This window comes from Felis catus, chromosome D2 (assembly GCF_018350175.1).
Source record: "Felis catus isolate Fca126 chromosome D2, F.catus_Fca126_mat1.0, whole genome shotgun sequence".
Taxonomy (NCBI): domain Eukaryota; kingdom Metazoa; phylum Chordata; class Mammalia; order Carnivora; family Felidae; genus Felis; species Felis catus.
Genome location: NC_058378.1, coordinates 50,285,034 through 50,573,391, shown reverse-complemented (window position 1 = coordinate 50,573,391; position 288,358 = coordinate 50,285,034). Strand labels below are relative to the sequence as shown.

General features: G+C 40.6%; 2 protein-coding genes and 1 pseudogene across 12 annotated transcripts; 1 reads left to right on the top strand and 2 right to left on the bottom strand.

Moving 5' to 3' along the window:
- Positions 1–91,926: 91,926 nt before the first annotated feature.
- On the bottom strand, positions 91,927–165,293 carry KIF20B (kinesin family member 20B). 3 transcript variants are annotated; one of them, XM_023240705.2, is made up of 34 exons: positions 165,169–165,293; positions 163,088–163,180; positions 161,582–161,729; positions 156,640–156,726; positions 156,404–156,520; positions 155,636–155,774; positions 154,898–155,082; positions 153,184–153,220; positions 151,796–152,023; positions 150,535–150,646; positions 149,622–149,693; positions 149,372–149,518; positions 148,529–148,691; positions 147,535–147,825; positions 144,007–144,146; positions 142,867–143,005; positions 141,751–141,979; positions 140,551–140,603; positions 139,074–139,193; positions 134,996–135,149; positions 130,411–131,644; positions 129,936–130,074; positions 123,211–123,330; positions 121,196–121,256; positions 112,226–112,351; positions 111,439–111,566; positions 109,623–109,778; positions 105,642–105,818; positions 103,912–104,022; positions 101,208–101,405; positions 98,812–98,913; positions 98,264–98,414; positions 93,763–93,905; positions 91,927–92,181 (listed from the first exon to the last, which is right to left on the bottom strand). In XM_023240705.2, exons 3-34 carry the CDS (start codon positions 161,726–161,728, stop codon positions 92,104–92,106), a joined length of 5,484 nt encoding a protein of 1,827 aa, XP_023096473.2. In that variant the 5' UTR covers position 161,729; positions 163,088–163,180; positions 165,169–165,293; the 3' UTR covers positions 91,927–92,103. The 3 variants fall into 3 exon arrangements, with proteins under 3 accessions (XP_023096473.2, XP_023096475.2, XP_023096474.2); XM_023240707.2 differs by having other exon boundaries at positions 141,751–141,859; XM_023240706.2 differs by lacking the exon at positions 165,169–165,293 and adding an exon at positions 165,086–165,104.
- Positions 165,294–165,402: 109 nt separating this feature from the next.
- Positions 165,403–267,153, top strand: PANK1 (pantothenate kinase 1). Of its 9 annotated transcripts, XM_023240709.2 has the most exons (10): positions 165,403–165,561; positions 170,612–170,754; positions 204,610–204,753; positions 211,299–214,166; positions 240,971–241,323; positions 251,250–251,503; positions 256,440–256,616; positions 257,127–257,250; positions 261,273–261,398; positions 265,676–267,153. In XM_023240709.2, exons 4-10 carry the CDS (start codon positions 213,644–213,646, stop codon positions 265,733–265,735), a joined length of 1,617 nt encoding a protein of 538 aa, XP_023096477.1. In that variant the 5' UTR covers positions 165,403–165,561; positions 170,612–170,754; positions 204,610–204,753; positions 211,299–213,643; the 3' UTR covers positions 265,736–267,153. The 9 variants fall into 9 exon arrangements, with proteins under 9 accessions (XP_023096477.1, XP_023096476.1, XP_019669090.1 ...); XM_023240708.2 differs by lacking the exon at positions 204,610–204,753; XM_019813531.3 differs by lacking the exon at positions 211,299–214,166 and having other exon boundaries at positions 165,406–165,561.
- An 8,259-nt stretch (positions 267,154–275,412) lies between these two features.
- Positions 275,413–275,902, bottom strand: LOC111556928 (annotated as a pseudogene).
- Positions 275,903–288,358: the final 12,456 nt, after the last annotated feature.

Here is a 288,358-nt window from a genome sequence, read left to right as displayed (position 1 = left end):
GGGATGAGATTGGCCCAGCGTGGACCAAGTGTCTAGCCTGGATCTGTCAGTTGTAGCCAGTAGAGATGCATCACTGGAGGCCTCTGGAGGCTATCCACTGCGAGCGGGCACCATCCCAAGGAAGGAGAAACCACCCTGACCTGGGCACTCACCCCTTAGCACGTTCGCTGCAAACCTGGTTGTAATTGATTCTTCAATGCTGAGCAGCTCAAATTTCATTCCAAAATGTTATGTCATTACACTGAAGCCTCAATTAAGTTATTATTAGGCAAAACATAATTAATGAAAACCATAACGGTGCGCCAATGCCAAAGAAGCTCCCTGGGTTCTCTGTAGGGGATATTGGCTCTCTTTGATTTAAGAGAGTGTAGGTTCTTTTCTATATGAACTTCCTGATCAGAAGCACATTAACATATAAGCTGCGTGGATGCCTCACTAATACAGTGCTTCAAGACAGAGCATGAACTCTTGGCGTATGATTATTGAAATTCATCTAACCTAGGCTAACTACACCTGGAGACTTTCTTCACCCCTAAACCATGCCGGTGGTGGTCAGATTATGGAGATAATAATTTTAAAATAAAATGAAACATAACAAATGGTGAGGACTGACTGAATGGATTAGATAATGGCATCTATTTACAAAATAAGAGATACCCAGACGGATAATGTGGCCAAAGAAGAAATCAGTGATAATCGATAAATGCTTACTTACCTTTCATGGATCGCTTAGGCATTCGTTTCTCCAAAACGCCTTCCCTGACCCCCTAACTCCGGGTTCAGCTGGTTCCTCATACGGTCTCAGCACATATCTTACTATATTGCAGTTGCCTCTTGATTTGTCTGTATTGCCCCGTAGCCTGTGTTTAGGCCCTCTGTTGACAAGGGCCACATGTATACAACTAACCATTGTATTCTCAAGGCTTAGCTCGGTATATAGAATGCACTCAATAAGCAAATGCTAGTAATCTGAGTATAGATCACATAAGTTAAATTAAGAGCTTGGGCAAGAAATATCATAGTCCTTGTGGCAATGTGACTACCCATTTCCATGCCCTTGACCTAAGAAAACTTACTCTATCCATAATATTATAGGATAATTAAACAAGAGTAAAATGAACACACTATTTGTTCAGGTATTATGGGATATAGATTTAAAAAATTAGCCCTGAGGGGCACCTGGGTGGCTCTGTTGGTTAAGTGTCCGACTTCAGCTCAGGTCATGATCTCGCTTCTCGTAAGTTCGATCCCCGCGTCGGGCTCTGTGCTGACAGCTCAGAGCCTGGAGCCTGCTTCAGATTCTGTGTCCCGCTCTCTCTCCACCCCTCCCCTGCTTGTGTTCTGTCTCTGTCTTTCAAAAATGAATAAACATTAAAAAAAATTTTTTTTAAGAAAATAGTTAAAAATTAGCCCTGAAAAGTCTTGGGAGGTCAGCAAAGAAGGGAGGTGTGGCGTCTATAAATGTCTTTGGGGCTCTTGGTTAACTGGGTTCATGGTCTTTTCCCTCAGATATGCCAAGTCAGGGGATGAATATAATCTAACCTCTTACTTAGTTAAAATGTCTCCTCTCTGCCTTGCCCCAGTGACCTCACAGCACCTGAGGGCACCACAGTGCTCTTGAGAAGGTGTCCTAGTGCAATAAAGAATCTTCAGAGAGCCAGTGGCCTGCTACGGTGGGCAGAGAGAGTAAGAGAGGCAGCTTGTTAATGTCGAACCGGAAAATCATCAACATTCCTTCTCTGCTGTCCTCAGTGGAATAGCCCACAGTAACCACAAAGTTTTGCAAGAGTGTCTTTTGTTTTTGAAAATGCATTATTCCCCGCACTGGCAGCTCTAGCTGAAATAATCCCAATTCTCTTAACCTTTCTTCAGAAGGTCTGTTTAATCAATTTTTATTGCGTTCCTCTGGGCACTCTCTGAGTCCGTTAGATTTTCTTCCATCCTGAATTGGACGAAGTGCTTTAATAAGGGTTGCCCCCCTCCGCCCCCCGCCCACCGCTCCGGGAGTGGGAAGTGGCAATGTCCTGATGTGGAACTGGCATGAGATACTGCGTGTGAAAGCGTTTTGTAAACTCTTGAGCGGCACCCAAAGGGAAGAGATGACTATGAGACTGTACATCTCTAACTGAGCTCCTCATTCCCAAGAAGAAATGACTGCAACATTTATTCATTCACCTGTGCCTTTACCAAAACTGTATGGGGCAATCCCTTTGTGCCAGACGCTGTTCTTGGCACAAAGGATATAATGATAAATAAGGTATGGCCTCCTTTCTCTGGAAAATAATGGCACTGGTGATAGAAGTCCTCAAAAAAAAAAAAGCGTAATGATACCGAGAAGTAGTCCAGATGTGTTTGCATATATCACGTCATTCAAGCCTTACAACAAGCCGCGTGTAGGCATTTTTATTCCTGGTATCTAGAAGAAACTGAGGCTCAGAGAGAAGACTACCTAGTTCTATGCCGAAGAAGGTAAAATGTGAAGTTGTCAAGCTGCAGTTGTAGTCCTCTGGCTGATGTCTTCCTGTCTGCTCTGAGGATGCTACTGTGCTTGAAGCAGCCAATACCCTCGTGCTGGTCCCCAGGACAGAGACTCCACCCGCACTGGGCCTGACCCGGCTCATCAGGAGTCCACCCGAGCCATTTGCTGGAAACTCTCTTCCCAGAACTCTGCCCTTCTTCTCTCAACACTCTGCTAACCCTGAGCGGAGGTCAAGCGTCTAAGCTCTGGAAAACTACTGACAGGTTAAAGGGCTGAGTCGGTGGCTTCCTGGGATGTGTGTAAAAGACCCTGAGCATGTTGCCTAGGCCCTCCATGGCTCTCTCCCCCACCTGAAAAATGAGATAATCCTATCGACCTCGTTCTTTTGTTGTGGTGATTCGTAAAATGCTTCCTACAACGCCTGGGTGTTCAATAACTTGAATTGTCAGTAATGGTGTTGGTATTACCGCCCTTGCTGCTGCTGTTATTATTATGACAGCACTCATAAATCAGACAAACCAAAGCCTCTTCATGTTTCCCTGAATAACTCTGGACATATGTGGCAGCACCGTGTGAGAGAGACTTATCAAGTACTAATATTAATATTATTAAACAGCAAATGTTACAACAAACGTTGAATACTAACAATATTTCAACGGCCTCAACTTCTTTCCTCTACACATTTTGTCTAAATTTGGAAAAACAGCCACCAGCCCCTTGTGGCCCAAACATTCTGGAATGTAAATTCACTGAACATGGCAGAGACCAGCCAGCTGTTCATCCGAGTGTTTCCCCCTGGGCACATGGCGAGGCTCTCATCCCCCCGCCTCTCTCAAAGTCAGTTGTTAGATGTGACCATGTGACTCAGCTCCAGCAGGTGGAATGGGGTCGGAAGTAGTTCATGCTTCGCTCTCTGTATGAGTTATTTACTGCCGTGTAACAAATCACCTGAAGCGTCAGCAGCTGAAAGCAACAAATACTTTTTTCGAAAGAATGTCGAAAAATGTAGTAATGCATTAATGAGGAAACTACTAAGATAGTAAAGCTGGTGGTTCACAGAACGTTTTGAGGAACTTGTGGCATTTGAAAAGGAAGGTTAGAATAAAACACGGGTTAATGTCCCATGGAGCAAAAAAATACACAAGACATGAAGGGGGTGGGGGGGGGCTTTAATCATCAGTAAGCAGAGCATCGAACTACGATGCATCCCCCTAAATAATTAAATAATTCTCAAAGGGCTTGGTAACAATTGAAAGCAACAAACATTTATTATCTCACACCATTTCTGAGGCTGAGGAATCCAGGAGTGGTCTTCCTGGGTGTTTTGGCCCAGGGTCCCTCATGAGGGTGCAGTCAAGCCATCGACTGGGACTGTGTCATTCTACCATTGACTGGATCTGGAGGATCCACTTCCCAGGTGACCCCCTGACAGGGCATTTGGCAGGAGGCCTCGCTTCCTTGCTGGCAGTTCCCAAAAGGCCTCTGTTCCTCACCACCCAGGCCTCTCCACATGGCTGCCTGAGTGTCCTCGTGACCCGGCAGCTGACTTTCCCCCAAAGTGAGCAATCAGAGAAAGAGAGTGCAAACAGGAAGCTGCCAGGCCTCTATGATCTCGTCTCAGGAGCTACACCCCATTACTTCCATTTTTCTCTCTTCATGACCTCCACCCACACTCAAGGGGAAGGAAATAAGATGCCAAGTCTTCAAGCACACGGGAGGTGTGTGCACATGAAAAGATCCCAAAGTACATAAGTACACCTCACTCCTTCTCGCCATCTACGAGCTCAACAGAGAACCACAAGGAGCCCTAACAGGGTGGAGCTGTGAGACAGAAGGAGCCCAGATTCCCGAGTGCCCCCTGCCCAGACCAGTGCCTCCCCTCTGTCCACGTGAGGCCCTGACGAGTGAGAAATAAACTTCCATTATGTGGAACCCCTGAGTCTGAGGGAGCTCTGCCTCCCCTGACTGGCTCACGAAATTACAAAGAATGGAGCGCATGTCTTTCCAGTAACACTTTGGCAAAAACATTTCATAGTATGCGAGTACTTGCTAATTACTGTATTTACAAAAGTAATATACAGAGCAAGAGCTTTAAAATTGGATTTGGCATAAAGGTTATATTTGTAACCCTGCCTGCCATTAGGAGCTCCAGCCCTTCCTTCTTTTTTTGTTTTGTTTTTGTTTTTCCACAAGGCCCTGAAGGACTGAGCCCCCCACCTGCGTGCCTTCACTGACCTCACCCAAGGCCCCCCAGGTCTTAAGGTCCTAATGAGTCTGCTGCTTTTCCCACTATGTCTAGTTTCTGCATCCTCAGCCTCTGCCTTACTGAATAATTCCCCCCAAAGATTTTAGTTCACCTGACTTCAAAGCTCTATCTTCCTTCCGTGAGCCTTGACAGAAAGAAAACACATTGGTTCCTAGAGAGACTTTGCCAATAAAGAGAAGAATTTCCTCCTTCGAGCTGCCCTGCTCGGTTCCCTCAGCCTTTGAAGTGAGAGTTTGCAGAAATCTTAGTTGCTTCAAACTTGGATTTACAACTTTTAAGCCCTGGTTCTCTTCATTTACTGATGTTTGCAGACTTAAAAACCTGCTATTGATTTTTTTTTTTAGAAAGAAGATCATGCACACTTATCAAAGCATTTTTTTAATGTGTGAAGGGAAAATAACACCATTATCCAACAGACAAATAAAACTGTTGTCTCCATAATTCCAATGTAAAAAGCCTTAATCTTTGGGGTAGATTGTATTAAGCTATCCATGTCCATCAGAGCCATTTATTATTAAAACCTAAAGGATTGCTATTTAAGCCAACACACTTGGGACCATTTGTTACACAGCAATAGCTTCTTGATACAGACACTAGTGCCTAGAAGTGGGCACTGCTGTAACAAAAACTTAAATTAGGAGGCAGTAGCTTTGGAACTAGATGTATATGGAGGCTGGGGAAATGGCACAAAAAAAAAAAGTTGCTAAAGAAAGCTAGAGAGATGGTTAGAAAACGTATAGGAGGCTAAAGAAATGGTGGCCTGTTATGCAGACATGAAACATTTGGTTAAACTGTCTTCTATGGCAACTTGGAAGATAGGAAATGGATCTAATAAACTTTGAACTTGCCCAAGGAGATGGACGCTAGCCTGAATGTGGAAAGCATCAGCTGGCTCCTTTTCACTCTTTATGACCAGGTATTACAAGAGAGAGAAGAGTACAAGCAAAAACCAGCCAACTTGCAAACAAAGCTGAGAGGGAACATAGACCACAAGTGCAGGAAACCACCAGTCTGAAAATAAAATGGTTTCTCATAGCCAGTCTTTGCAACCAGGAAGAGATTCTCAAATTGAGATTAATCCTGAAAGCAAAGATCTAGGGCACTGCAGGAAGACACGCCCTCGGGTAAAGAGCAGATCAAAAATGTGGTTGCACATCCCTCCTTAAATCCTCTGGGAGAAATAAAGTATCATCTCAGAGGCGCGCACACACACACACACACACACACACACACACACACACACACACGAATGCTTCCATAAGGCTTAGGAGATGATCCCACAGCAACCAGTTATGTCCAAAATAGCAGTAATTAAACCTAGAGAGGAAAACCTACCTTCAAAAGAAGTGCAGGTGTGGCCTTTGGCACAGAATGAACTCAAATCAAATATATAGAAAACCCAGAAGTTTATAGAAAAAGGTCTGTTGGTGGAAGCATTGCCAGCCTGAGCTCAAGGAGACTGACCCTGCTCAAGTTAGGAAAGGATCCTTGGGTCCCCAACTTTCTCAGGGCAGGAAAAATGTACTGAAAGGATAGATTCCCATTCCATTTTCAGAAGTGGCCAACAGGTTTATGGAAAAGGAAAGGCATCTCTGAGGGAGAAGCCAGGAGGTATAGAGAACAATGACCTGGGAGCCCCACCAAGGGAGCAGAACCCAAGTCTTATCTAGGAATATTCTCCCACACTATGGGTGGGAGGACCTGGCAGCATTTGTCCAGTGAAATTTCAAACTTTCAGTAAACCAGTGCTTACTACGTGCCCACTATTCTAACGCTTTTGGAATGGGTGAATTTCTTGTATATTAATAGTATTTCTCTACTGAATATCTGTTAGAGAGCAGGACATTTGTCTCCTTGGTCTTTATATCAACGGGAGCCTCATCCAGACCTCTGGAAACGATTCATTCATTCACTCATTGCTTCATTCGGTGCATGTGTATTGAGTGCCTACCATTTACCAGATATTATGCTGGGAGCTGAAAAAAAAGTCACAGAGAAAGGGCCCATCTCTCCTCACAGAGCTATGTAGGAGACAGTTTAGAAGCCAGGCAGTGACCTTCAAAGGCCAGCAGATCTCCAGCTGGAAAACAGTGCTTCAAGAGTACCTGGGAGCACCACCTCTCAGAGAAGACCTGTCAGGGAAGACTTCTTGGAAGAAGAGACATCTAGTCTGAGACATAAAATAACCAAGGGGAGACTGAAGCTGCATCTCTAGGATACAGATCCCCCTGAAAAAGAAGCAATGACTTATGCATTCTATGACAAGAGGACTGGTACTAGAAGCTCTGAGAAACCTGTTTCTTGGTCTGTAGTAAGAAACATTCAGTCCTCAACGACAACTGTTTTGGAATGATAGAAACTTGGTTTTTCACAAACCTGACGTGTTCCCCCAGTGGCAGCCCCTCCTATGGAGAATATGAAAGCCATAGCAGTGACCCTCCCTCTGCTTCTACTGATTCATGCAGAAATTGCTAACTCTGTCATAGGAAGCTTAGAAAAATCTCTCAGGACTATGAAGTCCATGGAGGAAAGCTCGAGGACTTGCTAATCTAAGTGGAATTTATATATACCAACTTGCAGTTGAGAGTTGGGAATTTGCATGAGAAAGGAAAAAGTGGGAAATGAACAAGTAGCTACATGGGGGGGTGTGGAGAGGTACAAAATATATTTCTACCTTCTGGACCTGGTAATGGAATGATGGGCTAAGGCCATGAGGCATCACAAAAAGAGAGAAAAGCTGTTTTCCCAGAGAGCTGCCAATGTGATTAAGAATGATAGAAACAATGGGAATGCAAGTTGGTCAGCCACTCTGGAAAACAGTATGGAGGTTCCTCAAAAAACTGAAAATAGAACTACCCTACGACCCAGCAATTGCACTACTAGGTATTTATCCAAGGGATACAGGCATGCTCTTTCGAAGGAACACATGCACCCCCATGTTTATAGCAGCACTATCAACAATAGCCAAAGGATGGAAAGAGCCCAAATGTCCATCGATGGATGACTGGATACAGAAGATGTGGTATAGATATACAATGGAGTATTACTCGGCAATCAAAAAGAATGAAATCTTGCCATTTGCAACTACGTGGATGGAACTAGAGGGTATTATGCTAAGAGAAATTAGTGAGTCAGAAAAAGACAAATATCATATGACTTCGCTCATACGAGGACTTTAAGACACAAACAGGTGAACACAAGGGAAGGAAAGCAAAAAGAATATAAAAACAGGGAGGGGGACAAAACAGAAGAGACTCTTAAATATAGAGAACAAACAGAGGGTTGCTGGAGGGCGTGTGGGAGGGGGGACGGGCTAAGGAATCTACTCCTGAAATCATTGGTGCACTACATGCTAACTAATTTGGATGTAAAATTAAATAAATAGATAGATAGATAGATAGATAGATAGATAGATAGATAGATAGATAGATAAAATTATCAAATAAAAAAAAACAAAAAAAATAGGTTCCTAAAATTGAAGATTTTCTGCCAACTAATAAAAAAAAGAAAGAAAGAATGATAGAAACTAAAAGTTAGGTAGGAGAGAGAAAATACCCAGATCTTTGTAAAACCACATAAAATGGGAATTTCCACGTTGGCAAAAAAACTGTGGGAGAGAACTCAGGAATCAACAGGAAAAAATAAGCTACATTGGAGTCAGGCATAGGTTTGGGCCATGATATGTTAGAAAGTGTTTAACAGTCAGCTCTTTGAGAAAAAAATGTATATGTCATATGTATTCATAAAATCTTATTGTAAATTTTACTTACATCAAATACGTATAGCTCACAATTTACAAATAATAAAATACATGATACTTTTTGCTGTAAATTCCATCAAGCAAATGGATTCTGACAAAATGTTGTTGATTTTTGCTGAAGTCTTGGGTCTATATTCAACCTTTGGTCGCAAATGACAAATGAGCATAATCCTGAAATAAATTTTGGTTGATGTTTTCATTTATACTGACAGGTGAGGACAAAAGCAAAACAACAAAGACATATGCTGGAACTTTACTCACATGTCAATGATGTGAGTGATTTTCTTGCTGAATTGGAAAATAGTCTTCAAATACTAGAAGAATATTTTCCCATTTTTTACCCTACTCCCAATGTAATGGCTACAGACACAAATGCACTTTCATGTTTAATGTGCATTATTTACATTTGCTCTATCATTTTCTTAAGTCTGGATAGCCAACAAAACAATAAGTCAGTCCCTGACTCATGGTGTTTGCTGATTTCCATGCTGTAAATATTCCCAACATGGCCAACTTCAGGCTACCAACCTGATGTAATAAACAGGGTTGGGAAGAGATGGGCAGTCGTATCACACCATTAAATTGTATTACCACCATACAGGAACAACAGACACAGCCTTGAGAGTACAGCTATTGTACAGTATAGTATAGTAAAATGTGGTAAAAAATAATTTAAAAATTATATGTTTTTGAGTATTATCTTCATATTAAATTAAATTTAATTATATGTTTATATAACTTAATTTTTAATAACAACTATGTTTAACAATCAACTTGCAAAATTCCTGAAAATTCAACAGTCAATACAAATTAGCTCCATCCTTATGTATCTGTGGAAAAGAGACAAAGAAAACTCAAGTTTTCAACCCAAAGAAGGAAACGTAATGATAGGGTTGTTAGTGTGACTTACTGGGGAAGAACTCAGGACAAGATGGCTGCCAAGTTCCTTGATTGAGTTTCAAGACTCTATAAGATCTGACCTGAGACTTTCTAGCCTCATCTCCTGATACTCCCTGCCTTGAACTTCATGTTCCAACAACACCAAATGGCTTGTATTTCCCAGACCACATCATGATGCTTCAACCTCCATGCCTTTGCTCATGGCTTCCCCTCTGCCCAGAATACCTTTCCCCACCCCCTTGTCCCACCCTCCACTTTTACATAGCTAATTCCTACTTAGGGCTAATATCTACTCATGTCCATAGGTTTAGCTTAAATATCACAACTCCTGGGAACCTTCTCTTATCTCACCCCACCCCCCAAGCAGGGTCAGAACTGTCCCTAAGCATTCCCATGAGATTTGTGCCTCTCTTTGGCACTGTCTTAGAATATGCCCCCTTTGAGTATCTGTCTTGCTGAGAGGTCATAATGCTCCTGGAGAACTGAAAAAAAAAAAGTATCTTATTTATTTTTGTGTCTCTGTGCCTAGCACACATTAGGACTCAACAAATGTTTCTTGAATGCATGAGTGAATGAATGCCATTCTCAGTTGGGATTGAGAGAAACGGGCATTTTTAAGGTGGAGCAAAGAATAGCCCTGAATGTAAAGAAAATGTATCTCAACCAAATGATGTACCATTGGTAAATACTATCGAGATAAAGTAACAGGAATGCAGCAAATTGCAAGCTTTCCAGCCATACAGAGAAAACAAAAGGTTTGCGTCCCTGGTATAAATCAATTCTGACACAGAGACAAGATGGAGGAGAAGGAAATTACATTCTGCTTTAAGACAGACATTCTGACCAGTGTTGGACCTACTTGCTATCATGGTACCATCCCTTTGAAGATAAGAGAGTGGAAGAGCACGAGTAACTTAACAGCTAATTTTATCCAATTACAAAAAGCTAAAAGAAAATGAAGATGTGATGAAACTCTAGGAGAAAGTAACACTGACGTGTGTAAACTTACAGATTATCCTAGAGGAGAGCCATGGGCTGAGCTGGACATGTTCTGTCTTCAACAAGCAGAGAACAGATTTATAAACACTGAATATAACACACAATGAAAGAAGGGAAACAAGATACACATCTCTTATTCTGTGAGAAGTTGCACTCAATACTGGGGGACTTGAGAAGGCTTTACTAGAACGTTGAGTTGCGTCTTGATAAATGAATACATTTTCTTTTTTTTTTTTTTCAACGTTTATTTATTTTTGGGACAGAGAGAGACAGAGCATGAACGGGGGAGGGGCAGAGAGAGGGAGACACAGAATCCGAAACAGGCTCCAGGCTCCAGGCTCCGAGCCATCAGCCCAGAGCCTGACGCAGGGCTCGAGCTCCCGGACCGCGAGATCGTGACCTGGCTGAAGTCGGACGCTTAACCGACTGCGCCACCCAGGCGCCCCGATAAATGAATACATTTTCAATAGAGAAGAGTGGATAGAAAGGGTATTCCAAAATGGCAGAAGGGAAGGTAGAGTGGCATGTAATTGTTCAGGAAACAAAGTCTGATGAGGAACTTTGTTTAATAAAGGGATTAGAAAACAATATTAGCTTACCAAGATATATTGTTCATAAACCCTTGAGAATCTTAGTGATTAAAGTTTCCATTTCTAAATGTTCAGTAACTATCTTTCAATAATTTATTCTAGAGCCCTTCCCAATATGAGTCTCAAGGGCACCACGCTTTGGTCTGCAGATTCCATTCTCTTCTCTCTTTTGTCAAAGAATCAAATTTGCCCAGAAATTTGCTCTAATATTTTGGCATCTTTTCCATTTTCTGTTGCTCCTCAAAGATTAAAAACAGTGGGTAAGTAAACTCATCTATGAGCTCCAGCAAAACTCTAGACTATAGAACCAAAATTAATTAAGAGGTGAAAAGCCCAAACACTGTAGTCAAAAATAAACATAAAATACATCCTACTTCCTCTTATTCTATAAAAAATATATGGATGGATGGATGGATGGATGGAAGATAGATGATTAGATAGATAGATAGATAGATAGATAGATATGCATATAAATAGATGATGATATAGATATAAATATATAGAGATGACTTTAGTCTTAAGCTCCAATCCCCAAAGTTCTAAAAATGTGCAAGAAGTTCTCATAACTCGCAATTAAATTAATGTATGAAGGTTAATATGCAACTATGAACTATTTAAGGAAAAATCTTACAAAAGAACATATCCTTTGTTTAGTTCAATTCTAAAATAAATACCCCACCTCTTTAAATAATAGACTCCATGATAATTAATATTACTATATTTTGCTAGCACTGCAATCAAAAAGCAATTAGGTCCAGTCAACAGCTTTTGAAATGAAAAGGATGTTTCACATTAACAAGTAGGTCATTTGAATAGCAACATAAGCAATACTTTGGAGATTATCCTCCACACAATATTCACTTTATTGTCTTGGAAGAAACTGTTTTTCACTTTCCTCAAAGCAGTTGCTGAAAGCTTAAAATAAAAATAAAGAGAAATGGAAACCAAGATTCCTTATCAGAATAAGCAAATACTGTGCTAACAAATATCAACAAATAAACACGCTCAAAAATCAAGTGTACATTAACCCCATGTTTCTCAGTGAGTGATTCACTGAACATGAGGCAATTCCCACAGGTTTTTCTGCCCAAAGTATTCTAAGAGTTCCACATCACAGGCAGTGGACATTTTGGGGGACTTAATGAAGACATAAGTTACTATAAATGAGGGAATAAAATGTGGAGGAAATCAGGAGGCTGACCACAGGACCAGGAGGCCAAAGGCGATGTCAATGCCCCCCATTAGTCCAGCAAATGTCTATTATCCCTAAACACCGGCCAGGCACCATGCTAGGCAGCAAGGATTAAAAGATTACTAAGATGTGACCTCTGTTCATGAGGAATTTACAACTGAGTGTTTGGAATCATCTGAGCTGTAAAAACTGGTACGAATATAGGCTACAATACGATAAGTACAATAGAAACCCATGATTGTAGCGAGGGGGGGCAAGATCAAGGACAATGTTAGAGAAGAGGTCCTTAAGGGAGAAGTGGTTGTTTTCTGACGAGAAGATGAGGGGAGAATACCGCAGCAGGGAACAGGAGGAGCAAAGACCCGAGGCTGAGAAACCCTGGGGAGTGTTTGGGAAACAGAGTGCGGACAGGGGGCACCATAAGAACGAGGAGGGTGCCTGTCTGATTCATTTTATCCCTGATGCACAACACAGTGCCTGGTCCACAGTGGGGACCCGACACATATATGCTGATGAATGAGTCCACACTGGCTGAAGCCTAAAAGCTATGAGAGAATAATAACCTTCTTATTAGATGCTACAGGGACCTTGCACATCAAGCCAAGGAGCTTTAGCACTGTCCTGTAAGCAGTGGGCGGCCACCAAAGGTTTGCAAAGAGTTTGCCTTTATCTCTAAAGTATGAATGATACTGGTGGTAACTACTCACGTCAAGATAATTGTTAACAACTAAAAATGGTAAGCCGTCCACAAATAGATGCTCAACACCCTGGGAAGTATTTGAGGAAGGTTGCGTCTCAGGTTGTGTGACTTGTTGGATGGGCAAGTATGGTCACCTTTCTGAACGGGCTTCTCCACTCGGCCAAAATCACAACGTTTCCCCAGGATACTGAGCTGAGCTAGCCTGAAGACAGAATCTGGGCAGACTTTGTGCAAATATGCTTTCCTTCCATTCTTGTTCAGAGGTACCGTGCGACTCCTCTTTGAGGGGAGATGCCCTTCTGATAAAGTTTTCTTTCAAGGACTCTTCCAGCAGCATACCTTGCTCAGGGGGATGATGTGACGATTAACTAAAGCAGCATCCACACTAAACAGACAATGAGCGGGCATTCGTTTGAAATTCCCATTGTTCCAGTCAAGTTTGTTCACCCAGCGACACAGACTGGGCCAAACAGGGCACTCTCTTTGAGCAGACGCACCCACATGAGCAGACAGGAGAGTCATCAGCGCACGCCCGCTGCTGGATTTGAGTTCAGGCCATTTCCGCTGCCCTCTCTGAGAAACGGGGCAAGGAAAGGTCCTCTCATAGAGGTCAGCTTTAACAACCTTCATATTCACAGTGCTGGATATGTGTCGAATTTTATTTTTATGCGTGCTATAAAGTAGGACCATTGGTTTGCAGGAGCATTCAGCCGCTAGCAAGGTAATAAAGGGATCTGGATCTCAGTCCTGACTGTCACCAAACTAGCGGCATGACTTTAGTGAGTCTGTTAATTTCTCGGAGCGGTTTCTAAAAAGGGAATAAGATGAGGCTCCTTTTAGTGCTCATGGGCTATGGTTTGCTTTTGCCCTTTGAACAGATCTGGGTAAAGGAGAAAAATTATGTGATCCTTTTTTGTAAGCTCAAAGCTAGTCATTTTCAGCTCAGACAGTGTTGAAATACAAAAGGTCTTTCTTAAGGAAATGTTCTGGGAGTGGTCATTCATTCAGAGAAATGTGCTCCTGGGTCACGCTGAGGAGCCTAGGAGAAACTGTCACTCAGGTCCGGAGCACTGCTCACCTCCCCAAGGCTGGGAGAAGGGAGAGAAGTCACCCTGGTGTAGCTAGGGCAGTGTGGCTGCCCCTGCCCTCTGACTGGGATCCACACCAGCCCCCCCCCCCCCCCAGACTCTCCCTTTGCTGAATAGGAGTGTTGCCACCATCACGCAGCTGTTCCGCAAAGATGGAGCACTAGGCAGTCCTCCCTGTCTCTATGAGAAGACAGCACCTTCCTGTAGCCCAGGAAGGCCTCCCTGGAGAAATGTCTGTTTGAATCACTATAGTGCGGTTTTCTTTGTGTATTGTTTTGACCCACTTTTGAGGCCCGGGCTAGAGGCTGGTCACCTCCCAGATGAAGTCCATACCCCAAACACCTCTCCCGTGGGGGCTCTCATGCTTCAAGCCACTATACAACCACTCTAAGCGCCCAGGACCAGGTACCAGCCAGCCAGGGGCAGCCCGTATGCTACCAGAGCCCGCTGAAATTCTTCAAATGGGCCAGTCCTCACCTGCGTGTCCTGCCTCGCCCATTCCTCCCCACCAGGACCACAGTAACCACCCCTCTCTCCCTCTGCCTCATGGCCAACCCTGGTACTTACTTCCCCGTGTGGCCCTGCGTGGTGTGTGTGTGTGTGTGTGTGTGTGTGTGTGTGTGTGTGTGTGTGTATTCTCCCCAGGGAACAGTGACAATAACACTTTCAAGTTTCTTTCCCTGACCTCACCATGCCTTACTCCAACTTGTACGGTTAAAACGATCACGTGTGCTTAAACATGGCTGAGCTTAGGATGGGTTCTCTGAGGCCTGGGTTGTCCAATGACTAACATACACAGCTATAGTTGGGCAACCCCTTGCCTCAGGATCGACTAATTCTGGGCCATAATTTGCGCTCCAGAACTTTCCCAAGGGATTGGATTGGAGATAGTCTCACGTCTAGGCTGGAGGGAGAGGAGGAAGCAGTGATGGGGATGAGGGGGTGCGGGAGGGCACACAGAGGGGACAAGGAAGGAACTAGAGTCACCCAGTGAAAGCTGGAGGCACAGCGGGCCTCGCAAAAGCTGGGATCCTTGGAGAGAGATTTCTGCTGCAGGAGGCATTGTCCAAGGCAGAGAGGCAGAATTAGAGCTAGCCTGGCTTCTCCCTTCTTCCCCACCACCATCTCCCACCAGTGCCTCCCACTGGCAGGACCCAGGCAGAGCCAGCTGACGTGGCAGTCCAGGAACCACAGTGTCCATGATCAGAGTAGAGAAGGGGGCAACGCGGGGAGAGATCGGGGGACAAAGAAGACTGGCTGCTGGGTAGTCTCTGGAAAAACTGAGAGTTCACAACACGAGCCCTGTCGTCGCACCGGCCTCTGTGGACCTGAGCGGGGCAGCCGCCGCGTTCCTCGGCCCAGACAGCGGCTCCCAACTATGCCTCGGTTTTGCACCTGTCCGTCTTCTCCCTGTAACTTACCTGCCTGGACTCCCCAGGTACGTGTCATGAAGCCCACGAATCAGAATATGGGGACGGAGGAGACTGCAGGGACCATCTGGTCCAACCTTACCATGTTCCAGAGGAGAAGAGGGACGCCTCCAGGGGGGACCGGAGTTACCTGACTGCTGGGTGGGAGAGCCCAGCTGCTTTTTGCTTTGGTGAGTTTTCCTTGAAACACCTGTCTGTGGCAGAAGGGGTTCAAAGTCCTCCCTCTAATCCCGGAGACAGTACCTTGGGGAATGACTGTATTTTCAAATGCAAAAGAGCAATTCAGACTTTTGAAGAAAATGGTTGGTTTAAATCAGGTGGAAAACCCCTTTATAAAACGAGTTTAATAAAAAAAAAAACACAAGAAAACAAAAAATACAACCTTCCAAACTTAATGTAAAGGGATCTTGCCTTCCTGTTTTTTTTACTACATCTGAACATGTTCTTTTCCTCCTAAATGACTTTAGAATGAGTGCCTAATAACGAAGGCTATTACAACGAAGGTTTTTTAGGAATTAAAATAGCTGTTTTGTTGTTTCAGATGGCTACCCTGGTTCTCTCAGTATCTTATTCTATTAGGCACTCTGGCTTTTATCTACCACAAAACAAAATGGAGAGAGGGCGTCTTTTCCTGGCTACCATATTTTTCTATCTTTCGTATATTACACCACACACAATTTGGAGGAGCAGATGATTTGGGGCAGCTCAGGAAGTTGAATTTTAACAGCAAGAGTTCTGAAACTTCAGACTTACCAAAGATGTGTGAACTGGCTTTAACCAAACCTTATTTGCTTAAGTTGAAAAGCTAACAGTTATCACCATTCATCAGCTGCTCTCGGCAGGGTTCCCAAACCTCTTCTCTAAATTGGCCCATTCCGGCCTCTAAGCACAGCAATTTGCCTGGGGGAATTTCTGGAAATTCAGCCCCAGAAGGTCCACCCTCTTCAGAGCCAGGTAACCTCACAGCCTCCTCTCTTCTTATTTTCACTGCAGACTATTTGTGTCGGAAAATTAGGCTCGGAAATACGGTAATCACCACAAGTGTCTTATTAGTTGCTGTTTGCCGTGCTGTTTCAACAATAAAATATTAACACTCGTTTGGGTTCATTAATTCCACACTTCCAAGGAGGGGTTCCTAGAATTTTAAAAACAGAATAGTAACGTGAATATTTCAACAGACATCATTTCACAGTTGAATAAAAGGGGGACGAGATTCTGTTTGAAAGGAAAAGACTAGTTTTGTTGGTCTTCCCAGTACAGGTTTCCCCCACTATCCAGAAGTTCGCTTCATGCTACTTCACTTTTTTACAAAGCCCTGCATTAGTACCGGTTTTCACTAACTGACAGAGATCCCAAGAGGATCTTTGCTTTTACAAAATAATAATTGCTTCTGGTCTAAGAGATACATGTGAGAGTGGCCCAGAGTGGAAGAGTTCAAGAACAAAGATAGTTTGGGGGGGGGGGTGGAGATGGGGGGGGTGTCTCTGAATTGGTTGGTCTGTGTGTGCTTGCAGGCAAGTCATTTACAGCAGAGAGAGAGAGAGAGAGAGAGAGAGCTGGGGAGGGGCAGAGAGAGAAGGAGAGAGAGAATCCCAAGCAGGCTCCATACTCCACTCAGAGCCTGATGTGGGACTCGATCCCACCACCGGGATCGTGACCTGATCAAGAGTCCGTCACTCAAACGACTGAGCCACACAGGCACCCTGGGAATATTCTACTTTCAAATAGCAGGGGGAACCTGCACATCTCTTTTGCTCAAGCTGAAAAACCTGTCATTTATGAAATAAGGTTACACATAAGCTCATTGGTTTTCATCAGTTTATTAGCCTCAATCTTTTTAATAATCTCACTGTTCTTTCTCAGACACTGATAGCAAACTGAAGATCACTTAGAGAGATAATTGACTTTCGCACAGTAACATGGTCACATTTTGAGGAATCTCTGAGAGAAAAACCCACTCACCAGCAAACAGCACCAGGATCCTACGATATCCGTCGAGCCAGGTTATAAACACTTCCAAGTCCCTCCCTTCCTCAATGAGCTTCCTCTTCTCCACCAAACCCAAACCAGAAATCTCAGACCACAACGTGAGACCTTCTTTCTCAGTGTTCCCAGCCCAAACGATGCTCCTTCAAACAAGCATAGTGGTGCAGAACATGTGGGGACTTGTTTTAATCCAGTATGAAGTGTCGTGAAGGAAGTTTATACTCACAGATCCTTAGAAACAAGAGGCATGGCATGTCACAGGTCATGATCCCACACGGGGGAGCACGGGGGTCCCTTAGGATGCAGAAAGGAGAAAACACGGGAAAGAGCCTTTATTGTGGTTCCTATAGGAAGGAATGAGTGAGGCAGATTTAGTTAGGATTGACTGGTTTAAATAATTTCAACAGGCTTTGGGGTGTGGCGCTGTCTCTAGTTGTCTCATACCTGGTCCTTGTATGATTAGAGTATGTGGACAGTGGCCCAGAGTGGAAGAGCTCAAGAACAAATATAGTTGGGGGGGGGGGTGGAGATTGGGGTGGGGGGAGCGGTCTCTGAATTGGTTGGTCTGTGTGTGCTTGCAGGCAAGTCATTTACTATCTCTAAGAATTGGCTAGCCCTGGGAGGGACAGTCTCTCCAGTCAGCAAGGTCCCAGATATCAATGCATCAGAATAAAGAGACACACATACCGCGGATAGTCTCAACTCTTCTCAGAAGGTGATTCCCTTCTCTCTCATCAGACAAGTGCTTAGCCAACCTCCCTGCCTTTATTTGTGCAATACCTCTTATTTCCAGTATGCTGTTTCCTTTCCTTACCACCTACCTTAATTCTGCTCACCCTTCAATTTTATTCTTCCCTGAGGTATTCCATGGCCCCTCTTGTCCTCACTGATCTCCCCTACATCTGAATCTCTACAATCCACACTCAAGCATAGACATCCATTGGGAATAGCTATTGGCAGCAACGTTGACCAGACTATTTCTGTGAAAATAAGGAAAGAACAGCAGATTGATAACCAAAACCTGCATAAACCTCTGAATTGGAACCAATATCCAGGCCTTTCTTTTTTCTGAACAGCACCCTGATTTTGTTTGGAGGCAGCAATTGCCTAGCCCCTGAGGATTAGTCATGGATGGCCATACCAATAATGGCAATCCTGTTCCTCATTTGCCCAGCTCCTTGAAATTAGACATGGACTTGTGACATAATTCTGGTCTAAGAGATACAGGTGAAAGTGGACAGATAAAGGATCATAGATACCCTGATCCTTCCCCCTTTTCCCTGATGGCTGGATCTATTGCAGCTCTTTTGCAACCATGAGGCAACAAACAGAAAAATGGAAAACTGCTTGCTAAGAATGACAGCATAGAAAGATAGGAAGTCTCTGGATCCCTGATGGCATAGTTGAGAGGGTGATCCTACACCAGTAGCTGCCTACACCTGGAATGCCAATGGGGGAGAGGTGGCGAAGGGAATCTCATAAATTCTATTGACTTAAGCTGCTAATGATGTTTCTAACTGCTATAACCTCATTCTCCCAGAAAAACACAAGAAACTTTCTTCAACTTATTCTTCTGTTCACACGACTGTGAATAAAACAAAGAAGGCATCTTGTTGTCCATATATCCTGTATTATTAAAACAAAACACACAGGATGAGGATTTTTATCGGTTTAACACATCTGCTGAAGTGTTTAATTTACTATTTTGCCAGAAAAATCTTGTAGCTGCATCCAAACTGTTTATTTGTAACATGAGCTGTTATTTGGGTGGCTGTGTATTTTATTTCCCAATTGCATTTTCTTTAATAGGTAAGATATCCATTTATAGAATCACTGCTGCTATGAAATGGTTTATTATTAAAGATCTAGATCCCTTAATTTATTCATGCATAATCCATTATGGTATATAACGTGGATGGGCTGGAGCCATAAAAATAAGTCCCTTTTAATGTCAGAGCAAAGCAAAACAGAACCAAAAAAAAAAAATCAATCGATTACAGAAACAGATTTGTCAGCCTTCATATTAAACTCCACATAAACTCTGCTTTACTCACCTCAAACAAGTGAATCAAGAATGATTAGAAGATAATGAAATCATTGTGCAGCACAAAGTAGGTGCTAGACAAAGTTAATGGCTCAAAAGAATATAATTCTGACTATTCCAGGTACTAGTTTATAGCGTTGGAAGTTTCAGCAAACAAGTTGAGTCCAAGCTGACTCCCAGCCTAACTCCATACCTTATATTCCATGATACATGAGTTCAGTTACCCAAAACAGACTAATGAAACCCAAAAGAATAATAAGCACTGTATGAATATTTCACAATCTGCCTGGGTTTTTTATAAAATCTCTTAGTGAATTAGTCACAAAGTTGTTGATAAACTGGTCAATTCGAGTATCCGGCTTCACCATTTCATATCAAGTGTCTCCCTTGTAGGATGATCTGGTAGGAGCAGTAAAGAAAGGCCACATAATGGCACAGACTTCAGAGACAGATAGGCCGGGTTCCCTGCCATTCTTGGCCGCTACTCACTGTGCATCCTTGGGCACGTCATTTCACATTCCTGAGCTGCAGCTTCCTCCAATGTTGGATGGAGAGAACACCTACCTTTCAAGATTGCTGTGAGGATTGTTTTGTAAACAGAGTGGTGGTCCCATGGCCCCATTCAACTTAACAGTAGAGGGGCGCCTGGGTGGCTCAGTCGGTTAAGTGGCTGACTTCAGCTCGGGTCATGATCTCGCGGTCTGTGAGTTCGAGCCCCGCGTCAGGCTCTGTGTTGACAGCTCAGAGCCTGGAGTCTGTTTCAGATTCTGTGTCTCCTTCTCTCTGACCCTCCCCCGTTCATGCTCTGTCTCCCTCTGTCTCGAAAATAAATAAACGTTAAAAAAAATTAAAAAAAAAAACAGTAGAGCATTTTTTTTTTTTAGAGCGAGAAAGAGAGAGAGAGAGAGAGAGAGCATGAGCAGGGGAGGGACAGAGAGGGAGAGAGAGAGAATCCCGAGCAGGCTCTGCCCTCACAGCACAAAGCCCAACATGAGGCTCAAACTCACAAACTGAGAGATCATGACCTGAACTCAAGAGTCTGACACTCAACCGACTAAGCCACCCAGGTGCCCCTAAAGCATGTTTTAAAAAGGCAGGGAGGGGGCACCTGGGTGGCTCAGTTGGTGAAGCATCAGACTCTTGATTTCGGCTCAGGTCGTAATCTCAAGGGTTCGTGGGATCCAGCCCTGCATCAAGGCTCTGTGCTGTCAGGGTCCCTCTCTCTCTCTGCCCCTGCCCCGCTTTCGCTTGCTCTCTCTCAAAATAAACAAGCATTTTGTTAACAGGGTCTCCTCTCCAGCAGATGACAGGAGACTATTTGTGGTACGTGCGCAATTGCAGCTGCTGTGCTGGATGAAGTATCCTAACTGGCGTGGCCTAGACCCTGGACTTTAGTATGAAGTGATTGATCTGTCACATGTACTCTTCTCAATCCCCACTGGTACAGAGACCAAAAGCAGTTTGCTTTTTTGTGGGGAGAACAGCACTGTACATTCTCAGTCTTGCCCCAGAGCAAATCGCCTCCTCCTGTCTACTGTAATGGAGTCCAAAAGGACTTTGATCCTCTTTCCTCTCTGCAGAACCTCACGCTGGCCCACAGTATTGGCGGCATATGTTAGTTGGCCCTGCTAACCAGTAGTCCACAGAACTCTCAACATGGAAGTCAGAACTGCCATCAAATGACATCCTCTTCTGCTAGAGGAAGAGCTTGGTGGCCTTAGGCAGGTTTTTTGTAGCCTCATTGAGTTTCAAGGTTATTTCTCTAAAACAGAGGGAATAGTGTCTATCTCAAGGAATTAATGAAATGAGCATCTGGATGGCTCAGTTGGTTAAGCGTCCGACTTCAGCTCAGGTCAGGATCTCGAGGTTCCTGAGCTCTCTGCTGTCAGCCCGGAGCCCACTTTGGGTGCTTTGTCCCGTTCTCTCTCTGCACCTCCCCGACTTGAGGGCTTTCTCCCTCAAAAATAAACATAAAAAAAAAGAAGAAGAAGAGAATGAAATGAGATAGCATACGTGAATAGATTTGGTTTAATGCCTAACATATAGGAGATAGAAAAAAAACCTAGTTAAAAGAAATAAAAGTTTTTTATACTGATATTTTAAAAAGCCTTAAAGAGCCTTAATCCATCTCTTCCAGGGATGTGTATTTGTGTGTGTGTGTGTGTGTGTGTGTGTGTGTGTGTGTGTATCCCTTCTAAGGTTTTTGTCTAAGGTTTTTAATTCATATTTTTCTCATAGGTTTTACTAAATTAAAACCAGAATTATGTTTAAGAAAAAAGCTCAATGTGATGTGACAACTGAGAGTTGCAGTTGTGACCTTCAGGCATTGTTGAATGTTGATCTCTAATCATTTTTATTTAAGTTGAAACTTCTTTGAAAATCCAGTCAAGTGACTACCATAGAAGACAAACCAATGTTTTTAAATAGCGTTTGAATGTCAAAGAGATTTCTCTGCCTAGGGCACCGGCTATAGAAAATTAACAGACCCTCCTCTGACGTGTCCAAGTAGAGTAATTTTAAACCTGAATAGTTCTGGGGAGCCTGGGTGGCTCAGACAGCTAAGCGTCCGACCTAAGCTCAGGTCATGATCTCACATTCCGTGGGTTTGAGCCCGGCCTCGGGCTCTGTGCTGACAGCTCAGACCCTGGAGCCTGCTTCAAATTCTGTCTCTCTCTCTCTCTCTCTCTCTCTCTCTCTCTCTCTCTCTCTCTCAAAAATAAACAAACATTAAAAAAAACCCAACACCTAAGTAGTCCTACATACACAGGCAAAGCTTTTAGAATATCACAAATATTAATCTTGTAGTTTAAAAATAAACGTTCACACTTAAAAACAAAAGATCCTGTTCTGTTTTCCAGAGGTGGTATTCCAACAGCACACCAGTTCTGCATAGACCTTAATCACCATTTCAAAGACTAGTGAGAACAGGTTATTTTCCACTGTAGGAGTTATTTGCTCACTAGGCAGTCCCAGCCTCGTTGGCAACAAGGCATGACAAGAAATATAAATAATTTATATTGAATTAATACATCCATATAAGAACCTATTCAAAGATTTTTTAAATCATTTTTATTTCCAGACAAACAGGGGGGAAAAAAACAGAACAAAGTAAATATTTCAATGAATTTTTAAATGCTTAAACGATATCTACACTGGGGTGCTTCCAGGGGCAGGAAATAGTATTAAAATTCAAACAAATTATTTTCTTGCAACAGCTGAGGAGGCAGAGAAAAAAACCTATCTCTACTCCAAAAATGTGTTCAGGGTATGGGGATATTTGAAAAGAAGAACGTAAAATTTGAAAAAACAATATTAAGGATATTTAAGTGGAAACAGATTTAATACTATTAATTCCCTGGATTAAAGTGTAAACTCTTCTTATAGTTTCGATATTTTTAATTATACCTTCTGGCACATGCATCTCAACAGCATTCCTCAAATATTTTTTTCATCCCCCAAACCTAAGGTTACACTCTCAGAAGCCAGAGTAAGTCTCAAAGTGGTTGAGTCTCAGTCTATTCGAGGGGTGCCTGGGTGGCTCAGTAAGTGAAGCAACCAACTCTTGGGAGAAAACTGTGGTGTGCAAAAAAAGTGTGTGGTGTGAGAAAAGTGTGGTGTGGGGGCTGGGGGAAGTTGGGGGGAGGGGAGGCTAGTTATGGGGAGTTTACCAGAAAAATCATGGCAAATAAAAGTAAGGTTTGTTATGCAGATTTATGTCACTGCCTTCTTTGTGGATAAGAGTTTCTGGAGATTTAGACTCAACCTTCTCTTCTAGGTACAGAGAAGGAGACAGACACCCTTAGAAATGGAGACTTCCTGTGTAAGTGTAAATGACCCTTAAGGGTTACTTGTACTCCATTTTGAAAGCTTCTCCTGTATCTCAAAATAATATTTATGCCAAAGAGGCATATTTGGGGATGCCATATTCTGCCACCCTTCATTTGTAAAGAATTAAATGAGATAATATCAGAGAAACATCCAGCCCAAATACCTTTGGCCATTCTTCATCTGCTATAGTTTCCTGATTGCTCATTTCCTTCCCCCATTCCAGTGCTCTGACTGGGCCTCTCTTATCTTACGGTGTATCTGAGTTATGATAGGAATCACTTAATACGTTCAACAGGTAAATAAAGGAGTGTCTATGGCTGATGGAGAATTTTGGGCCAGAACACTCTCATCCCGGACACAAGAGTTTGCAAACTTTTTCTATAAAACCAGATAGTTAATACTTCAGGGGTTGAGAGCAACAGTCCCTGTTCCATGTATTTTTTGTTTTGTTTTTGCCTTTGCTTTTTAATAACCCTGTGGCAAAGACAAACTGCACCAGACAATTAAGGTGATGGTTTTATTCAGGCTATTGGAATGGGGTTTATTAATGTTTATTAATGAGGAATGTCTCAAAGGAAGGGAAGGGGACCTGAGATACACAGGGGAATCGTCTATGAGTTTTATGGAAGTCTTGCGGAAGAATGGAGATGGGTCTTGTCTCAGAATATACCAGGATTGGGGTGCCTGGGTGGCTCAGTCGGTTAAGTGTCTCACTCTTGATTTTGGTTCAGGTCATGATCTCACTGTTCATGAGTTCAAGCCCTGCATCAAGCTCCTGCTTGGATTCTCTCTCTCTCTCTCTCTCTCTCTCTCTCTCTCTCTCTCTCTCCCTCTCTCTCCCTCCCTCCCTCCCTCCTCTCTCTGCGCGCTCTCTCTCTCTCTCTCTCTCTCCTCTCTCTGCCTCTCCCCAGCTCATGTTCTCTTTCCCCCAAATAAATAAGCTTTAAAAAAAAAAAAGAAAGAAAAAAGAATATGCCAGGATAGAGTGGTTGGTTGTCTGCAATTAGCCTTAGGAATATTAAAAAGATGGAGAGATTTTCTAACAGTTGCTTTTTTCTGGGAGCACAGGGCTCAGGTGAACTTCATACAGCATTATCACATTTAAAAATGTAAAAACCGGGGCGCCTGGGTAGCTCAGTCGGTTATGCACTCTACTTCAGCTCAGGTCATGCTCTCACCATTCATGAGTTCGAGCCTCACCTTGGGCTCCTCTGCTGTCAGCATGGAGCCTGCTTTGGATCCTCTGTACCCCTCTCTCTGCCCCTCCCCTGCTTGTGCTCTCTCTCTCTCTCCTTCTCTCAAGAATAAAATAAACATTACAAAAAAATTTTTTTATGTAAAAACCATGCTTAGATTGCAGACCAGACAAAAACAAGCTGCCAGGCAGATTTGGTTCCCAGGCATATAATTTGCCATACCGTTTCCAGAAGATTGTTACATTCATAGTGGGCCATCCTACAGTGCGTACCCTCTACCCGACCTGCCTCATCCAGGCGCTAAATACAAATCACACTACTTGACATGTGGTGGGTTTTTCCCTGTCCGTCACTATGCCAAGTGCTTTATGGGCACCATCTCACTCGGTCTTCCTGAAAGCTTCTGAGGTAGGTACTGTTTCAACCCTTTTCTTACAGAAAAGAAACCTGGGGTGTAAAAAGATAACACGGGGCGCTGGGGTGGTTCAGGAGGTGAAGCGTCAGACTTTGGCCCAGGTCATGATCTTACCGTTTGTGAGTTTGAGCCCCGCATTGGGCTGTCTGCTGTCAGCACAGAGCCTGCTTCAGCTCCTTGGTCACGCTCTCTCTCTGCCCCTCCCCAGACCACGAGAGCTCAATCTCTCTCTCTCTCTCTCTCTCTCTCTCTCTCTCTCTCTCTCTCTCTCTCTGAAAAATAAACAAACATTTAAAGATAACAAAATGTGCTCAAGGCCACCTGGCTGCAAAAGGGCAGAACTAGGCTCCAACCCAGAAGTCTTCAACTCCAACGCCAGGCCCTTAACCACCAAGTAGGATGTCCCCTTCTAAATTCTCACCATGATTTGACCAGCCAATTGTCTCAATTCCCTGACTATTTTTTGCTGTGTAGACTCAGCCCAAATATGGCTTGGTTGTTTTCCTTTTTTTTTTTTTTTTCCTTTTTCAATTTAACAGCTGCAAAACCTTAAAATGACTTCAATTTGAAAACATAGTTCTTTATTTCTTTAAACAAGCAAGAATTTGGTACATAACGCATTCACTCAGTTACTAAATTCAGAGAGCAGCATGTGATAAAAGTCCCAAAATGCTCTGTACTTCTTGCCAAAAACATCTTGGGTTCAGAGATAGACTTGCAGAAAATTTCAGATATTTATGAGCATTATTTGTAGAAAAACATTGCCCTCAGCACGTTATAAAATGTTATCAGTGTTCCTGATTCCAATCATAAGTTTCTTTGAAGGATTGAATCTATCAGAGCTGAACTGCTATGCTTGGCGCAATACCAAATCCAAGAGGCTCTGGTTCAGAAGGGAACTGGATGTAATTATTTCTCAGCTTTCTTTCTGATACCTACCAAGGAAGCAAGCCGCCCTGTGAGTCACGGCCAAAGTATAGCTGTCCGGAGTCACCACTGAGCTAATTGAACATCACCCGTGGAAAGCTTCTATTAAAAATGGCATACCCAAGCTGAGCATGAAAAGAGAACTGTATTTGCGGGGGGTACAGGCAAGAAGAGGCTCCGTGTAGATGTATGTTTTGACAGAAATCTAGTGTGTTATGTGTTTTACTTAGATTCTTCTGTTGCAAGTAGCAAACACCAACTCAAGCTAGCCAGGAAAAAAAAAAAAAAAAAGAAAGGTAGGAATTTCTACGAGAGATACAGAGAATCTCATAGAATCCAATAGCAGGAATATAGCTGGGTCTGAAGAACAAACCGGATGAAGGGACAGGAAGGACATTAGGACTTTTTCCATTTTTCACGCTCATCTGTGGACAACCTCCATGCCCCTCTCCACTCACTGCCGTTCTTTGCTTCTCAAATGAACGTGGTAGGAAATATGCTTCCAAGTTTATATGTTAAAGGTCCAGCCACGTGAACAGCCTCAGTTTTAAATTCCCAGGAGAAAAAAAAAAAGCCAAATTTTCCCCTATGAAGTTTCTGCCCTTTGTCCAGCCAACCAAGACCAGGAGACCAAGGGTCACATAGGACCAAAGTTGCAGCTTGGAAGCCAGTCTCTGTGAATCGTGGGAGAGAGGGCTAGTTGTCAGGAAAGATATGGCTATTCGTTCCTCAACTAAAACAAACAAGTCCAAAAGTTCTATACACCAGCCACCTCCGACATGTGTTAATTCAGAACGTACCAGGGTCTCAAAATGGTAGAGCATTTGGTGAGCCTTTCCTCAATTATTTTACTGACATGACTAACTCCTCACCAAGCAGTGGCACATCTGCCAGTTTCTCCACCAGTGCACCTGTCAGCTCACACGTCGTCGCTGAGCCTACACTGTGAACATTTTGAAACTTTTATTCCACCTGTTATGGACGAAACATTTTTCTCCCCGTCATCTCACTTGTCGAGTCCTGCTGAGTCTACCTCCTAAACATTTCTTGAGTCCATCACTTCCCTCCAAGCCCACCCTCATAATCCAAACTGCCATTCCTTCTCGCCTAGATGCCACAAAAGCCTTTATGCCTCTCTCCTATCTGTCCCCATCTCTAGTCTTGCTCCCTGCAATCCTCTTTCCACTCTGCAGCCACAAGGAACGTTCTAAAAACACATCTCTGATTAGATCATCCTCCTGCTTGAAGTTGTGCAGAGGTGCCCGCTGCATTTAAATTAAAAACCAAATTCTTTCCTATGACTTAGTGGTTCTCCAGAATCTGACTTCCTCAGCCTCTCCACATTTACTCTCTGCCTCCCTCTCTTACCCTCCAGCCACGCTAAACTTCTTTCAGATGCCTGAACACGCCCTCCTGTCTCTCACCTCCAGACCTTCGTATGTGCTAGTCCCTCTGCCTTAAACACTCTTCAGGATTGCCTGTTTACTTCGTGTTTTCCTCCAAAGGGCCAGAAGCCCCATGACAACAGTAACCTTTTCTGTGCCATTCAGAGTTCTCTCCAGAGAGTCTGTGACAGACTGGGTCCTGAAGTGGTGATTATGGCATGAACAGCCTGAAATCTACCTGCACATTTCTGTTTCTCTTGGGATGCAATCTTACTAGAGTCTTTTACCTCCCTTCCCCACAAAGAAGCACCCTGCTTCTCACTGTCTTCTGGGTATCTAGTCCACACACACTGACCATATGGGTCAACACCAACATCAACATGGTCAGCTGAAATGGCCCCACCACAGCTAGAGGGCAGCTGATGGGAGACACGTTTCATCTGCCCTATGCTTCTGTCCTAATCCTCCTCGGCTGCCCCCATCCCTAAGGCTAGATGTTCCATGCAGCACCCTAGGTATCCCTGAATGCAAACAGTTCTGCTCTTGAGGACACCAAAAATCTCTGACTTTGTAAACATCCCTTATGTCTTTTAAAGCCCCCTCAATATCTTAGAAATGGATTTGGGAAAATAATTTGTATACACACGTAGGCTTAGAGCTAAAAAATGTCTTTGATGGCACCCAATTCAGCTCTTATATTTTCTAGTCGAGGAAACCAAGGCAACACAGGGAAAAGATGTGTCTTGTGTCTTGTCCCAGGTCATAAACTGTCAAAATAAAAAAAAACTTGGGGAGGCTCAAGACTAGAATTCATGACTTCTTTCTCTTGTGACTAGTGTAGGACTTTCCTAAGAAGAAAGCATGTTAACGTGAACCTTCCACACAAAGTACTCCCTGAAAATCCCAGCCCCCCCATTTCTACGTGAGGCTCTCTCTCTTCCGTGATATGGGATACAAGTCCTTCCTGTCCTCCTGTTCAAAGAACTCAGTTCTCCTTGGCCACAGCTTTGCAAGCAGGTTATTTTTAAAACATTCTCTGATTGACAGAAACATTTTGCTGAAAAGTAATACAATTAAGGTACACCCTGGAAACCAATTTAAGGCGGATTCTGCCAAATTAACCTTTCTGAACAAATTGGCAGGTCACTTCAGGAAAATCACCAGTTAATCTTTTTTTTTTTTTAACTGAATTCTCAAAGATAGAATTGGCTGCCTCTTTCACCAAATCTCTTTTAATATCATATTGGTTTACTGTCAATAAAAATGAAGCATTTTATTTCCCAGATCCTCATCTTATATTCCAGTGGGTAACATTCTCACTTTCTGAGATTTTTGAGGAGTTTATATGGCTTGTATCATTGTGCTAGGGATTTTTGTCTCCTTTAGAGTTGAAGGAGAAGTGAATTGGATTGACCAGTAGTAGATTAAGTATTTCTGAAGTTTGATCAAGTTTGCACACAGTACTTGCCATTTAATCTTGAGGATCCAAATAATTTAGCTGTGAACAAAAATATGTAAATACATCTGCCTACACATATAGGCAAGTAAACTTCAACCAAGGATTTAACATGGCATATGGGTATTCGTGTATGCATTCATTCAAAAAACATTTTATTGAGCATCAAATATGTATCCAGTGGCCCTGTGCTAGTGATACAAATAGATGAATATCATGCAATGCCTGTCCTCAAGTAGCTCACAATCTAGAGCCAAAAAGACGGTCAAACACCAAACAGTTCCAGTAGGTAGGACACAGAAGAGCAATTTCTCCGTGCTTCACTCTAGTGATCTTTTATTGCACATTTGTCCAGAGTAGGGTGACAGGGGCACCTTTCATTCTAGACTGAAACAGTAGCTCACAGTGTGAAACAACATGCCCAGAGACACTACTCATAGGTCCAACCTGTGACAAAGATGATCTCTTCGAAGATGTTTATATCTAGTTTTATCTCCGTTTCTCCCCCCTCTCCACTCCTAGCTCCCATACAAAACTATTCATCTGTTCCCACTTGGCCTCAACTAGAAATAGTAATAATAGCTAACATTTACTACTGTCTGGAAGGCACTGCGCTGTGTTCCTGACAGATGGTTGTGCTTTGCATCCTAATGGCAACTACTAGATAGGCCATGATCCTCCTGTCATATATAAGGAAAGAGAAAGAGACAAAAGCTAAGTAACTTGCACAAAGAATGTGGACCCAGAGAGTCTCCTCAGAGCCCAGTGACTCCATCTCATCTTTTCCAGGAATCTGAAGTACTAAATCATTTCTCTAGCTCAGCTGCTAGGTTATGGGTATCCTACTCTCCCACCACCACCCCCCACCCCCAAAAAGTAATTTTCGTTCTGAAGGAGTTTCGTTCTGAAGGAGAATCCATTGTGTTGAAATCTCAGGCATTTTGTGGAATGATAGAAAAGTTAGTAGCTGGGGAGAGGCCAACAGATCTTAACACTGCCTCAAAAACCACGGAATCGTCATCTGACTTGTACTTTTTTCAGTTTTATTGAGATATAGTTGGCCTACATCACGGTATAAGTTTAAGGTATACAGCACGATGGTCTGACTACATGTATTGTGAAATGATTACCTAGGTGGCATCCATAATCTCATATAGAAGCAACAGAAAATATTTTTTGAAGTTTTTCCTTATGATAACTCAGGATCTACGCTCTTAACAAACTGCATATACAGCTATATCATCCCACAGTGCTAACTACAGTCACCCATTGCACATCATATCCCTAGTACGTATTTATAACTGGAAGTTTGTACCTTTTGACCACCGTCTTGGAATTCCCCTCCCCCCAACTCCCAGGACTGGTACTTTTTTTTTATTCTATTATAGTTAATGTACACTGTTTTATTAGTTTCAAGTGTAGAATATGGTCGTTCAACAAGTCTATATATTACTCAGTGCACATCATGATAAATGCACTCTTAATCTTCACATATTTCACTCATTCCTCATCATCTCCCCTCTGGTAACCATCAGTTCGCTAGAGGTAAGGGCCTATTTCATGGTTTGTCTCTTTTTTTGTTGTTGTTCATTAGTTTGGTTTCTTAAATCCACATATAGGAGGCTTAGCTGGAAGATAGCAAAGTAGGAGGACCCAAAGCTCACTTTGCCCCATTGATACAACTAGATCACTTGCTCATTGATGTAAATAACCCAGAAATGATCCAAAGGCTAGAAGAACAAACTCCACGGCTAAATGTAGAGAAGGGGCCACATCAAATTGGGTAGAAAGGCCAGAGAGGTGGTGGGAAGCTAAAAGACCAAGGGACTGTCTGTGGGATGGAGTGACTCACAGGTGAGGAGAGGAGAGAGAAACAGGCTATCATAACAGGGAACCAGCATGTGGAAGACAAATCCCCAGAACATTTGGCTTTGAAAACCAGAGGAGCTGAATTTCATGAGTTCTTATAATCAGTGGGATTTAAAACCTGGAATTTAAAAAAAAATCAGCAGGCTCTGCTCTGATAGAGCCAGGAGGGCAAGAGGAAACTGAGGCCTTGCCCTTAAAGAGATAACACAACTAACAGTCCATGGAGACTCACCATAGGAGCAGCAGTTTGAAAAACACCTTAAGTATACAGGAGGGAGAGTTGCTTACTCATCTCAGAGCATGTCCTGGAAGGACAGAGATCCTTGGGATCCTGTGTTCCTTGGAAAGTGTCATTTCCCTCCCTAGACACAAGGCCACCTGTGGGAACCATTGTGGTGCTCACACTCACTACCTAACTTGCTAACACCATGGGTCCCACCCCTCTTCTGCACTTCAGCAGAACCACCCCCTCCAAGATACTCTTGACCAAAGTCCATCCAGGGCCTTGGAGAGAGGAAAAGATAGCCACATAAACCAGTCACGACGTGGCCCTAGCAGTTAGCTGGGAAAAGACAACTGGTCTGACTGCGGGCCCCACCCACCAATAAAAGCTTCTGAGGGGACAGTGCAGGAAAGGGCCTTGCACTTTGGTGCTACTGCATCTCTGGTAACTGCCAGGTCTGACTCAACTCAAGCCCAAAGCAGACCCGGACTGGCCCACTAACACCACAGAGACCAAAGACTGCCCACCACAGGCAAAGAGAGCTACTGTAGATGATTGGACTGAAGGGAGGAGTGGCTTAGCCACGACAGCAGGACACACAAAACACACACAGGAGACATCCCTGAAGCACCAGCTTCTGGTGAACAAGGGATACTGCACTGCAGGGCACTATAGGAATTCTTCTTCATAAGGCCACTACTTTCAAGAGCAGAAGATGTAGCTAACTTTCAACACACACACACACACACACACACACACACACACACACACACACACACACAGAGTTAGACAAAATGAAGACAGAAGAATATGTCCCAAATGAAAGAACAGGACAAAATCACAGCAAAAGACCTCAGTGAAAATTAGATAAGTGATATGCCTGATAGAGAATGTCAAGTAATGATGTAAAGTAATGATCATAAAGACACTCACTGGACTTGAGAAAAGAGTGAAAGACATCAACTGAGACCAAATCAGAGATGAAGAACACAATAAATGAAATGAAAAATACAGCAGATAAAATAAATAGTAGACAGACTAACAAAAGCAGAAGAGCAAATCAGTGACTTGGAGGACAGAGTGATGGAAAGTAACAAAACTTAGCAGATGAGAAAAAAATTATGCAAAATGAGAATAGACTTAGGGAACTCGGCAACACTATCAAGCACAATAACATTTGCCTTAATGGGATTCCAGAATAAAAAGAGAGAGAAAAAAGGGAGCAGAAAATATATTTGAAGATATAATAGCTGAAAACTTCCCAAACCTGGGGCAGGGAACAGAAATGTAGATCCAGGATGCACAGAGAGCCCCTGACAAAATCAACCCCAGGAGGTCCACCAAGAAGACACATAATATTTAGAATGGCAAAAAAATAGTGATAAGGAAAGAATTTTTAAAGCAGCAAGAGAAAAAAAAAACAGTTACATTCAAGAGAAACTCCATAAGGTTATCAATGGACTTTTCAGCAGAAACTTTGCAGGCTAGAAGGGTGTGGCATGATATATACAAAGTGCTCAAAGGGAAAAATCTGCAGCCAAGAATACTCCATCCAGTAAGGCTATCATTCAGAATAGAAAGAGAGATAAAGAGTTTCCCAGAAAAACAAAAGTTAAAAGAATTCATGACCACTAAACCAGCCCTACAAGAAATGTTAAAGAAAGTACTCTTTGAGTGGAAAGGAAAGATCATAAGTAAGAGTAAGAAAAGTAGGAAACACAAAAGCAGTAAAAAAAATAAGTCTATCTGTAAAAATCAATCATCCATTACGTAGAAGGATGACATCATGTCCCTAAAACGGGTGGGAGAGAAATAATGATTGGATTCAATCTTAAGTAACCATCAATCTAAATAGACTGCCCATATGTGGAATTTTAAGAAACAAACAAAACAAAAGGGGCACCAGGGTGGCTCAGTTGATTAAACATCCAACTTCAGCTCAGGTCATGATCTCTCTTCTAGGATTTTTATGGTTTTGGGTCTCATATTTAGGTCTTTAATCCATTTTGAGCTTGTTTTTGTGTATGGTGAAAGAAAGTGGTCTAGTTTCCTTCCTTTGCATGTAGCTGTTCACTTTTCCCAACACCATTTGTTGAAGATACTATCCTATTCATACTGTATATTCTTTCCTCCTTTGTCAAAGAGTAATGGACCATGTAATCGTGAGTTTATTTCTGGGCTCTCTGTTCTGTTCTGTTGACCTATGTGTCTATTTTCGTGCCAGTACCATAATGTTTTAATTACTACAGCTTTGTAGTATAACTTGAAATCCAGGAATATGATACTTCCAGTTTTGCTTTTCTTTTGCAAGATTGCTTTGGATTTTTGGAGTCTTTTGTGGTTCCATACAAATTTTAGAATTGTTTGTTCAACTTCCGTTGGCATTTTGATAGGGGTTGCATTAAATCTGTAGATTGCTTTAGGTAGTATGGACATTTTCACATTTGTTCTTCCAACGCATGAGCATGGAGTGTCTTTCCATTTATTTGTGCCATTGTGTTGCCACACAACATGCCATTTGTGCTGGTGTTTTTAAGAAGCAAGAAGCTGAGCACATTTAGCCTTAGATCAATATGCAAATGACTCACATCACAATCAAATAGGAGATGCCAAAGTCTGTTCCTGACTCACTCCAAACTCTCTTGAGAGCTGTGTGGTAGGCTCCAGACACTCCAGCACAAACCCAATAATCTCAGCAATTACCAAGCACACATGAGTAGCATGAGTCACCCTGGCTCATGCAAGATGAAGAGGCTGAGGTAACAGGCACATTTTTAAGGCACTTTTAACTCTCTCAAGCAGGATTTTTGTTTTTTATTGGTGGTGTTTTATAGGTTTTTTTTTTCTTTTTTCGGTTGGTTTGTTTGTTCATTTTTGCTATCATTGCATTTCTTCCCAAGTCAGGAGGGTGGTTATTGCAAGACCCATCCCAAAGATGAAGAATCTCAGGACAAGCAAAGCCATACCCCATATTATATGATTACCGAATGGCGGAGTCTGGCTCTTGATAAGAACAACTCTCCCCTGTAATGTGCTTTTGTCCTTGTGAACTATGTCTTATCCTTCAAAACCCAACTCAAATGACACATCCTCTGAGAACACATCCCTCCCCTCAGGAAGAATTAGTCACTCTCATCTGTGTGCTCCCAAATCTGGATAAATAGTGCCTCTGATGTAGTGATTCTAATTGGAGGGACCTTGTTCATATACCCAAAGTGCTTAGTATGGGAGAGGGGTCAGCAAACTACAGAATGCAGGACAAATCCAGCCCACTAGTTTTGGTACAACTCTTGGGCTAAGAATAGTTTTTATATTTTTAAAGGGTTGTAAAAGAAAAAAGAGGAGGAGACTGTGCAACAGAGTCTATATTTGGCGTGCAAAGTCTAAAATATGTCCTGTCTTGTCCTTTACAGAAAATGTTTGTTGAGGCTGGACAGCAGGGGCGCTATCATTGATCACTATGTGAAATCATTCATTATCAGGCCCCAAACTGCTTCTCTGTCCATCCTCTCATTAAATTTGATGCTCCAGACATATAGAACCAACGCAATGTGCCAAATACAACAGACTTCTTCACACTTCCATGTTCTTTGCTTATGGTGGGTTCTCCCTTTTGCCTTGACTGATAGTGTGTGTGCGTGCGTGTGTGTGTGTGTGTGTGTGTGTATGTATGTATTTTGGCCTCATTTTATTAATTTCTTATTGGTATGGCTAGTTCCATTTTGCTTTTCTTTTTTATTCAGGTACAGTTTATATCCAAAGAAATACACTGATCTTAAGTGTACAGAGCAATAAAATCTGATAAAAACATACATCTAGATATAGAACTTTTCCAAGACCCTTAGAAAGTTCCCTCCTGTTCCTTTCCAATCGATTTGGTTCCCTGCCCCAAGCCAAGAGACAACTAATATTCTGCATTTTTATCTCCATAGATTAGTTCCATCTGCTATAGAGCTTCATATGAATCGAATCATATAGTATTTACTCTTTAGTGACTGGCTTCTCCACGCAGCATGTTTTTGAGATTCACCCAGTCCTGTGCTGAAACTGGCTTATATTGGTCCATAAGAGCTGACTGCCAAATTTTGAGAACTGGTTGTTAAAAACAACTATTATTAAAAGCTAAATTATATAAACATACAGTTAAGTAGATTATATGTAAAAACAAGGTAATACTCAAAACGCATTATTCCCTAATGTTTTACCACATTTCACTATTCTCTATTCTCTTGAGGTTATTGGTATCCATTCTGTCTGTATAACGGTGTGCTTCCCAGTTCTGGGTTCAGTGTCACCGCACTGGTAGCTTGAAATTGGCTATAGGGGGTGTTACCTACACCATGAAAATCAGCAAACACCACAAATAAGAATTTTTTTCACTTGTTGGAGCGCCAGTTCTTAAGCACTTACCGGAAAACCACTAGATACATCTATGTCTGAAGGTATCAATAGCCCATTCTTTTTTGTCGCTGAATAGTACTCTATTGTATATTTATGTTACAGTTTTTGCTGTTGATGGGTATTTGTGTTATTTCGACTTTTGTATGTACAAAGCAGCTATGAACTCCCTTATAGAAGAATTTTTATTAGTTTGTGCTCCCGTTTATTTTGCGGTTCCCATTTTATCGTATCTTGGGTTTGCGTTATTTTGGAGATTTGAAGCATGGGTGGTATTTGACCTTATAAGTAAGCACCACGTTTCTGCCAAAGAGGTGGTGCCATTTTACAATTCCATCAGCAACATGCTAGATAGAGCCCCGGTTGTCTCACATTCTTAGTTACGTTGGTGTCATCGGATTTGGTTTCTGCCATTCTCCTAGGTGTGTAGTGATATTTCCCTGAGGTTTCTATTTTCCCTGCTGACTAATAGTGTTGAGAACTTTTTCGTGTGTTTACTGGCCATTTGTATATCTTTTATTTTGAGGTTTCTGATCAAGACTTTGGCTTCTTTTTAATTGAGTTTCGTGTCGTGTTAATATGGAGTCAGCGTTCTTTATGCATTCTCAACAGAAGCCTTTTGTCAGCTATACATTTTAGGAATATTTTCTCCCCACCTATGGCATGCCTATCTTACTATTCATGGTGTCTGTTGATAAACAGAAGCTTTTAATTTTGCTGAGTACAATTTATCAATTGTGTCCTTTATGGATTCTGCTTTCCGTGACTTATCCAGGAAATCATTGCTTACCTGAAATTCGTAAAGATATTTTCCTATGCTTACTTCTAAAAGTCTTATGGACTTTACATGGTGTATGATCCATCTTGAATTAATTTGTGTGTATGATGTGAGTAAGGTAGGGGGCAAGGTTCATTTTTTTCCCTCTATATATTTCTTCTAGCACTACTTTTCCTGTTTAATTCCTTCAGGAACTTTGTCAGAAATTAGTTGACTATATTAACGTTGGTCTATTTCTGGTCTCTATCCATTCATCAAAAAGTGTTTCTGCCAGAGTGCCTTCTTGTGCAGGGTCACCTGGCAGATCCCCCCACCCGGGAAGCACCAAGTGACCTGCCTCAGAACGATGAGAAACAGCCTTTATGAAACTACTCTGTTCAATTCAGAATTGAACAAAATCTAGTGGACTCAGGGAGGATCCATAGGAGAGCAGTTTAAAAAAGGCTTAAACAGACCTTCTGAGGAAAGGTTAAAAAATAAAGATTATTTCAGCTCAAACAGAAGGTGACTATAAATATTCAAACAATGAAAGAATAGCATACAAACAAGAGTGGTTAGCTGTGAGCCAGGTCCACAGAGGACAGAAAAAGAGGAAGCTGACAGCTTCAAGAGGGAGATATTTGCACTAAATCTAAGGAAGAGGGGCTCCTGGGAGGTTAGTTGGTTCAGCATCGGACTCTTGATTTTGGTTCAGGTCATGAACTCACCGTTCATGGGATTGAGCTCTGTGTTGGGCTCTGTGCTGACAGTGCCTGCATGGGATATTCTCTCTCTCTCTCTCTCTCTCTCTCTCTCTCTCTGGCCCTCCCCTCCTCGCACATGCTTTCTCACTGTCTCTCTCAAAATTAATAAACATTTTCTTTTTAAATCTAAGGAAGAAATGGGAGGAACTGTGGTTTGGAACTAATAAGAATAATCCGACACATGGGGCTGAGTCGGTTAAGCATCCTACTCTTGATCTCAGCTCAGATCATGATCTCATGGTTCGAAAGATCAAGCCCAAAGTCAGGCTCTGTGCTGACAGTGCGGAGCCTGCTTCAGATTCTCTCTCTCCACCTCTCTCCCCGTCCCCTGCTCACACACACTCTCTCTCTCTGTCTCTTTCAAAATTGCTAAATATTTTTAAAAAGAATAATCTGACACTTACCAACCTAAGCAAGTCTGTGTTTACATGACACACATAATGTAGATTTTTTTTCTTAAGTCAGAAGAACTGTTGATTATTTTTCCGAATGTTTTTCATGTCCCTTCTACATATGTGGAAACTTCTTTGCAACATAAGGCAATATTTGGACATGAGACTTCCAAGGTTGAGGCTGTCATATACTGAAGTTGGATTTTTCTAGTGTACTATGACCTGACCACCCTTAGGAGAGACTCACTTTATTCTACTTCCATTTTATCGTGGATAATAATATTATGGAGATGTCAGGGAGTCTCTACCATGAAATTCGTGATCATCAGGCTGGTGAGCCTGTAGCTGTCTATATATTTGTTATGCTCTGAGAAAGATACAGTTACCTCCCTTTGCACGAAAACATAGTCTACTGAAAAGTGCCTCCAAAATAGTTGCTAAGATACAGCTTTGACTGGGGCAATGAAAACAAGAATAAGTGGTTTCACACTGCAGAGGAAAACAGAAAATTCAAATCAATTCAATCTAGGAAAAGGAAAAAAAAAAATTCCGACTGACTTGGCATTGGGTGGGCCAAACATTGGAAAGATTAGCCGAGTCTTTTACATTTCATCCAGATGTTCTGAAACCCAAAAACGTTGGCCAATAATTTAAAAGCAGCTTAAAATAAAAAGTCTTGGAGACAAAACAGCTGCTAGGGTTTAATAGAAGGCTCCGAATGCTGTGAGGGTTTCAACGAAGAAGTGATCACATAAAATTCTGTGAGTCATGAACAGTGAGAGGCTTTGCTGCAGAGGCATTGGAGGCTCACTGAAGGATGCCGGGATGTTGGCAGGGTGGTAGCAATGCCGGAGACTTACGGACATTTGCCTAGTAAACCAAGAATAACAAAGACTTTATTTGGGGACCAGATAGCTTTCCATGTGGCTGAATTCATGGTACATACAGTTACTGGAAGCTACAGAGATAAGTTGGAAACAGATGCAGGAAGCCTTGAATGACCTACCCAAGGCATAATGAGGAACTTCCTTCAGAGAGTGGCTACCATGTCTAAGGCACACTGGGCAAAGAGCTTTCATCTTGAGCACCAATTCCCATGAATTGATAAGAAAGGACCAGAATTGTTTGCAGAGAGTGATTCTGAGGCCACGTGTCTGGACAGTGGGAAGGATCCTGTGATCAATTAATGGTGTCTGCCATGGTCCCTAAAAGCAGTGCTAGTTTAGATCCCACAGGTGTTTAGCTGTGTCACCTCCCTGGGCTTTTCTAAGATTCTAGGCCCTCTGAAAAGCATGTGTTTTTGTTTAGAACATCATTTATTTCTTTGTTCTTACGGTTACTTTCCATTTCTGTTTTGTGGAGAGTATAATGGCCACACCGTTGATTTGATGTTAAATATCTTAACTCACTGAAATTCCGTTGCAGTCATAAGAAGGTGAAAGAAAGAAAAAAGATTGGAAAAGTCCAACTTCTGTCGAAGGAAATGTCTGAAAAATACCTACAGTTTCCTTTTTTTTTTCCTTCCTTATATATTTTACATTATTTTTGGCAAGCGGTCTAGAAGAGAGAAAGGAGTTATGTAGCCTAGTGGCCACTCCATTTATTCTACTTGCCCCAGAAAGAGCCCTGCTTGCCACGGGCACCAGGACTCTGCTTCTCTAAACAGAAGCTGCTGGCAAAAACAACAAACAAAAACAAAACAAAACAACAACGACAAAAAAGGAAACATTCACTTCCCAAAGGATGTGTTCGTCCTGAAAGGTAGTTCTCTTCTCAGCTGCCAATAAAAAGAAAGCTATTTTGGGGTGCCTGGGTGGCTGTGTTGGTTAAGTGTGGGGCTTTGGCTCAGGTGGTGATCTCAGGGTTCTTGAGTTCGAGCCCGCATCAGGCTTTGCACTGATAGCGCGAAGCCTGCTTAGGATCCTCCCTCTCTGCCTCTCCCCCACTCTCTCTCTCTCAAAATAAATAAACGTTTTTTTTTTAAAAAGTATATTTTTCATTTAACAGCTCAATTTTTCAGGTATCAGAAATGCTAGAAACAATACAGTCTACAAGATCACGGACCTAGTGAAATTCTTTGCGTGGGTACCTTTTCAACCCTTCGAATTCAAAATAGCAACACATGGGGTTTTGTCCTCACATTTTTCCCTCGAGAGGTATTAAGTTCTTTCAGAACTGGAATGTGATCTTTAAAGTGTCTAGCTACCTGAAGTCAAAGTAGTAATAGTATATCAAGTCATGCCAGTGAAAGACCCCTAATTGTCCCCTCTTCTCCCTGCCTCCTCCACCCCTCCCCAGACTCACTTTCAGCTCCAGAAGACACAACAACCAGCAATACAAAATACTCTTGGGAGGGGCACCAGGGTGGGTCAGTTGGTTAAGCGTCCAACTTTAGCTCAGGTCATGATCTCACCGTTCGTGGGTTTGAGCCCCACGTCAGGCTCTGTGCTGACAGCTCAGAGCCTGGAGCCTGCTCTGGATTCTGTGGCTCCCTCTCTCTCTGCCCCTCCCCAACTCATGCTCTGTCCCTGTCTCTCTCAAAAATAAATAAAACCATTAAAAAAAATTGTTTAAGACTGTTAGGAAACCCTTTGGATGTCACCCATGAAAAGAGCCTATGTATGTGGGAATCCTGACCACTCACCTCCCTCGGGGCTCATCTAAGCTGTGTGGGGAGTAGATTTAACTGTCAGTTTAATCTGCTTCCTGGAATGAGTTTGATGGGGTGGGGTGGGGTGGGAGAGTCCCAACATTTAATTTCTTTGTGTGGGTCTGCCCATTGACTCAAAAACTCGCGTTTATTTGAAACATGTACTGAACCCATACAGTATGCTTGATGCTATGCGGAGAAGCTGAAGCAGGGGGTGTCCTGAGTTCAGCGAGCTCCCAGTGTAGTGGAAGAAATGGAAACACACAACTGAAATATTTGGTCCAGTGCAGCATAAGAGTGGTCCCCCAATCCAATGTGGGCACTCCCGGTGGTCTTTTGGAGCAGGAAAGGCCAGAGCTGTGGAAGATCATTCAGAAATGAATGCTCAGCCCCCTGAATTCAAAATCAGGTGGGGAGGTCTTTGCCATAGAAAAACATCCTCGGGGCGCCTGGGTGGCTCAGTTGGTTAAGCATCTGACTCTTGATTTCGGCTCAGGTCATGACCTCACTGTTTGTGAAGTGCGTTGGTCTCTGTGCTGATAGCACGCAACCTGCTTGGGATTCTCCATCTCCCTCCTTCTCTGCCCCTCCCCTGCTCACACATGCATGTGCTCTCTCTCTCTCCCTCTCTCTCTCTCCCCTTCTCTTCCTCTCAAAAATAAACATTAAAAAAAAGAAAGAAAAATACCCTAAACATTCAAATACAGGGATCCGCAGTTCATCTACATGATGGAATATTGCAGTTTTTAAACATTTTAAGTTTCATGTATATATATGTTTACACACATATATTTATTGCACATATACACATATGTAGGTGTGTGTGTAAGTGTACGTACATACATTTTTAATGGACAGGGGACTGTTCAAGAATATAAAGTAGGAAAAATTATAACAGGATAAAAACTATATATGTGATATAACAACGATCATTTTGGGTCAGTCTCAGCCTGTAGATAATGATGCTATTGGCTAGAAATGCCTGCGGGCACTCACCGGGGCCGGTACCACTTGTAGGGAGCCCCACAGAGCCAGTGTGGTGGCTGGACCAGCCCTTCTGGTTCTTGTTATGATTCCAAGACAAGTTCAGCAATAACCATCAGGAAACTGAAAAATCAAGGCGTATTACTCACAAGTTTTGGAGGGTACACGGCATGCCTGGAGCCACCCAGGAGACCTCTGAGAGAAAGAGGAGGGGGGCCTGGGGTTCTTCCTTTACTGCCACGGAGGGTGGGGTGCCTAGCATGTCTTGATTTCACTATTGGTGAACTTAAAACATAAGATCCGGAATTAAATCCCTCGGAGGGAAAGGCAAGCGGCTGGATGTTTCCCCTTCCCCAATTCCTAGATACAGTTGACTCACCCTGTCATTCTTCCCCAGTCTGTGGAGGTCCAGAAGCCTGCCAAAGACTTCTGCAGCTGCCGGTGGGCATCAGTGCTCTTGGTCCCCTGAGCTGCGGCCTCCCCCACCCTCAGGTTTATGCTGCTTGTTTTGGTCTAGAAGTGAAATTAACACCTCTTCACAGCACCCCCAAAATATCCATTTACACAGTGCAACATAAGCCTCTCCCCCATCCAGCTTCCCCCCACTTCCAAAACCCTTTGGTCAGAGGACACCCAGCCCCCACACCCCCTCTCCTTCCTATACCAAGGGACAAGATGTTCTTCCACGCTGAATCCAGAAAATACATCAGTTTATTTTTCTCTGAAAAAGAAAGAATTTCACGCCAAAGAGGAATTCTGATGCCAGCTGTTACTTTAATTAAAAAAAAAAAAAAATCAACTCATTACATACCAAAATGCTAACAGAGGAATTGCAAAGTCCAGGCACTGTGGGCAGTTATTTTCTTGGTGATTTTCTGTATTTCCCAAGTTTTCTGTATATCCCTTTCCAAATAAGAAACACAAAAGGAAAAAAATGGTGTCATTGTTGATAGCACTCACTGATGAAGAGGGTGCAAAGGCCCCCGATGGAGGAGGAAAGGGGACCCGCCAGGGCAGGCAGGCTCCCTAGGGCAGGTGAGTCGGCGGAGCACGCCCCCTCGTGGGGCATCCCGTTGGCGCCCTCCACTCTCCAGGGTCGGTTAGAGCTGCAAAGGTCACCCCAGGCGCCTCTTGGAAAGCCAGTGAATGGTCATGTCCCAGCCTCACCCTTCCCTGCGCACCCTGCTGAGGGGAAAGGGGAGAGGCTGTGGCGTTCTGGTGTGCCAGCCGCCACCAGGAAGGGGGGGTCCTGGCTGCCAGGAGGGTGCAGAGTGGGAGAACCGCCGAGCAAGTCCACTTCCTAACAGCCTGCTTTAACCTCCTGGATTCATTAACCTTAGTTCTAATTAGTGCGGCTCCAGCGTTTTGCTGCCGCTCACCATCGCAGCTGCTTAATTGCCTGAACAGAGCAGTTTGCCTATTTGGGGCTACAAATTAAAAGGTCTTGTTTCAGTTTGTGTGTTTCCTAATTTTAATTTAATTTGCAGCATTAATCCTTTTCAAGATTCACTAGCACGCAGCTCCGCTGTTTGCTAAAGCAAACAGCCCCGCCTGGGGCCTCCCCACCACTCTCGCTCTGCCGCCCAGGGGAGCCCCCAGATTTGTTGGGGAGGGGAAGATACACTCCAGAGGGACTGGGAGAAGTCTCTCTCCTGGAGAGGACTGCTTTGGTGAGATAGCTCCCACCCAACCACCCGCACACCCCAACACCACCCTCCGCAAGGCCCCCCTGGTGCTGCTCTTGGCCTCCAGGGGCCTCATCTCTTCTCTTAGCTCTCCTCCCCTCTTCATGGTCTCATAATACTGCTCTCTGCATTTCCGCTGTTTGCACCAAACCTCCGCTCCAACTGGGAAAGGGCTGGGGTTTACCCTGTTGCCTGAACACCCCCTGAACTTTTCTAGTGGCTGGGACTGGGGGAGGGAGGGACGCTCTCCCCAGGCTCCGCCCTCCCCTTGCAACCAGCCACTGAAAAGCCTCCTGCTCTCCAAGGTCTGCAGGACTCAAGTCACACGTCTTTAATAAAGATTGCCTCCCATTGTTCCGAGGCATCCCTTGGTGATGCCTTGATGACTCATTCAATAGCCATGCTCATCTGCCTGATGACAACTTCTCTCAGCTTCCCCACTTTCCAAAACCATCACAGTGCGGGGTTGGATTTCAATACATGAATTCCCAGGGAGAGGAGTGGGGGGACACAAACATTCAGACCGTAGCAGTATCTGTGACCCAAACCATAGGACTGGCTGAGTACTGGTTTGGTACTCTCCACTGTGTCCAGTGGAGACAAATGTACTAGTTTCCCAATTATTACCACAGACCTGGTGGCTTAAAACAGAAATTTATTCTCTCAAAATTCTGGAGGCCGGAAGTCCAAAATAAAGGTGTCTGCAAGGCCACACCCCCTCTGGAGACCCTAGGGAAGAATCCTTCCTTGCCTCTTCCAGCTCCTGGTGGCTCCTGGCATTCCTTGTGGCTGCATCTCTCCAATCTCTGCTTCCGTCTTCATATGGCCTTCTTCCCTGTGTGTGTCTGAGTTTTCTCATGTCACTTAAAGGACACTGTCATTGGATTTAGGGCCACCCTAAGTCCAGAATGATCTCACCTTGAGATTCTATAAGTTTAATTACAAGTGCAAAGATTCTATTTCCAAATAAAGTCGCATTCACAGGCACTAGAGGTTAGGACCTAGATCTATCTTTTAGTGGCCACTGTTCAGCCCACTGCAGAATGGCTTCTCACCTGGCCAGTCTTCCACTTGGAAGCAATACAAAGATGATTATGCAAAAGACACTTGAATCCCAGATAACCAACAAAGTGGGTACTTCATTCTCTGAAAGTGACCCTACCTTGTAAAATCAACACTGTGGGCAAAGCCTGGTTTGTTTTTAAGCTTCACCAGCACGCTGAGGCTTAGAGCAGGATGCTAGAAACAGATGGCAGCACTTCCCTGAGTTTTCTGGAGTTAACAGAAATAAGACAGGGAGAGATGAAGTGTGAAGAAACAGAATGTAAAGACTTCTTCCCATTCACTTTCCCCCTCTTCACTTCTGCTCCAACCACACAAACTACCTGCACAGAGAGACCAAGGCAGAGTAACCGGTAGGCATATATTTGACAGATGAATGCGGAAGTGAATCTATAAACAAGTTAATGGTTCTTATAAAGCTGTGAATTTCTCTAACATGTAATCACATGCAAAAGAAGCAACGAAGGTAGATAATTCCATTTAATTTGACCATTATTTATTAAATGTCTACTTTGCCTTCCGAGGCTGGAATTGAAGTGAGATATACGAGAGCTTAGACCAGTGATGGTGGTTGAGCTGGTGGTAAAACATCAGTTAATATTCATCCATTCATTCATTCATTTATTCATCCATTCATTCATTCATTCTTCACATGGTGCAGGCAATGTGCTTGATGCAGAGTTGTTATCAAAAACATTTTGGCAAATATGTGTGTCCTTATTAATGCATTACAAGGCAGGATCTGATTATTACCATAATTTCAAAGTAGCAGGAAGCATAAATGATATTTTGAGAAACTTGCAACTGTGATGTAACATGACTACGTCTATGGAGTCTATTGTGACAAAGTCATGGATTCTGCTCCTACTACCAGGTCTGTTGCTACATCCATAACTGAAGGAAATGCTAAATTTCAGTCTGAAGTTAACAAAAAGAGAGAGGTAGTTTTCCCATCCAGGTCTACAAACCACTTGATTATTGTGAGCTCCTGAGTTTAAAGTTCTAGGTACAACCACAAGAGAGACTGAACTCCGCCTGCTCCAACATGGGGCAGGTGCCTTCACTGGCCCCCCAGGGGCCGTCCCTATGACATTGTGAAACGTGGATGAGGAAGGAGAGCCATTTCCACAAATGAGCGGGGTGGGGAGTGCAAGGGGCAGGATGAGAGATAGACACCGTGTGTCTATTACACTGGAAAATTGCTTAAACTGAGCAAAGACTCATTTGGTTGATCACGCACGTGTAATTCACTCCATTACTGTTAACAACCGAAATGTGGCTTCAGGCTGGACTATAATAAGAAATCAGTATACATGGCAAAATGGTTCATTTCCTCTTCTCAACTAAGCACCGGGACAAAGGCATCTTAGAAGAAATTAAAATCAGCAGGATGGAAAGTGAGAAAGAATTACTCAAGTGCAATTAATAATCATTAATAATTAATAACCATTCCACCCACACACTGGGATCCTACCTTTATTGCTAATAAGCTAAGGACTCAAGGGTTACATATCGCTCTGTGTGTATTTGTTAATTTCTTTTCAAGCATTCTATAATTATTCTCAAATTAGCCTTCAGTGTGAGCATGAGTCTACAGGGGAGACTCTTACTCTTTCATAACATTTCACAACGTGATCCCAATACACCCCCAGATCCCCCTTTACCACTTCCCCACACCCACCGTGTTCCAGCCACATAGAAAGTCTTGCCTCTTCCAGGTCAAGGAGATATATTTATGCTAAAAATTATTCACTGAAATTTATCTGAAATTCAAATTTAACTGAATACACGCTATTTTTATTTGCTACATAAATAAATAAACCCTACCCAGATCACATTTTGTACTTTCAAATGTCCTTGTCATTGTCACACTATCCTTTCCCTTAAGATGCACTCCGTTATCCCCTTGGCAAACTCAGTCTTCAAGAACCACCTCAAGCACCCTTCCTCTGGAGAACCTTCCCTATTTCCCTCGGGTAGATCATCCCGAGATAGTTTCTTATACCCATTAAAGACTTGAACAGTGAATTGGCTACCCGTCTCCCCCACTGACCACGAACTCTTCAAGGGTAGCACTGGGTCTGGGTATCTTTGTATCTTCATGCCTGGTGTGCAGTAGAGACTTAATAAGTGTTTGTGGAAGGAATGAATTAACGAATTTGTTTGTAAATGAACTGCTGCTATTCCTATTAACAGCCTCCCTGCTCCTATTTCCCCTCGCCACACCGATTCAGCTCCTTAAAACAATATTTTTCAAACCTCAGGCCATTCCTTAGTAAGAATACAAATTAATTTAGAGGATAAAAACCAGCATGAAACAGAATAGAATGGGGGAGAGTAGAGAGGGTGATGCGTAGCAGAGTGAAGTGGAGAACAGCACAGCTCACACAACACGGCTAAACCTTGATGAGTTTCAGGCACATGCGTGTATGCGTGTACGTGCACGTACTGGGTTTCACCAGAAAATGTATTTCTTCCTGTAACTGATGGTCAAAGTAGTATGAGAGCCCTGTGAGGAACATCGGGATTGGTTGTTGGCTGTGAGTCTCTATTAACATTTCTTGTGATTTCTTCGCTCTCCCTCCAAACATCTTCGATGGCTCCCCATCTCCGACATTCGAGACCTTCTATGATCTGGCCTCAACCAAATGCTTAGGCTTTTCTTCCCACAACCATCTCCACAAACCGTCCACCCCAGATAAATGCCTACTGCATGCCCACCGCCCCCGCTTAAATGGACAAGATATACTCTTTGCTCCCCAAAGTCTGTTTGCCTTCTCCGCTCCAGCCCATCCCTTAATGGCCTCTCTCCTGCTTCTTTTTTCCATAGAATTACCCCTGCTTCCTGACATCCAATCCAAAGCAAACTCCAACTTCCCTCAACCCTCTACAAAATCACCTTTTAAAAAACCCCAAATCCTGGGCCACTTGGGTGTCTCAGTCTGTTAAACAGCCAACTCTTGCTTTCAGCCCAGGTCATGATCTCACGATTCGTGATTTTGAGCCCTGCATGGGGCTCCACGCTAACAGTTCAGAGCCTGCTTAGGATTTTCTCTCTCCCTCTCTCTCTGCCCCTCCCCGGCTCGCTCTCTCTGTCTCTCTCAAAATAAACTTAAAAAAAATTAAAAACACCAAACCCAAATCCTATAATAGTTTCTTTCTAATGCCTTCTTACTTAGAAGCCCCTCCATTCCTTACTGATTCCTCCAGTGGCCTTACTGGTACCACTACTGATGTGTTCCTGGTGGTCTTGGGCTGGAACGCATGGACAGTTGGCTCAAACTGGTGAGCACACACCTAATGTTTGCTGTAAAATACCATCAGGGTTTTTGTACCACCACGTGATTCCATGCTTTTCACATGGTGAGAATTGTCTGGATTGTGTGGTGAATGTCGTTTGCACAGAATATAAAGTTGTTTGCGTACACAGTCTAGGTTCGATATGTCAGGTTTGCGTGAAGAGTGTCAGGCCAACTGCCACCTAAGAGTTCTTTTAATTGGCTATGGCGTGTTCTCACAGTCACACAAATGACAAATAACTGAAGATTCTGGCCCCATTACTCCATGATTGATGTCAATAAGCCACACAACACTGAAGCTGCCAAATACGTCTTTTACACTTTTTGGGAAACGACTTCAAAGCCTTTTGTAGAGAGATGCAGTGTATGAATATATTTCAGAACAAAGAATGCCGTATGGCTGTGTTGCACTTCATAAGTTTCGAAGTTCTGTGACATCGGTTACTTTCTGGTGATGTCCACTCCCACCGGTCATGACGAAAAGCGGCTTCCTTAACCATGTGTGCCCATTCTGAAATGAGTGCATACGAACCCAGGAAGCAAATGTTTTCTTTTACCCAAAGATCCTGCATGTTCTTCACAAATGCTGAAAATCAACTTAGAAGCATTATGTAATCTATTCAACCTGCTCAAATAAGTTCTAAATTCAGTTCAATAACTCCCCCTCCTTTCAACAGTCTAGTGCGTAGCCGAGATCTAAAAAATAAATTGATACACATTTAAAAATCACGTAGAAGTATCTCCTACACACATCTTATTTGATCTTCAGAGCTGCGTGCCAGCAAGGTACATGTGAGGAAATTAAAATTAAGGGGCACTTCAGTAATGGTCTGAATTGTATACCTCCCAGATTCATGTGTTGAAGTTCTAACCCCTAATGTAAGCATATTTGGAAATAGAGCCTTTAAGGAAGTAGTTAGGGTTGAATGAGGTCATAAGGGTGGGGTCTAATCCTCCAGGAATGGTGTCTTTCTAAGAAGAGGAAGAGACACCGGGTCTCTCTCTCTCTCTCTCTCTCTCTCTCTCTCACACTTTCTGTCTCTCTCTCCCTCACTTCACACACAAAGGAGAAAGCCAGTTGAGGACACAGTGAGAAAGCAGCCAGGAAGAGAGGTCTCACCAGAAACCAACCCTAATCTTGGACTTCCAGCCTCCAGAGCTGTGAGAAAATACATTTCTGTTGTTTAAGCCACCCGGCCATTGGTATTCTGTTCAGCAACCCCAACAGACAAATACAAATTCCAAAGTCAAACAGATAATAAACGCTGAAGATAGGATTTAAAACCAGATCTCTGGATACCAAGTCTAGCATTCTTTCTAATACACCAAGAGCAACGTTTTGGAAAGGACTTTAGACTAAGTTCTGAACTTCCTAGGAACTCAGAGAAGTAAAATGAAACCTGTCTCCTCTGTACGCAGAGCAATTACTGTGGTGGCTATTTTCACTACTTCAAGCTTGCCCAGCTTGGGGGAGTTACTCCCAACACTTTCTCTTAACTTTCATTTTAACTTGACCGTGTGGCAGAGCTCTGAGGCCAGAGGCCGTAGCATGGACAGGCCGGGATGCAAGGTTTGTTCAGTGTCAGAATCTACCCCAAACTTTCTTCTGCTTTTCTTTTTTACTTTACCCACTGGTAAGGGCCCTGAGGCTGGAGACAGAGGCTGAGAGCAGCCAAAATCTACACCTGGTCTTCAGGATTCGCCCCTACTCTCTACTACTTTTATCTTAGCTAGTATAAATAACAGTAACCAAAGAACAGCATGTTCTGCTTTTCTCTCATGTCCTGTGCATTTTCTTATGCAACCAGTGAGCTAACTCCCTGGAAGCTGCATCCATCATTTCTAATTTCCATTGGTAACGTTTAGTTCCAGTAACTGATGAGAGCTGCCAGTCCATACCATGGATGACCCCGCCGTCCAGAAATCAGAAGTGTGTCAAGCCTTGCCCTCTCACCCTTTCTCTCTCCAAACCACGTGTTTCGGTGAGTCAGGGTCATTCTACTGAATCCCGCTTCTCTTGGCACCAACTACTTGCTATTGGCCCAAATGGGAGGCTTGAGGGGATAGACCTTCAGAGTTGCCAAGTCTCCCTCAAACTTCTGACACTACCTGCGAAGATAGAGTCCACCTACGAAGTTAAGAGGCCATGGTTTCCATGACTTTTCTCACTTCTGACACCAACCGCAAATTCCGGGGGTTCCCAAAACCACCCTCAGTCTCAATCATGCATTCAAAGGATTCACAGAACGGGCTAAAAGCTGCAATAGTCATGGTTAGAGTTTATTACCGAGGAAGGAGACCAGTGAAAGTCAGCCAAACAAGGAAACACATAGAGAAGAGTCGAGAAGGTTCCTAAACATAAAGCTTTCCATTGCCCTCAAGACATATTACCTTCCCATCACCAGTGTGTGACCATACACATGGAGCATCGCCAACCAGGGAAATTCACCTAGTCTGCAGTGCCTAGAGTTATTATGGGAGCTTTACCTGCAGGTATTATTGATGAGCCATGGCGTTTAACTCAGCATTCAGCTCTTTCCCCAACCCCAGAGGTAGGGTTGATAACATGTGGCCCAAGGGACCCACGATGCATCACCTCATTAGCATAAACTATCAAGTGTGACCTAAGAGGCCACTATAAATAAAAAAGACATTCCTGGCACTTGGAAAATTCTAAGAGTTTAGAGGTTACCTCCCAGGAACCAGGGACCAAGGCCAGACTTGTCTTTGAGCAAGGCAAGTTCTTTACACCTCTTTCACCTGCTTTTGCCTCCTAGAAATGCCCGACAAAGACGGAAAAATAAAAATAGTAGCTCTATTGAGAGTATATTAGCTGCCACTATACACTTATTTTTGCCTAATTCTTAAAATCCTATACAGTTGGTGCTGTTAATCCCATTTTACAGATAAGAAAATGAGGCTCAGAAAAGTTGCTGCCCCCCAAAAGTAAAGTTGCCCAAAGTTTTAGAGAGGTAAAGTAACAGATTTGACCTTGGTGATACAGCATACCCTTTGGGCTATTACATCCATGTTGCCAATTACCTTCACTCATTCATTCTACAAACATTTATTTTATGTCTACTAAGTACCAGGAACTGTTCTAGGTGCTGGAGATATAGCAAAGAACAAAACAGACAAGAATAACTGCTCGAATGGGGTTGATATTCTAATGGGAGGAAAACAGAAAATTAGCAAACAAGCAAAATACATAGTATTTTGAATGGTGATGTTACCATGGAAAAAATAAAGCAACATGTACACCTTGTTTAAATCTTTATTTAAACATATCAACGGTAACAAGACGTCTTTGAGACAAATGGGAAATTTGAATATGGACTGGTGTTGTGATACTATTGATGTTGTTAGACTGGACGACGGCATGATGTCTATGTTCCAAAAAAACAGGTATTTATCTATTAAAGATTCAGGCTGATTATGTTTATGGATAGAGTAAGATTGCAAAAAGTGTTGATAATTATTGATGCTAGATGTACATATGTGAAGGGCCTTTATACTAATATTTCTAATTTGGGGTAGGCTTAAAATTTTACAGAACACAAAGTTTTTAAAAAAGAAAGAAAGCAATGGATGGGGGTGGCAGATAGGTCTTGCTACACAGCTTGCAAGATCAAACCAGTATATTGGAGAAGACCTTGCTAAGAAGATGACACCAGAGCAGTGCAGGGGAGGGGGCTATGAGGCTCTCTAGGGGAAGAACATTCCAGGCAGAAGTAGGGTCTAGTGCAGAGCACTGAGGTGGCAGTGTGCCTGATAGGGCATGTTCAAAGGAAGAAGTCCATTTGCTGGAAAGGCATGAGCAACTGATTAAAGTAGAAGGTGCCACCAAAAAGTTAACAGAGATGGGATGCATGGACCGGAGAGGAAGTAGAGGCATGGCCACATCCAGCCAAGAATCCATACCCCCCAAAATGAAGAATACCTACAAACCAGTAAGAAAAATGCAGGTAACCCAACAGAAAAATGGCCAGAAGACAGGAACAAGCACTTCACAGAGAAGTAAATGGCCAATAAGCATCTGATGCTTATTGAAGTAGGTGCTCGACTTCATTAATCGTCAAGAAAATGCAAATTAAAACCACAATGCTACACCATCACACACCCACAGAAAGATTAAAATTAAAAGGCAGGCAATGCTAGGAATTAGTATTGAGGATGTGTAAGTTGCTACAAATTGCAGGGTCTACTAACACCCAACATATGCATACCCTTGAAGCAATCAATTCCATTTGTAGGTATATATCCAACAGAAAACCCTGTAAATGTTCACCAAAGACTGGAACAAGAATGCTCACAGCAGCACTGTGCTTAAAAAACTGAGAACTGGGGCGCCTGGGTGGCTCAGTCGGTTAAGCGTCCGACTTCAGCTCAGGTCACGATCTCGCGGTCTGTGAGTTTGAGCCCCGCGTCGGGCTCTGGGCTGATGGCTCAGAGCCTGGAGCCTGCTTCCGATTCTGTGTCTCCCTCTCTGTCTGCCCCTCCCCTGTTCATGCTCTGTCTCTCTCTGTCTCAAAAATAAATAAACTTAAAAAAAAAAGTTGCTGAGGATTCAACTCAGTTTTTAAAAAAAAAACAAAACTGAGAACTACCCAAATGCCCAGTAACAGCAAAATGGATAAACAATGGGCTACAAAAAAGCATTTAAAATAACAAAATAAACCATATATATGAATCTCACAAAAAAAAAAATAGTGAGCAAAGGAAGCAGACCCAAAGAATACTGTGATTCCATGTATGTAAAGATCGACAACAAGCAAAACGAATCTGTGCTGGTAGAGGACAGGTTGTTGCTTACCACTGTGGAGAAAGTGACTGAAAAGGAGCATGGGAGATTGGGGAAGAGCTGATAATGTCCTGTTTCCTGATCTGGATGCTAGTTAAGTACATGCATTCAATTTGTGAACAGCTACCAAGCGGCACCCTGATGAGGTGTGCATTTTTCGGTATATTACGCTTCAATGAAATGTTTCTGAAAAATCACGTAGGGCCATGTTGGTTCCCTCCTCCAAGATAGTAGTGACATGGCCAACGTGCAGATGCCCCTATCCTGCATCCTATCCTACAGGAAACGGGGGTTGTTGCCGGAGAAAGAGCAGAAGACCTGCCTTCTCAGCTCAAAGTTGCAACCTCACTGGTTAAAGACACAGAAATGGACATGGCAAGTTTTTACTCCCAAGAAATGGGGCAGAACCGTAAACAAGAAAGGCAACTATGATGATAGCCACCTTCCCCTCAGCATTACAGATGTTGGTAAGGTACCTGATTGTATCTTATCTCACAGAGTATTTTTACACAAGGTCATGATGCCAGTTAAGTTGTGGCATCATTTTGAGGCCAAACTGCTCAGAGTTCAAAGAAAAAGAGATTGAATGTTGCTAAGTGTAGACGTTATGAACTCTTCAAAAGCCAAAAATTATTACAGCTTTTCAAGCTAGATATGAAAAGGCCAATGGATCATCCTGCAGGTTTTAATTTCGAATACAGTAAATACTGACCTCTGTAACCTACATAAGCAAAAAGCTCTTTGCATCCTCAATAATTTTTTTGAAGAGTAGAGGATCTTGAGCCCAAAGGGAATAAATCACTGTGGAAGGTCCTCAGCCACACTAGGTTCATTTCTTCCTATGACCTCATACGGAGCTACTGTTCGGGGATTCTAGCAACCAGCTAAATTTCTGTCTGGGCCTAGGTTACCATTCCTTCTATTCCTTCTGGCTCAGGAAGCTGCTTTTCAGTGACCTGGAGACATTAACCAACCTTAGCTTTTTCCTCCTCGGCATTGTGAGTTTTCTTTTTTGTTCATTAGTTTTTCCCTTTTTTCTCTATTCTTTTTTCCTCATCCTTATTCCTTTTTATTCTTTTATTTCTACTCTTCTCCGTTTATTTTTCCTTTTACGTCATTTTTTTTTCTTTTTAAATTCGTTTGTATCTGTTCAGTTTTGGTTTTGGGTTTTGGAGAGGGGAGGGCTCGTCTGACATTGCATTTTGACTCCATTACCAAGATCAGTTCCTCAGGAGAACTTCGAACTGGTTTTCTTTTGAGGTCATCTGGACCAACCTTCTCACCAGCTTTTCCCAAATGTGAGCCGACCTTAGGACACCTTGACTCCAAGTGCAGCATTAAGCCCAACATGCTGCGGGGCCTCTCAGTCACCTCTGCCGAGGAGAGACTCAGACAACGGTGTCCTCAAGCCATTGGCCAGGGTAACGGGGCTGTGGTGAGGCTGGCCCAGCACGTCCTGACCGGGAAAACGATGGCCGTGAAGATCACTGCTGAGACTCCACAGAACTCCGCCAGCCTCCAGAGACTACCCCGCAAAGCAGGACTCGTGAAGGGCAGAGCACCTCCACACGGCGAAACACTTAAAGTGACCGGGGCTGCGGTCTTGTGAGGAGGGGCACTGGTGGAGGAGAGGTGTTCGAGCACCCGGTGGCCCACGGCAGTAGGAGAGAGAAGAGGCTGAAGGCTTCAGCAACAAGCTCACCTTTTTCAACAAGCCGGATGCCTTCTGTGGCAGGCCCCCGTGTGTCGCCCCCCCCACCCCCCGCTCGTCCAGGGAGTCCTTCAACACACACGGGTCAACACATTCCTGCCTCTTGAGGGACAGAGCTCCAAGGAGCTATGCCAGCCGGTGCTGAGCAGAACAGAGCACCTTCCATTCTCGCCCGTGGAAGGTGGAGATCTGCTGGAGAAGTTGCCCCTTCCCACCCGGTAAGAGGGGCAGGTGGGGGATGCTAGGAAGACTCCGTGGGTTACTGTGGGTCATGAATCTGAGGGCCTGAAGGCCCAGGTGGAGACCCTCTGTGACTACAAGGACCTGGGCCGGCTGAATTCGGGGTGCCCGTGGGTTACCCCCGGAAGGAGAGACCCGGGACTCACTCACAGGCCGGAAGTGCAATGAGGCCATGGCCACCTACCTGCTCCCGGGGGGTGAGAGACCCGAGGGCGACCTCCCGCCCTGAAGCCTGAGCCTTCAGCTGATCTAACCAACAGCGGCTCCTGTCCCTGCCTCCGAGGGACGCACAGGGGTCTCTGCCAACCCGCCTGAGGGGAAGACCACCCTGTCCCCCCTGCCCTGTCACCAACCTCTCCACCAGCAGGAATCAGAGCAGGAATTCCTCACTTTGGGAGAGAGCGGCCTGGGCCAGGCCTCCATGCAGGACGGCCAAGACAACCTAAGCCAGCTGGGGCCCCGGGCGGAGGCTTTCCGCTTCTGCCACCGCCACCGTCCCGCAGGGCCCCTGCAGGAACCCAAGGCCCAGGCAGGCCTCTGGGCTGCGCCCTTGCCGAGTCCCCGCGAGGAGCCACCGTCCAGCACGGCCCCCCAGCAGGTCCCGGTGGCCTCAAACCTCCAGGAGGAACCTTTGTCCGAGTGTGGCCGGTTGGAATCTGAAAGAACCTGAAAGGGGAAGACCCCCTCGCTCCTGGCGCGGCCGCGGAGCTGGTGACACCGCGGGAAGGACCCGCCGGCGACCGCGCGGCGGTCCCTGCGCGGTGCAGAACGGAGGTGACACAAGTGACAGCTCCGCCGCACCCCCCCCCCCCCCCCCAGCTGCTTCGGGAGGCGGCCACCGGGACGGGACGGCCACACCACAGTCCGGGGACACTGCTCCTCTGCCGCGTCGTCTCCGCCGCCTTGCGCGGAGGGCAGGTGGCCCTGCGGGGGACAGACACGGCGCCAGTGAGAGCGCATGAGGCTGACGGAGCCCAGCTGGGCGGCCCCGTCGCCTCCCTCCCTGCGTGTGGCTGCGACACCAGCAACCGGGACAGTGGGGAGCCTCCCGGTGCAAAATGAAGGCCCCACTGTGCGCGCCGGAGGCCGTAGGCCAGCGGCCACCGAGGCCCCCGATCTGCTAGCCTCTCTCCTCGTGTTGGAATGGATGGTTATGGCCGCCGGCTGGTGGCTGCTGCATCCCTCAAGTTATTTCTCGGCTGTTTCTGTCCTTGAGAAGTAAGGCTCAGATCTAGGGCTCCCCTTCCCCGCCCTGCCTACTCCTGCTCTGTGGAACTTCCCCGATGCTCCAACAGGTCCAGGAGGGCATGGCCTGGCTCCTGGGGCACCCCAGCCAGGGCCCCACCCCACCCAGCATCCCTCCAGCACTTAGTTTCTCCTGAGGATCGAACAGAAAGTAAAAGAATATTTGGGTAGGGGAAGGGACTCTGTAAGACTTTTAATCTGAGAGGAATCGGGAGACACTAGAGTTTTCACAGAGAATTGACATAAGCTGACTGATGTTTCAGTGCGATCCCTGTGTCTGCTAAAGTGTTTAGGGGACCAGGGCAGAAGTGGGGAAGTACCAGGAAATATTGCCATGATCCAGGTGAGTGGAGATGGTGGATTGGACCAGGGTCGTGGAACCAAAGGTGAAGAGGAACATGGCCCTGTGACTGGCAGCTTGTACCTGCTGAATTAGCCCTCGGGGCTTGATTTCCCAGGGGCCTCCTGCAGGGCCCTCTGCCTCCCAGGCCCAGTATGGCCTTCCATCCTCTCCTATCTCTTCTCCCAGACCCCCTCTTCCAGCTAATATCAGAAGGGCCAAGTAGCAGAGGCCAAAAGAAGTCATCTAAGATGCAAACTGTGAAGTATAGAGCTAAAGGAGACACATCACAGAGGAGGAGGAGGCCCGTCGGTTCATGGTCTCAGCTGTAAGCAACAGAAACCAATTCAGATTGATTTCGGCAGAAAAGGGGTTTATGACCATGATACTGAGCGGATCACCAAATCGCCCGTGTGCATGGAGAGTCAGGTTCTACGAAACACCAGATCAATGCCCACTACCCCATGGCACAACTCATTAGGTGTGGACATCCCTACCACCACCAGCGAGGCAGACTCTACAGCTTAAACCATCCACCCCTCCAGCACTGTACCCTGCATCCCACCCCGGCCCCACGGCCACGACTGCCCTAGGAACCCAGTCCAAGTGGAGGCTCCCGGTCCCTACCTCTTTGAGTCCCTGGCTCCTGCTTCCAAGTCAATGCAAGTCACCTGACCATGCTGTAGCTGCAAGGGAACCTAGGGAAGGAAGCATCTGTCATTTTCCTCTCCCATCGGGGGAGGCACCCTCTGCATCCCACTATTGCTAATAAGGTTGGGGAAATACCAAACATACAAGGGCCCGTGGATGCTAAGCAGGCTTAAAACAGTATACACACAATTGTCCATAAGAAAAAGTGTATCGGATGGGGCCCAGCAAATGTCCTATGATTAGGAGATTACCAGACTGATTTCCTTCTGTGGCTCTAATGCGCACTACCAGAAGGAAAATCCAAGAGAAAAATTATTAAAATGTCCCATTCTTTTAGAAAGGGACTTAAACCCCTGAGAAATTGACTTTAATTAACAGTGGTTTAGATACTTGTTTGACTATTATTGACAACATGATACAATTTTCATTTTAGAAATGTTTGGGGACACCTGAGTGGCTCAGTCGATTAAGCATCCCACTCTTTTGATTTCGGCTCAGGTCATGATCTCGTGGTTATGAGATTGAGCCTCGTATCCAGCTCCGTGGTAGGCATGGAGCCGATTTAAGATTCTCTCTCTCCCTCTTCCACTGCCAATCCCCCACTCACGTGCATGCTGTCCCTCTCTCTCTCTAAAAAAAATCTTTGTGTAATTTAGTTGTATCTGTATATGCATACAAATATATATATATATATATATATATATATATATAGAGAGAGAGAGAGAGAGAGAGAGAGAGAGAGAGAGAGGCGGGGGGACATCAGAACCCTGATCATCAGAACCCACCTGGATCCAGCTATATCTAGAGCTGAATAAACTTCTAGAATTCCCAGGAATTCTAAAAACTTAATTACCTTTTGGGTTTCAGTTAGTTTGAGATGAGTTTCTGTCATTTGTACCCAAGAGATTCTAGAATAAAAAAATACATGTATTTAAATATTATCGTAAATAAATATTATTGACACTTAACATTAGTTGATTTTATTAGTTGGGACTAAAGACATAAATAGGCTTATATAAGAGAACCTTAAATAAGATGAGTACATGGGGTAATACAAACTTAAAGGATTATAGATTTATTTTTATAACCCTCATATCCAGAGCTATGACAAATTTTATATTTTTAAATTTCCCATCGTTTTTATAGTCTCAGTTTTCCTAATGTGTGTAGAAGGGCCATAAGCATGTTTAACGAAAAGAAGAAAGAGGTCCTGATGTATTCTGAAAAAGTATTTTTAAGTTCCAAGCAAGACAGATTCTATTATTCCTGGAAAGGAGCTTGCTTTGACATAGATGTCATGTCAGTGTGTGAAAGAAAGAATAGATTTTAAAACTTAAGCTGTTTATAACATATGTGGGGAAAATGAGTATCGAAGATTAAATTTGTGATTTAAATATAGGAATAGCATACAGTTAAGGCTCAACTAAGCATCCAAGTCTAGCACTGATGCCTTCTTATCCTCAATACACACACACAGTAAAATGGTTACTCTGCTCTAAGGGATCTAGGGCACTGGATTACACTTAAATAATGAAGTATAATGTAAGCATTTTGAGACACTTCCCACCAACCATCAAAAAATGGACATGGACATTTACCTCCACTCCCTCCTGTAACTCCACTGAAATATAGTAAAGGGGTTAGATTAAAAGGTCAAAGCACAAGGCTAAATAGAAGTGGCAAGGAGACAACAGCAATAACAATTCGGAAGCAAGAAGTGGGAGTAGTGACGTTTTAGCAAACGTGAGGAAACCAAAGCCCAAGCCAGCAGTGGCCGAGCTCCCCTGAGCAAGCTCCTTCCTGCCGCAGGCCCCTCCCAAGCTCTGAACTGGAGGCATCAGGGACCCTGGGGGAACAGGTGGTTGAAAAGTCAGGGGAGTCCCTGGAAGTATGAATACAGAGTGGTTAGAAGGCCATATCTGCTCCCCACTGACAGAAGACAGGAGGTTTACTCTCTGGAGATGTACATCAAACAAAACTCTGGACTTCAGGGCCCCAGGTCCCCATGTTGGCAGTAAACTGCGCTGAAAACAGGGACAAGTGAGCATCAGACAGTGAGACCCTCCTGGCCCCCTTGTCCACTAGCTCCATGAATGCCGGTAGTTAATTTAGGATGTTGTTTTCAGGCTACCTTTACTTTCTTCTTTCTAACTATAACCATGTTTTTAAATTCCTACCGTAAGTATGTATTTGCATATAGTTAAACATAACTTAGGAGGTGAATTATTTCCAACCTATAATCCTATATCTAGCCACACTATCCTGTCAGCCAATTAGGATAGATTGAAGGATTGATCTGACGTGTAAATTTATCTCCCAAACACCGTTTATCAGGAGCCCTCTGAAATGTACTCTGTTGAAATGAGGGGGAAGTAAGAGGGGGGTAAGGGGGCCAACATGAAATCTCAGAAAATGGAGGATCCAACATATGAGAGAAATGAATAGAATTTTCAGGATGAAGATAAAGGGAGATGTCAGGACCTAGAGAATAAGGAGGTTGGAGGAGGTGAAATCAGGGCTCTTGGACTGACAGACACCCTCCAGCAGGGCCAACTTACCCGTGAGGGACACTGCACACAGTGCCTCGGGCCCATGATACATTTAGGGACTATCAGAAATGTATTCTTTTTAGTTTCCCTAAAATCAAGAGCCAAATTTAATGTAATAACAGTGGATATACAATAATGAATCCAACCTGGATTATATTCATCTTTATCCCAGTGCAGCCATGAAATGTAATTTTTAATATTTGTTATAGAAGAAGGGGCTCACAATGGCAAAACCGCTAGGACCTACAAAAGTCATAATGTGGCCCTGACCTCCCAGGGGAAAAAAAAGAAATTGGACAGCTTTATTTCAACATATGGAAAGGTGGTTTAGATCAAGTGGGTTAGTCATAGGTACACAGAAAAAACTAAGCAAAGAAAAATCAAGACGATACATCGTAAAGGGAAAACAAGGTCTATACGTAAGGAGATGTAATCCTAATATATATAAGAACAGCATGAAAAACCCATTGTCAAAATAGACACTGAAAGCTGATATAATAAAATACATAGCTCTAGATCAGAAAAATGAGAGAAGGGGAGAAATGTGCCCAGTGGTAGGAGAACTAATTCCTCTTCTCTAGTAGGAAGGACATAGAAAATACAGAAAGTTAAAAATTAAGAAATGTATTAGAGGGGCGCCTGGCTGGCTCAGTTGGTTAAATGTCCGACTCTTGATTTCGCTCAGGTCATGGTCTCATGGTTCGTGAGTTCAAGACCCACATCAGTCTCTGCGCTGACAAGTGCGGAGCCTGCTTGGAATTCTCTCTCTCTCCTCCCTCGCTCTCTGCCCTCCCCCAAACACACGGTCTCTGTCTCTCAAAATAAATAAATAAACGGTAAAAAAGAACAAAAAATAAATAAACAGTGTTAGAGACATGTTATAGAAAAGTGAAGATACATAATAAATGAAGATACATAATAAAGGAAACAGTTAAAAGAGATGAACATCAGTACCTTCGGGAATGAGGATGAAGGGAGGTGCAGATGGGAACTGGATGCCGACCTGCCTCGGCTGACTTAGAGAACGTTTTGGCTTCGTGAAGGAGAACCTTTGCTACTTTAATAAAATTTAAGATGAAAGGAACTATATGCACTGCTGTGTGTTAATATACTTACTTGAAGAATTTTCTATTTGCCTAAATGTTTATGTATTAAACTTGTAAAAGCTTAAGAAGTGCAGAAATGATGGACTTGCACGCTGCGACACTTAGAAACCATGAAAGACATGCTCACGGGACAGTATGTATTGAGGAGACCACGAGGCCGGAGTGAAATTCTAACGTGATTGAGATGAACACACTTCAAATAGACAAAATTATGAGGAAAGCAAAAAATGCTAAATCTAATCAAACAGATGCCAAAAACAGTCAATACGTTAGAGTCCCTAAGGCAGAATATAAAATAGGTTATAAATATGAGCTCTCCATGACAAGACACTGAGGAAAGAAGTAAACCACAGAATAAGTTCCGGAATATTTTATTAATAGCTATTGTGATCTGTTAAAATGCATGTTAGGTAGGATATTCATACATAAAAAGCCTTGAAGACATTTGAATATCTATTCCCAGAAGTTACTCCCCACTCCCTGCTTCAGAATACGTTTTCCATGGATTCTTTTAAATTCATAGCAACTGGGGCACTTGGGTGGCTCAGTCGGTTAAGCGTCCCACTTTGGCCTCAGTCATGATCTCATGGTTCGTGAGTTCGAGCCCCACGTGGGGCGCTCTGCTGTCAGCTCAGAACCTGCTTCAGATCCTCCCTCCCTCTCTTTCTGCCTCTCCCCCGCTTGTGCTCTCGCACTCTCTCTCTCAAAAATAAACATTTAAAAATGAATAAATAAATTCATAACAACGGTCCAACAGCATGTCCACTCCACTGTGCTGTGCTATCTACTCCTCCATGAATGTTACAGCTGAGTGATTTTAAAACGGAAAAAAAAAAAGAAAAGAAAATGGCAAAGATACCCTTAGCCAAAACAAAATCAAATAGTTCTCTCAGACATGAGTCAAAAACTTAGATATGCATAAAATAGTGTTTAAAAAAGTTCATGTCGGGCCGCCTGGGTGGCTCAGTCGGTTGGGCGTCCGACTTTGGCTCAGGTCACGATCTCATGGTCTGTGAGTTCGAGCCCCGCATAGGGCTCTGGGCTGATGGCTCAGAGCCTGGAGCCTGCTTCCGATTCTGTGTCTCCCTCTCTCTCTCTGCCCCTCCCCCAGTCATGCTCTGTCTCTCTCTGTCTCAAAAATAAATAAACGTTTAAAAAAAAAAAGTTCATGTCACTTTATAGAAGTAGGGGGGAAACGTTCTGCTGACCATAACATAGTGAAGACAACAAAAATCCAGGAAAAGCAAAGAGTTGAGATGAAGGTATGGTTGAGCAGTGAGGTACAAGCCAAAATGTTTCAGACCACCCTCTCTATAGCACGTGAGGCAATTTGGCACTTTCCAGGGACCAGCACGAGTGTAGAGGCCCAGGACACCCTCAAACGCTGCACAAATATTAAAAAATAGTTTTCCCTAATAAACTCTTTAAGCCAGATACTGAAAGCAAGTTGTTCATGTTCCTTCTCAGGTCACACCCTCTTATTTGAGAATCTGAGTAGTGGATAAATAATAGGTAGAGCTATCACGTATCGTGTGCTTATTAGGGGCTAAGTACATGTTTTAGGTCCTTTGTTAAGTCAGCACAGATTTATTGAATGTCTTATGAGGCTATCGTGGTGACCAAAGCAGACCCTTGCCTACCTTCCCAGAGTTTCTGGTCTATTAACTTATAGACTGAGACCTCCACACATGATGGGAGGAGACAGGGAAGGAAAGTCCAGAGTGAGGGGAAAGAGAAGCAGAGAAAAGTCACTGTCCAGTCCTCCTGAAGTAGTCACGTGGAGGGAAACTGAGAATTTGCAGAGCAATCATAGGAACAGCACATCCAGCTGTAAGAACAGGACATAGGTGGGAGCTGGTGTAGAAGCCCATGGAAGGCTATTGCCTCTGCATCAGATGGTGGGCCTGGGGTTGCTGCCGGTCTGCAGGGCAGGAGGGGAGGAAAAAAGGGCTGGTGGCAAAACAGAGGAGGGCAAGGACAAGCTTAGAACCCTAGACCAGCCTGTGTACCTGCCTCTCACTGCCTCTAGGCGCTACCTACAGGGAATAATAGCGACTGCTTCATTTCCCTGTCCAGAGCTTGCACACGGACGGGGTGCAACCTGTCCAACCCTGACATGCAACCCTTTTGACCAACCTTGACATGCAACCATAAAGGAAATGTAGCTCCAGCTTAGGCCAGCCCAGCGCTATACTACCCCTCGTCAAATTGGAATCCTACTCACCTCTTTTAACCATATTGAACTTCGAATAGCAAAGTCTGGCTTATACCTAACCTGATGCAATTATTCCTGGTACAACCAAAAACACCCTAACCCTCACTAGCCAAAAGAGGATAGGAAGTCCAGTATGTCACTTTATCTTTGGGGAATGCCCATTCCTTCTCTTGCTAAATGACACTCCCCTTTTATAGCCTGAGAGAGACGCTGAACTACTACTCACTCTTTTCATGTTCACTAGGAGGAGAATGGGGAGGTGAAAAAAAAAAGTTGATAATATATAATATAATTTGCAAGGTTGGTACCCAAAATAGGAACCAACCCTTCTCTTGGAATTATTGAATGGTTTCTAATGGAAGTTCACAGTGTGATTGGCTTTTTAGATGGCGATTTGGTAACGTACCATTGTCATTAATGGCTGGATGGGCTGGAGCGGGAGACTGCAGATGGGTGGAGTCCCCGAGTCCCTGCGTCCCAGCATCCCTGCCTCATCCCTGCTGCCCTCCAGACTCTTCTTGATGTTCTCTACAGATTGGAGCCCCAGCTCCAGGGAATCTCTCCTTGAAGTGCCAGTAGCTTGTACAAACCTACAAGCTTTCTTTTAAGAACTTCAGCGTAATGAAATTACCATGAATGAGTAGCTTACAGTGGTTTTTACGATTGGAAATAACCTGAACACCCAACAGTAAGGGAGTTGGTTAAATAAATTATTGTACTTCCAAGGGGCAAAATCATAATGCAACCATGAAAATATTTTTTAAAATAGTGAATGACAAAGAAAGATTTCCATTATTAAGTGGAAATAAAGAGAGACACCTAAATTATATGCACAGTATGAGCACATTTTTGTTAAATTATGTATGCAAAGGAAAATAAGGTTGAAAGTACCAACACGGTACCTATATTGAACTGGCATAAATAATAAGTCACTAATAATAACAATCAATTTACAGAAAGGAATTTACTGTGAGGAAAAAATGAAGAAGCAAAACATAACAGGTAATCTCTTTAATAGATAACTGATTTTCTTCAAATCAATAAAGATGAACAATCCAATAGAAAAATGGCATTTAGAAAAGAAAATAAAACTGATTTTTGTTTTTAAAGTAAGCTTCGCGCCCAGCGTGGAGCCCAACACAGGCCTTGAACTCCGGACCCTGAGATCAAGACTGAGCTGAGATGAAGAGTCAGAAGTTTACAAGTGACCCCCCAGGCACCCCCAAATAAAACTGATTTTTAAAGGTATGAAATGTTTTATCTCAACCATGGTAAGATAAAAGCAAACTGAAACCAAATCCAAGTACCATTTTTCAATATATAGCCTTGGCAAAGACAGAGAGTTTAACACATTGAATTGTCAAGAGTATAGGAAAACAGACACTTTGATGTGTTGCCCGTGGCAGCACAAATTGCTAAAACATCCACGAAGGGAAATAGTCAACTCAAAATTTTGAATGCATGTGTCTTTGAATACAATCATTTTACTTAAAGGAATTTATTCCCTGGTTGTATTCGATCACGTGGTAGTGGCATAAATACTATTTAGGGACTGGTTAAATTATGGCATAGCCATACAACGGAATATTCTGTGATAGTTAAAAATAGTAAGGTACTTCTTAATGTGCTTACATGGAAAAATCTCCAAGATATATGACATGAAAAATTCAAGGTATATGATGGTGTGATTGAACACTACTATTTCGTAAAAATAAAATAAAAGATGTGTGTATGCATATGTGTGTATGATCTGTGTAAACTTCCACATGGCTGTGTGGCCACAGACCATCTCTGGAGTGGTACAACGAAATAATTAATAAATTGCTTTCCTATAATGTTGAGGGAGGGTAGACAAGCTCCCAACAGCTAATTAATTCTTATTCTTTGCCTCCAACTTGCCCTTCCTTTCATTTCTTCATTTCCAAAAAGGTACTACCGCTTATCGCACTGATTATGTCCAAAAAAAGTGGGAGTTGGGTTTGTTTCTTCTCTTTTTGTCACCCACTCTCTCCATTAAATTATTCATCAAATCCCACAATTTTACGTCCAAAACATCTCTCAATTTTTTTGTCTACTTCTGTGCCAGAAGATGTTGGTTATCTCCCATGTTTGTTGTTCCCTTTGTCCTTAGTCACAGAATCCTGGCTTTTCAACCGGTCCTGTAGTTGCCCAGAATAATCTTGCCCAGAATAATTGTCTTAATTTCTCAACTCTCCTTGCAACCACATGCGGCCATGTGACTAAGTTCTGTTGAATGAACTATAACTAAAAGTGTCATGTGTAATTTCTAGAAATGCCCTCAAAGAAAAGAGACCCATTTCCTCCCTTCCTCATTCATGTTGGCTGGAATGAAAACAACGTCACTGGAGTTAGGGCAGCCATCATGGACCAGGAGGCAGAAGTCACATGTTGACAAACAAGATGGAAACATCTGGTACCTGCCATTTGTGAAGACACCAAACTACTTCTAGGCTGACTATGTGCAGCCTTCAATTATGTGAGAGAGAAATAAACACATATATGCCCAAGCCACCCTAATATGGGACTTTCTGTCACAGCTACTCCTAATCCCAAATGATAAACTGTCTCTCCATTTCAACCATCAATGCTTTGGTCCAAGCCCAACACTTCTCACTTGAACTACTGCAACAGCATCCTGACCTTCCAGCCACATCTGCTATTGATCTCTCTCTCCGTTCAATTCTATACACTGCAACCAGAGCCTGCTTAAGACTCTCTTTCTCTCGGGGTGCCTAGGTGGCTCAAAATGTCATAATATCAAATCATGTATATATTACAAAAACATTTACATGATTAAATCACTCCTTTGTTTGCAATCCTTCAATGTATTCCCATTAGTTTTAGGACAAGTTTGAAATTTTCAAGATGGCCTATTCAGTCTTACAAAATTTCAGCTCATCCCTTGCTACTTTTCCATCTCACTCTCTGGGCTCCAATCACATTAAAGCATAATATATCATGTACTCTCTACCGCTGAGCTCAGTTTAAATCTTTTCTCTCCAGTCCCCACTGCCTGACTAATCCTAGTAATCTTCCAGGTCTTCAGTAAAATATTAACTTCCTCAAAAATCATAGTGAAAAGCCATTACCATACTTCTTCATGATGTCGTGCACTTTTCTTTATGGTCCCTCTCATTTCTACCTACATAAGTATTTGTGCGATTATTCATTTAATGTAATTCATTAATGAATGAATGAATGAATGAATGAATTCATTCATTCATTCATTCATCTCAAATGGTGTGTATAGGTCTAATGTGTCTACAGTGCATTCCATGGCCTGTGCAGTTGTTAGGGTTGTTTGGTTTGTTTTCATTAAATTTAAAGAACTTTAGTGAGTATATCCTCTTTTAGGTTTGCCACAGGATCTACCAGTTCATATCATTTGACCAACTTAAGTCCCTTTCTTTCTTTTCTTTTTTTTTAAGTCCCTTTCTTGTGTCCTCTAGGCCTTTGTATCTTTGGTTTGTCTTACCCACTACGCTGGAGACTCCATTAGGGGAAGGATGCTGCCTGTCTTCCTTGATATCCTATGCCCTCCGTCTTAAAGCACTTGGGACCTATTAAGGTGCCGTAGAAATCCCTGTCCGGTAAATGAAAGCAATGAATGAAACTCCCTTGCCACCATTAGTAGGGAGCTTTTTCTTCCCTTGGGCTTTTTTTTTTTTTTTTAATCCCAGACACCCTAGGGAGATCAATGTGGAGAAGCATCCATTTGGTAATTGCTGCACTGCAAATTTTGATCAAATTTAGTACAAGATTCTGAACCGTAAAGCAAACTTCCACCCTCTTTTCTACTAAAGGACTAAATAGAAAGTAAAATCATGTATTTACATTTTTGAAAGTTTTGAGACAAAGTTTTGATACAAAAACATTCCATCTGGACCATTCTAGTTTTGCTCTCAAGGCACGAAGCCCCTCGCTGTCAGCACCCCCGATTCCCTGTTGGCTTTTTCAACTCAAGACGCTCCAACATGTATGTTTCCATACTCTGTCCTTACCAATGGCAACACCAAAAATAAATCCAGAACATATTGCTGAAAATTCTTACCACAGCAAACATAGTATAACTCAGGAATGTTTCAATTCTGTCAACAATTAAAAATAAAGATACAAAATAGCCATCCCTTTTCTGGCCAGGTGCTTAATTTTTATGTTTTATATTTCCTTGTCCCTTGAAATGGCAACAGTTTGAGGCTTTATTTTTTTTTTATTCATGAGGTTACGAAAGCCAGAGACTTTTCTAAAGCCCAGGGCCTCCTACAGTTTGACTGAGAACATGGGGGCTGGGCTACTTCTAAAAATTAAATTCCGGGTTCCCTACCCCTACACATCATTATACATTTTCATTGCTTTGAAAGTTGCTTCTTATCCCTTTACACACACACACACACACACACACACACACACACACACACACACTTTGTGTCACTTGATGAAAACTACCGTCTTCTTAATATCTCTAAGCATTTCAGAGTTGTCTAAAATGTAGATGAAAATACTAGAATCCTTTTTGTGGATTTTTACCTGTACTGAATGAAAGCAAAAAAGGCAGAGAGAGTGAAAGAGAGAGGAAAAAATCAGTTAATCTTGAAATATAATGTTCAAAATTGAAATTTAAAATAGAATATAAGGGTGCCTGGGTGGCTCAGTCGGTTGAGCATCTGACTCTTGATTTTGGCTCAGGTCATGATCCCAGGATTGAGGGATTGAGCCCCATGTTGGACTCCACGCTGAGCACAGAGCATGCTTAAGATTCTCTTTCTCTTGAGGTGCCTGGGTGGGTCAGTTGGTCTGGCGCCCAACTTCGGCTCAGGTCATGATCTCACAGCTTGTGGGTTTGAGCCCCGGGTCGGACTCTGTGCTGACAGCTAGGAGCCTGGAGCCTACTTTGGATTCTGTGTTTCTGTTACTCTCTGCCCCTACCCTGCTCATGCTCTGTCTCTCTCTCTCTCTCTCAAAAATAAATAAACATTAATTTTTTTTAAAAAAAGATTCTCTTACTCCCCCTCTGCTCCTCCCCCCTCAAATAAAAATAAATAAATAAAATCTAGTTTCTTTAACAAAGATCTGGATGGATGGGGCGCCTGGGTGACTCAGTCAGTTGGGTGTCTGACTTCAGTTCAGGTCATGATCTCACGGTTTGTGAGGTCGAGCCCCATGTCAGGCTCTGTGCTGACAGCCCAGAGCCTGGAGCCTGCTTCAGATTCTGTGTCTCCCTCTCTCTCTGCCCCTCTCCCATTCATGCTCTGTCTCTCTCTCCTTCAAAAATAAGTAAACATTAAAAAAAACTTTTAATAAAAAAAAAGATCCAGATGGAAAATGTTTCCATAAGCAAAATAGTAAGAATAATTATTTTCTGTTATTAAAACAAAGTCAAAACACTGATGTTAATGAAAGTCAATCATACACTTGACAAAATGATGTCATGAGCTTTTTTTTTAGTCAGTATAAAATCTTACCAAGTATGTAAACCAAAACATCAGACCACTAAATTCATTCTATGCTTGTTCAAGCAGCTAAATGCTTTGGTGCAACATTATATATTTTCCTATTTTTCTTCCTCTGCCTTCTACGTTTCATTCTTAGTTGAACTGATTTGAAGACCAAAGGCAATCACCTCCTCTAACTTCAGCTCTCCATTTTGAAATATCTCTATTCAATTCATTGAAAAGACAAATCACAGTGTCTCAAAGTTATGAATTGTGTGCTGCTGTGCCTGTTTCTTTTTTGCTGGGAGCAATCTGTCCAACAACCCTGTGCCCTTCAAAAAATGAGTTGCCACAAAGCTCAGAGTTCTCTAAATTACCCTCACAACAGTTCTCAGATGATAAGTTTTTCCATGGTTGCATTAGATGTCTCAGAAAACCCAAAATCATTTAACACTGTCATTGATGCCGTCACTCGTAATAAGAATAACCGCTCGCGTGCATTGAGCACTTACTCTCCTCCCCCAGGTACAGCGTTAAGCAGTTTATACATGTAATCTCATTTTATCTTCCCGATAACTCCCTATTAGTCAAGAACTTTTGGTTTGCAAGTAGCAGAAATCCAACTCAAACATTTTTAAGTAGAAGTAAAAGAACAAGCTCCCATACCTGCAAGTCTTGGAGTCTTGTTGGCTGAAGATGTGGCTGGATCCACATCATCAGGACGCCATTTTTTCTCTCAGTTCTATTCCCTCTAAGCAGCTTTATTCCCAAGCTATCCCTATATTATTATGAGATGATTGCCCTTAGCTCCATGCTCGCATCCTATCAACATAACAACCTGCTACGGAATGCTGGTGTACCTCCCCTCCCCCACCCTCTACCCCCACCCCGCCATTCATATGCTGAAGCCCTAACCAACAAGGTGGCTGTGTGTGGAGTGAAGGCCTTTGAAGGTAATTAAGAGTAAATTAGGTCATGAAGGTGGAGCTCTAATCCGATGGGACTGATGTCCTTAAAAGAAGAGATGTCAGAGAGGTCCTCTCTCTGGGATGTGAGCATGCAGAGAGAAAGGAGACACCTACAAGCCAGGAAGAGAGAGGCCTCACCAAAAACTAACCCTACTGGTACCTTGGTCTTGCACTTTCAGCCTCCACAATGGTGAGAAATTTCTGTCGTTTAGGCCAATGGTATTTTTGTCATAGCACCCCACTGACTAATGCAGCCCTAGAAGGGTTTTCCCAACAACCTTAGCAAAGTCCCAGACTCAGGCCTTGTTCAGGTCACATGTCCACCACTGAACCAATCACCGTGGGGAGGCCTGGGTCACCTGCTGACCCTTTGAGCTGGTATGTGAGATTAGTCTTCCTTGAACTATTTGGGAAAGCGAACGGGCGGTCATTCCTGAAGGAAAATTATTGCCAAAAGAAGCAGAAAGTGATACACAGAAAAACAAAAACAGAACAGGAGCCGGTAACTTCCAAACACTGTGGAGAAGGTTCTGTTGTATCTCTTATTTCTGTAAGGGGAAACAGGTTGAACAGAGTCAAGTGATTTGCTGAAAAACTCATGTCTGTACATGGATGCGCTTCAGACTCTCCAACTCTAGACTCTGAGCCACTTCTTGATGATAAAGCCCTTATAAAATGGTGTATAACGCTATTTCACCTCTCTTCATGGCCAACCTGCCCCACTTCCATTTATCACAGGGAAGTTTAACAGAACGCTAAGTAATATGCCTCTGTCTCTATAATTTTTATCAAAATGATTAAAAAAAAAACCCTCCAGCCAAAATGAAAACAAGAACTTTTCTGGACTGGACCAATGGTGCCCTCGGCCTCAAAGCATCTTCAACAATACATTTGGGATGTATTTTGCCTCTGATTATAATCTTAATAGGAACCTCGCTTCCCAAGCATTTCAGGGTCCTTTTATTTCTTTATTTTAAATGTTTATTTTTTAATTTTGGGAGACAGAGAGAGCATGAGTGGGGGTAGAGAGAGAGAGAATCCCAAGCAGGCTCTGTGGCAGAGCCCCACACGGGGCTCAGGCCCACGCACCAGGAGATCCTGACCTGAACCAATATCAGGAGTCAGATGCTAACCTGACCAAGCCACCCAGGTGCCCTTCAGTGTCCTTATAATCACGGCTCTTTTGTCCATTTTTCATCTCATACTATTTCTCTTGGTTTACCATTCGCCACAGGAAACAGTATTTCCTTTTATGTATCCTAAGCATGCTTCACTTAAGCTGCAAAGGAGGCTCCTCTCACCTCCGTTCAGGACTTGGTGCAACGGTCTCTAATGATATCCAGACCAGACCGTTGACCTTAAAGGTTTGCTGGAAGGGTACCTCCTCCTGGGTGTCGCCTCTTCCCTAGGCTAGATCTTGGGCAATTGAGCTTATCCTCATGAGGCATCCCTCCCTTGAATCTTTCCTGAAAAACTGCACTTGGGCCCTTGAACGTGGCTGATGATCATTTAAGGGAAAAAAAAATTCTTCAAGACAGGGCTCCAGTAGAGGCGGGGACTCGGCCATCCCAGTGTCTCCAGTCCAGATCAATTAGGAACAGAAAGCACACTGAGGGGTGGAGGAGATGGTGAAACAGCAGGGAGGGGGGTGGTAAGAGTAGGTAAGAGGAGATCCTCATCCGCTGGATGTGATAAAGCCGGATTCCACAACAGAGATGCAAGTCTAGAATGGTTATGAGCACTGCCAAAGTCGATTACATACGACAGTCTTACCACAAAGGCAAAAGCCTCTAGTGAGGCAATCAAAAATGCACTCTTCATAGGAAAATGTTACAGGGAAATACCAAAAGAAAGGAATACTTGTTACAAGTTCCTAGATAGGTGAGTGTCAGTCAGCAGAGTGGACGGGCGACTGGCTTCCCAGAACAAGATGTCGTTCCTTTAATGTTTACCAGAAAATTACTTAAGCGTTTTATCAGGAATGTTCATGTCTTCCCAGAATGGAGGTTGCAAATGACTTCATGTAAAAAGTTTTCTTCCCACACCAGGTTTGTGGCAAGTTCTCTTTAACAGTAGTCAAGAGTGTTTAAAGGCCACGTTTAAGAAGCAGAAGCAGGGTAGCAGACTGGTTCTGAGTGTGGGTTTTGCAGCCAGACAAACCTGGGTGTTCAACCTTAAGCCTTAGTTTATTCATGTGTGAAATGAAGGTGATAATAACGACCTTCTTGGGGAGGGAATATTAATATTATTTCATTCTTATTATTTTCGCCGAATTTTTACAATTGATCACTTTTATACTAACATGTTTATAGTTATAATAATAATAAACCATACTTACTATTATTGTAAAAGTCTCTAAGTAGCCAGGACCTATGTTCCACCTGCTATAGCCCCTTTCAAGGCCCTGCGGCAACTCCTGAAAATTTGGAAAATGTTTGGGCACCAGGATCTCAGGAAATACTGAACCCTGAGTTCCACACACTGCACGAAGGAGGCGGTCCTCGACCGAATCCAATTCTCGGCCAAGTTTTCACACACACAAATGGGCAGAGGATTTGAACTGACATTTTCCCAGAGAAGACATACAGATAACCAACAGACACATGAAGAGATGCTCGATGTCACTCACCGTCAGAGAAATGCAAGTCAAAACCACAGTGAGATGTCACCTCACAGCTATTAGAATGGCAGTTCTGCAAAAAGCAAGAGATGAGTATTGGTGAGGAAGGGGAGAAGAGGGAGCCTGGAAGCGTTGTTGCTGGGAATGCAGGCTGGTACAGCCGCTATGAAAACGGTACTGCGGCTCCTCAAAGAATGAAAAATAAAACTACGCTGGGGTGCCTAGGTGACTCTCAGTTACGCGGGGGACACTTCATTCGTCATGATCTCACGGTTCGTGGGTTCGAGCCATGAGTGGGTCTCTGCGCTGACCGTGTGGAACCTGCTTGGGATTCGCCCTCTCTCCCACGCTCTCTGCCCCTCCCCCACTTTTGCGCTCGCTCTCCCGCTCTCTCTCTTTCTCTCAAAAATAGACAAATAAACTTTTTAAAAAAATCAAAAAATAAAAATAGAACCACCCTACCATGCAGCAATCCCACTTCGGGGTATGTATTTGAGGGAAACGAAATCACTACCTCACAGAGATACCTGTACCCCATGTTCATTGCATCATTATTCATAACCAGCCAAGACACAGAAGCAACCAAAGTCTCCACTGATGGATGGGATGAGTGGATAAAAAAATGTGCAATATATGCATAATGGAATATGATCCAGCCATTAAAAAAAAAAAAAATCCTGCCATTTTGCAGCAATGTGGATAGACTGGGAGGGCATTGTGCTCAGTGAAATAAGAGAAAGATAAATACGGGATGTTTTCACTTATGTGTGGAATCTAAAAAAGCTGAACGGGCTGGGTTTGGAGGAAATAGGGAGATATTGGCCAGTGGGAACAAAACTTCCAGTGAGAAGATGAATAAATTCCAGGCGATCTAATGTGCAGCATGATGACTAGAATTAACAACCCTGCATTATATACTTGAAAGTTACTAAGGGAGTAAATCTCAAATTTTCTCACTACCAAAGAAAAATGGTAATTGTGTGAGGTAATGGAGGTGTGAACTCCTGTATTGGGGTTATCATTTCATAATACATGTGTATATCAAATCATCTCATGGAATGCCCGAAATTTACATGAGGTGCAGCACCCCCTGCAGGCAGTATGAGGAATGGCTGTTGGGGATGAGCAGGGCAGCGCCCCTACAGAACACTCACAGCCACCGAGTCTCAGAAAAACCAAGGCATGGGCTCCCTGCACCCCAGAAGTGCTGTGATCCAGACCTTTGCAGCTCCTGAACAACAGACCCGGGGAACCAGGACAGTTCTGGAGCAGCCACTGACTCTGCACTGCCAGGCGCTGAGCATTGTGCCTGTGAATCCAGACATACGTCCAGGAAAGTCACATCTAGGAGAGAGAAGGGGTGCACTGGATATGCATGCAGGTGTGCAAAAATGGAATGCTCTAGACTTCTCTAAGTTGAAGGTAACTTTTCAATCACATCATACCTCAGAAATGTTCAAAAGCCATCATCCTTTACCCCTTCAAACATCTCTCCTTCCAACTCCCCTGAGGTGGCCCCTTCGCCGGGGCTCTTTCTCCACCTTCTCTTAGGTCCACTCACCGCTCCATTTTAAAAGTTAATTGAGGGGCGCCTGGGTGGCTCAGTCGGTTAAGTGTTCAACTTCGGCTCAGGTCATGATCTTGCGTTTGTGAGTTTGAGCCCCACATCGGGTTCTGTGCTGACAGCTCGGAGCCTGGAGCCTGCTTCTGATTCTTCCAATTCCTATACTCTTCTCTCTCTGCCCTTCCCCTGCTTGTGCTCGCTCTCTCTCTCTCTCTCAAAAATAAATAAACATTAAAAAAAAAGTTAATTGAACTGGGAGAGCAAAGCCACACCAGAAGAACGAACCACTTTCCGTGTGACTTCAGGTCTTGGTGGCTTGCCCGCAATGGGAAATGTGCGAACAGGAACTGTTTCCAGTATAACCCAGCTTATCTCAGCTGACACACCTGCACCGACCTGCTTCCAGTCCTCAAACTCCTGGCAGAGAAGACCTTAACCTGCCAGTCAGCTTGACTAACCTTTAGACTCTCTGACTCTAGGCCCCTGAGCCCCTGACCAGCCTCCCTTTTCTTAGACCACAAACTTTGGAAAATTTGCAATTGTAAATTTGTTCTTCCACTTCTTGGAGGTAAAAGTCTTCTACAACCCAGAAATCTTTCTCCAGGACCTGGAGCCAGCCCCTTTGAAATATAATCATCAAGAAAGATAGGACCCTCACGTCCCAGGCTCTGTGGTAGTAGGAGCCTGATTTCAGTAAACATCAATTAGCAAATGCAAATGGCCTCATCACATGACCGACCTCCTCCCTGACATCTTCCAGTATTTTCCCCCTACCTAGTTCACCTCAATGTTTAAGGTCCTTCGGCTTTCGTGTCAGTGGAGACGAGTTCACCCACCTTCCCCTACAGAATGCTATGTTCTGTGTATGTGTAGAAATAAATTTCCTTTCCTATGTTCTTGTATCCTGTCGCCGAGATCTGGCAAAGGGACACCATGAAAGAGAGGACAGAGTAGCAGGTTCTGGCCCTGGGTCTGCTGCCCACCAGCTGGTTTAGTCTTTGGAAAACGTTCAACCTTCTCTGGATATTCTTTCCTTTATCAGAGTAGTGAAGTAGAACTGAGACCAAGGATTCTCCAACTTCTATTACTTATGTCCCACTAATGACCAGGTCAAATAACCTGAGCACCTCCACCCCCAGGAGAGGGACCAAACACTCTCTGAGGGTAAATAGTCACAGGGCCTCCCTGTCGCTGTATTTATCATCTTCTGTGGGTTTACACATTGCAATGGCAGAGCCGAGAATAAATTTTATTGCTATCATTACTGGTTGCAATTGGTAATAATTTCATTGACATATATGTTATCGCTACAGTAAATCTAAAACGTAAACGTATTTTTAAATTGTAGTCGCATTATGGGTAGTAATGGGAGCAGACTGATTAAGAGAAATACGAGCTAGGAGACGAATAATCCAGCACCAGAGATCTCAAACTTGTCCATGAACCTGGGGTTTGAGTAAGCAAGCTATCTAGCAGGGGCGGGGGCGCAGAATGAATATTCACACTGTCTTTTCCTCCTCCAACAATTCCAACTGGCGCTGCACTGCTCCCCAGCCCCCCAGCCCACCCCCACTTCCGTGCCTCATGACGCAGGTGGTCAGAATGGTGAGAACTCAGCAGGAAAGCCTGGATTTCCACAAAAAAAAAGGGAAATTAATGATGAGAGAAAAGAAGGCTCAGAAGGGGTGGAGAGAAACGAACCTGGGCTTGGAAGAATATCTAGGGTTGGGAGTTGAGAGAAAGCCGGAGCTTCTGAAAGCAACTTCTGTCCGTGAGGAATATCTTAAGAGGGGCGCTGATCAGGACAAATACTTTAGGTTCTGCGACACACTAGGAATGTTCTCTGCCCCCTCCTTAGTCGGAGTACATTTTTCGGTAAAATTACTCCTTTGTGGTTGTTACGGGTTTCCTTAAAATCATCCCTTTACACAACCTGTGCACTATACAATCAAGAAGCACAAGAATGCCTTGTTTCGTTCAGGTTATAGTGATAGACCTTTTCTAATCCTGAGTACCACTTTCCTGCCATCTATAATCGATGTGAAATCCTGCCTGCCCCTGATCTGGGCTCCTGGAGCAGACCTTTGTCCCAAGGGGAACACCAGTGCACGTGCGGCAGCTCGTGTCTGAAAGGCTGTGATGGACAGCCACACCTCAGAACTGTCTCAGTCATCTTTGTCACCCCCAGATAGTGGTGATGAGCTATGGACTTTAATATGAATGCTCTTCAAGATGTGCAGCTGCACTGTAAGTATTACAAAGACTCTTCCTCCTCTTGTAAGAGCTGTCAGCACAGACCCTGATGCGGGGTTTGAACTCACGAACTGCGAGATCATGACCTGAGCCAAAGTCGGACACTTAACCGATTGAGCCACCCAGGCGCCCCCTACTCAAGGGATTCTTGACGTCAGTGCCCAACTGTAAAGTTAGCCAAATCCAGCTTCCAGAATATTGCCCCGTTTTCCCTCAGGGACCTTTCAACCAGGTATGGAGACAAAGATTCTCTCCTTGACCAGACTAGTTGGGCTCCTTTGAGCTCTTTTTCAACTAGAACCTGTTCTTGGGCATGTCCTCAAAAGCCCAGTTTTGGGGCATGTCCTCAAAAGCAAGAATCCTGCTTCAGTTTAGCCAGAACCTCACATCCCCCACATCCGATCACTCTCAATACCCAACCGGATTCTTCATCCTCCACCATCGCTCAGGTGATGTCTGATCATCCTGGCCTGCCTTCAGTAAGAATCCCACTAGGTTGACTAAGCCAGAATCCCCCTGCCCTTAATGTTTCCCCTTAGCAATTTTCCGTCCACCCCCCGCCCACACACACGTACTGTTCCTTGGCTATAAGTTGCTACCTTTCCTTATTGTATTAGGAGTTGACCTCAATCTGTCTCTTCTACAGTGAACCCCCACTGCATTAGTCCCTATACCTATCTCACTAGTCCTGAATAAAGTCTGCCTTACTGTTTTAACAAGCATCATGAATAATTTTTTTTTCCTTAACAATGGCCAGAGGATCTCAAAATGGTCAGATCTGGTCGTTTAGGGGCCTGTTTGCTATTAAATGTGAGTATGTGCCAGGATATCTGGTCTGAAACTTGCTTTCATCATAATCTCGTTGGGAGTTGTAAAGCCGGAGCAAATAATCCTCCCCAGCTTCGAACGCTGAAAACCACGGACGTCTGCCAAAAAGAACCTGATGGCTGTACGTGAGCAGATTAGTTTGGGTCACTTCACAACATCCACCTCAATGATGACGCAGATTGAGGGTCAGAATCTCGAGGATCTCTCCAGAGGCAACATTCCTCGATTTTGCAACTTGCCTAAAATGTGTGCAGCATCTACCTCCCAGGCCTGGAAGCAGTTATGTAATCATGAAAGTGTTCCGTCTCTTTCAATCTTCACTTTGGTATTGATCTTTCCCATCAATAGCAGATAAAGAAACCGACTAGATTTTTCCAAAGCCAGCCATCCCTCTTTTCAAAGATGCTGCTAAGTAGTGAAGGCATAATTGAATGTCAGCAGCCACTGGAATTCAACAATGAGGCTCCCGGGAGAGTGAAGTAGATTTGTTCTCTTGCCTCCCTATCCAAGGAAGCTTCCCCACTGAGTCCTGCCACCTGAGTGGAGGTATTGTATGAAGAATGAGGCTGGTCCACCACCTTCCTCCTTACTTGTCTGGACTGAAAGCCTCTTGCTGATGTCTCTTCCTGCTCTTTGATGGAGGGTCCTTTCTCTGGCAGCAGGAATTCTGCCCCTGTGGGAGAAAACCAGCTGGAGACCAAGAAATGGGATTTTAAACTCTCTTTGGATACCTGGCACTGACAGGTGGAGGTGCCTACATGAACCACTGGTTGTGTTTCCATGGAAACGTGAGGCAGTTTGGACAGGCGATGTTAGCATTAACCAGCACTGCTCCACGGACAAGCGCTCCTTCTCTCTCTCTTTCAAGGAGTCCCAAATTCAACTGAAACCAGTATTTCATTGAACAACTCGTATAGGCCGAGCACCAAGCTCCTGCAGGTATGAAGGTAAACAAAATAGACATAGTCCTTTGCCTTCATGAGACTCCGGTCTAGCTGACTGGAACGTCGGTCAGAACAATCAGAACGTGAACTGAGCCAATTAAGCCATTCCTTGAGGTGTGAAATATGAAACTCAAAAGACGGGCAGGACTAACAGAACTTTATAAGTAAATGCATCTGCCTACATTGGAGGTGTATATTTTTCACGTTTTTTTCACTGCTAGGGGTGAGTGGTCAAAAACGTTCGAAGACCATTGCTCCAGAATAAACGATCCCCAAACCTCACTGCAGATTAGAATCCCCCAAGGCACTTATTAAAAGAACAGATTCCAGATTCCCAGTCCTCACCCGGGATGATTATCTTCAGGAGATCTGGGGTCCAGGAAACTGTTTAGTAAACACTCCAGGTGATTTTGATGAGTCCAGCTCTGCCAGATCTGTTCCCTACAAAGCTAATCTATTGCCTCTGCCCCAAGCCCCAAAGGAGGTCTTTGTCTGTGGCTAGCCCACATTTTAATTTAGGGCGGGGAGTGAGTTTGTTTCGTGTCTGTGTGTTTGTGGCCTTTGATTATTTTGCTTATTGGTTATACGAAGTGGCCTCAGTAACTGCTTCAACTTCCGGGCTTCCCCAATGGTTGACTAATTCTACCTTGTGACTCTGGGGACTTACGTCAAGCGGCTGACCCCCTACCCAGACTTCCCTCACCCCTGACCCCAGCCTATAGCTCTAGAGTCCACTGAAGCTGTCTCTTTCTCAATGCTTTTTGCCTCAGTCCTTTCCAGTTTGGTGACGGATTGTCCCAGTTGGTCCAAGACAGAGAGATTTACAGGAAGGCAGACTTCCATTAATATATTTGGGAAAAGTCCAGGTAGACCAGAATGAGCTGGTCACCGGAGCCAGCAGCTTGGCTCTCAGTAAATGGGGCATTTGAAGAGCTCCAATGGTGAGCCCAGTTCATGCTTCCCAGCAGTGCCAGTTTCTTTAGCCTAACTATTTCTAAGCCTTCTTTGTTTTCATCCATCTAACATCCACCTAGATCCATGGAAACAGGAACAAGAACAAGGCTATTAACTAGAATTTAAAACTCCCTTGTCAATTGTAGCTGCAGGCTGCCTGCGGAGACTTTGGAAATGCCAAGTTTTACATGGCCCTCCCGCTGTTTAGAGGGGAGAATAACCAATAAGCCGGGGTCCACGGTGATAAGTGTTGTCAGTCAACCCCATCAGATCCAGCTCTCTCTGGCTTCGGGTAACCAGGAGTAACGTGTCTCCAGCCCAGCGGCTTGGAGAATTGTAGTGGATCCAAACGGCAGCCTCCTGCAGAGCCCAGCTCCCTTCCTTGCAATCTGTGTTAACGCGAGAATTAGAAAGAGGGTTGAGTGTGAAATCCCTTTCCCTCCAAGTTGAGTCTAGCCCCTGCACACCCGCACACTCGCTAGATTACCTAGAAGGAAAGTGTCACTCTCTGCTCGGGGAGGGGAAGAAATGATCCAGTCTACCATCTATGTGTTAGGACCTGCCATAGCCATTGTAAGAGCCCAATCTCTCTCTGTCCTCAAATCAACCCTAGGAAGAAGGCATTTACAATTCCCTTTGAGAAAGGGGGAGCTCCATGCACCGAGGATTTAGGTATCGTCGACCATGTCCCACGGCTAGAAGATGCAGAGAAGAGATCCAACCAGCAGAAAAGGACTGTGCTCTCAGCGGCAGCTTCTCCTCTACCTGGCACGCTCTGCTTCTCCCCGCAGGGTCCCTGCTCCTGTCCCATGTTCAGTTTAATTAACATGGAAAAGGTAAGGAGGGAGCTTTTGAAAACCCAGATCTCAGCAATGGAAGTTCCCAGGATCTCTCGCTCCCTCTGAGCAGCACCTGGATTCTCAGGCAGCTGGAAAGCATGCAGCCACTCTCTCAGCTTTGTCTCCCCAGGAGAAGCGCATTTTGGCCCTGATGTTTCCCGACTCTGGCAGGGATGCCACACTGCCTTTCTCCCAGGTGATCTTCCTTTTGCCGAATCCCAGTCTCCTCCCAGTCCTCCCAGCTGCTCTCCTCCTTTTTTCAGCTGCTGATGTTTCCAGAGCGTTCTGAAAGTTCCTCTGCATCTGAGGTTATTCACATAAAGGATCCCCGGCCATCATGACCCCGCTTTTTATAAGGCTTAAGAAAACATTGTGCTTCTACCTAGATTGGCTGATATATGGAAAAGCTGGTTGGTCTATCTATAGTTCGCCAGCCATACGTGGTGCATCAGTCCCTAGAGCTCAGTCAGAAATTAATCTGTGCAAGCCCCTAAAATGCCCCGTTGACAAGCTCTCCCTGGCTTTTCCGTAAGGTAGAGCTTCGGTCTACTGACTCTGAAACTTAGGGTTCGTACCGTCTAAGGAGCTCATCCTCTTCCAGCCAGAGGCCAAACTCAGATACCAACTGGGAAACCTGGAAGCAGTCCTCATCCTCTGTATATGCTCTGTATCTCTCTTCCCCCAGAAGCTGAGGCATAACGCAAATGGCATTGGCCGGAGGAGCTCCGAGTACCTGGTCATCGCCCCCAGGTAAGGAGGGAAATGTAACCTTCATTATAATTGTGGCTATCATAAAATTCAAATGGATGTACAAGCTCTTTATTTCAACTGTCTCTCTTGCGTCCCGGTTAGGTCTTGGGCTCGATAGTCAGACGGATGGCAGAGATTTCCAGATTCTTATATTGCGAGGGCCATGGAGAAGAAGCGCAGGAAAAACCTCCCCCCACAAACTAGAGGCGAAACTTGTACTTTGGCTCTGCTTGTTGATGGACAGTTTACTCTCTGCGGTGACACGTCACACCCGATCTAAGTCTTAATTCACATCGTTCAAGTTTCTAAAAAAGCCTTCCCTCCTCCGGTACTGGGTAGAAACACTTGCGTCAAATTACATGATCACTAGAAATTACCCGCTCTTCTTTTTAACTTGGGCGTGTTTTTACTCAAGCTGATCGTGTCAGCAGAAGATGCCTCGAACGAAGAGTATCTGGCCTACAGGTTGCCTCCTCCGATACACCAGCTGTCTCTTGAACAACAGCGACACTTCAGACAGCATCCAATTCAGAGCAAAGGCCCGCCCCTTTACACCTGCCCCCAGATCACCTACCACAGGCCCACGTTTTGTAAGTTCATTCGAAGACCTCTCCTTTCCTGCCCCGGCCATGTTTCTCTGTGTCATTCATTGTCCCTCATCACAAGTCAGAGAGTCCGATTCTGTTTGGCTGGTCGTGCCGGTAGTTTTCCCCTGGAGGGTATTGAGCAAATGGGGTCCCAGACCAACTCTGCTGCTCAATAACTAAATCCTTGAATAAATCACTCCCTTTTTCTGGGCCTCCTTTCTCACCTGAAAAATTGGACAGCAGATGCGACATAGGTAGTCATAAATAATCTCTGTGCAGGCATAAAATTCACTTTATTTTTTATCAATTTTTCTGTCATGAGTACTCATTCCCTCTCAGAAACGACAAAACTAGATTTAAGCCAATCTGAAAAACTTGGCCCAATCTAGTAATTTTCTTTTTATCATTTGGGATTGATTATTTTTTAATTTTTTTAATGTTTATTTATTTTTGAGAGACAGAGAGAGACAGAGTATGAGTGGGGGGGGGGGAAGGGCAGAGAGAGAGGGGAGACAGAATCCAAAGCAGGCTCCAGGCTCCGGGCTGGCTGTCAGCACAGAGCCCGATGCGGGGCTCGAACTCATGCACCGTGAGATCATGACCGGAGCCAAAGCTGGACGCTCAACCAACCGAGCCACCCAGGCACCCCTATCATTTGGGATTTAAAATATCACTTTTTTTTAATGCTTATTAATTTATTTTGAGGGAGACGGAAGGAGAGAACGTATGCAGGGGAGGGGCAGAGAGAGAGGGAGAGAGAATCCTAAGCAGGCTCTGTATTGTCCACATGAACTGTGAGGTCATTACCTGAGCAGAAATCAAGAGTCGGACTCTTTACCAACTAAGCCACCTAGGTGCCCCCAAACTAGATTTAGGCCAATCTGAAACTTTTGGCCCAATCTACTAATTTCCTATCGTTTTGGGTTTAAAATGCCACTTTCTTAAGTAACATCATCATTATCGTCAGGCATCACGCAGTGCTAACTTCCTGGCCTACCGTGCCGCCCCCTAACAGTCTGTCAGCTTCCATGGGGCCTCACACCTGACTGAGTCCCACAGTCTGAGTCTCATGGTGGACCGTCCAATCGCCTAGATGCATAGAGGTGATAAAGATGTCACTCATCAAATTTTTGCTTCTCCCTCTACTAATTTCCTCACCCCTGGTGAGATGTCATGGGTGGTTCTACAGAGACAGTCCTATTTCCTCCCCCATCAAACCCTGTGAGTGGCTGCAGCCTGACCTACCGACCACACAGGCTTCTAGCACTGATAAAAGGTGACAAAACTGTCCCTGCTCCCCAGTCACTCCCCAGCTCGCTCAGGACCCACAGCAAGCCTCAAGTGCACCTGCCATGCCATGTAACGGGTCAGGGCTGGCCCCCCTCCCCTGCTCCCTCAGCTGTGCCTCCACATGACCCACCCCCACCCCCAGTTAGCACTCCTGGGGTTCCCAACTTGGAGCCAGCACCAGCCCGTGTCAGCTCCCACCCTCGCCCCCTGCCAGGCCCAGCAGCTGCCTCCTCTCAAAAAAGGAAGAAAGAAAAAGAGACTAGGAACCTCAGGTGAAGACACGACCTCTGCTTACTTCACAAAGCCCCTCACTTCCTTCCAGCACCTTCATATCTTCTTCTCTGGCAGGACAGAAAAACAAACCAGCTCGGGTCCCTGCCATCATCTTTGTCTCCTGCTCCCCACCTGGGATGACCCCCAAGATTCTGAGGTAGAACCCTAGGGTCACAGAACCCAGCGTGAGTCACGGCGAGCGGACAGGCTTCCCTCACCACAATCTCATGTGAAGCTCAAGTTAGGGGCCTTTGTCATCCTGCCATGCTTTCAAGCAAGAGACGGGAGTAACGATAACATTGGAAGGAGAAGGGAGTGGACGGCCCTGCCTTCCTTCCACCTGCAGAACTGGAAAAAGTGAGTCATGTTCATCGGGCGAGCTCTGCGGGCACAGCTGTGGCTTAAAGGCGACAGAAGATACGGGACCGACAAGGGCAGGAGGCAGGTCCTAGATGGCGAGGAGGCAGATAGCCAGGGACTGATTAGCAACATCACAAGCGAGTCTGGCCAAAACACATGGTGAAACCTGGCTGTGATCGTAGGTTCCGTGTAACTACTTTCTCTGCAAAGTGACCTAAGGAAAGCAAGCACTCCTGTATGTTAAGCTAGAGTTCCAACGCCGTTCAGTGCAGCATTGTTTTTAGTAGCGAAAACCTGAGAACCCTAGATGACGGAGAAAACAGGGCAGGCGAAATAAATTATAGCCCCGCATCCGATGGAACGCCGCACAGTCTTTAGAAAGATTGAGGAAAAATAGTTAATAAAATCAGAAGATGCTCACTATAGATTGTTAAATGAAAAAACAAGGCACAAAGCCATAGATACTTGCTTCTATTTTGTTGAAGAAGAAAATACATGGGCGGAGAAATAGTCCAAAAGGATATCTTGGGTGTTCATTTCCCATCCCCACCCCCAGAAACAGATTTCATATTATATAATATAAATCATATATGAGTATACATGATCTTATATATGATTTTCATTTACTTTTTAAAAATTTGCATACATTTAAACTTTCTGTATCAATAGATATTATTTTGCAATCCATGGAAGAAAAACAAAAATGTTTTTTAAAAAGTAAATCCAAATAAAAAATAATAACTGGTCTTTTTTTAAAATTCTTTTTATGTTTATTTCTTTTTGATAGAGAGAGAGAGACAGAGCATGAGTGGGGGAGGGGCAGAGAGAGAGAGGGAGACACAGAATCTGAAACAGGCTCCAGGCTCTGAGCTGTCAGCACAGAGCCCGACTCGGGGCTCGAACTCACGGAGTGAGAGGTCATGACCTGAGCTGAAGTCAGATGCTCAACCGACTGAGCCACCCAGGCGCCCCGTAACTGGTCTTTTAGAGCCATGTCAAAAGGTTGGTGTTTGTTCAAACACGCACCTGAGAGTTTTCAATCTCGGAGAGACAGGGACAGAGCTGTGGGTTCAAAGCCCTTGCTGTGAGCCCTAGGGCGGCTAAGAAGAACTCTTGCAGCCATGCAAAATATTAAAAGAAAGGGACAAAAATAAATAAACATTAAAAAAAATTTTTTAAAAAGGGGCGCCTGGGTGGCTCAGTCAGTTAAGCGTCTGACTTCGGCTCAGGTCATGATCTCAGGGTCCATGGGTTCGAGCCCCGCCTCGGACTCTGTGCTGACAGCTCAGAGCCTGGAGCCTGTTTCAGATTCTGTGTCTCCCTCTCTCTCTGACCCTCCCCCACTTGCACTCTGTCTCTTTCTGTCTCAAAAATAAATAAACATTAAAAAAAAAATTTAAAGAAAGGGAGAGAGAGACTTGGAAACAGAAAAGGGCTGTGAGGTAGATGTGGGATGAGCAGAGCTTAGGTGAGCAATTAGGCACGGCCGGGAAAGAGGGGAGGAGAAAAGTCAGGGAATCCTGCAGAACAGGAAATGGCTAAATGTGATAACAGCCTCAGCATGTGCATGGGTGAAAATGACAATAATGTCCAAAACGACCAATTCTACCACGGACCTGGGGACGCATCCCACTGTGGGAGGAGCACCTTTTTGGGAAGAACACGTTATGACTTCATCATCCCACGTTGAGCCAAGACAGCGCTTCTTATAAATAGTAATATCCTAAATCAGCTAGACAAATTCACAGATAACGACAAGTAGAGGAGTTGTCTTGTGGTTTAGAAAAACATTCGAAAGGAGATAGGTTGTGACGAGAGCAGATGGAAAGGAACGAGAATTGTGAGCTGGAGTAATGCTCACGGAAGTATTTTTAACATGCCTACCACACAGTGAATCCCCATCGGTACGAGTGTGATTACTTGCACGCAAGGTGTACCTTTCCTACTCAGTGAGGAGGTCCTTCTGAAGTTTCCCCCTTATTCTCCCTCCAAAGTGTCTGTTGAACACATCGCCTTGCGGGCAGTAAGTGATCAACCGTGTCTGTTGAAGAAATGAATGAAGACAGTTAATAGATCTGTTTGGTCCTTCCTAAATGCCACGTTTGCTGCTAGTAACATTTGTCTTTCTCTCTGCAGCCTTTGCCACAGTAACTAGGGAAGAGCGGGTGCGATCACCCACCAACGGGATCCTCGCTCCCTGTGAAATGATTCACTTGGACTCGGAGACTGTCACAGGTAGAAGGGATTTTAGAAATCACCAAGTCCCATGGGTTTCAAGCTGTGCTCAGTTCTACCACCTTGGGGCGCGGAGTGAACCGTACTCAGCCTCAGCAGCGGTTACACTCCTACCTGGTTCACGTGGCGGGCTTTCTCATAAAATTTCCTTTGTGCAGATTTGAGACTAAACAAACTCTGAGAACCGTGGACTCCGAAACCCTCTCATTTCATAAGGAGACAGCAGCTGCAAGATGTAAGAGCTGTGTGGCTAGAAACCAGTCCGTCGGACATTTTTCCGAAATTCTTCCTCGCACGTAAACAGCCCCTAAATTGGGGTATGTTTTTTCAAGTCACTTTTGTGTAGAGGCGCCAGATAAAACATCTGACGTCCTTTACATTTGATTATCAGATAAACAAACCGATGTCTTTAGTATGTCTCAAATACAGCTGCACTTGTCCAGCTGTCCAAACACCAGGGTCCACGAATGCTTCATCCTAGGAGCTGCTGTAGCACCTGGGCTCTCGGCGTGTTGCTGTCAGGACCCTATTATTTATAAACTCTGTCCGAATGAGAAAAACCCAGCCCATAAATCATACGCTCCAGCAGCTATTATGGATGGAGTCAGGACCAAACAGCCATTACCACAAGAATCGCAACCATTCATTAGGGTAAAATGAGGGCTCTCTTATTGTAAGTGGAAGGTGTAATTGGTCAGCTCTACCTTAAAGATCGTGCCCTGCACATGTTCACAATCCAGTAGATCAAGTGCTTGCGCCCGTCTGTCACTGATGAAAGCACGTGTCTGTGTAAGGGAGTCATAACCTCTGTGCTGTTGACTTTCGAGGCCAGTTGGACAATCAAACCATAAATCATCAGTTGCTTCCTCGTCTGAGGCATCACATCACATTTCTTCCCAGGTAAACTAGTATTTCTCCATTTCTGGTTCCATTTCGTGGTGAGCTCCATTACAAATTGCATTTGCCAAACATACTGCTGGACAGGGAGATGAGTAAAGTACGCCCCCCGTCCTTGACGTACCCACCTTCTAGAAAGGCAGGCAAATGTGAAATGTAGTGTAGTATTGAGTGCTATAATGAGGGTAAATAAGCATGAACCACTATGAGCACGGGAGGGCCGTGGGAGACCAGCAAATTGGAAGTCAGACAAAGATGAGAAGGTGAGTTAGAACCATATAGATGGGACAGCAGGATCAAAGTCTCAAACGTGTGAAATGCCATAATAGCGTGTTCAAGATACACTAGTTGAATAGTTTGGTGTTGCTTGGGTGTAAAATTCAAGACAGAGATAAAAAATGATGAGAAAAAAAAAAAAAGCTAAGCTGGTGGGTGATGGGCATTGAGGAAGGCACTTGCTGGGATGAGCACCGAGTGTTGTATGTAAGCCAATTTGAAATAGATTATATTCATTAAAAAAAAAAAAAAAAGCTAAACTACCAGAAAATAGAACAGAAAATAGGAAATAGAAGCATAAAATAGAAAACTGCCAGAAAAGCTTTAGGCAGGAACGCAGCACGGTCAGATGCAGGTTTTGGATAACGCTGTCTGGAGCAGTCTGGGAAGGGATGGGGGTGGAGTGCAGGGCAAGGGGAAAAGTGTACAAAGTCTGGCATCAGCGGTGCATGGTCCGTAGGTCCATACAGAAGACAGAGACAGTCTCGCCGAGGGTAATGAGGAAGGGAAAGAGGATCGGGGTTTGTGAAATATTACAAGGTCAGGTAGGCGAGATGTGGTTCCCTGTGTGTAAACGGTAGGAGGGAAAAGAAAAGAACGACGGCCCGTTTTCTAGCTTGGATGATCAGGTGGGTGAAAATTCTGCCAAATGAGACAGGAAGGCCCCCTCCGGTATTCTCAGACCGCATCCTGTGTGCATTCCTTTGTCATCACAGATTGAAATATGTCATTATTGTGTGCTTACTTGTTCAGTGGCAGCCTGCCCCTCTGGACTGAAAACGCAGGGGCGGGCGGAACCGCGTGAGGTCTGCAAGCCCTGGCGTCACCAGCATTGGCCCTGGGGGGTGGCACAGAGTCAGCACACAGTGACTAGTCGGCAACGAGAAAGACAAATACTAAGTATGTAGAATGTTAAAAAAAAAAAAAAAAAGGAAAACAGAGACAGTGGGGAGGGCAAGAGACATAGGGAGACAGGGAAAAATTGGAAAAAGGGTAATGGATATTTTGTAAGATAAACGGTCTGAGGATCTAATGCACAACATGGTGACTGTAGTTGACAACACGAGAGCATATAATCGAAAGTTGCTAAGAGAGTAGAAATTCAGTGTTCCCACACAGACAAAAAAGGTAAATATGTGAGGTGATAGACGTGATAATTAATGCAGGAATCCTTTCACAATGCATACATGTACCAAATCATCGTATACCTTAAATACCTTGCAACTTTGTTAATGAGATGTGAACAAAGCTGAATAAGTAAATAAATGCCAAAGATTACAGATTGAGAAAGGGAAGTACAAGAAAAAAGATACCAATTTAACAAATTGCTTTCTGGACACGGTCAGTCTGAAATGACTGTGCAAAAACCCAGGTGTGGATAATCAGAGGCAGCAGGCAACAAGTCTGAATCTCGAGGGAAGAATAGGTTTGGAGATAAAGATGTGAGTTTCTAGGAAGCGATAAAAAGTATGAAAATGAGAAGAGCGTCAGGAGCAGACCTAATGAGATTCAACATTTAAAGGGATTTACTTCCTCCTACTTCGTGGGCAATTACCTTCGCCTTCACTGCCCCCTGGGCTGCTCACAGAGCTGGCATATGAGAGGCTCAGGCACACATTTCTAGGTTGTGCCCCAGGGAGGGTTCACCTGTGCCTTTATGACCTTCCCAAGGCAACATTGTATGCCTATAATATCTTTCTCCCCCGTTTTGCCAAGCCAGTTCTCCCAGGTTCTTTAAACAGCCCCTGAATTCTGTGAAATTCTCTTCCATGAAATCCTCCTAGGAACCACAGGATAGCAATTATCCTGAACACCCTAACCATCGAATCACAAATTGCCATTCTGCTTAATCAAGATGAACAAGTCTTATGATCTACCAGTTCTTTTTCCAATTAGATATCTTTGTTTGCCATTTACCTTTAAGATCAAATTGGGCCCGTGTTGATGTAAGCACCTGTTGTCTGTTGTTACTTGGTTTTTTGTTTCTATTCTGTTGTTTGTGCATTTGGCCACAGCAGGGGTCTGTGTGCTTTGACCTGGGGCTGTACCCTGAAGAAACCACAGGCTACTCAGGTAGGGTAACAGAACATCCTGGATTTTCAAGCACTGTTGTGCTGAAAATACCCTGTAACCAGGTGATATGTCAAACTCTGCATTTTGGCTTGGAAAATGGGGTTAGGGCAGAAATGCCCTGTAGATTGTGTGGTATTTACAAGTAGGCATTTAACATACGCTTTTTAGAAATAACCAAAACAAGGGGCATCTGGGTGGCTCAGTTGGTTAAGCGTCTGATTCTTGATTGCGGCTCAGGTCATGATCTCACAGTTTGTGAGACTGAGCCCTGTGTCGGGCTTCCTGCTGACAGTGCACAGCCTGCTTGGGATTCTCTCTCTGCCCCTCCCCCGCTCACACGTGTGCTCCCCACCCTCAAAAAAAAGAAAAAAAAAACTTAAAAAAAAAAAAAAAGAACCAAAAAAGGAAGTTGAGCTTCCAAATTCCTAGCTTTGTCAAAAGCCGACAGGGTTTCTTTACCTAGAAAGATTAAAAAGAAAATAATAGGGGCGCCTGGGTGGCTCAGTCGGTTAAGCGGCCGACTTCGACTTAGGTCGTGATCTCGCAGTCCGTGAGTTCAAGCCCTGCATCGGGCTCTGTGCTGACAGCTCGGAGCCTGGAGGCTGTTTCAGATTCTGTGTCTCCCTCTCTCTGACCCTCCCACGTTCATGCTCTGTCTCTCTCTCTGTCTCAAAAATAAATAAACATTAAAAAAAAAAGAAAATAATAGAGAAGATAATGTCTAAGGTCACTATGATAAATATGTTTTTATGTCTATATGGCAATATAACTTTTCAGTGATGGATCAGTCAGGAATAAATTTATCTGCAAATCACAGGAAGCCTCCTTTTCCCTCATAACAAGTTCAGAGATAGGCAGTCCTTGTTAGCATAGTCGTGCCCAGAGGGACCCATTGAGACCGGGGTTCCTCCTACCTGTCCTCTCTGCCATCCTTAGTTATACTGCCTAGTCCTTACTTGTCATCTCATAGAGTGATTGCTGGTTGCTCCAAGTTTTGTGTCCCGAGGACAGGGCGAAGGGGGTAGAGCAAGAGAGAAAAGAAACTTGTTTTAGGAAGGGAAGTCCTCCCCAGTGACTTTGACCTACATCTCACTGACCATTTCCAGCTACAAGAGGACGGAGATCAAGTTTGTAGCTTTCACAGCTTCCACCACAGAGCCTGGCAAGAGGTGGGAGAAATAAAAATTGGGAACTGTCAGTATTTCAGACTTAATAAAATCTAAGTCACATTATTATATCTGCGTATTTCCTAAAATCTTGGGAGCATATTTTAATCTAATTTACATGTGCTGACGATTTCTGTCTGCATAATTCTTAGAGTGATCTTATGTCGAAATTTCCCCCTCTATATGAGCAATATTACCCTCCTTTTCTATGTGGTCTACTTTATCAAAGTGGGCTAGGAAAAGGATTAGAAAATATTTCCAGATGCTAGCTCAGGTAATTGGGTGAATAGGTTTTATTTTTAACCACACGGTATTTTTTAAATTGGTTCCTGGAATTTTCCCCAGTGGTGGCAAGAATATCTTTGGTTGGCAAGCAACGGTACCATGGATAATTTTACCTATCTTCCCACATGTTTGCCCTGCTTGGTACGTTACGTAAATTGGAGTACAGATGTAAAGTCAGAGAATGGGTTTTGTTTTGGAGCCTTTTGCACAGAGAAGTGCTTTGTCTCCATCTAGCGGACAAACTCAGCAACGTCAGCCGTGGTTCTCAAGCCTGCTGCACTTCAGCATCACCAGTGGGGCTTGTAAACAATCAGGATACCAGGCCCCTCCCCAGACCAATTCAGTCCGGTCTGAGAAAGGACCCAGGCTTCAGTATTTGTGTGTGTGTGTGTGTGTGTGTGTGTGTGTTAGGTATATAGGTAATTCTAATGTGCAATTAGCGCTAAGAACCGCTGAGTTAGAAGAAGCTCTAAATTGGTGGATGCTGGACAATCATCCTTCCTCTAAGATTGCCATAAAGGAAAAAGAATAATCTATGCAGGTAAATTCTATACTATTCCAGAGGCCTTTTTCCACCTTCCAGAGAACTCGGCAAGTTGATGCTAAGAATAAAAGAAATCTAAATTTAAATTCCTTCCTGTGTGACTCTCCATATGAGGAGACAGAATGTGCTGAGCAAATACCCAGACCTGTCCCTGGGCAAAATTGGCAAGCAGTCTCAACCTTATTTTAATAACTTACGTGTTTACAAATTTTACATACTTTCTCAATTCTCTCAAGAACCTATGAAAGTAGGTCTTCCTTCTGCGAGTGTCCACACTCATCCAAGACCAGATCCCTAAAGCATCTTAAGTGCCCACTCAAACCCTGTTTTCCCTTTAATCTTCTCTCATTAAAGCTTACTTTGCTGAACAGCACTGTATTGTATAATTGAAATTTCCTACTAGAACTTCAACTTGCTCACCAAAAAGGGGGAGAATATGTGAGGTGAGGGATGTGTTAACACGTTGGCAAGGGATCCTTTCACAATGTATACCTATATCAAATCATCACTTTGTACACTTTAAATATCTTACAATTTTGTCAATTATATCTCAAAGCTTGAAAACAGAAGGACCTGGGTAAAGATTCTAAAAGTATTTCATGTAATAGTCATGCAAGTTTTCTGTAATCTTGAAATTATTTACAAATGAAGTTTTTTGAAAATAGTTTTTAAAACTTACTTTTCCAAGATCTGCTTTCTCAGCTTGCTTTTATTCCCCGATTACCGATTTACTGAATGTGCACTTGTCAAACACACAGTTGATAATCTTGCAAGGAAAATATATCAAAGGCATATATATATAGGAGTTTTTAGTATACACATAGCATGGAGGATGCATCTTATTGCTTTTTACATATTCCAGAAGACATTCATATGAAGATAGATTCAAACTGGCCGCTCTAATTCCCACTGATTTCTCACGTCCTCTGATCCCATCTCCTGACCACAGCCTTGAAGAAATCACTAGTTTTGCCTCTACTTTTGGCTTTGTCTTCCCATAACTAAAGACTTGAGTATCTTCTCATATGCATATTGACCATTGCTTGTATATTCTTTAGTGAAGGATCTGTTCAAGACTTTTACCAGATTTTTATTGGGTTGGTTGTGTTCTCATTACAATTTTATATGTAATCCTTATATTTCTCCCAGTGGCTCATATGCAATGTGTTTTTCCTACGATTTTCAAGATTGTGATTTCTCTTTCAAAATTTTCTCTTTACTGTTGGTTTTCAGTAGTTTCACTATGATCTTCCTAAGTGTAATCTTAGGATTTATCTTAACTGGATTTATCTTAATTGGGGTTTACAGTTATTTGAAGTCCATGTTTCCTCATAAAACTTATACAATGGCCATTTTTCTTCAAATATACTTTTTCTGCCCTATTTTCATTATTTTTAACCTTACGAATCTCCAATTACATGTGTGTCAATCCATTTGATACTATTCTATAGGACCCTGAAGCTCTGTTCTTTCTTCAATCTCTTTTTTCCAGCTTGGGCAATTTAAATTGATCATTCTTTTGACATCTCTGCTGCTATATCTCTCCAGTAATTTTTCATTTCACTTATCTTTTCTGATGTAACTCCATTTTCTTTTTCTTCATTCCTTCCATTTCTCCGCTGAGATTCCTTATGTCTACAGTCATTAAGATGACATTTCCTTTAAATCCCTGAACATGCACTTACGAGGTGCTTTAAAGTTTTTGATGGGCCGTGTCAAGCTTTGTTTTGACTTTTGTGTCACACGTTATAAAACTTATGTTACAGAGAATCTATATCGTATCTTTCTCTGAAGGGTGTTGATTTCTGTCCCAGGAGGCATTTTGATTACTACTTTCAACCTTACACAGGCTTGCTTCTATGCTTTGTTAGTATGATTCTTTGGAAAGTACAGGGTGTATCTCAGACCCTTCTAATTTGGTAAACTCTGTCTCCCTTGCAAATCTTGTTGAGGCTTGATTTCAGACTATATTCAGGGACGCGGACACTTGTCTACATTATGAGACCTGAAACAAGAAGGCAGTGTCACCTTGTTCAACCGTAGCTGGGAACATGCATCTTGGGCAACTAAAATTTTTTGCCACTCTGCACATGCCTGAGAAAGACTACAAAAGAGCCTAGAGTACTGACTTCGGAGTTACAAGGAAATTTTAGCAAATAGCAAATTTCCAAACATAATCTGTGAATGAGGATCAACTGAGGATATATTTTTAGCGTAATGAAGCCAGGTAACATAATAAAACATATTATTGCTTTAAAAGGCTGTGTTAACTATTTTGATGGAAATTTTTCCTACACATGGTGTTGCTCTTAAGACTAAAGGTAACTTTTTTCCCCAAGGTCATCACTATAATAAAACGAACAGTGATAAAATCCAATGAAACCTTTAAGGTTTTAGATATATAAATGTATGCTCTTAGATTTAAAATCCCATTTGGCAACAATTCTTGAGGCCTCTGCTTTGTTTTTTGCTTCTTATTTTTTTTTAAAACCAAAAGCTCAATATACCTTAGCTATATGATCCCGAGAAAAGTAAACTTTATGTCTCAGTTTTCTTATCTATAAAATTAAGAAAATGCATTTCTAAGGTCCTTCCAGGTCTAAAATTTTGTATTTTCTAGCTATCAGTACTTTTTGGCCTCTAGATGCTTCCTTTCTTTCTGCTTCTGATCTTCTGTGTCCTAGAAAAAACAGGATTACTAACAAGACATTACTAACAAGACATTATAATTAGAAGACTTGAGATCTTTTCTAAATTATGTGCCTACAAATTCTGGCAGTGAGGAGACCTGTACACCCTACTCCTGGATCTTAGCTATAATCCAGACATGTAAAAATCAGTTGTGTTTCCTAACAAATGAAGTAAAAACAATTCATAAAACACTGTTAAATAGAAGGAAACCAAATATCTGACCTGCGATGTATGTAAAAAAACCAAAAACAACAGCATCTTTCCCAGAACCTCACTGATCCTTATGCCTGAGATAAAAGGAAAATGCACACAGTTTGAAAACTGTTATATAGCACAATGTATAAACTTGTCAAATCAGTAAGTTGTACACCTGAAACTAACGTCACATTGTGGGTCAACTATACTCAAACAAACAAACAAAAAAAAAAAAAAAAGAGAGAGAGAGAGAGAAAGAAAAAAAGCTATGATAAAAAAGTCTTAGAGAAGTAGACAAATTGAGCTGTTGACATATTGTCTTTATTGAATTAAAATTATACTATGTATAAAATAGCAATGTGTACACAGAGGGATTTAATGCATCATCATATATACAATTCTCTTTGAAAAGTTAGCATACAAATTACAATGATTATGAACATAAAATTTATATTAAAACATCCTCCAAAAGTGATTTATTTGGCTGTTTTAGTTCGAAGCCGTCGTTTAAGAATCTGATGATCACTCTCCTTTACTTTATGGTCCATCAAAATCTGAAATTAACAATTCCACAATTTTTTATAAATAAAAGCTTATTTATAATTTAATAAGATATTCATGTGCTTAATAACTGGAATAATAGGTACATTTTAATATTTTTTTGTCCTCTTGGCCTGCAGGTATACTAACCTTCAATGAAAAAGCATCATCTAAAGTAACAGATTTTGTAAAGATTCTTTCAACATTACCTAACACAGAATTAAAATCATCTACCCTTTATATTGAAATCAGGACATATATATCTTGAAGTAATAACTGAGATATTTGGAGAGAAGTACCTTAAATAAGTTTTAAGAAATTATCTTTCACAGCAACAAGTACAATAATCCCCCCTTATCTGTGGCACATATGTTCCAAGATCCCCAGTGGCTGTACCAAACCCTACGTATGCTGTTTTTTCCTATACATATACATACCTGTGACATAGTATAATTTGAAAGTTAGGCACATTATTATATTGACAATCACTAATAATGAAACAATTACAACAATATACTGTATAGTAAGTTATGTGAATGTTATCTCTTTCTAAATACGTTATCGTACTGTCCTCTCCCTTCTTCTTGAAATGACTAGAAATGACAAAATGCCTACGTGATGAGTGAGGTGAATGATGTAGGCATTGTGACATATAGGCTACTACTGACCTTCTGATAATACATCAGAAGGAGGATCATCTGCTTCCAGACTCCAGATGACCGTGGGTTACTGAAATCATGGGAAGTAAAACAAAGGATAAGAAAGGGCTACAGCATATAACTCAGAAAAGTAGAACGAGTATTATATTCCAACTAAGAAAAGAAAGAACTTCAGGGAAAGGAAGAAATCATGAACTAATCAGACAGATGGTGAAAAGTGACCAAGAAACTAGGATTTCCAACAGCATGTCCTAATTGACACCAATTCTTCACCACCTGCCTTCAAGTGTCTTGTATCTGATCACTGCTGTTGCAAAAAGTCTCTCTCTCCCCTGATTTCTCTGAGCCACTTCCTGCAGAAGCCTCCTCCTGTAATTACTTTTCTACTGTCACTTTCATCTACTGGGCAAATGCAAGCATGATGGGAAATTAGAACTCTCCCTGTAATAGCACAGACTGTTCTGAGTGAAGAGAATGAGTCATCGAGTCGGGATGACAAACTACAGTCTTTTCTTAAAAGAACCTGGAAGGCTTAGAGAAAAGGTGGGAGGAAATGACTGAATGTCAATTCTGCATTTTTACCAGGCCCACTTAGGCCAGATTTGTACAACTCCTGTGATAAAGTTAACAAGAAAAACAGGTGTTAGGAGCAAACAAATTGCTCAACAGTGATAATTCTGTTGATGGAATTAAAATTCCTCTGATGAGTTTACAAATGTAAATACATGACACTTGTATACGTTAATGCAGCACTTGTTTTAATTATTACAAATTTAACACATCACATAGCAAAAGTGTAACACTTAAAGCATTTCAGGAGATGTGATCTAAAGAATAAAAATTCAAACCATTGTAAAATTCAAACTGTATGAATACTTCAGAATTAAAAAGAGCATAAACAGTTTTACTTTCAAGAAAACGAAAGGAGTAGCTTACCACTTGGCCAGATATATCAATAGGAGATGAAATTTCATTTGTGTATAATTTCCGCTTGGCCCGTTTTGGTCGAGACACATTTTCTTTACTCACTTCTACATTTGAGAGCTTTGAAGAGCTCATCGTTTCAATTATCTTCTTTGCTATGAAAAAGAAAAGTTTAAATCCTAAAATAAATAACTTTCTAACTGGAAAGGTTTGAAATCCTTAATAAAGAAAAAAACATACCAAAGTACAGAGAAAAGCACTGCAACTTAGAAATGGTGAAAGGACATGACTCAACAATTCACAAAGAAAAAATTAAGTGCCTCATAAACACATGGCATAACGATGAACAGCAAAAACAAAAAGGCAAATAAATAGAACATCATTTGACTAATGTTCAACATGGTGAAAGGTTTGGTAAATTACAGTACAACCAATAAGTGTCTTTAATGACTCAAAGAGGCTTATGCTGTTATAGCAAAAAGCAGGATCCATATATACTGGACCATGCAGCAGTACTCACATGTAGAGATATCTACAATCAATATTAAGTCAAAGTAGTTTATAATCGTGAGCCCTTTGCTTACAGTTAACACACACACACACACACACACACACACACACACACACAGTAAAAGAAATCAAATTGTTAATGGTTGATTGTTTCTGGGCAGTGGAAAAAATTTTCAATTTCTTACTGTGTACATTTGTTCTTCTTTCTTTTTTTAAAATGTTTTATTTATTTTTGAGAGAGCACAAATGGGGGCAGGGGGGCAGAGAGGGAGGGACAGAGGATCTGAAGTGGGCTCTGACCTGACAGCAGTGAACCTGATACGGGGCTTGACCTCACAAACTCTGAGATCATGACCTGAGCTGAAGCCGGATGCTCAACAACTGAGCCACCTAAGTGCCCCTATTTTTCTTTTTTCTTTTTTTAAAAGTTTATTTTATTTATTTATTTTGAGAGAGAGAGAGCGAGCAGGGGAGAGGGGCAAAGAGAGAAGCAAAGACAGAATCCCAAGCAGTCTCTACACTAAACAGCACAGAGCCCGACACACGGCTTGAACTCATGAACTGTGAGATCATGACCTGAGCCAAATCAAAAGACACTTAACCAACTGAACCACCCAGGCATCCCTACATTTGTTTGTTTTTCAACAGGTACATATTGATTTTAATAGAAAACATACTTCCAGTTAGGAAACCTGCTGGATAGAAAATCCATATACATATGATATTAGCTATATATTTTTTTTAATAGAAAAAAGGTTGAAAAAACATGCTAAATTGAAAGTCTACTTGCTAAGGGTTAGGCTGGGCTTGAAAGAGCTGAGCTGCCAGATGTCAGAGTAGCCAGTTAAGTCAATAAGCCAAAATGAAAGCAACACTTAGGCCTTTAACCACTTACTGCAATAGAATAAGCAAGAGGCAAAACCTGCGAAAATGCGACTCGCACCCACCTTCCATCTTTCCCCAGGTGTGGTCTAGGTCAGAAGGATCGGCACACAAGCGGGGAGTCCTCTCACTGCCAAGGGAGTACTGAACAAAAAGCTCTTGCCTTTGCTATTTTATGGACCTTAGGGCTGGAGACCAGAAGGAAGGGATAAGAGTGGAAATGAGAAGGTCCTAGGAAGAGGTGCCTGAGGAATTTCTCTGCTGAGGGCCCCTAAAAAGGAGGCTCTGAATGAAGGCACCTCGGCGAGGACTGCGGGTATGTATAAGGGGATGGCTGGCCAGGGTCCTGAGTCCTTGACTGTAACTCCCTTCAGAGACTGCACTCTGCATGGGGAGGGCAGCCTTTCCCACGAAAAAGCCATGAGGCCTAACAGGTAAAGATTACCTAACTGCCTATGGGTCAGCCTAAAAGGGGGGAAAAAAAATCACACATAGGATTTTGGCCTGGAGCCCCAAACTCCCCACTACGATGTGCCAGCCACTATACTAAGGGCTGAGGATGTGAACTACACAAACACGTGGCATTTGTGAAGCTTATATTGCAGTGGAAAAGATAACAAAAAAATTGTAGTTTAAATAATTCAATTTGCAGTTTGAAAAATCACTCTGGTGGCCATGCACTAGCGGGACAGGAGAGAGACAAAAGGGAAAAGAAGGAAGACCAATGACACCAAGGAATGAAATAACAGAGGTTATCAAGAGCCACAGAATTCTAAAAATTAATCTCTATTTTTCCCCCTAGATTTCTAAGTGATCGACAACAGACACATAGTGTAGTTATAATCCAAAATTGGGGTATCTTATACTCCTAGAAGTAAGTTTCTAAAAATCCACACTAGGGGCATCTGGCTGACTCAGTCGGAATAGCATGTGACTCTTGATGTCAGGGTCATGAGTTCAAGCCCCATGCTGGGTGTAGAGATTAAATGAATGAAAAAAAAAATCCACACCTGCTGTACAGGTAGGGAAGCTGTTAGGAGCTGAGTCAACCAAGCAAGAAAGTCAATTACCATATGTGTGCTCCTTTCCTTGAAAACTTATTTTCCTTTACTATGTAAGTGCTATTCAATATAATTTAAACAAAATACCTAAGAATCTAAAATAACAAGTCCTACCGCTCTACATTTAAACATTTAACAGTTGCTGTTTGTCCCTCCAGATATCTTCTATGCTTATGCTAATTATAACTTTTTAAAAAGTACATGTCTTATAAAAAAATACATATATACAAATGAGGTTTGGTAAGTCTAAAATTCCCATACTGTGCATGAAGCCAGCCAGACTACAGCAAACTCACAGGAGCACCTCGAAATATTTTAAATTTTCAAAGAAAACAGTGACACTAGGGGCACCTTGGTGGCTCAGTCGATTAAGCGTCTGACTTCGGCTCAGGTCATGATCTCACCATTTGTGAGTTTGAGCCCTGTGTCGGGCTCTGTGCTGACAGCTCAGAGCCTGGAGCCTGCTTCGGATTCTGTGTCTCCCTCTCTCTCTCTGCCCCTCCCTCCCATGCTCATGCTCTGTTTCTCTGTCTCTCCATAATAAATAAACGTTAAAAATTTTTTTCAAAAAGAAAGAAAACAGTGGCACTCAATAGCTCAAGGTAGTATTGTTTCAAATGGTAACATGTTACATTCCTTTTGATGATGACGTAACTTTACAAACTGGATTTTCAGAAGCTGAATTTTCAGTGGTTGTTTGGCCTTAGCATTAATGGATAAAATATTAGCTGTTTCTTTTTGGGTGTAAGGGAACAATGAAAAAAATTACCTAGACATTAAAGGCACTGTGAACCAAGAAAGTTTGGGAACCTCTGTATTAAGTTTTTACAGGAAGTGTTTTTCCACAGCCTATTTGACTCAACTCAACTATCCCCTGCTTTTAATTTAACTCAGTCCCTTTCCCTCATTCTCCTCACCGGTAGTCTCAATTTATCCCACAACTACCACTGAGGTTAAGTTGACGAAAATCCACTCCTCTGCCTGCCCCTTGTCCCCAGTAACCTCTCCACACTCTCCAAGCCAGATGCATATTACTACCCAGAATTGCCTACACATTCTCTACACTTTCCTGGTACTCTACCTGTGTTAAAACTGTTCCCTCTGGTAGATGTGTGTGTGCACATGTGTGAATACATATAAATGTATGTTTGTGTTTATGTGTGTGTGTATTTAGAAAAAGTATGTATCTTAGTATATATTTATACACAAATAATATGGCTATGTTATAAAGAAGAAAGCATTAAGCAATTGAACTCAAGAGATATTTATAGAAATACATATATATTTGATATTTTTGATATATTTTGATATTTTTGATATATATGAATGGATAATATTTGTCAATGCATAGAAAAAAATACTAGTAAGAATATATACCATAACAGAGTGATTATCTCTAGAGGGTGTAATCCTGCCAGCATTTCAATCCCAAGTTAAATCCCATCTCCTCAAAAAAAATAAAATGTTCCCTTAGCCTCTGAATCAAAAGAACTCTCTTGCCTCCAATGCTACAGAACTTTCTTGGATCCCTGTAACTACATTAAAGCAGCCTGTTCTGGATGAAGTACAGTTGACCCTTGAACAGCACAGAACTTTGGGGTACCGACCCCCCCATAATGTTAAAAATCCACGTACAACTTTTGACTCTCCAAAAACTTAACTAATAGCCTTACATTTGATCAGAAGCTTTACTGATTAACATGGATTTTGTATGTAGTATATACTGTATTCCAACAATAAGCTAGAGAAAACAAAATATTAAGAAAATTATACACTTACAGTAACATAGTTAGCAAAAAACACCCACACATAAGTGGACCCATGCAGTTCAAGCCCATGTTGTTCAAGGGTCAACTGTATGTACATACAGTTCTTTCTCCTCCTCTACAGCCAACACCTAAGCACACATCATCCTTTCACGCACCCTCCCATCGTACTTCACACAGGACAATGTCTATTCGAAATACGATAATCACTGTTGTTGAGTTTATATGCCAACCAGATATTAGAAAACACCTTATACCTAACATAAAAGGTCTTTTAATTAGTTTTCTGCAAACCTTTCGATTGAAGAATTGTTGGAGAATGTTGTAAGAAGTCTCCAAATTTCTGTAGTGTTCCTTCTTTTTTCTTAGTGGCCACGTTCGTACTAACTGTGGATGCCTGACTCCGTAAAGAGTATGTTTTTTTAGATGATGGGCGTGTGGAAACCTAAGGAAACAAACATTTTTTGTTACTGTTGATGAAAAATGTTAGAAGGAAACAGTTGTGACCACAGTGGAATTAAAGAGGCCAGACCCAGGTCACATTTGCAGGCAGGAAGCTCAGGATTAAGTGTATGAGGAGACGATGAAAGAGCCCAAGAATGGCAAATGGGTGTAACAGGCAGAATGCGGACTCAGAAGTATCGAGAAGGGCCCGCTACTGGCCAAATGCTAAAGTTTATATTCTAAGCTGAATTAGATGAATAGGAAATGGAAGATAAATGAGTTATAACTGGAGAAAACTGAATTTCTGGGTAATTACTAATTAAATCTGACATTTTTATTTTTATATTTACTTTATAAGTTAAGAAAATGGTCAATTTTGGATGAATGAAAAGACAAACCTTTTGATCCTTTTTGCCAGAGGAATTTTTATGCACAGAAACAGGAGAGTTGAAATTAGTTCTGGGTGTAGCATTCTTCTTATTTTCATATTTCACCAAGTCCTAAAAATAATGAAATTCAGCACTGGTTAATTCCTTAACAATATTTTCTTTCTCTAGACTCAAAAGAAGAAAGATGATAGTTCTTAACCAAGGGTGATTTTGACCCCAGAGGACACTGATAATGTCTGGAGTTATTTTTGGTTGTCGTTGCTGGGGGGAGGGGTTTTACTGGCAACTAGTGGTAGAGGCCAAGAATGCTACGAAACATTTCTACAATGCACAGGAGAGGCTTCCAAAAGGGAGGTATATAAGCCTGAATGTCAATCACGCTGAAGCTGAGAATCCCTGACTGAAGGTATGACTTTACCCCCCAACTTTATTGAGGTATTACTGACTATAGTATAACATATGTTAAGTTTAAGATGTACAACATGAGGATTTAACACACACATATATGGCAACGTGACTGAACACAAGAATTTTTCACACACAATCACAAATAACGAAATTATATAAGCTAAATAAAAAATAGTAGAAAACATAACATCTTTTATTTGAACCCCATTTCCAAAATACAGCAATACACCTACACTTTCCTCAATTTGCAAATCATTCAGAGTATCTATGTTTGGCAGCATCAAAAACAAAACAGAACAAGATCAAGTGAAAATCTTCAGTATAAGCAGAGGCAAAATGCTAAAATCAAGAAATATAGTTTATCTTCCCTATTAAATAGACTTGACATATTACTTTTCTTTTCCCCACATCACCTCTCTTAGGAAAATGTCTCTTGTGGTATATTAACCGAATCAAACTGGTAAAAATCCTGGTTGTACCAAAGATCGTACGCGTAAAACGAAAAACAAAAAAAGGCAAGAAGAGAAGCAAAGATCATGACCGAACCTCAGAATTCAAGTTACAAAGTAGACCTCGTAAGGGTGATAAGAAGCAGACCTCCTGAAAGGGGAAAGACAGATGGTAATCAATGTAAAACAAATGAAGAGTAAGAAGTCCCTCTGACTTGTAGTGTGCAATACAGAGCTCTCTGGAGTCTTCACTGGATTAGAATATAGCACTGTATAAATGATTTTCATGAGGACCTTATTATAACACTCAGTTTCTTAAAGCATTGAAGAGCTAGTAAACATCAGGAACAAAATTTAAGTTTCTACATAATTCTACGTCTACAATAATCTGCATATCTATTCTAAAAAACACAGGGGGAGTATATTCTGATAGTAAAATGAAAAAAATAATTGTGTCTTCACCCTGAGTACACAACCAATTTTTCCTTTTCCTTCGAAAACAATGAATCAAGGAAAAGTCAACTTAACACAGATATAATGAAACTACTTACTGTTTTAAAGTTATCTAAAATTTACTAAATATAAATTAAATATTGAATACAAAGTTAAGACTCTACAAAACAGTCACTAAAGGTGTTCTAGGTGTAGCAGGAAACATGCTAAATAATATTCACTTGGCAAATTTATTACCTGACAGAGAGCCTCAGGAGTATGGTTAATACTATTTCTGCCCTTCCACCAGCTTGAAAATATACTACTCTTTAGAGGGGTAAAAAAAAAAAAAAAGTTGAAGAACAAGTTATTGTGCTAGAGAGTTTATAATTAGTTTTAAATTTAAAACAAGTTACTGTTAAAATAAATACGACCATTTATTATGTATCCACCACATGTGGAACAAAAGCTAATAAGCATTTTAAACATATTGTCTCTAATCCCGTATTTCCAAAAGAAGAAAACTGCGGCGCAGAAGTTTATGTGACTGGCCAAACCTGCTTGGCTAGGAGCCGGCAGGAGGTTTGGTAACCCTACAATCAGAAATCTTTAGTAAGAAGAAGTAAAAAGTTTTTATCCTACCACCAAGTAGAGGCCCAAATTTTAATATACTGGCTAACAGAAAAAATCTCCCTTCCAAAACCTACTATGACCATAGAGACCTAAAGATTTTAGTTAAATAACAAAGATTATACTCATGCAGTTTAGCCATTCAGTTTCTCTAATTTCTTTGTCAACTCTCTTCTACTGGAGGGAGAGTCACTAAGTTTGAAAAGGACTGGTATACTGAAGTAGCTCTCCAGTGAAATCCACCATCACTTGACCTATCAAAGCTTCAATGAAACAAGAGGTAAGCCATATATTTTAATAACCGCAAGCTTTTTGAGGACTATCAAACTACAATAATATTCTTAGAGAATATAAAATGTGCCATAAATTATCATTTTGGTCTCTAACAGCAGTGCTTATGAACAGGAGGACAGTATAATAGTTTAACTATATAATAACTGAGCTTAAGGTTTGCTTGTTAAATTCACTCATTAGTTAAGTACTTACCTCCTCCATTTCATTACTCTTCCTCTTCCGGGCCTTGGAAATCTTAACCGTCACTGGTAAGGCACAACCAAGGTGTTTCACTGCCATTTTGTTTGGCCGTAAAGGTGTAAACTGAATCTCTAACTCAGGTTTTGGAAATCGAGTCGTTTGATTATTTTCTGTTGACACTTCACAAGAGTCAAGGACTACAGAGCCATCCTACAACAGAATTAAAAAGAACACAAATCTTATTTGCAGAATATGAATTTATGAATCGCAAAGAGTTAACTCTTTCAAATGCCCATCAAAGACAATGAATTGGAAACATTAAAAGTGCGCTGGGTCAAATTTACCACAGTAAGTACAAAAAGATGGAGTTACCATCTGCCCTCTCCAGATTTATACATGGTATATTAAAATCTAGGGAAACAGAGTAACAAATTGTTTGGAACATTCCTTTATAAATTTATATTGCTGCCCTAAAACCTCCTGATTCCAATTCCTATTTGTTGGACTCCAACAAATTGAGTTGGAGTCTCAATCCTTCCTTGAATCTGGGCTGTCCTTATTAATGACTTCCACAACCAATAGGATGTGGTGGAAATAACATCATCATTCTGAGGCTTGACCATAAGAGGAAGATTCTACCTTCTACCCTGTCCTCTTGGAAAAGGAACTTTCAGGACACTCCCCTATCTCAGAACCCAGCCACTGTGCTGTGAGAAGCCCAAGCACAGGGGGAGGCCGCATGTAGGTCCAGCTAAGCTCCCAGAATCAACTATCCCCAGAATCAACCATCAACTACCTGAATGAATCATTTTATCAGACTTTAAGACAAGAGAGTATATTGGGGCGCCTGGGTGACTCAGCCAGTTAAGCATCCGGCTTCAGCTTGGGTCATGATCTCATGGTTTGTGGGTTCAAGCCCTGCGTTGGGCTCTGTGCTGACAGTTCCGATCCTGGAGTCTATTTCAGATTCTGTGTCTCCCCCTCTCTCTCTGCCCCTCCCCTGCTTGCACTCTGTCTCTCTCTCTTAAAAGTAAACATTTTTTTAAAAAAACCTATATTTAAGACAATAGAGCATATTGATTTCATGAAGGCAAAAAAAAATATACAAAATAGCATTAACAATACCATTCCCCCCAAACCGTGGAATATACAATAACTGCTGAAATTCTTAATAGGAATTGGAATCAGGAGGTTTTAGGGCAGCAATATAAATTTATAAAGAAATGTTCCATAAATGATTGCCTTTGCAGGAGTGACTAAGTGGCTCAGTCAGTTAAGAGTCGGACTTCAGCTCAGGTCATGATCTCATGGTTTAGGAGTCTGAGACCCACGTCAGGCTCTGTGCTGACAGCTCAGAGCCTGAAACCTGCTTCAGATTCTGTGTCTCCCTCTCTCTCTCTCTCTGCCCCTTCGCCACTAGTACTCTGTCTCCATCTCTCTCAAAAATAAATAAACATTTAAAATTTTTTTAAAAAAATAACTGCCTTTGCAATCAAGATTAATCTTGTTTATGAATCAACTCCAAACTTTTCTTCAAATAATATGATCTTAGTCTCTAAGGTCAATGCTAATTATTTGAAACTACCAAAAACTATCAAAGAAAGGCCAAGAGAAAAAAAGCGTCATGCCATTTCTCCATTTTAAAATGCCCTTCTCTTCCTATTCTCAGCTTGGTAAAATTCTATTCACCTTCAAGACTTAGTATGATGTTACATTCTCTAATCCACATCCACAGCCACTCAGGCAAAATTCATCATACCCTCCACAGGCAGGGTTCCTTCTTAGCAGTCTCTTCATGAGTCTTAGCCCATAAGATAAAGTCAAACAAATAGTCATTTATGTATCCGTTTTACTAGATTTTTTACTCCTTGAGGACAGCAATGTCTTGTGTTTGTAACCTCAGTGTTTAGCAAGTTTCCCAATACTGAATGCTCCCAGTAATTGTGTTTAAAAAATAAACGTAAAAAAAAGAAATTTCATCTTCAAAACTTTAAGTGTCATAAAATTTTTATCTATTGCATATATAATCTGAGAATCTCTATATTATCCAAGGTGATTCACAGAACCCTAAACCCACTGCAAATTAAGGAAACACACCATGAGTTACTGAGATTTGGTAACAAAGTTATTAAATGGGTACAAAAAAAACCCCACCCAAACCACTATTTGAATAGAATGCTTATTATAAGGACCTCTTGGGACACCTGGGTGGCTCACTGGATGGGTGTCCAACTCTAATTTCGGCTCAGGTCATAATCTCACAGTTTGTAAGGCTGAGCCCCACATCAGGCTCCACGTTGACAGCACAGAGCCTGCTGTCAGGGATTCTGACAGGGATTCTCTCTCAAAATAAATAAACTTAAAAAAAAAAAAAGAAAAAGAAAAAAAGGACCTCTTATGAGGACAAATAATCATATTTTATCTTTTGTAGGATTTCCTATTTCTGACCACCAAGTCTGTTTATATTAACAGATCTGTTGTTTGCAGTAAGTTTCATTTTGAGAGATTAATATCATTTGGGGATCTAATCTCCCAAAAGAATTTCACTTCTCAAAAGCCTTTAGGTTTTCCTTCCCACAGCCAAGAGCACATATAGCTAACTGCATAGCAAGGCACCTACTAACAACTGATTAAATTACACTTGCAAGTGTTATTTATTAATTAATGTTCACTGGTAAAGAGGGTAAAAAAGTAGACTGTGTTACCAAATGCCTACCTCTACATCATTCCTAGAAATTTCAAAACTTGCTGACTGAGGTTCAGTTTCAACTCTGCCAGGATCCACTGAACTTGTATGTTTAAGCTTGATATCCACATCTCTTTCTTCCTAAGTAAGGAAATATAAAACAACAAGCCACTGTAACCAAAAATACATTAAAACACTTCACCTAAAGAATAGAAAATCAAGATTTGGGTGGATTATAACATGGAAGTAATTAAAGACTTCTTCAATGACCACCTAACTCTCCTTCCTCCTCTCTTTCATCATCAGAGACTCAGGAAAGGTTGGGCAACTTGCCAGCCTCTGAGTCTGGTTGGAAGAGAAATCTGAAAAATCACTTTTAATTTCCAAGGTGTTTTACGTTTATTCTCTCATTTTACTTTCATTGGAACTCTCTCAGCTAGATTTGTCAAGAATCATTATTCCTACTTTCTAAATGAGGAAACAGGGACCTAGAGATGTTAAATGACATGGCCAAGGTCTACACTAAGCTTGAAGTGTTGGAACGCCAACTGCTTTGATAACGCCATTGTGAAACACTAGAGGAGTCTTGAGAATAGAACTGTGGTATCAGGGGAGAAAAGACCATATTGATAGCTAAACCTTCTCTTGCTGCACACTTCATCCCATTTTCTCAGTTACAGGGTATGTTAACTCCTAAACCCTACTTAAGGGATCTATAAAGAAGAATCAGATTACATTTTTAAACTCGATAAAATTCTAACAGTGGTGGCCTTCTCACCACTGCCATCAAAAGCAGAAGTCAAATATAAACGTATCTCTTATGCCATCTACCCATTATTGCCAAATAAAAAAGAATCCACTGAATCCGTAATGCGGAAAGCAACCAGCATGTATTGACTTCCACGGTGTTAAAAACTGCGCTAATTGTTTTACAAATACTTCCAATTTTCACAACTCTATTAGGAAGACATTACTATCTCTGTTTTAGATAAGTTCGGATATGATAAGTGATTTTCCCAAAGATCCCAAAACCACAATGACAGCAACAGATACCCAATTTTTCTAAGTTTCTAGTCTATGCTATTTATACCACATATTACTACCTCTTTTTTTAGCAGTCTTCCTCTTAGAATCATGAAGTCTTTTGTTGTGACAGACAGGCACACACATTCATTTTCCTATAGTCTGGAGGCTTTAGAGCAGCAGATTTTTGAGGTAGATCATTTATTCTGGAAAGACTAGTTTCAGATGTTTGATTTCACCAGGAAGTAACAATCCTCTGTGAAATGAATCCTCTCTCCATGCAGGGTTCCCAACCCCAACGTAACATTACAAAAGTAATTCCTGAATGACTCACCACTGTGCTTATTTTCAAAACAATTCATACCTTTATATAGCAAACTTAGAGTGGGCTCACGTACTTAAATATTACCAAGACTAATACTGAATCACATTTCCACATTTTAAAGGTAGATTAGGGACTAAGTCACAAATTGTTTATTTTTTAATTACTCTACCTGGAAAATATGACCAAAATATTTCAGAAAGTACTATTTCTCAGTGGGTCACTGGCAAGTCAGTCATAATGATAAACTCTGAAAACCTGAAATACATGAAAACTATCCAAATAATTTTTCAAACTCTGATTCCCCTGTGATCTATTGAAACTTACTTTTTTGTCCTCTAAGAGTTAATCAATTATCTTGAAAAATTCCTATGTTCAATAAAAAGAGGCACAGAAAGAATAAGATTCTATTCACCGTTTCAGAAGGCTTCAATGTGATCTTTTTTAATTGTTCAATTTCATTGTCTTTCTGTATGTTACTGGAGAGCAGTCCCTTCAGCTGTATTTCTAAAGCTGCGACCAGTTGATCGCGTTCTTCTCGCCACTTCTGAAGGTTATCATCTTTCTCTGCCAGTTGTACTGTAAGTATTTCCTAACCAGAAAATGGAGCAAACGTTATAAAACTAAAAATTTTTTGAAATTTTTATTAGAAATAACACAACCATGAATAAGACATGTACCAAATTACATGGTTTTGGCTAGATACTTGTAAAACAAAATACATAATGCCTTTAAATATATTTAATGTCCACATGCTGTATTTATCACTATCCCACCTCATTTCAAAAATCAGCTTACTGGTCACTTCTTTCAATTCTTTCAACAATTATGGCTTTTAAACTAATACTAGCATTTCCCCCAATATTTTGGAAGTGAGAGGTAAAATTACAGTAAAACAAATGACAAAACTAATAGCAACAAATAACAGAGAAATGAAAATTTAAAATATCATTTTCAATGTCTTCAAAAACCATGAAATAGTGGTGAAGTAACAAAACTACATGCAAGACCTAAACATGAGAAGCTGCAAACCACTGCTGAGAGAAATTAAAAATGCTTCAATAAATGGAGAGATAATCTGTGCTCAGTGATCAAAAGACTCAATAATGTTAAGATGTCAGTCCTCCCTAAACAGATCTATAGATTCAGAGCAATTCTGATTGGAATCCAGGCAGGTACACATGTGTGTATGCATGTGTGCATGCATGTGAGTGTGTGTGGAAACAGGAAAGCTCACTCTCAAAGTTATGTGGAAATGCAAATGATCCAGGATAGTCAAAATTATTTTGAAAATGAAGAACAAAGTAGGAGCAAACACATTGTCATTTCAAGCCTACTATGATAATCAAGACAGTGTGATAGTGGAATACACTGCGATCAGTGGAACAGAAAAGAGGGTCCATAAGTGCATGGTCAACGGACATTCTACAATAATGCCAAAGAAAGAACAGTCTTTTCAACAAAGATTGCTTACAATAGCCAAATGGGAAAAAAAAAAAAAAAAAAAAACAACCAAAAACCAAAAACCAAAAACCCAAACCTAATCTCATACCATATACAAAAATTAACACTTAGCCAACTGATTTATGACAAAAGTGGCAGAGCAGTAAGAGAGAAACAGTTTTTTCCAATGAATACCACCAGGAAAATTGGTAATCCACATTAAAAAAAAAATATGGATGCCTCACTCACTCCAACATAACACTCAATACTAGAATCAAAATACGAAAGGTAACACCTTAACAGGAAATGGTATGAGAACATCTTCATGTCTTTGAGGTTAATAAAGGAAAAGATTGGGAAAATAAACTGAAGAATATTTAAGAACTTATATTCATAAAAAGGCATTAAGAGAGGAAAAAGTAAACCAGAGACTGAAGAAAGGCACTTGAAACACATGACAAAGGGCTTCTATCCAGAAAGTATAAGGAGCTCCTATGTATCAAGTAGAAAAAGCCAAACAGTCAGATAGGAAAAAGGCAAGGGGACCTGTATGTAACCTTCAACTTCATTAGTACTCAGGGAAAAGCACCTTAAAATCATAAGAAATAACCAACACCACCATATGTTGGTAGGAATATACAGCAACTCCAGTACTAGAATATAAATGGGTACAGCTACTTTGAAAACCTGACATTCTACCAGAGTCCCACACATGTATACCCTATCATCCAACACTTCTGTTCTTGGGTAAATATGCAAAAGAAATGCATGCACATGTGCACCGAAAGAAATGTGTAAAAAAATGTTTATAAGAGAATTTACTCATAATAGCTCAAAACAGAAAATAATACACATATCTTCAACATTAAAATGATTAGGCTGTGGTATATGCATACACTGCAATATTCAGCAAAGACAATGGACTAATTCCAGCTCCGTGTGGCATGAATAATTCTCACAAACATAATAGTGACAGAAGTCAAGTACAAACAAATGCATCCCATACATTGCCATTTACATAAAATTCAAAAATGGTCAAAACTAAAGTACAACATTAAAAAACCCAATAGTTGGGGCACCTGTGTGGCTCAGTCAGTTAAGCATCCCATTCCTGATTTCCGCTCAGGTCATGACCCCACGGTTCATGAGTTCAAGCCCCGCATCTGGGTCTGTGCTAACAATACAGAGCCTGCTTAGGATTCTGTCTCCCTCACTCTCTGCCCCTCCCCTACTTGCGTGCGCGCGCGCGCTCTCTCTCTCTCTCTCTCTCTCACAATAAATAAAAATTAAAAAAAAAAAAAGAGAAATAGAAGAGGACCCTTCTGAGGTACCTCTGGAGTAATCTATTTCTTGAACTGGATGGTACTTAAGTAGATACTGATTTTACAAATATTTCCCGAACTATTGTTTGTTTACTTACTGTATTATATGTGACAATTTTAAAAATTAACAATTTATATACCTTAAAATGGCAGAAACATACATCCTACATACGATGGTAAAGAAATGTATGGGAGAAAGAAGGAAGCTAGCTTTCTCAAGGACTGCAAAGTAGGTTTCCTTGCTAGCACTGCTGCCAATGACTGGGACCACTGACTGAGAAAGAAAATAGCCCTGATTCCTGTTTTTAAATTGGAGTGACTCAAAGCCAGTAGTTTTGATTTCACTTCTTGCCTCTTACTATTGCCCAGGAAGGAATGATGGGCTGTGGGACAGGAGCAGAGAACTAGAAGCAACCTTTCAAGACAATGTAGCAGCAGAATCCTGCTCAACCCACCACTTCCTGAGGATACCTTCAATCACATGGAATTGGCACATGAAATATATTACCATCGCAGAGCCGCAGTAACGACAAGCGTTAGTCTCACACGATTTAGCATATGACCAAAAGAGTCAAGACTCTAAGGAAATGACAACTAATGTCATATTGTATTCCAGATGAGATTCTGGACCCAGAAAAAGACATTAGTGGGAAAACTGATGAAATTCTAATAAGGTCCACAATTTAGCTAACAGCACTGCAATAATGTTAATTTGTTGGTTCTGATCCTTGTACTGTTGTTATGTAAGGTGTTAACGTCAGAAGTTAGTGGTTAAGTATACAGGAACACGCTGTATAAGTTTTGCAACTTTCCTATAAATAAAATGATTTCAAAATAAAAAGGTAAAATTATTTTAAAAATTTAGTGGGAAAATCACCCTTACCTTATGGAAAATTAACATCCTATTTTTATAGGAAAGCTTAGCTATTATCTATAAAATTCTGCATAAACAAAAAAATACCAGCAATGACAATGTGATACTGCCCAGTTACTATGATAGTAAAGAGAAAACGAGGTTTTCATTTAAAGATAGTGTCAATGTGTTGCTCAAGAGTTTTCCTAGGGCCAATGATGCCTTTTAACTTCTTTTTTTCTGTTGGCAACATAAGGTGCCAAACATACTAAGCAGTCAATTAAGACAGGAGGGGAAGAATAAGCTAAGATAGAATGCTGTAAGAGCTACAGCTGGTCAATGTAAAACCGAAGGTCATTTCTACCTGTAGTCTTCTAGAAACTATTTGGTTGTTTTTAAAAGTCCTGATAAAATCAGCTTATGAGGTAAAATACACACACCATGTTAGTAGAATCTACAGTTGAAAATGCAAAATCTTATAGTAAGGATCACCACTGTAGCAATCAAAAGGAAGAGACGTTTAAGTTCTGTATCCAGATACTGAGATGTAATTAGGCATTTTCCCAACCTGCTAAATGGACTGAAAAAAGTTAAAATAAGAACATAAGTGAACTTCAAAATTGGGACAGAAAAGTCATCTTACAAATAGACTGCTTTTTAAAAAAAGCCAAGAAAATCAGGCAGCCATGTAAAGACTGATAAGAACCCCAGGGATAAATTTAACAAACCAAAGAAAGCTGGTAAAATACATCAAAGATAAAGTATAATTGTTACCCACCAGTTCATTTTGTTGCTTTAAACAACGCTCTCTGTCTTCAGCATATTTTTTCATCTCTTTGTTTCGTAGATTCTCAGCTTCTTTTGCTTGAGTGATAAGCATCATTTTTTCTTCTAGCCATTTCTTTCTATCAGCTTTATATTTATGTTCAGATTCCTATGTATATAAATAGTACAAGTAACTATCACATGCTGAATAAGTAATAGTTGGTAAATGTATTTTTATAACATATTCATATAACCCATCACCTTTTTTACCTTTTTGAAAACTTAAAAATAAGCATTTTTCACTAAACAATGATAAGAACAGTTTATTTTGGATTACAGAATGAATGCTGCTGGTTTCCTTTTCTAAATGGACTTCATTTTATAAACTTTATTTTGCTATGAAGTCCATTTAAGGACTCTCCTTCATCAGTGTCCTTAAGAAGAAATAAACAACTTCTATTTCTGAAAGAGTTACAAAGACCCAAGTCTTTCTAAACACCAGAAAACAAACAAACAAAAAAAGACTTGGTTTGTGATGGTTATTTCTTTTTTTTTTTTAATTTTAATATTTATTTATTTTGAGAGAGAGAGAGAGAGAGAGAGAGAGAGAGAGAGAGAAAGCAGGGGAGGGGCAGAGAGAGAAGGAGACACATAATCTGAAGCAGGCTCCAGGCTCTGAGCTATTAGTACAGAGCCTGACACAGGGCTTGAACCCACAAACCGTGAGATCGTGACCTGAGCCAAAGTTGGATGCTTAACTGACTGGGCCACCCAGGGGCCCCCATGATGGACATTTCTAATTGCATGATACCAAAAATAAAATATTCCTGGGTATACAGGATGCCAAATAAAAAACAACTTGTACAACAGGACGTTTATTAATTTGAGGAACACTGGGAATAGCTAGACTGAAGTAATTTCCTTTCCAGAATTAGAAAGTTTACAATCTAAGATATGTGATTACGTCATTTGAGGACAACATAAAATAAACCAATATGAACTTAATATGAACATTCTCAATATAGTTAATATATATTTTCATAAATAATGCAGTATTTACTTTGTTTTAGCTGCTTTGGGGTTTTCCCAACAGCAAGGGTAAATTTTAGAATACAAATTAACAGTTAACAAAAGAAAATATTCTTTATTTATTCAGTATCTGATTATATACGTAGCATGAATTTAAGAAAACCATTTAGGTACAGCCAACTTTTAAAAATCATTATTATGCTTTCTTCAACTTTAAAACCAGTCCTTTCTAATCAAATGTAGAAAATTTTAAGTAGTATTTGGTAAACCCCATTAGAAAAATATTTCCCCCATATGTTGTATGCCTTACAGTATTTAGAGTTGAACATGGAAAAAATATAAACACAAAACAGAATATCTTTTATATGATGCAGTTTCAAGTATATTCCAGTGCCCACATACACAACTGTATTCTTTTCCAACTTCATAACTGAAAATTAAAATGATTATTTACAAAATAATCTTCCTAACAGTCCTCTTCCCCACAGCAGAATTTGATGACTCAGAAGCTTAAGGAGTAGAAAAATAGGTACAAACACATAAGAAGTTGTGATTTAAGAATTAGATATATAGAATATAAAAATGAACACCTAACCACTGTATTTTCCTAGGCACTAACAGTGATTTGTATCTTGAGAATTTCCACGCTATGTCATTTCAGTGTATACTGAAAAATTATACCTATATGCTAACATTTCCCAGGAGTATTTCACCCATATCTAAATTAATTATAAACTATTTGCCAAATTCTCTCTCATGAGAAATACAATGGAGAGATACATACACACATAAAATCGTACCTGTAACTCATCCTGAAGCTTACTGAGCTTTTCACTAAGTATATCTGTGTTATCCTCAAGTTCTTTATTTGACCTTTGATTACTTCTGTCTTCCAGATCTTTGCATTTTTCCTTCCATTTTTCCAATTCTAATTTGAAAACATAAATTTATTTTTTAAAGCATATGAAAAAGTTATACCATACAGAGATACCTGTGGCATGAGACACAGACAAGAATCAGCAGAACCCAGAAGAAAAAACATAAACCCAGATGAGAACAGAGCCAATTCCAAGGACTTCATTTTTAAGAGTTCTTACCAAATCCAAATTCTTAGAGAAGAGAAAGTACAAGGACCTCTCAAGAACCCACTGAATAGTGTTCAGAGTATACAGTGTTAAATACATCTTAACCTTAATTATGTAGGAAACTTCTCAAAAATAAAAAATAAAATAAACCGTGATGGTATTCTGAAGGATAGAATCAGGGTATTTACTGACATAAACATATAAGATGACACTAAAAAGCTGGACAGAGGTGAAACTCAATTGAGAAATTTATTCTTACGTCTGGGAAACATTACAAACTATCATCCAGTTATTATGAAAGTGTCCTTATTCCTTCTTTACTACATATAATTTTACTTAGACAAAACAATTTTCACCACAATGGAAAACAGCAAGTGATAGGACATTAGGAAAACACGCCAATACTTTTATTATACTCAACTCCTTCTAAAAGGGAAAGAAATCTAGGAAAATACAGAGAAGAAAATACAGACCTTGAGATATTTAAGCAACCATGTTTTACCTGTGGCCAGTCTTTCGGCTTCCTCTAACTTCACCTCGAGCACTTGATCTTGTTCTGCCTGAGTTTGTTCCTGTTCTTCCAATGTCATTCGCATGTCCTCAATTATTTTCTCTTTAACATTTAGATCTAAAAATTTGAGGAGAACATTTTAGAAACTACTAACATGTACATCTAGCTATCCAATTTTTCTTGAGTTCTTCTAAAATTAAAATACACTTTTATTAACTATAATAGAATCTGAGTTCCACATAAAAGCTTTGTCTTGTTCACTGCTATACCTCAATGCCTAGAACAGTACTGGCAGATATGAAGCACTAAATAGGTATCTACATACAGATAGATACTTGAATGATTGCAAGAATGGATGGATGGAAAAGAAACTCTTTTCAGATAAAATTAACAATTTTTTATAATATCAAACTATTGGTACTAATAAACACAAATCTCAGGGCTTAGAAAAACCATTATTTGCAAAACATTCATTTTCAGTATAATATTCTCAAACCAAAAGTAAAACGTTTACCTCCTAAAAACAAAAAGGGCTCAATCCCAATTTGACTTTTTTTTTTTTTTTAGATCTCAAGTAATTATTTTTTTCTACAAAAATTTCCAAAGCCAAATATTTACTTCTAGTATTTTTAAAGTCAGCTCTTCAGGAATGACTGTGCTATTAGCCTTACCAAAATTGTTTCTGGCCCTTAAAAAATGACAATAATGACATAAACAATTCTACTTTAATGCTGCCTGCCAGAAAGAGGGAAAAAGGAAAACGTGGCCTCTGGTGACGGCCACATTTGTAGCAGGGCACTGCTAGAAAACTTACCAAAACTATTATTACTGATGCCAGAGTTAATAAACCTCTAGATGCATACAGTTCAACCTCAGGTCACTGAACATTAAAAATGACAAAAATCTCAAAAGGCCTTCTCAAAGTGCACATAAAGCAATTAAGAAAATAAAGACAAAACACTAAGAAAACATTATATGAGTAATTTTTAGTATTTCTGTCCATTTATGTAAGCTGCCAGGAGTGCTAATAAAACAGAATTCCTCCTAGGATCAAAAGGAGTCTTAGTATTATTATCTAAACTCTTTCTTTTAAAAAGTATGATTTGCAAATATATTCAGATTATACAATTAATTAATTAAAAGTTTATTCAAAGAACCCCTTCTCTCTTCCACCCTAGATTTTACTCTAAACTAGAAGGCTAGAAAGAAAAAGGTTTAAGTATCTAGTTGCCAATTAGGAAAGTCCCAGGACACCAATGACAATTTCACTAATGACTATTATTATTTGAAAGGTAGGTGCAGTTAAAAAAAAGAAAGAATTATTTTATCAGTCACTACCTCCAATAATATACACTTCATTTCAGGAAGCAATCCAGAAATACACAACTAATAAAATGAAATAAAGCAGCATGAGGACAGCTAGGAGACAGCTATCTCTTCACTGCTATCTAAAGATAGCCGTGAGCTGCCACAGCTAAATAAATGACTATCAAATAAGCCAGCAACCAAGCATTAAGCATTGAGGGGAGAGCGTCACTAGAGCTATGGTGTCCTAGGAAGGCTTCAAGGAATAAAGGCTTCAACATAACATTTGTGAACAAGTAGGAAGTAGAAAAAAGGGCCATCACGTACATGAGGCCAGGGAGAGAAATAAATATAAACGCCATCAAAGACTCCAGACTAGAAATACTCACTTATTGATAGTTAAAATTTATTTCAGAATATATACCAGATGTACACGGACCAACTACAGAAGCATGAAACCACAGGACACCAGTTTCACATATCACACTGGCAAAAGTCCGAAGTTTGGTAACACCTGATATTGGCAAAATGTGGGGAAACGGGCATTCTATACACTATTTTACTGTGAATATAAACTAGTTTAATCACTTTAGGGAGCAATTTAGCAATATTTATCAAAATTTCAAATACTCATCATTTGGGCCAACAATTACACTGCTGAGACTTTTCCTTACAAATATATTTACATGTATCCACACTTTTGTACAAATTTATTCATGGTAATGTCTATAATAACAAAAAAACAATGTCTGAAATAACCAAAAGTATTTTTTTCATCAAAAGAGTTCATATTATTGGACACTAGATTATAAATGTGTTGTTAATTTTCTTAAGTATGATACTGTATTTAGGTAAGATGATTCCTTACCTTATGAATTTCATGATAAAGTATTTAAGCGTAAAGTATCATTGATGCCTGCAAATATCTTTCAAGTTGCTCAGTTTTATACATGCATATTAGAGAAAGAGACAAGAGCCAGAGACAGATGCAAATGTGACAAAATATTTAAAAACAGTGAATCTAATAAAGGGTATTCAGGTGATCTTTACTTTCTGATTCCTTCACAAATGTTTATTTCTTAATTAAAATTTGAGAAAAATAGGAATAATGATTCCTACTTTATAAGCAATTGAAATTATACCTTAAATTAGCATATAATATTCTCTACTAGATTTTGACATTATGTTTCATTTGTGATCAACACCATATCTTCAGGCAAATGAAGGACTCCGCTCCTTGCAATAGTGTATATTAAAATCAGTTTTATCTCCTCTATCCTAATAAATTTTATTACATTACTTAAGGCTTTCTTTCAAGGGAATAAAATTTTCTTTTCCCATTAAAAAAAGGGGGGGGGTGCCGCCTAGGTGGCTCAGTTGGTTGGGCGTCCAACTTCGCCTCAGGTCATGACCTAACCATTCGTGGGTTCGAGCCCATGTCAGACTCTGTGCTGACAGCTCAGACAGCAGCTTGGAGCCTGCTTCAGATTCTGTGTCTCCCTCTCTCTCTGCCCCTCCCCCACTCTCTCGCTCTCAAAAAATGAACATTAAAAAAAAGGTCATATTAAATACAGTATGATATATCAATATCAATAAAATGTAATACTATTTAGCCTTTTAAAATAAAGGTTAAGGGGCACCTGGGTGGCTCAGTCAGTTGAATGTCCGACTCTTGGTTTTGGCTCAGGTTGTGATCCCAGGGTCATGGGATGAGCATTGGAGCCTGCTTGGGATTCTCTCTCTCTCTCTGCCCCTTTCCCCCAATCTTTCTCTCTCTCAAATAAAATAAAATTACAAAGTTAAAAAGGGCGGGGGGGGGGGGGGTAAAGCAAGATCTGTGTGTGATTATATGGAAAAATTTCTCAAAACTTCCCAAATATGTAGAGACTTATTGTTTTAGTTAGTGATTTCTTCTGGGGTATTTTTCTTGAGATCATATATTTCCAAAGGAAATGTGTGGTCTTTTATTTGCCTTCTTTATCACAGGAATAGAGGCAAATAGAGCAGGTCACAATAAGAGAACAAAACAAATTAGTCTGGATAGAGCAGTAAAGTTATATTAGGCTAGAAAAAGGTAGACTAAAATCCCTAGCTAGAGGGTAAAAGTTTGTGTAGGCAATATGAAAGGATTGAAAAATTTTAATAGGAAAATGACAATGAAAGAAGAGTTTTAGAAAAATCTAATCTAGCTGTGTTGCTATACGAGTGAGTTTGACATAAAACCTGGCAATGAGCTAGGACAAATATGAGGAGTAAAAAGAAGTAAAGTAACTTAGGTACTACTTCTGAGGGTGTGGGAAGACAATATTATTTAAAGTCTAAAAGCAAAGATAGTCAAACATTTTCTGCAAAGGGTCAGATAACAATTATTTTAAGGGACTATAACAACTATTTACCTCTGCCACTGTAATATAAAAGCAGCCAGACAATACAAGAGAATGTGTTGCTATGTTCCAAAACTACTTAAAAAATTAGGCAGTAAACTGGATTTGGTCAGAAGACTTCCATTTCCTAATCCCTGGTCTAAACAATGGAAATAGTAGACATCAGTAACAGAGATCCAGAAAGTTAAAGCAGTTTGAGCACATTTACATTCAGAATTTAATAAGACTTCAAAAACTTCAGCATAGGAAAAGAAAATTGTAGACCAATATCCCATATGAAAATAGTTGCAAAACCTCAACAGAGTACAGCAAACTAAGCCCAGCAACATATAAAAAGCATTATACACCATGACCAAGTGGGATTTATCCCAGGCATGCAAGTTTAGTTCAACATATGAAAACCAATCAATGCAATACACCTAATTAATTAAGAATAAAACCATACAATTGTCTCGATGGGATGCAGAAAAAGACATTTGACAAAATTCAACACATTTTAATGATAAAAACACCCTATGAACTAGGAACAGAAAGAAGGGAACAAACTTCCACAACCTGATAAAAAGCATCTACAAAAACCCAACACCTAACATTATACATAGTGGTTAAAGAATGAAAACTTTCCCCCTACAATCAGGAATAAGACAAAAATGTCCACACTCATCACTTTTATTCAACACTGTTCTGGAGGTTTTAGCCAGAGCACTTAAACAAGAACAAGAAATAAAAGTCAAAAAGAATGAAAACAAAGAAGTAAAACTACCTTTATTTGCAGATGACATGATACTGTACATAAGAAGAAAGAGACAGAAAGAAAGAAAACCCTATTAGAGTTCATAAAGTAGTTCAGCAAGTTTACAAGATACAAGATAAATATAATTAAATCTATTGTGTTTCTATATACTAGCAATTAACAATCCAAAAAATGGTATTAAGGAAACAATTCCATTTTCAATAGCATTACAAAGAATAAAACAGTTAGAAATGAATTAACAAAAGATGTGCAAAATGTATACACTAAAAAATAAAAAATATCACTGAAAGGAATTATAGAAGGCCTAGCTAAATGAAAAGATGTTCCACATTTGGTTGACAATTTCCCCAAACAGATCCTCAAGATATAACACAATTTCCATTAAAATTCTAGCTGGCTTGTTTGCAGAAAATGACAAGCTGATTCTAAAATTCATGCGCAAATGCAATGAACCCAAAATAGCCAAAATAACACTTCCTAATTTCAGAACTTACTGTAAAACTATAATAACAATACAGTGTGGTAATGGCATTGGAAGTCCAGAAATAAACCCTTACATTGATGATCAACTGATTTTCAACAAAGGTGCAAAGACAATGCAGTAGGGGAAAGAAGAGTCTTCAAAAATTGGTTCTGGGACAACTGAATCTTCATATGTAAAATTAAGTTAGACACCCCTACCTTACACCATATACAAAACTATAACTCAAGTAGATTAACTCAAAATGAATCAAATATCTAAATATAAGAGCTAAAAGCTTAAAACTCTTAGAAGAAAACACAGATGACTTTGGATTAAGCAACAGTTTCTTAGACATGATACCTAAAATACAATCAGTCAAAACAGATAAATGGGACTTCATCCAAAACTTTTATGCATCAAAGGACAAATCAAGGGAGTGAAAAACAACCCACAGAATGGGAGAAAACATTTGCAAATCTATCTGATAAGTCATGTATCCAGAATATATAAAGAAGTCTTACAACACCATAATAAAAAGACAAATAACCCAAATGAAACATGGGCAAAGGACTTCAATTTCTCCAAAGATATACAAGTGGCCTATAGCACAAGACAAGATGCTCAATACCAATAGTCATTAGGGAAATGCAAATCAAAATCACAATGACATAATACTTTATACCTACCTGCATGTTAGGTTAGTGTCCCCCCCACAAAATTCATGGCCACCTACGATGAATATGACCTTATCTGCAAATAGAGTAGTTGCAGATATAAGCAAGTTAAGAATAAGGTAAACTAGGTTAGAGTGGGCCCTAAATCCAATATGACTGGTCTTCTTTTAAGAAGAGGGTAATTTGGACAGAGACACATAGGGAGAAGACACCAATACAGACACACCCATAAGAAAGATGGCCATGTTCCCTATCCCCACTCATCACGCTCTCTCTCTGTCTTAAAAATAAGTTAAACATGGGCGCCTGGGTGGCGCAGTCGGTTAAGCGTCCGACTTCAGCCAGGTCACAATCTCGCGGTCCGTGAGTTCGAGCCCCGCGTCGGGCTCTGGGCTGATGGCTCAGAGCCTGGAGCCTGTTTCCGATTCTGTGTCTCCCTCTCTCTCTGCCCCTTCCCCCGTTCATGCTCTGTCTCTCTCTCTCCCAAAAATAAATAAAAACGTTGAAAAAAAAATTAAAAAAAAAAAATAATAAGTTAAACATTAAGAAATTAAAAAAAATAAAAGGGTGCATCCAGATGGGTCAGTCAGTTGAGCGTCCGACTTGGGCTCAGGTCATGATCTCACAGTTTGTGAGTTCGAGCTCCGCGTCGGGCTCTGTGCTGACAGCTCAGAGCCTGGAACCTGCTTCAGATTCTGTGTCTCCCTTTCTCTCTGCCCCATCCCCACTCATACTCTGTCTTAAAAATAAGTAAAACATTAAAAAAACTAAAAAAAAAAAAAAACCAGAAAGATGGCCATGTTAAAACAGAGACAGATTGAAGTTTTGCTGCCATAAGCCAATAAACACAAAGGACTGCCATCAAGCATTAGAAATCAGAAGAGACAAGGAAAGATTCTTCCCTAGAACCTTCAAAAGAAGCATATCCCTATCAATACCTTCAGATTTCTTCCTTTCAGGGCCGTGAGAAAAGAAACTTCCATTGTCTTAAGCACCAAGTTTGTGATACTTTGTTAGAACAGCCCTAGGAAACTAATACTATAAATTTTTAAATGAAAAATAACAAATTCTGGTAACTATTTGGAGAGCTTTCATTCACTGTTGGTAAGAATGTAAAATGGTATAGCCATTGAGGGAAAATTTCATAGTTCCTCAAAAACTTAATTACAGAGCTATCATCGTATGACCCAGTAGTTCCACTCCTGGATATATATCTCCAAGAGAACTGAAAACATATGTCCACCCCAAAATTTATACACAAATAGTCATAAAAGCCAAAAAGTAAAAATAACCCATGTCCATCAACGGATATATAAATAAAATGTGGTATATTTGTTATGATGGAATATTATTCAGCCATAAAAAGGAATATAGTACTGATACATGCTACAGTATGGATGAAACTTGAAAACATGCTAAGGGAAAGAAGTGAGACACAAAAGGCCACATATTGTATGCATCCATTTCGTGAAATGTCTGCAACAGGCAAAGCCAGAGACGGAAAGTATGTTAGTAGATGATAGGGACTGAGGATTGACAGCTAATGGGTATATGGTTTCTTTTTTGGGTGATGAAAACGTTCTGGAATTAGATAATGATAGTGATTGTACAACCCTGTGAATTTACTAAAATGCACTCAGCATTACACTTTTAAAAGGTAATTATTAGGTATTATAGCTCAATTTTTAAAACAAGAATTTTATACTAAGATAGCTAAGTAAATGGCACTCAGTGTTTAAATGGACATATAGAAGCCAAAGTGAAAATGCCCTTTGTGTTTGTTGGGGAATGAAATCACAGGAGTGAATGAACTCTCAAGTGAGAAAACAAAAGGAACAAAGAGGATGAGGCCTTCGTTAGGAAAGTTGCCACAGTGGCTGAGGCTCATTCTGAGAGACAGGCAGCAACTGGTACAGAACATATCACAACAGCTGAGACAAGTCTCAAAAGGGGGGAAGCTACATATTTACCATTTTATTTAGAAAAAAATATACTCACACACAATAAATGCTACATAAAAAAATGAAAAGGAGGAAAAGGAGGAGAGTGAATAATTATGCCAAAATAAAAGAAAGGACAAAGGAAAGGAGGGACTGCAAAAAGCTAACAGATTTGAAAATACGTAGGTTATAAGTGACTTGGGAGCAAGTTTCAAGAGCATGGAAGTCAGATTAAAGTTGTCAAAATGGGCCTATGCCACAGTTCTCAATACTGTGCAACGAGAGGAAAAATTAAAGTATGATCGAAACTATATCCTGGTCCAAGGGCATGCTTTTTCAGAATAGCTAAGATCTATTCACATTTATCAACAATGACAAAAGAGTCAAAGTAAAGAGAATCCCTAAAAGCATTATAGAAATAAGAAATGTTAAGGGACAAAAGCCTAAAAAGGCAGGCAGGAGAAAATAGGACAGTGTGCAGATATATACACAGTATATTTATGCATACACACACTCAAATATTTGATCCTAGTTAATCCCACAAATGTCCAAATCATCTAAACAAATAATCTGGTTGACCTACCCCTTCTTTTTAGTTGGCCAAATACAAATAGCATGAATTAGTGAAGAGAATCTGAAACTTAAGAATGAAACAGACCTACGTTCAAATCCCAGCTCTACTAACCACACAACTAAGAGATTGAGGGATGAGTGACGGGCAGTAGAGGAATGCACATAATATCACAAATAGAAAGATGGATCATCTACAAAGGTAATTTTACATTTCAAATTTAAAAGTAAAATTTGAGTAAAAAAAGCACAATTCAGCACATAAGATATGAAGCTGAAGTACTTAATGGTTTTTAAAAACTTTTTAAAAATATTTTAATTTTAAAGATGTTTTACTTGACATATATTCTTACATGATTTTGCTAGAAATCTATTCCATTCATTGTGACCTATGTAACCGACTTTGTTTTTCAGAAAATAGTGGCCATTATCTAGAAATCAATATTCCTTTAACTGAGCATTTTTTAATGTTTTATTTTTCTAAGAATAAACTTTATGTTGACAAGTTACTTATTAGGATCAATGCTTTTCTGTGGCGCCCGGGTGGCTCAGCTGGTTAAGTGTCTGGGACTCTTGATTTTGGCGCAGGTCATGATCTCATGGTATCGTGAATTCGAGCCCTGCATCAGGCTCTGTGCTGACTGCACAGAGACTGCTTGGGATTCTCTCTCCCTTTCTCTCTCTGCCCCTCTCCTGCTTGTGCTCTCTCTCTCTCAAAACAAACAAACAAACAAACAAACAAAAATCAATGCTTTTCTCCTTTGATACAGTTACGTCCTATGTTGACCTTACTTTATAATTTTCAGAGGAAAATGCTAAATCAATTGTTATGCAGTTATTTTAGTACCGGAAATAGAGATTTGCTCCTGACCTTTGCATACTCTCTCATACTGTTGTATAGCTTCTTTCACATTCTGATTATTTAACTGCTCCTGCAAAATGAAACAACAGGAATTAAATGCAAATGTAACTAAAATGCACACCAATATTTAATATTGGGATTTAAAAATAAGGTTCAATGTTGGGTTTGAAATCTCTCTCCTACAAGGCTGATTACTAGTCTCAAACTTCCAAGTTTTTTCACCTTGGAGAAAGCAGGGTGAGAGTAGTAATAAGAAAAACAAAAACAAAAACAACTTGATACCTTTAATCTACCTCAAAGTTACTGCCCAGTCATTTTATTTACTCAATATTTTAAGCTACCAGGTTTCTCTTATACACCAAAAAAGTAGAAATGAGGATATGGAGGCTCACTATACATTTAACAATAGAAGGAACAAGGAAAACCATAAGAAAAAGTTCCCTATCAATAAACTTAAAAAGCTAAAAAAATAGGGTCCTCCAAACCCTCTACATAGAAAGTAGCTGGGAAGTTTGAAAAAAATAACAGGAGCCACAAAGGCAAGACTAAATTATGGACACTGGAAATCTTCCAATTCTAGTTTTAACCTATCTGGTAATCCTTCATTCCCTGTCTCATTCAGTGTCAACACTATCTCCTTACTTTATAAATTTTACAATGAATCATTACAGAATCTGGGAATCTCTGAATCCTATTATGAAAGTACAGACTGCTTTATTAGGATTACATTCAGTTAAAAATTAAATCATGTGTTGGGGCACCTGGGTGGCTCAGTCAGTTGAGCATCTGACTTCGGCTCAGGTCATGACACCGTTTGTGAGTTCCAGCCTCGCCTCGGGCTCTGTGCTGACAGCTCAGAGCCTAGAGCCTGCGTCAGATTCTGTGTCTCCCTCTCTCTCTCTGGCCCTCCCCCTGCTCATGCCCTGTTTCTCTCTCTCTCTCTCTCTCTCTTTCAAGAAATAAACATTAAAAAAAATTTAAATCATGTGTTTATATCTGAATATTCATTGGTTTGCTTCATTTAAAAGCAAACATGCAAAGAATACAACACATCCATTCTTTTTATTGTTGCCCAATCCACTTAATTGATGTCAAGCAAAATATAATCACTTATAAAGGGATTTTGCTTTTTAAGTGTCCTTTTGAAAAATATTTTTTTTAGAACATGAGCTTCACTTTCTTTTTACTTTTTATTTTGAAATGATTTTAGATTCACAAAAGAGTTGCAAAGATAGAAGAGATCTCCTGTATAACCTCCACGTAGCTTCCCCTAATGTTAACTCTTACATTATCAAAGTACATTTATTTAAAAATTGCAAAACACTGGACAGAAGAATGAGCAGTTGAGTCTCCATTCTCTATTATTTAAAATATGGAAAAAATCATCTTTGTATGAAAAAAGAAATTAGCACTGATGCAATAATGCTAATGAACACTACAGACTTTATTTGGATTTCACCAGTTTCTCCAGTGACATCCTTTTTCTCTTCTAGGATCCCATACAGGATCAAAGATTGCATTTAGCAATCATTTCCCCTTAGTCTCCTCTATTCTGTGAGAATTCCTTGGTAATCTTTTTCTTTAATAACCTTGACACTTTTTACCGGTCGGGTATTTTGTAGAACATCCTCAGTTTGGGTTTGTCTGATGTTTTCTCCTAATTAAACTGAGATTATGGATTTGGGGGGAAAATACCACATGAGATGGCCCTGCCCTTCTGGACACATCCTATCAGGAAGCACATGGTCTCAACATGACTTACTACTGGTGACGCTATTCTTGAACACCTGGTTAAGGTGCTACCTGCCAGGTTTCTCTACTGTAAAGATACTACCTTTTCCTTTCCGTACTCTATTCATTAGAAGCAAATCACTATGGCCATACTTAATTTTAAGTAATTAAAAAAAATTTTAGATTCCAGAAATAGCCAAAAGAGAATTTGTTGTAAGAATGGATACATTTAAGTAGATACTAAAATACACCAACAAAATCTACTTAAACTATTTTAAAAACAAAACTGTTACCTTGAGTTGCTGAATGGTTCGCTGTTTCATATCTATTTCCTGAGAACACTGGTTTTTCTTTTTCTCCAGTTCATTGATTTTCATTCTCAGCAATTTCTCCTCATCACGCATTACAGATACCTACAAAGTAATGTTTATAAAACAAATTAAATGTTTTTTATAATACTGCTTTTTGTTGTTTAAAATTCATGGCCACTGGTTCAAAGATTCGTATCCTTTAAAACCCATTAGAAAAATTACAGAGTCTAACAGACTATGATATGGCTTCAAATTATAGGAAATGTCTTAATACACTAAAGGAGAGTGCATATGAAAAGATCACTTTCTTCTTATAATATTTTAAGAATTTCAAATTCTCTAAGTGCTCTAAAAAAGAATCAACATAGCACCTTGCAACAGCAAAATCATTATCACAGAAAAATCAATAGAGATACTCTATGAGGAAAATACTGGCTCAGGTTTCCAAGGTTTACTGAGTAATGGGATCAGTAATACAAGAAATACTTTAAAAGCTAACAATGGCCCACAGAGGATGAAAATGGAACAATCATAAGATCAAAAGTTATCCACGCAAGTGAAGGTCAACTGATTTTTGATTACTGGTAACATAATTCCACAATTCTCTACCAATCCTAGAGAGCTCATAAAATGAAGGCTATAAACTGAAAAAAGCTCCCCTTCATAAAAAGCATGGAAATACCATAATAGTAGCTCTGAGTGGTTTGGTTTCAGGGAATTTTTACATTTCTTTTTAGGCTTTCTGAATGTTCCAAATTTACTACACAATAGATACATATTACCTTTATAATCATACATTAATAATATTTATTATTTTTATTTTGTTTAAAAAATATGGGACTTAGAGTAATAAAACCATCCTTACCAATTTTACAGCCATAAACTATCAGCCAACAAGAAATAAAGACTGTGTGCTGCACCAATATGCACATAAGGACCACCTTACTTTCCATCCTGGCTCTACCATTTGTTAGCTAAGTGAACTTGGACAAGTTAGATCTCTCAGTACATGTTTCCTTATCCATTAAATGGAAGTTAAAAACAATGCCTACCCCTAATATGTCTGAGAATTAAATGAGATGTTATATGTAAACTCAGAATGACTGACCCAGAGTAAGCTATTATTGTTGTTGTCATTATTATTACTTACATTGACACTACATATTATTTTGAAAAAGAAAAAATACCCTTAATAACCATCATTAGGGTAACAGTGGTCATCTATACAATAAAACATAAAAGAGATACCCTTGTAAATAGTGGTGTGAAAAAAAATCTCAAAACTAGAGTTAAAAAGCAATATTTATATATACATGATTCCATTTATAAAAATAGACACATACAAGCATACACAGCAGTTACATACATATATTAAGTCAAATGCATACACAAAGATCTAAAAAAACATAGATGGACTGGTAAGAGTGGTCATGCTTAAACAGAAGAGAGAAATGAGAAATGTTAAGAAATATTTCCAAATAATATATACAATTAAGTTTTTAATTAGAAAAAGGAGCTATTATTTAATTAGAAAAATGAACTATTAAGTAACTGGTTCCATGTGAATAGAAGTTAATTATACCATCCTTGAGAATGCTTACTGATAATCATGGTGCTGAGAAATAGTATCTTAAACCAGGAAGTTACGTGTCTAGAAAGCGAAGGATCCAAATCTTCTGAGTAACGAACAAATGCTTTTCCAAATTATACCACATTGCTTTTAGCTTACTGATCTAAGAATTTTCCTATTATCTAATTATAGTTTAGGTCATCTTTACTGTCTAACATTCCTCATCTACCATTAAAATATTTGTCACGTAACTTCGAAACTTTCTGTATATACTTATATGAAACTCCATAGGTTTTTACATTTTACCTATGGTGGTATGATTTATATTTTCCTTCCACTGATTAAAAACGTTGTTATATTTCCCTTATTATAATGAATACATACTATAAGATATTAATAAATGCAACAATAGAGGTTTAAAAGAGTTACCTATGCCACTGCCTAAGTTAATAAAAATATGTAATATTTTTATATATTTCCTTGCAGTCTATATTTTAATGCAGATTGTTCACAAACTTTTAATCTTACCATATACACTTGACCCTTGAACAATGCAGAGGTTAGGGATACATATCTTCTATGCAGTCAAAAATTGACGTATTACTTTTTAATATTTTTATGTTTACTTATTTAATTTTTGAGAGAGAGAGAAAGAGAGAGCAAAGAGAGAGCAAGCCAGGGAGAGTCAGAGAGAGAGGGAGATTGAAATCCCAATCAGGCTTCACACTTTCAGCACAGAGCCTGACACAGGGCTCGAACTCATGAACTGTGAGATCATGACCTGAGCCAAAACCAGGAGTCGAACACTTAACGACTGAGCCACCTAGGTGCCCCGACATATTACTTTTGACTTTCCAAAAACCTGACCACGTGCCTTACCAATATCATAAAGTCAATGAACACATGTGTATGTTATATGTATTATATACTGTGTTCTTACAATAAAGTAAAGCTAGAGAAAAGAAAAGAGTGGACCTGCACAGCTCAAATTTATCTGTTCAAGGTTTGACTATATATAAAATTGGGTTCGGGGCGCCTGGGTGGCGCAGTCGGTTAAGCGTCCGACTTCAGCCAGGTCACGATCTCGCGGTCCGTGAGTTCGAGCCCCGCGTCAGGCTCTGGGCTGATGGCTCAGAGCCTGGAGCCTGTTTCCGATTCTGTGTCTCCCTCTCTCTCTGCCCCTCCCCCGTTCATGCTCTGTCTCTCTCTGTCCCAAAAATAAATAAACATTGAAAAAAAAAAATTTAAAATTGGGTTCATCTTCTATTATTTAATATTATAACACAAGCATTTTCCCATATTATCATGAAAGCTTAGCTCTTTGTACTTAAATCAGAATCCTGCTATTTATACTGATGATTCTGAAAACTTTATAAATTATAAATTGTGCTGATGAAACAATGAGAAATACAATTTACACATCTCTACAAATCACTATAAATGAAGAAACAGAACTTAGGCCAAAGCTTCCAGGCATCACAGTGCTTAAGGAGCTGGCAGAGAAAGAAAAGAACCTCTATCCAAAAAAGTGCAGAGGGGAACTGGGTCCATAGCAAGAGCTTCTCTCCCCCTTCCTTTTCTTTACTAGACAGACCTAATGGTCATGAAAATTGTTGCTTATTTAATCAGAAAGTCCATATCCATTCTAACTTTTTTATTCATTTTTAATTTACATTAATGCTATCTTATTACGGGCATTTTTTTACATTAAATAATAAACTATTCCAGAACTTCAATTTCAAATGGTTTAGAATAAACTAACCAATCCTCTGTTGAAAAAATATATATATACTGGATGAAAAAAAAATAAATTTAATCTTTTTAAATGCATTGAAGAACTAGCAAAAAAAAAAAAGTTACGAAATACAGAGATAAAAACTGAGTGAAAATAAGAATCATAGAAATAAGTAGAGCACTGACAGATGCTGGCTTTTAAGTACATTTGAAAAATGAAGTGGTCTGGTTTTCAAAAGAATGGTAAAAAATAAAACTATTAAAATAAAGAACTTCAGGCTCAGACAGTTAAGTGTGTGACTTCGGCTCAGGTTATGATCTCACGGTTTGTGGGTTTGAGCCCCACGTCGGGCTCTATGCTGACAGCTTGGAGCCTGGAGCCTATTTTGGATTCTGTGTCTCCCTTTCTCTCTGCCCTTCCCCCACTTGTGCCCTGCCTGTCTCTCTCTCTCTCTCTCTCAAAAATAAATATTAAAAAAAAGATTTTAAATAAAGAACTTCAATCATCAAAAGACGACAAAACAGAAGATATTTGTGACATATTTAACTGACAAAGAATCAAGAATAAAGAAATACTACACACTAATTTAAAAAAAAAAAAAAGCACAATTAAGAGAAAATATTAACAAATGATTTCACAGAGCAGTTAGTAACCAGAACAGACAAATAGCCAATAAACACGTGAATAGATGCTGGACTTCATTAATTATCAGAGGAATGCAATTCCAAATGGCAATAATACCCCTTCACATTGTCTGAAGCAACAATTCCACCCCTTGGAATAGAAACTCTCACACAAGTATATGCACAGGCATGTATAAAAGAGGAATGCTGCTTCTACAGCAAAAAACATAAAAAAAAAACAAACCTAAATGGCAATAGGCGAATGGATAAATAAATAGCAGAAGGTCACACAAGGGTGTATTATACAGCAGTAAAAGTGATTATTACAATATACATAAATGAATCTCAGAAATATGATGTGAAAAATAAAAAGTCTCAGAAAAATACAATATACTTAAAGATAAAGAATAAATATGGTTTTAAATTATATTTTTAGAAGGTAAGAAAGATTAAACACAAAACGTTCAATGTAGTAACTTCTATGGAGGTAGGAAGCATAAGTAGGGATGGGGCCCACAAGCATTTGCTATATCAATTTCTTCAGACCAGACACATTTAAGTATTCTTTTTAACTAACTCGAAGTAATAATAAAAAATAATTCTTTAAAACCGTTTCAGCTTTGGGGCACCTGGGTGGCTCAGTCAGTTGAGCACCTAACTTTGGCTCAGGTCATGATTTCACAATTCATCAGTTCGAGCCCCATGTCGGGCTCTGTGCTGACAGCTCAGAGCCTGGAGCCTGCTTCAGATTCTCTGTCTCCCTCTCTCTCTGCCCCTCCCCTGCTCGCACTGTCTCTGTCTCTCTCAAAAATAAATACACATTAAAAAAATAATAATAAAAAAAATTAAAAATTGTTTCAGCTTTCAGGGGTGCCTGGCTGGCTCAGTTGGGAGAGCATGCAACTCTCAATCTTGGGGTTATGGGTTCAAGCCCTACATTGGGTGTAGAGATTACTTAAAAATAAAAAGCTTAAAATTAAAAAAAAAAAACAAAGAAAACCACATTTATTAAAAAAAACAACTTTCAGCTTTAGAAAAACTCTAAGTACAAGACAAAATCAAGAAGTCATGAAAGAAAAATAAATAAATTTAAATACATGAAAATCAAAATTTGCTCTAAGGCAAAAAAAGAACCCTATTAAGAAAAACAGCAATGAGAAGGGGTCTTCAATTCATATCTTTAAAAAGGCTAATTTCCTAAATATGTAATAAGCCCTATAAAGCAAAAATAATTGAAAAAAACAGAAAAATCAATAACCAAAATTAAAAGGCCAAAGATATGAATACACAGTTCATAGAAAAAAATATAAATGGCTTTTAAACAAAAAGATGCTCACTCATAATTAGAAAAATGCAAATTAAATTACTGTGAGATATATACTTTACCTGTCAAATTAGTAAATATCAAAAAGTATGATAAAATACTACTTTGTGGATTAGGGTGGAAAAAATATTCTCTTATTCTCATAATTACCTCTGGCTTACAAATTGGCATTGAGAGTATCAAAATTACAAATGCATCAAAATTACAAATGCACAAACCAGTGAATCATAAATTCTACTTTTGGGAATTTATGTATCACAGAATTTCTTGTAAATGTTCAAATGACTTTGCTGCATAAGCTCAATCAGCAGAAGACAAAATTATGTGAATTGTCTAATAATACAGGACCAATTAACTAATGGCAAATACAGTTTGTAGTCATAAAATAGTTCATTTGGAGATTCTTTTTTTTTTTTTTTTTTTTAAATGTTTATTTACTATTGAGAGAGAGAAACAGAGTGTGAGGGTGGCGGGACAGAAAGAGAGACAAACACAGAATCCGAAGCAGGCTCTAGGCTCTGAGCTGTCAGCACAGAGTCCAACGTGGGGCTCAAACCCTTGAACCATGAAATCATGACCTGAGTGGAAGTCGGACACTCAACTGACTGAGCCACCCAGGAGCCCCTGGAGATTCTTGACATTATCCTGATATGAGAAGACAGCCAAGATGCACTATTAAGTGAAGAAACTAAGATTCACAACAGTGTCTATAGGATATTTTCATGTTTTTTTTTTTTTTTTTACAGAAAGAGAAGAAAGAAGGCTAGAGAGAGGAAGAAGTAAAGAGAAAGTAACTGGTATCGTTTGATGCCTTGGAGAGAAACTTGATGGCTAGGAAGGAGGGAGTTTTTTTTCTCACTGTATATACTTTTGTGTATTTTGTACTTGCAATCAGTGATTACATTTCCTATTTTAATATTAAACTAATAAAAACTTGTTACAACTATACTGCATACACTTATGAATATTATCTGCAAACAAGTTTCATTTTTACTTCTGGGGGAACTTGAACTTGGCAATGCTTAAAAGAAAAAAAGATTCTAATCCTATATGAGGCACATTTTTTTCTTTTTTTGAGATTTATTAAGTTTTTAATTTTAATTCCAGGATAATTAACATACAGTTATATTAGTTTCAGGTGTACAAAGTAGCGATTCAGCAATTCTACACATTACCCCGTGCTTATGATGATTAGTGGACTCTTAATCCCCCTCACCTATTTTACCTATTTCCCCATCAACCTCCCCCACATATTTTTCTTAACGTTGAACATTCCTGTTTGTTGAAGCTGGCTAAATTTTCTTCTGTGAAATAAGTTTTCTCAGCATTTTAAGAAAAATTATGGAGTTGGTAAATGTTCTGTTTCATTCTAAAATCTGTGTCTAAAAAATGTGCTATGGAAGGGAAACAATCTTTGTTATTTAAGTTGGCCATACAACTTTTCAAATAACCTACCTCTTTCTGTACTTGCTCAATCTGTTTTTTCGCATCAGCCAGTTTCTCTTTCAGCTCAGCATAGTCTTCTTCCTTCCTCTGAAGATCTGCTTTCAGATTCTGGGTAAGAGCAGAGCTTGCAGAGAGCTCCTCTTTCAACCTAAAGAACACAAATCATGTTCTATAGTGACCACCACTAGACACATAAGATCATATGTGTAACTGCTAACGATCTACCAAATTCTCTATTTTCACAAACCTGGAATGTCCAATGAGTCCTTCAGAGAGGATTTCATGTGATTTTATAAACAGATTTTTGCACATAACTTTGGGTTCCAAAGGTCTATTTGAACAAAGTTCAAGTTCTTTACTCATCATACATGCTATATTGTATTAGATTAAGTTATGCCCATCTATTATTTAAAAGCTACATAGGAAAACCAATAAAATAAATGCTTTGCACATTTTTAAATATTTTTAATAACATTTATCTTACTTTTCTGCTTTTTGCCGGTTGGTTTCATTTTCTTCTTCCTTTAACTGAAGTGAATGCTTTGCATCTTGCAAATTATTTGTTAATTGTGTGATTTCTTCTTTCAACTTGATTTCCTTTTCACTTAAATCTTTGGTGTTTTTAATAGAATCCTGAAGATTTGCTTGGAATTCCTTCAGACTTCTCTCTAGCTTTGAGATGATAGATTCCTTTTCCAATATTTCTTGTTCTAACTTGGCTGAACGACTACATTCATCTTTTTGAGTTTCTAAGATTGCTTTAAGTTCCTTTATTTTCATCTTATAGCAAGTAACATCTTGTGTAAGTTCTGAAAGTGCTCTCTTCCCTTCAACTACATGCCGTACTTGAACATCAAGAGAAATGTTTTTTTCTTGCAATTCTTGTTTCAGCTGTTGTATAAGATTTTCCTTTTCTTTCAGTAGGTCACCTTGATTTTTATTCTCCCTCTCCTCTGTTTTTAGCCTATTGTTTTCATCCATACAGCCTCTTAATTCTGCCTGTAATTTTTCTATCTGTTGTTCCAATTCCTGGATCTGATGACTTTTTTTGGAAGAGGCTTTTACAATCTCCTTACACTCTTCCCAAATGGCCTCAATACTAGAGTGGAAAGAACTTTCCCTACCGAGTTCTTGAATATGATATTCGTTAACCTGCTTACTTACCAAACCATCATTATCTAAAAGGTGTAACTGTGTATTCTGTAAATTATCCTCTTGAAAGCCACTTGACAGATCCCGGAGATTGAGTAAATCTATGTTTGCGATCTGAGAAACTGAATCAAGCATTCGTAGTTCATCTATTTTTGCTTGCATTGCTTTTATTTGTGAAACATTAGTTGTGATATTTTTTCTAGCGGTTTCTATTTCCTTTGACAATTTCTCAATCTTTTCCTCCTGTTCTTGATTTATACCTCTCAGCACATGTAATTCAGAAATTGCATTATCATAATTTGACTGAATTTGCTGGACCTCAATATTTAAAGTCAAACTCTTCTTTTCAGAAAAAGAAAGTTCCTGCTGCAAACTAATGATCTTTTTGTTTAATTCTGCTTTTTCTTCCTTTTCATTTTTAAGTTCATTCTCAGCCGTGAGTAGACATGTTTTCAGTTCTTCATTATTTTCTTGTAAAATTCTAATGCCTTCCTCATCTTCTGAAATGGTCTTCTGCACTTCTTCACTTTTCTTTTCATCTTCAGTTGGAGTTACGTGGATAGGTCCTTTAAAAATAAGAAAACTGTTATTAATCTAGCAAACATTAATAAAACCAAAAAATTACCCTATAGGCCAATATTAAAACATACAAAAAATATGAAAGCAAACTTTTAATGAGAAACAGAAACAGGGCATTGAGTGAAAAAGAAAAAACAGGTTGCAAAACATACACCCACATAAGCCCATTGATGTAAAAATTATAGTTCCTTAAATTAATGCAGAAAGAGTTAGCAAAGGAAGCATGCCAAAATAGATGGTAGCTACCTGAGCAGGATTACCAGTTATTTCTCTTCTTTTTATAACTTTCAGTATTATCTAAATTTTCTACTACAAGTCTTTGTTATCATTATAACATGGGACAGAGGGAAGGAAATCACATAATGAGACACTTAAGGTGGACATCCCAAACCTTAAAGAACAATTTTAAAGTATAACTGTATTACAGATCTACTGAATTAATGACTTGAAAACTGAGTACCTTATTTTAATAGCTAAAATTAGGGGGGAAATCGTTGAAATTCTGAGAACTCTGATATTGCCTTACCCTTCTTCACTAGCTGTATAACTGTCAATAAACTCCCAACCCTAAGACCACTTCCTCAAATGTAAAGCAGAAATAATAACATCACCTATCTCAGTTTCGACAGTATGGATACAAAAACAAGCCTTATCAGTAGATTTCTATTTTTCAAATACAATCCGTATTCATTTCCTTCACCTAATTGTCTAAATGCTCTTGGGTAACTGTGCAATCTCATTTCGGAATCCCAAGATCTTTCTTTAATACAGACTAATTTTAAAAGCACACTGAATAAGGTTTTATTATCTGTAACTCACATTGTGTCCTCTGCCTCATAGAGGGTGGGGAAAACATGGCATTACCCTTGCTGTATAGCCTCACTATCTTAAAAGCTGCTTAGTTTATTTTTGAAGCTTTTCTTATGTTTGTAGTTACATTTTCCCAATTTACTGCCTCAAGATTCTTAATTTATTCTAAGGATTCCAGCTACTCTGGAATCTTAAAGATTTACCCTATTTTTACAACAAACTAGCCCACTTCCTCTTACGGATTTTTTTTTTTTTTTTTAAATAATCTTCAACCAATATATTATTCTTCCATCTGAGTGTCTCCTAACCTTTTACAAAGTTGGGGCAAGTCGTCCCAAAGTGGAATGATCCAGTCTCCACTGGTTCAGATTTCTGTTTTACTTCCCATTTCATGTAATTCTCTACTTGTCATGCTATATTTATACCTATGACTTCATCAGTGGAAATGACTAATGAAAAAAACTAAATGAGGATGATAAGAGTCCTGGACTTTTTTTTTCATAACTTAGAAATGTTTTTTTAAAAAAAGAATCCTCTTGCCCTTTAAAATGACAAGTTATAAAATTGTCTGAACCCTTCATGAGGAGAGATGGGATCTAAGCAAGTTTAAAATGAGAATAATCAGAAATTCAGAACTCACAAATAGATCCTATCTATCCTAAGTTGAGAAATTTGAGTCACGCATACCATATGGATATAGTCCCTAAACCCTCAAGTGAATACAGAAAGCTCAATAAAACTTTTGTGATCAAATAATGTTGTTCTTTTAATTTTACTATATTTCAAGACTGGGATAATTACAAACATAAGGTAAATCAAACGAATTTGTTTTGTACCTGATTTTTTTTTCAGATACTCATACTGTTCTTCCAGAAAATTTTAAATGTTTTCTATCAAAAGATTTATACAACATATTCAGAACTGCCTTGTCAGGGAGAAATTAAAGTATTAGTCAAGCAACAGAGATGGGAAAAACTCTTCAGTATCTATTGTTAACTTATTGTCTCTAGTTTGCCTCCTTTACTGCTACCTGAAGGCTTATTTCTTAGACTGTTTACATGGTTACCAGCTTTCCCAAAGTACAGATACAGTGACCTCAAACAAGCAAATTCACTTTCATAGGAAAATTGCTTTGCATTCCTTTTTAAGAAGAGAAAACATGCATCTATGAAACACTATCAACCCCCTGATCCTATCCTAGTGGTTACAGGACTCACATATTTTATTCCAGAGATTTTAGTAGAAGTTAAAGGGGAAAGATGGTGGTTATAACTATGATTTTCATAGGGTACCTTACATATATATTCCTTGTAGTCTCTAATAACATAAAAAACTGAAAAATGGCCAAGTGGTTGTGAATTTAAGGAGAAAAAAATATTTTGTTGTATTACATAAACTTACTTAAATCTACCCATATCAAAATTATTTATTTATGCCTAACAACTACAGTTCTTAAATACTCTTCATGAAAAGGTTACCTTTAGGATTAGTCCCACTGTGTGTATTACTTGCTCCGGGCCACTTCCACTTCCTAGTGACCTACTGATCCTACGTTCTCAGCTACTCTATGGCACAGACCAAAGCGAAAGAGGGAGAGGAACAGTGTGCTATGGAAAATCATAGCAAAGGCATCCCTCCTTCAATGCATAACAGAAGGCATATGTTTATTATGTCTTGATCTATTAGCTCACATGAGCACCACACATCCTATAAACCATATATCTAATGCTATATTATCCTCTAAGGCATTTACTTTTGTAAACATTCATTTCACTGAGGTTCTATAAGGTTTATCATGTTGGTATACTACCCACTGCCTTCATCTTTGAAAACCTCAGGAGGCAGGTAGTACTTATTTTATTTTGCTAATAATCAAAGTTAAGACTTAACTTACCCCTTTTCTCAAGGTGAAACAGCTAGGCAGGTTGCTAAAGTTTATAAACCTTTCATAGAAAGCCCTTACGCCCTGTATCATACTACAAAAGTTTTCCAAAAAAACAATGATTTTCTTAGAACATAAAAGTTGATATACTCTTCCACATAAACAGAGACATACATTATACAGTAAGCATGCACCCACTTTTTAGTAATTCTACAGTAAATGCAATAACTCAAGCACATTTGTCTTTGGTACTGTTCAGCTCGAAGTCTTACTGTCAAATGTCCTTTTATAGAAGGAATAAAGAATGCAAAGGGAGAAAACAGTGTGGAGAGATTTGGGCATGAAAAGATACTGTAATTATTTATTAAAGAAGACTACCATTAAGCACAGAAGTAAAAAGAATCATAGGCATGCAAAAGAGTGATAAAAACACAGTATCTAAAATTATTTTATTAAAATAAAAGACAACTGTAAATACGCACACCCATCCTCCAGGCAGTTTATAATGTTAGCATAAAAATCAGTGACATTTACATTTCCTCAGGTTTTTTCCTTAGATAAGTAAATTTCCTATTTGCAACTCTGTCCATTACTGGTTTAGGAATTAACTTTCTGAAAGCCCTCCTGCTGACAAAGAAAGTAGTACCTTTCTTTGCTGGCGGTTCTTCTGGTTGAAGTTCATTTTCATTTTGTCTTTTTCTTCCCAAATTGGTTTTGGTTTTGTCATCCTCAAGCACTTGAACTGTTTCATTATAAGCCAATGTATTGCTTGTTATTAAAGAAGAGGTACCAGCCTGGTCCTAAAATAAAATAATTTAAGATTAGTTCACATACAGAAAGCTACAATACATGTAAAAGCTATATAAATGTTTCAGTGGTGTATCATAAAAATTTTATTTTCAAATGTAGAAACATTTTCTAATTTATTTCTTAAATCTCACCCTAAAATAACTGACGGCTCTGGCAAATAAGTAATATTAACTAACTTGTACACTCTCTAAGGAAAACAAAAATACTTATCTTAAAGTCAGTTAAGCATGTAGTTTCACCCTGATACCGAAAATCAAATTCATCATTAGTGAGTTTAGACCTGCATGGGGATAACTGGAGAACCCTAAAACACTTACGTTTAAGTCACATTCCAAATGTGCTTCGAAAAGAAAAATACAAAAATACTACCACAAAACTGTTTCTTACAGATGGCTAAACTTAAAATCTTGAGGTCCCCCTCTAGAAACTCTGCAAGTTTTGTTTTGTAATCAAAGCCTCTCAGAGGTAAGCAGCACCTTCTTATCTCTAACAACTCCCAGAAAAATAGTTTAGGCCTTAGCTTCTAAGCCTATGTATAAAGATATACAGTCCACATACAGCTTTAAAACTGAGCCCCTGGTTTATCTAAACAATAAAAATCACTTAGATTTTTATTTTGTAACACAAATACTATGCCTCCCTAAAAGGTTAGCAGAAAACAAAGATAGAATATACTGTTCTCCAGAAAGAGGAAGGATGAAACTCAGTAGTTAGGTCTATAAAGTAATCAAAAGTATGGTAAAGGCAGGGACTTTTTTTTTTTTTTTTTTTTTTTTTTTTTTTAATGCAAAGATTACTTAAATCCCTACATGCTGGTAGCAATCCATGTTGGGGGGGGAAAAGTGTATGAAAAAAACAAAATGCCATTTTATACCATAAAATAAAACATTTTATTCAGAAGATATAAATGAGATGCCTTTTTTAAATTACAAAGTAATGAGGTTTTTTTTTAAGAAGTTTTTTTTAGCTATCCCTAAACAGAGGAGGATGTCATGACGAAAAACCTCCACGCGTTTTCACAATTAGTCCCCTGGTGTCACTGAGAAATAACAAAATCCTGGAATAGAAAGATCACAAGGCTGACAGAGCCTGAGAGTTTTCATTCAAACACTCCATAACAGGATCAAGTTGGCTCCTTCCTCATTCTTAGACCTATCAAAATGGTATGATCATTTTTTTCCTCCTTCAAAGGATACAACTTCACCAAAAAAAAAAAAAAAAAAAAATCTATCCTCCACAACTCATTTACTGAAAAGAGTCTTTTCTGCCCCTAGAGTATGCTTTTGGATGGAAGGATGATCAAGAACCGACATTCAAGACAAACTTTTTTATCTTTCAGAAGAGTCTGCTTTCAAGACAAGCTTTGGAACAGTGACCCTAGATTAACAGTTTAACAGCACATCCAGGCTAAGTCCCAAATTACTTTGCATTTGTTTACATATTTATGTGAACAATACTGCACACTGTTTTAACTTGGTTGATAACACAATCTAGAACCCATCTAAAAAGTTTATTTACAGGCAAGGGCTATTAAATTAGGAATATGGCTTATTTTATAGTGCTTTCTCACTATTACTTAAACATTACTGACACACTGTGGTATACAAATAAACATACTACAGAAATAAATATAATTCTACCTTAAATTTCTAATAATTCTCTTCGAAGTGGTAGTCGCCAGTGTGATCTGTCTGTGGCTTTTTTTTCTTTTTTGTATTTTCCTTCACCAAACCAAATAAGACTTAAAATGCAAATGAAGTGATTAGAGCAAAAGCATGTGGTGACTAACCAAACAAAGGTGCTGAGGGAGTCTGGAGGCCCAGCAATTCAGTTACTGTAAAAAGTCAAGCCCCAAGTCCCAAAAGGTCTTACCTCCCCTTATTTCACAAATCCATTTTCTCTTCTTAATCTCTATCACCACTTTCCAATGACCCTTAATCAAAATTCTCATCAACCATCACCTGACTCTTCCAAGATGCTTCTCTGGTCTCTCTGCCTCCAGTCTAACTCCATCCCAATCCCATCCTACAAGTTTCCAAATACATAACTCAAAATAAAAAATCAACTTTGCTACTCCTCTCCTTAAAATTAACGACTCCTCACTGCCCATAAAATAAAATCCAAACTCTTTAGTGCAGTATTTAAGGACTTCCATCATCTTACCCCAACCCTCCACTCCCAGATTCATTTCTCACCTCTCCTTGCTTTTAAACTTTCTTCTTGAATAAATGCTTGTGCTTTCCTACAGTGACTGAAAGACTTCTCACTTCCATGACTTTGTACATGGATTCCTAAACCTGAAAGGCCAGCCTATTTTCTTGTCTATCACAGCTACAAACTGTCCCCTCCCCCTACTTTCAACTGGCTGAATTTTAGTCACCTTTTATGGCTCAACTAAATCATTTTAACCTCCAGAAAGTATTCCCTAAACCTCTACCTAGTCTCAGCTTCTTGCATATAGTGACTACACTGCACATTTCATTGTAATTATGTTTATATGGTTTCTCTCTTACTGAGGAGTCATTAAGGGGACTAGTTTTACTAACCTATATAAGTCTCAAAATCTAACAAGGTACCTGGCATCCAGTAGACACTCACAAGTGTTTCTTGACTAAAATAAGCCATTTTATGCTTCTTATCCTTTCTGTCTTCCTTATTACAAGGGTGTCTTTCCCAGTTCAGGTACAAAAAAAGTCAGATAGCCTGAATAATGCATCTAATAAATAACAAAAGACAGGCCTGCTACCAGAGATTAGACAGAAGGTAAGCTACTCTTCTTATATACCTATGCAGTATCAAAAGCCCACCTAATGTTGAGATGATTCAGAGAATATTGGTGGGTAATGGACCTTGACTGTAAACATACAAAGGACAGTCAACAGTCACTTTTTACAAGACACCAACCCTGACTCATCTGGTCAGAGAAAAAGACCTACAAAAGCACCTCCAAACAAAGCAGAGAGGTTTGGCTATTAGTTTACTCAGCCTATTATGTTATGTCTATATGTTCTGACTTTTTTAATTCAAAAAATAATCTAAAGGAGTTTACAATAAAAAACATAAAACCAAAAATCATTTTTTTAAACAAAGGATTAAAAGGCATGCTGATTATCCTAAACTAACTAAATATGAAATTACCTAAATTTGTATGTATAAAACCCTTAAAGGCTTTGTATGGCACACAATACATGATGTAATTTTTTAAAGAAAATATCCTTGCTATTATTAAGCATACGAACATTAGCAAAAATGCATATAATAAAAAAAAAAAAAGCCTCTAACAAAAAAACCCTAATTTCAATGATTTTCATTTTTTTAAAATGTTCATTTATTCATGTTGGAGAAAGAGTATGAACGCATGCGTGGGTTCAGGGGAGAGACAGAATCCCAAGGAGGCTCCACACTGCCAGCATAGAGGTAGGCATGGGGCTCCAACTCATGAACCATGAGATTGTGACCTGAATGGAAACCAAGAGTGAGTTGCTTAACCGACTGAGCCACCCAGGCAGCCTCCACCATTGAATTTCATTTAAAGTTCTATATAGAGATACAGAAATATAGATACAGTGATGGAAATCTTTATGATCTGAAGATATCTAAGCACATGAAGTTCCTTTTGCCCCAGAGCTCCCCTTCCAAGGGGCTATGTGTTCTTCTCTCTCATACATGTAAAGTACTGCCAGCATAGTCTGTGGGATATTATGTTCAAAGAGGTCAAATGTTCTCCTGCAAGTTACTCAAAAATTCAGATTTGCACAAGAGTAAACTGAATTTCAACACCCAAATAAACAATTCGACATTCTTAGTAAATTATTTTTAGCTATATGAGCTATTTTAAATTATTTTATTTTGAACCAAAACATAGACTTTTTAATGTAATTTGTAAGGCAGACAAACAGAAGTTAAATTCTTACACTGCTTATAAACGTGTTATCCGTATGAAATTTTAGGTTTTGAAATTTATTGATTGTATCCTCTTTTTGAGCAATCATATCTCCCAACTCTTGAATTTTTTGATTCTGCATAAGTATTGTCTTTAAAGAGAAGAAAAACAGCAATGTTTAGTAAATATATTCTAGGATAGATAAAATGCAAATAGGATATAATTTTAGAATTCCTTCAAATTTAAAACGAAGTAAAAATACCAGTAGCAACACACCATGCATAGTATGACCTTATTTTTGTTTAAAAATAATATATATTTACATTAAAAAAAAAAAGAAAAGCAATTTAATGAATTGAGTAAGAGGAATCTGGAATCAGACCATCTGAATCTGAACCCTAGCTTCTCTACCTTCTAGTTGTATGATCCTGGGCAAGCTATTTTATGTCTCTGTACAAATAAAAAATAACAGTATCTACATCATAAAGTTGTTCTGAGATGTAAAGCACTTAAAAGAGTACACAGTAATGTTCTATACAAATAAATACATATAAAGTAAAAGTCTAAAAAAGATACCAACCCACTTGGTTTTCCCATTTTTATTTAGGACAAAGATTATGGGGGATTTATTTTCTATTTTACATATAACTGAATTTTCACAACTAGGATCTACTATTTTTATAACTAGAAAAAATAAAGGAAAAGATTAGGAATCATCCAAACACTAGCTGTAGTGTCTTCTGCTAAGTACATTATTTTGGTTATTTCTTCAAATACTGGATATTAGATACCAAAGATCTTATTTATGTCTAATCATATCTTAAAATATTTAGCTCTTTAGAAGGATAAATATAAATTGATATAAGACCCATGCCAGAGAAGGTCAGGAAAAATAGCAAGTTTAGAGCTCTAAGTTCACTACATGTGCATGTATGCTTGTAATTTCATATTTAGACCTATCAATGTCAAATCCATCTACAACCACTTGGAATGATTATCTGATCTAAAGATACAAGGTGCCGAAGATCTTCAGAATTCAATGCTGCACACTGATCAAGCCATATCCCATATTTTACAACAGTAATTTTAGGTGAAATAAACACCATTTAAATGCATCCAACTAACACTATGCACCCACCGAAAGAATAACACAGATCTTTATGTGCTGATGTACAATTACATCAGCATGATCTCCAAGACACCTTTTGACGGAAGAAAAGAAGACACAAAACTAATTAATCCCATTTGTGTAAACTTTTCAAAAGATGTGTGTATGTGTTTTCTATATATAAATAAAAATCTTCTGGAAAGACTGAAGAAACTTTCTATGCTATCACTAAGAAAAGGCCTGAGAGTGAAAGCACTTATAATTTTCAATTTTTTTAATCGCATTCATTTATCACTTTTTAATTATCTTTAAAATAAATGTACCTTGTCATAATTCATGCTCCTTCAATTGCTTAATTATTAAGTTCCTTATCAAGACAAAATAAAACTTGAAGTATTACCTTATTAGATTTCTCAAGCTCTTGAACCAATGAATTTATGTTAATTTCTGATTCTGAAAAAATAAGAATATTGAAAACAAATATATAAGCATCTAAAAAATATATTACTGTATAATCATTGACACATAAGCTTCTATAGTTGACCTAACACTAGTGTTACAGTCAGGAAAAATGATTTTCACAGCCACTAGAAGCACCCCGGACTCAGTTACTAATTCTACCACCAGAGGGCAAGGTTTCTGTAAAAGCCACTTTCAAAATCCAATCCAAGGTAAAAATGAATGACCTATGTTAAATAGTGAAACATTTCTGGTGTAATTTCAGAGATGAAAGGAAAATAGAGCTTTTGTATTTTCATAATGTAATGTATGAAATACATTCATAATGTAAAGGCACCACTTACATGATATTTTCTACCCATCTTGTTTCACACAGAAAAGGGCAGAACATGTCCTCCAACACTTTTAAAAACCAGATATGACAAGACATTGAGTGTGTGTGTGTGTGTGTGTGTGTGTGTGTGTGTCTGAGCTGGAATGGAGCACCAATGTAACAAACTTAAAATCACTCCATAGGAGTTACTCTATCCCAAACTTACAAGCCCAGAGCAGAATCTACCACACTATGACAGAAAATAAAAAATACACAACAGGGGCTCCTGGGTGGCGCAGTCGGTTAAGCGTCCGACTTCAGCCAGGTCACGATCTCGCGGTCCGTGAGTTCGAGCCCTGCGTCGGGCTCTGGGCTGACGGCTCAGAGCCTGGAGCCTGTTTCCGATTCTGTGTCTCCCTCTCTCTCTGCCCCTCCCCCGTTCATGCTCTGTCTCTGTCCCCAAAATAAATAAATGTTGAAAAAAAAAAATTAAAAAAAAAAAATACAGAACAAAATTCACAGCTTTACAATTTCCTAAGATTTCTTAATTTGCTGATAAAACTAATGCTTCATTTGGTGTTTGTTGTTCTTGTTGGTTTTGAGGGGTCCACTTTCTACTTTCTATTAATATTAGCCTAAAAGTAAATGAAGGCAAAAAAATTTAATAGTAAATTAGTACAAAGCCATTAAAATGTTAAAATATTAAATGTTGCCTAGATCAAAGAATTTTCTAGTCAGTAAATACGTAAATAAGCATCTGTTTTACTCACCGACTATGTTTTTTATGCATCTGTAACATCTAAATATGGATAAAATACATCTACTTACCATTTTCTTTCTTTTTTAACTCTTCCTGGATTTTGATTAATTCTTCTTTGGTTTTAGCTAATTCAGCTTTAACTTGATTAAACTTTATTTCTAAACAAGCAATAGCTTCCTGGGGGTCAGCAAGAGATGCAATATATAAGTGAGCAATTTCAGCCTGTTTCTTAATATCAGTGACATCATCTTGAAGGGAATCAATAATATCTTCAATTCCTACATAATTATGTGCTTCCTAAAAACAGCAAAAACCACATGCCTAATGTTAACAGTGGCTTTCACTCTTGCAATGTGGCACTATCTAATTTCGACAGTTTTAAGAACACATAGCAAAAAAATTCACAATTTAGAATTTTTTTCAATAAATTGTATCAAAGTATCTCTAATTATTAAAAAGCTGTGTTCCATTACTCATGACTATTTTATGGAACATGAGACACAGTTTCCCATAAAAAAAAATGTCGTAAGTTGTGAGAAATCCTTCTAGAACAATTATGACTGTCAGTTCAGGTATACTTTGTTATATAATGTCTCATAAGGGCTCTGGTGGGACAGCTAAGGAAACAAACCTCCATCATCACAACTCAGACCAAGAGCCAAACCATGTCTAGGATACATAAACATGATTTGACAGCAAGAGCCAGGACATCACCATCCCAGGCCACTAAACTGAGTTATTAAAAAAAAAAAAAAAAACCAAAATCAAACAACCCCCAAAAGACATCAATTTCAGTGGAAGCAGAAGAAGGGTATGTTTCCTCAAGGGCAGGGAATGGTCAATCAGCCAACAAGAGCAATCCTGTTTACATATAAATGATTTTGCTTTAATCAGAGCAAAATTGTTTAAAATGGACACAAATGAGGCTAAAAGGAATCTACCTACAATCAATACATCTAAAAAGCAACACAAAAGGAGATACAAACATGACACATAATTTCTCTCTAGTCTAATAGCTATATTTAACTAATTGTGCTTACATTACTAACAAAGCATGCTTAATTATAATAAAGCTACATAGTAAGTATTTTAATTCTAAAGTATATTAGTGTTTCTCATCACTGATGTGGTACACTACACACAGATCAAACACCTCACTGGACTTCATATTTCAGTTAACATACTTTGTTTTCAACTTTCATGACACAATCTTCATTCTCTGGTTCTTCTTGAGTGTCACATTTACCAACCAAATCCTTGAAGATAGCCAAACGACATTCAGCATTTTCCTCAAGTATCTCTCGTTCCTGAAGGAGAGTTTCCCTTCATAACACAAATTAATCCCATTAGGAAACATAAAAGCACAACTTTGTGTTTTTGTTTTGAATTTGTAAGATTAAGGATACATGCACCCCTATGTTTACTGCAGCATTATTTATAATAGCCAAACTATGGAAGTAGCCCAAGTGTCCATTGATAGATAAATGGATAAAGATGTGGTGTGTACACACACACACACACACACACACACACACACACACACACACACATATAAACAATGGAATATTATTCAGCCATAAAAAAGAATGAAATCTTGCCATATGCAACAACACAAATGGAGCTAAAGGGTATAATGCTAAGCTAAATAAGTCAGAGAAACACAAATTACCATATGACCTTACTCACATGTGGAATTTAAGAAACAAAACAAACGAGCAAAGGAAAAAGAAAAAAGAGAGACAAACCAAGAAACAAATTCTTAACTATACAGAACTGATGGTTACCAGAGGGGAGGTGGAAGGGGGCATGGGTCAAATAGATGATGGGGATTAATAAGTACATTTATCAGGGCACCTGGGTGGCTCAGTCGGTTAAGCATCCGACTTCAGCTCAGGTCATGATCTCGCAGTCTGTGAGTTCAAGCCCTGCGTCGGGTTCTGTGCTGACAGCTCAGAGCCTGGAGCCTGCTTTAGATTCTGTGTCTCCCTCTCTCTCTCTGCCCCTCCCTCGCTCTCTCTCTCTCTCTCTCTCTCTCTCAAAAATAAACAATAAAAAAAAGTTTAAAAAAATAAGTACACTTATCATGATAAAAAAGTAAATAAAATAAGAACTAAATTTCTAAGATTAAATTTATTATAAATTAAAAGCAGAATTTAAATCATTCATGTACAATTCAGAACCACTGTCAAGATTAGCAACAGCTACTCTCAAGGCTGAAAGAAGAGGTCAGAATTCAGAAGCCACTTAATATAAAAAAAGTAAATAAAAAATTCTGTACAAATAAAATTCTCAATTTTTACTAGGACATGAAAGAAGTAACTTACTTAAAATCAGCTTCCCGCTGAGCTAAATACTGAGTAAACTCCTGTGTAACTTCATCACGAATTTTAAATTCCAATGTTAACTTTTCCTTTCTTTCAGTTATCAGTTTTTTTTTCAAGTCTTCTATTAAATCCAACAGTTTCTAAAACATAAACATTAAAATCCTAAGAACAAATATATCCCAAGGGAAATATTACTGTCTGAGTATTCAAAAATAACTCTTGAGTTGACTATAATTGTGCATCCTTTTAATAATGATAATATTCTCACTGAAAATTACGTATGCAGAGACTCAGTAATCTGAAAAGCCTCTCTACATTTTAAAAATACACTTACAGTAACTCAGATGTCTCACTGTATGGCTACACTAAGAAAAAAAAGGACACAAAATCTGAAGATCCATTATCCACCAGGAACTACTCTGGGGAGTTCATATTCGATGCCTTTCAATCCACATAACCTTATGTGAGCGTGGTAGCAGCATCCACACTTTGTAGGTGGGGAAAGTAAGGACCAGGTTTGTGGAAAGTGGTAAAGGCTGGATTTTAACTTAGTCAAGATCTAAAGCCTAAGTGTTACACAGAGTAGTTACTGAGAATCCCAAACACATTCCAAAATGGAAAAAAGAGATGTTACATAAACTTATTTGGTGAGCAACAACTCCAAAACCCTGGAAAAAGCATAAATATGTAATATGGACAATGAATAAATAAGGCAATTAACACTTGACATGGCCAGTATAGATCTGTAATAAAATATTATAGCATAACAGCCTGATAGTCTTTTAAGATTTCTACTTAAACTTTCTCAACAACAAATTACCCAATAAACTCTCTCAAAACTACAGATCTTTCAATGTCTCAATTTGATATTGAAAATATTTCCATAAATATCCTAACTTTGAAACCCTGGTTCTAAGAACCTACACTGAAGAAATACTTCTATACCAGGACCCAGTGTTCTGGCTGTGAAAATGGTTATCAGTGTTGTTGTTTTATGATAGTGATTGTACTTAATTAAAGGAAAAGTGAAACCCAACTCAACAGTCAAACAAAAAAGATTGGTTCAATTATGGTACGATCATACAGCAACCTACTGTAATGAACAATGACATATTAATGCATACTTTGTACCATTTTTTTTTTTAAGTGAAAAAAGTCAGGATACAAAAGAATAATGGATAGGGGCGTCTGGGTGGCTCAGTCAGTTAAGTGTCCAATTTTGGCTCAGGTCACAATCTCACTGTTCATGAGTTCAAGCCTGACATCGGGTTCTCTGCTGTCAGCACAGAGCCCACTTTAGATTCCCTGTCCCCCTCTCTCTGCTCCTTTCCTGCTCACACTTTCCCTCTCTCTCTCTCTCTCTCTCTCAAAATAATAAACAATTAAAAAACAAAAGGGTAATGTATAGTAAAAATCCATTAACATGAGTGGTATATAGAGAGATCTTTATATTTAGTTTCCTTTTCTTTTTCCAGATTCCATCATGATTAAATAATACTTTTATAATTTCAAATGACTACATTTTCCCACTGTTAATTTTTTTTTTAATGTTCATTTATTTATTTTGAGAGAGAGAGATCTCATGAACCAGTAGATCATGACCTGGGCCAAAATCAAGAGTCAGACATGGGGCACCTGGGTGGCTCAGTGGGTTCAGTGTCTGGCTTCGGCCTAGGTCGTGATCTCACCATTCCGGAGTTCGAGCCCCGCATTGGGCTCTGTACTGACAGCTCAGAGCCTGAAGCCTGTTTCAGATTCTGTGTCTCCCTCTCTCTGCCCCACCCCTATTCCCTGTCTGTCTCTGTCTCTCTCAAAAATAAATAAACATTAAAAAATAAAGGAGCATCCTCGGTTAAGTGTCTGACTTCAGCTCAGGTCATAATCTCACGCCTGTGAGTCTGAGCCCCGTGTGGGACACTATGGTGACAGCTCAAAGCCTGGAGCCTGCTTCTCTCTGCATCTCCCCCACTCGTCTCTCTCTCTTTCTCTCTCTCTCTCTCTCTTTCTCTCTCTCAGAAATAAACATTTAAAAAACATTATTAAAAAATACCACTGTTCAATTTTATGCATTTACCATACATGTAAGACAACCAACCATCCTGTTTTTGAAGAAATAGAATAACTGGTACTAGGCAGACACTTTGAGTGCTTTTACCTGAGTGCAAAGTAAGTTTGGTGGATTATGCTAAAATCACTGAGTGAAAGGATACTAAGGAAGAAGATACTCACATGGTCTCAAACTATCATCCCGCAGATGATACTTTTAAAATATAAAGAGATCTGAAACACAATACCTTAACCAAATGAGCAAAACTTAGCATCACCAAGAATGGGGGATTCAGACATCATGTGTCTCCTGATAGGATGCAATGGAAAATTTACAACTTGACCTAAATAATAGGCTGTGTATAGTGTAAAACCTGAATCATGAGGAAACAAAGAAACTGAGATTGAAGGTGCTGTACAAGACAACTAGCCTCAACTTCTCAAGAATATCACTGTTAGATTACAAATAACTAAAAGAAACATACCAATCAAAAACAATGGTTAACTTTAGTTGAAGCTCAAAAACATAATGGCTGGGCACCTGGGTGGTTCAGTCAGTTAAGTGTCAACACTTAGTTTTAGCTCAGGTCATGATCTCATGGTTCATGAGGTAGAGCCCCACATCATGCTCTGCACTGACAGCCCAGAGCCTGCTTGGGATTCTCTCTCTCCCTCTCTCTCTGCCCCTCCACTGCTCATGCACACAAGCATGGGTGCCTACGTGCACTCTCGCTCTCTCAAAATAAAATAATTTTTAAAAAATGACTATAAAGGACATACTGGGACCACCGAATAAATCTCAATATGGACAATATAACAGATTATATTATTATATCAATGTTAAATTGCCTAGGTATGAAAATGGTGTTGTGATCATAAGGAATATGTCTACATTGTTAGGAAACACATGCTGAAGTAGTTAGTTGTAAGGTGCCATTATGTCTACATCTTGTTTTCAAATGGTACTGGCAAAAAAAATGTGCATTCACATACACACAGAGAATTAAACATGGTAAAATGTTAACAACTAGCAAATTCAGGTGAAGTATAAATGGGTTTTCATTGTACTAGTCCTACTGTAGGTTAAATTTTTTCAAGACATAAAGTTGAGGGGCGCCTGGGTGGCTCAGTCGGTTAAGCATCCAGCTTCGGCTCAGGTCATGATTTCATGGTTCAGGAGTTCAAGCCCCGCATCGGGCTCTGTGCTGACAGCTCAGAGCCTGGAGCCTGCTTCAGATTCTGAGTCTCCCTCTCCCTCTGTCCCTCCCCTGCCCCTGCTCTGTCTCTCAAAAATAAATAAATGTTTAAAAAATTAAAATATTAAATATATACACATATATATATACACATAAAGCTGAGATACATAACAAACTTAGCATGTTGCTGAAAAAAACTGGAAGAGAGGGAGCTGTAGGTATTGTTAACCCTAACTTTCATAATAATAATAAGCCAAGCTTAGAAATACGAGTTCTTAATACATACCCTCTTCTCCTCATGGCTACTGAAAGCCTTATCTTCCTCCAAAGTCTTATCTAGATCTTCATCAGTACGTTCACTTTCCACACTTTGGTTTTCTTCACCTTTTTCTGGATCCTCAATTAAATCTTCATCTTCCACCAGGTCTTCTAGACTACTTTCCCATGAAATCGTGGATCTTTTTACATTTAGTATTTTATTAACTGAATTATTAATGTCTAGAGATACATCTTGAGAAGATTTGACAGGTCCAAATGGTTTCTCTTGAGAAGAATTTAAAGCGTCTGGAACACAAACCTGTAAAAATATCCAATGTGACTTTTAAAACAGAAAAGGAAAAACTGTCAACTAAAAAAGAAATCCATAAATTTGAGTCAAATAAAAATTCTAGTGTTTAAAAAAGACCTATCTATGCAAACAAACATACAAGAAGGACTCCTAGCAGAAGGGCTTCCTGATTAGCCATGAAGTGAACCAGATGGATGGCAGAGCAGACGGACAATTCACAATAATACTCGTAATTTGTAATGAGTGTGTATTATGAACTCTTATTACTAAGGTTATCCTAATACTAGCAAGGGAAACTTTCAATCTTTTTAATGCCCTCTTACTTGATCAAATATTCACATTTCTAATTTTCTTTTTTTTTTTTTTTTTAATTTTTTTAACGTTTATTCATATTTGAGAGACAGAGAGAGACAGAGCATGGTGGGGAAGGGGCAGAGAGGGGGAGACACAGAATCCGAAACAGGCTCCAGGCTCTGAGCTGTCAGCACAGAGCCCGACGCGGGGCTCGAACTCACAGACTGTGAGATCATGACCTGAGCTGAAGTCGGATGCTCAACCGACTGAGCCACCCAGGCGCCCCCACATTTCTAATTTTCAATTATTTCCCAGGTTTTCAGTTATAAGTACAAAATGGGCTAGTTACACCAAGAAAAAATAGTTCATATTCTGGTAAGAAACTTAATAAATCCTGCAGAAATTTGAATATATTTACTTTTTGTGCAATGGCTGAGAATTTCAACACATTGAGGGTTTCATCATAGGCAAAATAACACTGGCTGATGTTGACAATCATGCATATTTTCCCTTTACCATTAAAAAAACTTTGAAAATAGTGAGTCAGTTTACTTTCCCGGAAAGGCACATGCTGTTGAAACCTATGGAAAAATTTTTCAAAAAACCATAAGTTAAAACAAATCTCATAAAGTCAGAATGCTGATAAAATTTACAAAGAAATAATTAATCTAGCTATCACAGACTTAAACTCTAGGTTAGTGATTAGTTCTGCCCATAAAAGTCATTTTCTGTTTATTTATGTTCTTTTCTTTAAATACTACTACTAATACGAAAACTAACAATAACTCAGTATGCAAAATGTTAAGAAAATCACATTGAACTGGTTTGTATTTTCTAGGGTAAAGCAATTATACAAGATATGCCATGAAACACATTAACTAAAAATGAAGGCTAATTACAATTTACTAAGCCTAAAGTGTAATTAACGCAGAAATCTTATCACATCTAGAACACAAGGCATTAGTAAGAATAAAGTGGTTTTAGATGCTAAACCAGGATCATAAGAAGATTATCCAAAGTGCCTGTTGACATATATTTGCTATGGAAAATACTGTTTACTTGATGAGTCACTGGCATCAACTAACAATATTTTTTACTTCCATTTTTTAAATCCAAGAACTCTAAGTATTTCAATTGTAACCCATATATAGTCATCACATAGGAAGCAGGTTAAAAACAAAAAAGAACTTTCCAAAACTGGAGTTGAAAGTTTAAATATTATAACACTTAATATGCTAATAGCACTTTCAGCAACACTTACTTTGACTTTTCACTGTTTTTCAAAACATTGATACACTTTCCCAGAGTCAATAAAGAAGTATTGATGTTCCCAGTCTCTCTTAACCTATCCCCTTCATTCTGTGTCTTCACGCTTCTTTCTGAACCAGCAAGATCACATAAACACAATCTGAATTAACCAAAAAAAAAAAAAAAAAAAAAAAAAAACTATGAAAAGTTCTTCAAAATGAAACAATTCAAAATAATTAAGAGTTAAAGAATGCTCAACTTACTCACTGACTCGCATTACACGAGGCATTTCAGAATCTTCAATCTGTAATATTCTAATAGTGAATATGCTGTGACTAAAAGAAATATACAAAAATCAAATGTTATCTTTCATTTTTAATTTCTGCATTCCATCTGGTGAAACCAGCATCCAAATCGACATCTATTTACACCCTAATACTAGCCATACCTCCAGCACTGCATTTTCCAACTAGTTGCCAGGTATTCCAATCCCATGTTCCATTGTCACCTAAATACCTAACTGCCTAAAATCATGTATCTTATCTTTCATTTAGCCCCAAATTCCCTGAACCCTCTCCTTCTCTTAACATTCCACTTCTCTTAGTGGAATCATTTGCAATAAAATTTCAATTTACTTGCAAAGATCATATTATTAGTTAAAATGGTACACAGACTGCTAATCTTCTACCTAAAGCAAAGCATACATTTGGCCCAAATACAGGCTTACCTGGATCATATACTATCTTCATGCCATACTAAGTATGGGAGACAGGGCTCCTTCCCCCTTAAGAGACAACCTGTTTTAAATATCTCACTGTTTAAACTTATTTCCTTTTGTCTCTCAAGTCCCAATTCCTTCCCTCAAAAACATCATTCCTTAACCTTGAGATGTATATTGTAGGCAACTCTTAAAAGAGAGCTTAGATATTCACATAAAGAGTAAAAATACCTAAGCGACTTTATGTAAATTAGTAAATTTTATGTTAGAACAAGAAATAGTCCAGATAATCTTCTGTGCTTTAGTGCTCCTCAGTTAACAGAATACTTTTTATGCCTATGAATTCATCTAACATATCAGAGAGACTACTGCCCAGTTCAATCTTAAATTAGTTGTATTTACAATAGCACAGAATACCCTGGGTACTTCAAGCTCACACCACAGTGTTTCTTCTTTACCTTCTACTAGAAGCATTGTTCAGCTTTGTGAAGGCAACACTCTGGTGCTTTATTCCTAGTTTTAAAAGTCTATACGCTTCTTTGGAATCAGATACTTGAATCCATTGTAGATCTTTAAAAAATAAAGAGGACACATCAATTTATAAAAACATAGCATTTGTTGTACAATGTAATCTCTTTAGAGATTTGTAACCTCTTTTCCCAAAGACATACAATGAAGTTTTTTTTTTAAGTTTTTTAAAAGTTTATTTATTTTGAGAGAAAGAGAGTATGAGTGGAGGAGGGGCAGAGAGAGGAAGAGAGAGAATCCCAAGCAGGCTCCACGTCATTAGCACAGGCCCGACACGGGGCTTGATCTCATGAAGCGTGAGACCATGACCTGAGGTGAAATCAAGAGTCGGATGCTTAACTGACTGAGCCACCCAGGTGCGCTATGATGAAATCTTTTAATAACACCCCTTATGTGGAATCCACTCAGCTATTCCATATTCCACTAGAAAAGTGAAATATAAGAGGAGGCGTTACAATTACTTTCTAATATTTAAGTTACACAAACACAGACAAAAGTTTTTCAAAAGTAGGTCAAAGGGAAAATTAAAAATAGAAGAGATTCCTTAGAATTAAACATCCAGGAAAAAAAAAAAAAAAAAAAAAAGACAAAAGACAAAGCACACTACGGATTAACCCTACAAAATTACCTAGATGTGAAACACTGCAGGTTGCAATTCATTAGTGAATCATCAAGTCAAATTTAGTCATAACCAGCATTTTATTAAAATGAAGTAGAATACAGTAAACACCAAAATGCGTTCCTTGTACTAAGGATAATTCACGAAACTTCTGAGTTGTAAATATACGTGTACGTATATACACAAGCAACTACTAGATCATAACGTTAATATATGTAAGTACTTCCTACTTTGAGTAGTGACTGTAAAAAGTTGGAAAAACACACTGTGGAAAGCTCCAAAGTTTGCACACTGTTGCAAAGCAGCATAATAATGTGAATATAAACACACACAGCTTTTCCCACCGTCCCCCCCCCCCAAACCCCTGCAATGATACTCAAGGAAAACAATATTAACACTGACCCCTTACATTCAGGTTTACTTAACATACCAAAACATACCTGCAAAGCACAAACTTCTCTTATTATGTTGATGTTAACAATTAATATAAAAATTTTCAATCTCCAGTTTGCTGTAACAAAGTCTAGAAAGAAACTTTGGAGCAATAAAATAAAAAACATTCATTACTATACCTTTTATAAAAGAATAGCCCTTTACATCTTGCGAAAGGCGTAGCATCTTTCTCTTTTGGAATTTAGATGATACAGGAACAAACAAGTCATAAATACATTCATTGTAAATCTCAAAGAAAGAAACCCACACAGAAAATTTTATACTATTATCCATATTCAAGCTGGCTTGTTCACAATCTTTCATGGATTCTTCACACTCTGGGATATTCAAAGAGTTTATTAAACTTCCTACAAAAAATAAAAAAGGATAATCAGAAAATTAAGAAATAGACTAAAAATGAGATAAGACAGATCAAGACTTGTGGACTTGAAAAACTAAGTATCCTTAATCTTTACTTTTTTTGAGAGCGAGCGAGAGAGCAGGGAAAGGGAAAGGGGGGAAAGGGAGAGGGAGAGAGGGAGAGAGGGAGGGAGGGAGTGAGAGGGAGAGACAGACAGAGAGAGAGAGAGAGAGAGAGAGAGAGAGAATCCCAAGCAGGCACAGGGCAGAAGGAAGGAGGGAGGGAAAGGGAGGAGAGGGAGAGAGGGAAAGGGGGAAAGAGGGAGGGAGGGAGGGAGGGGGGGGGGAGAGAGAGAGAGAGAGAGAGAGAGAGAGAGAGAGAGAGAATCCCAAGTAGGCACAGGGCAGAAGGAAGGAGGGGGGGGGGGGGAGAGGGAGAGGAAGAGGGAGAGGGAGAGGAAGAGGGAGAGAGGGAAAGAGGGAGGGAGGGAGGGAGGGAGGGAGAGAGGGGAGAGAGAGAGAGAGAGAGAGAGAGAGAGAGAGAGAGAGAGAATCCCAAGCAGGCACAGGGCAGAGGGAAGGAGGGAGGGAGAGGGAGAGGGAATCCCAAGCAAGCTCCATGCTGTCAGCGCAGACATAGGGCTCAAACTCATAAACTCACAAACTGTGAAATTATGAACTGAGCCAAAATCCAGAGTCCGACACTTAATCAACTAAGCCACCCAGGAACCCAAGTATCCTTAACCTTTTATTCAGCAATGTTAAACACTTTTTAGACCAAAGCAGATATAAACAAAATTTATATTTTATATAAATATGGCTTATATAAACAATATAATTTATATTAGCCAAAGTTTGGCTTCTTTTTATCTTTCTTTTCTTTTTGAAAAAATGCCAATGAGCCAAATTGAAGTTAAAGGTAAAGGACAAAGAAAAAATAGTAGCTCTCTTGAATTCTACATAAAAGTTATAAGTGAGAGGGATTCTCTGTGACATTAAATCCAAAAAAAACTTTACAGTGACTGATATTTCACATAGTTATGTACCATTTTCCAAGAATTGCTATCTCATTAAAAAAATTAAATCGCTAGGACTGATTCAAAAATTAAAAGCTATTCAAAAGTATGTCACGTAATCAACATTCGAAAAGTGAGAAAGGAAACCTTACCGTGAAGAGTATCATAACTGTCATTTTGCATCGCAACCTAAAAGGGAACAATTTTTTTTAAGTTAAAAACCATTTTTAGTTAAGGTGAAATAACCAGTGTATTAATTATCTATCTATCCAAATAAGTCACCGACCAAACCATAACCTTTCATCTACTCAATTCAATGACCTCTATTAATTCTTTGTCCTAGTTAAATAATACATTCTCATAATAAGAAATTTGGGATACTACAGAAGACTATTAAAAAGAATATCATCATATATGATCCCTGTCACTCAGAGGCAATTACTATTAATATTTTAATACATGCCTTGCTATTCTTTTCCCCACACTTGTTACCTTACCTTCAAAGCTTTTACTTTTACTTGCTATGATTAAAAATTATTTGTAAGTATTTGATGGCTATATAACGGAATAGATGTGAAATGTCTTAATTACTGCCCTGTTATTGAACATTTATTTACAAATTTTTGCCAGTAAAAATAATACTAAAATAAATATCTCAATTTGTTATTTTTTTCTTCTGCATTCTAATTATTTCCTTAGGATATATCCCTAAATCTGAATAGTGGATGAAAAGATATGAAAATATTTGTCTTTATAGAAGAAAATGTGCTTTCTAAAAACGCAGTTTACAATCAATGTATGAAAGCATGATTTCATTTTTTAAATATTTTAACAATTTCATAGCAAAATAATGTTTTAACTGAATAACTCATTAGGGAAATTTTTTCATTATTGACCTTAATATCCTCTAAGAATTACCTGTGCAATCATCTACTAATCTCTGTAATTCTTATTTATACTATATACTAGTTTACTTTCAGAGATCATAAGCATGGACTCTGAACTTTAAACTCCACTGAGCAAAAATCAAAAGGTATGAAGATATATGCAACTGTATATATGACTGTGCTTGTGTATATACAGACGTTATAGAAAGCTCTAAATACAGATTTTGTTTTAGAAAAGAATCAAAAACTATACTTTCCAATATGTTAATGTGATTTTCTCTTCAGAAATAAAGCCACGAGAAATTTTCCCTTTATATTTCTCACATTCCCTTGTTCAGATCTTGTGTGCACAAATTATTTTTATAACTAAAAAAATTTTTTTAATTTGAGAGAGAGCATGTGAGCAGGGGAGAGCAGCAGAGGGAAAAAAAAAAGATTTTTTTTTTTTTAGTTTATTTATGTACTTATTTTGAAAGAGAAAGAGAGGGGCAGAGAGAGAGGGAAAGAGGGGGGGAGGGGGGAGAGAGAGAGAGAGAGAGAGAGAGAGAGAGAGAGAGATCCAAGCAGGCTCTGTGCTGTTGGCACAGAGCCCAATGTGGACCTCTATCTCATGACCCTGGGATCAGACCTGAGCCGAAACCAAGAGTTGGACACTCAACTGACTGAGTCACCCAAGCACCCTAAAAAGAAATTTTTTAATCATTACATCAAGGACAGTAGTGTTTCAACAACAACCGAAAGAAATTTCGGAACTATTTACATTTGAATTGTTTAAACATTTCTGCTATTTGTACAATATAAAGCAAGGACAAGAAAAACTTCAAACAAGGTTATAATACTTTCCTAAAAAAAGAAAACACAACCATCACCATCACCATCACCACCACCACAAAATATTCCAATATAGGCTAAAACAAACTAAAGAGCTTATAAAAGGTCATGACATTTATATATCTCACATACTAGACTCCCTCCATACCTCTTTAATTTGCCGGAGCAATGTAACTTTGCTAGCAACCTCTTCTTTCTCTTGGTCTGGTGATAACCGTAAGAATTCTCTAGATCTATGTGGTTTAAGGTTCATCTTTGCATACAGTCTTTCCTGAAGACTATCAAATAATACGTTCAAAGTTCGCGGCAGAATACCAATATTTTCTTCTGTGCCTGTGAAAAGAATTTTTGTTTTATATCCTTTCAGAGTATTAGCAAAGTGGAAATGTTCCTGGATTACCAAGACTCCTTTTATATCACCAACAGGCAAAAATAAACATCTAAGACAAAAGTGAAAGAAGTTGCAGCATTACTTAGTTTTCCATCACTTTGGTCTTCATTGTAGAATGGACATTTTATCAGCTATTATTGAAATTTTACATTCAGATCAGGCCGTAAGATTTGCAATCACCCATAATCACATAATGGAAAAGTAAAATGAAATTTAAGATGCTTCCCTGGTTATCCATGCTTAGTTCACTACGTCACATAAATCCTTTTTCCAAATTTTTATCACCTAATTCTCTATCATATGGGTAAAGTAATTTCCCAAATGAATTAAATCAATCTGAATCAAAAGCCATTGGCGATACACATTCACGATGCTATCAGTATTAAAAATGGAGCAAGTGTACTAGGTAATGGAAACATAACTACATGCAAATATTATGAAAATGAGTGAATATTACTGCTTTTTTCCTTGAAATGTAAAAACAATACAATTTACCTTGAAATGTATATGTTTTTCCTGAATTGGTTAGCCCGTACGTAAAAATCAGCCGACTCTGTCCTTTCAAGAGGTCTTTTACTGGCTGCATAATGCAACCCTGGAAAAACTCCTTCTGTGTAGTTTCTGGGCCAAAAACCTAAACAAGCATTTTTTAAAACAGGTCTTTTTAGAAAATTCAAGGAAATTTTTACAATGAGTTCTACCCTATAACTCATGTTTTTAAAAACTTTTTTTTTTAACTTTATTTATTTATTTAAGTAATCTCTACACCCAGCATGGGGCTCAAACTCATGAACCCGAGATCAAGAGGTGCGTGCTCCCCCAACTGAGCCAGCCAGCTGCCCCTCGTGTTTCATAATTTTAAAAGATTTCTTTTACAAGATTCATACTTAAGGGAGGTGCCATATCCCCAACTCCCACAAATATACATGATAGTTTACTGTCAGAAAGTTTTCAAGATAGAAATCTGACTTAGTCAATCAAGTTTTCATCTAAATTTTGGAAAGAACATCTCCTTAAAAAGATTAAAAAATTTATCAATTTAATAATAAATTTAGCAATAAATTTAGCAATTTATTCATTTCCAATTAGATGTTTACAAACCTAAAGTTTGAGTTCCACTCTAAGAAAAAATACCAGTGCCTAACACCTAAGTTCCATAAGTACAAGACATATATAGTTCATTATATACAATAACGTAGCAATTTAGCCTAAGCCAAATCTCTTTTACTTAAAAGAAAATCTTTAGTTTCACATAGGACTTACCTTGGAAAAACTGAATTTCTGTGCCATCTGCCCAGAGCTTTTCTCACTTAACCGGCCAAGAATGCTTTGAGGATCTTTTAGCAGAATAGTCTGTGAGTCTAGAACATACACACAGCCCTAGAAGACATCAATCAATCAATCAATCAATCAATCAATAAAAATAAGCCCACAATAAATAAATAAAAACAATGGCATTTTGCCCATGAAAGTAAGACCCAATTAAAGTCAATACAAACCTCAGACTCATGCTCTTTTTCTGACTGTGTAAACGGTCTTATTCGAAGACAAACCTGGAGATAGTCTTTGGATTCCAAACTATTTGCCTTAAAAAGAAGAACAAAATAACTGTATTTAAAAAATACAAAATATGGCTTTTCAGAAATGACCTTTTTTTAAAGCGGCTATTACATAACCATTTAAGGTCATACAGAACCTCTAAGCAATCAGTGATTCTTCTGTTTGTAACCATTTATATGTCTAAAGAAAAGCAAATCTGCTTTAAAAAAAATAATACCACAAAAGACTCGATTTCCTCTACCTTCTATATTTATATTTGAAGCTTATAATACACCTCTTTTCCCTAAAATCCTGACCTTTGTAACTAAAAACAAAAAATAGGGCTCTACGTCACTAAAACATAGAATTCCAAAGTAAATTACAAGCAACCAGAATAGCCCATTAACCCAAATGTTCAATTCTATTTAAAAATTGTTTGCTATACAGCATTCTCTTTACTGCTTCCTTTGGGGGAGAAATTAATTCCTTTTTTAAAATAATTCTAAAGAAGTGTGTTTTTTTAAGTAAAAAGGAAACAATTACTTAGATACAATTTACTAAAAACAAACCAAAAAAACTAGAAAATCTAAACAGACTTGTATTTATTAAAGAAATTCAACTAAAAAAAAAAAAACCTTAACTTATATTCAAACAAACAAAATAATCCCACAAAAAACTCCAGGCCCTGGTAAGTCATTACTAAATTCTTTCAAACACTTAAGGATGTAATCATACAAATCATAGATAAGCCCTTTAAGAAAATAAAGAGAGAGAACACTTTTCAACTAATTTTGAGTATGACATAACCTTGACACCATGATCTGACAAAGATATCCTCAGAAGAAATTACAGAACCACCTCTCTAATTTAGATGCAAAAATTCCCTAACAAAGTATTAGCCAATATATAAAATAGAATAATATATCCTGACCAAAAATGTTTTATCTCAGGACTGCAAGGTCAATTTAGCATTCAAAAATCAATTTGGGTAATTAACCACATTAAAAGAATAAAGAAACACTTATCTCTAATAGATGTAAAAAAAGCATTTGATGACAGGATATTGACATATGTATTCAAGATCCATTCATAAAAATTCTCAGCAAGTGGAATAGACAGGAACTTCCTTCTGATAAAGAACATTTACAAAAACCTACAGCTAACATCATACTTAATGATCAAAGACAGAATCTAAGATAAGTAGCAAGTAACAAGACAAGGATTTCAGCTCTCATCACTTCTATTCAACTCTGTACTAGAGGTTCTAGCCAATGGTAATCAGGGGGAAGGAGGGGAGGGGAGGGGAGAGAGAAAGAGAAAGGAAGAAGGAAGGAAGGGAGGGAGGGAAGGAACGAAGGAAAGTAGGAAGGAAAGAAAGAAAGAAAGGAAGGAAGGATGGAGGGAAGGAGGGAGGGAGGGAGGGAAAGAAAAAGAAGCAAGGGAAGAAGAAAGAAAAGACATCCAGATTAGGAAGAAATAAAACTGTCTCCATTCAGACATTAGCATCTACATACAAAAATCTAACAGAATCTACAAAAACATCTCTAGAGCTATTAAACGAGTTTAGCAATGTTAACATGATACAGGATCAACATGCAAAATCAATTATTCTTTTATACACTGGGAAGAAACACCAGAAATTGATTTTAAAAGCAGTATCATTTGGAAGAAATCAAAAATCATGAAATACAGGATAAATTTGACAAAAGATGTGAGAGACCTACACTCTGAAAACTACAAAACATTGCTCAGAGAAATTAAAGGAGACCAAAAGAAATTGAGATACACCTTGTTCATCATTTGGTAAACTCAATATTGTTAAGATGTCAATTCTTCTAAAACTGATCTACATATTCAATGCAACTGCAATCAAAATCCCAAGAGGCTTTTGTTGTGGCAATTGACAAACTCATCTAAAAATTCTCACAGAAATGCAAAGTATCTAGAATAGTCAAAACTATGAAAAAGAAATTGAGTGGGCTAACACTACCTGATTTCAACACTTATTTCAAAGCTACAATGATCATAACAGTGGGGTACTGGCAGAAAGAGAAATCAATGAAACAATATTCAGAAATAAACTCCCATAGAGAAGGACATTTGATTTATAATAAAGATGCAAAGGAAATGCAGTACAAAGAGCATAGCTTTTTCAGCAAATCATGCTAGAACAATTAGATATCTATATATAAAAAAAAAAAATAAGGATTTGGATACATGCTTCACATTGTTTATAAAAATTCAAAATGGATCATATCCTAAATGTAAAACTAAAACTGTAAAACTTCTAAAAGAACACATAGAAGAAAATCTTTGTGGACTTGAGTTAGGCAAAGATTTCTTAGGTATCACACCAAAAGGACAATCCACAATAGAAAACATTGATGAAATTAAAAATTTCTGTTTTCTCTTCTTGCATTGTTGGTGGGACTATAAACTGGTGCAGCCACTCTGGAAAACAATGTGGAGGTTCCTCAAAAAATTAAAAATATAATTACCCTATAACCCAACAATAGCACTACTAGGAATTTATCCAAAGGACACAGGAGTACTGATTCATAGGGGCACATGTACCCCAAATGTTTATAGCAGTGCTATCAACAACAGCCAAATCATGGAAAGAGCCCAAATATCCATCAACTGATGAATGAAGACAGAAGATGAAGATGTGGTGTGTGTATGTGTGTGTGTGTATATATATATATATATAGAGAGAGAGAGAGAGAGAGAGAGAATAGAATAGAATAGAATACTACTTGGCAATGAAAAAGAATGAAATCTTGCCATCTGCAACAACATGGATGGAACTGGAGGGTACGTAAGTGAAATAGGTCAGTCAGAGAAAGACAATTTCACTCATACGTGGAAGTTAAGAAACTTAACAGAACATTAGGGGGGAAGGGAAAGAAAAAAATATATAACTACAAATAGAGAGGGAGGCAAACCATAGGAGACTCTTTAAATACAGGGAGTAAACTGAGGGTTGATGGGGGTGGGGAAAATGGGTGATGGGCATTGAGGAGGGCACTTGCTGGGTGGGATGAGTACTGGGTGTTGCATGTATGTTATGAATCACGGGAATCTACTCCCAAAGCCAAGAGTTAGCTAACTCTTCTTTTAAAAAACAAAAAACAGGGACGCCTGGGTGGCTCAGTCAGTTGAGCGTCCGACTTCAGCTCAGGTCATGATCTCACAGGCCGTGAGTTCAAGCCCGGCGTCAGGCTCTGTGCTGACAACTCAGAGCCTGGAGCCTGCTTCAGATTCTGTGTCTCCCTTTCTGTCTGCCCCTTCCCTGCTCATGCTCTGTCTCTCTCTGTCTCAAAAATAAATTTAAAAAACAAACAACTTCTGTTTTAAAATAAAAACAAAAAACTTCTGTTGTTCAAAAAATACTGTCAACAGAGGATAGGCAACTCACAGACTAGGAAAAAATATTTATAAAGCATATATCTGAAAAATATAAAGAACACTTAAAATTAAGTAATAATATAAAAACAAACAATCCAATTTTTTTATTTTTTTATTTTATTTTTTTTTTCAACATTTATTTATTTTTGGGACAGAGAGAGACAGAGCATGAACGGGGGAGGGGCAGAGAGAGAGGGAGACACAGAATCAGAAACAGGCTCCAGGCTCTGAGCCATCAGCCCAGAGCCCGACGCGGGGCTCGAATTCCCGGACCGCGAGATCGTGACCTGGCTGAAGTCGGACGCTTAACCGACTGCGCCACCCAGGCGCCCCCCAATTTTTTTAAATGGGGAAAGATTTAAACTGACACTTTACCAAAAATACACTAATGACAAATAAGCACATGAAATCATATTCAACACATTTAGTTATTAAATGCAAATACCGACTTGATACCAATATATATCTATTAGAATGGCTAAAACTAAATTTAGACTACCCAGAGAAGCCAATATAAATTAAAGACAAGAACAAAGTTGGTGGACTGCCACCATCCGACTTCAAGACATTCTATAAAGCTACAGTACTCAAGGCAGGGTGGGGCGCCTGGGTGGCTCAGTAGGTTAAGCATCGGACACTTGATTTCAGTTTAGGTCATGATCTCATGATTCATGAAATCAAGCCCAGCAGCCCCGTGCTGACAGCGTGCAGCCTGCTTATGATTATCTCCTTCCCTCTCTCTCTGCCCCTCCCCCAGTCGTGCTCACTTACTCGCTCGCTCACTCTCTCTCAAATAAATAAAACTTTAAAAAATAAATAAAGTTTACAAAGACACAAAACAAACAGTGGTAGTAGGTACGGTGGTAGAAGGAAGGATTTTTACTTTTTAAACGCTACTGAGTTAGTTTACTTTAAGTAAGGCATGCAATTCCTAGGGGCATAGTGGAATGTCTTACATTTTTGAGGAAATCATGGCAGTACTTAACCTGTTGAACACCGTGAACTATTAGTTCAAAATAGTTCACAGTTGCCACCTTAGATCATACCATTTCTTTTGATGTCATATCTTGGTGAAGCTGGATTCTTCAGTGGTTGCTATGATAAAAAACAAGTACTACCCCAAAACACTGAAGAACAGGAAATAAGGTTGGCAATATCTAATCTGATTCCAAAGCCTGAGAAGCTATGATGTGCACAAAAGATATACATATCCTTACAGCAAATAACTGTGGTAATTAAAGAAAAACAATTTTTTTTTCATTTACGTTAATATTTTTCAAATGGCTCTAGGTTAAGGTATAGTTATATATTAAGCTGCTCGGACCTACTACTTGGAAGAGCTGGTATGTATTTAGGGCACCATGAAAAAATTACCGAGATAGAAGGTTGCCTTAAACCCACAAAGTCGGGAAAGCTCTGGTCATACCTGTCTGCAAGTGTGTGCACACCACACACATTTCCACTCAATCAGCATAATGCTTTCCTTGTACTTACCTCAGTATTTGAAGCAACTAAGGAAAATTCATGAGAGAGATTAAGCTTAACGCCATCAAAATTTATTTCTGACGGTCTTGCAATTGGGTCAGCACTAAAAACATAGGATGGTCTAGGCACTCCATCTTGATTTAAATTAGATTCCATTCTGCAAGAATAACAGTAATTTTAGATAATTTTAATAAATTAGCATATAAGCCACTCATAGTTTAAAATGTCTGAGTCCAGCCCACTAATAACCCCCATAACTAGATTTCTAGAGAGGGGAACATTACATCTATAACACAATGCTGACCCACGGAAAAGACAAATGATCAAAATTATAAAGATTCCGAATCAAGTAATATTGAACAGAGCCTGCCACTACTATTCATATGATCCAACTTATAGGTCGATTCAGCCAGAGATTTCATGAGTAAAGGTAGTCCATTAAGTAAGACAATATAAAACATTCAATCTCTGCCTGAAATCCTCTCCAAAATCAAATAATTATAGAGTAAATAATAATCTTGTGTTACTTTAGTTATTTAATGTCTTCTGAAAATGTTAGTTATAAGCCTTCGTAATGTTTTAGCATTTACGAGTTAAATTCAGTTATCTGGACAACTGAATTCTTTCAACTGAATTCTTCCAAATAATGCAAGTGAAAAGTGAAATAATGTATGTGACCACATTCAAAACAGTACCTGACACATTGGTAACTTTAACTAAAAAAAATTTAACATTCAAATAATTATTGACAATCTACTAGGTGCATAATAGCAGGGAGAAAGAGAGCTCCTTGATGTTCTTTGACAGTATTATGAAATAAAAGAACAGTGATTCCCAAACTAGGGTTCCTGGCTCAAGAAAAGAGTAATGGGCATCCATACATATTATATAAATAAGCCAAAGATGGCCCCTGTTCATTGGCCCTGTGTTGTTTACTTCTTCACAGAACGCCAGGAATGTTAGTTCAAAAACCTATTAGGTGCCAAATTAAAATTTTTACACATCAATTTGCTTTTAATATAGCCCAAATAATCTTTTTTCTTTTTTCAAGTCAACCAGAGCATAACTAGTTTGCACATCCCACGAAACTGCACCCAACTTCTGCTCGCAGAGACAAATTCAGGACTATAAAAACCCAAGCCACTGATGCCCCTAGGAGCTGGCTGACTCAGGTACTCCCCACTGTGCTTCTGAGTAACAACACCACTTAAGACCATAAACCCCCAAGTCTAATTCTCCTCTCCGTCCCCTCCCAACCCCCTAGGTTCCTTTACCTTTTCCCCCTTCTATGTGGTGGTCCTTCACTCTAGCTTCTGAAAGATTTCATGCTGGGGTGGACCTCTTTCCCATGTAATCCTGTCAAAGTGCTATCCCAATAAAGTTCCTGTGTGATACTGACATACTGTGGTCATATCTTTTTCCTAGATCAGCCCTGAAACCCACAAACTCAATACAACAGTTGTTTTTGTTTTTCTGTTTTTCCTAAATCTCAAAAAGACAAAGGAAATTATTTACCTTCAACAAAGCCCAGGAAACTGCAGGATCAACCAACCATACACTTTAGTATCTTGGTTGCTTTTGTCTTTATTGTATTGTCAGTGATAAATACTGTGATAAATAAAAATGAAATAATTACTTAAAATGCAGTTTGATAGAATATTTCAAACACCCAATGTATGGGTGAAAATTAAGAAAAAGGGTATCCGATAGAGTGGAAATAACCACTGATCTAGAATATAGAGAAGTTTGCAAAAACATAAAAGCACTGGCTTGACATTGCATAAGTCAGATTTTACAGAAATACCCAGGAAATTGGAAGATAAATTTCATTCTTTGCCTTCAATTATTAAAAAAAAATGATAAGCCTTCTATTAAATTACTGAATCAAAAAGAATATTTATACCTCTTTTAAAAAGCAAGGTTACAGTAGTTTGTACTTGTTCATAGTTCAGTTTCAATGAACTACCTCTTAACATTTATAAAATTGTTGACATATACTGTCACAACCTGAACTTCTGGTTAACTTGTATTTAAGTGTGAGAAGTTAACTTCTTCCTAACTAGACTAGAAATCTCTTGAGGGCAAGAAGAACTAGTCTGTATCCCCTACAACATATTCAGAGATGTATGAGGATAAAAATTCCCTAATGACTTAAATTAGAATAATAAAATCCTCTATATCAAAAAAAATTGGTACTACTTTTTTAGTGATATTATGTTTAGCAACAGCAGGGTTCAAGACCTGTTTCAAAGGCTGTTCCCACGACTGAGAATGTGAATCTTTTTATCTTCTCTCCAGTGAGATTCCATGGCTGAACACTTGTGAAAAATAACAAATACACTACTGAATGAGGTTTCTGAATGCCATCCACAAAATACAGTTTCAAAAGAACCCTCCTCCTAATAGAGGAATCCTTTCTAGGATCTTGCAACTTGAAGTCCTGGGTGGTGGAGATCTAATAAAATACATAGACTGTTACCGCGGCTTCTGGGTAAACATGCTACTTCGTTTTAAAAGCAAAAGTAAACCTTGGGTGCCTGGCTGTCTCAGTCTGAGCATCGGACTCTTGGTTTCAGCTTGGGTCATATCTCAGGGTTAGTGGGATCCAGCCCCACCTGTAGGGCTCCACGCTGACAATAGGGAGCCTGCTTGGGAATCTCTCTCTCCCTCTCTCTGACTCTCCCCTGCTAGCTCTCTCTGTCTCTCTCTCTCTCTCTCTCTCAAATAAACAAACATTAAAACATCCTTTTTAATTAAAAAAAAAAGTGAATCTGAATCTGATCACCTTAAGCAAAGATTGCTTAAGGCATGAATTTAGGATTGTCAACTAATCCTTCAGCAAGGAACATTAGAGTTGTGTCAGAAGGAATCACTGAAGCAGGAAGTAGAACGAGTTGGGGGAAACATTCTAAACTAGGGGATGACAGTAGTCCTCACATTTGCCACACACACCCTCTTCCGCTTGGTACTAAAAAGCCCCCAAGGGCAAACCCCTGGTAGTGGAAGCAGCGTGGAAATAAAAGCACCTACAGCCAGACAGGGCTTCCCCCCACCACCCCCCAAAAAAGAGGTCATATCATCTACCAAGCAAACTGCTCACCTCCGGGATCCAGAAAACTAGGCCTGGCAATGGAGGCCAGCGCCCCAACAACAGCAGCAGCAATAACAAAAAACACTAATTGCAAACATTTGGTGCCTACTATATACTGGCACCGTTTCTAACAACTTTACATATTATTTTATCTTCACAAGAGCCGGAAGAGGTAAAATATTATTATTACTACCTCTTTTAACACATGAGGAAACTGAGACCCAGAGAGAGAAAATACGTTGCCTTGCCTCACTCAGCTAATATGCGGTGGAGACGACATTTAAGCCCCAACCCAAGTAGTATGGCTCAACCCTGCGATGCGCAGGCGGTGCCCACGGTGCCCTAGGAGCACCCATCGCTCTGCAACCCAGTTTCCCTAGAGTAACCTCAGGGGCGTCGGGATCTCCTGGGAAGGTACTCACACTGCCAGCACCGTTTCCCAGCCTCAAGTCTGGTATTCGCGCAGTCAGCCACCTCGCACCCTCACCTGGGCCCACCTCCTCACCTGCGCAAGTTGCCAGACCTGCCAGATCTGCGAGCAGCACCGCGATGTTTTCTTTTTCAAATTCAAACAATGGCGGCCAAGCCACCGCACTGCACGCTGGGAGTGGGCGGGGCTTCCGGAACGGCGCCTAGGATCGCAGAGGCTCGAGCCGTGGGCTTCCCACTAGGTCCCGGAAGGAGCTTTCAAATCTGGGGCGGATCTCTGATCGCCCGCAAGTGATGGGCTACGGGGCCGGTGGGTGGTCTGCGTGCGGAGGGTCGGAGCTTCCAGCAGAGTCCGCCGTGCCGCGAGGGATGGGACGCTGCCTGGTGGTTGCGGCGGGTACCACCTCCGTTGGCACGGACGCCAATCTCGGATACCGTCGTGGAGACGAGACGTAGCGAAGGCCTGGAGGTGAGGCCGCTGCCACCACACTTAGCCCCGCGACTCCCCCAGGGACGGGCCGAGGAATGGGGGCTAGCCTCTGCCCGGTCCGGTCCCTGCGGGCGGGAGCAGACCTACTTGTCCCGAGAGTCGCTTAGAACTAGCGCTGCCCGCACCCGAAGGGCCACTTCCCTCGCTGCGTGACCCCATATGTCATCCCCAGCCGCCCTCGTGGACGAAATGAGTTTTTCCCAGAATAGACTCGTATAAGCATTTTCTTTCTTTCTCTCTCTCTTTCTTTTTCTTTCTTCCTCTTTCTTTCTTCCTTCCTTTCTTTTTTTCTTTCTTTCTCATTCTGAGAGTATAAAGGACCTACCGCTGCGAGGCGCTGTGCTTTGACAGTCTAAATTCCATGCATAGGCAAGGTCTTTGCCCAAAATGTTCAGAGCCAGTACAGCCTCCTCTGCCTCTTTTAAAGTGATCCTCTTCTTCCGAGTGTGGTGCTGTAATATTCATGTCAAGCATTTATTACTGAGGCCGTCTCTCCCTGGTGTACTTGATTTTAAAGAAAAATATAACTGCTAAGGTTAATTGAGCGTTTACCTTGTGCTGGTGCTAAGCATATAAAATGGATCGTCTTACCGACCCTGAGAACAACCTTTTGAGGTAAATAACATTATCATCCCCATTTTATAGATTCTGAGGAAGCTGACTTCATATAGTTAAGTAATTTGCCAAAAAGCATATGGTTATTAATGGGGGAGCTGGGATTTAAACGCAGCTGAATGAGGGGCGCCTGGGTGGCTCAGTCGGTTGAAACTTCGACTTCAGCTCAGGTCATGATCTCACTGCTCCTGAGCTCAAGCCTGGCGTGGGGCTCTGTGCTGACCGCTCAGATCCCGGAGCCGGCTTCAGATTCTGTGTGTGTCTCTCTCTCTGACCCTCCCCTGCTCACGGTCTCTCTTTCTCCCTCTCAAAAATAAATAAACATTTTTTAAAAATGTTTAAGAAAATCATATTTATATTTTTTAGTAAACAGATGCAAAAGAATATACAAAATACACTAACTTTTGTGTAAGAAAGGAAAAATGAAACTCTAAATATATACCACACACACACACATTTTTTTCTTGTTTTTTAAGAGATAAACTCAAAAACTAAATAAGAAAATTAGCTGAAAATGGTCACCTATGGGGGGTGGGAATGTTATGCAAGGATTAGTGATGGCAGTTTGATTTCTCTGAATAACCTTTTGTTTTTTTAAATATAGTTTTGCCCTTTCAAAACATTGTCTAAAACAGTGGAAATAAAAGCAAGCCCTAAAACTTAATACAAAAAAGACCTGAACATACCTGTGTATCAAAATGCCAGCACAACCATACAGAGTTCATTCAATTACTTGAGTACAGTACTCCATGAACTGGGGTTAGGAGTTCTGGAATACAGCATAAGAGCAAAAAGTACAAAGAAATCAATAACTTCACTTAGTAAGTTTGATGTTGAAAAGGGTATTGGTAGAGTAGTTTTGAAACTACTATGCATGCATTATTGGAAAAAGCAAACGAGTGAATATACTCATGTTGTTTGGAACCAAGTTTCTCACTGTGGGAGAAGGGAGATAACAAATACGGAATGATAGAAGCTAAGGAAGAATCCCAGAGTGTTGGATTTGAATCGGCATTAGTAGAATAAAGTTGTGATTTCTTTTTTTTTTTTTTTTTAATCTCAATTGGTCCATTGCCAGGGTTTAGAGGCATAGAAACTCTGACACCCCAGTAACAATGAGCACACTAGCACCAAGCCGCCCAAGTGGTTTCTAAATACCATTCTCATCCCTAAAATGAATCAGTGCTCCTTGGAGAGAAGGCTGCTTCTCATCCGGAGCAAGGAATTACAAAGCAAACCTGGAACACTCTTGTCAGAAAGCAAAGAAGTCCTTAGAGATTCACAGAGTCATTTCAAAGGATACTGGACCTAGCTTAAAGGAGCCTCTGTTGACCATACTTGGAACAATTTGAGCATCAAAAAGAATAATGATGGTGAGAGATTGAAACAGATTTCGTTTTTTTAACATTCTTTCCATGAGAGACAGAAGGAGAGATGGAATAAAAATGAAAAGTTCTTTACACAAGAATGTCAATTAATGAATACAAATGAAGCAGTAAATGGGAAATCTCCATTTTGCAACTCCCAATGTAAAAATTGATAGGAGTAAGCCTTATGAATACATGCTAAAACAATGGATAAAAGATGCTAAAATCATTGGCTGGAAGGTTGTTGGGGAACAGGACATTAACACTATCTCAAAGAATGTCCTAGAGAGTAATTCATAATTAGAAGGGAAAGGGGAATTTTACAATGTAGAGGTTTATTTATTGGACATACCTTAACCAAATGAGGAAACTTTAGTATCACCAATGATGGAGTGATCTATCACCTAATGATACCTGTGCCAGAAATGTTTAAGTCTAATTATGAGGAAACAAAACAAAATGAAAAGAATATAGAACACTTTACAAGACAGCAGGCCTAGGTTCTTCAAAAAGCGTCAGGGAAAAAATGTCAGTGTCAGGGAAAAAGAAAAAAACAAGGTAAAGGACTGCTTTAGTCAGGAGACAAAACTTACAAATGAAATTCATAAATCTTGATTGGTTCACAGATTTTTTTGTTATCTTTATTTAATTTATTTTTTTAATTTACATCCAAGTTAGTTAGCATATAGTGCAACAATGATTTCAGGAGTAGATTCCTTAATGCCCCTTACCCATTTAGCCCGTCCCCCTCTCCCACAACCCCTCCAGTAACCCTCTCTTTGTTTTCCATATTTAAGAGTGTCTTATGTTTTGTCCCCCTCCCTGTTTTTATATGATTTTTGCTTCCCTTCCCTTATGTTCATCTGTATTTTCTCTTAAAGTCCTCATATGAGTGAAGTCATATGATTTTTGTCTTTCTCTGACCAGTTTCGCTTAACATAATACCCTCCAGTTCCATCCTTGTAGTTGCAAATGGCAAGATTTCATTCTTTTTGATTGCCGAGTAATACTCCATTGTGTGTGTGTGTGTGTGTGTGTGTGTGTGTGTGTGTGTATACTACATCTTCTTTATCCATTCATCCATTGATAGACGTTTGGGCTCTTTCCATACTTTAGCTATTGTTGATAGCACTGATATAAACATGGGGGTGCATGTGTCCCTTCGAAACAGCACACCTGTATCCCTTGGATAAATGCTGAGTAGTGCAATTGCTGGGTCGTAGGGTAGTTCTATTTTTATTTTTTGTGGAACCTCCATACTGTTTTCCAGAGTGGCTGCACCAGTTTGCATTCCCACCAGCAGTGCGAAAGAGATCCTCTTTCTCTGAATCTTTGCCAACATCTGTTGTTGCCTGAGTTGTTAATGTTAGCCCTTCTGACAGGTCACAGATTTTTTTTTAAAGAAGTAACTACATGGGAATGCAAGCTGGTGCAGCCACTCTGGAAAACAGTATGGAGGTTCCTCAAAAAACTAAAAATAGAACTACCCTACGACCCAGCAATTACACTACTAGGCATTTATTCAAGGGATACAGGTGTGCTGTTTCGAAGGGACACGTGCACTCCCATGTTTATAGCAGCACTATCGACAATAGCCAAAGTATGGAAAGAGCCCAAATGTCCATCGATGGATGAATGGATAAAGAAGATGTGGTATATACATACAATGGAGTATTACTCGGCAATCAAAAAGAATGAAATCTTGCCATTTGCAGCTATGTGGATGGAACTGGAGGGTATTATGCTAGGTGAAATTAGAGAAAGCCAAAAATCATATGACTTCACTCATATGAGGACTTTAAGAGACAAAACAGATGAACATAAGGGAAGGGAAACAAAAATAATATGAAAATAGGGAGGGGGACAAAACAGAAGAGATTCATAAATATGGAAAACAAACTGAGGGTTACTGGAGGGGTTGTGGGAGCAGGGATGGGCTAAGTGGGTAAGGGGCATTAAGGAATCTACTCCTGAAATCATTGTTTCACTATATGCTAACTAATTTGGATGTAAATTTTAAAAAATAAAATTTAAAAAAAAGAGAGGAAGAAGTAACTACAAAGAAACATTTTGTGGATAATGGAGAAATTTAAATATGGACTATATATTAGGTGATACTGAATCAGTATGAGATTTTTTTGCATGTGATAATGCATGGCTTTGTAGAAGACTGAAGAAGATACTTGCTTTGGTATTCAGCAACTTACCTTCAAAAGATTTGGCAAAAAAATGAAACAAAACCAAAATAGAACGTGAGAGGGAATGAAAGAATAGAGAGAATGGGGAAAATAGGACAAAAAAAAGCAAATGTGGTAAAAAGTTAGTAATTGGTGGATCGAGGTGAAAGGTATCATCATGTACATTGTGCCATGATTTCTATTTTTAAAAATAACTCTGAGACTTTCTAAAAGAAAAAGGAAAAAATTTCTAATTCCTTACCAGGCCTTGCAAGTATCACCGTCCAGCCAACCTCACTCCCTTCTTCTCTTTGTGCAGTAAGGGAATCTGCTCTGGGCACCTTAAACACACCAGGTTCTCTCTAGTATATATGAACCTTTGCATAGCTTGATCCCTGTATCCGATGTCTCTCCTCCCCATCATTGTGTGGCTCAGGGCTCTTCCTCTAGATTTCTCTGTAATGGTGTGTTCTTAGAGAAGACTTCCTGTCCACCTTATCTCAGTGGGCCCTCTTTTTTATTTGCATATTTGTCTGGGTTTTGTTGTTCCCCCGCTTCCTCAAATATAAACTCTATGAGTACAAAGAACTGTTTCAACTGGTCTCAGATATATCCTCAATGACAATGTAAATCCATGGTGATCAAATAAATATTTGTTGAACAGTGAATGAAGGCTGATGTGGCTGAGTTGAAGACCCTGGGGAGGGATAGCCAGAAGCAGGTTTGGTGGGAACGGGCCAAGGCTGGATCCTACAAGACGCAGTCAACAAAGTACTGATTTGGGTCCTTATTCTAAAAGCGATGAGAAGCAAGTAGACCGTTCTCGGCATGAGCACCATCCAATCCGATTTGCCTCTGTGTTTTGAAAAGGTTAATCTCCTGGAGCGGCAAACAGAGACAGCTAAAGAAGAGTCACTGAACCAGTTAGGAGACTTGCAGCCATCCCAGCAAGAGATGATAACGTGGACTTGGGACGTGGCAGAGCTGATACAGAAAACTGGAAGATTTCAGAGGTATTTTTTCCTGTACTTGCCATTTCGGCACCAGCCACTGCGTTTTCCCGTAAAAACAGAGCCAACTTCAGATTTAGTCCCAAGTCCAAATAATTCCATCTGTGCCCTTGAAGTGATCATTAGCATAAGAGGGAATTGTTAAGTTACATCAAGCTGATTTCCTTCCCTCGTCACAGCCTCTGCTGGTAAGAGCTACCAATCATAGCTAACTTTCCATGTGCCAGATAGTATTCCGAGCACTTTTATACTCAATCTTAACAATAACTGGGTGAGGTATTTCGTTGTTGTTACTATCCCCATTTAACAGGAGAGAAAACTGGGGCATGGAGCTATTAAAGAATAGTAAAGTTGTCGTAGAAGTTAACTTAAAGGTGTTAAGTTTAATTCAGGTACTATTTGTAAAGTACTTATAAAAGTGCCTGGCGTGTGTGAAATAGTCACTTTTTAAATATACATCAACAGTAAACAGTGGGGTTGGAATTGGAATCTGGGTAGTCTGGCAGTTAACCACTGTATTCTACTGCCTCTCAAAGCTTAGATCAACACCCCTGTAATTCTATTAAAAGAAGACCGAGTGCCTAGCTTCTGTGCAAAGCCACCTCCAAAAATACGACTAACATAGTTTTTCAATCCAGAAACTGAGTATGTATTGATTACAGAGGTTTGAATGACAGGTTTAACCAAAATTTGTCAAGCACATGCTATGCAGCAAATGTTGCTACCCTCAAGGAGCCTTCAGTCTAAAGCAAGGCCTTATCAGTCTGAGATTTCAAGAAAGATTTAATCTTTAATTTCTTAAGTCACCCAATGTGTGAATGCATTAATTTCTCTCCTGTGCATCTAGTGTGGTACTACTTTTGTACCATCTGATAAAATAGTCACACAAATAACATTTTATGCCCTGTGGTTTATGTGGGGAACCTCGTGCACAATTTCAAAACAAATATGACAAACGATATGATAGAAGTGTACAAAAAGTAGTAAGAGCAGAGCGAATACAGCTTTGGAGTAACAGCTCTGAAGTCAGACAGATTTGAGTTTCAATAGAAGCTCTGTTATTTATAGGAAGTGACCTCAGGAAGACTATTTCACTTCTTCAAGTCTCAAAGTTGTGAGGATTAAAATAGTGTCTGTGAGTTATTTAGTAAAATAGGTCTCATAATGGTAGTTATTTTTATTAAGCCTGCTTCTTCTTAAGTCACTAGAATATGAGCTCATGGGTATATGTCTTGGTCCACTATAGCCCTGACATCTATGACCGTGCCTTGCATGAAACAGCCACTCAAATATGTTTTGATTTAATAAATGTCATCTACCAGGGAAGATTTCTTTTTTTTTTAACAGATTTTTTTTTTAAGTTTATTTAGTTCAGACAGAGACAGTGTATACAAGCAGGGGAGGAGGAGAGAGAGGATTCCAAGCAGACTCAGTGCTATCAGCACAGAGCACAGCACGGGGCTTGAACCCATGAATCGTGAGGTCATGACCTGAGCCAAAATCAAGGGTAGGATGCTTAACCAACTGAACCACCCAGGTGCCCCAACAGGGGAAGATTTCTTCAAGTGCCATGTAGACTAAAATGAATGAGTGGGATTTGCAGTGAACCGCAGAGGGAAGCCATTTTAGGCAATGAAAACATGAGGCAACGAGAACAAAGACACGAGCACACAAAAGTTTACAAAAACTGTGAACACGTAGTTCAGTAGGACTGTGAGCGTCACTAACATGAATAACCATAGGAGGTGAAAAAACTCGTCTGGGCCTTGATCCTAAAGGGCCCTGTGTGATATGTTAAAGAGACGCAGAATTATATTCTGTGAGCCATAGGAGGTTGTAGAGACATGGAGGGAAAAGTGGAGGAAGAGAAGCAACAGGAAGGGCCAGGTCTATAACTTCTCAGTCTTTCTTACAGTGTGGGAGTCCAGAGATGAAGGATCGGGACATAGAAGTTTACTATGTAAGGTGCAGAGGTAACCAGTAGAGAAAGAAAGAATAACCATAAGACTCTTGAGCCAAATGTTTGTCATTGTAGGAAGTGAATAGTTAATATCTATAATTATTACAAGAAGAAATAACATTGGGAGCATATATATCTTTGATATACATCAAAGATATGTATGGTAATTACCAAAAGAAGTAAAAACAAATTGTAAGAGTGGCTGCCTCTGGGAAGCAGGACTGGAGTCGTAGAGCGAGGGAGGGCATTATAAATTCTTTAAATTTATAATAAACATTTTTTAAGGTCATATGTCAGAGGAAAGATGCATTCCTTTCTTAAGCACTTATTGTGTGTCAAGCTATATGGCCCCATCACCTCCTTAGTGAACGAGGCTCCCCACTTCTGAGCCTGCAGAGACAGTGCAGTTGGCCGTCTTTCCAGAACACACTGGACTAGTACTTGTCTGAGAGCTTCTGCACTTTTCCCTCTATCTGTTCTTTCCAAAGGTCTTGGCATGACTAACTCCTTCTCATTATTCAGCGCTCATCTCAAACATACCTTCCCCAGTGAGGCTATCTTGCCCACCCTACCTGAAGCTGCTCCCTTCACCCCACCCCCAACCAGTTACTTTCTACCACAGTGGCCTATTTTACTTTCTTTGTAGCACTTACAATAACTGAAATTACCTTATCTGTTGATGCTATGTCTTCCCCACCACAGTGTAAGCTTACGAGACAGGGATCTCATCCATCTTATTCACCACTATATCCCTAGTACCTCCAACAGTGCCTGGTAAATAGTAGCTGCTCAATAAATACTTGTTCAGTGAATGAATTCTTGCAGGTGTTCTATGTACCTCTAATGTCCTATAATGTCCCTGAAGACAATGATGGTGTAGCTTTTACTTTTTCTTTTTCTTTTTTCAGTATCCCTAGTACTCAGGCACAGGGCCTGGTTCAAAATATGAGCTATTATAAGTTTTCATTAGGTATTCAATAAAAGTTTATTATTTGAATGTATACATGAATTAATGCTGTGTACATTCTTATATGCCATTTCATTAATCTTAAGACCCTACTATTTGCTAATAAAAATATATACACATTTAACCAGGAATGGGTTTCCCACTGTCTAGACCCTTCCAAGTGCCAAAGCTGGGGCTTCTGCTTCTATTTCATCTTCAGCATCCTCTGGTGGTAAAGCAACTCACAGTGTTTTGAAAAGTGTGTCCTATTGGCAAGGGTGAAATCCACAGAGAGCAGCAGTTTAAGTGGGAGCCTAGCAAAATCTTAGGGCACAGGTGGGCATCCTTCACTTGGGTGATCCAAGAAGCCAAGTGCAAAGGCCTGCCAGTGATCACAACAGGACTTAAGGCTCCTCTACACAGAGTGGCACACTCACTCAAATGTTGGGGGTGGTCTGCAACAGCCAGCAACCATCTCTTCACATGAGCTCTCTCTTTTTAACTCTGTCCTTTTTTGGAAGTCAGTCAATTGGATATTAACTGTTTCCTTCTCTTTGTATCCCTAATCTAACAATCTCAGTCGTCTACGAGTCGATGCAGATAGATCTAACTACATGGAAGTGTGTGGCAAGAAAGAAAAGCTCAGCACTAACATTTCAAGACCTTTTGTTTCTGCTTATAACATAGCAAATAAGAAAAACCACAGCATTCCGTTGCCAAAATGGAATTACTTAAAACCAAAATGGCACTATTTATAGATCATATCTTGCATTGTTTTGAAAATAGCACAGGGCAGTGCTAGTGGACCTCACATACATATTCAACAATAATTATAGGCTTTCTGGTGCATTTATCTATGCCAAAAAGTTTTATTTTGATGAGCTATTTCAAGATTCTAGTTTCCTCAGGAGAAAGTAGGATCATGCCAATATGATCTTTTTATTATGGGAAATATTGTGCTTTTTAGATTTCAATTACTAGGGAAAATAATGATGGTATGAATAGTATGACTATTTTTGGTTAAGGGAAGCCATTACATTACCATAATTAATTGATAAATAATGAGACCAATTTCAATAAATTCCTTAAAAAATACAATCTTTGATATACATCAACAAGGCCTTAGTGATATTGGGAGGAAGGAGAGGGAGGGAAGAAGGAAAATGAGAAGGAAGAAGAAAAATGCATACTTATATAATTTTTGTTTTCAGTTATCTAAAGGAATATTTCTGAGCCTTTGGTCACAGAGGTATAGAATATTAGGGACATAAGGGGCCCAATGATCTGGTTCAAATTTTTCATTTTATATGGGGGGAAAAAACAACGTTCTGAAAAATTAAGTGACACACCCAAGCATTCATCATTAGTAAATGGCAGAGCCAGAATATGAATACACAGCACAAATAGCCAATTTTTTAAAATAGATATGCAAGAAAAAATACCAAGTTATAAATAATTAGTATAGTATGATCTCATGTTAGCAACTTCAAGACTAGCACACATTTTTTTTAAATACATGAATAAGCTCATCTTTTGCAATCAGAAAATTAGCATTGTTTCCTTTTTATTTCCAGAACTCCTGTTATTCCATTTCTCCCAGAATTTTACCCTAATATAAATTTACCCTAATGAAGGGTTTGTGTTCAAAAGGCTTTTATTAATACCTTATCGTGTCTCTCAAACAAAAATTCTTATACAGATTTTATTTTTTTTATTCCCTCTAAGTTAAAAACACACTTCTGTAGTTAACATGATTATTATCATCATCATCATCATTATTATTCAAGTAGTTAAAACAATATAAATACATTAAATATTTTTGGTAGTTACTAAACAGCTAAGTAGAATTTTTCAGAAATATACCTCTTATAAGGATTAATGGGGATTTATTTTTCCATTAGTTCATGTGCTCATGGAAGAATATTATATCTAAAATGGAAAAGAGTACCACTTCTATTGCTGCTTTTCATTTTTATATATGTAAGCATATAATTGCCTTGTACACAAAAATAATGTAGGAGTAGAAAGACTTTATGACAACATCACCAAATTGTTTAAACTTCTTTCAAATTACATGCCAAATACAAGACTGACTCATTATCTGAGATTATTTTTAAAGACTTATCACCTAACAGTTCAATTAGGTCCTATTTTAATTTTGTTGAAAGCTGTAAATTAGCTCTCTCTCTCTTTCTCAAAACTAAATAAACATCAAAAATTTTTTAATTATGTAAACCTTAAAAGAGTTTTATTATACGGACGTTAGAGTCTCAAACTTTGTTTTTTTTAATGTTTATTTTTTAGAGAGACAGAGCGTGAGTGGGGAAGGGGCAGACAGAGAGGGAGACATAGAATCCAAAGCAGGCTCCAGGCTCTGAGCTGTCAGTACAGAGCCTGATGCGGAGCTCAAACTCACAAACCGGGAGATCATGACCTGAGTTGAAGTCAGACGCTTAACCGAGTGAGCCCCTAGAGTCTCAAACTCTTAAACTACACCAAAAAGGCTTTATCAAAAATTAACAAGTGACTATTAATTGCATCTTTTACTCTTTTACTCGGCACCACTCATTTAAACCAATATACTCAGTAAAAATGGAAATATTTCAATGTCTGTGCAAATGCAAAATTTTTTATAAAATTTCTTTCATCATATGTTTGAAATATATTTATGTCAAAATCTTTAAGGTTTCATTTACTGAATGTATGGAAAAATGTCATATAACATAATTGACAAAGCCAGTCCTCACTGTCAGACTTATCAGTTTGTACGAACATTGTAAGATTTATTTTGTCGGAAAAAGTCTGATTTTATTTTTCAATTTAAATAACTGTCTTAACGTCTGTTTTAAGGAATAGTATCAAAAACACTGAGAAGTTATAGAATCTGTGTTGTATATTTCCAAAAGCAATCAATATTAAAATGATACAGGTCTAATATAATTAATTTTACATTAGTTAATTGAAACAAAGTAGTACATTTTTTATTCATCTGCAGTTTTGGCAATGTAGTATTTGGCTAAAACTAGAAGTTACTGATGAAGCAAGAGTCGGGGAATAGGTGTGATATTCTTTAGGAAACGTACAGATGTATAATTTGAACTCATATTAAATTTTTTAATATAATACAAAGCATGCTTAAAACTCAGAGGTAGTCATTAATTGCATTAGACATCACAACCAAACTTTTTTGTGTTTAATAGAAGATAAAGGTATATGCTAATTAGGGTAATTAAAGCTAGCTGCTGTAAAACAACAGCTCCAACTGGTTTATTCCTCATTCATTTCATACATAGCCCCGTTGTGAGTAGGGTGACTGTGCTGGGCAACTGCCTTGAAAATACTGGCTTGGTTCCTCTCAGTTGGTAATCTGCAGTATTGACCTCTGCGGACCCATCTGAAGGCAGAGAGTCCGCTTGAATAAGGGTGCCAGAAGGATTTAGAACTAGGCCTGCAAGTCGTGTACATTCCTGCTGCTCATATTCCTTTGGAAGGAGCCCAGTCTAACTGCAGGGGAGAATGAGAAACGCGGTTTTCCTACACACTGAGATTCCTACCGCTCAGGAAGAGGAAACCCAGTTGATGAGCAGATAGCCAATGTCTGTCACATAGCTAATAACTAATTGGTCCAGCAGCTGGCAAATTCAGGTGTTGTTATGGGGAGATGGTAAAAAATAATTCAGAGGATGAAATAAAATAGGAATTGAGTATAATCAGAATAAGTATCTCATGATCCAGTTTGATAAAATAGGTTTCACTACTTTATTGGCTGATATATAACTAATCTGAGAGAAACCTTGTAAAAATTTTATCTGTGAGTGCTACCCAATGTCTCTTTTAAAAATTGGTATTTCTAAAAAACATTTGTTACACTAAGAAATAATCAGCATTGCTACCACTACTGTTCAGGCTATTTGGTGATGCTTTTCTTTCCAGCTAATGACAAGTGCTAAGGTGGGCTTTTTTTTAAGCTCTTTGATTTGCTGTCATAGAACTCTCTCCCAAGAGCATTCTTTGATAGACTCCAAAAAAAGCCAGAGGCACAGTCATTTCACTGTCCATTCTAATTTAATTCAGAATATCCCAACACTACTGGCCAAAATACTCTGGTTCCAAAGCAACGCTTAACTCTTAATAGAAATCCATAGAAGAAAGACAAGCATCAGGTAGGTTTCTATGTGTTTTGGTTAATTGTTCAAGGAGGCTTCCCCAAAACCAGTCATTTGAATTGTTCTTTTGTTGGGCAACCAGGAGATGTTTACTCCTTGGAACAATGCACCATAAAGTAGGAGATTAAACTACAGTGAAGGGAGAAGTGAGAATGCAGAATGTTTGGTCAAGAAAAAGGAAAGAGTATGTTGAAGTAAGAAAAATAGGTAGGGCGTTATAGTCAAATAGATGGGTGGATTCCAAGCTCTGTCAGTTTGAAGTTTGTGACATTAGGCAAGGTCAACACACCTTTCTGAATCTGATGCTTCTTAAATGCCAGCTTCTCTCTGTGCCAGCCTGGCAGACAAAAACACCCATTAAATAGTAGTTATTATTACAATCTAACAGGAGAGACCAGTGTTGGAAAATAATAGGAGAGTGACGTAACCCCACCTAACGAATATGATCTCTTCCACTCCTAAGGGAGAGAATCCTCATTGGATTTTATACACTCTCGTATTTATCTAGTAGGTTGTATAAACTCTTCTGGGATGACAGGACCTGTGCTTTAACTCATTCCATAAACCCCTCCGCCCTAAGAACCATGCTTGTGCCTAACGGGAAAAGAGAGAAGGACTTGGGACCAAATCAAAAGTCTTCAGCCTTCTATAATACAGGCACCCCCCCCCCCTTTTTCAAAAGTTCATGTTTTGCACTTCACTTTTACAAAAGATCTATATTAGCACTGTTTTCACTAACCAAAAGAAATCCAGAAGTGGCTGAGTGGCTCAGTCAGATAAGTGACCAACCCTTGATTTCTGCTCAGGTCATGATCTCGGGGTTCAGGAGTTCGAGCCCTCAGTCTGACTCTGTGCCCCTTCCCTCTCCCCCACGTCCTCGTGCTCTCTCTCACTGTCTCTCAAAATAAATAAATAAACTTAAAAAGAAAAGAAAGGAAATCCAAAGAGGATTTTTGCTGTCATGAGAAAAAGCGAAAATAGTGTTCAGCTGTTTGGCAGTTAAGCCCTTACAGAAGCAGCACGAGCCCCGGCAACTAGAGTGGCGCCACCAAGCGCCTTCTTCAGAAACTACACTCAACATCTCATCGGCCGTAGCTTTGAACTGTTTGGGAGCATCTGTGCTTCATCTAGATTTATTCTGTACATTTGACAGCTATATCCTAAGGTATCAGAAAAGCCTAAGAGAGGTTATTTCTGGGGTCTGGGAACACTCAAAAAATTTTCCATATAAATTAATGGTAATTGTTTCTATGCTTTATGCCATTTGGCTTTCAAAAGATTTCATAGGAATGCTACTTTCAGATAGCAGGGGAAACCTGTATGTAGTTCGTATTAAATGTTTGATGAGGATATAAACAAATATGGGAATGATGGGAATGAGTAAGAAAAGCTGGCTATCCAAAAAGAACTTATAAAATAACACGTGACATAGGGCCCAACCCACAGAAGTCCTTCAAAATTCTCATGAATTCTGAGTTGAAAGAAATATATTAGTAGAGTGCCTAAAATATGTTTTAATTCTGAACTTGATTAACAATAATTCTGAGTCACAGTTGGGATATATAATTTGTAGAACAGTTAAAAAACAAACCAAAAACCTTTCAAATGAGTGGATATTTAAGGGAAATTTGTGGGAGTGTTTGGGATGTAATCGGAAATGAGTGGTTTTCTTTCATCTTTCCTGATTGCTCATTGTGGGGCAATAAGTAACTAGGCACATAAGTACCAAACAGATAATTTGGTACAAAAAGAAACATCTATATTCAATGACTATAAATTTAGCATTTGTAACCATTTCTTGCCAAGACATCCTCACATTATTCAGCATGGGGCTCAGTTATTGACTGTGCCAGTCAAACAGCCAAGAGTATCAAGTTCCTTTGCTAAAAATATTTCAACCCAAATCATCCTGGCAGACAATAATACCAGAACAAAAGTCCTTTGTCCAACAAAGTGACCAGATTTTAGAAGACTGAATAGAGGCAGAAAAGACAAAGCGTGGTTGCATTGCCTTGGGCAAGTTACTAATCGAGCCTCAGTCTTTTCATCATTAAAACGATATTTTTAATACAATTTCATAATCTGCACTCTGCAATTCCTAAGTAGGGTTAAAAAAAAAAAAAAAGGCAAGAACTCTCTGGAACCTGCAAGTATTTTTGTCAGCTTGGCACCGGGACTGTTTGGCAGCAGAGGTGGCCATGGACAGACTTGAAGCCTCAGTTATGTCTCAGCACTCATAGTTATCACACACACCCTCTGCTGTTTGCTGACACTCTGTGACTTAGGGATTCATTTTACTGTGAACATTCCCCAAAGCATTAAAGATACGGGTAACAGTGAGAAGAAAAGGAAGCCATCAGGCTTTATCAATAGCTCAGAAAATGGAAGATCGATGATGGTGTGTCTGTGAGACATGTTACTGAAGACTGTGCTGCGGAAACCACCACCTCTGACTTAAAGAAACAGAAAGGCGAGTTGTTGAAATTGTGTGATGACAGTCAACACCAGGAACTAGTGAAAAATAGAAACACACGGCCCAGGGCCAAAAATGAAGATCTTGCATGTGTGTTGATTGAATGCATCCAACAACAAAGAAGTAAAGTCACGCCACTGGCTGGCTTGTTGGTTGTGAAACAAGCTAGAATGTGCCATGGAGAACTAAACCTTGAAAGTGAGGATGAATATTCAGAAGGCTGGCTGCAGAAATTTAAAAAGTGTCGCGGTATCAAGCATCCTAAAATATGTGAAAAAGCTCCTACTGATTATGAAACCCTTGAAAATTGCATTGGTGGGTTTGCTAAGGTGACATCTGATGAAAACCTTAGCCCTGAACAAATGCACAATGCTGATGAAACAGCTCTGTACTGGCACTATGTTTCTAGAAAAACCTGAACAATGGCTCACAAAAGGGCACCAGCAGATTTCAAAGATGCCAAGCAAAAGTTGACTGTTGGGTGTGCTAATGCTGCAGGCACACACGAGACAAAATTGGCAGGGACTGGAAAAAGCCTGTATCCAAAATGTTTACAGGCTGTGTGCAGTCTACCTGTGCATTATTATGCAAACAGGAAAGCATGGGTAACAAGAGAAATCTTTTCTGATTGGTTCAGTAAGTACAAGCTCCCAGCAAGCAAGCTGGACTGCAAGACAATTGCAAAATTTTATTGTTCTTAGACAACCATTCTGCACTTCCCCTTCCTGAAATTCTTGTTGAAAGTAATGTTTTTGGCATTTACTATCCTCCCCCACCTCTAACATGACATCCAAAATACAGCCTTGTGACCAAGGAACCCTATGCCCTAGGAAGAGCTATCACTTTTTTTTTCGCCAGCACATTTGCTTCAGTTAACAAATGCCCGAAAATTCAATACTTAAAAAAAAAAATTTAGTCTTAAAGATGCCATCGACGCGTTGCTAATGCTTGGAATGATGTTGATAAGTCAACATTAACTAATGCTTGGCACAGGCTTTGGGCTCCAATGGTGTTTGAAAATGACCTGGCCAGTGAAGATTTTCAAGGATTCAGAGATTATGATGAGAAGATGTTATCAAAACTCATTACTTATGCCAAAAGTTTATCAGCCAGAAGTGTAAGTAAGTTGGAAGAAGCTGACATGGAAGAAATGCTGTACATTGAAAATGATGTATCTGTTGTGTGTTCTTTCAGTGATGAGAAATTGCTGAGATGGTGTTAAGTACAGGTCAGTGTGAAGACCGTAGTAATAATGATGATGACGTGAGTGTGGGCGAAAAAAGTCTGAAAATGTGTGATCGATTAATTGCTAGCCTTGAACAATGTGCATTTATCAGTGAGCAAGAGATCATGGCCGTTTATTCAATTAAAGAGAAACTGCTTAGACGGAAACCTATGTTAAGGAGACCAGTGAGAGTGGGGAAAGTCTTTAGAAAGGCCCTATGTGGTTAATGCCTCTTCATCACTTGAGAATCCCATTCCTGGCTCCTCATCAAACGTCCAGCTCCAACCTGGTTTCATAGGTAAGGATACCACCAGTGTAACCTCTTCTCCAAGATTCTCAAACAACTAGAAGTGATAAATATTTATTGTATGTGTTATCGGTTAATTTTCATAAATATAAATTTAAAATATTATTTAAAAGTATTTTTAAAATTTTTTAGTGTTTATTTATTTTTGAGAGAGCAAGAGAGAGAGAGAGAGAGAATGAGCAGGGGAGGGGCAGAGAGAGGAAGAAGCAGGCTCCAGGTTCTGAGCTGTCAGCACGGAGCCCGATGCGGGGCTCGAACCCACGAACTGTGAGATCATGACCTGAGCTGAAGTTGGACGGTTAACCAACTGAGCCACCCAGGCACCCCTAAAAAATATTTATCATAAGCAACAAAAGAAATAAGAAGCTTACGTACTTATGGCCTATATTTATCCCGCCATTCCATTTACCAATAAATTTATTTACCAACAAATTTCATTTGCCAATGGATTTATCTATCTAAATAAATTGTAACATTATTTATGGCCTTTATTCCATTTAGTGTGAATTTTCATACATCTCTCTGCAGAAATAATGAGTTTTGTAACCATTTGGAATGTTACAAAATTAATAGTGTATGTACCATATTCCCAATTTCTTTATAAGTTCCAAAAAGTTTCATTTCCAAAATACATCTGGTCCCCAGGGTTATGGATAAGAGATTGTGGACCTGTACTATTTACCTTCAAGTTTGTTGTGAAGACCCAATAAGATAATTAATGTAAAATGCCTGGCACAGAATAAATGCTCATTAAATATAATTGCTATCATTACTATTCCATTCCCCTACTCTTAAAAGGAAAATGTAGGACAAGGTCTTTTTGAAGTTAATAAATTGACCTTGCACAGTAATAATAAGCATTCTTCAGATTTTATCAGCTTAAGAGATCCTTTGGCAATATGCTGCTGATAGGTACTAGAGTATCTCTTAAATCTTCATCCAAAAGATTGAAGCATTCCCAAATTGGAGGATAGAAAATGTTATGCTACAACAAGTTACACTGGTTTTATAAAATACATACACCTCTAATTAGCCTTTACATTATTCGACAAAGAGACATAATTGGTTATCTGTCTGCTAACCATTTCCTCAGTTCCCTCTGCCATTCACCCCATAAACAATATTTTAATCTTCCTTGTGAGTAAGGATTTATTCCTAATCCTCTGTGTATATCCTCAGCTGCTATCATAAAACCTTGAAGATAGCTGAGTGAATAAAATTGGCATTTTGTTTTACAAATAAAACTATTATTAGCCTGATGAATGTCAGTTGACCCCCTATAGGTTGGTCTCCTTTTGTTTTGGTTTCTTTGTAGTGTCTGTAAGATTTATTGCTTTTCTTTCATTATAAAAGGCATATGACAACTATGCAGAATATATGGAAAATATTACTTATAAAGAAGAAAATAAACTCACCTTTATCTTACAACCTGTGATAATCACTCTTAACATTTGTTTACTCTCTATCTATTGTCCAAAACTGTAAACCCTATGAGGGTGGAAACCATGTGCATTCATTCCTGTTCTCTACTCTGCTCAGCATCCCACAGTAGCAGGCATATAACAGATACAAAGAAAATACTCACATACGCAAGGATCAAACTAAATTCACAGGGGACTTTTGACCATGTTATTTCTAATTAACACTGTATTGGGAGCATTTTCCCATATCTGTCCTATTTGATCTAACTAAATCTGATTTCCTATACTGCACTCAGCTTATCCTCTTTATTTCTAGAACTTGCTACTTCCAGGCCCTGGGTAACATTATCCTGCAGCCTCTCTGCCACACCAGCCTTCCTTTCCCTGTTGTCTTCACTGCTTCCCCATCAGAACTGCCCCTCTTTTCCCATTGGCTCATGACCCAACTCTCTACTGGCTGCTCTTATAAGGAATAGTTGATCCTCACCATCGTGTGAACCCATATATACCCTGACTGACCATTGGTTCCCATTCTCCACGGAGCGCTGCTTTGGGATTGGGGTGAGCGAAATCGGGAAAGGCATGCAATGCAAGGGACAGAGAGTCTCACTGAGGAGGCAAACAGTAGCAGCTCCATCTTGTAGGGATGGGAACGGTGGGCTCTCTGTTGTCCGTATTATCCAGTCTCCTGTGATCAGTCCCTGAAACAGGTGTGAACTGAGAAATGCCTGGAGTCACTGTTCTGTGCTGGAAATCTCAGCCAGGCACATGATTAAAGGTCTGTCCCACTGATACATGTCACCAGAAGACACCTTACTTTGTATTGGGAACCAGACCCTAGGAACTAGATGCATGTAATTGAATTTATGGACCCTGTTCCTATGTTATTTCAGGATTTTTCTGTAACTTTTACAAAATTCTAATGAAAGATAATATTCTTCCTCTCCCAAATAATATGCCTTACATTGACTGTTAATTTCCTTATCTAGAGATAATTTTTTTAAACGTTTATTTATTTTTAAGAGAGAGACAGAGCATGAATGTGGGACGGCCAGAGAGAGAGAGAGAGATACAGAATCCAAAGCAGGCTCCAGGCTCTGAGCTGTCAGCACAGAGCCTGACACGGGGCTCGAACCCACGAGCCCTGAGATCATGACCTAAGCCGAAATCAGATGCTTAACCAACTGAGCCACCCCAGCACCCCTATATAAGGATAATTTTTTAAAATATCATCTATCCTTAGTTTTCTAAAATGTTACCATCAAATGTCTAGGTGTGATCTGAGGGTTTTTTGTTTTTCTGTTCATTCTAAGTGGCATTCATGGACCCTTTCATTGGGAGTTTCCTGTCTTTCATTGACAATGAGATATTTTATTCTTTTTTTTTTTCTTTACTATTTTCTCTCCTCCATTCCCTTTAGTCTGTCCTTCTGGAACTCCTCTTTGATTTTCTTCAAATGTTTGATGATTCTTCGTTGTGTCATGTTTGCATTTTCAATTACCTATTAGCCTGCCCATATGTCTGAGCGCCTTTTTTTGCTTCTTATGGTTCTAGGGGAGAGGTAGGACATACTACCTGACTGAGTAGATCATTAGCAACTTCTGTAGGCATTGGAACTCCCATTTTCTTTTGGGGGTACAATGCCCCTTGGGTACTTCCCTGCTGGTAAGGCCCAAGTAGTCCTTTTCATTGGAATTGTCTTTGCTATTTGCTGCATAGCACAGCTGGAAGAAGGAACCTGACTGTACCTACTGCCGTAATGTTAACCCAAATCATACTAAATGTTGGATTGGGACTGCCTCCTGTTCCCCATATCCACTTTCCCCAAGCTGAAGCCTCTCTCACAGTTTACAGGTGCCGTCTTCACTAATACTGGACAATGGTTCCCTCCCTCCATGTCATCCCAGTTCTACTTTCTGTCTTTCACCAGTTCCTGCAGAATTTTTAGTCCATTGAGAGTAATTAAGTCATCTTGTAAGTCAGCATGATCTTCAAATATCTGTATATATATTTATATATGCACTTTAGATTCGTTTTAGGGTTAAGCCCGGAGAGGAAGTCTAGATGAACATGTGTTTGTTTTTACCGCCATCTGGATCCAACCCCATTGTAGTTTTCAAATGTGTTTAACAGACATACTACATTTCAAACAAAATCATATATAGAGGATCAATGTATTAAACAGGTAAAAGCAAAACTGATGTAGTTGAAGAAGAGAAGGTGACCCTGAATATGAACTTATTGGTCTCCCTTTTGCTCTCCACTGCAGCTACTGACCCCCTCCACCGAATCTCACAACTCCGCAGAACAGTTTAAAAACCACTGACATGATTTATAGTCCAGGAGTGTCTGGCCCATAATAGGTTCTTAGTAAATGGTAGCTATCATAACTATTAAAAACATTACCTCTTGACCTTCCCTAGCCCAAGGCCTCCCATAAGTTCTGGTACCAACTTCTGCCATTTGTACAAGCAATCTCATCTTGGAAACAAGTAAAAATATATAGATATATTTCAGAGAATCAGCGGCAACTGAGGACCTAATAAATACGCTTAAGCATTCTCTGGGCCTCACCTGTTAACCTCGCTTAATCCCCTCAACCTGTGAGACAAGTGTTTTGATCTCCAGGACATGATGAAGAAATAGAGGCTCAGACACACATAGCAGGAATATGCACAATACCAAATGTGTAAGAAATACCCATTTATTTTATTTTTTTAATTTAATTAAAACTAGCATGATTCCACTACAATTGTAGGAAATGACATCCAAACCATTCAGGGGGCTTTCCTCGCAAGATTCTGGATCTTGCCCAGCATGCTGAAGCATAGAGAAGGCCTGTCCTGTCATCCCTCTGCGATTTGCACAAGAATCTATCTGCTAGTTGCCCACTTTCTGTACCAGAAAAATTTCCGCTGGATTGGGACACACCCCAGTTCTGTGCGATGTAGGATGTCAAAGATCTTTGAGAGGTTGGAGTCCCAGTCCCTAGGGTTCAGAATCTCCAGCCGCACAGCTATCCTCTCTGAGCACTGGCTGCCTCCCCGAGCATCCCTTTTTTTTGGTGACAGGGAGGTGTTTGTCTCTTCCTTCCTGTTACCCTCAAAGAGTCTCCCTTTCTCCTCTCCTAGGGACACCTAGCAGAATCTAGCAGAGTTTAAACTTTTCTAAAATAAAAGCTGCTCCCTGGAAATGGATGCTTTCCTTGTGCAAAAAAACTCTGAGGCAAGAAAATACCGAGACCCTTCTTGGCAAGGGAGTGGTGAGGATATGGAGAATATGACAAATTGATTCTCAGTAAATTTTCCTGCCACAAAAACGAGGTCACTGACTGATCCAAAGCCCACAGTAGTAAGAGGCAGAGCTAGGATCCACAGCATTCTTGCGGTTATGCAGACCACCTGAAGAGAACCCCTGGGCGCCCCAGTTGCTGTGGGGCAGGTGCCCCTGGGCAGGGGAGAGCAGCAGCTGCAGATCCCAAATGAGAGTGGCCCCCTGGCTTCTCTGATGGAGATCACCAGTGGATGAGATCCTGGGACTTGCGTCTTCACAGAGATGAGCTTGCAGTCCAAACCCGGACCTCTCTCACCCACAGAGGGACGATCCGTCATGTTATACTGATAAACACAGCGTGTCCCAAGGATAGAATCCAAGTTATTCTAATCTCGGCATTTCCATATGGTTTATGCTTATGTAAAGCGGTGCTTGCCAGAAATACAGTGACAACACTGTCAAAGAGCATTTAAATGGAACAAACCCAAGCACCTTCTCGAATTTGTAATACATGCATTACGTAAGGGAGAAGTAAAACAAAATGACTTTTTACACGTGGATGTGCTTTCAGGGGATTTTTGAATTATATTCCTTTGAACAATAATTTCATATTTCTAAATGCAACACTTGTTTTAATCCTGTTCCAACCAAGAATTTTATTTTGCTCTAAATTAATTTACTTGCGGGGCGCCCGGGTGGCACAGTCAGTTGAGCATCTGACTTCGGCTCAGGTCATGATCTCACCACTTGTGGGTTCGAGCCCCATGTCAGGCTTTGTGCCGACCGTGCGGATTCTCTGTCTCCCTCCGTCTCTGCCTCTCCCCTGCTTGCACTCTCTCTCTTAATAATAAACATTAAAAATTTTTAAAAGTAATACTAATAAATTAATTAATTTACTTGCAACTTTTGTTATTACTCAAATCAATTTTCTAAAGGCTAAGGAGTTAAGTCACTGAGAACACAGCCACTTAATTTTGGGTCTTTATTTTTCTGTGTGCAGTAGTATTTTTATACTGACCTCAACTGTCAAAAACACACTCAAAATAAAAAAGCAGGAATGGGGGAGGTGGAGTGAGTCCTCTGAACAGCCAAAATAGGGGTTGTAATGTTCAGGTTTACATTAAGGGAGACCCTGGGACCCACAATCTTTGTGTTTACCCCAGTTCACTTTCCCTTATGAAACATTTTAAACATATCACATAAATGGTGGGGAAAAAAAAATCAAAAAAATTAAAAGTACAAAGAAAAACTCTCCTGCAGATATACCACCCAAAGAATACCACTGTTCATATTTTCATCTCTTTCTTTTGGGATATCGTATACATGTGTTTCACATTTCCACCATCATTACCGTTGCCCATTTCTTTTGTAGTAATGGTCAATTATTGAATTCTCTTTTTTCTTTTTTGCTTATTGTTATAAAATAAGCATTTCCCCTATTTAAAAAAAGTAGAAATTCAGAGGCACCTGTGTGGCTCAATCGGTTGAGTGTCCAACTTTGGCCCAGGTCATGATCTCCTGGTTTGTGAGTTCAAGCCCTTCATCAAGCTCTCTGCTATCAGCACAAAGCCCGGTTGGGATTCTGTGCACCTTCCCCTTCTCCCTGCCCCTACCCCGCTCACATGGGCTCTCTCAAAAAGAAATAAAAACATTTTAAAAGTTAATTAATTTTTTAAAAAGTCACTTAATTAGTTCCCTAGAGAGACTATCTTCCAGAAAATCCATTCATCTAGATTCCATATCTTGCCTCAAACTGAAACAGTGGCATATGTGGCTAAGTGCCAGGGGTTTGAGGATGTCATAAGATAAATATCTTCTTATAGGAATTTTCCACAAAATTGAAAGAGAAGATTCACTCTAAAATAAACCCAGCCCAGACATAGGAAATAGAACCAGAAATACATATGAATTTTTAAGATAAAACAGGAAAAGGATTTCAAAAATGAAATGTAGTTCAAGAGAAAATGATTTCGTTGACATTTTTATGAATTGTAGATGCAACCCGCATTGGTAGCACTTGTGGTGGTCTTTTGTGGTACTTAAGTTTACATCTTCCAGATGGATACATAAGAAAACAGTGTCTTGGGGTGCCTGGGTGGCTCGGTTAGTTAAGCATCTGACTCTTGATTTCGGCTCAGCTCATGATCTCACGGTTGTGAGATCAAGCCCCATGTTGGCTCTGAGCTGCACATAGAGTCTGCTTGAGATTCTCCCCCTCCCTGTCTCTCTCTGCCCCTCCCCCACTAGTGCTCTCTCTCTCTCAAAAAAAAAAAAAAGGCAGTGTCTGTATGAATATATAAGAATATATAAGAATATGTAAGCAAAGGGCACTTGGGTGGCGCAGTCGGTTAAGCGTCCGACTTCAGCCAGGTCACAATCTCGCGGTCCGTGAGTTCGAGCCCCGCGTCAGGCTCTGGGCTGATGGCTTGGAGCCTGGAGCCTGTTTCCGATTCTGTGTCTCCCTCTCTTTCTGCCCCTCCCCCGTTCATGCTCTGTCTCTCTCTGTCCCAAAAATAAATAAACGTTGAAAAAAAAATTAAAAAAAAAAAAAGAATATGTAAGCAAACCTTGCTTTGCTTTTAGCGAAGAATTTCTAGGACATGTATCTGCTTCCACGCTCCATTTTAAGTATGCGTATCATGTGCTTGTATTTTGTATAATACAAAAAGAAAACAGTCCTTTATCATTGAGCATGTTGGCATTATTTTCCTTCTTTTTCTTTTTCTTTGCAATATTTGAAATGAGTTTTATTCCTTTTCTATCTTTATTGGAAACATATTTTATGTTTAAAAATGGATTTTTTGAGGAGCTACTATAACCTGCTTTTTTCCAAAATTAAAGATTGTGTTGTGATTGAAAAAATGCGTAACATAAAATTTGCCATCTCAACTCTTTTTAAGCGTACAATTCAGTAGTGGTAAGTATATTTACATTGTTATGAAACAAATCTCCAGAACAGTTTTATCTTACAAACCTGAAACTTTATACCCATTGAACAACGCTTCCTTCCCCCTGCCCCACCCCCTGGTAACCACCATTCTACTTTGTTTTCCTATAAATTTGACTATTTAGATACCTCATATAAATAGAATTCTACGATGCTTGTCTTTTTGTGACTGGTTTATTTCATTTAGCATAATGTTCTTAAGGTCCATCCATGTTATAGCTTGTGATGGGTTCTCCTTCCTTTTTAAGGCTGAATAATATTCATATATATGTATATAATATAATATACATATGTGTACATATATATACACACTATATATATACACACACACACACACACAATTTTTTTTTGTTTATACACACACACACACAATTTTTTTTATTCACTCATCTATTGGTGGACATTTGGGTTACTTCTACCTCTTGGTTAATGTGAATAGTGCTGCTCGGAACACAGGTATGCAAATATCTCTTTGAGATCCTACTTTCAGTTCCTTTGGATATATACCCAGCAGTGGGATTGTGGGATCATCTGATGATTCTATTTTTAACTTTTTGAAAAACCTCCATACTATTTTCCACAATGGTAGAACTCATATTTTAAAAAAGAAGAAATGGCAGGGAGCCTGGGTGGCTCAGTCGGCTAAGCTTCCGACTTGGGCTCAGGTCGTGATCTCACGGCTGGTGGGTTCAAGCCCCCGAATGGGGCCCTGTGCTGACAGCTCAGAGCCTGGAGCCTGCTTCAGATTCTGTGTCTCCCTCTCTTTCTGCCCCTCCCCCCTCCTTGTGCTCTTTCTCTGTCTCTCAAAAATAAATAAACATTAAAAAAAAAAAAAGTAGAAATGGCAAGAAAGCATCCTGTTTGTGGAGGGTCATGTCAGACCAACACCCTAGATTCACAATGGGCAGGAATTCACTTCCCAGCTTCCATTGTCACCATTTCTTTTCCTGACAAAGCCCTGGTTTTGGTCAGGTGTTTACTCTTCCATCAGAAGATTCAACAGAATTTGACCTTATCCTCAGCTTTGGAAGTGTATCTCACTCTAAACCACTCTTGGTAATCCCACTACCTTGCCATTGAATAGTTTAGGAACTCAGACTTCAGTCATACTCAGTACAGTTTTCCCTTGAGGAGTGTTGTTGCTAGAGGAGTGAGCAGGTGACCTAAGTTGCATCAGATTGAAGGGAAAGGTTTCTGTAGGACAATTGGGTGAAAGGTTTTCTTTTTCTCCTGTGGAATATGAACAAAGTAATGTAGGTCCCCATTGTTTCCTGTAAGTCACTTATTAGCCATGAGAGTCCTAGTCTGGAGACAAAATTGTTGCACAAAGAAAGACTAAATCAAGAGAATACCAAATAAATGGAATGGAGCCCTCATGGCATTGGGCCTGGAACCCTTCTGAACTCTGGATTTGCCTATTAATAAACATCATTGTTTAAGCTAGTTTGAACTCAATTTTTCTGTAACTGGCAGCCCATAGCATCCTACCTGATGTAACTCTCCCTGCTGTTCACCAACCCTTGGGGAAAACTTTGAGAATCACCTATCCATCTCACAACTCTGAGGTCTAACAATTGCTCCTGTTGCAATTCCTCTTTACATATTGGCTGGTCCCACAGCCAACCTGGGGACATCATGCCTCAGGACATTTCAAAATCTGACCGAAGGTTTCCATTCTGTTGCTGAGGGTTGGATGAGGAAAAGGTTATCCCTCCTGCCAGGAGATAGCCTGTGATGAGAGCTAATGTAGAGGAAGAGAGGTTGTACCCTTGGTGGTAGCTTTGGAAGGAATGGAGTGCCTGCAGGGCTACCACTGGCTTATAATGTTCTTTTATGTGAATTAGGGGGAAAAATGCCCTTCCCAAGACACTTTACTTCCATATGACGGTAAACTGTCGTAATACATTGATTTTGTTAGCACAAAACATTTTTCTTTCATTTGCCAGAAAATTGTCATAATGAATATACAAATGTATGCTATCTAGGGTGTAAATAGCTCTCTCTTAGATCTGGCACCATTGAGCATGACACCATCTGGACAAAGGAACGTGACAGCCTATTAGAGACAGAACACAGAATGCGGAACAGATGAGAAAGCTGGTGGAGACGTACTTATAATCCATTCACTTTTAGCTCAGACATGATTTTGATAGGTAAACAACTTTTAACAAGTAAACTGGGGAGATAAGCCTTTTCTTTTAACTTTGTATTTTAAAATAATTTCAGACTCACAAAAAAAGTGCCCCCCCAAAAAACAAACCCAACCAACAACACATCACCAAAAATAAAAATCATTCCTCATATATCCTTCACCCAACTTCACAACTTATATAAAGAGAGTACAATTATGAAAATCAGGGAATTAACTTTGATATCATATCACTAATATACAGAGCTTATTCAGATTTTACTAATTGTCACACTAATGGTTTTTTATGGTCCTGGATCCAATCCAGAATCACACATTGCATTTAGTTCTCATATTTTCTCAGTCTCCTTCAACCTAAAGTAGTTCCTCAGTGTTTGTCTTTTATTACATTGACACTTTTGGAGAGTACTGGCAGTTATTTTGTAGAATGTGCTTCAATTTGGGTTTACCTGATGTCCTTCCTAATGATTCAAAAGTCAGGTTGTACATTCTTGGCAAGAATACCACAGAAGTGATGCTGTGCCCTTCTCGGTGCATCATTTCAGGAGTCGCATGATGTTAATGTGTTAACTTTAATTATGCGATTTAGGTGCTCTGTGCCTTGTTTCTCCACTATAAAGTTACCCTTACTCTCTTTATAATTAATAAATATCTTGTGTTGAGATACTTTAAAAATATACTTATATCCTGTTTCTTATCAAACTTTGTCCCACCAATTTTACCACCCATTGGTGATTCTTACCTACAGAAATTACCAGTGTGGTATTGGCCAAATAGTGAGGTCAAGATTTCAACTTTACTTTTTAACGTTTATTTATTTATTTTTGACGGTGGGAGAGGGGCCAAGAATCCAAAGCAGGCTCCACACTGTCATTACAGAGCCTGACGTGGGGCTCAAGCTCTCAAACTGTGAGATCGTGACCTGAACAGAAGTTGGACCCTTAACCAATTGAGCCACAGGCACCCCCAAGATTTCAGCTTTGGAATTAAATTTGGAAAGACTCCCCAGAAGTAGGTGAGAAACATCTTGCAATCTGAGTGTATAATCTACTGACCAAGAGCAGGAGTTTTGCAGTCAGACAGACCTAAACTCAAATATTAGCTCCACTGGGTATTAGCTGTGTGACTCTAAGCAAATTAACTTCTCTGATCATTAATTCCCTTATTGGTAAAGTAGAAATTATGGAGTCTACCATATAGAGTTTTTATAATGAATATAATAAATATAAAGCACTTTGCATAGTGTCTGGCACATGATAAATGCTCAGTGAATTTTAGTTATTGTTATAATTGTTATTGTAATGAAGTGGTTCAGGACAAGTCTTCCCCAAAATGTGCCACTTTAGCATGTGGACTGTTTTGAGCTGAAGGTAATTAAGACCTTGTGGGCTCAAGAGAAACTTTTTTTTTAATTAATTAATTTATTTTGAGAGAGAGAGAGAGAGCACGCGTGCATGGGCGCAGGTGCACAAGCGGGCGAGGGGCAGAGAGAGAGGGAGAGAGAGAGAATTCCAAGCAGGCTCCATACTGTCAGCACAGACCCTGACACAGGGCCCAAACTCACTAACCATGAGATCATGACCTGAGCCAAAATCAACAGATGCTTAACTGACTGAGCCACGCAGGCACCATTCAAGAGAAACTTTTGCCCCTCTTTTAACTATGTAGAAAAATCTTCCCTGGGCGCCTGGGTGGCCCAGTTGGTTAAGCATCCGACTTCGGCTCAGATCGTGGGTTCGTGGGTTCGTGGGTTCGAGTCCTGCATCGGGCTGTATGCTGACAGCTCAGAGCCTGGAGCCTGCTTCAGATTCTGTGTGTGTCTCTCTCTCTTCCCCTCCTTCGCCATGTCTCTCTCTCCCTCTCAAAAATGAATAGACGTTAAAAAAAAAATTTAAAATAAAATGGCTTAAATGGTAACCTTATAAAAGGGGGGAGGGCGCCTGGGTGGCTCAGTTGGTTAAGCATTCGACTTTAGCTCTGATCATGATCTCCTGGTTCGTGAGTTCACACCCCAGGTCGGGCTCCATGCTGACAGCTCAGAGCCTGGAGCCTGCTTCAGATTTTGTGTCTCCCTCTCTCTCTGCCCCACCCTGTTCATGCTCTGTCTCTCTCAAAAATAAACAAGCATTTCAAAAAAATGTTTTAAAAAAAGTGATCTTTCCCAAAATAAAAATATTGGCAGAGACAAATTTTATTTGAAGGCCCCATCTGTATGGCAGGGCAAACATCTAGTATGGATGAAATAATTCCTATCATAGAAACAGAGTACAAAGACATTTCAGAACAGTTCCTGGTCAGAGAAAGGAATGCCTGCTCTATAGCTTTGGACCAGTGTTGACTTTATGTCTTTCATTTCTTCCCTTTCCAAATAGGACACTGAGGTTATTTGTCTCTGCTTGCTACTGTATATTTGGGAATGAGAAAAGAGAGAGGACAGATAGCTCTCTTTTTTTTTTTTTTTTTTTTTTTTTTTTTTAGCTTTTACACAACCAAAAAGAACCACATGTGTACCAGATGGAGATGCCTGATCATCTCCCAGGGCTTTTAGCTGGATTCAGTGACTTTAGATAACATTCTCAGGGGTAGGGTGGAGAGGGATCTACTCTACATATGGGAGGAAGAGTAAAAGGGAAATTCATTGGCCAGAGAGCGAATTGTAGCAGACTGACCATGTGTTTTCCAAGCTTATTTTTTTTTCCTCCTAGGTACTAAGTTAAATTACATTTCTCAGCTTCTCCTGCCATTAGAGGGGGGCCACTTGGCTTGAGTTCTGACCAATGAGATGGGGAAAAAGCTATCTGATACTCCTAGGCCTAGTCCATAGCCCACAATCCTCTGTGCTCTCTTTTGTCTCCCCTCAGTGAGACTGATGTCAACATCTAGGGCAATACTAGGTTCTGAAAGACTGCACAGAGCAGAAACCCCCAGCTGACCACATTGAACTCTTTGTGAACAACGAATAAATATTTATTGTATTAGGCCACTGAGATTTGGAATTATTTATTACACAGAAACTAGTGTTAATTATGCTGACTAAGAAAATCTCCACCGTACTAATTTAACATGCTAAATGTTACACAACAATGGGCAGCTAAATGTTTATTCAGAGATTCAAGATCCATTAAATACATTATTTCCATTGGATGATTTCTGACCAGCCAATTTGGTAAATAAATTTTAATTTTCTAAAGGTTGCCTTCAGAATACAAATATACCTGCCCATAATGGAATAATGGATGTCATAACTGAATGTGCCCAAGGGGTGGGCTAGAAAAGGATACCAAATGAAGTAGGTAAAGCCTTAAAGTGGGTAAAGCCTAGGTCCAATCCTGAGTCAAGATCAGAGACAGTCTCTCATCCAAGGTTCAACCAAGCAAAGAGAAACCACCATGGGTGTTTAGAAGAGAGACTCTACGGTGAGAGAAAGAGGAAGAGGCAGAGAAGCTAATCTGAGGACAGTGAAGCAACACAGACATTAGCAACAGCACAAAGCCACCACCACCCTTAGACTGAAAAACAGGGAAAAGGTGGTTTAATTGGAGCCCAGGAGTTATGATCACCCAGCAGAAGAGGCTGTCAAGGCAAGCACATCCCCCAAAGGTGGAGACTTTGGAAGAAGGGCAGCAGTTTTGGAGATGCCACCCAAGGGAAGGAGAGTAAGATTCTACCATTCCGTCACTAGTGCCGCCCAATGGCTAATGCCAGCTGGAATCCAAGTGACTCAGGGGCCTGAGAAAGACAGCCTTACAGGAGCCAGTCCACCTGCCTTACTGAGCCGGGTAGGCAGGCCACAGGCAAAGGATCTGAGCACACAAAAGTGTAGGACATGCAGAAACTCTAAGGAAGAGATGTAGAACACTCTATTCTCAGTAAAATCAAAGCTCAAGGGTTAGAGCAACTTAAAAGAGCATTGCAGTCAAAGGTGGGACATTTTTAAATGTTCTTGCTTCTCAGAGATGCTGTTCTACTTGTTGTGATTAAAGTCACCACTTTTTTATTTTTATTCTAGGTCATGGAAGAGCCAGCATGTGAGGGAACTTTATTCTTATGTCCAAATATGAAATCTGTTCAGATGTAGCTTCCTTCTCCTTCAATTTTTGTAAGCAAATTTGATTGTTTGAAAACTGCAGAAATGAAAGGTGGAACACAGTCTGCCACTGCTAATTCACAGCTCTGTGATATTGGGCAAACCACTTAACTGACTTCTGCGGTTCTATTTTTCTCATCTCTCAGATGGACACATACCTTCTTCCTTATCTCATTGGCCTATTGGAATGATCATAGTTTTTGTTTGGTTGGTTGATTGGTTTTAATGAGACAATGTGAAATACTGGTATACAGAAAAGCATCATATAATGTAAAACATTATACATATTAATATGCTCCAAATCTATCTTCCCACCATTCTATCCTTTATTTTGCGGGTCAGCTTTACTGAGATATAAATTAAATACAATTAATTTCATTAAGATAAGTAAGTGTACAATTCAATGAGTTTTGGCCAATATATATAGATATGTAACCACTGCCACAATCATAATACAGAATATATCCATTGACCCCCAAATTATCCCTGGTGCCCATTTACATTTTTATGTTTTGAGTCAGTACATACTCAAGAGAAATGAAAACATAATCCACACAAAAACTTGTACATAAATATTCATAGTAGCATTATTCATAATAGCCCCAAAGTGGAAACAACCCAAATGTCTGTCAACTATCAAATGGGTAAGTAAAATATGGTATATCCTTGCAGTGGAATATTATTCAGCCATGAAAAGAAAATTATGGACGAAAAGAAACCAGTCACAAAAGACCACATATTATATGATTTCATTTATATGAAATGTCCAGCATAGGCAAATCTATAGAGATGGAAAGTAGGTCAGTGTTTCTCTAGGGCTGGGGGTTAAGGGGAAATGGGGAGTGACTGCAAATAGGTATGAGGTTTCCTTTTGGGGTGGTAAAAATGTTCTAAAATTGATTTTGGTGATGACTGCACAATTCTGTGAATATACTAAAAAACCATTGAATTGTACCCTTCGAATGGATATATTGTATGGTATATGAATTATGTCTCCACTAAGCTCTTACCAAAAAACTAATTCAGGAATTAAAGGAAATCTAAAACAAAGGCAAAATTCCAAGCACAATATTTCATTATAGTTTTTGTATACTATTTTTTCTTCAAAGTTACAAGAGCATTTCTATAAATTAATAACAAAGGAAGATCGCATCCACAATCCTAATAGCCTAAGAAAGCAAACTATTTGATTATTTCATATCCCTTCTTCACCTCATCTTTGAGTATGTTTGCTTGATTTACAGTCATAAATGGTACAGACTCGATTAGTAGGTTGCTTTCATCAGTTAACATTTTTCCATATTGCTACATAGTTTTCACTGTGATCATTTTGAGAAATAGATGACATTCCACCTAACCGACCACATTCCTCCCTCCACTCAGACACCCACGCCAGAAAGCTGAGCTATACCTATGTTGCTCTTGTCACTTCCCTAGTTCAGAACAACGTACTCTCTTGCCTAAATTACTGCAAATGTTTTCTAACTGGTGCCCTTGCTTTTTGTGGTCTAGCAATCCATCCTCCACACAGCAGACAGGCCTGAAACTGGTGTCTTCAGTGATTCCCAACCAACTATGCATGAGAGGCCAAACCACTCCAATGGCTCACAGACCGCTTGAGGCTGGACTCTTGCCTGCATTTTCAGCCTTATTACCCCCCTGTCCCCTACCCCACTCCATATCCCCTGTGTTCACTGAAATGCACACAGCATAGCGTGTGGGGTTTACTCTGCCCAGAATAACTCACCCACACTGCCCCCTCCTGTCCACTCGGCAAACTCCTACTTCTCCTCTAAGGTTTGGCATAAACATTGCCTCCATGGAGGAGCATCTCCTATCCTCCCCAGGAGGGAGGTACTCCCACCTCCATACTCCTAGATACCTTCGTACATATCTCCATTTTGTATTGTACTTCCCATGCATGCCCAGAGTAGGAATTATGCTGTCTTCAGCTTCCAGCACTTCAGCATCTGGCACATAGTACGTCCCAGGAAATGTCATTTCAGCAATTTAAGATTTATAACTACTGGGGCGCCTGGGTGGCTCAGTCGGTTAAGCATCTGACTTCGGCTCAGGTCATGATCTCCCGGTTTGTGAGTTCGAGCCCCGTGTCGGGCTGTGTGCTGACAGCTGGGAGCCTGGAGCCTGCTTTGGATTCTGTGTCTCCCTTTCTTCTCTCTCTGCCCCTCCCCTGCTCCTCTCTCTCTCTCTCTCTCTCTCTCTCTCTCTCTCTCTGCCTCAAAAATACATAAACGTTACAAAAATAATAAAAATAAAAATTATACCTACTGTGCTAATTCACTATTTCCAGGCACTATTCAAATCACTTTCCACATATTATCTATTTAATCCTCTAAACAACCTTACAAGGTAGGTATTATTATTATTATTACCATTTTAAAGATGAGAAGACTGAAGAAGTTAAATAAGTTGCCCCAAATCATTACAAAGCTAGTAAGCGACAGGGTCAAGATTTGAACTTAGGCAGTGTGATTCCATGCTCCTGATCACTACACTGAACTACCTCTTGAAGCAATAAGCCATTCTTTATTGCCATATGCATAGGTTACTTGTAATCTGTCTATCCTTCCCTCCCTCTCTCCATCACTCTCTCTGATATAGATGGCACTGTAGTACACAATTGTATGTATAGCTTATTTTCCTTATTTTGAATTTGGCTTAAGATAAATCCCTATGAGTAGAATTTAAAGATACATTACAAGATGACATTTTTTGGATCTTCATATGTCCAATAACAACTTTACTTACCATGACATAGCTTGTGCTGAAGAGGTGAAAGTGTCAAGGCCTCGGGCCATCCCAGCTGATACAGGATCAGGCAGATGGGGTCACGTACTCTGAAGGCTGAAGATGGCTGCAGGAGAAGTGCAAGAAGGGGCAAACTGGTATGAATCTGCCTCGGCTGGCAGCTGGCCTAACTTCACAATATAGCCCTTGATCTCATTTTAGGATGAAAGAACGGAAAACACTTCGATGTTGCTTCTCAAAATGTCCAAGTATTAATGACTTAGTGGCCAAATTACAGCACCAGTCCTCTCAACGACACTCCTTTATGCCATGAAGTAGGTTAACACTGAGCCGTACGAATATACATTTTTGAAGCCAGCCACCATGTAAGTCTGACTGCTCTGTGACTCTTGTGAGGAAGCCCAAGCTAGCCCAGAAGAGGTATCCTGTGGAGAGTGACGATCAGCCCAAGCTGCTCCAGCCGTCCCAACCTAGGTGCCAGACATGGAAATGAAGGAGCTACCTTGGACATTTTAGCTCCAGGAGACATGTGTGGAGGAATAACGGAAGAAACAAACTGTAACCCGAAGTCAGGCCTCAGATGTATGGCTGCAGTGAAACCAGCCCGGCCATCTATGGTCATTTGAGCCATCCCAGCCACTTAGGCATCATCATGAATAGACGAGCTGTTTCCCCTGAGTGCTGTCCAAACTCCAGATCCACAAAATTAAGAGCATAACACATGCTGTTTACTGCTGCTAAACAAACAAAACCTTTTTTTTAATCCACCCTGAAATTTGAAAAAGATCATTTGAATGAGAAACGCTGGCTGAAAATCAGTGCTCTTCCTCCTCTACCTAGCCGCTGACTTGGCTCCCATGTAAAAGCAGCTGCTCACCATTGGCAAGGATTTGATCCAGAGTCACACGTGTGACCTCTCAGAGCAGCAGCAGCAGTGGCTGCTGAAGGGTTATCCTGGCAGTTTTCTTCCTCTGCTTTACCCCCAGAGGACCAGGGGTGATCCGTGAAAGCTGGCGCTCCTCGGACTGCTGGAGGGCGCTCCAGCCACTCGGCTGCCTATGCTACAGGGCTACCTCCGCCTGATAGAGGAGGAAAAACTCTGGCTTTCACCGTAACCCAACCTGGGGTCAAACCCCAGCTCCATCACCTAAACTGGCGATATAATTCTGGTCGTATAATTCTGAGCAGCTTAATGAATGCGGAGGCCCTGGATTTTCTCCTCTTTGAAATGAGGACAGTAACACCTAACTTAGTAAGTGTGCTTTCAGGGTTAAATGAGCCTTACCTCCCTGGCATTCCATAATAATGACAGCTACTGTTTACTGAGCATCAAAAATGACTTCAAATTCCTTATCACCATCCTCAGGTGGTTGCTCAACACTGCCTGGCAGTTTCAGATGTAAATTGGATGTTGCACTATTTTACATTCACATCCTTCCTCTCTCAAGCTTCCCTCAGACCCTTGTTCTCATCACTCTATGCTGATGACCTCACCGCAGGTTTCACGGATCAAAGAGAAGGAAGCTACCTCCTCTTTCGGTCATCAAACCTAAACTGCTCCCTGCATCTGCATTTACTTCTCCTTTCCTCTTTCAACAGTGGAGGAAGGGCCCCTCCTCCCATTGCAGGCCTGTCCATCCATTTGTGTTCTAGATCCCTTCATCTTTCCCCTCTCCACTGATCATTCTGTCAGCACTCAAATAGGCTCCACTATCTCCCATCTTTGGAAACCTTCCTTTGAGCCCTGCACTCCCTCCAGGCACTGCCCTGTTTCTCTGCTCCCTTTCTGGCAGACTCTCGAAGTTTCTACAGACCCCATCTCTACTCCATCACCTCTGCACTCACTAGCTCACTCGGATTTGGATTCCAGCTTCACCACTCCTCTGAGATTGTTTTTGTCAGGGTCGCCAATGGTTTTTTATTGTTAACAGCAATGTCTACTTCATTGTTCTTTCCACTTCTCAGCAGCGTCAGGCTAGCTTGGACTTTCTGAAATATTCTCCTCTCCTACTTCCAGTGAAACCGTAATCTCCTGGCTTTCCCCTTCTTTTGTGGGGGTCTCCATCCTCGGTCTTCTTTCCTTTCTCAACACCATGTGTCAATGCTGATACTTCTCAAGATTTGATCCTGGCTCCTCTTTTCTTCTATTCCTACATGTTTCCCTAGATGACCTCATCCACCACGAACTTGAAATACAATATTATGCTGATGCTTTCAAATGTGTATCTATAGTTCAGGCCTCTCTCATCCACCTCCAGACTCACGTATCTGCCTGCCTAGTTCATGTAACTACTTTGAAGCTTACCTCTTCCAATTCCACTCTCTTGCTTAAATCAAGAAACCAGAAGTATCCTAGACCTGTTCCTTTTCCTAACTCCCTACATTAGTCTAATAATTTCTGTTAATTTTACTTCCAAAATAGGTCTCAGAACTGTCCCCTTCTGTCCATCTCTGAAGCCATACTCCCATCACTCTCATCTGAACGGCTCCCTCCTGTTGGATCTCTCCCTGCTTTTCCTCTTGCCCCTGCTCCTCCCCATTCCCTACGTAACATCCAGAGTTCTCTTTCTCAACATAAATAAATCAGTTATTGTCACTTGTCCACTTCAAAACTGTCAGTAGTTTCCCATTATGCTTAGAACAATCCAGACTGTTTGCTATGGACTGCCAGGCCTCTGGCCCCCAAACCCTGCCTACACCTTCAACCTCATCTGAACCCACTCTTCTCCCTTGTGATGCTCCAGCCACACTGGCCTTCTGGAAGTTCCAAACATTCCTATCCCATGGCCTTTTGACTGTGGTGCCCTCTGTCTTACTCGTCACCTAGATCACACCTTCTCATATTCTGGATCTTTATCGGTTATGAATGGTCTTTCTTGCCAGCAAATAAAAAGAACCTCATCTAAGAAAGGCTAATACACATGGAAGCTTTTCTCTTATAACAAAATTTCCAGAAGTCAGTATTCTACGGCTGGCACAGCAGCTCCATGAGATGAGAGGAACTTGGCCTCTCCCTAGATTTCATCTCTACCATCCTTCATATGCTGACCTCCCGTGTCTGGCCTCATCCTTGCTGCCTCATGGTCAGAAGATGGCTCCTACACTTTAAGGCCTTCACTCCGTATCCCAGGCAGAAGAAGGAGAGCTAGGGGGCAAAGCCTACTTCTTCTCTAACTTTTCATTACACAGAATTTCAAACATAAAAAAATAGAATAATATAACAGCCCCCTCATGGATCCATCATGCAGCCACAATAATTATGAACTCGTAGCCAATCTTGTTTCGCCTCCCCACACACTTCTCCCTTTCCACTTACTATTTTGAAGCAAGTCGCAGACGTTGTATTATTTTTTCCCAAAATGTTTCGCTATATATCTCTAAAAGACAAAGCTCTTCCTTTTTTAACTATAACCACGATACCATTACCACACAAAAAATGAACAATTCTTGGATGTCATCAAATATCTGGATTTCAAATTTCCAATTGTCCCAGAAGAGTCGTATTTTTTGTACTTAAAAGTATCCAAATAAGACCAATACTTGCCATGATGTGTTCTTGATGTCTTTTAATCTATAGGATCCCCTTTTATCTTTTTTTTTCCTCTCAATTTATTTTTGAGAAATCAAGTCATTTGTCCCCAGAGTTTCCCACAATCTAGATTTTCCTGATTTCATCCTGATGGTATCCTCTGTCTTCCGTGTCTTATAAACTCACAGTTGGATCTACAGGTTTCGTTAGACTCAGGCTTGGTTTTTTGTTACTGTAGCTTTTGTTCATTTGTTTGTGTGTTTGCTTGCTTGTTTGTTTGGCAAGACTGCTTTGTAGGAGGTGATGTGTTCTGCTGTCTGGAGTCACCTAATATCTGATTGTCTCTCTTTTTGTAATATTAGCAGGTTTTGATGATTAATGTCTAGATCCATGAATTCATTAGGTTATAAAATGTTGGTACATTAATTCAATCATTCTTTCTTCATTTATTAGTTGGAATACTTTTATAAAGAGAAACTTGCTCCCCCTATTATTAGGTTACCCAATGGATACAGACAATAAAGGAAAGGTAAAATACTTGATTCTTTTCTCTAGTTTGCTAGTTTTCAAAATAATGAGTTGACTCATTAGCACCCTCCAGTGATGACCACTCAGGGATCCTTTTTTAAAAAATTGTCTTTATGGAGGCGCTTGGGTGGCTCAGTCAGTTGAGTGTCTGACTTTGGTTCAAGCCATGATCTCGTGGTTCATGGGTTCCAGCCCCGCATCAGGCTCTGTGCTGACAGCTCAGAGCCTGGAGCCTGCTTCAGATTCGGTGTCTCCCTCTCTCCCTGCCCCTCCCCTGCTTGCTCTCTCTCTACATATATCTCAAAAATAAATAAACATTTAAAAAAACTTTTTAAGGAGTCTCTCAAGAAAATAAAATAAAAAATAAAAAAGTTGTCTTTATGAACTTATAGATTTAAACATATTTGACATATTTTGACATACATTGCAACTCTCCATATTGATGCTCAAATGGTCCCATCTCTGACCTTTGGGAGTGTCCTTACATTGGTTCACCATTTCCTTTTCTATGAGAAAAACTAAAGCTTTCTTGAAACATCACTTGGCCAGTTTCCACGTCTGTCTCACTGGCCAGAGTTATGTCACATGGCCACCCTGAGCTTGATGATGATGGCAAAGTTTGAGTCATTCATCATCTCTTCCAAGAGGCTTCCCCTGGTGCCCTATCTAAAGAATATACCCCCCTATTATTCTGAGGAACTCTATCCTGTTTACTTCCTTTACACTACCAACCAGAAACTGTGGTTATTTTATTAGTCCATTTGTTAAGAGTCTGAACTGCATCACTGGGCTGTGAGCTTCATGACATTTTCCCTAGCACAATACCTGCAGATGTACACAGAAGATACTCAGTAGGTATTTGTTGAATAAATAAAGGTAGGCACGTCTATTATCTCCATTGTATACATTATATACAGTGCTGTCCAATACCGTAGCCAGTAGCCACCCACATGTTGCTATTTCAATTAATGCAGTATAACTACTATGGAAAACAATGTGGAAGTTCTTCAAAAAATTAAAAACAGAACTACCATATAATCCAGCAATCCCACTTCTGGGTACGTACCCAGAGGAATCAAAATCAGGATCTTAAAGAGCTCTCTGCACCCCTGTGTCCACCACAGTGCTCTTCACAGCTGCCAAGACATTGAAACAAACTAAATGTCCGTCAACAGACAAATGGATTAAAAAATGTTGCACACAGATACAATGGGATATTATTGAGCTTTATATAAGAGGAAACCCTGGCATTTGCAACAGCAAATGAACCTAGAAGACATTATGCAAAGTGAAATAAACCAGACACAGGACAAATACTACATGATGCCACTTCTATGAGGAATCTAAAATTGAAGCTCACATAAACAGAGAATAGAATGGCAATTGCCAGGGCCAGGAGGACAGGGAAATAGGAAAGTGTTAGTCAAAGGGTACGAAGTTACAGTTAAGCAAGATAAGTCTTAGAGACGTATGGCATAGATGGTGCAGCATAAATACCGTATCCATACTTATAAATTTGCCAAGAAGGTGGTTCTTATGTTAAGTGTTCTTACCACATGATAAATGATAATCATCATCATAATAATAAAGAGGGCAGAAGGAAGCTTTTACAGGTGATGGATAAGTTTATAGCATAGATTGTAGTAATGGTTTCATGGGTCTACACTTATGTCCAAACTCATCAAGATGTAGACATTAAATATGTGTAGCTTTTTTATATGTCAATCATACCTCAATAAAGTGGTTTCAAAAATAATTACATAAAAATGCAAATTAACTTAAATTTAAAATCCAGTTCCTTAGTCACACTAGCCATATACTGACTACTCAAAAACCACATCTGAATAGTGACTACCACCATGTAGATCTAGTGCATTTTACCTCATCACAGAATTCTACTGGAAAGTGCTGGATAGAAGAAGAAATTGGCTGAGAGGTGAATTAGCCAAGGTATTACAGCTACTAAGAGGAGGAGTTGGGATTCAAACTCATGTCTGAGTGACTTTAGAGCTAGAAGTCAACACTGTAACACAGTCATCATTCTGTTATTACTTGCTTACTCCTGCTTTCCATTTCAGACCCTCTAAAGGAATTTACAGGGAGCTTCAAGCCTGGCTACCTCACAGAGTGACCAACTGTCCTAATTTGCCTGGGCCTGAGGGCGTTCCCGGGATGCAGAAAAATTCTGGGCAAACCGTTGTTAGAAAACAAAATTCAACCAGGTAAATTTGAAGATCCAGTTGGCTTTATTAAGCAATTCATGACTTGGGCAGTATGCCATCTAGCAAGTAGAAACGGAGCTCTGCGGAGTATACAAAATGGAGGGTTTTTACAGGAAAAAGGGTGGGGCAAGAAGCTGTTCACAAAAAGAAAAGGTCACCTTCCCTTAGCGAGAGGGATGGTGGGTCTTATCAGGTGAATTACCTCAGCTTTCTGTGGGGAATGGAGAAGGTCCCTGTGACAAATTACTTTATTGGTGCTTACCAGAAAATTCCTGACTGACTGGTTAAGACTACATTTCTGAGAGAGGTTGAAACTGTAGTTAGGTTAGGTGTCAAGCCTATAGCATAAGTGACTTTATTTGGGATCTGTGGTTTTCTTTTTTTGTTTTTTAAGTAGGTTCTGTGCCCAGCGTGGGGCTTGAACTCATGGCCCTGAGGTCAAGAGTCACACTGGCTTTCTTCGAACACTGTGCTACCTAATTATCAAAATTCTCTATTGAGGTTTGTGACAGGTAAATAGATGGTCTCACTCAACTCCATTTCAACCCCTTGTAATATGTGCCCTATTACATGCTAGAAGTGAGAAAATTGAAGACTTCATTTCCCAGAGTCCCTTAGAGCTTGGATCCCATACATAGTCTAGCTCTGGCCAAGCAGATGCACTTGGGCAACATCCAGAAGGCCAGCTTGAAAAGGAAGCTGCATTTCTGCTGTTTTATCAGCTAGGCAGTTCTGGGGCAGCAGAGATCTGAGCGTATTATCTTGGATGTCATGGCTTTGGAGAGACAGAATACGGGCATGCATTTTGCGGTGTAGATTTAGCCTGAGCCAGCCAGTCCTGGAACTGGCAATAGTAGCAATGACTCCCTGATTTCTTGGTTTACTGTTGTATCAGAAGCGGCAGCTCCCGAATCACTGTTCCCTGAGTAAGCGTATTCTGTGGTGGAATCCTGAGCGTCATTACTGGGAGCCCAGCCTGGATCCTGCTCTTTCAGCCTTTCAAGGGATTTTTATCCTCTTAGCTCTCTGTGTGAATTCACTTTATGCTGAAGGGAGTTAAAGTGACTTTTATTATTTGCGGCTGAAGAACCTTCACTATTCAGCAGGGACTTCCTCTGGAAAACAAGGGAGCCTATATAACAAATTTGAGTGTCCTGAACACTGGGACCCTAATATAAAACTCTCCCTGACACTGCTATCCTTCTCTAAGGAAGGTGCATACATCCTAGTCACCGGTATCCTCCAAATACTGGAACTTGGTTATGGAGAAACATCCACACACACACACACACGCACACACACACACACATTTTTTCCTCTTCCATATGCTGGAATGTTCTTCCAAATCTCCTTACATGACAGTTCGCATCTTAATCTCTCTACCTTCAGGTACCAGCATCAGTTGTGGCTTCCTCAACTTCCCCAATCTAAACTGGCCCCCCTCTTCCAGTTATTCTCTTTCACATTATTTTGTTCAATTTTTATGTTACTTAACACAGCGTGTATTTATTTACTTGTTTATTTTCTGTCTTCCCCTGTCCCCACCTTTCTCCCTGCCCAGAAGAATGTATACCCCGTGAAAGGAGGGACACTTTTTTTTTTGCATTGTTCATCACCGTAACCTCACCGCCTTGGAACAGTGGCTTGTACATGGTAGCATCATTTAAACATATTTGTTGAATAAATTACAAAATAGAGATTGTTGTAGCTAGGACATTTTTTAACAGGGGAAATGTTCTTGTGTGAACAACACTTAATTGAGACTGCAAAGAAACAATGAGAAATAAGGAGACCCAACAATTGTGATGAAAGGCATTGTTGTGCAGGTAGCGGAGTATTAGAGCGGACATTTGCAACCACGGGGTAAACTCTGGGTAATGAGAGTAATACACTGACTTTTGGGAGGCACTTTGGTTGAGTTATGAAGTGTGCAGTTTCTAGAGCCACCTAAACATGAGTTCAAATGCCAGTTCCACGTTTCTGCTGTCTGAATTTGGGCAAGTTCATGAGCTTCTCTCAGTTTCCTTCCCTCATCTGGAATATGAGGAGAATCATAGTACTCAACACACATGCCTACTGTGCTGATTAACAAGATGACACTTATAATGTGCTTAGTACATGGCCTGTGTGTGTAGCATATGGCCTATGAGGACTCAGTAAGTGTTAGGTAATAAGAGTATTATAATTTTGCTAAACCCAGCTCCATTCCTGAAATTATGCCCAATACTTGGGGTTACTCTGATTATAGCCTATTACATTTCTAGCAGCCCAACCCTATCCCCCTTCACCAAATCATAATTAGTAGGTGCTCAAAAAATATTAGTGACTGACAGGAAGTTTGCTCATGCGGGGTATATTCCATTCATGTATAAACAGTTATTATTGGTGGTGCTGATGCTATATTTTTCCATCTCTGTTGACCAAAAACAAAACAAAACCAAAGAGAAACTTAAATAGGCAACAAGAATATTGGGTAGAAAATACTCCATCATCAGAGAGAAGAGCAACCAACATAAAAGAACATCAAAGAGGAAAGAAGTAGCCTAAACCTTTCCAATGATTCATTCCAGTGATTAATTTTCCCTACATTTGATTTGTCCTATTGAGAGGGACAGGGCCAATTCATTCTTTCATTCAGCAAGTATTTATGAAATGCCTACTAAATTTATGATGTAGAAAGAACGGGCTAGGAATGCCTTCTCTAAATTCACCCCAACCTTGGTTAGCTTCTACTCAATATTTAGAATTCAACTCAAATACCATTTCCTCTGCTAAAGCTTAAAACTAGGCCAGGTCACCCTGGTGTGTGTCCTCATGGCACTGGAAGTCTTACCTTTTCCCCACTTACTTTTTTGGTGATTATGTGCTTAATGCATGTCTCTTCTGTAGTCTACACAAGGGTAGGGACTTTGGTTTTATTCAAGAGTATATCCCTGGCACTTAGCTTGGGGCCTGCTACATAGTAGTTGCCGAGTTTTCTGAAGAGAGGAAAAGATTGAGGCTTTGAAGAAGGGGTCATCAGAACCTCACTCTAACACTGTTCATTCACCAGAGCAGCTTTTGCTTGTTCGTGGTAGCCTCTGACTCCCCCAGGCAGCTCTGCTCTTAGGACCCTGCAGAAAGCAGTATGGAAAATCACTGTAATCGAAAATAACACTACACTCAAAAATAGTCTCCTATACCTCTTGTATGAGGTGGCCTTGTGGCAAATCTCTAAGCAAGGCACCAACGCCTATAACAGAAGCAACAATGAAATAAGGAAGTTCATATTGGGGCAATATTATCCTGGCAGCTAAAGTTCTAGGAATTCTTTTTAAAGATTTTATTTTTTTTTTAAGTAATCTCTATATTCAACATGAGGCTTGAACTCACAACTCACAGAAACACAGGGAGTAAATGTGAGTGGCAGGAGATTAAGGCTGAAGCAGGCAGTGTATGAAGGACCTGGATGTACGCTGCTAAAGAGTTTAGAATATTATAAATTGTGGAGCACCCACATAGGAATTTAGGTACAAAAATGTCAGGATCAGATCTACATTTTTTAAAAGATCATCATTTTTTAATTTTTTTTTAATTTTTTTTTAATGTTTATTTTTGAGAGAGAGAGAGGCTGAGTGTGAGCAGGGGAGGGGCATAGAGAGAGAGACACACAGAATCTGAAGCAGGCTCCAGGCTCTGAGGTGTCAGCACAGAGCCCGACGCAGGGCTCAAACTCACAGACTGCAAGATCATGACCTGAGCCGAAGTCGGATGCTTAACCGACTGAGCCACCCAGGTGCCCCGAAGATCATCAGGTTTTTTTTAAAAAAACAAAACAAAACAAAAAAAAAAACTATTTATTTGTCTTTTTATTTGTTTTGAGAAAGAGGGAGATAGCAGGGAAGGGGCAGAGAGAGAGTGAGAGGGAGAGAATCCCAAGCAGGTCCTCGATGTCAACGCAGAGCCCCATGTGGGGCTCGATCTCATGAACTGTGAGATCATGATCTGAGCTGAAATCAAGAGTTGGAAGCTTAACTGACTGAGCCACCCAGGCGTCCCAAAGGTCGTCCTTTTTAAAGTGTAAGACCCAAAGAGAATATAGGCAGAAGGTCTTGGTCCTTTTCTGCCGATTTCATCTTGCATGTTGAAACCACTACATCACCAGTTGGCCAAACTGGAAACAGAAATCACCCTAGCCTTACCTCTCCCTCACCCTCCAAATGCCCACCAAGTCCTATGGATTCTACCCTTAAAAGTTTCTTGAATCTACACAATGCTATCATTCCCACTGCTATGTCCTTTCCTCAGACCCTTATCACCGCTTATCTGAACTTTTCCAGTAGCCTTCTATCTGGTCTCCCTCCATACGGACCTCCTCCCCCAATTATTTGCTAGGCTGCTACAGGAGATTCTTCCAGAATGCAAGTCTGGTAGTGTTTCTATAACCTAAAACTTTTTAGTGTTTTCCCGTGACCCTTAGGAACTCTTTCCTACTGGCAGAAAGCCATCTAAGATTTGGACCCATCTAATATTTTCAGCTGCAAATGCTCACCTCCTCCCTTGCAAAGCTGTCCTTCAGCCTTGTTGAACTCCTGGCAGATTCCCAAACAGGCCAGAAGGCTTCAAACCTCCCACAGAGTCTCCATTCCCTCCTTCTGAATGGATTTCCTTCAACCTTCCCTAAAGAAATCCCATTATTATTGAAAATTCAGTTTAAGGGTTATTTCCTCCCTGAAGCCAGGTTTTTTGTTTTTTAATGTTTATTTATTTTTTGAGAGAGAGAGACAGAGTGCGAGCAGGGGAGGGACAGAGGGAGAGGGAGACACAGAATCCGAACCAGGCTCCAGGCTCTGGGCTGTCAGCACTGGGCCCTGATGCAGGGCTTGAACTCACAAGCTGTGAGATCATGACCTGAGCAGAAGCCAGACGCCCAACTGACTGAGCCACCCAGGCACCCCAAATTTTAAACTCCGTTTTAATACCACTTCCCTTCTTTCTCCTTCCTGTAGCTCACTGTCTGGAGTCCTCTGGAGTTACTTCCATGGCAGATGTCATTGTTCGATGTTTGTCCAAGCAAGGACCATCTACATCATAATCTCTTTGTTGTTGGACTTTTTAAAATATTTGTTTGTTTGTTTATTGAGAGAGGGTGCAAGTGAGTGAGGGACAGAGAGAGAGGGAGAAGGAGAGAGAGAATACCACGAGGGGCAGAGAGAGAGGGAGAGAGAGAGAAGCAGGGCTCACCCAAAGCAGGGCTTGAGGTCATCCGGTGAGGGCTTGAACTCATGAACCATGAGATCATAACCAGAGCCGAAATCAGATGCTCAACTGACTGGGCCACCAGGCACCCATAATCTCGTTTTTTGAAAAGTTTTTTTCTACTGTTTTACTTCTTTAAGAAATATTTATCATCACCATCATCACCATTGCAGATTCCTGTGCTCCAAACCTACTAAATCAGTCCATGGACCTGGGTGAAGAATTTGCTCTTAAAAAAATCTGCTAGATTACTGGTCATGTTCTGTTTCTTGATCAGGTGCTAATTACACACAGTGTTTATTTGTGTGGAATTCACTGAGTTCTGCCCTTAGATTATGTATACATTTCTGTATGTATGTTACATTCAATGAAGAGTTAAAAAGTAAACACTCCCCAGGCTATTTTTATAGCACTGATGGAGAAGCACTGACTTCTCTCTTGCTATTGAGTTGTAAGCTTTTAGAGGGTAGTGAGGGTATCTATGCTGTCTCTGTATTCCCACCATCTGTTTTAGTGCCTACAGTATAGTACACACTTAATGAATGACTAGTAAATAAATGAATGAATGAACAAAGGGAGAGAAGTGGCTTGAGGGTTCCTTCCTCCCTCACTCTTTTCTAAACATTGTTCCATGCCCCTGCTGGAGCACGTGAGAGCTCCTACCTCGGAGTTAAACTTCCCAGATATATCTCCCCTGAATAATCCTGTGAGATGCCACCTGACTTCCTCTCTACCCCACATGCTTGGTGTGACTGATCCAGGGCACCAGCCTGACAAGGGCGGGAGAAAGGAAGCAGGTGGAGGACGTTCTGTCCCCAGTACCAGTACTTCTGCCCTGCCTGGGTCTGAGCCACCTGGCTCAGGCGTTCCTCAACATGCCTGGGAATCAAGCTGGAGAGAGCATGTCCTTGGAGATACTGCATTGCTAAAGCTCCTACTTGCACCTCTGATATAAACTGCTTCCTAAATTACTCAGCTTAAGTTATGTGGGAATTTGAAAATCTTTGAATATTTAGGAGTAGCAATAGAGATTTTTTAGCACATTTACAGCAGAAAGTGAGAGACACCCTGGGTGAAATATCATGTAAGTCATTTATTCAGTCACAGGTAATTACCAAAAGTTTCCTAGGGATACAACGATGAACAGAGTCATCTGCCTTAATGGAGATCACAGTGTGTGTTTGGGGGGCGGGGTGCCGGGGGAGGGGGTGAGACAAATACTAATATTGAAAGAGGACTTCAACTACCTCTTTCAATATTACTATTTTGACCTCAAACTTATTTATTGATTAATTTCTTCTTTCCAGCTTATCTCTTAACCTCAGGCAAAATACCCTGTGGGCAAAGCATCCCCTAATGAGAACCAAAACTACCCACTCAAGCAATAAGAACCACCCTGAGCCAGCAAGACCCTGCTTGACTGACCCCAAGACAATGATCAACCTCACCTTGACTGCCCAGCTGCATGTACCCACTGAACTTTGCCCCCTGTTTTCCTTATATAAACCTGGAAGTACTGTCAGCACTTTTGAGACAGTCTTTGACATGTTAGTCTGCTTTCTGGTATTGGCCTCACCGAAATCAATTCCTTTCTTGTTTCCCCACTACTTGTCTCTTTGCCTTTTGGATTTTGTCAGTGGCAAGTAGCTGAACCTGGTCTGTTTGGGACCCTCACAGCCAGGGGCTCCTGCACCCCTGTGCCCTGGCTACAATATCTAGATTTTTCAGAGCAGTTATGATGTGCTGGGTGCTTCACACATATTAGTTAATTTCATCATTGTAACGACTTAGTTGATGTCCTATTAATATCCCCACTGACACATAAGGGAACAGATGCATCGTAGAGTTACAAACTGATAGAGTAAGGAAGATACGGTGTAGGGAGTAGGAAAACCTGATCTAGTCCCAAGGGTCAGGGAAAGTTTCTCTAAATATAAGAGGTTGAAGCAGAGATCTGAGGATTGAGTCCAAATCTAGTGGACAAAGAGGTCTGGGGGAAGGGGATTTCAGCCAATGGAAATAACAGATGCAAAGGGAAAATAAATTGTTTGAGGCACTGGCAGGCTGCCCTATAGCAGGAGCACAGGGAGCTGGAGATGAGGCAGGAGAGGTAGGGGCCACAGCCCCAAGTTTTGTTTTGTTTTTTTCCTCTGTGTCTCAAATAGTATGATAAAGTCAGGGATAGAAGATTTAGGAATTCGCCCTGATTTTGCTCTTAACAACCTCAGCCATCTCTCTGTGGCTGTTTCCTTATCTGGAAAAATGAGTGGGCAGACCAGAGTTCTCAAGGGCCCCTATGGTTCCCAAGCTGTGGTTCTGGGTAGGGCGCTCCTGGAAGAAATTGCCAATTCAAGGCACAGGCCCTGGCTGCTGCTGAACGCACTGAGGCCCAGGGGCTTGGCAACCCAGTGGCCCAGGCAGCACTTGCTGGCCTCTGAGTCCTCTGTAGGTTAGGTAAATACAAATGATGGAGAACATCACATATAATAAATCACACAGTAAATATGGCTGTGAACATGGTTTGTTCCTCTCACTCGACATGGGTGAACTGCTAATAATGTAGTAAAGATTACCACCTGTTTGAAGCATTTCCTGTGTGCCAGGATTGTTCCAGTTACTTTAGATAGATTTCTCACAACAGCTCCTTGTTAGATTCAAAAGCTGAAGCCTCAAGGGATTACATAACTTTGGTAAAGTCCTCAGCACCCAAATTTGCCCTGCCTACGGAGCATGTCCAGTCCTGTTTCCTATTGCCAGGTGTGCTCACTTGAGCAATGACTCTCTCTGGGTTTGCTCAGGTGGCCGAGTTGGAATCTGAACCCAGCTCAGACTCCAAAGGTTATGGTGTTGACCACCGGGCCATACTGCCTTCCCTTCTTAAAACACAGGCAACTCCTTATTCTATAAATAGGATCACTTTGTCTCTTGAAGTCCTTTCTGGGTGAGGAAAGTGCTTTTTATAGCTTGGGACTGCTTCTGCTTTCTTGGTCTCTTCCAGCACCTGTTAATCCTGCATGCAGCTGTGTCCTTCACTGTCCTTACACTGTATTCCTAGGTTTCCTCCCTGCAGAAGACAACTCCGGGAAACCACATGGTGTCTGTATGTGTGCCAGTAAAGAAATTTCACTCCCCTCCCTCCCCAAATCGGCCTACCTTTCTATAAATATTCCCTCTCCTCCCTCCACTCAGGCCTGTGAGTAGTTTGGTCTCTTAACCAAACACACACACACTCACAAAGCAACGAGAGGAGGGGTGTTGGAGGGGACAGCGTGAATGACCTTGCAAAGGTGTCTAGCTCTCTGGGGACAGGATTAGCAAACTTGAAACCTCAACAAATATTTGTGTGCCTCCGTGTTCCTCCCGAAGCTACCTGCTCCTCTTGCGCCAGCCTCGCTCAGTCCCCTCTCCGCCTCTCCGAGATACAAAGCTCAACCCGCCCATCTTTTTGCAAACCCAGAGAACTTCAGTCCCCTAGTTGAAACTCGTCTGTGGCGGTGGCGGGCAGCACTGGGCATGCTCAGTAGTGGGGACAGGTCTGGAAGGCAAGGAAGCCGCGTTTGAAGTCGCGCGGCCGGGGGAACAGGGGGAGGCGAGCCGTGGGGGCCCCGGCTGGGGGTCCGCGGGGATCCCCGATTCCGCGCCCGGAGCTGGCATGCTCCAGGCTGGCGCGGCGGGGCGGGCGCGCAGGGGGCAGAGCGCGGAGGAGAGGGGGGAGCCGGTGGGAGAAGGGGAGGAGCGCCGGGCTCGCCATCCCCCGGCGCCGGCTCTGCGGCTGCTGAATCGGAAACCGCAGGGAGGATCCGGGGAAATAAAGACGCCCGAGAATGACCTCCAGCGAGGCTGCCTGAGCCGGGGCCCGCGCGCCGCCGCACCAGCCTCCGGCATGGGCGACCGGGGCGGGCGGCCCGAGCACTCGGCCACGCACGCTCCGGGGCCCCCCGCCGACACCGGAGCTGCCGCCGTAAACGGGCTGCTGCACAACGGCTTCCACCCGCCGCCAGTCCAGCCGCTGCTCCTCTGCAGCCGGGGCCCCGCGGGCGGTGGCGACGCGGCACCCCCGCGCCTCCAGCTCTTGCCCGAGCTTCAGCCGCAGCCACCGCCCCCTCAGCACGACTCCCCCGCCAAGAAATGCCGGCTGCGGAGGAGGATGGACTCCGGAAGGAAGAACAGGCCGCGTAAGTCCCATCGCGAACGGAACGCTGGCGCGAGGCAGGCGCATCCCGCGCGCCTACCACCCCAGGAGCCGTGGGCAGGCACCGCAGCGCGACTGGTGCGCCCCAGCGCCCGCTGTCGGGGGAGTGTACGGAGGGGACTCCGGGGACTGATTCTTTCCCCAGGGGCGCCAAGCACTAAAGATCGCTGCCTGAGCCTCACGCTTGCTTGCTTCCGTCTGTAGAATGGGCCGATTCAATGCGGATCCTGCGCTGCTCCTTCGGTCTTGGCTCTAGGCAAGGCCAGCGTACTGCCCGCCTTCCTAATTGGTCGGTGGGGAAATGCACGTGTGCGATCATTTCACGGGTTCCGGGAGTAGGCGTAGAGCGGGAGGGCCCTCTCCCTTCTCCTCGCCCCCTTTCCTTGTCAGAGTTCGTCTTTCTGGGTTGGCGCTCAGGCAGCCACCTTGTCCTTTGAATCGCAGAGTAGCCGCCAGTACCTCGGGTCTATTGGCAAACGCAAGGCCTGGAGGCGTGGAGTTTGACAACCCCCCAAATCACATCCTATTAAATGCTCTTTCCTCGCAGCCAATGAGAGGACCCGTTGGCGGGGGCACACCCACTGATACCATGTGGGCCGGAACTATGTGGACCAATGAGAATTAGAGGTGGATTTTTTTTTTTCTGGGAACTGGGGAGGTAGAGTTGAGGGTTTCTAATGGTAGCTTGCGGCGTAAAAAGCTGAAAGGCGTTATTTCACAATCTAAAGCGTGTATATATGATGTTACTTTATAAAGAGTACCTTCCCTGCATGACGTTGTGGGATGTAAATTCGTAGATCGAGTTTACAACTGTTTTTTCCTATCTGAGCTGAACCTCCTTCTACTGGTTTACCTCTTTCTGGGTGTCTTTAATGAAGCTTATAAATGGCAAAAAGCAAAGTAAGTAGAATGCATACTAATTAGTGATTGCATTCAAACACCATTTGCGTATGGGTTATTCTGTCTGATACGGAGAAATTGCTAGTATAGGTTTTGGATTTATCTGTAAAAGCTTGATATTTGGCAAACTTTTTTGTTTCTCTCTTTAGACTCTTAGGTTTTCTGCGCTCAGTTAAAATCTCTGAGACTTTGGAAAGTACTGATGTGGGACGGGATGACTCTGATGCTTGTATTCTGTAGATGTGAAATGTTTAGGCTGAAAGTTAACTTTGAAGCCACACAGCAGATTTGGTGATTGTTGTAAGGAAGGCATCTATTTAGCACTTGAATTTGTACTTATTTTTGTTTTTCAGACTTGTTAGAAAATTACCTTCTTTATGGACTTGATACTGATTACTTATGATTTATTAACTTGTTTTGAAACCACATTTTAGTTATTTCTCTGATCTATGTTTACAAATCACAGGACAGTTTGCAATGTAAATAGCTAAAGTATATCGAAAGAGAACTGTTTTGAGTTTTTGTGTAGTATAGCTAGCCTAAATGGTCTGTGAGGGTATATAACACCTTTAGAAATAATTTTTGAGGAATTAAAAGTACTCTCTCTTAATAATAGATTGGAGGCAGAGAAAAAATAATTTTGAGGCTTAACTTGAGCTTGCAAACCCACAAGGATTTTTTTTAAGTTTTTAATTATTTTTTAAACGCTTATTTATTTTTGAGAGACAGAGAGAGACAGAGCACGGGCGGGGGAGGAACAGAGAGAGACACACACACACACAGAGAATCCCAAGCAGGCTCCAGGTTTGAACTGTGAACACAGAGCTCCACAAGGGGCTCGAACCCACAGACCTGAGCTGAAGTCAGATGCTTAACTGACTGAACCACCCAAGCGCCCCAACAATTATTATTTTAGAATACAAGAAAATATAACTTTATGCCTGTGTATTTGGTGTCAGAAATTAAAGTGGTTTGTATTTTTTACAAAAATTAAAACCTTAGCTATTTTAAGTCCAGTGACCATGATACTTAACTTTTAAACTTTTAAAAGGGATTCATCAAAATTTACTTTTCATTATCCTACCATGTTTTCATTTCTCAAATTTGAACAAGCATTTCTGAAATAAATTTTACATGTTCTGAGTGGCATCTGCTGTGTTCACTACCAAAAGTTCTCAGTGAAAACTAGGGCAACATCTTTAAGCCTTGTCTATTAATGTTTAGGTATTTTTTTAATAAAAAAAAGATAGTGCTCGGTCAATTCATATTTAGATTCTCTAATCTAATCTAATCTAATCTAATCTAATCTAATCTAATCTATATCTTAGGTATACTAAGAGTTAAGTATATCCCCATTTTCTAACGATTGATAGATTTTATGTGAGCAACTATTACAAAGAGTTATTTGGGTGCTTTAAATAAAATGCAGGGGTATTGTTGTTGGTGGAAGCATTGAAGCTGAACAAATAATTCCTATTTATCAGTTTACAACGTCAAACAACCTGCTTCCGTCTAAACCAGAGGTGTGTTGAAGACAGCCAGATCTCAGTGCTCTCAGATAGGCACTTGGAATGCTTATGTGAGTGGGTGTGTTTCTATTTGGTAATATCGTGGATAGAGTGCAATACACATAGAAATACTTAACGTTTGCAAACGATGAATGCAATGAAACAAACAATTCAGTAGTTTCTGATTGTTTTAAAATTTTAAATCTCAACGCAGGAACTCTTTACAAGCTTGTAAGCTAAACATCAGACCAGTGGTAGGTTAATTTTGCTAAACCAGGAGAGGGGAGTGTTGTCCACTTTTTATCGAAAGTACCGTCACCTCACCACTTGTCCTTGGAAAGCTTTTGTAAGACTGCTTCATCGGTCTTCCTTGGTTACTTCACCTACCTCTGCTATTTAGCTGTGTAGCCTCAACCAAGTTACTAGCTCTCATGTTGAGACACTGGAGTTGGCTAGGTGGTCTTAAAGTGTTGTTCCTTGTGTCTTCCAAATTCTGATACTTCAGAGCTATGACTTCTATGCTAGTTATCCACTTTGCCACACGACTTAGCATTTTAATTGGGTTTCTTCCTCCTCTTCTTCTTCTTCTTCTTCTTCTTCTTCTTCTTCTTCTTCTTCTTCTTCTTCCTCTTCTTCTTCTTCTCCTTCTCCTCCTCCTCCTCCTCCTCTTCCTTCTCCTCCTCCTCCATTCTCCTCCTCCTCCTTCTCCTCCTCCTCCTTCTCCTTCTCCTTTTCTTCTTCTTCTTCTTCTTCTTCTTCTTCTTCTTCTTCTTCTTCTTCCTCTTCTTCTTCTTTGTGCCAATTGTTCCCTGTGTGTTGTCTTATTTCCTCAATTAGGTTAGAAGTCTGATTGCAGATGATATAGTTTTTTCTCTTATGCCTTGCACCTCAGGTCCATGAACATTTGACTGATGTCACAGGAGAAAAGGTACAAGTGACATTATCACCACCTCATTGAGATAGTCATTTCCATCCATAAGATAGACTTTGGCAAAATCTCTTCACTGGAATTTCCACAGAGTATCAACTGGGAGATTCCTTTGATCTGCTCCTTGATGATTTGATTCTTTGAAGCATGCATAAGTAGCACCTTACTGAGTCAGCTCACTTCCCAAATATTTTGAAACTAATGATAGTCCTAATAAAATGCTGTGAGGGTCTAATGTGTTGTAAATGGTGTAGCCATTCAAACCCCAGAGGGCTTGAGTTTGGATAGCTGCTGGATGGCCTAGGGCCAATAATTCACCTATGTGTCAGTTCCAGGATGGAGATAATCATACTACTCATTGGGTTGATATGAGAATTAAATTAGATAATGTATATAGTAAGAACCTAGATCCCTGCTTGGCATATAGTATTTATTCAGTAAATGCCAGCTCTCATCACCCCCATACAGAATACTGTCCACTGTTAATCCAAAGGACAGGACAATTGAGCTGCCAGAGATTGACTTCCTTAAAAACAAACAAAACAAAACAAAAAACAGGCTTAGAATAAGAAAGACCAAAATGTTTTATTTGATTAGCTATAACACTCTTAGTCCTTCAATTATTTTTTTACCCTTCCCCAATACAAATAGTGGGTAATAGAAAACTGTAGAGAAAAAGCAGGAAAAAGTACTTACAGTCCCATCACTTAGAGAAAACAACTGTTTACAATGTGCCATATTTTACAGGTAATTTGAGATCATACTAAGATGAGATTTTGCTAGCTTTTGTTTTTAAAAGTTTTAGCATAAGCATTTTCTTATGGCATTAAAACTTTTTTTTTTTTTTAAATTTTAGAGAGAGAGGGAATCTCAAGCAGGCTCTATGCTCAGTATGAAGCCCCATGCAGGCCTTGATCCCACGGCCCTGGGATCATGACCTGAGCCGAAATCGAGAGTCAGACACTCAACTCACTGAGCCACCCAGGCACCCCAAAACATCATTTAAAAAAATTTTTTTTTACGTTTATTTATTTTTGAGAGACAAAGAGAGACAGAGCACAAGTGGGGGAGGGGCAGAGAGAGAAGGAGACACAGAATCCAAAGCAGGCTCCAGACTCTGAGCTGACAGCACAGAGCCCGACACGGGACTCGAACTCACAACCTGAGCCAAAGTCGGTTGCTCAACAGACTGAGCCACCCAGGTGCCCCAAAACATCATTTTTTTTGGTTTTATTTTGTTTTGTTTTGTTGTTTTTTTGTTTTTTTCAAAACATCATTTTTTTAATGGTTGTATTATATCCCCAAGAATTTATTTAACCTTTCTCTGGAAGCTTTAGGCTGCAGCGAGGGGTCTCTACATCATAAACATTGCTGTAGCAACAACTTCATGTGTAACTCTTTTTTCTTTTTTTTAATAAAGATTTTTCTTAAGTTTATTTATTTTGAGAGAGAGAGAAGGATCTGGGGAGGGGCAGAGAGAGAAAGGGAGAGAGAGAGAATCCCAATCAGGCTCCGCCCTGTCAGTGCAGAGCCCGATTAGGGACTCAAACGGGCTCAAACTCACCAACAGTGAGATCATCACCTGAGCCAAAATCAAGAGCCAAACACTGAACCAACTGAGCCACCCATGTGCCCTTGTCCGTGACTCTTTCTTAAGTTATTGTTGATGAGATGGGTCGACACATACTTTTTGGAAGAGGAACCAAAACAGCACAAAGTAGTATTTAGATGTTTCCTTGAAATGCTGGATATTTTAGACCACAAGGACACTGTTAGATGAGCCACCCTGGTGGAGTGAGGAGAGAAATGCAAAGGAGATTGTTGGAGTCACCAAACACTATGCTGCAGAAAGGCAAGTATTTGGGCATCCTCAGAAGACTGGAGGATCAGTGCTGCCCTCTCCCTTCCCTCCTCTGTTGCTTGGCAACAGGCAGGAATAAAGACTGGATCAGGGAGGGCAGCCTCCTGTGGGGTGGGCATTCTGGCTTCTCAAATCATTTAGGTAGGATGCTACGAGCAGAAAATGGGTGAAAATCCATTGCACCCATAACATACTCATAGGTACAAACCAAAGAAACCTAAATCTGTCACCCGTTTCAGCTAGCCAGCATGGTGAAAGTATGAGGCCTCAATTTTCCAAACATTGGGGTATTTAGCTTTGGCATTTGGGCTTTCCACTTCCTATGAGAAAAACCAGGATAAAAAAGATCATAGAATTTTCTGGTTGTATCTGCACAGAGGGTAGATATATATGCTTTTTTTTTTTTTTTTTTTTTTTTTTTTTGTAAAAAAACTGTACTCAGTACTTCTACATGGATGGGAAGCATTGCAAATTCAAGAACACAAGACTGAAATGGAAAGCAAGGGCACACTGTAGTATTCCTACCATGTGGGATGTGGTCAGATTCCCAAGTTTGTCCATGAAGTTATGAGTTGTGCAATGCACATTTAAACTGAAGATTAAGACTTTAAGGCCCAAGTGGCCTGCATCTAAGTGGTTAAGTCAGGTATCAGAATGTGTTAGGCATGTGAACACTTTTCCTCAAAAGACCAGTAAGTGAATTTCAACCTTAATACGAAGGATATTTTGCTTGGCACAGTAACCAAAGATGGAAAGGGTGCTGTTAACGTTTAGCATGTGGGGCATTTAACAAGTGAATAAAACAAAACCCGTCATGGTTTTGGAAATAGAATTAGTAGAGAAACAAAGGAGTACTGATTTTAATTGACAGGTTTTGGGGTTTTGTTTTTGTGATAGCTCGACTTGTGTGTAGGTGTGTGTGTGAGTGGCTTTAATACAAACCAATTGCCTTGAAAGTAAAAATAAATCAAGGTTTGACTTCTATGATATTTAATTACATGTGCTTTAGCTTTAATAAGTAAGCCAGTATTCACCTTGGGATGGCAGTATTCTGAATCAGATACAGAAACTGTTCAGTGTACCCAATGTGGCGCACAGAATTTCTAAGAAGACCTTTTCTGTAGGTGATGGAGCTATCTATCGAGCGTGGTATCTCATTACTTAATTTGTGACATCTCTTAGGTGCTTAGACTTGGCTAATCACATGTGTGTGTATGGGTGGGTGGGTGTGTGTGTTCGTATTCTCCTTGGGAATACATTTGAAAATAACAGATGATTCGAAGGGGTGAGGTAATGTTATTTTTAGAGGCAGTTACATCAAAATAATGATCTGGACCTCCAGCAGGTTTCTCTACAGTTTGGAAAGAGGACGGAAAAACTTATGACCATAGTGACTACTTAACAGTAGTCACTTCCAGTAGAGTAGCTGTTATTGAGCAACAGCTGTGTACATATTGTTCTGTACGTGTTTTGATGAAAGCATGCACATTACCAACCCCATTGTCCATTTTACAGATGGAGAGAGAGAGGCTCAAGAGAAGTGAGGTATCCCGCCCCAAAGCCTGTAGTCCGTGAATGACCAGGCCAAAATTCAGACCCAAGTCTAAGTCCATTGCCAGCTAGCTGGCTCTCTTCTCTGCCCTGATAAACGTATTATTTATGTTGGGAAAAGGAAGTGTGTTCTGTAAAACTTTAAGAAGAGATAAGTGTATGCAATCTGTACACCTTTGGCAAAAAGCTCATCCATGTGGCTGTGGAAGTAACAGCGGCCAACATTAAAGGGCACTTACTATGTGCAGACACTAAGCTAAACACTTTATATGGGTTATCTCAGCAAACGCTCGCAGCACCCTGTGAGTTGGGTACTGCTATAGATTGAACGCTTGTGTCCCCCCAAAACTCATATATTGACATTCTAACCCCCAAGGTGGTGTTATTAGGAGGTGGGGCCCTTGGGAGGTGATTAGGTCATGAGGGTAGAGCCATTATGATTGGGATTAGTGTCCTTATAAAAGACCCCAGAGAGCTAGAACCCCCATCCCCACTTCTGCCATGTGAGGGGACAGCAAAAAGATAGCCATCTAGGAGGCAGGCTCTTGCCAGGCGCTGAATCCACCAGTACCTTGATCTTGGATTCCAGAATTGTGAGAAATAAATTTCTGTTGTTTATAAGATACTGAGACTATGGTAAGACAAATCATATGATCTTCCCTCGGCAGGTGAAGAAACTGAAGGATAGCACAAAGGCTTGGGGCAAAACTGTCTGAGTTCAGATTTTGACTCTGCTGGGCTAGACTTGGGTAGTGTTCTGTAGTGGAAAGAGCTTTGAAGCCACCAGACCTGAATTCAGAGCCTCACTGTGCCATTACTAACAGTGTCCCCTTCAGGCGAGATCCTTAACTTCTCCAATAGAGATAATGGCGTCCATCTTATCGGTTGTGAGGACCAAAGGCAGAAAATGGAGATAAGTTGTAAAACAGAGTGACTGGACCCTGCTACGTGCACAGTAAAAGATACTTTACTTGCTAACACAAGCAGGACATTTAATATTAATATTACTGCTGTTACTTAGTCACAGAGGCTTTCAAAACTTTGTGAAATCTCAGGATTTCCATGAACTCATCTTGCCCCAACTGAGACTGGGCTTCATTCAAAGTATCTTCCAACCTGACCCAACATCACATCCTGAATGGAAGTGCCCCAATTCTGACGTTTCTAGAGGCAGGACACATGGCCTGTGTCGCAATTCTTGACCTCATTGTCACTTTCATAAGTTGCCCCACTGCAACTCCTGAGATGTACAGTATGACCTGTCTGAGGGTGATTTTGGCAACTTGGTGACTAAGAAGACTGTCATTTGTTTTACTGTTAATCTAGTGTCAGGACAAAGTTGGTGGTTTTTTTTTTTTTTAATGTTTATTTACTTTTGAGAGAGAGAGAGAGATACAGAGTGAGAGTTAAGGGAGGGGCAGAGAGAGAGAGGGAGACACAGAATCCGAAGCAGGCTCCAGGATCTGAGCTATCGGCACAGAGCCCGATGAGGGGCTTGAACTCACGAACCGTGAGATCGTGACCTGAGACACTTAACCGGCTGAGCCACCCAGGCACCCTAGGACAAAGTTATTTCTAAAAAAGGAAGTTTCTTCCTTTGATCTTTACGGTTTGCTATGTCAGCCCCTGAGTGAAGCAGATAATGCACACAAGAGAAAAGGATTAGGAAAGTGAGCACCTTTCCTTTATGAAAGCTGCAGGAATCAAACAAGGCTGCAGAATTCAGAACGGATGCTACTTCTCAGGCCTTCTTTTTACCCATAGCCTAGCAAACCTTGTTCTGGCAGATGAGGAGATGGATATTTCTGGGCACTTGTTGCCTTCGAGACCAGCACGTGAACCTTCTGGAATGCCTGGCCCTGACTCAATGCTGAATCTGGGCCACTGGGTCTTTAGCTAGCGCCTCTGGACAGACTGAACTTACGTGAATCTCTGAGCTGTGGCCAGCCTGGGCAGTGCCAGTTGCTAGGAATCCTCTGGGCCTTCTGGACAAACAATTCCTTTACAGCCTGAGGTAGGCAGTCCAGGAGGGAACGAGGCAGGGGTGGATTTGTGTGACTTCAAGCTTGATATGGGTCCACAGTGTAATGAGGCTTCCAGGAAAACATAAGCACCCAATAAATGTTAGCTGTCATGGATGGTGGTGTTAGATGCCCTTCCTTACTTACACTTACTCCTATAACTTCTGCCTTGACCCTACAGTGCATCCAATCTCTCTTCTGCATGACAGCTCCTTAGACATTTAAAGACAGCTATTTAACTTGACTTTTCCATGGCGTCCTGCCCTCTGAAAAACAAAGACCCACACACTCACCTGCCAGACTTCATCATCCTTGTGAGCCAGTACTGGTTGTGTTGAGTTGCCAAAGCATTAAAGCTTAGATGGGAGAATGGCCTCTTGGGGTTGTCATAAAAGGGATCAGGTAAGTACTGACCTGGGTGACCTTGAACGCCAAGATTTAATAAGCCTGTATGTCCCACAGGGGCTAATCATTTTTTTTTTTTAATCTTTTAAAAATGTTTATTTTTTCATTTTGAGAGAGAGGGAGGGCAAGGGAGGGGCAGAGAGAGAGAGAGAGAGAGAGAGAGAGATTGGGAGTGAGAGAGGATCCCAAGCAGTCTCCATGCTCTCAGAGTAGAACTTGACTCAGGGCTCAATCTCACAAACCGTGAGATGGTGACCTGGGCCGAAATCAAGAGTCAGATGCTTAACTGACTGAGCCACCCAGGCGCCCTGGAGCTAACCAGTTTTTATTCCTTGTGGGCCACGCACTGTGCTAGACTCTGCATGGGATACTCGGCTTCATGTGATTCCAAGCTGGAGTGTAGCCTGAAGCCAGTTGCCTGGCTTGATTTTAGTCAAATCTATGGCATTTCCAAGTCCCTAAACTCTGTGCGTATAAGTCAGAGGACTTGAACAAGTTGAGGCTGTCTGTTTGCCATCCATACGTTCCCAACTACCAGTGTTTGATGAAAAACATCTAAAAACATGCTACGTATTTGGGAGAAGGAAGGTAATATCAGTTTGGTCAAGGAGATACCACATCCTACCTTTTATGGAAGATTTTTACTATGAGGAAGTGGCCCAAATGTGATTTATTCTTTGGAGTGACTGCATGATATATAGTCAACACTTTTAAAGAGTGGTAAGGGGTATCGTGAATAATTATGCCAGGACCACAGGCATAAACTGGGATCATCCTAGGAAAACCACAGGTTCCCTTAATTTGATGGGGCCAGCTCCTACGTGCTCAGGGGAGCTGGTTGTACACATTTCTCCCTAATTCTGCATCCTATGTCCTGGTGTTGGCAGCTTGAAATTGGCTACAGTGAGTGTATTTGCCGTATGGAAATTGGCAAACGCTAAAAATCAAGGTTTTCTTCTTAGGCAGCCAGTTGCTAAACATTTACCAGGACATCACTGACTAGAATACAGGTCATGGGTCACGCAGAAGAAAGTCCCAGACAGCATCAGTAATACGAGCTGAATAATTAAAGCCTTTGATTCAGAGAATGGGAGAAAAAGACTGGCATGTCCTTTGCTAAGTAGGATAATGCCAGAAGGTGAGGAGTCAGACAAAAGAACTTCATTCTCAGGAAAGAAAGTATTCCACACATATTTGAGGGCCCGCTATGTTTTAAGGGTAGAATTTAGAATCACATTGTTGTCTGCCTCTCGTTCTCCCTCCTAAATTCCTACCCCAAATACCGTTGGGTTCAGTGCCGGATCACCCAGTAGGTAGAACAAGCAGGTGTTAGTGTACCAACAACGCAGCAGGAGAGGAGAAAGAAAGAAAGAAGAAACTAATATACATGACTTTGTGTATATATACATGCATGCACCAGAGTACTAACTACAGGAGAACCATAACTTTAGGCTTCTTTACACTCATTTTATGATTCACTCCTGTTTTTATTTTGAATGACTTGAGTTGTTTTGAGCTACATGTTCGTTACATGTGGACTGGGCAGCACCAATATTTTTCCTTTAGATAGGTGTAAATCTAGCCCCAGTGAACCTTGCACCTTTCTAGGGCGATTTATAATTAATTTACTGTTGGTGACATGGCAGGGCGGAGTTGCCGGAGGATCTCCATTTCATGTTTTTGGTTAGGACGGGCAGGCTGAAATTTGTCCCAGCCAAAAGGGAAGGGAGGTTGTTTGTTTGTTTCCAGAGGCAGGATCTGTGGGGCAAAAAAAGGGACTTCCCCAGTTCATTCCCATTAGAGTTTTACTGCAAAGGCGACTCGTGATGCCCCACTGTCCTCTCACTGTCTTGCATGAGTATTTAGAGAGTGTTGGGATTGTAAAGAAATCTTTTTACTTGGGAAAACTTCAAATGTTATATAAAGCCAGAGTGTACATCAAATAACTGCCCATCACTCATCACTCAGCCTATCTTTCCACTCATGTCCAATCTTATTTTTTCTGTTACATCCAAACCTCCCCTTTCAAACTGGATGATTTGCAGCAAGTCTCAGATATCTCAGTTTAATGGTAAGTGTTTTTATATGTGTTTCTAAAAGATAAAAACTCTTTTTGAAAGCATAACCATAATCTGTTAATTGCTGGAAAAAGTTAACAATGTATTATTTTCAGTTGAAGCTATATAGTATTTTATGATGCACAGTTAGAGGAATAAATTCAGTTTACGGTTAAAATCGTTGCATCCTGTTTGTTGATAGATAGACGAAAATCTGATATTGTGTTTCCTGGGAGGATTTAGTTTGGGGGTTTTTTTGGTATGTTTTTGTTTGCTTGTTTGTTTTTGTTTGTTTTGCCAGTACCTGCTACTGCCTGTTTATGATTAATTTTTAACCATATCTTCATGGTCTGAGATTTGAAACTTCATTCTCGTAATGAAATAACCATGTGCCAAAAAAGGCGCTTTGGAATCATCCCAGAATCACTGGACTAGAAGTGATTTGTATCTCCCATGTAGTTTCTGTCTTGAGAGGGAGAGACTGGGAACAGGATTAAAAGAATTCCGCCTCTGCAGTCACTAGGGTGGGAACAGGCAAGCTAGCACTCATTCTGAAGACACCTGGGAAGGAGGACTGGGCTCAGACTGGAAGTCTGGGGGTACTGGATTCAAGGCTGAACGTGGAGTTTACAGGAGGTTACCAGGAGGGGTATTGCTGGAATTTGTGAGATTTGCCGTTCCTTCATTTCAAATGAACCACAAGAACAAAGGAAAAGATCCTGAATCTCTCTAATATCACTCTTGTCTGTCAAGCGTTTTTGAGGATCAAACCACTTCAACATCAGTGAGTTCTTATCTGTATAACTGCCAGGATTGCCTTACTCTTGGCAGTTTTATGAGCCTTTCAGTTTTATGCAAAATGTGCTCCAGATGCATTTTATACTTCCTTGCCTTCTTGGACAGAATACTGAGTATCGTGATATTTTCTAATAATTTAGGGATATGACTAATATCTGGTTTTATACTGGGCTGTAGAAGTCACGGTGTGCGAATGGTCGCTCTTTTGTTTTTTAGGCAATGGATACTTGTTAGGCACCAGCTGCATACAGATGAAACTTTTTTAAAAGGGTCCACGTATTTCATTCAAAATTCTTTAAAAATATTTTTCTCTATTGAAAAGCCATAACTGAAACGCATGTTGAAAACCCCGTAACTAATGTTTGGGTGAGTGCCTTAACTTCTTTCTCAGCCTCAGTTCTGTCATCTGTAAAGTGGGCATAAATAAGAATGCCTACCTCGTTGGGTTCTGAGAATTAAATTAAACATTGCATGTAAAGCTTCTAGCACACACCCTGGCACATGGTAAGCCCTTAATGTTAGTTGGTACAGTGCTGCTGCTGGATTAACCCATTTTTTGTAGACGTTAGAAGAAGCTTCTTCTGGATTCTTTTTTTTTTTTTCAATTTTTTAATGTTTATTGATTTTTGAGAGATAGAGGGAGACAGAGCATGAGTGGGGGAGGGGCAGAGAGAGAGGGAGACACAGAATCCAAAGCGGGCTCAGGCTCCGAGCTGTCAGCACAGAGCCCGATGCAGGGCCGGAACTCACAGAGGGCTAGATCATGACCGGATGCTCAACCAACTGAGCCACCCAGGTGCCCCATTTTTTCTGAATTCTTATAAGCAGAGCATTGATTGGCAAGTTTATAGCTCTGAAGTCTTCTAAAAAGTTTGGCCTGGGCACGTATATCCACATAAAATTGCACAAGCTAATATACCACTTCAGTACACATGTACCACACTCAGTTACATTCTAGGCAAGGCTTAGTTAGGCATATTTGCTTTGCAAATGCTCTCACTCTGGCATAGGTCAGTTATATAATAACAAGTAAATGAATAACCCCATCAAGTTTAGAGTTTTAGCACTTATTATAAGGTTTAGAGGCTTTTGTTTGATTTTTATATTTATTACAAGCAAACTGAGGAGCCGTTAGTTATTTTTAGCGTTCAGCTTTTTGGTGAAACATTTTCAGTAAATCTGTCCAAGCTACTGAATCAGTTTTGATTCCAGAAATCCCCGGATTGCAAGGAAAGCTGTTCAGAAAACAGTTAGGATTTGCACCTACTCCCTGTGAGTCAAACTTGTCTCCATATTGTGCAATCCAGACAAAGTACAAAAATAAATTGGGTGCTGAAGTTTATGAGACTGCGGCTGTCATCCCTAAGTGACAACTGTCCAGCCTTTACACATCAAAACAGTGTTGGTCTCATAGATGGACTTTGCATTAAATGTGTAATATTTTTTCTAAAATGAGCCAATGTTAAGTAAGGTGTTGCTTTTATCTCTTCCTTCTGTGAGTTCCATAGTTAAGATGCAATAAAAAATTCCAGGGCTAAGTTGTTTGAAAATCTTACCTGAATGATAGAGAAGGGCACTCTGTCCCCAAACTAATTGGCACCAGATAAACAGAATACTTTGAATGCTCATGTTTATATTTTTAAAGTTTTCACCTCTTTTTCCAGTTAGATATTACATCTAGCTGTGCCTTGGATAAAAATTGTTACAGTAAAAGAAAACATTTAATACTAATTACAGTGACTGTCACCTCTGGAAACTTGCCAGCAATAAGCCAGAAGGCAGCTGAGAACCTGGAAGGAAGCAAACACGTCTGAGCAACCAAAATCAGTGTTGGGAAATAAATAAAATTGGAGACGCTTTTGCATTCTACATTTAGTGTACTTCCTGTGCTCTCTCTGAGTCTGTTTACTCTTACTAAAGGAACAGTGTTAACAGACATGAATTTTCTGGTTTCTCTGCATTCATATATAGCAGGTTTGGGGTAGATGTACTGCAGTAACATTGATAGCAGCAGGAAGTTAACAGGATTAGCCTAAAAGCAAGACATAGAAAGCCATAATAGAGACAAAAGAATACTTAAACCCTAGTAGCCTTGGAAGCAGAGAGAGGTTCATGTGGTTCTGAGGGCATCACTATATAGTGGGCACAAAAATTGACCCTCATATGCCCATCAGTCATCAGGAAGATCTAAAATTTTCTTGTGCTTATTTTCTTTAAAAATATGGGAAAATCTGTAGAAAGATTTTTTTCAAAAGCAATTATAATTTGGCATTTCTATTTCAAAAGTTATCTATGAAATGAAGGGTTTAGGTCAGAGCTTTATATATGCATGAAATCTGCTTTATTAAGATAGAATGCACATGCAATTCACCCACTTAACGTGTACAGTTAGGTGGGTTTGAGTGTATTCGCAGAGTGCAACCATTACCACAATCAATTTTAGAATACTCCGTCACCCCCTTACAAAACCTTATTTCGCAGTCACTCCTTTTTGCCCCCACAACTCCTGAAACCGGGCAACCACTGATATTTCGGTCTCTACAGATTTACCTGTTGTGGACAGTTCATATATTGGAATCATACTATCTGTACTTTTTTGTGATTGGCTCCTTTCATGGAGCATAGTGTTTTCAAGGTTCATTTGTGTCTTAACGTATATGAGCATTTAATTCTTTTTTATGGCCAAATAATACTTCATAGCCTGGAGACAGCATGGGTTATTAATCCATTCATCAGTTGATGGACATTTGGGGTGTTTCCACTGCTATGAACATTTGTGTACAACTTTTTATGGGGACAGGTTTTCACTTCTCTTGGGTATGTACCCAAGAATGGACTTGCTAGATCACATACAAACTCACATTTAACCTCCTGCAGAACTGCCAGACTGTTTTCCAAAGTGACTGCACTATTTTATTTTATTTTTTTAATATTAAGCTCTTTTTATTTTTTAATCTTTTAATGCGTATTTTTGAGAGAGAGAGAGAGAGAAAGCGTGAGTGGGGGAGGGATAGAGAGAGTGGGAGACACGGAATTCGAAGCAGGCTCCAGCTCTGAGCTGTCAGCACAGAGCCCGATGCAGGGCTCGAATCCATGAATTGGGAGATCATGACCTGAGTGGAAGTCAGATGCTTAACCAGCTCAGCCGCCCAGGCGCCCCTGCACTATTTTATATCCCCACCAGTGGTGTATGAGGGCCACAGTTTCTTCACGTCCTCACCAACACTTGTTATTTTCTGTTTTTTAAATTATAGTCACTCTAGTGGGTTCGAAGTGGTATCTCATTGTGGTTTTGATATGCATTTCCCTAAAAGATCTCTTATGTCCCTCCAACGCTAACATCAAGTGATTTTATTGTTTTTTTTAATTAAAAAAAATTTTTAATGTTTATTTATTTTTGAGAGAGAGAGAGACAGACAGAGTGTGAGACGGGGAGGGGCAGAGAGAGACTGAGACACAGAATCTGAAGCAAGCTCCAGGCCCTGAGCCCGTCAGCCCAGAGCCCGACGCGGGGCTCGAACCCACGAACTGGGAGATCACGACCTGAGCCGAAGTCAGACGCTTAACCGACTGAGCCACCGAGGCACCCCTAACATCCAGTGATTTTAAACTTTTTGTAGGTTTGAGTGTCATCTCCAGTTTAATTACAAGGTTCTCGAATGGCCAGGAAGTACCAGGCTTTACTTTGTGATGGTTATTGTACCTAAGAGGGAACCCTGCTTAGAGCTGCCATTCATAAATACTAAAAGACTGTTTTAAAGATGTAATTTTTTAAAAGTAATCTCTCTACACCCAAGCTGGGGCTCGAAGTTACAACCCCAAGATCAAGTCACATGCTCTACCGACTTAGCCAGCCAGGCGCCCCCTAAAGGATTGTTTTAATTAAGTGAGGTCTGGTCCTCGAATAATGTGGATTTCACTCCTAGCAGTTTTCACTGGTTCCTGGTTGTTCTTGATTAACAATCGGTCCTTGCAGACTGGAAAGCAAGTGCCAAGAGGGCAGGTACATTGCCGTATCCCGGCTCTGTGCCACGGTGACTTTCACGGGCATAAACATGTGTTCATGAATCACTGGGTCCATAAGCATGTGGTTGTTCTCAGATTATTTGAAGAGGGACTTGTGACCCCCTCTTTCTTCCAGCTTGCAGCGCCATGTGAGCAGTTGGCACGTCTTTTCTCAGTCCCCCCCAACATCCCCCAGCTCGACTTTAAAGATCTACCAGGCTCTTGCCATCGAGCTAAAATACATGAACAAAGCCCATTTCTGGTAAACCTGTTGTTCCGCCCGGCGGTGCCACTTGGCAATGCTGTTCTCCCCAAAGCCTTAATTAACCACTCCCTGGTATTAAATCGTCGGTAGATCCCTGGAGAAGTAAGCACGCTCTGGTGGCTTGTCAAGACAGAAAGCTAAACCTCTTGGTGGTTTAAACTGGGATTTGTTTAAGCAGGTAATGAGATTGCCATCTTGAGCTTCAGTGCAGGACATTAGGTAGCTGGAGGAGCCATTCCTGGGTGGACGCTCGGGTATATTCTGGGTGCTGAAATGATCGCACTGGAGCCAATCTTGAGTGGCCCTCAAGAGCCACTGTATGCTTGTCCCTTGGCATGTGTCTGCAGAGTCCAAACTACGGAATCTTCTTCCAAGGACCGTACTTCTGATGATGAAGGTGGCATAATCAAAGCCGAGGACTACGTGGAAGGTTGATACTCACCTTCTGTTCCCTCTAGATTGGGCAGGACAGACAGGTTCTTGGTGAGAAATAGGGACAATGACCTTAACTGTCTGTAATTGTATTTCTGCCTCCCCCCCCCCCCAACTTCCTCAGCCTCACAAGATGACTGCAGAATGGGAAACAGTTTTCATCTGTCTATTATTTCCCCTCCTTATGACCTGGGACAGAAATCCAGGGCTTGACTGTGGGGGTGACAGGAGCAAAATGAGCTCGGTGGTCGCTAGAGTGACATCCCTTTGTCTACTCTGATTTTCTCTCGTAAGAGTGGCAGGGAAAAGCTCTCGGACCTTGGGAACGAAACTGCACTTCCCTGAGCTGCTCAGGGCCTTAAGGAAGAGACCCAAGGAAAAGGCTTTTTAACCTTACGGGTTTGACCTTTTGGGTCCCTTCACCTCTAGCTTCATCTTGCCCCTGCTTCCTGCTGGCCTAGGTCCAAGCTAAGACAAGCTAAGAATACATTTGTGGGTGACACCAGAATGGCCCCCTGCAAGAGCTTTTTTTTTTCCGCCTCTCAAATCTTAACCTAAAAAAAAAGTAACATAGCTTTCACGTTGGTGTTTCTGTTTGTTCTGATTTCACGTGGTTGTCTGTGTCAAGGTCAACCACATGGGTTGCAAATCAAAGAACATCTGCCTGCCTGACCTAAATACACCGGTACTGTTGTCTGAGCTGACTTCCTTATGGAGAAATGCACGGTTACCTTAAAAATGGGAGTCGCTGGGAGAGAGGAGCACATTGCCAAAACTTAATCATATGTGGGACGTTTCTAAACCCACGGCCAGGGGCTTTCGTTGTGGATGGATGATACCTGGAAATCCAAAAGCTGTATTTAAAATTAAATACTGTGGCACTCATGTTATAAATTGCCCGTAAATAATTCCATTAACAAGCAGTTAGATGCGTTCAGGTCCTTCTGTTTCCAGAATGGGAACCTCTTCCAGGTCATTACCAGGCACCACCCTGGGGTTGCTCCTTAGAGCTCCCTCACAGTTACAAGCAAGAGTAGCCCATTCAAACTCTGATCTCTCACTTTTTTTTTTTTTTTAATTTTTTTTTCAACATTTATTTCTTTTTGGGACAGAGAGAGACAGAGCATGAACGGGGGAGGGGCAGAGAGAGAGGGAGACACAGAATCGGAAACAGGCTCCAGGCTCTGAGCCATCAGCCCAGAGCCCGACGCGGGGCTCGAACTCACGGACCGCGAGATCGTGACCTGGCTGAAGTCGGACGCTTAACCGACTGCGCCACCCAGGCGCCCCTGATCTCTCACTTTTAAACTGTGGTCCAGCTACTTACAGCACTCATTTTGATTCAATGAGAACAGTGGTTTTGAACTTGGCCAGTGAGGATTACAGGTCCCCCTCGTTGAAAATATTTTCTCCAGTCCTGCTGCATCCCAATCTCCAGGCCATGGCCTGGGAGTTCATATTTTTAACAAGTGCCTTAGGCAGTTTTTATAATGAGGCAAACTTGAGAACAACTGTGGTTGAATATAGCCTGTCATTTTTAAATAAATGTAATTTAAACAGTTAACTTTAAAATTTAGTGGACTCTGGGGCACCTGGCTGGCTCAGTCAGTAGAGCACGTGATTTGTAATCTCAGGGTTGTGACTTCAAGCCCCATGTTGGGCATGGAGCCTACTTTAAAAACAAAAATAAAAATAAAATTTGGTTGCATGAAGTACTAAAATGAAGTTGCTTTAAGGAAATAAAATTGTAAACAATCCATAGGAATCCAGTTCAAATTGCAAATGCAAAGCAGACTCTGGTCTGATGTCTTGTCAGTTCTGACCTGGGACTGGGTGTGGAGCAAAATGTAAATAAACACAGACTAACTCTCATGGACTGCTGACACTTTATGGGTTCCTTCCTGAATAAAAAAAATTTTTTAAGTTATAATTTTCAACTCTGTTGGTAGAAAGATGAATGTGTTGAGATGCCATGTGACCACATTTTCTTCGACCTGAAAGTTTAAAAGAAATTACAATATTTTCATTCGTGAGTGCCCAAAAAGATCGCAGGCCCTAGGCCTGGAGACTATTGTGTGTCACAGACCATGGGCCTGCATGGCGGAATTGGTGAAATCGGGCCTTAGTTCTGGTGGCTGATGTGATAATACTTATGCCTGCCTCAAAAGTGCTAGAAGGAACTCCTGCTATTCATTCTCCCTCTCGCAGATGTGAATATGATCGGCATTTTTTTTTTCTTTAAATCAGCCTTTTTGTTCCCAGCCCACCTGCCAAGGAGAAAGTTGACAGGAATCGGAGGCCATGTGCCAGTGGAAGGAAGGTTTTTGTCACACGTGGATGTGTGACCTTTCCCACCACGATCCTTTCCCCCAAACATTCCTCTGCCCCCAAAGTGTGTTTTGAATTGCTGACTTTAACTTACAGGTGTTGCGCTGACAGTAAATCAGGTGCGTAAATCAGGACTCTTCCTACCCTAAATTCGCACCTGAGGGATGTCCAGTATCTAACTGGTTAAACAACTTTGCTCAGGCTTTCCTTGTCATTGATCGCCTGTGTCGAATGGATTTCAGTATCAGGCATGATATGGGCAAGGTACTGCCTGAGCAGGGGAGGGGCTGTTGAGATGGGGAATGTAGGCACACTCTTTCCCATGGGCGGGACCACATCTGCCATCGATGCATTGAGGCAAATAAAACAATTTTTTTTTCTTTTGCATTTTTATAGTGCAGTTTTTGACAATTCTAAAGTAACTCTGATTATTAAGATTAAATGTATCATTGTAAATAATTGAAAAGCATCTTCAGAAAAAACAGAAGAAGAAAAAAACCCACCCTCCTCCATGACCCAGAGATAACAGCTGTTAATATTTCAGCCTGAAGTTTCTAGTCTTGTTTTCTGTCACAAAGAGCTGTTGAATTTTTATCCAAAATAGTAATCATACACGTGTCCCAGTTAATCACCTGCCCTTTCACCGAACGACATATAAGGAACATTCTCCTCACATCATTAAATGCCGTCCTACAAAATGGTGGCCTTTTTTCCCTTGTGTGAATGGACAATCATTTATTTAATTTACCTACCGACTCTGTAATTTTGGACAGTAATTAATTGTCTAGTTATTAGTGGTAAAAGTTCAGTGATTTTTTTAAGATAAATTTTTGAATGCGTGCATAACTATTTATTTAGGGTAAAGCAGAACTGATGTATTAAAGAATGCAAGAATCTGGAGCTTTTTAATAGGTATTTCCAAAACCCCCCGTGGAAAGATTGCACCAGTTTACATTCCCGTTGGTACTCTATAAGTTCTTGTGTCCTTGTACCCTTGCCAACGCTGGGGATTGCCATGTGACTAAAATTCAAACTAAAGGAATCTGGTGTGCATTAATTTGCAAGAAACCGTGACTCAAGTTTCTTTGCACAGAATATTTAATGTTTAGCAGATTGCTCTATGTGCAATAATTACAGGTTCCTTTACAGTGTTATGGAAACCCTTTTATTAAATTTTACATGTATCACTTTCTGCAGGGTCCTTAAATAGTTCTTAGGTTTTCAACTCTTCCGTTATATGCAGTTAAAAGTGTGGTTTTGGAGGGCTTTGTGTGTGTGTTTAGGATGGTGGGATGTGAGAAGTGGACAGAACTTCAGTAATCAGTGAGCCCATCTCTGCCTTACAGCTTAGTCAATGGCTCAAGGAAGAAACTTGCCCACGATCATCCTATCTGTGGGGGTGCTGTCATTTCAAGTGACAAGCCACTCAACTTGGACAAGCCTTGCAAAATGGGGAGCTTGCTAGCTCATGAAACTGAAAACGGGTTCTGAAGCTACTGTGATTGACCTTGGACAATTCCTTGATCTTTCTGAGCCATAATTTTCTTATCTGTAAACAGGATGTTGGACTCGACCTAAGGTCCCTTTCACCTCTTCAAGTTAAATGTTTCTATGAATATATCAGCAAAGATTACATTATAGTACCAACTACATTTAGACACGGTTAAGGGGAAGCTAGCCCTCAGAGAACAAATACTTTAAGAAATACAATTCTATTACACACTCAGATCTAGATTAACAGTTTTTGTTTGTTAACATGTAGAGGTCCTTAAGCAACTTCAACATAATTAGTATTCATGTAGGGTCAATATCAGTGCCTTAAAAGTCTTTTCTTTTTTCTGATTACACAATACTCAGATATCTTTTCAAACCCATTAATTTGTTCAACAAATCTATTCACAAACAGTGGGAAAAGAAATTCAGTCCTTCTATTCACAATTATTTCATCCAATTCCAGCTTGGTGGAACCTCACCAAATGTGTTAAACTGTGCAGGACAGCAACTGGTTGCTAAGTCAAACTTGTGCCCAAAGGAGTTACTCTTACATACAGGAAGAAATATCGGTATTAGTGAACTTTGCCTCACCAAGAACACCTTAAAGGTCTGGCTGTTGTTCAAGAGGAGGTAGATTTTCTAGTATCAGCCTCCCTTAGCCCTTTAAAATAGTTTCTCTGACCTTTTCTGCATTGTGGTTGTTGGGGGTTTTGTTTTTTTGTTTTTTGTTTGCGGGGCGGGGGGGGGGGGAGTCTTTGCTCATTGATGCTATTTGGTCACTGTATAAGGTCATTGTGTAACCCTTGACATTTACTACAGGAAGCATAGGTGTCTCTCAGAGACTATTCTAGTGCTCCAAAAACGTCTCTAAGAAACAGGCTTTGTTTCAAAGCCATTGATGACCAATAAAACTTGTAAATATTTTCACTACAGTATTTGGAATACAGATTCATTTCACAGTTTTAAATTACTACCAGAGTGCCAATCTTGGTTTGTGTTTTTAGAAATTTTTAGACAGAGCTAAATACAACAGGACCTACATACCTTTTTATTAACACCCAGCTACCACATGTTTATCGGCGATACTGGCAGTCCCTGGATCTGGTTCTGCAGGAGAAGGAGGGTTGGGGGGGGGGGTGCGGGGGTGGATTTTACGTAGAGTATATCAGTGAGGATATGCAAATCATTCTGCATAACAGCCCTTAAATCCCAGTGCCTTAAAACAACAAAGGTTTATTTCTCATTCAAACTATAAGCCCATCAAGGAGATGGTTCAGGCCCCATTCTGGCTCCCGCTCCCCCTGACTCATCATTATCTTGGATCTTGCTGGACATGGTAACAGAGAAGGAGCTCTGAAGGGTTTCACCCCGGCCTTAAGTGCTCTTGCCTGGAAGTGATGTACCCCATGTCCATGTACAACTCGCTGACTAGATGAGGCACATTGCCCAGCTCAGTTATAAAATGTCCGGGGGCTGCAGTCTCACCCCATGAGACTAAAAGGGAGAGAACTGGAAATATTTGGCCAGCAGAACTAGTGACTATCGCAATTTACTTTTCTGATTACCAAATAGCTGGCTTGCTCTCCGAAACCGCAGGTGAAATACAGCCATTCGCACCCCAGAGCAGACAACCCTGTAGCCTCACCCAGTCGTGGCATCTGGATGATGTGCAGTAGGATCTAAATGAGGGGGTGATACAAAGTTGTTTCGACATCAACTCCAGAGGTGGGTCCTCTTGAGCTAGAGACTTCTGAACTCAAAGAGGCCAGTTACCTGCTGTGCCCTCTCCCCCACATTGTATGTGAATATGTAATGGTGAAAAAAAGATTGGAAACCTCAATATACACTCTTGTTCAGAAAGGAGGTGAACAGGAGACATCCACTCATTGGTCCTCAATCATTCTAAACTGCTGAAGCAATTCTGAAATCCATCTGGTGACCAGTATGTAGAGGGTGTTCCTCTGGGGTCCTGACTGTTGTCTCGGGAAGGGGCTCCCCAATCCATTGCTTCAGGTCTTGGTTTTTCCCAATAACCTCCTTGATCACAACTAAAGTAAGACGGAAGAATATGCCCTCCGTAGGAGCTGAGCAGCTCTCCCAGCAGACTTTAGAGGGTTGGGGGACTCAAGTGTTCAGCTTTTGGTTTCTCTGGCAGTACGACTCTTTTCAAAAGGAAATCAGTTTCCTATCTATTTAGCTCTAGTTTATTTCCATATGCCAAGCCCTCAGCCCTTGGCATGCTTCTTTTCACTGTATGCCTTTGTGGTTTTGCTCCCAACCTTTCTTTATTAACTTAATTGGTGATACTTTGAGCCTGTCAGCCTTTGGTTGGGAAGCCACACCTCTGGTCTCTTTTTCCCTGAGGTATTCTAATTGAAAGAATGAACTAAGGAGCCATGACGTCAACTGCTGCCGACACTCTGTAACCCTTTCAGAGTGTTAAGATTGAGCGTGATAGCCCTTCTCTTTCACCCCAAAGCTAAGTGCTAATTGACCTCTTCCCTGCAAAGACTTTTTCTCATTTCATTGTTTATCTCTTGGGAAAGAGAAGCGGCTGCTTTTTCCAACCCTGTGAGTCTGACTTAATAGACTTGATTCCCTTTTCTTTTGGTTTGTAAACCAGTCAATTACTTTCTAAGCACATCTCTCTCTCTCTCTCTCTCTCTCTCTCTCTCTCTCTCTCTCTCAAAAATGAGTAAACAACACACATAAACAGAAAAGACAAGAACATAGGTAAATGAAAGCAATTTCTCTTGCCATGTAAACTAATACAGTATTCTGATCTCTATTCCCTTACCTCAAGCAAAACTGCTGATACAACATTTAACAGAATTTTCAGAGCTCTACACTTTTTTCCACCATTCTGTTGAGTGGCCAGCAAAAGCTTTGAAATGAGCAGGAGGTGAGGCAGGAGGAACGTAGCAGGATTCTAAATAACATGTGAAATGTTTAGGTCCCCTGTCACGTTTTTTAAAAGTAAGACCTCTTTGCAGATGCTTGTACTTACCAGCATCCACAAAAGACCACGGAGGGACCCTTCATCACAGAGGGCTGGGGGCAGCTGTGGCTTCGTGAATCCTGGATTTCTACTACAGAACTAGGTTATTTTCTGGGTTTCACACAGCGTGTTCTGTCCATCCTGTGCTGGGAGGCCTCCTATTTTTCACTGTCACTGAATTATTCTTATATTCTTTTTTACTTCTGCATGTACCGAAATGTCTGAGTGTAGAATTTTCTCCATCCCCTCCCCCAGTCTCTAGCTTCCACTCATACAACCTGCTTACCTCTGCCACCTCCTAAAGGTATTAACAACCTGGAGGGATTGATAGCCTTCTATATCTTTCAGCAGATATATAATCATATAATCATAAACCTACGGGTCTCCTTTCCACCTGCCTTCTTTCCTGCCTTCCTTCCCTCCCCCTTTTTTTTTCAAACCAAATTATTTACACTTCTGGCTATCTCTTACTTTTCTCATTAACAGAAGCTCAGGGCTGTCTCTCCAGGCAGTGGTATAGATCTCATTCATTCTTTTCAGTGGCTGTCCAGTATTCCATGATTTGGAAAGAATACACTGTGTTTTCCTGTTACTGGGTATGCAATTTGTTTTCTGTTCTGTTTTTGTTTTTGTTTTAATTTGGCCACTACAAAGGGTGCTGCAAGAATATTCTTATACCTATCCTCAAATGCTGGTGCTTTTTGAATGCGGTCCAGGAGAGGGATTAGCTGGATTAAAAATGTACTAGTACTTTTCATTTTACTAGATGTTGCCACAGTGTTTCCAAATGAGTAGCCTAGCAAAGTTCCAGAATACCCTTCCCCCATCCTGTCCAGTGGTAGGTGTCTTTCCTACTATGGAAGAAAGGATTATACCTGCAACACTGATTGCATAGTCCTGACACCTGTTGACATGGAACAAGTATTTCAGTGGAGGTTGAAATTAGGGCTCTGGTCAGCCTACGTGGTTGGGGGTGGTTGCGATTTTATTATACTTCTGAAAGAATCCGTAGGAAGTTTGTAGTAGGAAGAGAACTGGAGACCATTATACTGCAATCCACTCCCTCCACAGATGCTGGAAATGAGATCTTAGAGAGGTGGAGGGAGTGACAGTGAGCTGGTTACTGGCTCCTGCGTATGGGAAGCAGTTGTGAATCCTGATTTGAGGCTTTTCCTATTACCTATACTGACAGCGAGTTTTAGAGACCAGACCAAGAAACATCACCTGTGAGTTGAACTGAGCAGTGGTGATGAACTGTTTCCGGTTTTCTGTGATCTGCCGGGACAAGCGTTTGCTTTGCAAACTTCCGTAGTTATCACAGGACTTGGTCTTGTCACCTCGGTCTTGTCAGTGGAATCTGCTGCTCTTAGTGTTTGGGCGAGTTTGGGATTTCATTTTTCATACTGTTAAGGGTTAGTGCTTCCAAGTGTGGAACAGCCGGCTTGGATTACAGCTAAGATGACAGCAGCGAAGCACTGGAGAGAAAATCGCACGTGCGGGGATGGCTTCCTGCTGTGTTCCTCTCCTTCCACCCTCCCCAGCCTACTGATGTCGAGGGCAAAGTAGTAGGGCAGCCCAGAAAAAAGAACTTCTGTAGGTCTCACTTATGCTCCTGGCAATGTGACCTCTGGGTGTGGCATGCACAACCTGACCAGGGCTCATAGGGATGCTCTCTAGGGCAGAATAAAATAAACTTACTGAAAGAAGTCATTGTATCTCCCTGTATCTTTTTTTAAATTTTAATTTAATTTAATTTAATTTAGTTTAAGAGATGAAGACAGTGCAAGTGGGGGAGGGGCAGAGAGAGAAGGAGAGAGAATCCCAAGCAGGCTCCGCACTGTCAGCACAGGGCCTGATGTGGGGCTCGAACTCAAAAACTGTGAGTTCATGACCTGAGCCAAACCCAAGCATCAGACGCTCGACCGACTGAGCCATTCCAGGCACCCCTGCTCCCTATATCTTTAAACTCAGTTTTAATATTACAGTTTCAGATTTAGTCCATGGAGTCCACTGATGGAAATGAAAAGGGAGACCCCAGATTTTGGAATCTCATTTGGGTTTGCTCTGTGTTCATTGCAGAGCATCTGACTGCACAGCGTTAACTTTCTAGGCTGCCTCTGAATGAAGTTAGCCAGTTCAGGGAGCTCGGCCTGTTCTTTTAATAACAAAAATAATTATGATGGAGATTTGTTTTGTTATAGATAAACATCTCCAGGAGGCTTTATAGATACACACACACACACACACACACACACACACACACACACACACACACCATCTCCTAAAGGCTTGCCTTAGGTTGCAGACCTGGTCAGGAGCTGTGTTCATTTGTGGGCTTGCCTGTCAGAGGCCATGGTTCTTCCAGTTTAGTGATTCCCAAGCCTGCAGATTGGAACCACTGGGGAACTTTCAAAAAATACTCATGCCCAGGTTGCAGCCTTGAATTAAAGTCAGAACCTGTGAGAGAGGAGACCAGAATTGGGATGCTAAAGGCGAGTCTGACACACTGCTGGGTTGAGGACTCCTTAGCAGGCCATTTGAGATGAAGAGAGTGACTTTGCTTAATGAAGAAATGAGCTATAAGAAGAGCTATGACTTTTTAGAGTTCTGTCACCATAGGATCATCATCTCTCATCACCCACTTTCTCTCACTTTCTCCTTCCTGCCTATTCTGTAGATTAAAGCAGTGGAGTCGGCTCATGGAGGCAAAAATTGAATACTCTATCAGTTGTTACTGCAAAGTGCCCTAGGGGTGTGCCAAGTGGGTTAGAGACCATCACGCCTCGGGTACACCTGGCATAGCCAGTTTTTCCCCTGGCATTGGAACAGATCACTGTTTCTTTGAGATTCTGATAAGAGAGCATTTGAGAGCCATGGTGCCTGCAAAAAGAAATCTTTAAATATTGGAATTGCGCTCAGCTTGGGGAGACACTCGAGCTCTGAGAAGCCCTGGGAATTGAGACCAGCCTAGGGGACTGCAACGTCTTAGTTTTCTTCTCAACCTCAGTTCTGAGGCACAGTCTGAGCGGACTGTGGGCAGACACATGGGCACCACTCGAATGGTGGATTCCCCCTTGCCTGTCTCTTCTTTTAGGCACGTCTGGTTGAATTCAGGTGGCGTGGATATTAAATGCACGTTCAGATGTGACACCCTTGCATTTCGTTATTGAATATTCAGAAATTGAACGTCTCTCCCAATGCATGGGACTCACCAGTACTATCTTTCTGTCCTCTAGCCTTCCCGTGGTTTGGGATGGACATCGGTGGAACGCTGGTTAAATTGGTCTACTTTGAGCCAAAGGATATTACAGCCGAAGAGGAGCAAGAGGAGGTAGAGAACCTGAAGAGCATCAGAAAGTATTTGACTTCTAATACGGCTTATGGGAAAACCGGGATCCGAGACGTCCATCTAGAACTGAAAAATCTGACCATGTGTGGGCGCAAAGGGAACCTGCACTTCATCCGCTTCCCCAGCTGTGCTATGCACAGGTTCATTCAGATGGGCAGCGAGAAGAACTTCTCCAGCCTCCACACCACGCTCTGTGCCACGGGAGGTGGGGCTTTCAAGTTCGAAAAGGACTTCAGAATGGTATGTCAGGTTTGTACTTGTTAAACAACAAAACCACCTGGCTTCTCTTATGGAAGAGCTAGAGTACTAGTCTTGGGCTCTGGACAGGTTTACCTCACCTTGTCTGTGCCTCCGTTCCCTCCTGTGTACGAGTAGTTCCTACCTCCTAGGGTTGTTAAGGATTCGATGAGACAGTAGTATGTCCCTGGCATTTAGTAAATGCTCGTAAATATTAGCTATTGTCATCATCTTTGCTACAGCTACTGTTGCACAATATGCCAAAGATGAGATGGTATCGATCCCTGTCCGAAGTATCTTTGACTTTTCCACAGATGCTTTTCACGGTGTCGCGAAAAAAGCATAAACAGCATGACGGTTTTCTAGCTAGAGAGACTGAGGCCTGCCAGAGAGGCTTTCTATACATCCTGCGAACATTTTTTACTGCCGTCTACCTATTATTTGCTCTGAGTGTCTTTTTTTTGTTTTGTGACTGTCACTCAGAACTTTTGTTCGAGACAGAAATGAAACACCTGATACTATTTATAGGTGACTTCCTTTATTAGCGAGTAAGATTTGGGGAGCGTGATTTCACGTACTAAGAATAATGCTGTCTCCCAATGGGCAGTCCATACCAGCTCTGCATTGCTCATTTACATTTGAGAAAACTGGCTAAATGGAGGACACGGATGAGTAAGATATCTCATGTTTCTCTTTCTTTAGCAATCTTTCAACAGCTGTGTGTTCCAATTTCCCCATCTCTGCAGTCAGGATAATCTCTATACCGTCCAGCCTCAACCCGCACGGAACAAAAGGAGGATAAAGTGAAATAATGGATGTAGAAAGTAAAGAGAAAATCAGGGAAGCTAGGGTCGGCAGAAGCGACTGGACATTAGAGACGAAAGGGTTGGAAGACGGGGGCTAGTGTTGCCAGAAAGTTGAAAATGTAGTGAGATGAGTTACAAAATACACGTTTCCAAAGCCTGGGATATAAAGTTCTGGCGTTCTGTCATTGGAACGAGTGTAAATCCGGTCTTGCCACAACGTCTGTCATTAGTGAAAATTAATGAATCAATATATTATTCATGGCATTTAATAAAGCTATAAATGCAAATTTTATTTGCATCATCAAAAGTAACATCATTTATCCCACTAATTGTACAACGCAGTTTCTAAGAATGTTGGCATTGGAGTCCTAGCACAGTATCCTATGTGAGACTGATGATACCAGCTTTTGGCTCTTTCTTCTGTGTCCCCTTTCCCGATCTAGCAGTAGAATTTGGTGCTGCCACTTACCTAAATGATTCATGGCATCTCTTTCCCACCAAAGGGACCCAATGATCAAAGAGTTTGGAAACTGAAAAGGCTGAGATCCAGGGGCATGAAAGTTAAACTTGAATTCATCATTGGAAAAGCATTGAACCTGAATTTTAGTGTTGTCTCTGCATTTAACTAGCTGGGTGACTTCGAGCAAGACATATCCCTTTTTAGCTTCATCGTCTGTAAAAAAGTGGCAGGAAAATGAAGAGAAGAGGGAGGAGTTCTAGGACATCAGAGCCTGAAGTCACCTTTGGAGACCAGAAAGTATAGCATTCGTGGCCTACATGGATAAGGAAACTAAAGCTAAAGAGAGATTAAGAGGCTTCAGTAGTGGGCACCTGGGTGGCTCAGTCAGTTAAGCGTCCCACTCTTGGGTTTGGCTCAGGTTGTGATCTCACATTGATGAGTTCGAGCCCCATGTCAGGCTCCATGCTGACAGAGCAGAGTCTTCTTGGGATTCTCTCTCTCCCTCTCTCTGTCCCTCTCCTGCTCACTCTCTCTGTCTCTCTCTCAAAATAAATAGCCAAACTTAAAAACGTTTTTGAAAACGAAGAGACTGTGGTAGTGCCCCCTTGTAAGCACTAGGGTGTCAGCTCAATTCTGATTCAGGAGAAAATGCTGAGCCAGCCCTAGTGCTAGGAGCTTCCTTGTGTCACCCTATCTGAACACCTCCACTAGGGAGCTTAAAGGGAAGCAAGGTGACCTAGAGCATTTATGCAACATCCCTCAATGCCTCCGTTCCTCCTTCTGGGTAGTGTACATTCTGAGAGAAAGTTACTCAATATATGTTAGCTGTGGGCAAGTGTGTTTCTCAAGGTTCTGAACTAAGCAAGGTCATACCTTATTACCACCAGAGTAAAGAAGGCGCTGCTCCTTCAGGCAGGCTGTTGGAGCCTAATGAATAGATTGGAGCAGGGAGCAAGTCTGGAGTATTTGCCAAACAGCCTGGCCAGCTGGGGGCATACATCCATAAAAAAGTAAATGGGTTGCCTTCTGTTTCCATGCTCAGTCTCAGCCAAAGCGAAGACAGAATTCATCGCTTCCCATAGCCTGTTTGCCAGGGTGCTGAGTTATGTGCCCCTATCCTTCCAAAGTTTGTGAGGATGAATAGGTCTTACCATCCTCTGTCCACAGTACACAAGTATGTATTGTGCTCCTTCTGGGCGTCAAGTACTGTTGGGAACAAAACAAAGCCCCTGCCCTTGAGGAGCTACCTTATAGTGTGGGGAGATGGTCAGTAATTAAATAAGCAAGTGAATATAGAATGTACCGCCACTACACACACACACACACGCACACACACACACACACACACACACACACACACACACACGTATATGTATGTATATTATGGAGGGAGGAAAAAAGCAGAGTAAAGGAGATAGGGAGTGTTGGGAGATTTTAGTGTGATGAGGTAACATTGGTGCAGGAACCAAAAGAAGTAATGAAGCACATCAGACCAGCATCTGGGAAAGGGTATTTTAGGCAGAGGGAACAGTAAGTACTAAGACCCTTAGGTGTGCTAAATGCAAGCTTTTGTCTCTTCCCTTTTCCAGAGTAGAAAATTGAAGGTGCTTACGTGGTTGGTTGTAAATGATCAATATATATACTAAGGAATCTGACAACATAAAGCAGTATATATATATATATATATATATATATATATATATATATATATATATGTGGATATATATCGAGATATATATATCAAGATATATATATCGAGATATATGTGTGTGTGTGTGTATATATATATATATATATACATGTGTATATATATATATATATATATATATATATATATACACACACTATAAAGTCCTGTCATTGTTATTGTATAAAATTACTGATTGGGGTATAATACAGCTTTGCAGAAGTGTGTTTTTAAAGCCTGAGTAGTTAGAGCTAACTGAAAGATGTTCAGCAGACCCTGAATAGTCAGCAATTGTTATATCTAATGACTATATCTTTTTCATTTATAGTAAATATACTTAAATCCTTAAATAATATCAACTAGTCTTCATCCAATTTAGAATGTACAAGAAAGAGCTATACACCATGAGACAAGCATTAAGTTAGACCCCCATGTAGAATACTTTCAACTGAACAAAGCTGCAATTCTTTCTTCCTTTTTTTCCCCCTTCTTTCTTTTCTCTCTTCTTTCCTTTTTTCCTTTCTTCTCCTTTTAACATTTTAGGGTCACTGTCACAAATAAACTTCTGACACTCAGAAGTTAGCCTTCTTAGGGGCGCCTGGGTGGCGCAGTTGGTTAAGCGTCCGACTTCAGCCAGGTCACGATCTCGCGGTCCGTGAGTTCGAGCCCCGCGTCAGGCTCTGGGCTGATGGCTCAGAGCCTGGAGCTTGTTTCCGATTCTGTGTCTCCCTCTCTCTCTGCCCCTCCCCTGTTCATGCTCTGTCTCTCTCTGTCCCCAAAATAAATACACGTTGAAAAAAAAAAAAAAGTTAGCCTTCTGAGTTAATGATACACCAAAATGGAACACAGAAGAAAAACTTAATCTAACTACAAATGGTCTAAAAATTGATAAGCCAGTGAGGAATCCCACCATTGAAGAAAGTGATATTCAAGGAGAAGACTTGTCTATCCCCTGTCTCTATTCTGTGAGTTTTCTTTTGAAGAACTCACTAGAGGGGCACCAGGGTGGCTCAGTTGGTTAAGTGTCCGACTTCAACTCAGGTCATGATCCCATGGTTCACGAGTTCGAGCCCTGTGTTGGGCTCTGTGCTGACAGCTCAGGACCTGGAGCCTGCTTCAGATTCTGTGTCTCCTTCTCTCTCTGCCCCTTCTCCACTCATGCTCTGTCTCTCTCTCTCTCAAAAATAAGTAAACAGTAAAAAAAAACAAAAAACAGTTTAGTGGAAAAATTATCAGGAAGAGGGAGGACAATTGTGGAAATGTGAAAATCTAAATCTAAGTGGATCATTCAAGAACATTTATTAGCTTGGTTCCTATTATTAATCCAGGGACTAATTCGTGATATTGCAGCAGCATAAGGTTTGGTAGACAATGTCATTCTCCACTTGTGACTGGCTTGATGCTATGGCCTCTTTATTATTGGGTGCAGGGAGGAAGAAGCCATCTTGGAGGTTTTGTTATATTTCTTACTCACAGAACATGTTTGAAATTCATCTGTCTCTGGTCTCCTAGGTCTTCTTTGAGAAGAAAAAAGAGCCCAGAGTGAAATTTGTAATTCAGAATCAACTCTTTTATATGCAAATTATTCTTCATTTCTGCCATTGGTGGTTTCTGCATCTTCCAATATGTTTTATGGAACCAGTGTCCTCAAAAGCACCCTTGGGAAGTGTAGGGTATCATCCAGATGTGTATTTTATTCATGTCTAAAATACAATTTGGTGACTTATTTCTCAACTACAGGGGAGTAATATAGCTGGTTTGGGGCAGGTCCATCAAATAACCCCATAAGAGTGGATATGGAACCTCTTGGGGTGTTTTTGGGGTTTTTTTGGTTTTTGTTTTTTGTTTTTTTACCAGACTTATCTATTTAACTCCTTATTTAGTTATTTTTGACAGACTGGGCTGAAGCACATAAGGAGAACCTTTCACCTAATTGTATCCTGAGCATGCCTTGTATTTAGGACCCACATTTTTTCTAATATTAGCATAGAGGTATCATAGAACTCCCTCTACAAATTAGGGTCTTCATTGTGGAAATAGTGTTTCCAATAGTGGAACAGTGCATTTCAACTCAAGAGAAGTCCCAAATTATTTTATTTCTCACATAATTAGAACCCATGTGTATAGTTCTTTATAGTAGCCAAAACATTTTAACACAGGTGTCTCATTTGATTTTTTTTTTTTTTGAGAGAGAGAGAGAGAGAGAGAGAGAGAGAGAGAGAGAGAGAAAATCTCAAGCAGGCTCCATGCTTAGTGCAGAGCCCCACGCAGGGCTCACGCCCACGACCCTGGGATCATGACCTAAGCTGAAATCAAGAGGCGGATGCTCAACCAACTGAGCCACCCAGGCGCCCCTCATTTGATTCTTGAAGATAATAGCTCTATAAGTTAGATAGGGCAGGTGCTATTAGGGAGAGTATGTGACCTTATTGAACACCTGTACTCACTGTTCTGGGGTCATGGACTCATCCCAGCTCTTCAGCTCCTAATACTGTGTGGTCCAAGGCCCAGCAGCATCAACATCACCTGGGATATTGTTAGAAATATAGTCAGAATCCCTGGGAGTGGAGCCCAATGGTCTGTGTTTCAACAAACCCTCCTGGTGATTCTGATGGGTTCTATAGTTTGAGAATCCCACCACACCCGTACGCTTGCTCGGGTGACTTTAGTACTGGGCAAACAATGTGAGTTCATCATAGTTGTAAGTTTGAAAGTTTTTTCTACTCTACCTCTTCCTCTACTTGCTAGCCTTGGGATCCGGGATAGGTCACTTAACAGCTGACCCCTGGTGATGCGTTTCATCTGCAAAATGAGTAATAATAATAATAATAATAATAATAATAGCTTCCCTGCCTCAAGTCCTACAGATGAGATCATACAATTTTTTACCAGCTTCCATTATTTACACAGAGTTTGAGTCTTAGGACAAGCTGAGGTTTGTTGCTTTTATATTTGGGGAGTAGTTTAAGCTTAATTATTTAAGAATTGGCAGAAGCCATACTTTCTGAAAGTGGTGAGGAGACTTACAAGCAGTGGGGTGCTGGGGCCAGTTCCTACCGGCTTAAGAGAGCTCATTGTGTGCATGTCTTCTCAACTCTGTTAGTGACATCATGTTGGGAGCTTGAAATTAGCCATTGTGGGGACGATTATGCCACAGAAATTGGTAATAGCTTCATCTGCATGAAGGTTATAGCTTCATCTGTGTGTTTGCTGGATCTGATATTTCAGATCTATCATCATTTAAGACCCATTATAGAGATGAGCATTAGAATATATATAAAGCTAGTAGGATAGAAGTCAGAATCAGCCCACAGAAATGTTTGGTTGGCCTGCAATATTTTTAAAAAGTTAATTCGCTGTCAGATAATTTATTACACTGAGCCCCCTTTACCATAGGGCAACAATGGGCTGCAGGCGAATTGTAAATATGTGTATATTGTCCTGTGTGCAACAATCCCCATCATCCTGTTACTTTACAGCCACTCAAGGGCTTCACTCTTCATGTTTTCTTACTGTCTCCTGGAGGTATTTGCATTTGTTACCCCCGATATAAAAGAAACTAAATGTGTTTTTTGGAGAATGAGTGGTTTTCCATAGCTAGGATCTGAACGTGCTGTTTTAGGCTTCCCACAAGGTTAATATAGTTGTATTTATAAAGTAGAAAGTCTGGGGAGTAATTCCCATCTTGTCCTGAATTTCAGTTGGTCTGTTTGAATATCCAAGTAAGGATTTGGCCCATTGCTTAACACTTGGGAGCCTGGACTTTTTCCTGGATGGTGAAGACTTTTGAGGGAGGTCTCTACAGGTCTCCGAAAGTGACTAATTTCTGTTTCCCAGTTTGGGGATGCATGACCTGGGCTTTGGAAATATCCACCCCTCAGTAAAATGTATAGCAGAGATGTTTATTCGCTGCTAGGACTTTATTTGAAATTTTTTTTAATGTTTATTTATTTATTTTGAGAGAGAGAGAGAGAGAGAGAGAGAGAGAGAGAGAAGGAGTGGTAGGAGGTGGGGGGCAGAGGGAGAGGGAGAGAAAGAACCCCAAGCAGGCTCAGCACTGTCAGCGAGGAGCCTGACACAGGGCTCAAACCCACAAACCATGAAATCATGACCTGAGCCGAAATCAAGAGTTGGACACTCAACCGACTGAGCCACCCAGGCGCCCCGAAAATGATTTTGATGGGAAAAATGAGATAACGATGTTTTCTTTCAGATCAAAGTTTGTATGTGCTTAGTTTATTTGCCTTGAGGTTTTTCTTTTTCCGAAGCATAAAAGCCGTGCCACACTGTGTCTCTACGTTTGTGATGTTGGCTCTGGGCATGGCTGTCAATATGGTTGATGGACCTCTGATTAATATTTAAGCAGGTTAACCTATGGTCCCAAGACTGGCTGGTGAAATTGATACTTTTCAGTTTGGTTTCACCCAAGAAGCGCTAACTTTCCCTGTCCCATTGAAAAAATGTTTATTAAACAATTACGATGGGACAGGCCTTTGAGCACTGTGCTCAGGGGCACCTGATGAACCATAAACAAAGCCCGGATGTGGTTAATGCTCTAAGCGGAAGAGCATGGGGTTTCATATGTGTCATACAATCTTTTCAGGTCTCCAGGTAGTTTTCTACCTAAAGTATTACCCCCTTAAAACGTATATGATTACTTGTATCACACCCCAAATTTTCACTTGGTAAAAAAAGGAAATGTTTGGAATCATGTATGAGATAGGTTTACTTTATCAGCAAGTGTCATTTAGGATGATTGTTTCTGGGGACCTCCTTTCTACTTGTTGGATGATATGCTGCCCAATTCATGAATCATCGAACAAAGCCAATTAGATCTTTAAATTAAAAAACAACAACAACAGAATAATTCTTTGTATAAGAAAACTTGTACCACCTTGCTGGTAACCTGTTCAAACTAATTCTGCTCTATAGGTATAGATTTAGTGGGTTTTGTTGAATGGAAAAATTCAGATGGGTGATATGAAGTCAAAAGTTTTCTTCCAGCTGCTAACTTTTATAATGAAAACGATGCCTTTCTGGCAAAATATCTAAGTACAGCACTTGTATAGGTTTCCAGATCCCAGAAGTACTTTGCATTGTGGAGACAAGAGAAGAACAGGGAGTCACTGGGAGCTGTTTGCTAGTTGTATCACCGAGGGAAAGTTATTTAAGCTCTGGGAGCCTTAATCATAAAGGATAAAATACCTACTTTTGGGTTCCCTGAGAATTAAATGATCTACTACAAGTTCTTAGCATGTAATACACAATAAACACTAGCTATTATTTTCTTAAAGATTTTTTTAATCTTTATTTCTTGATCTTTTTGAGAGAGAGAGAAAGACAGTGAAGTCCGTGAATCTGTGACCTGAGCCGAAGTTGGACGCTCAACAGACTGAGCCATCCAGGCAGCCCCCAAAGATATATATTTTTTTTAACTTAAGTTAGACCTGACAAATTATCTTCTTTCACTAGTTCAGTGTCATATTGATGATTTTTAGATTTTCTTTTTTCTTTTTTTTTTTAGTCCATAGGAAATGATCCTCAACTCATGTTGGTGATTATTAGATTTTTTCTTTCTTTCTTTCTTTCTTTCTTTCTTTCTTTCTTTCTTTCTTTCTTTCTTTCCTTCTTTCCTTCCTTCTTTCTTTCTTTCTTTCTTTTTTTGTCCATGCGAAATTATCCTCAACCGAGACATATGGACCAGCAATAATACGACTCTTGGGGACCATGAATTAAACTTTTGAGGATGCAAAGGAGCCATTCTCCCCTAAGCCTGCCCCACAGCCAACTCATTCCCATTTTCTTTTTTCCCCCTGTACCTGGGAGAATGGGAGTTTTTGTCTCAGAGGAGCATGAAAAGGCACTTTAGGACCACCTCCACTATTAATAAAATAGCCAACATCTTCTGAGCCTTTTGTACATATATTATTATCATGAAATCTCTACAACAACATTGTACAGTGGATATCATCCCCATTTTCCAGAGAAGCAGCCTGAGGCTTGACAAGTTAAATAGCTTGCCCCACATCCCTCAGTTAAGTGTTAGAGCTAGAATTCAAAGCCAAGTCTATCTAAACTCCAAAGCCCAGGCCTGGGAAAAGGAGAGCTGGATTTCGAAGGCTCAAAGGTGTTTGTCTCCAGCTCCTAGGCTCGCTGTGCCTCCCTAAGGACCTCATCGTGTCAAAGAAGTGTGGGATTCTCTCTGCTCTCAGAACATTCTCACTCTCTGCCCTGCAGGGGAGCCCCGGTCTTAGCGATGCGCTCTGTTCATTTCCTGTGGCTGCTGTAACAAATTATCCCAAACGCAGTGGCTTAAGACAACAGAAATGGATTCAGTCATAGTTCTGGAGGCCACATGACCCAAATCAAGGTGATGGCAGGACCACACTTCCCTTAGAGGCTCTCGGGCAGATTCTGTTCCTTGCCTCTTCCAGCTTCTGGTGGCTGTTGGCGTTTGTTGGCCTGTAGTGCAGTCCTCCAATCTCTGCCTCTGTCTTCACCTGGCCTTCTCCTCTGGCCATCAGCTCTTTCCTGTGTGTCTCATAAGGAAACTCGGCAGTGGACTTAGAGTCCACTCAGATAATACAGGATGTTCTCTTCATCTCAGGATCCTTAACTGAATGACATCTGCAAAGACCCTTTTTCAAAATCGGGTAACAGTCACAGGCTCTAAAAATTAGGACATGAACATACCTTTCGGGGCCCACCAGTTCAACCCATGACACATGCTATTGGATGCTTTCCCGGCAAGCAGGCAATTTCCTGTCCCTCATTTCCCACTCTGGGCAGACACGATGTCCGGCCAAGGTGCTTCTCTGGCAGAATGACTAATTACAACCAGATTTCACAACGCAGTGTTTCAAAAATATTGTCATGCTTTTACTGTTAATAACACATTTTTAAGTCCAGCTAAAAGCCTACGGGGCTTCCCCGGAAGTGGTCATAGCCTCTCTCATGAGGTTTTGTTCTCTTTCAGATTGCTGACCTGCAGCTCCATAAACTGGATGAACTGGACTGTCTGATTCAGGGCCTGCTTTACGTCGACTCCATTGGCTTCAATGGCAAGCCAGAATGTTACTATTTTGAAAATCCCACAAATCCTGAATTGTGTCAAAAAAAGCCGTACTGCCTTGATAACCCATACCCTATGTTGCTGGTGAACATGGGCTCGGGTGTCAGCATCCTAGCAGTGTACTCCAAGGACAACTATAAAAGAGTTACAGGGACCAGGTAAACATGGTTTCTACTAGAAGAACCTTTCTGTACTTAAATCCAGGCGTCTCTCTTGAAGACCAGTTTGTAAAAAGATTCTCTGTACTGAGTACATTTTTAAAAGAAGGATCTTACGCTCCTCAGCCAACCAGAAAGGATTTATTGCATGATATGTTAAAATAGTAGAAGGATGCTTTATATAAAGGTGAATAAAACACAGTCCTTACCCTGCTGGAAACTGGTCAGGTTGAGGGAAGGATTAGCACACACCAAACAGAAGGCAGTCCATGTTAAGTGCCAAATGAATGGCAGAGACAATAAGAGAGTAGAATTCAGAAGAAAGGATGCTTGGGATGGTCAGAGAGGGCTCCGGAAGAAACCTTCTCTTGGAATTTCCTTGGTGCCTGGCACAGGATGCGTGGCTTGAAATAAATCACCACTGCAACCAGTAAAGCAAACTGGGTTTACAAAAAATGTTTTGTTTTTTTTTTTACCCTGAGTTAAATGTTCCAGCTGAAAGCCAGAATGGTTGGCACAGGGCACAGGGACTCTGCAAGTGCAACTGACGGGAAGACAGTGCCGCAGCTGCACTTGGGCGGGGTGCCTTGCTTTTAGCGCGCGCACACGCCCAAGTGCAGTTGTGCCCAGCTTCCTGTTCGTAGTGATTCAACAGGGGCAAAAGAATCCAGTGTCAGAAATCTCTGAGAAATGCTAGTGTAAACAAAATCTAGGAAGTTTCTCTTACTTCTAAGTGAAGGATTCAGTGTGAAGTGTTTCTCCCACCAATTGGAGCACAGAACCCGTTTTTGGAGGAATAACTTAAGGAACCAGTGCCAGGTGGCATGCATGGTTTTGGACATGGTATCAAACCCGTCGTTGTTAATAGATGAAGATATCGTGGAACTTCTCTGGGCCTCAGTGCCCTTGTTTGTGCCACAAAGGGGGTTGTTTCTTATGTCGTTTCTATGGGCATTTCTAGTGCTGACATCCTCCACTATTACTTCCCCATTAGGAGAAGAGCACTGTTTTTCGGGCGTATTTCTCTGCCCTGTGATGGGTCCGCATTAGTCAGTGTGATTCACCACTGGGGAAGGGAAGATTTAATCCTCCAGGAGACTTGGGCAATGTCTGGAGACATTTTTCTTTTTTTTTTTTGGTTGTCATAATCGGATGTGGGGTGTGACTGGCATCTAGTGGCTAGAGGCCAGGGACACCACTAAATATCCTACAAAGCACAGGGAAGCCCCCAACAACAAAAAGGTACTGAACCCCAAAAGTCAATAGTACTGCTGTTGAGGAACCCTGGCATGTGCGTGCGCGCGCGCGCGCACACACACACACACACACACACACACACACACACTCCGACTGAATCCTGCTTGTGTTCAGAATATCGAATGTTAATCGCTACTCGGCACACATTTTCTCCGTGAGCATACAGAACTAAGCTTCCTTGCTCACAGAAGAATCACAGCTGTCCCACGACTGTATTAGGACTGTCAGGAGTGTCAAAGACAAATGAATATTTTGGCCAAGCTGGTTTTACCTTAGAGAGTGATCTCCTAATACAAGTACAGTTTTGAAGAAACTACAGACTTCTTCCCAGAAGGAGTCCTTGATTGGTAGGAGCTAGTCCCAAGGTAACAAGCTAAATAAACACTTTTCCTCAGTTAGAGATATTTATAATTTCGTTGATTAACACTTAGCAAATTCATGCATCACAATCACAATTCTATTTTCTCAAACTTGGAAGTTCCAGGAATCTAGATCATCTTCTTGAACAGCTGCTAATGAGCTAATTGTGGTGTTTGGCTTCTATTACATGTGTAATCATGCTCATGAATTCCCATTATTGGTAAATGCCCATGAATGACCGGTGTGTTGCAACCATCAACAGACCCTGTCTGGATATCCAAGTTACTCTGCAAATGCTTTTCGACCAGTAGTTTTGGAAACATGCTATAGCCGACTGAAGGTTCATAGAGAGCCCTTTCGAGGGCTGCCACAGGTAGGGGAAGGAAAGGAAACATCAGTTCTGTGGGCTGCAGCTCCTCCTTGGCCAACCAGAGTTGTTCTGCCAAAGGCTTCCAAGTTACAAAAGCACCGATATAAATAAACTATTATGGTCGGCAACGAACGTCAGTTTGTAAAACACACTTTGGGAGTCACTGATCTAAGCAAATGGCTTCAGCTTTAAGTTTACTACTGCTATTTTGAACTGGTGGCTATAACCCCAGGTTTTTTGTGATTATGTTATACTCTATTTTCTCAAACATTTTTATTTTTAGGAAGCCACATCATTACAGGAGATCAGTTTCTTTTAAGCATATGACTTTATTATTTTTTTAATTTTATTTTTTATTTTTTTAAATTTACATCCATATTAGTTAGCATATAGTACTTTATTATTTTTTTAATGTTTATTTATTTTTGAGAGAGAGACAGAGAGACAGAGAGAGGGGAGGGGCAGAGAGAGAGGGAAACACAGAATCCGAAGCAGGCTCCAGGCTCTGAGCGATCAACACAGAGCCGGACACGGGGCTCAAACTCACAAACTGCGAGATCATGACCTGAGCCAAAGTCGGACGCTAAACTGACTGAGCCACCCAGGTGCCCCTTAAGCATACGATTTTAAATGGTTCGTTTCATGTTATGTGTAATTTTATCGCATCCTAGATGAGGTAGTGACCTTTTTTGTTCTATTGACACTACTCCAATTTTATTGTAGAAGCTAAAGAAAAAAGAGGACTTTACAGCTGACATTGTTGGAATGTGCAGATTATTAAAAGGGGAATGTAAAGGATTTTGGAACTTAGGTGAAAGGAATAGCGCAGCTCATCTCATTGTTCTGGAATCTATTTTAAGGGCACAAGCCCTCAGTAATTGAAGGTTTCTTCTCCTTTTCCCTAAAATCCCTCACTACAAGGTTGTTGGTTTTTGGAAAAAAAAAAAAAAATGATGATGATGCTATTCGACAGCTGCTCCCTGGCAGTATGTTTTTGTCTCCAGTTTGCTGAGGGTCTTACCGTGTCTATGGAAACAAACTGATGTACCTGATCATGAGCGAGAGAATCACTTTGATTAAATCCTGGTTAGCAGGTTGAGGATATTAATAAAGTGCTCTTCTGCGACTGTGCGTCCTTTCCTCCCATCTGCAGCGTGCCAGCGACGCACATGCATGCTCGCTTTCCCCACGCAGCCCCGATGCTTTGTCTGGAGCCACGGGTCATCTTCCAGCCACACAAAGCACTCGTCCGTGTCCACTCATACCAACACATCAGATGACGAATTGCCTTCTTTCTAAGTCCGCCAATGTCTCCGGTTGCCTAGATTGAGAGTAGGTTGTTGACTGCCTTGATTGACAGGAATACCTGATGTTCAAAGAAAGGTTATTAGCATGGATGAAAGCAGCTAGAAGCATGAGAAATGACTTAAAAACATACAGAGACAAATCCAGATGGCACGCAAACCAAAAATTGTCCCCACTAAAATATACTAGCTTTGGAGGGCAGACTGAAACCGACAAGGTGTGTGCCACACTGTGTTAAATGTAAATAAGTTTTCTTAGAGGAAATCCAAATGTCTACTGTGACGGACTTGCCAAGGCAGGGATGTCCATGAGATCTTTATTTCCTCCTGCTACTGCACCTTCAGTGTGGGTAGCTGCCTCTGGTGGTGCCTAGCTACATAATTTTCCACAAGGAGCTATAGTTTCAATCAAGTATGTATTTTTGTAAGAATCACTATTTAAGAAATATCACATACAGTTTCGTTTTAGATACAACTTAAAGAACTGTGTGCCTGTCTATAATCTGGCACCTTCTTGTCGACAGTTATTGACAGAAAATAGAGTTTCCCCTAGAGTTTCTTGCTTCAAATTTAAATTTAAAATAACCTTCACCTCCACTTGAATTTTCTCTTAGAATTAAAAAGCCAGTACCCAAACACACATGGGCTTCCCAGGGCTAGCAGCTCGTGGAGCTCGAGGACAAAACTGACCTAAGCAATTGACTCTTCTGCATTTGCTCGTCTACGTGGTAGAGTGAAACCCAGGCCAGGGTCAGTGCCTCTTTCCCTGCCCGGAGGTCACTGGTGATAGCTCCACTCCAAGCCTGCTTCTCTCTGTCACGTAACTTTGACATTAAGATGCAACTAAATTCATTCTCAACTACCATAATTAGTTTCTAATTTTGTCTAAAGAGACTATTTTAGAAGACTTTTCCCCAAAACGACTGAAAGCTTTTAAAACATAGCTGAGCGTTGAAACTGTTTTATGACCTTTGTTACAATTTTTGACTACTGGGTAGTAAGTAAAATATTAATAACCTTTTCCAGAGTCTACCAGAAAAAAATCCAGTATGTGAGCCATCAGTGGTTTCCGTTCAGAAATTTCTAAGAAGGTTCAATGAGATTATGTCTGCTAGAGGTCAAGGTAAAAGATAACAGCTTCTGGGCAGGCTGTTCCTCACAACCCTAGGTCAGTCTGGCTCTGCACTTGTGAACTTCGTGTACACAAGGTTTCTTTTTCCAAGTATTTGTATGAAGCTACACTTTTTTTTCATAGCAGTCATTTCTCTGGTTATTTGCTGCTTTCAGACCACTTACATAAGAGAGATCCTGATTCGCCCCATTTTATAGGTGAGAAGACTCAGTGAGATTCTTAGGTTAGTGGCTAGCTGAAGGTCTCACAACGGAAATCAGTGAAAGTCTTTCTCTGGTTTTATTCTTCAATTCAGGGGCAAGTTTTCCTTGGTGTTTCTTTTTAGCCTCTGCCCTTTTTTTTTTTTTTAATCCAATCTACCCTAAAGCTATTTTGCACCCTCCACAAAATTCAAGTGCCCCTTTGTTTTTCTTCTGTTTTTATTAACCCGTATTAGTGACCTTGTTGTAGTTGGGGACTCGGATGGGCATATCTTAAAGTAAAATTTAAAAATAAACCTTATTGTTCCTTCAGTCTTGGAGGTGGAACATTCCTAGGCCTATGTTGCTTGCTGACTGGTTGTGAGACCTTTGAAGAAGCTCTGGAAATGGCAGCTAAAGGCGACAGCACCAATGTTGATAAGCTGGTGAAGGACATTTACGGAGGAGACTATGAACGATTTGGCCTTCAAGGATCCGCTGTAGCATCAAGGTAGAGACGAAGTAGCTAGGAGCCATAGTGTTTAAACAAGGCAACCTCTCCACCCTGGCCATTCACTTAGTTATTTTTAAAAATGTCAACCCACCAGCCTGGTGCAAGTATCTATGGTTATTGGAGCTCAGACTTGATCTCCCACCCTTTAGAAAGCACTGAGATGTTTAGCCTTTGATGCTTGTGCTTAAAATAGGGCAGCTTTGAAAGAAGGTTCTGGAAAACTGCAACAGTTTCCCCTGTTCCATTCTTGTCAATATATCTAGAGAGCATTAAAAAAAATTTTTTTTCCCATTAATAGTCATGCTACTTTGCCCCTATTTAAAAAAAAAAAAAAAAAGGGCAGCCAACCATTCATATCGTAATCCTGTCTGCTTGTAAACCATGGTAGCCAAATCAGGTCATTTGAACTTGAACAGTTATTCATAAGGCTTTCCACAGTACTTTGGTGAAAGCGTGGGACCTGCCTGAGGATGATTTTGAACACTCTCGCTAATATTTCCAACATAGCTTTGGCAACATGATGAGTAAGGAAAAGCGAGATTCCATCAGCAAGGAAGACCTCGCCCGAGCCACACTGGTCACCATCACCAACAACATTGGCTCCATTGCTCGGATGTGTGCGTTGAATGAGGTAAGGCCTTAACCCAGAGAAAGACTTGTGTCATTCATACACATCATCTTTAGCAGTGCAAAACTGTTGACCCTGACAAAATTGTAGATCCTTGGGAAGCCTGCCCTTTGTCCTAATCACATCTTGTAGAACATGAGGGGTGTGTTTTGGGAAATGGAAAGGAGCATGTGTCTTATTTTTAAGAGGCACTGGATAATAAATGGTAAGCCATCTAATCATGGAAACCAGGTAAAATTTACCACACGTACCATAGCCTCTCTGACCATCATTATTACCACGTACCTACTGAAGTGTGAGGGAAAGACTGTGCATCCTTGCAAATAACTGCAGGTAAAGTGTTCCACTTGCAATAGTTGATATTCTCTCTGCTTTCAGCTTCTTTACAGTGTTGCCTTGTGGCATGGAGTTCAAGCAGCATTGTACAGGGCTATCAAAGCATAGAGAGCTTGCTACAGCCGAGGCCAGCCAGAGCCCCAGGCACAAAAAGGGGTGGGGCTGGTGACAGACAAAGTTTTGGTAACATGGTTTGAAACACTGCAGAATTCCTGCAGGAAAACAGAACTCTTTTCTGAAAGACAAGACCTGTAAAGTAGCATGGCTCCCACTGAGTTGTGTTAGGAAGACAAGAAAGGGGTCAGGAACATGTAACACCCAACAGGTAATAGAAGTTATATTAAAGAATCACAGTCGCATCCGTGATAGAGTTCTTAAAAATATAATTTTAATAGAAATACATACAGAAGACAGTCAAATCCTAAGTGTACAGCTTGAATTTTCACACACCTGTATAACCACCACTCAGATCAAGAAATAGAACATTACAGGTACTGCAGAAACCAGCCCCTGTCCCCTCCTAGTTGAACAGTGGGGTTCTAAACACGGTAAGAGGCGATCTTTATGACGGGTGGTTGGTGCCAGCCCGGCCTTTGAGCCCTGGGGTTACAACTTTGAATAGAATATGCCACTGGTCTGTGGCTCAGGGTCACAACTTTTTTAAGTCCCTGTCTGAGATGGAGTTTAAATGAAAGGCCAGGAGTTTAAATGCAAGGCTGAAGTGGAAAGAAAGAATGTATTCCAGCCATGTGCCTTTCAAAGTCCACTGCAGTCATGGGACTCATTTTAACAGAGGATTTATTTTTTGACCTTAACCTTTAAAGGGAGTTTTTTCCAGGTAGCCAAACAAAGCCTGACCAATATGTGTGTAGTGGGCTGTCCTCACATACTCACAAAGGTCAGCTGGATGGCAATGTCCCTGCCCCACAGGGTCATAGATGCCCTTTCCTCTGCTTTCCGTGCACTTTGAGTGAGCCAGCAGGTCTTTTTACAGAAATCATAATCACTTTAGGGGGAGGTCGACTGGTTTTATTTTTCACTCTTGATCTCAATTTCCTACCATTTATTGTTGGAGTGTAGCAAAAATGGTGGGTTTTTTTTTTTTTTTAAGTATGGCCGATGAGAGGAATCACCCACCCGGTGACCTTGGGCAAGGGCTTTATTAGCCGGTGACCTGCCAGTGCAGGCTCCCTGTGGGCACACCACAAAGTGGCAGCAGGGTTTCCTGTCAGAGCCATAGTGTGAGCTCTTCAGTCATTGCTTAGTGTGCTGGAGTCACAGAGTGGAGAGCCCTTGAACTCGGCTACTTCATAGAGGGGCACCACGTTTACAGATTCTAAAATATTTTTGCTGTGATTATTGGAATCCTGTAAAATGCTTCTCCATCAACATCAAACTTTTTATTCATATTATTGGATAGAAAATACAAACACATGGGGCGCCTGGGTGCCTTGGACCCAGCGTCGGACTTGGGCTCAGGTCATGATCCCATAGTTCGTGAGTTCAAGCCCCCCATCAGGCTTTCTGCTGTCAGCATGGAGGCCGCTTTGGATCCTCTGTCCCCTCTCTTTCTGCCCCTCCCTTGCTCATGTACCCGTGCGCACGCATGCTCTCTCTCTCTCAAAAATAAACATTAAAAAAAAAAAAAAACACATGACACAGAGTTCTAAAGACACCAAAAGGGTATATGAGGAAGTAAGTATTTTCACCTGGAAATTTCCATTTCCATCTGGAAATGTTAGCCTCACTAGAGGTAGCCATTGTTCTCCACTTTTGGGGTTTTATTCTATCTTGTATGCAATAAAGGAGAAACATTTCCTTCCAAAGGCAGCAAACTCTACAACATTCTTTTTTTTTTAACAACACTTTTATTGAGATATAATCTCACCTCATACAGTTCACCCTTTACATATTATTGTATGTCTTGCTTTGATTGTTTATCAACTTTTTATTATGAAAATTGGTAAGCCTACGTAAAGGAGTAGAATGGTATAAAGAACCTCCTTGTATCTATTAACCAGACTCAACAGTTATCAAGACTTGGCCACACACACCTTATCTGTTTTCTTCTTCCTCCTCCCTCTGCTCCTCTCTCCTCCTTTTGTTCCTCCTCTCTGTTTTGCTAAAATATTTAAAAGCAAATACCAGACGTTATATCAGCCTACCTCATACACTTCAATATGCAATTTCGGGAATATTGCCTCTTGCTTTTTTACATGAGAATACATGTGAGTGTTATATCTTTCCTACTGCAATGTTATTTTTTATTTTTATAAATGTTTACTTACTTATTTTGAGGGAGGGAGGGAGAGAGAGCAAGAGAGCCAGCATGCACTTGAGTGGGGGAGGGGCAGAGGGAGAGGGAGAGTCCCAAGCAGACTCTGTGCTGTCAGCGCAGGCCCAACTGGAGGCTCAGTCTCACCAACCGTGAGATCATGACCTGAGTAGAAATCAAGAGTCAGATACTTAACCAACTGAGCCACCCAGGTGCCCCGTCAACATTATTTTTTTTAACTAATTTCCTGAGATTTTCTCTAGTCTTTCTTTTTTTTTTTTTTTTTTCATAGTCATATCTTTGACTCACTTGGAATTTATTTGAAATGAGGACTGTCCATCAGCTTTTATTGTCATTCTGTTCCTTCTGGCTCATTACCAGAGTAATGCAGGACTGGGGCTTTGGTTGGACTTCCTTGTTTTAGGTGAAAAGGCAGAACTCCTAAATTTCATTAAATTCTTCTTTAATCTGAGTTTCTTACTTTGAGTGTTTCTTGTCGCATCTCAGTCTGAGCAGTTTGTAGCTACCATTGTTATTTGTGGAAGCTTATTAAAACCACCTCCCACCCGTCCACCCATGGAAAATTTTCACCGTAATTAATGGGCTCATCAACTTACACTGTCAAAACTGGAGACGGTTAAGAGGCCATGTTCCTAGATCCTGATTATTCCTGATAGACTGAACAGAAAATAATGTCAGCTTCCAAGACTCTCTTCCATTTGACATAAGTGACCATAGCAACTGGCTCTGTGAATGAGTGGTAGTGACCAGCTTCTGCATGGTAGTCAGGCTGAGCTCAGTGTTAAGTGTGTGTGCAGAATGCAAATCCACATCCATGTCACCAAAGCTACAAGCATATTTTTCTTTTTCATATTTTAACCCACATGCTGACCAAACAGGATAGTCCACCAGACATCCTAAAGGTAGAGACTGGGAGTTGTTTCTTTTTGTATTCCTGGTGTTTGGTACAGAGCAAATGGGGCAAACCTGTTGGATGAATAATAATACCATTGCCATTTTATTTATGAGTTGATTATAATAATAATTTATAGCTGGAAGTTTGAGGGATTGGAGGAATGCATAAGCAAATTTAGCTGAATTAGACTCCAATTACAATTTTATGTGTGTGTGTTGGTAGCTGAATTTCATATCAGACCTAAGTCAATCTAACATAATACCTGCAAACAAGCCCAATAGAGGTCTCTGCCTCGCCCAACCAGAATCTCACCCTCTCATTCTTGTGGAATGCGCTATGACGTTTGTTCAACTTCCTCTCGGAAATGCTGAAATAATTTCACTTAAAAAAATTCACTGTTGAAGGTCCTGGGAGCACATGGAGTATGGAACACTGGGTCTTTGCTACATGCTACTTTTATACTATCATTTCATTGTTTTCCTTTAATTTTTTTTCCAGAATATTGACAGAGTTGTGTTTGTTGGGAATTTTCTCAGAATCAATATGATCTCCATGAAACTGCTAGCATATGCAATGGATTTTTGGTCCAAAGGACAGCTAAAAGCTCTGTTTTTGGAACACGAGGTAGGTCAAGTCTACATGGACTTAGTCATCCTGCGTGGAGTGTATTGGGTGTTGTCTAACTTTCGAGTGAGTCCCTCCGTTTTAAAATCGGTCAAATAGAAAGACTTGCCATTTAAACTTTGCACTTAGACAAAGGATAAAGAAGAACTATATATAAAATGGAAGCTTTCTTCTCCAACAATCAGGACTTGTAGTTGGTTAGTAATAATTTTAAAAATCAGGTAATATTTTAAAAATAATTTTAAAAATCATTAAAAAATATCTCTCTACTTTAACCATTTTAATATAAAATGTATAAATGTTCATTCACTCACAAATTTTTCAGTGTAGGACCAAGGTTTATTTTGAGCATGGATTGGAACTGGAGCATGGATTTCTGCTGATTGGAACTCTGCTGTTTTGCTTTCTGGGTTTTTTTAAGTTTATTTATTTATTTTGAGAAAGAAAGAGAGAGAGAGAGAATCCCAAGCAGGCTCTGCACTGGCAGCGCAGAGCCCAATTGGAGGCTCGAACCCATGAACCATGAGATCATGATCTGGGCTGAAGTCGGAGACTTAACCGACTGAGCCACCCAGGCGCCCTGCTATTATCCTTTTTTTCATAATCCACAAGTATTATATAGCTTCTTTGATGTCTGATCTGTGTCTTTAAAATGGATTAAGAAATTAAAGATACTTATGAAGCAATTTGTTTGCATAATCCTAGATTTTCTCCTCAACCTTTCATAGTTGGTATCCACCTACGTAGAGAGGTTTGTGACTGCTTTTTTCAGTCTTTTTCAAGAATTTAACTGGGGGTTCCTGGGTGGCTCAGTTGGTTAAGCATCCAACTTCAGCTCAGGTCACGATCTCATGGTTCATGGGTTCAAGCCCCACGTTGGACTCTGTGCTGACAGCTGGGAGCCCAGAGCCTGCCTCACCTTCTGTGTCTCCCTCTCTCTCTCTGCCCCTCCCCTGCGCACACTCTGTCTCTCTCTCTCTCTCTGTCTCTCTCTCAAAAATAAACATTAAAAAAATTTTTTTTGAGAATTTAACTGGATTTTCATAGAAGTGTCCATTTATTTTGTACTCTTTTTATTGGTTTAGATGATACATAATTAAATTAGATTACGACATTAACAATAAAAGTGTCCTAAACAAATCTGAGGATAAACACAGCTGACTCTTGTTAAGCAGACAACTCTGCTGGCAGGAACGGAAGTGCCAGGGCTGCTCAGAGCAGCCTGGTGGCCCAGAGAGGCTGGTGTCCCTAGGCGTTAGCAACCTGTTTGCACAGGAAGCAGAGATCAGTTAATTCAGAGAGTCCCTTATATGGAGTTTCTATAATTCTATACATCAGAGGTTTCTAACAGTAAGCGAGGGGCCTCCCTCTCTTTTGCCCACTGCCTCCACCACCACCTTTAAAATCAGTACTTTAAGGGGCGCCTGGGTGGCGCAGTCGGTTAAGTGTCCAACTCTTGATCTTGATCTCTGCTCAGGTCGTGATCTCACAGTTTACGAGTGTGAGACCCGCATCAGGCTCTGCACTGATGGCAGATGGCATGGAGCCTGCTTGGGATTCTGTCTCTCCTTCTCTCTGCCCCTCCCCTGTTTGTGCTCGTTCTGTCTCTAAATAAATAAACTTAAAAATAAAATAAAATCAGTATTATAGAGAGCGACAGTTTATTTATCACAGGAGGTACCTAATCCCTGGGGTATATTGTAGCAGAAAAAACTTTGAGAGAACCAATATTGCAAACTTGTAATGAATAAGTACTGTGGCATTTTTCTCATCTCCAAACTGAATTATTTATTTGAAAAGTCGCTGATGCATTTATAAGTTACTTACAGTTTTCTAAGCCCATATTTTGTTTTCTTAAAGCAGCTGAAACAGTAAGAATTTAACTAGGAAAGACTTAAGGCTTAGTGATAGAACTTAATACTAAAGAAAGCCGGTTTTTTTGTTTTTTGTTTTTTCGGCCGACCTATAGCATGGAGTGATAGAACTTTGGGGGAATAGAGTCCGAGAACTTTTACCCCCCTCCCCCTCCAACCAGAGCAGCTCCCTTTTGATCTGTTTGTCTATCGTTTCCACCTAAGGTTTTGTTTGAAAAAGAAGAAAGCACCTCAGCTTTAAAAAGGCAATTAAAATGAAAAAAGAAAACCACTGTTCTAGTTCAGCTAGAGTTGCCATATTTAGTGATTAAAAACACAGGACACAGTTATTTTATCTGGCATTTATCTGTATTTTATCTGGCAACCCTAAGTCCAGATTCTCTTCAACTAAGGCAGAAAACAAACCCTGCAAGCCATCAGGAATTAAAAGCCATCTACAAGGCACATGGGTGTTAGTTGGTGGTAAAATAGGGAGTGAGATCCAACATTTTGGGGAAAGTCATTTCTGTAGGTGAAAATGTAGTCACCTGTATTAGTTTGTACAATCCTAGGCCTCTGTGGACTACGGCTTTGCTTTGTTATGCACATATCGTAACTTAGTCTTTATGGCCAATGAAAGTGGGGCGTTTTTATAGTCCCTTGTAAATATCTCTCAGAAAATTCTCTGCGTTCTTAAATTCACTCTGGCTTAGGCAGAGGACACTGGGGAGAGAGAACTTTTGGGAGGTGCTGGTGAGGTGATTTTCCTGCCCTGCCTCAGGGGTCCTCATTCACTCCTTCTCATTCATTCCACTAGTAGGATTGAGTAGTCAGCTGAGCAGTTAAGAGCACAGCATCTTAACTGACTAGGAGAACTTAGACAATAACTGTACGTCTCCATCTTTGTGTGAGTCTTCATAAAGTGGGATGATAATAATATTTATCTCATAAAGTTATTGTGAAGATTGAATGAGTAAATTCGTGTAAAGTGCTTAGAACAATTTTTAGCGTAGGAGTGCCTGGGTGGCTTAGTCAGTTGAACATCCAATTTTAGCTCAGGTCATGATCTCACTATTGGTTGGTTCCAGCCCCATGTTGCAATTTGCGCTGACAGTGTGGAGCCTGCTTGGGATTCTTTGTTTCCCTCTCTCTCTGTCCCTCCCCCACTCGTACTCTCTCTCTCCGTCTCTCTCAAAAATAAATAAACATTTTTTAAAACTTTTTTTAGAAGAACAATTTTGGGGACGCCTGGGTGGTTCAGTTAAGTGTCTGACTTCGACTCAGGTCATGATCTCGCCGTCTGTGAGTTCAAGCCCTGCGTCGGGTTCTGTGCTGACAGCTCAGAGCCTGGAGCCTGCTTGGATTCTGTGTCTCCCTCTCTCTCTGCCCCTCCCCCATTCGTGCTCTGTCTCCCTCAAAAATAAACACTAAAAAAAATTTTTTTAAGAACAATTTTTAGCACATTATGAACCCTCAAGAAATGTTAGCTGGTGGTAGCAGAAGCAGGGATCCTACCATGTAGGGTTAGGGTTAGCCCTAGCCCCTGGCACGTTGCCTCCCATTTCCACGGGTGACCGTTGACTCAGCAACACGAGTGGAGCCTTCTACCTTTTGGGAACCAAGTTCTCTCAAAACTTTTATTTTTCATTTCCTCTCATTTTCACAAAAATATGGGCTTTTATTTTCCGGGTGAGCAAAGTGAATCTCGGGCTGATTTAGATGCCATTCCGAGATCTATGAGGGAAGCTTAGCGTTCTCTCCTGTGAGACACAACCTTGAAGTCAGACAGGCTTGGGGTTGAGCCCTGGCACAAGCGTATGACGCTGAAAGGGAAATTTACTTTATTACCTTCCATTTCTCATCGGGTAATAATAATGAATTTTGCCATGGCAAGAATTAAAACGCTAACACTTATAATTGTAACACTAACAATTCCAGCACTCATGTAGTACACACGAAGTGCCAGACATTTTCCTAAGCACTTTATTGACATCAGCTAATTTATTGAATATAGAAAACCAGGTATACAGGGCGTCTGGGTGGCTCAGTCAGTTAAGCGTCTGACTTCGGCTCAGGTAATGATCCCAAGTCTTGTGAGTTCAAGCCCCGCATCGGGCTCTGTGCTGACGGCTCGGAACCTGGAGCCTGCTTCGGATTCAGTGTCTCCCTCTCTTTCTCTGTCCCTCCCCCACTCGCACTCTGTCTCTCTCTCTCTCAAAAATAAATAAACATTAAAAAAAAGAAAGAAAAACAGGTATATCTTCTAAATATTATTATCATTGTTCTACTGTGCATGGCAGGGTTCAGGTTTGAAGTTTTTCTTATCTACAACATTAGGGGGCAGCATTCCCAGAATTATGAAAAGCAGGAGGTATCTGGCTGTTTAGAGATAACCGTGCACAAGTTTCCCCATTGCTTTTGTAGGGTTATTTCGGAGCTGTTGGGGCACTGCTGGAACTGTTCAAGATGACTGATGACCAGTAGTGATGACAGTGGATAGAAGAGCCTTCTGTGAGAACAGAGACCTGAGACCTGTCGCTGGAGAAGGTAGATGTCGCTATGGGACGGAAGCCAAGCCATTATGGCAGATGAACCTGCTGGATTTGTAAATAATTTAAAATCCTTCTAGCTGATCTTTTACTCTTGGGTTTTGAGCTTATGATTCAAAATGGGGAATACAAGAGTTTTTTCTGTATACTGTATTTTTAAAACACACACACACACACACACACACACACACACACACATTTGTGCAGAGAGGCCAAACCTATGAATTTTATCCATTAACCTTGAAAAGTTGTATGAGGTTTAAGAAGGACCCGAAGTGTAAGTGCTGTTTATTTTTCTTCTGGGGTTTACTGATCAGTGTGGTAATTTTAACTTCATTTAGTAATTACTCTAGGAGATCTTACCTTTACTTATATTCATCATGACGTTTCATGATTTGCTGTTGGTTTCAAATGAAACTACAAATCTGGCATGCTTTACTGTGAACACTATTTTGTTTGTTTGTTTCTTTACCTTTTTTTTTTTTGTCTTGTTTTTTTCTGTTTGAATGTCTTATGGAGAAAGAGAGTCCTTCTCCCTGTTTCTGTCGTCAGATGACTCCCTCTCCTCTCCAATACCTTTCTTTACTGTAATTGTTTGTACCAATGAAGGGGCTGATCAGCTCACTAAGAGTGAAGCACGAGATCGAAAGCGTTCATGAATTTTATGAGTCAGGCAAAAGTTGAAAATGATATACAATGAATATACAGTGTTTTGTTGGATTTACTTTACGTTAGGTTATATTAAATTGTGTTCTCTGATGAACTGTCCTCATTCATACCCACCATATGAGTGGCAGCAAATCCTTATGCAGGACATTGGAACTTCCTGGGTGAAGTCTCCCAGTAGATTAACCGTTCACATTGGGAGATGGGGGAGAAGTCATGGGTTGACGTGTCAGGTAATCACACCTATTTGTTTTGTACACGTATGTACATAGGAGCTTTGTAACAAGCCATCTTAAATAATAATTTTTTGATTTGAAGTATTTCAAACTGAAGACTGCATTTCAATCTCAGTTTCTAATATTAAAAAAATCATGGTACTGATCTATCTATACATATTTTTTTTCTTTTTTGAAAGATGTCATTGGCACCAATGGGTAACTTTCAAATGAGAGTCTTGTACAAATATTGAAACGCATGAGGTCTAATGACTTAGAACTGATTAATCCTTTGAACTGAGCATATTGTTGAAAGGGATCTTTGCAGGCACTATGATTACTCCGTGGTGAATCTTTCCTTCTCTGCCTTCTGAGCACCGTCTTTAATTGCCATATCTTCACGTCTTGGAGAACTCGATGTTAACTGAAGTATTCACTTGTCTGGTTGAAATAAAGCCTGTTTCTGTTGTGATGTGTTTAGTGTATATGTTATTTTCATTTCTTAATCTTCATGTTCATATTATCTGCTTTTGTGCCATAAAATGAGTGTGTGTTGTATTTTAGCTACTCTTCATCTCATAATTTGAGGCTTTCACATAAGGGTGTCTTCAGTTGAAGCTTGTAGCTCTAAGCAGGGATTTTTTTTAAATAGCTTTATTGTTCTTATACAACTGATTCATTGCCAGAATATCATTACTATCTTTGGTAGTTCCCCCTCCCCCCCAAATTTCAACATTTGGTCATCACAAATACATCTTATCAACTTCCACCTGGCTTTAAAAAATTCAAGCAACTAAGATGTTCTTGAAAAAGATAAATGTAAAAATGTACATACTAGCTACATTAGTGCCTTTTTTTTTATTATTATTCTCCTCAATCAATCCTACACTCCTCTGTCAGGGAATAGCAGACCTTGGATTATGGTTCTGCAGAAGAAATCAGGGCAAGTTAGTATAATTATATAATTTTTTAATTATCTGGAATCACTTGATCTTTCACTGCAAATGTGTAAAACATTAGTTTAGCTGAGGAAATCAATTATTCCATTATACAAATATCGATAAATGTAGGCTACATATAGCCAGCCAGCCTTTTTTTATAATGAGAAACTCGTAGCTCAAGGATTTTTATATTCACTTGAATCATAGACACTTTCCTTTGGCTCAACATTGAAAAGAAACTTGACAAGACTAAGGAATTTTTATCTTCAACTGTATGAATTCAGGACGGTCAGGTGTTCCGGAGCACGGCTTTTGATTGTGAGACAGCTTCAGTGTGGATCTAGCTTGGCCATTGGTTAGCTGTGTGGGTAAGCCACTAAACCCTCTCTCTAAACCCTGGTTTCCTTGTTCATAAAATGGGGCATACAGTTTTTACCTCCATATCTAAAGAGCTTAGCACAAAGGCTGGCACATAGGACATGTTAGCTGTACGGGGAAGAGAAAAACAGATGTCTTAAACGAACATGTGATATCAGTGGTATCTAATCTTCTAGAATGTGGGGAGCCCATTGTAGCACAGAGATACAGATCTTCCTATGCTAGTACATGTCCATAGCCCTGTGTCCGCAATTCCAAAATTCCAAACTCTTAAAATGTATCTTGATAACTCACTTGACAGACAAAGCTGACTTCAGGATTATTCATCACATTCTGTAGGACTCCTCACGTTGTGTTGCAAAGCTACTGATATGTTCGATTACAGGGTACCACCCCAGGCCCTACTAGGGATGTTAAGTAGCGAACAATTCTGAATTTTGAAAAACATCTGGTGCCAGGAGTTTTAGATAAAGGAATTGTGGAAATATAGGTGTATTCTTCAGCTTAGGTAGCATACACAGATCCAGAGTCCCCTTCGTGGGAACTGTTATTTCGGGTAATTTATGCTTGACCTCATCCAGTCATACAGGGAATAAGAAGCTACTTTGCGCCAGGAAGGAGCTGAGGAAACCAACAGGAATTGGCTATAACTCCTGCTGTTCTGCAAGGGAGATAAGTCTCAGACCAATTTGTGTCAAAAAGTGTCACGGGTGTCATTCACAATATTTACAACAGAGAACAAAACAAAAACCTACCCTCCCAGAGCTTACATTCCAGAAGGAAGACAGACAGATAGATAATCACTAAATAAATAATGGTAGATCAGTACTACAAGGAGAAAATGAGGTGAGGTAAAGGGCGAGAGAGGGGGTAGTTCCATTTAGAAAGCAGAAGGGGAAAAACATCGTTGGTAGAGTGGTCAAAGACAACCTCTCCTCCAAGGTGATGTTTGAGTGGAGTCAGATGAAGTCGGGAACACACCGTGTGAATCCCTGGGAGAACACTGTTTACTCCTGGCAAATGAGAATGGAGGTTTTGAGGAGCTGCAAGGATTCCAGTGTGTGTAAACCATGGGAAGAGCGACAGGAAATGCAATTTCAGGAGTAGGTGTGGGCCAGGCCCAATATGAGGTCTGTACGGGAGGGGAGAGGGCTGCATCTGAAGGAGGAACTGGTCACTTCTCCTAGAGGAGGGGGCTCAAGAAGTTTTCACAGAGTCCCAACCAGTGAGTACAGACCACTTGAGTGGGCCAGGGCGGGGAGGGGGGAGAGCAGGGCTTCCCAAGCGGAGAGAGCAGGGTGAGAGAAACATTGAGAGAAGAAACAGTTGGGTTTTTCAGGGAACTAGAAGCTGTTTGCTTCAGCTAGAGCCTGGGTAGTGCCAGAGAAACCAGATACCAGGAGGGAGGCAATCAGCCAGATTATGGAAAGAGTTGTATCGCATGCTAAAGATTCTGGTGTTTTCTGTAGTCAGGGCCGAGCCATCAAAGGGTTTCAAGTCAAGTGAAACTAGAATTAATCTGACTTCAAAGTGGTAACAGAGCAAAATGTGCGACTGAGGTAAAGGAGTAAACCCGTTATTATGCTTTTGAATATAGAGCACCATTTTATTCTCATGTTTGCTTCAGTTCCTCTGTTGTGTCGGACCTCATGCAATAGCTGCTTAGTGGACCACGTTTCTCTGTAACTAAGAGGGTTATATAAGCTCTTGAGAAATTTCCCACAGGGCAAAGGCTGCTAATAGCTACAACCCTGCTATGGTTCCATTTAGTGATTGGGAAGATTTCAACACCAGTGATCACCATTAACTCCATAACTTGTGAGAACTGTTTGGAGAGAAGGCTCTTTTGCTCCCAATGATCAGAAGACGACCCCAAATTTGTGAGGAAAATTGAACTAATGCCCATATTCTACTGGGTCTACCAGGTGCTCGTTATTCACTCCACCTATTTAGTTTTGACAAATTTAATTAGTTTGAATTAGTTTTGACATAATTAATTTAATAATGCCTATGATCTGGGAGGCGTTGGGTAAGTTCCAGGATGCATTCAGTGGGAGTAAGACAGCAGGGCCCCTCCTTTCATCGGGCCTACATTCTCACGAGGGAGGTGGACTTTCAGCACATGAACCGACAAATAAACAGGAAAATAGCATGTAGTGATCAGGCTGTGAAGACAAGAAACAGGGTGATATGGCGGAGAGGGAGGCAAGGGACTTCCTTTGTAAGATGGGCATAAGATACAAATATGAAATGATGGCCTCAGCTCTTGAGGAACGACCATTAGGTTTATCTTGCTGTCATTCATTACCACCTCCACAACAAAAATGGGAGATGTGTTTGGGACACAGTTTGGAAGTTAATTCATTTTCCTTTTATTTTACTCAGAATAATCAATTTGGTTCCCATTCGAGTTCAAAATCATTATGTTACATGAGATAATATGCATTTAATAATGCACCGTTTTCACTCCTCCCTCATTTCATGAAACAGTATTATTTGAGCTGTTCACCTGAATCTTTATTGTCAATGCCTTTGTCATTATCAAGGTCATTTAGTGGTTTCCAGAGCGCGCCAAGTCTGACACACGGCACTTTTTTGCATCTACTTATGATATTGAGACTGGATTATTTTTTAACCAATCCACAAGCACTTACTCCCGCAATGACCTCACTTATTTGTTTCATTTTTCAAAAGTGTTATATTGGCGATGCCATAGTGTAACCATTTATGTAGTGCCTTTTATGGTACACTTTCAAAGGTTAGCTTATGAGTATTCATCACTTGCAATACAAAAATAAAAGATAATAATAAAAGATAATTAAAAGTCTTTGCCTCTTTTTTGTGCTCACTCTATCAGGTAAACACCAAACATTCCAAACTAGAATGAATTGAGGTTATTTCACTTAATGTTGTCACCCATTCTCAACGAGTTCGCAGTGAGAATTCATCTTCCTAAGCATTCTTGGGGTGCCTGGGTGGCTCAGTCGGTTAGGTGTCTGACTCTTGGTTTCAGCTCAGGTCATGATCTCAAGGTTTATGAGTTCAAGCTCCGCATCAGTCTTGACATCCGCATCCACTGACAGTGTGGATCTTGCTTGGGATTCTCTGTCTCCCTCTCCCTCTCTCTCTGCACCTCCCTCACTCGCTCTCTATCCCTCTCTCTCAAAAAAAATAAATACATAAATTAACTTAAAAAATTAAACTTAAGTAACTTTTATAATTTTAACAAGTTTGACATGCATCTAATCTAAATTAAAGTTAAGTAAGCTCCAGAGGACTGAAAAAAATAGCAGTACCCACGTTTTCTTTTCTTTCTTGTTTTTTGTCCCTCTTTCTCTTTATACTTTATTAATGACACATGGTACTTCCTCAGTGTGTACAGGCAAAGCCAAGGGCTGGGAAAGGGCACTTGGATATGTCCGACCACCAAAGTTGTAGCTAATGTGCAGAGCTACCGGAACGATCCTGACTGGAGGATTATGGGGAGGGGTATGTTCAGCATTCCAACCAATGCCTGGGTATATTTTTATCAGGAACTCTTTTTTTCAACATTGGCTGTTGTTCTTTCTTGTTTTATCTCACTATTCTGAGCAAAGCAGCTTCCCAGATAAGCGTAGGGTGACAAGTGGAAAATTTTTTGGGTAGTTGTATGTTTAAACATTTCTAAAAATATTTTTATTCTATGCTCATACTCAATTGATAGTTTGACAAAGTATAAAATATTAGGTTAGATTTTTTTTTCCCCCAGAATTCTGAAGGCGTAGCCCTGTTATTGTCAAGCTTCCAGTGTCACTGTGAGAAAGCCTGATGTCATTCTGACTCCTGATCTTCACATGTGACTTCTTCCCCCCTCTTTTTCTGGAAGCGTTTGGAAACTTATCAACTTCTGGCTTCAGCCCCAACCTGTAAAGAGCTTGGAATTCATCACTCCCATCCTTATAAGAAAAAAGCTAAAAACTGAAAATCAATACCTTTTCTTGGGCTCATCAGAGAACTGAGGTCATAGGGCAAACTGCCAGCCTGAAATCTAAAGAGACAGAAAATCACAGCTGAAATCGATTTGCCTACCTCCCATTAACTGGTGGGTACACTTACATGACAATTTTGACAAACTGGTGGAGGATGAGTGTAATCTAGCAGAAGAGAGAGAAATTCCCGGGGGCCTGCAGTCTTAGGCGGGGGTCTCCACACTTCCATGTGCCTCCAGGAACTCCATCAGGCTCTCATGGTGAAGAGGTGAGAAAAATTCTCTTGGGTCTCTGGCAGAGGGACAGTAAAAGTAACCATTTTGAAATTGGTCTAGAGTATTCTCCACGAAAAAGGGCTGGTTTCCAATGGTCAATATATTTTTTAATTTTTTAATGTTTATTTAGTTTTGAGAGAGAGAGAGAGAGACAGAGTGTGAGTGGGGGAGGGACAGAGAGAGCTGGAGACACAGAATCCGAAAGAGGCTCCAGGCCACCCAGGTGCCCCTCCAGGGGTCAGGATTTTGTCAGAGATTTATCTCACCTGGGCGGGGGGGGGGGGGGGGGGGAGAAATTCCCTAACTTTAGCTTCCTTTTGTATCCCTATCTCAACTAAGGCTGGGGAAGGAAGAGGGAGTACAAGGAGGAGGTGGGAAAAGGGGAATGCTGGGAAACACGAGCCCACAGCCCAGGGACACAGGCCCACTGCAAGACGGACATTTCCTCTTAAGATTATGAATGTTTCTCCTCCTTACCTCCTACCACCACATCAACATGGCTTCAGTATAATAACAGTGGATTACAGCTCAAAGAGAGCTGTAAGGTGCAGATTCTACTTAAGAACTTATTAGGGAAACTCAAAGACAACAGAGGAGTTACAAACAAGGACACAGGGGCATCTGGGTGGCTCAGTTAAGTGTCCAATTCTTGATTTCAGCTCAGGTCATGATCACTCGGTTTATGGGTTCGAGCCCCACATCTGGCTCCACGCTGAGAGTGCAGAGACTGCTTGGGGTTCTCTCTCTCTCCCTCTCTCTCTCTCTCTGCCCCTCCCCCACTCATGTGCTCCCTCTCCCTCTCAAAATAAATAAATAAACTTAAAAAAAAAAGACACAAGGAGTTTGAAGCCTCTGCACCTACAGCTACAGCAATGTTAAACACAGCCCGACTCCCAGCCAGATTCACATAAATCTCACACTAAAAGCCATTGTACCTCAGTTTCTATTACCTAATACACCCTTTGTAGCTTTCAGCAAAAGATTATATGACATGCAAAGAGACAAGAAAAAACAGTCTGGAGAGATCAAGCAAGCATCAGACTCCAATATGACATAGATTTTGGAATTACCAATCAGGGAATTTAACATAAATATGTGAAGGGTTTTAATGGAAAAGGTAGAACAAGAACTGATTGGCAATGTAAACAGAGAGATGGAAAATCTAATGAGGAATCAAAAGGAAACGCTAGAAATTCAAACGCTGCAACAAGAAGTGAAGAATGCTTTTGATAGGCTCATCAGTAGACCAAACACGGCTAAGGAAAGAATCAGTGAGCTTGAAGATATGTCAATAAAATCTTCTAAACGAAATCCAAAGAGAGAACAGAATACCCAAGAGCTGTGGCATAATTTCAAACAATATAACCTACGCATACTTAGAACACCAGAAGAGGAGAGAGAATGGAGCTGAAGAAATGTTTGAAGAAATAATGGCTGAGAATTTTCCAAAATTAATGACAAATACCAAACCACAGATCCAAGAAGCTCGAGGATCTAGACAAGAAAAATACCAAAAAATCTACACCTAGGCATATCCTATTCAAACTGCAGAAAATCAAAGACAAAAAGAAAACTCTGAAAGAAGCAAGGAGTTGGAGAAGGGGGGTCTTACATATGGAGGGAACAATGCTAGGACTTAACCACTTACCACTTACAGTGGACTTCTCTTCATAGACCACACAAGTGATAAGAGAATGGGCTAAAAATATTTAAACTATTGAGGCACCTGGGTGGCTCAGTCAGTTGAGGGTCCGACTTTGGATCAGGTCATGATCTCACCTTTCATGAGTTCGAGTCCCACATCGGGCTCTGCAGTGCAGAGCCTGCTTGGGATTCTGTCTTGCCCTCTCTAGGCCCCTTTCCCACTTGCTCTCTCTCTCTCTCTCTCACTCTCAAAATAAATAAACTTAAAAAAAATATTTAAACTATTGAAGAAACTTCTCTCCTTCACCCGTATTCTGAACATGTATAATGATAAGCCTTAGTGTGAATGTATTTTTATTGGCTAAGCTGGTTACATAATGGATTCCTTCAAACTGAAAATTTGTATCCTTCATCTCTGAGAAATTTTCTAATATTATTTCTTTGATAATTCCATCCCCTCTCTGATCTCTTGCTCGGGAGCTACCCTTGTTTGGATGTTGGACTTCCTGTATTGGCTGTCTAATTTCCATATTCCTTTTTCTTCTAGTTTTCATCTTAATCTTTTTGCTCCATTTCACCTTTATCTTCCAGCTCTTCTATGAAGTTATTATTGCTACTATTTCTACCATTATGCTGGATTTCCCAACAACTATTTTTATTGTCTGATTTTTTCATAACCTATGTTTTATTTTTCAAAAAAATATTTTGTCTTTTATGTTTTTACATGTCTGAATAGTCTCTCTTCCAAATTGCTTGTTTTCTGTGTGCTTTGGTCTCTGTCTTTCATTTTAGAGGCTTTCCCTAGATGTCTTGTGATCCTTGTGTGACAAAAAGTTAATTGAAGGTTTAAGTAAGGGGTGGAACTTGATGATTGGACTTCACTGTAAGGTGATCTGGCTCAGCCATTTCTTTGGAGACACCCACTGTCAATATCTTTGGATCTTTTCTCCAGGATTCATGATATCCTCCAGAGAAGGTGTTTCTCATCTCCTTTCTGGAAATATAAGCTTGACTGCAGCATTCTGGGAGTGGAGTGAAGAGAGGAATCTGAACTTCTAGAATAAGAGGCAATGACGTATAGGTGGTACTCTGGAGCCACCTGCTGTATGAGCTTAGACAAGTTAACATCTCTGTGATACACTTTCCTCAGCTGTCAAATGCAAACAAAATTTGTTAGGAGAATTAAACCGGTTAGTATATGTAAAATGTTTTAAAGACTACCCAAGCACCAGGTAGATGTTGGCTATCATCATAAATAGACGAACTTAATTCCCCTATTTCAATACCATACCCTATCCACAATAATGCCAAATGTTGATCCATCCAGGTGTCTCTCTCTCAATCTCTCACTCTCTCCTATATGTGTGTGTGTGTGTGTGTGTGTATAGTTATTTACTATTTTGTTTTCACAAAATTATTAAAACAACAAAAGCAGATTTACAGAGCTACGTATCAATAACAAAACAAGAATGAAACGAAATGTTTGAGAGACATCTTGGAAAGTTTCAAAGGAATACACGTCAGGCTAAAAGTCTACAATTAAACCATGGTTGCACAACAGGCTATATTCATTCTTGCATTTTCTCGTTAAGTTCTTATATTTGCCTTTCTCTTTTCCAACTTGTCAGGATTTGGCTTTGCATTCAAGAATTTTTTTTCTGATCTTTGTCCAGTTTTAGCCTAGTGAGAACCACCTCTTAGGGGTGAGAAAATAGATCTTGCTTGTGTGAATGCCACATGGAGAGTTGTACCATTAGCATTCTCATGCTGTACCCACTCCATGTAGATGACATATATCTTTCTGTACACTTGGACTAACTTGCCAGTTTGGTGAACTTTGCAGTGTCCTTGAACCACCTGGCCCTCATCATCCTTGTTACATGGGCCTGGCACATTGTACTTTTGCTGCAGCTTCTTGGACATTGGGGAAGACAGGATCTTCCTGTGCATGGGGCACTGAGGGGGCGTTTGAGATTTTTGCTGTGGTCCAAGGTCACAAAGGAGTTGAACTTCATGGTGACCATCTACCTGGCACTGGGCAGTCTCCTTTAAATTTTATTTTTTGAGAGTTACTGACAATTTGCCCTTCCAAACAGTAGGAGTATACACATTGTACATGATTTTTGGTAGTGCTTACTTTCCTACACACTCATCCGCACTAGGTATTATCAATCCTTTCATACTTTCCAATCGTATAGATGAAAAATGGTATCTCCTTTTAATATGCATAGAAAGTCTTTGAGATCTTCCTGATCCAGAGCTTTTGATTCTAATATTGGGAATTGCAATGAACTTGTCAGTCAAAAGAGAAGCTATCTTACAGTCTTTGAGAAGGCAATGCAGTTGAGTGAATCAGAAAAAAAAAAAAAATTTGCAATGAGCCTGCTTTGGTTGAAGCCTGTCTTTAAGCTAGAGTGTGACCATGGGTGAGTCCCCTAACCTCTGAAAGCCTCAGTTAGTTCATCTGTAAAATGGGGATAAAACTAGTTATTCCCTTAGATGATTGTAAGGATTAAGTGATGATGAAAAAGAGCTGAAAACTGTGCCTGGCTCAGGTGCTCATGCTCAGTAAAAATCAGTCCTGGGCAGTCCCCGAAGGGAGCAGCCACTCACACTGCCTCTGCCTCTGCCTCCAAGAATTATGCATGTGACCTGGCACATTATCTTTCTTTTTTGGTCTTTTGCAAATGCTGTTTTTTTGGTGTTTTTTTGGTGGGTTTTTTATTTTTTTTGTCATATGTGAGCAATCATTTTCTCTAAGTTCTGTAGGTTATAAAAGTGCACTTGTTAAGAACATTTAATGTTCTAAGTGTCTCATTGGCTAGTTTATCCTCATGATATCCTCATGAACTAGGCAAACAGGCGATGTTATCTCTATTTTACACCAAGAAAGTCAAGGCAGAGAAAGCAAAAGAAGCTTCTCTAGGTTAAAAGAATAAGTTGGATGGGGCACCTGAGGGGCTCAGTGGGTTGAATGTCTGACTCTTGATTTCGGCTCATCAGGTCACGATCCCAGGGTTGTTGGATCGAGTTTCACCCTGAATGTGGAGCCTGCTTAAGATTCTCTCTCTCTCTCTCTCTCTCTCTCTCCCTCTGCCCCTCTCCCCAGCTCACTCTCTCTCTCTCTAAAATAAAAACGAAAAAATGAAAACTAAAAGAATACGTTGGTAGCAGATTTTGGATGAAAATCTCAATTTTAGTAGTTAGGAAATGCCAAAGTGTGGCTTTATTCCAGGGGAGCTAACTTGGTGTAATATATGAATGCCTACTCTAGTAAGTCAGTAAGGATGAATTATAATTAACATAAAAGTTACTCATAGACAAACACACTTCATTTCTAAAACACCTAATGGTTTTTGGAAACTGCGCAAATAGTTAAAATATTACAAATGCATTGGAATTAATATTAGCAGCACACCCACCTTGTAAAGTAATGAACAAAGTTGCTGTTATATTTGTATTATAAAATAAGGCAAATTAACCTAATTTTGCCTATTGTTTAATAGCAGGGACGGATCCTTAAAAATAGTTGTCAGTTCCGAGTCTCATAAAGCTTCCTGAAAATTACCTCAAAAGAATTGAGGCACAGATATATTATCAAATGAGAAAAAAAAATTTATAATTAAAAACAAAATAGTAACCTAGTCCCAAATTACATGAAGCAAAAATGGGTATAACTGAAGGGAGAAATAGAAAATTCAACAGTAGTTGGAGATTTCAAAATCTACCTTCCCATAGCAGATGGAAGAATTCGTCAGAAGATCAATAAAGAAGTAAAAGACTTGACCAGCACTGTAAACGCCACAGACCTAACAAGACATCTATAAAATACTCCAGTGGAACACAGCAGAACACCGTTAAAGACAGGAGCAGAATGCACCCTCTCCTTAAGGGCCCGTGGAGCAGTCTCCATGATCAACCACATGCGAGGTCATGAAACCGGCCCCACGAAGTTTAAAAAGACTGAAATCATTCAAGTTATGCTGTCTGAGGACAGCAGAATTAAATTAGATATCAATAATAAAAGAAATCTGGGGAACTCACAAATACATGAACATTAACACACTCCTAAACAATCAATGGGTCAAAGAAGAAATTACAAAGGAACTCAAAAACTGCTTTGAGATCCATGAAAAGGACAACACAAAAGTCAAAACTTCACTGGATGCAGTTAAAAGTGCTTTGGTTATGGTTGTAATTATTTGGCTGTAAAAAGGGATGAAGTGTGGGACGCCTGGGTGGCTCAGTCGGTTAAGCGACTGACTTCAGCTCAGGTCATGATCTCCCAGTTCATGAGTTCAAGCCCCACCTCAGGCTTTGTGCTGACCGCTCAGAGCCTGGATCCTGCTTCAGATTCTGTGTCTCCCTCTCTCTCTCTCTCTCTCTCTCTCTCTCTCTCTCTCTGTCCCTTGCCAGCTTGCGCTCTTTCTCTCTCAAAACAAACCTTAAAAAAAAGGGGGGGGGATGAAGTGAGGAGGCTCATGACATGGAAAAACCTTGAAAATAATCTGAGGGGAAGAAGCCAGTCACAAAGACCACACATTGTATGATTCCATTTGGAAAAAATGTTCAAAATAGTCAAAGCTATAGAGAAGAAGGTAGATTAATGGCTTCCTAGGGCCGCGGATTTGGGAGAAATGAAGTTTCGCTGTTAATAGATATCAGGCTCCTTTTCTGGGTGACGAAAATGTTCTAAAATTGATTGAGGTGGTGGTGGTACAACACAACTAGAAATCATGGAGTTATGCGCTTTAAATGGATTAATTAAATGGTATTCGAATTATATTTCGGTAAAGCTGTTTTTCAAAAGCAAGTTAGATGTGAAGATTGAAAAAAAAATCCCGTGAATGTTGCACAAAAGCTAAATTATATATGTTAATAATTGGATGCTCTTTTTCTTTTTTCTCTTTTTCTTTTTTTTTCTTTTTTTACCGGACAGGTATTATTTTGAATTTTGTAAAATAGTCTCATCTTGAGACTAACAACTTTTTTAGTCGTTTTACTTTTCCACCTTCTTTTCCCTGGACATTTCTTGACTTATCACATGTTTAGACACAACCACCAAGGGCATGTAGTCAAATTTGTGTAGCCCAAAGTTGATGCGGTGACAGTAGAAGCACTGTGACATAAAGGCAAATAGTCTCAGCCCCAGTTGTGTAAATTGCTGGGTGTTTTAAAACAAATTCCCTTTTAATTTTTGCAGTTCCAGGGGCGCCTGGGTGGCTCAGTCAGATAAGCGTCCAACTTCAGCTCAGGTCACGATCTCATGGCTTGTGAGCTCGAGCCTCGTGTCAGGCTCTGTGCTGACAGCTCAGAGCATGGAACCTGCTTCAGATTCTGTGTCTCCCTCTCTCTCTCTGCCCTTCACCTGCTCATGCTCTGTCTCTCTGTCTCTGTCTCTCTCTCAAACATAAACATTAAAAAAATTAATTTTTGCAGTTCTAGCTTAAGGAGAGCTTTAAATTTTCCCTTAGGTCATAAAGCAACAAGAAAGAATTGGACCTTTTTTTAATATTCGATCTCTTCTCTTCTCTTCTCTTCTCTTTTCTCTTCTCTTCCTCCCTTCACACAGCTCAAGGAGATTTACTGTTGCTATTTAAACCAGGTTCAGCATCTGAAGAATTCATGCCATTTGGCTTCCATGACGTGGCTAAGGAATTATGTCTGGTTTAGCACATTCCATGAGTGAGACAGGTGGATTTTGTGCATCCTTAAGAGATCATCTTGTGTATTTTTAAGAGATACTTAAATTTTAATTTTAAAGAAAACTTAAATTTTGCAATAATTGTTTTCCATTAGCTACTCAAGTTTCTTAACCCTGACATAGGAAATATCTTCTCATGGCATGTTCTCAGCATGTTTTTTTCTAGACTGTTCTTTAGCCTTTATGTTGTGTGTGTGTTTGTATATACATGGGGTATGGGGAAAGAGACCCCAAGTTAATCCTGCAAGTAATGTATTTAGAGTTGATGTCAAAACTGTAATTTTAGCAGAGTGTATTTTTAAATTTGATATTTGAATAGTTTGTCAAATGTCACATTATTTTAAATATAGACCGAAAGTGTTTTTGTATTAAGCTCCATAAGTGTGTGGGTTGAAATCAGGCAAGTTAAGTGCAATTGTGAATTTTAAACAGGAACATTTTTAAGCATTCTCCTTTGGGGTTTGATTACTATTTATACTGGATTTATAAATTTTGAAATGAGCAGTCACTCTTGTCTATCTGTTCGTGTGCCAACATCAACATTGAATATATCAAGTAGTTATTTATGCAATATTTAGACAAGCAAAGGAGAGGGAGGCAATTATTATCTGTAGATCCTACCCACACAACTTAGAGTAACTTCAGAGAAAATGGTTTAGTTGTCCACACAATTGAGTTTTTGTTGGCTCTGCCCTGACCATTTATTTATTTATTTATTTATTTATTTACTGTTTATTTACTTACTCTATTTATTTATTTTTGAGCTAGTGAGGGGGGTGGCAGAGAGAGAGGGACAGAGGATCCAAAGAGGACCCCATCCTCTCTCAGAGCACAGCCCAATGTGGGGCTCGAACCCACGGACCCTGAGATCATGACCTGAGCTGAAGTCAAGACGTTTAACCGACTGAGCCACCCAGGCGCCCTTCCTGTGAACATTTAGTGGATGACACAATTCTTCCATTCTTCAGCCTATGTCTACTGTCTACACCCGACCTCTGCCGTCTGCGGCAGTCACAGCGATGGTGGGGAATTAGGCAGGAGGTCTGTCTCAGCAAAATCAAGCTGTAGGGATCTCTGTTCATTACAAAACTTGGTCTCATAGAACCCTAAGGCCCATTTCTGTTTTGGTGGCCATCGAGAAATTGCCAGATGTAACCTCACTTGGATAGAAGAAATTAACCTTTTTATAAGGGTATAGAGAATTAAGATTGGTTTTAACAAGAGAATACCACACTGCCAAGCAAATTCAAAATACGCTGGCATGCAAACTCTAAGGTGTAGAGACTTAGAAACTCATTATATAATGCTAACTACTCATTAATTACCACTCATGTTTGAATGTCAGCTCTTATTCACTGACTCAGTGCTGCAAAACAGCTTGAGTGGAAGCAATGAGTCTTGCCTTTCAACTCAGGAGAAGTTAACTTTGATCAGTCAAGTGGTAAATTGCAAAACTATGATAAAGGCCTTGCCCAAAGCAAGGTTACCAAGTATAAGAAGTGGAAATTAGACACTCCACTGTCATTCTGACTTAAAAATTCCTAAATAAATGTTAAACATCTGCTTAGAAAATATTCATTAGGAAGGTGCCAGATTATTAGGCTGCTTTGAACTCTCTTGAACTCTCAGAACAAAGTTCTAAGCGGGCACAGAATGAAGAGGGAGGGCTTGGAATGGAGATGATCTTTAACACCCTCCAAGCCTGAGCTTTTGTGATTCTGAGTATCAGGCACTGGGCCTGCCCTTTACAAAGCTAACACATGGAAATAAAACATGTTTACTCCGAAAAGAGTTCCTAACAATGACAGCACTGACAAATTAAGCCTGTCACGTGCTCTGCGCTCCTGCAACATCCTTGCACGGTCTGCAACATCCAGACAATGAAGGAGGTGGGGGTTCCTGTCTTCACCGAACAGGAGAAAAGACTGAGGCTCCAAGAAGGTAAGGAACACACCCATGATCACGTGCCAATAATCGAGAATCCTGAACCGGCCTTCTGGAGAAAATCTAGGTTTCTTTGGGTCCGAACGATCCTAATGTTTGCTTCCATTCTCCAAAGGGGATTGTGTATGGAGGCAATGCCTGTGTAACTATCGAGATTTCTTCACAATTTCACATTGGCTGATCTGAGGTCCTAACTCAGGTGCCTTCCTTCTCGGTTATTCAGTTAATATTCACATGCTTCCCTTCGGCCTTCTCTCATTTTCCACATTCCACACCAGCATCAGGCTGGTCAGGCTAGAGCGCTTCTAAAACAAACAACAACCAAAACACTTATTCACTAAACTTTTATGTGGTTAAAATAATACGTATTTTGCCTTGTCCAGGAAAAAATCCTTGACTTTACAAAATACTGACTTGACATTGCAAAGATCCATGCCGAAATTATATTTGAAAAATGGAACGATTATTGATTTCTGTATCAATTTTCTGTCTCATGTATTGAAATAGATGCTTTCTATTTTATTCAATAACTTGCATTCTTAGCTCTGATGTTACTTTTGAATATTTATATTTTTCACAAAAAACAGTTCATCTTGATGTGATTTCTTTTTTTTTTTAACTAACCTTTCAATTATAAATTTGGGGAGAGAGGTATATAAAAATTATGGTATTTGGCTTTCAGCATTTCTCATTATATTTAAATTTTTTAGTGGTAATGCAATCTTTAGTTTCAGTGAGTAAACCTTTTTGATAGCTAATTGATTTTTTAAGATTATTTATTTTTATTATTTATTTTTAATTTTTTTTAAATATTTATTTTTGAGACAGAGAAAGACAGAGCATGAACGGGGGAGGGTCAGAGAGAGAGGGAGACACAGAATCTGAAACAGGCTCCAGGCTCTGAGCTGTCAGCACAGAGCCTGACGCGGGGCTTGAACTCACGAACCGCGAGATCATGACCTGAGCCGAAGTCGGACGCTTAACCGACTGAGTCACCCAGGCGCCCCTATATTTTGAGAGAAAGAGAGAGAGCAGGAACACAAATGGGGGAGGGACAGAGAGAAAGAGAGAGAGAGAATCCTAAGCAGGCTCCGTGCTGTCAGCATGAGCCCCACAGGGGGCTTGATCTCACAAACCCTGAGACCATGACCTGAGCCAAAATCAAAAGCCCAATGTCCAACCAATTGAGCCACTCAAATGCCCCAATATCTAATTTTTTAAATGGCCTATCATTTTGTCGTGATTATAATTTATATTATAAAAACTGTGTCTTCTAAATCCATTCCTGTCCTTAAAGATGCCTTTAAAAAAGAATTTTTATTGAATTATATTTATTACTGTTCAATTTTTTTTTTCCCCAGAAATGATGTAGGCTGGTTTTCTTTTTGTAAATCAAATTCTTTGGTCTCAGTAACTTAGCCCGGTGTAATTGCTTAAGTAATAGTAGCATCTCAGATGTCAGATGGCTTTTAATTGAAGAAGATGCTTATAATATGGAGTATCTTAGTGTGGCGTAGGCCAGCATGTCTCAGAATAACCTGGAGGGTTTACTTAAAGGCCTGTTTGGGGACCTCTCCCAAGACCTTCTGAATTCAAATCTCTGGGGTTGAGGTCCCAGAATGCATTTTTTAAAATCTCCCCAGATGATCCTTAACCACTTAAAATTTGAGAATCACTGTACTAAAGGGTATATTACTACAAGCATTAAAAATCATGTCCACACTTCAAATAAACCATCCTGATTCTCTGGTAGGTTACACCCAATGGTGAAGACGGTGTCCATCTTGTCCGTTCGTATGGGAACACACAGACTCCAGGCCATATCACCCACAGGCACTGCAGGACAGGCTCAAGAGATAGGAATGTCAGCTTACCACTCAAAGGAGTCTGTAATACAAGCAGTTAATCAGCACTACCCTAAAGATATAATCAGCAGATGTAAAATAAAGATATTTTTCAGATTCCAAGCATTTCGAGGTGGAACAAACCTCCAGGAGAGCAGACAAAGTGGCATCAGAAGTTATTAAGTAACATCTGCTCACATGACCTCATGGGCCTGCAATCAACACGGCTGCCTTTTACCCTGAAAAACTCTCACTGGCAAAGCCAGCAGGGAGTTCGGCACCTTCGAGCATTAGCCCCTCGGTCTCCTGGGTGGCACCACACCAGTAAAGAGACTATCTTTCTTCACTGCAAAAGCCCAGGGTCCGTCTTCCTGGTCTTGCGGCACATCGGGCGGATGAACTCTCGTTGGGTTCAGTTGCAAGTGTTGGACAGCTGCATTGTTTGATGAGCATCGATTGATGAGACACACCCGATTACTGATGATGGCACCACAGCAGTCAACCATGGCTACTACAGGATGGCTGGCTGCCCCTAGAACAATACACGAGCGAGTCCCCCACATTATGTTGAAACAGATTTTGCCGGCACAGTTTGGTAGTCTAGTTTTCAGCCTCTGTTCCACTCTCACGCTTCTTAAGCACCTCCTCTGGCCTCAGAAGGGAATGTTCTCGGTTCAGTTTGCAGGGGTGAAGGGATCTCTTAGTGGGGCAGTTACTCTGCTTCAGATGGTCTGAGGTTGGCCTTGGGTGAGCCACTAGCCTCTCTCCAAAAGACATCTCCGTAAGTTCAGCGTGCACTCACTGTTGCTGTCATCTCTGAGTACTCAACAGTTTGTGTTTTCTTTTTTTTTTTTTTTAATTTTATTCAACGTTTATTTATTTTTGGGACAGAGAGAGACAGAGCATGAACGGGGGAGGGGCAGAGAGAGAGGGAGACACAGAATCGGAAACAGGCTCCAGGCTCCGAGCCATCAGCCCAGAGCCCGACGCGGGGCTTGAACTCACGGACCGCGAGATCATGACCTGGCTGAAGTCGGACGCTTAACCGACTGCGCCACCCAGGCGCCCCAGTTTGTGTTTTCTAAGCATGCTGAGCACACACTGGAAATTTTAAGGACGAGCTGCATGGAAACTTAAAAGAATCCACTTTTTCCGAAAAGATCATTGTGCTGAATGGCAGAGGCAGGGTTGTGGTATAATTATTTTAGGCTATGGGAAAACAGCAATCACACCTTGCGGCCACGTAGTCTTTTTTCACCTAGGGATCCTCCAAACTTTCCCCAACAAAAACGGCAACAAAAACAATGACAAAAACCTCACTTTTCTAACAGGGAGTATGTTTACAAAGGTTGCCATGACAGAAGGTAAGCGAAATCCTATTTGTTGATCTCCATTGCACAAAAGGCTTGTTAAATTCAACAAGGATTTAATCACTTCTTGTGAGCTGGGTGTTGAGTTTAATCCCAAAGGTCATCTTTGGGTTGGCACAATCTAGAGCCCTCTCGTTAACTTGAGAGGTATCTATCCGTTTCCTCCAAATTTCAACATAAAAGTAATTGAAATTAATTATTTCTTCTTCTTCTTCTTCTTTTTAATAAGTAAGCCACTGTGGCAAACAGTATGGAGGTTCCTCAAAAAATTAAAAATGGAATTACCATAAGATCCAGCAATTTCATTACTGGGTATTTACCCAGAGAATATGAAAACACTAATTCGAAGGGACACGGGCACCCCTGTGTTTATTGCAGCATTATTTACAATAACCACATTGTGGAAGCAGCCCAAATGTCCATCGATACATGAACAGATAAAAAAGATGTATGTTGGGGGGCGCCTGGGTGGCTCAGTCGGTTAAGCGGCCGACTTCGGCTCAGGTCATGATCTCGCGGTCCGTGAGTTCGAGCCCCACATCAGGATCTGTGCTGACAGCTCAGAGCCTGGAGCCTGTTTCAGATTCTGTGTCTCCCCTCTCTCTCTGACCCTCCCCCGTTTATGCTCTGTCTCTCTCTGTCTCAAAAATAAATAAACATTAAAAAAAAAGATGTATGTTGTATATACAATAGAATATTATTTAGTCATAAAGGAGAATGAAATTTTTCTACTTTCAACAACATGGATGGTGCTAGAGAGTTTAATGCTAAGTGAAATAAGCTAGTTAGAGAAAGACAAACACCATATGATTTCACTCATATGTGGAATTTAAGAAACAAAACAAAAAGGGGTGCCTGGGTGGCTCAGTCAGTTAAGCGTCAGACTTCGGCTCAGGTCATGATCTCGTGGTGCATGAGTTCAAGCCCACACTGGGCTCTGTGCTGACAGCTCAGAGCCTGGACCCCGCTTCGGATTCTGTGTCTCCCTCTTTCTGTGCCCCTCTCCTGCTTGCGTTGGGTCTCTCTCTCTCTCTCTCTCAAAAATAAATAAAAACATTTAAAAAGTTTTTTTTTTAAAAAAGAAACAAAGCAAATGAACAAAAGGGAGAGAAAGAGACAAATGAGCCAACCAACCAACCAACCAAACAAACAAAAAATACCCAGACTCTTAACTATAGAGAACAAACTGATGGTTACCAGAGGGGAGGGGAGCTGGAGGGATGGGTGAAATAAGAGATGGTGATAAGGAGGACACTTAGGTTGATAAACACTGAGTGATGTATGGAATTGATGAATCACTGTATTGTATACCTGAAGCTAATATGACACTGTATGTTAACTACCCTGGAATTAAAATAAAATTAAAATTAGGGGCGCCTGGGTGGCGCAGTCGGTTAAGCGTCCGACTTCAGCCAGGTCACGATCTCGCGGTCCGTGAGTTCGAGCCCCGTGTCAGGCTCTGGGCTGATGGCTCAGAGTCTGGAGCCTGTTTCTGATTCTGTGTCTCCCTCTCTCTCTGCCCCTCCCCCGTTCATGCTCTGTCTCTCTCTGTCCCAAAAATAAATAAATGTTAAAATAAAAAAAAATTAAAAAAAATAAAGTTTAAAAAAAAAAATTAAAAAGCGATGCCTGTGTGGCTCAGTCAGTTAAGTGTCTGACTTCAGCTTAGCTCATGATCTGACAGTTCATGGGTTCAAGCCCTAGCATCGGGCTCTATGCTGACAGCTCAGAGCCTGGAGCCTGCTCTGGATTCTGTGTCCCCTCTCTCTGCCTCTCCCCCGCTTGTGCGCATGCTCGCGCACTCTCTCTCTTCCTCAAATAAATAAACACTTAAAATAAAATAAATAAAATAAAAATATGTAGTGCTCCCCATGAACTGAGGAAAGGAGGGGGGGTTATTTTAAATTCTTCAGACTCTGGAAAGCCAAATTTCCCAAATGACTGCAAATCACGTTCTCATCTGGGTATTTAGGTATCTTCACAAAACTCTCAATTTCTAGGACACTCTGAAACCATGTTACTTTGAAAACCCTGTACCTCTTTTCATGTGCCTGTTGGCCATCCGGATGTCTTCTTTAGAGAAGTGTCTATTCATGTTTTCTGCCCATTTCTTCACTGGGTTATTTGTTTTTCGGGTGTGGAGTTTGGTGAGCTCTTTATAGATTTTGGATACTAGCCCTTTGTCCGATATGTCATTTGCAAATATCTTTTCCCATTCCGTTGGTTGCCTTTTAGTTTTGTTGGTTGTTTCCTTTGCTGTGCAGAAGCTTTTTACCTTCATAAGGTCTCAGTAATTCATTTTTGCTTTTAATTCCCTTGCCTTTGGGGATGTGTCAAGAAGTTGTGGTTTATATACACAATGGAATACTACGTGGCAATGAGAAAGAATGAAATATGGCCTTTTGTAGCAATGTGGATGGAACTGGAGAGTGTGATGCTAAGTGAAATAAGCCATACAGAGAAAGACAGATACCATATGGTTTCACTCTTATGTGGATCTTGAGAAACTTAACAGAAACCCATGGGGGAGGGGAAGGAAAAAAAAAAAGAGAGGTTAGAGTGGGAGAGAGCCAAAGCATAAGAGACTGTTAAAAACTGAGAACAAACTGAGGGTTGATGAGGGGTGGGAGGGAGGGGAGGGTGGGTGATGGGTATTGAGGAGGGCACCTTTTGGGATGAGCACTGGGTGTTGTATGGAAACCAATTTGACAATAAATTTCATATATTGAAAAAAAAAAAAAAAGAAAACCCTGTACCATATTGAGAGCGGGGATGGGCTAAATGGGTGATGGGCATTAAGGAGGGCACTTGTTGGGATGAGCACTGGGTGTTACATGTAACTGGATGACTCACTAAATTCTACACCTGAAACCAATACTACACTATATGTTAACTAACTTGGATTTAAATACAAATCTCGGAAGAAAAGAAAAAGAAAGAAAAAGAAAAACCTGTGCCATATTCAATTAAAGATTATTAAAATAAACATATTGTCTTCAACTCTTACTATGTAATTACTGAAATTTTTCTCCTCAGGCTCTCTTAATTTATCTAGAACTAGAGACATGTTTTTTCCTCACTTAAGGAGGTGATAATGAAGTGCAAATACAAAGAAGAAAAGCCTACTTTTTTTCACTCTGTAAATATATGCTATATTATTCTGAATAAGGTCCATCAATCTGAAAGCTTAAGCTATATGAAATCATTTCATTGCAAAGATATATGCATATATCTACATTTAGGTCAATGTAGCTGTTTCATGAGCTTACAATGTGCTTTTATGGACAGATAGTGTATCTTATTGTTAATAAACATTTATATCATATTAAAAACTCTATTCAAAGTGCGCTTTTATTATTTGTCGCGTTTCATGCAATTAAAGCCTCCTAGAGCTTCCTTGGTGTATTTCAATAAAGAGTTAACAGGGGTTTGGGGCGCCTGGGTGGCGCAGTCGGTTAAGCGTCCGACTTCAGCCAGGTCACGATCTCGCGGTCCATGAGTTCGAGCCCCGCGTCAGGCTCTGGGCTGATGGCTCAGAGCCTGGAGCCTGTTTCCGATTCTGTGTCTCCCTCTCTCTCTGCCCCTCCCCTGTTCATGCTCTGTCTCTCT

Coding starts and splice junctions, on each gene's coding strand:
- KIF20B (XM_023240705.2), bottom strand. CDS start 161,728: ATGGAATCTAATTTAAATCAAGATGGAGTGCCTAGACCATCCTATGTT. Junction 150,647..151,795: donor GGGCTATTCTTTTATAAAAG/GTATAGTAATGA, acceptor TATTTTTTAAAG/ATCTACAATGGATTCAAGTA. Junction 98,415..98,811: donor CTGGCAAAAAGGATCAAAAG/GTTTGTCTTTTC, acceptor TTGTTTCCTTAG/GTTTCCACACGCCCATCATC.
- PANK1 (XM_023240708.2), top strand. CDS start 213,644: ATGCTCCAGGCTGGCGCGGCGGGGCGGGCGCGCAGGGGGCAGAGCGCG. Junction 241,324..251,249: donor TCGAAAAGGACTTCAGAATG/GTATGTCAGGTT, acceptor GTTCTCTTTCAG/ATTGCTGACCTGCAGCTCCA. Junction 257,251..261,272: donor GGATGTGTGCGTTGAATGAG/GTAAGGCCTTAA, acceptor TTTTTTTTCCAG/AATATTGACAGAGTTGTGTT.